Source organism: Oryctolagus cuniculus, chromosome 19 (genome assembly GCF_964237555.1).
Source record: "Oryctolagus cuniculus chromosome 19, mOryCun1.1, whole genome shotgun sequence".
Classification (NCBI taxonomy): Eukaryota; Metazoa; Chordata; class Mammalia; order Lagomorpha; family Leporidae; genus Oryctolagus; species Oryctolagus cuniculus.
In genome coordinates this window covers 62,746,685-63,035,042 of record NC_091450.1, presented here as the reverse complement: position 1 = coordinate 63,035,042, position 288,358 = coordinate 62,746,685, and the positions used below count along the sequence as shown (strand labels likewise).

Below are 288,358 nucleotides of genomic sequence, written 5' to 3'. Positions count from 1 at the left end.
GAATCAAGGTTTACCACATAGCAATTGATTATAACATGAAAATTTCTTATGATAACAATTGTGATTAACAGCATCAAAATTAATTCTGATGTCATAATGCTCTGGCTGATTGCATCATGGTACTTTATTACAGCAACAGCAGGCTTTTACATCAGAATTGATTATATTGGCAAAAGGGAATTCTTATGTTATCAGAATGGTGGTTCATCATTTGAAAATTTATTATGATATCATAGTGTGTTTTATGACAGTATGATGATGGGTTATGATGGCACAATGGTAGGACTATGATATCACAATTGATTATGACAGCACAATGCTCATCTATAATACCAGAATCATTTATCACATACCAATTGCTTTTTATTAAGTTTTATTTAATGAATAGGGTCTTTATTTTCTATTTCTGCCCTTTTGGAAATGGTTCATTGAGATAAACATTCATTTCCTTTATTTAAAGACTAATCACATGATTTTGGAACACATTTTTGTAGAACTATTCAAGCATCCACTGCTTTTGCAAATGTGTAATACTGATGGTTGAAAATATTTGTACATCTTTTTTATGTTCAGTGTATATTGATATTGAAAATCCATCACTTATCTAACCTGATGAAACATGAAACTCAAGGTATTATTTTATTCAAGCTAATACTTCTAATTAAATAATTCGTTAGGCTTTCATTTACTTTGTAAGAGCTCCATTTTCATTGGCTTTGCCAACATTGGAATTGGTAATTTTTGTGATCCTGGGCCTATGTAATGTAAGAGAGTGGTGTTTAAAAAGTAGTAAGCAGGAGGGAGCATTTGGCCAAGTGGTTAAGAATCCCCTTGAGACAACCTTGCTACAATGGAATGGGGGCGACTGAGTGTTGATTCCATTTCTGTCTTCAACTTCCTGTTAATGCAGACGCTGAGAGGCAGCACAGGAAGGCTCAAGGAATAGGGTTCCTGCCACACACACACAGAATTACTCTCTGCCTTTCAAATGGATACACGAAAACTAAAATATAGAAATATAAAACGTGGAGAAAGTTATGTCTAAAATTATCAGGCTTTAAAAACACACACCTGTATATTCATTAGACAATCGGCTCCTAACACTGCTACACCTGCAGGTCCAATTGGGACTGTCAGATGGACCAACATCAGCGTGACCAGTGCCAGTCCTGCCGGCTCAAGAAGTGCTTCCAGGGGGGTTGTGCAGAAGGAGGGTGAGTGGCCCCCAGCCACGCTGAAGCCTGGGGGGGGGCGTGCGGTAGGTGGGTGAATGGCACCCCAGCCCCGCTGCCTGCGGAAGGAGGGTGAGCGGCCCCCATCCTCCCTGCAGTTCGCCGGTGGGGCCCGGGGTTGGCACCTGCTAACCACAAGACCAGGGCCATTGTACCCTGTACTGGTGCAGGAATCCAATTACAGCTGTGGCCAGGGCCCGGTCCCCCTGCCCAGGCCAGGCCACTGCGTCCTGAAGAAATACACACACACATACACAGACACACACATACATGGACACACACATACATGGACACACACATACATGGACACACACGCACATACACACATTTATTTGGTTTCCGTTGCCCCCACCCCTGCCTCTGTTTGCTTAAGGCAGGAGCCGGGCAGCCTGAGCCCATGGGGACCCCACTCTTGTTCCCTCCCCCAGAAGCCCCGGCCTGGCCCAGGGCAGACACAGTCCAAGCAGCACGGCCCTAAACGCTGATGCCCTGATGCCCTGCAGTTTCTCCAGGCTCCACACGGGGGGTGGGGGGGGCGGCGGTGTTCTCGGGGTAGTGGTGGAGAGGGCGTTTCAGCCTCAGGATAAATGCGCACCCCATACCTGCTTTCTGTCTGCCGGTTCTTCCCAGGGTCTGACTCCAGTCTCTTCCGCTTTCGAAGTCCTCTCCCCTCACTGCGTCTGTGAGGGAAGCTGATAAAGTCGGCTCAGAGCCCCTTGGAAAAGCCACTCCCTTCAGCTTGGGGGGTTCACCTGTGCCCCCTCTTCTCACGTGGCTGATCTGAAATCCCGCTGGCCCGGCCCTCAGGTGGGCCTGACTACAGCCACGTGCTGCACCCCCCACCCCATGCACGGCTTCCCACCCTCATGGATCACAACCCCTTACTTTGCTTTGGAACCCAATGACTTCTCCAGAGACTCTCTTTGTCTTGTGCACTGTTGTGCCCCAGGGTCCCTGCATACAGTTGGCCCTCAGTAAATAGCCCATGGCTTCAGTTGCCACCAGGGTAGCCCTTCCTCCATGGCCAATACTGCTCTAAAGCAGATTTGTTAATTCGGGGGTTGGTGTTAAAGAGGGAGTTGTGGGTGGGATTTGAACCCCACGCCCCAGCCTGGGCTGGAGGAGGAAGAGTTGGGGGTGGGGGTTTGAAGAAGGGGGGGTGAGCAGGTGCAAAGGCCCTGGGGGTAGGATGGGGGGAGGAGTGGTGCAGGCGGGGCTTATAACCAGGGCAGCACTTTTGGGCCCCATTTGACCACTCCTACTGCACAGCTAACCCCCACCCCCCAAAACTCAGCCCCACCTCCAGCCCTAAGTCCCCTCCAGGGCTGGTAATGCGCCCTGCATGAGGCTGGCCCAAGACTGGAGCTCATGGATTTGATCAGGCCAGGTGGGCGGGCTCATTAAGGCTCCTTAATTTGCCCTGCCTGGCAGCCAGCCCTCCCTGCCTCGGTTTCCCTCCTCCCACCTCACCTGCTTTCTATGGGCGAGGCCCCAGCTCCCAGTCCCACCTGGGGAAGACCCCAGGCCCCCTCCCTACCCGGGCTCTCCCGGAGCTGGGGTGGGGGGGACTCTGAGAGATCCTCGCCCTGGCCATCTTCTCCCTGCCCTTCTCTCTCTCCCTCCTGCCGCCCCGCAGCGCTGCAGCGGGGCCGCATCCCGCAGTCGCTGCCGGGCAGCGCTGGCCACCTCCTCTGGCAGCCCTCCTGGCTGGTTGCTGGCGAGAAGGCGGACAGAGGCTTGTTCCCGTGCAGCTGCGGGCGCGGCAGGTGCGAAGGCGGAGACTCGTTCCCAGGCAACCAGTGTGGGAGCTGATGGCACAGCTGCGGGTGTGGCAGGTGCTGGGGGGCGGCGGCAGCGGGGCTGTGCATGGACCAGGTGAGAGCGCTGGCGGCGCGGCTGCTCTTAGTGCTGCCCCTGCCTGCACAGGGCGCCACCGCCGGCCGAGCGCGCGTGGCCCTCCTGGACCAGGAGCAGGTGGACAAGCTGGGCCGCCTGCGGGGGAACTGGGTGGAGTCCTACTGCCTCAAGGTCATGGCCCTCTCGGCTTCTGGGCGCGGGAAGGCTGCAGGAGCAGGCGCAGGTGGCTCTCATGGAGTATTGCGCGCCCAGTACCCGTCCCAGCCGCAGCGCGCCCAGCCCTGCGCTAGCTCCAGGCGCCCCTCATTGCGCAGCTCCACTTGCTGTGCCTGGTGGGCAAGACGCCCACCGAGACAATCACCCGGGACTCGCTGCTGGCGGGCAGCCCCTTCAACTGGCCCTAGGGCTCCGGCCGGTGAGCCGCCGCGTCAAGAAGACGCTCTCTGCTCTGATTTCGGTATCAGAGATTGCACAACACCTGGAAATAGTTTCTTTAAATGTGATGATCGGTCACAACGCAGAGAGGTTAAATGAAAAAGTGTCTAATCACGACCACACTCTTTCTTAGTAACTTCAGGCAGATTTAGCATCTCTACAATATATTAAATAATGGCCAGATATTTCCCAGGAACACCATGTTTTTCTGATGGATTTCAAAATTTCATGGGAAATAGAAGTAGAAGATAAAGTTTATGTTGGTGCATAACATTTGAAATATGTATTTCTCATAATACATGTTTTCCATGAACTTTTAAATAACCCATGTATATATAAATTTCAACATGTTTTGAACCAAAATAAATTTAACTTAATTCCATTTCCACAATCTTTTTAAGGTACGCTTATGTGAGTCAAACAGATGGCTTCGCTCACATAACACAAAGATTGAGGAAATATATCTGTATAAACATGTTTTTGGGGCTGGTGCTGTGGTGCAGCAGGTTAACGCTCTGGCCTGAAATGCTAGCATCCCATATGGCCAGCAGTTCAAGACCTGGCTGCTCCACTTCCAACCTAGCTCTCTGCTATGGCCTGGGAAAGCAGTGGAAGATGGCCCAAGTGCTGCACCCGTGTGGGAGACCCAGATGAAGCTCCTGGTTCCTGGCTTGGGATTGGCGCAGCTCCGGCCATTGCCGCCAATTGTGGGAGTGAACCAGTGGGTGGAAGACCTCTCTCTCTCTCTCTCTCTCCCCCTTTCTCTCTGCCTCTGCTCTCTCTGTGTAACTTTTTCAAATAAATAAATCAATATTTAAAAAATAAATAAGCATGTTTTAGAAAAACAGTGGATATATAAAATATATATCATACATCCTGCTCCGCAAGGATTTTTTTTTGCTTAATAATGTAAATATATTTTATTGCTAAACAGTATGTTTCTTCATATGGATTTATCATATACTATTTAATGAATACTGTACTGTTAGATATTTACTTTTCTATCCTCAAGTTTCCCTAAGAAAAAGTTTCCATAGACCCTTCTGAAACCTATTTTTCCAAAGAAAGATTTTTTTAGGAAGTGCTTATTTGGGACAAGAGTATATAATAAATATAATCTGTAATGCTTAGACTTTTGGTACACATCACCGATTTCTTTTGCAAATTCGCATTCTTTTTTTTTTTAGCTTTTTTTTAACTTTTATTTAATGAATATAAATTTCCAAAGTACGGCTTATGGATTACAATGGCTTCCCCACCATATTGTCTCTCCCACCCGCATCACTCCATTTCCCACTCCCTCTCCCCTTCCATTCACATGAGGATTCATTTTTGATTCTCTTTATATACAGAAGATCATTTTAGCATACATTAAGTAAAGATTTCAACAGTTTGCTTCCACACAAACATAAAGTGAAAAATAATAGATGATTTTTTAAATGATGATGAAATCAGATCAGACCTATTGTCATGTTTAATCCCAGTGAGAGTCAAGTTGGGAATTGATAATTTCTTCTTTTTTTTTTTTTTTTACAGAAGATTAGTTTAGTATACATTAAGTAAAGATTTCAACATTTTGCACCCCCAAAGAAACACAAAGCGAAATATACTGTTTGAGTACTCATTATAGCATTAAGTCTCAATGTACAGCACATTAAGAACAGAGATCCTACATGAGGAGTAAGTGCACAGTGACTCCTGTTGTTGACTTTACAAATTGACACTCCTGTTTATGGCATCAGTAACCTCCCTATGCACCAGTCATGAGTTTCCAAGGCTATGGAAGCCTTTTGAGTTCACCGACTCTTATCTTGTTTAGACAAGGTCATATTCAAAGTGGAGGTTCTCTCCTCCCTTCAGAGAACGGTACCTCCTTCTTTGAAGACCTGTTCTTTCACTGGCATCTCACTCACAGAGATCTTTCATTGAGGGTTTTTTATTTTTATTTTTATTTTTTTTTCCAGAGTGTCTTGGCTTTCCATGCCTGAAATACTCTCATGGGCTTTTCAGCCAGATCGGAATGCCTTTAGGGCTGATTCTGCGGCCAGAGTGCTGTTTAGGACATCCACCATTCTATGAGTCTGCTGAGTATCTCGCTTCCCATGTTGGATCACTCTCCCCTTTATTTATTCTATCAGTTAGTATTAGCAGGTACTAGACTTGTTTATGTGCTTCCTTTGACTCTTAGTCCTTTCATTATGATCAATTGTGAACTGAAATTGATCACTTGGACTGGTGAGATGGCATTGGTACATGCCACCTTGATGGGATTAAATTGGAGTCCCCTGGTATGTTTCTAACTCTACCATTTAGGGCAAGTCAGCTTGAGCATGTCCCAAATTGTACATCTCTTCCCTCTCTTATTCCTACTCTTATGTTTAACAGGGATCACATTTCAGTTAAATTTCAACACTTAAGAATAACTGTGTGATAATTACAGAATTAAACCAGTCATATTAAGTAGAACAGACAAAAAACTACTAAGAGGGATAATGTATTAAGTTGTTCATTAACAGTCAGGGCTATGCTGATCAAGTCACCGTTTCCCATAGTGTCCATTTTACTTCAGGAGGTTTCCTTTTTGGTGTTCAGTCAGTTGTCACCGATCAGGGAGAACATATGGTATTTGTCCCTTTGGGCCTGGCTTATTTCACTCAGCATGATGTGTTCCAGATTCCTCCATTTTGTTGCAAATGACTGGATTTCGTTGTTTCTTACTGTGGTATAGTATTCTAAAGAGTACATATCCCATAATTTCTTTATCCAGTCTACCGTTGATGGGCATTTAGGTTGGTTCCAGGTCTTAGCTATTGTGAATTGAGCTGCAATAAACATTAGGGTGCAGACCGCTTTTTTGTTTGCCAATTTAAATTCCTTTGGGTAAATTCCAAGGAGTGGGATGGCTGGGTCGAACGGTAGGGTCATATTCAGGTTTCTGAGGAATCAACAGACTGACTTCCATAGTGGCTTGACCAGTTTGCATTCCCACCAACAGTGGGTTAGTGTCCCTTTTTCCCCACATCCCCTCTAGCATCTATGGTTGGTAGATTTCTCTATGTGAGCCATTCTAACCGGGGTGAGGTGAAACCTCGTTGTGGTTTTGATTTGCATTTCCCTGATTGCTAGTGATCTTGAACATTTTTTCATGTGTCTGTTGGCCATTTGGATTTCCTCTTTTGAAAAATGTCTATTGAAGTCCTTGGCCCATCTCTTAAGTGGGTTGTTTGTTTTGATGTTGTGGAGTTTCTTGATCTCTTTGTAGATTCTGGTTATTAACCCTTTATCTGTTGCATACTTTGCAAATATTTTTTCTCATTCTGTCAGTTGTCTCTTCACTCTCCTGACTGTTTCTTTTGCAGTACAGAAACTTCTGAATTTGATGCAATCCCAATAGTTGATTTTGGCTTTGACTGCCTGTGCCTCCCGGGTCTTTTCCAGAAATTCTTTGCCTGTGCCAATATCTTGAAGGGTTTCTGCAATGTTCTCTAGTAACGTGCTGGTGTCAGGTCATAGATTTAGGTCTTTAATCCATGTTGAGTGGATTTTTGTGTAAGGTGTAAGGTAGGGGTCTTGCTTCATGATTCATCACGTGGAAATCCAATTTTCCCAGCACCATTTATTGAATAGACTGTCCTTGCTCCAGGAATTGGTTTTGGATCCTTGATCAAAAATAAGTTGGCTGTAGATGTTTGGGTTGATTTCTGGTGTTTCAATTCTGTTCCATTGGTCTATCCATCTGTTTCTGTACCAGTACCATGCTGTTTTGATAACAACTGCCCTGTAGTATGTCCTGAAATCTGGTATTGTGATGCCTCTGGCTTTGTTTTTGTTGTACAAGACTGCTTTAGCTATTCGAGGTCTCTTGTGCCTCCATATGAATTTCAGCATCATTTTTTCTAGATCTGAGAAGAAGGTCTTCGGTATCTTGATTGGTATTGCATTGAATCTATAAATTGCTTTTGGGAGAATGGACATTTTGATGATATTGATTCTTCCAATCCATGAGCATGGAAGACTTTTCCATTTCTTGGTATCCTCTTCTATTTCTTTCTTTAAGGTTTTGTAATTCTCATCGTAGAGATCTTTTACGTCCTTGGTTAAGTTTATTCCAAGGTATTTGATTGTTTTTGTAGCTATTGTGAATGGGATTGATATTTGCTGTTCTTTCTCAGCCATGGCATTGTCTGTGTATACAAAGGCTGTTGATTTTTGAGCATTGATTTTATACCCTGCTACTTTGCCAAACTCTTCTATGAGTTCTAATAGTCTCTTAGTAGAGTTCTTTGGTCCCCTAGATAAAGAATCATGTCATCTGCAAAGAGGGATAGTTTGAGTTCTTCCTTCCCAATTTGTATCCCTTTAATTTATTTTTCTTGCCTAATAGCTCTGGCTAAAACTTCTAGAACTATATTGAATAGCAGTGGTGAGAGTGGGCATCCCTGTCTGGTATCAGATCTCAGTGGAAATGCTTCCAACTTTTCCCCATTCAATAGGATGTTGGCTGTGGGTTTTTCATAGATTGCTTTGATTGTATTGAGGAATGTTCCTTCCATACCCAGTTTGCTTAGAGTTTTCATCATGAAAGGGTGTTGTATTTTATCGAATGCTTTCTCGGCGTCTATTGAGATAATCATATGGTTTTTCTTCTTCAGTCTGTTAATGTGAACATTGAACCATCCCTGCATACCAGGGATAAATCCCACTTGGCCTGGTTGGATGATCTTTCTGATGTGTTGTTGCATTCTCTTGGCCAGAATTTTTTTTGAGGATTTTTGCATCTATGTTCATCAGGGATATTGGTCTGTAATTCTCTTTCAATGCTGCATCTTTTTTTGGCTTAGGAATTAAGGTGATGCTGGCTTCATAGAAGGAATTTGAGAGGATTTCCTCTTTTTCCAATTGTTCTGAATAGTTTGAGAAGAATTGGAGTTAGTTCTTCTTTAAATGTCTGGTAGAATTCAGCAGTGAATCCATCTGGTCCTGGGCTTTTCTTTGTTGGGAGGGCCTTTATTACTGTTTCAATTTCTGTGTCAGTTATGGGTCTATTTAGGTTTTCTATGTCTTCCTGGTTCAATTTAGGAAGGTTGCGTGTGTCCAGGAATCTATCCATTTCTGATAGATTTCCCTGTTTGCTGGCATACAATTCCTTGTAGTAATTTCTGATGATTCTTTTTATTCCTGTGGTGTCTGTTTTTACATTTCCTTTTTCATCTCTGATTTTATTGATTTGGGTCTTTTCTTTTTTTAGTTAGTTGGGCCAATGTGGTGTCAATTTTGTTTATTTTTTCAAAAAACCAACTCCTCATTTGGCTTATTTTGTAATATTTTTTGGATTCAATCCTGTTGATTTCTTCTCTGATTTTAATTATTTCTCTTCTCCTACTAAATTTGGGTCTGGTTTGCTGTAGGTTTTCTAGATCCTTGAGGTGCATTGAAAGCTCATCTAATTGGTGCCTTTCCAATTTCTTGATGTAGGCACCTATTGCTATAAACTTTCCTCTTAACACTGCTTTTGCTGCATCCCATAAGTTTTGGTATGTTGTGCTGTTATCCTCATTGACTTCCAGAAAATTTTTGATTTCTCTTTTAATTTCTTCTATGACCCATTGTTCATTCAGGAGCCTGTTGTTCAATCTCCATGTGTTTGCGTATGCTCTAGGGATTCCTGAGTTGCTAATTTCCAACTTCATTCCTTTATGGTCTGAGAAGCTGCATGGTATGATTCTAATTCTTTTGAATTTGCTGAGACTTGCCTTATGGCCTAGTATGTGGTCAATCCTAGAGAAGGTTCCATGTACTGCTGAGAAGAATGTAAAATCTTTAGCTGTAGGATTGAAAGTTCTGTATATATCTGTTAGATCCATTTGGGCTATAATGTCGTTTAAATCTACTGTATCCTTGTTGATCTTGTGTCCTATTGATCTGTCTATTTCTGAGAGTGGAGTATTGAAGTCCCCCAGTACTATTGTATTGGGGTCTAAGTCTCCCTTTAAGTCCGTTAATAAATCTTTTAGATAAACTGGTGCCCTGTAGTTAGGTGCATATACATTGATAATTGTTATATCTTCTTGTTTTATTGATCCCTTAATCATTATATAGTGTCCGTCTTTGTCACTCTTAATAGTTTTTGTGGTAAAGTTTATGTTGTCCAATATTAAGATGGCTATGCCCGCTCTTTTTTCATTTCTGTTGGCATGGTATATCTTTTTCCAGCCTTTCACTTTCAGTCTGTATGGATCTTTGTTGGAAAGATGTGTTTCTTGTAAGCAGCAAATAGATGGGTTTTGTTCCTTAACCCAATCAGCCAATCGGTGTCTTTTAACTGGACAGTTCAGGCCATTAACGTTCAATGTGACTAATGAAAAGTGGTAACTTTGCCCTGCCATTTGCCAAAGATAAGTTCTAATATATGCTTTGAATTCCCTGTGATCTTTTGCTGTGAGGTTTCCTTCCTTTATCTTCTTTCATATTGATGACCGTGTTTCTGTGTTTCTGTGTGTAATACATCTTTAAGCATCTGTTGCAGGGCTGGACGAGTGGCGACAAATTCTTTCAATTTCTGTTTGCTATGAAAAGTCTTTATTTCACCTTCATTCACAAATGATCGCTTTGCAGGATATAATATTCTGGGCTGGCAGTTTTTCTCTCTTAGTACCTGGGCTATATCTCGCCATTCCCTCCTAGCTTGTAGAGTTTCTGATGAGAAGTCAGCTGTGAGTCTGATTGGAGATCCTCTGAGAGTAATCTGACGTTTCTCTCTTGCACATTTTAGGATCTTTTCTTTATGTTTCACTGTGGAGAGTTTAATTACAACGTGTCGTGGTGAGGATCTCTTTTGGTCGTGTTTATTAGGGGTTCTGTGAGCTTCCTGTACTAGGATTTCTCTGTCCTTCTCCAAACCTGGGAAATTTTCTGCTAATATCTCACTAAAAAGGCCTTCTAATCCTTTCTCCCTCTCCATGCCTTCAGGAACTCCTAGAACCCGAATGTTGGTTTTTTTAATAGTATCCTGTAGATTCCCGACAATATGTTTTAGATTTCTAATTTCCTCTTCGTTTCTTTGGTCTGACTGTATCCTTTCCTGTTCTCTGTCTTCTAAGTCCGATATTCTCTCTTCTGCTTCACCCATTCTGTTTGTAAGGCTCTCTATTGTGTTTTTCATTTGATCTATTGAATTCTTCACTTCAGTCACTATCACAGTTTCCTGTTGTACTAGTTGTTTCATTTCATTTTGATTCCTCCTTAATATTTCATTTTCACGAGAGAGATTTTCTATCGCCCTTGAGAGGTGAGTGGAGAGAGAGAAACCCGTGTCCATACCAGTCACTTTTTTTTCTCTCTCTCTCTTCCAGTTAGCCTGGTGAACTTTTCCCCCCCGGGGGTCGTTCCTCTAGTCTCCTCTCTCCACTTGCCTGCCGGTGTCTTGGGCTATTGAGGTTTGGCTCACCTCGCGTTCCAGCGCTGGTGTGTTGAGTCTGCTGCTGGTGTCCCGAACTCTGGGCTCCCACGCTCTCCACGCAGGTCCGCTGTGAATCACGCCTTCCGAAAGAGTTTCTTCTGCTGTTTCCTCCCCTACTCTTCCTTGAACCTGCAGTATCTCCACTTTATTCAACTATCTCTCCCTGGACTATCAGTGTGCTCCCTTCCTATTCCGCCATCTTGCCTCCACCTCGCAAATTCACATTCTATTCAATGGCCATTGTCTTATATATGTCAATATGTCAACAGTTGCAATAATTGTTTTGAATCTGATGAAAAACACATACTTTAAGTTGTATTTATTCAATTTCTAAATGAATTAAACATCTTACTGAGTTTGCTGATAATTATATATATTATACATAGTTATTTATATTATATTATATTTAAGATATATAATATATAGTCCAATGTGATATATTCTAATATATAATTATATGTTATTATAAATTATATAATTATGTTTCTTATATATGTTATGTAACTATATAACTATGTTATATATTATATAACTATATAATATATAATATAATATATGCATATATGTGTGTATATCTATACACACACACACACTCATAGATTTGTTTATTTATTTTTTTGATAAGCAGAGTTAGACAGTGAGAGAGAGAGAGAGACAGAGAGAAAGGTCTTCCTTCCATTGCTTCAACCCCTAAATGGCCACCATGGCCGGCACGCTGAGCCGATTTGAAGTCAGGAGCCAGGTGCTTCCTCCTGATCTCCCATGTGCATGCAGGGCCCAAGCACTTGGGCCATCCTCCACTGCCTTCCTGGGCCACAGCAGAGAGCTGGACTGGAAGAGGAGCAACTGGGAGAGATTTTGGTGCCCCAACAGGGACTAGAACCCAGGGTGCCTGCGCTGCAGGCAGAGGATTAGCCTAGTGAGCCATGGCACTGGCCACAGAGATTTATTGTATTTGAAAGGCAGAGTTACAGAGAGAAGAGATCTTCCATTCACTGGTTCACTTCCTAAATGGTGGCAACAGCCAGGGCCATGACCAAGCCAGGAGCCAGGGTATTCTTCTGAGTCTCCACGTGAATGCAGGGGCCCAAGCACTTGGCCATCCTCTGCTGCTTTCCCAGGTGCATTAGCAGGGAGCTGGATGGGAAATGCAGCAGCAGGGTCTCCAACAGTGTCTCAAGTGGAGGCTTAACCAGCTACTCCACAAAGCTGCCCCCAGTGCTAAGCATTTTACAGTCACAAACTACAGTTCCATGAAGGTCCATTCTTCAGGCAGCAGCTCAACCCACTAAGCCACAGTGCTGACCTCTGATAATTTATTTTAAAATTTAAAAAATTTTTTTCTTTATTTATTTTGACAGGCAGAGTGGACAGTGAGAGAGACAGAGAGAAAGGTCTTCTTTTTTTTTTCCGTTGGTTCACTCCGCATTGGCCGCTATGGCCCGTGTGCTGCACCAATCCAAAGCCAGGAGCCAGGTGCTTCTCCTGGTCTCCCATGTGGGTGCAGGGCCCAAGCACTTGGGCCATCCTCCACTGCCTTCCTGGGCCACAGCAGAGAGCTGGACTGGAAGAGGAGCAACCAGAATAGAATCCAGTGCCCCAACCGGGACTAGAACCCGGTGTGCCAGCACCGGAGGTGGAGGATTAGCCTATTGAGCCGCAGAGCAGGACGATAATTGTATTTTAAACATCATTGATCATATCCTTAATTTTTTTTCAGTAGTGATGTTCAGATTTCTTAGATAAGAAATTTTAAAATATCACATATATTTACTATTTACTTGTTATATATTACACATTTGTAAAATTATAATGTTAAAAATGATCAACTTTCTACTTTGACAAAAAAACTAGGAAAGTACTTAGTTGCATTTTTGTTTAGACAGATAACAGGTCATTGAAAAGTCCACAAAAAATGCTGATTTTTTTTTTACTTTTATTTAGTAAATATAAATTTCCAAAGTACAGTTTATGGATTACAATGGCTTCCCCCCCCAATAACTTCCCTCCCACCCGCACCCATCCCCTTATCCACACCCTCTCCCATTCCATTCACATCAAGATTCATTTTCAATTATCTTTATATACAGAAGATCAATTCAGTATATATTAAGTAAAGATTTCATCTGTTTGCACCCACACAGAATATAAAGTGTAAAATATTCTTTCAATACTAGTTATAGCATTAATTCACATTGGACAACACATTAAGGACAGAGATCCTACACAAGGAGTAAGTACACAGTACTCCTGTTGTTGACTTAACAATTTGACACTCTTCTTTATGGCGTCAGTAATCTCCCTAGGCTCTAGTCATGAGTTGCCAAGGCTATGGAAGCCTTTTGATTTCGCCGACTTTGATCTTATTTAGACAAGGTCATAGTCAAAGTGGAAGTTCTCTCCTGCCTTCAGAGAAAGGTACCTCCTTCTTTGATGGCCTGTTCTTTCTACTGGGATCTTATTCACAGAGATCTTTCATTTAGGTCCTCTTTTTTTTTTTTGTCAAAGGGATCACATAAATAAGACTAGTTAATACTAACTGATAGGATAAAAAGGGGAGAGAACGGTCCAACATGGGAAGCAGGATACACAGCAGACTCATAGAAGGGCAGATGTCCTAAACAGCACTCTTGCCTCAGAATCAGTCCTTAAGGCATTCGTATCTGGCTGAAGAGGCCATGCGAGGATTTTAGGCATGGAAAGCCAAGACACTCTGGCAAAAAAAAAAAAAAAAAAGACCTAAATGATTTTCTTTTTTATAAAAACATGATTTATTTGAAAAGTAACCATGCTACAGTTATTTACAGTAGTATATAAACACATGTTTATTATCCTATTATGTGAAATATTACTAGATAGATAATACATTGTCTCTTATAAATAATTTTAAGCAATTTGAGTTGTCTGTATTAATCTTTCTAACCAATAATACAATTAATAATTTAATAATGACTTAAGTACTCTCAATTTTTTTTTTATTTGAGAGAAGACAGAGAGAGGGAGGGAGAAATTAACCACCTGCTGGTCTACTCTCCAAATTCCTCAACACTCAGAGTTGGTCCAGGCTGAAGGCGGGAGTCAGAACTCAGTCTGGGTCTCCCATATGGTTGACAAGGTCCCAAGAGATGGGCTATTACCTGCTGACTTCCAGGGTGCAAATTGGCAGGGAGCTGGAATCTGGATCCACAGCCAGAAATTAAATATGAATTGAACTGAATTAAGACACACCTTAACTGGGGTATTACGTGCTAGGCTAAATGCTCACCCTTGTCCAAGATAATTTTTAATGAAGATGTTCAAAATTAAAGGAAGGTCTTCTGGAGCTGCCATCATAATGCAGTGTGTTAAGCTGCCACTTGCATGCTAGCAACCCATGGAAGACTGCCTGCTGGAGTCCTGGCTGCTCTGCTTTGGATCCATCTTCCTGCCAATGTGCCTGGGAAGGCAGCAGGGCATGGATCTAAGTACAATGGACCTTACCAACCAAGTGGGAGACCAAGATGAGTTCCTGGCTCCTGGCCTTGGACTGGCCATGCCCTCGATTTTGTGGCCATTTGGGGAGTAAACTAGCATATAGAAGATCTCTTTGTTTCTCCCCGTTGACCCCATCCCATTCTGTCTAAAGCTCAACCTTTCAAATAAACATGGAAACCTTTAAATAAAAGAGAAAGCTTGTCTTCAGTTTAAAAAAACAAAGTACAAATGAATCTGTATGGACCAGAACTGGAGTTTCTATGGGGATACTTGGGCAGGAGGACACAGGAACCCTGTGGCCCTGGATTAACCTTTAGGGAAAACCAGAGAAGCCAGCTGTTCCTCCTGCTCTCCAGGCCTCTCTTGCAGTGTGTAGTCAGTCCTTCACAATGCAGCCAGAGTGGATCTCTAGATGCAAACCACATTATTAAGTAGCTTGTGGTGACTTTAGCAAATTTAAAATTTACACATTTGTGCCTGTGCCATGGCCCAATAAGCTAATCCTCCACCTGCGGCATGGGCACACCTGGTTCTAGTCCTGGTTGGGGCATCAGATTCTATCCCGGTTGCTCCTCTTCCTGTCCAGCTCTCTGCTGTGGCCTGGGAGTACAGTGGATGATGGCCCAAGTACTTGGGCCCTGCACCCGCATGGGAGACCAGGAGAAGCACCTGGTTCCTGGCTTCAGATCAGCACAGTGCGCTGGTTGCAGCACACTGGCCACAGTGGCCATTGGGGAGTGAACCAACGGCAAAGGAAGACCTTTCTCTCTGTCTCTCTCTCTCACTATCCACTCTGCCTGTCATTTGTTCACCTGTTGGCCAAGACAGAGCATTTCATGGCCCTTCCTTTGCAGAGAAATCCCAATAGTGTAGAATAATCTCCAGATGTTGACCTGGGCTTCAAGATGCTATCAAATGGTTACACCCTGGTCACACATCTTTTCTACACAAAAGTTTTGAAAGCCATATGTAGAAGGATCTCCAAGAAGTTCATGGAGAATGTATGCAATGAACAAACTGCATGGATTTCAACTTTTTTTTCTCCAAAGCAGTCACTTCTTAATTGCTTTTTCTATGAACTTTTTGAAGTGCCCTAGTGCAACCATTGACTGTACCTGAGAGTTTGCAGTGATCAGTAAACATTTTTGAATAAATACATGAATGAAAAGATGTGAGATCATCTAAGGAAATTATTTTAAATCCCTGTTAATATAGTTGAAAAATGGAGTGCTACAACATTTTAAATTGGCAGTGTTATAGGCATCACTAAATTTAAACAAAAATGTGGTTATGAGCACAAATTGCAGTAATAATGCACTAAGAAGAGAAGAAATAAAAAAGTGAAGAACAGGTTTTAACATACGTTCATATACAATTTGGAAGAGAAGGAACATTTTCCTTCCACTCCGATGTCTGTCTTGATTTTCTCACAATTTTTGCGGATGATTTGGTTGGTTTCCAACTCCATCATTGCTTGTCTGGTATGAAGAATGCCATCTGTGCCATGTGGATGTGCCTTTGTAAAAATGCACTACTAATTATGCTCTGGGAAGGCAATGTTTAAGTGAAATCAGGTGTCAAGCTTACAATTGCCTAAAATGACTATGCTGTGCTGAGAAAGAATGACACACCATATTGTAAAATGGAATTTAAGCATGGTGTGCAAACATTTCATTTTTGGTGAGCTGCAAAGGTCAGATTGAAGAGGAAAGTTGTAAAGATTGCAAATGACTTTTCACCATCAACAGTGTAAGCAAGCTTTACTTTCAACCAAGGATAGACACAAGATCAATGTTGTACTTCCCTCATTAAAAAATCTTTCCAAGAATGGGCCATCAAAGAATGAGGTACCATTCTCTGAAGGGAGAACTTCCATTTCTGACTATGCCCTTGTCTAAATAAGATCAGAGTTGGCAAACTCAAGAGGTTTCCATAGCCTTGGCAGCTCATGACAAGAGCCTTGGGTGAATACTGATGTCATAAATAAGAGGGTCAATTGTTAAATCAACAATAGGAGTCACTGTGCACCTGCTCCCCATGTAGGATCTCTGTCCTTAATGTGTTGTACTATGTGAATTAATGGTAAAACTACTACTCAAACAGTACTTTATACTTTGTGTGTCTGTGTGGGTGCAGTCTGTTGAAATCTTTACTTAGTATATACTAAGTCTGATATTCTGTATATAAAGATAATTGAAAATGAATCTTGATGTGAATGGAATGGGAGAGGGAGTGGGAGATGGGATGGTTGTGGGTGGGAGGCAGATGATGGGGGAAAGCCACTATAATCCAAAAGTTGTACCTTGGAAATTTATATTTATTAAATAAAAGTTGAAAAAAATATTTTCAATTATATGTATATTTTTTCTGAAAATGTGAAGGAGAAATAGTGAGCTGAAAAGCATGGCAAAGAATTCCAAAATTCATGAATCAATTTTGAAAAAAGTCAAAATCAGTCCCATTGTTACTAATTCGAATTCATTATATAATTTTAGTATATAGGCTTCAATGGACCAAGAATATTTAGTTCTTTTCAGGACAATATGAACAATTTACTTTCTTTAAGTACATTTATTAGCAGTATTGCAGATTTTGCCATGATGATTCATTTGACACTGTTCTTATTCATATAAAGGTACATAAAGTTTAATTATAAATATTGCCACAATGATAAATCACTCATTATCATTATATGTATTTAACTTTGCTACTGCAAAGTTATGTTTGATCTATTGCTATTTGTATTTTGATTAATGCATTAATCACTTGATCCTTACAGAAGCTGTGCTAGTTAGATCTGCTAGCTAGGTCTTCAGGTCATCCCAGGCTTGTAAGTTAAAGGATGTTCCATGCTAGTAATCAACAGAGTTGGGACATAAGTCTGCACTGGTGAATCTTGAATCCTGTGTTTATTCCAAAGTTGACCTCTTCTCATAACAAGTATATTAGGTGGAGGCTTTCTCCTCATTAGTCATATAACATTAAGAGTGTATAAAATAATGAAACCTGGAGCACAGAGAAGATAGAACATTCTACATGTAAGTCATGAAGTTGGATATAGGAGAGCATTTCAGGCAAAGTGAAAACATTGCCAGGACTTATGAGAGAGAGAGGATAGGGGTGGACATTTGGCCTGGCAGTTATGAAACCTTGAACCATATTCGAGTACCTGGGTTGGATAACTGCCTTCTGACTCCAGGTTCTCACTAATTTAGATCTGGGGAGGCAGTGTTGATGGTTCAAATAATTGAGTTCTTGATACCTATTGTATGCGAACTGAATTGAATTCCCATATCCCTGCTGGCTGGCTCTGGGGCAGTAAACCACAGAATGAGACATCACCTATATCTTTCAAGTAAATTGCTGATTTTATCTTAAAATATTCAATTAGGTTGGAATTAGTCTTAACTGTTAAGACAACCACATCCCATACTGGGTGTACCTGTTTGTGCTCTGAATTACAGATTCCTGCTAATGCAGATAACTGGGTACAGTAGTGATGAACCAGGTAGCTCAGTTCCTGTTTCCCAAATGGGGTATGTGGATTGAGTTCTTGATTCCTAGTTTCAGCATCAGTTGAGGACCGAAATGCAGGCATTTTTGAAATGAACTAGCAGATAGGAGTTTTCTTTTTCTCACTCTCAAACTCAATCTCTCTTCTTCTATCCCTATCAAGTAAGTTTATATTAAAACTCAATTAAAAGGCTGGCACCATGGCTCAATAGGCTAATCCTCCACCTTCAGCACCAGCACCCCAGATTCTAGTCCCAGTGGGGCATCAGATTCTGTCCTGGTCACTCCTCTTCCTGTCCAGCTCTCTGCTGTGGCCCTGGAGTACAGTGGAGGATGGCCCAAGTGCTTGGGCCCTGCACCCCATGGGAGACCAGGAGAAGCACCTGGCTCCTGGCTTTGGATCAGTGCAGTGCACCAGCCACAGCATGCTGGCTACAGCGGCCATTGGGGGTGAACCAACAGAAAAGGAAGACCTTTCTCTTTGTCTCTATCTCTCACCGTCCACTCTGCCTGTTAAAAATAAAAAAAACTCAATTAAAAGATGAAGCATTTCCAAGATAAATAAATATTTATTTATTTTAAATGAATTTTCTGTTATTTTATAAAATACTGATATTCATGTTTGCATATAATAGGTTGATATAATTATTTATAGTAATTTTCTAATCACAAATATATTATGCTTATTTTACCACTGTTAATATAGTATTACTACACTATTCTTCAGCAGAGGATATAGTATATTTTTACACTTAAAATAGTGTATTTGTTATCCTTTTACATATTTGAGTTTGCTAAAAAATTCAATAGTTTATTTTTTGGTATAGGTAACTAAAGGATTAATTTTCCAAGAAATTTGCCTTTATTCTTGTTTAAAATTGAGGTTGCTCAAGAATTCAAAAATTTATCTGTGATAGTATCTAAATAAATTTTCAATAATTTTTACTTTATTTTTTAAAAAGAAGCTGAACACTTATAGGTATATATTTGTTTAGTAAAAAACAAAAAAAAGCAAAAAGTAATAACTATACATAAGAAATATTGACCAACACACAAACCAGTAAATATAACTGTTGATGGGAATAAAGCATGTTTCCTTTCTTCCTAGTGCAGATTGAGATTAAATTAAATCAATGCAATTTAATGACTATCATTTTAAAGTTTCATTGTGGTTTTTGAAATATTTATTTATTTATTTGAAAGGCAGAGTTACACAGAGGCAGAGGCAGAGAGAGAGAGAGAGAGAGGTCTTCCATCCACTGGTTCACTCCCCATTGGCCGCAATGACCAGAGCTGCACGGATCCGAAGCCAGGAGCCAAGTGCTTCTTCCCTGTCTCCTATGTGGGTGCAGGGGCCCAAGGACTTGGGCCATCTTGTACTACTTTCCCAGGCCATAGCTTAGAGTTGGGTCAAAAGTTGGGCAGATGGGAATTGAATTGGCACCCATTTGGGATGCTGGCACTGCAGGAAGCAGCTTTACTCGCTATGCCACAGCACTGACCCCAATTACTATCATATTTTGTCTTAGAATTTTTGTCTGATTATAGAAGAAATAGGTATAGGTGTATTTTTGTAACAATTTTCATGTAATGTAATTATAGCACACATTTTGTTAACATATTTTCAACAAGTGAATCATAGCAGATAAAATGTACATTTAAACAATCATCAGAACTCAAAATATCCATTTCACTCCAAGACATTAGATTTTAGGTTCTCTATTAGATTGTTTACAACCATTGTCTCTACTGGTGAGGAACAGTTTTTTCTTTCTTCATTCTATTTGTTGAATTCAGTGTAGGGTTAATCTTATGAATAAAAAGTAAACTGAAAATAGATTTTTGCAGAAATTGAGAGTGGGAATATGAGAGGGAGGAGTAAGTGTTGGAGCATGGTCAGGAGGGAGGCTAGTGTGTGAATTATCACTATATTCCTAAATCTATATATATGAAGCACATGAAATCTGTATACCTTAAAAATGTAAATTTAATTTTTTATAAAGTGACTTTTATTACATGTCATGTAGAATTCATGTATCTATATTTGGTTTTCATTATATCTGAAGATCCCTTGTTTGTTTTTAAGGATTTACTTACTTAAAGGTATAATAACAAGAAAGTAGAGACAGAAGCAGATATATATTTTATGTGCTGTTTCACTCCCTGAAATGCCTGTGACAACTATGGCTGTGTGAGGCTGAAGCCAGGAGCCAGAAACTCCATTCAAATCTGAGTAGGTAGGGAGGAACCCAAAAATATGAGCTACTCTCTGTTGCCTTTCATGTCCATTTGCAGGAAACCATCAGAGAAATGGCATCTCTAGGACTGAAATCAGGCACAAGGATATATGATACAGGTGTCCCAAGCACTAGCTTAAAACGTTGCACCATCATGCCCACCCCATGAGGATCACTTAATCTTAATGCATAACTTAATATATTCAGGATTATAAGCTTATTTCTTTGTATACCTTGTTTTATTTGAGTTACTTTTGTTCCCTATTTTTTGATGAATTACAGTTCTCTCCTATTTTCTTCCTGTATTTTTGGTTTGTTTACATTATTTCAAGCTATGATCCTCTATTGAATTATTATATTCATTGATTTTGTTATTAAAAAGAAAATACAGTAATGACATATTTTACACATTTATTAAATTATAAGCTCAAGAATGATACACTTTAATACTAATGCTGCTCTGTTAGTTTACACTGGTATTTATTTATTACAACTCATGTATATTTTTTAGCATTTGCATTTTTCTTCATCTTTCTCTTCATGAATTTTGTCTTATATTTTTTCCTTTCCTCTACCATAAAAATTATTGACATTAATAATGAAAAATTAGGCCGGCGCCACGGCTCACTAGGCTAATCCTCCGCCTAGCGGCGCCGGCACACCGGGTTCTAGTCCCGGTCGGGGCGCCGGATTCTGTCCCGGTTGCCCCTCTTCCAGGCCAGCCCTCTGCTGTGGCCAGGGAGTGCAGTGGAGGATGGCCCAGGTGCTTGGGCCCTGCACCCCATGGGAGACCAGGAAAAGCACCTGGCTCCTGGCTCCTGCCATCGGATCAGCGCGGTGCGCCGGCCGCAGTGGCCATTGGAGAGTGAACCAACGGTAAAGGAAGACCTTTCTCTCTGTCTCTCTCTCTCACTGTCCACTCTGCCTGTCAAAAAAAAAATGGAAAATTAGTCCCTCAAATTCATTCCTTACATTTATTGAGTTTCCAATATGTTCTTTTAGATGTTGACATATATATATATATATATATATATATATATATAGCTTCCTTTAAGTTGAATATTTTCAGAAGCTCTATAAGAAGTACAACCCTAGTTTTTCATAATTCTTATATTACACTTTCTTTTGATATGGATGATTGTTCCTATGAACCTCCTTCCTGGACCTGATTTTACCATTCTGAATTTCCAATCTTACGTCTTAAGATGATTTTGAATATCTTTTTATATGGTTGGCCTGGTCATTGGGAACACTGGTGGTATTGGTTCACCTTGGGTGACTAGCCTATACAGCATCATTCCTGACCTCTATTTGCCTACAAAACATCTTGGAGATGGGTCTTCCATGGGACTCTGCAGTTGCTATGGGCATTTGGAGGTCTTCTGTCCAAAAGTATTCAGCTCTGAAAAGTCTGGAATATTTCATCAGGGAAACAGCCGTAAGTATGATAGGAGCCTTCTGAAGACAAAGGGAATAACAGACTGGAGAGTGGAATAAGGGAATTATGAATATGAGTCATTTCTCCAGTTGCAGAAATGCAATTGAAATTATATAAGTATTTCCAAACTTTGGATATTAAATTTATATGTATGCTTATATACATGTGTTTATATGTTGATATATAAATATATGAATGTTTACAAGAGTATACACACACATATATATTTGTTTTCTTATGTACTATTCTCTTATGTAACACAAATTACATCAAATTTAAATGTCTTTAAATGTTACTAACAGGGAGTCGGCGCCAGGGCTCACTTGGTTAATCCTCCACCTGCGGTGCTGGCATCCCATATGGGCACCAGGTTCCAGTCCTGGTTGCTCCTCTTCCAGTCCAGCTCTCTGCAGTGGCCCGGGAGGGCAGTGGAGGATGGTCCAGTTCCTTGGGCTCCTGCACCTGCGTGGGAGACCAAGCAGAAGCACCTGGCTCCTGGTTTTGGATCAGTGCAGCACCAGCCATAGCAGCCATTTGAGGAGTAAACCAACAGAAGGAAGACCTTTCTCTCGCTCTCGCTCTTGTGCTCTCTCTCTCTCTCTCTCTCTAACTCTACCTGTCAAATAATAATAAAAAAGTTACTAACTTAAAACAACTATACATATTTATATTGCACCATGTTTTTTCCTAAAGTATCAACCTCTTCAAATATTTGTGATTTCTTATGAGCAAAACATGTAGACTCTATTTTTTAAGAAAAAATAGATGGTCCATTATCATCACCATAGTCACCCTACTCTATCATTCAAAGGAACACCAGAACTTCTTCCTCTTACATATAGCTGTTTCTTAAGATGTATTTATTTATTTGAAAGGCAAAGTTACAGATATAGAGGGAGAGAAAGAGAGAGAGAGGTCTTCCATTTCCTGGTTCACTCCCCAAATGGTAGCAACAGCAGGGGGTTGGAGCTTCCTTTAGGTATCCCAAGTGGGAAGAGGGGCTCAAACACTTGGGTCATCTGCTGCTGCTTTCCCAGGCACATTAGCATGTGGAGCATGCAGGACATGAACCTGCACTCATATGGGATGCTGCTGCTGCAACTGGTGGCTTTACCTGCTACCCTACAGTGCTGGCCCACCTAGTACCTGTTAAACAACTTTTCCCAAGCAATTTCTCATTCCTACTCTTCCCTGTTTCTGTTAGCCACCATCATACTCTGAGCATCTATGAGAAGCACTTTGTTAGAGTCCACATATGACTGAGACTATGTCACTCATGTCTTTTTGGGTTTGGCATATTTTTCATATGATAAGGAGTCTCACATCCATCCATATTGTTGTAAATGAACGTGTCCTCCATTTCCATCAAATAGCTTTCCTTTGTGTGCATGCACATTTTCTTTTTCCATTCATCATTTTGTAGACACTTAGTTTTTTTTCCATTTCTTGAATATAAAGATGGTATGCCAAATTAATTTTCTTTAGATATATATACCCAGGAGTGGGACTGCTAGATTGTATAATCTTTCTATTGCAGGGGTAGTAAGGGGTATAAAGGAGCAAAAAGAAATTATAAATTATAAAAATCAATTTCTAAGTCATAAAATATGACTATATTGGATGATTATATACAGAGGTAATCAATAAAAACAAATACAACTGGTAAAAGACATTACTATTAATACCAATCATAGACATATATATATATTCATAGTCTTAATCACTAAGTACAAGCAAGAAACAAAGAAAATATTAAAGCACAGTAGTCAGACTAGAAAAAAATTTGCAAGAGAAATGGGAAAAAAAGGATTAAATTATGTGATATCTTTATACATTCTTTAAATTCATAATAAAAAAGAACACAGAGGACTCAACATAAAAATATGTTCCACATATGAATAAGAATGGCTCTGAGCCAATAAACAGCCATTAAATTGTAACTGACCTGAAGGAGGTTCCTGCAACACCCAACAGGGTCTTTTCCAGAAAGAGGTGGGAGGGAGTCCAGCAGTTTGCAGGACCAGGGAGGAGAAACTCCCTCCCACTACAGGGAGGCTGGAGCCAAAGAGGACGCAGTGGTGGAAATGAACCTGACTCCTCTTATTTTTTCCATCTGGCACGACCTGAACTCGTATGTCAGCGCTATGGAGGATTCTGATTGGCTGCGTCTTTTAGACGTTGTGCACACACGCGGCAATGCAAGCTGTTCAATCAGATGTGGTGGCGTAAATGCTACGTAATCCCGCAGGATCTTGATGCCACAGTAGTCAGTAGTCTTCCAGTTCTGAGGTGGAGGGAGGTTCTAGGAGTGGGCTCCGTTGTTGGGAATCTCTAAAGGCAGTCAGCGTTTGCTGCTCTCTCTCTCCGCTGTTTTCTGACCATCTTCCATTGAAGAACGCCACCCACCTCGGACACTGGAAATGGTGAGTGTGTGGGGCGGGGCTTGAGGAGAGGGGAAGGCAGACTTCGTGGAAGTTGTCAGAAAAGGCTGACAGGTTGCTGGCTTCACAGAGGTCATCTCTAGTCCATAGGCCCCATCTCGCTGCTGGAATGACACTTCCCTTGGCCCTCTCTGGTCTGCAGTGTGGGGACTTCAGGTGTCCTGTCCGTTTCTTGCTCACAGCCTAGGGGCCATCTCTAGGCAGCTGCTGGCAGCAGCCCCCTGCCTTCCCCATTTATGCAGTGGGGATGAAGTGGTCATTATGGGGAATGTGGGCTGTGTGGAGGGTTCATGCAGTGAGGAGCTGTTGTTTAAGGGGTCCTCAGTTGCTCTTTTTACTCCAGGGATGACATGAATCCACAAGTTTTCTGAATATGTCGGAAGCAGGTCTTAATTCACGGACCCTGATCTGTCAGCATAGCCCATTCTGGAGGTCTGACCTCATTTTCTGTTGAAAATAACAGTGTCATAGACAGTAAGTTAAAAACAAAGTAGTTTTATTTCACTCAGTGTTTTGGTTCAGGTTTTAGGGGGACAGGAGCACACTGTAATTTGGTACTCGGGTGTCATCTTTGCCCTTACACGTTCCCTTGATAGGCTGTTGGCTGTCTTTGACCTTTCAAATAGAAAGTTTAGCTCGTTACATTTATGGGTGTTTTAAAAACTATTTCTGTTCCATGACAACCTTCCCAACCCCAAAAATATAAGCCTAGATTTCTAAGTTTTAATTTTTATTTTGATATAGGGTGATTTTTCAAGGTTATTGGGATAAAATTGACAAAATTTGTGTATATTCAAGGCCTGCAATGTTATTTGAGGTGTTTTTAAGTCTACGGGAAATTCACTTTATCATTTAATCTAGTTTTTCACTAAATTTTTGGAATCCCCTTTTACATATGTATTATGAGATGATTAAGACAAACTAACATATCCATATCTCCTTGCATAGTCTTTAAAATAATACTTAAGATCTTAACAAGTTGTGAGTATTGAATAGTGTATTGATATTATTTCTGTGCTGTGTATTAGGTCTCAAGTAGTTAATTTATCTCCTAACATCTTCACACTTCCTCCACTCTCAGCCCCTAGAAACCACTATTCTGTTCTGTGATTAAGTTTGATTTTCTTCAATTCCACAAATTCAGGAGATTATGTGGTATTTATCTTTCTGTGTCATACTTCATGCAGCCTGATGTCCACATTAATTTATTTGGATCCATGTTGTGATAAAATGCTAGAATTTCTTTTTTATTGTTGGATGTGATTCAATTGTGTGCATGTGTATCATGTTTTTCTCTATTCATCTATTGACCATGTTATTTCCATTTCTTGTTCTTGTGAATAATGCTCATATGAACATGGATGTGCCAGTGTACCTTTGAGATAGTGATTTTATTTCCTTTGGATACACATCCAGTAGTGGGATTACTTTGTCATGTGTTCCATTTTTAATTTTATTTGGGATACTTCCATAGTGTTTTTCTTTCTTTCTTTCTTTCTTTCTTTCTTTCTTTCTTTCTTTCTTTCTTTTTTTTTTTTTTTTGACAGACATAGTGGACAGTGAGAGAGAGAGAGAGAGACAGAGAGTAAGGTCTTCCTTTGCCGTTGGTTCACCTTCCAATGGCCGCCACAGCCAGCACGCTGCGGCCGGCACACCACGCTGATCTGAAGGCAGGAGCCAGGTGCTTCTCCTGCTCTCCCATGGTGTGCAGGGCCCAAGAACTTGGGCCATCCTCCACTGCACTCCTGGGCCACAGCAGAGAGCTGGCCTGGAAGAGGGGCAACTGGGACAGAATCCAGCGCCCTGACCGGGACTAGAACCTGGTGTGCCAGCACCGCTAGGTGGAGGATTAGCCTGTTGAGCTGCAGCGCCGGCCACATAGTGTTTTTCATAGTGAATTTACCAATTTACCTTCCCTCAGACAATTTATGTGTTATTTTTTTCTAAAGATCTGATTCAGTACTTGTTATATTTTTAGTTTTTGATAATAGCCATTTCTACATATGTGAGGTGATAATATTGTGGTATTGGTTAGCAGTGTGGCCCCTTTTAAAATACCTGTTGGGTGCTTTCATATCTTGATTGGAAAAACTATCTGATTCTTTGTCCAATTTTATTTATAGTTATGAGTGTATTTCTTCGTATTACTCCCTTAATGATACTATGTTTGCCAACTTTTTCTCCCCTTCTTTGTTTTCTCTGTTTAGTTTTCCTTTTAGTACACAGATTTTTTTTGTCTTTTAGTTTTTTGCAGTCTTACTTCCTTTTGTCACCTGTGCATTTGATGTCATATCTGAATCATTGTTGAGGTACGATATATCCAAAGCTGTTTTAGGCATTTGTGATGGGAATATTCTCAGTGGAAGGGAATATTCTCTTTCCCTGTCTGTGTGTATGTGTGTTTGTCTTTTTTTTCTTTCAAACTAATTAATTAAGAAGCTTGTAAAAACTACTTGGAGTGCTTGGTACCAAATCAGAGTTAGATTATAGGATTAAGGTCTTCGTATTACATAGAATAGTGGGGTGACCATAGTTTACAGTAATACATTCATTATTTTATGAGCAAATAGAAGGAAGATATTCCAAGGCTCTGATTATGAGGTGTAATGTCATAGAAGGGAAAATGTATCTTGATTTGATCATTACACATTGTATATGTGATTAAAATTTCACACTGTTACCTGTAGATATGTATAATTATTGTCAACAAAATATGAACCCAGAACAGCATCTTACTGGGTGTGTAATATTAAGGGATGTCAAAATATTTAAATTAGTGTCATAACTACTATTAGTATCTTTGGAAGTATTTTATTAAGACAAAGATAATCTGAAAATAACTGAATTGGTATTTTCCCAGGAAAAGTGGAGCAATTAGGAGGCAGTATTTTAGCTTAAATTTGTAATTAATAATCTTTTGAATTGTTTCACATAAGCAAAATGAAGTGATTGTCTAAGTGTGTATGGTATTAATTTGAATTAGGACAATATCAAACAAGAAATAATGAATTAAATAGCAGATTAATTTTGGTGAAAAATTCCTTGAAACATGCATATTATTTCATTCTAAACATTGTCTATGAATTGTAAGGCTCCTCATATTTATGGTTTTAAGTAGTTTTGAACCAAAGTGAGTATATTAATTTCATGTTCCACAAAATAGGTGAAACTCTCCCATATTTGTTGGTATTCAGTTTCTTCTGTGAAGCCCAAACTTAAGAGTTTATCTGCTCAGTCCTAACTGTCCCTTGATTTAGGTGAATGTTCTTTGCTTTGTACTGTACTGGCAATATACATAATCATAACCATATTATAATATTAACATGTTTTCATTAATCCCACAATTCTTCATATTACTTACAGTAAAGTTTCATTTACCATCAGCCCCAGACAGGCACTAATCTAAAATCTATCTCCAGAGATTGGCCTTTTATGGACATATCCTATAATTGAAATTGTACAATGTTGCAGTATGTGGGGTTTTGCTTCTAATTTCTTCTCTTGAGTTTTCACTTTTGTAGTCGGTAATTTGTTAATTAATTTTTATTGCCAAATAGTGTACCATTATAAAAGATATATTACACATTGTTATTCTTACATTCAGTATTTGAGTTGATTTCACATTTGGCTTTCATAAATATTGCTGCAGTGAGCAGACGTGAGCAAGTGGATTTTTTATCTTTTGGCATACAGGAGAGAAACTGCTGAGTTAAGAAATAATCCTATGTAGAACTTGCTAAGAAACTGCAAATTATTTTTCACAATGGTTGCACTATTTTACTGAAAGTGTATGAGGGTTCCATGTTGTCCATCTATCTCAGTCAGCATTTATCTATGGCTGAATCAGAATCATCCTACTGAATATTAAGTGATATCTTTAGGTTTTGTTTGCATTTACCCAATGACTAATAGTAATCATATCTTTTTGCATTATTAAATGTCTTATTGAAGTAACTTATTTTAAAAATGATATGTTCCTATATTTTTTATTTTTCCATTACAAAATTCAGTGTTTTTATTCTTAAATTTCTTAGTGGTATTTTCACTTTGATGCTATCTTGAATGTTAATTATATTTTCATAATGTTCATTGCTACTATACAGAAGTGTAATTGATATTTGTATCTTTATCCTATATTCTGCTGCATTGTGAATTTTTTTTTGTGAATTCCTCAGGATATGTTTCAATTACAATATTAGCTTTTTTTCAAATAAAAACACTTTGTTCTTCAAAATTTAAAAAAATTAAAGACTTTTTAAAATGTATTTTAAAGGCAGAGTTACAGAGAGAGCGAGAGAGCGAGGGAGTGAGAGAGAAACTTTGCATGCATTGGTTCAATGCCCAAATGGCCTCAATGGCTGGGGCTATGCCAGGCTAAAGCCAGGAATCAGGAGCTTGGAGCTGCTTAGGTTTTTCAAGTGTATCTGTTTTTATGCTAATACTACAGTTTTTGATTACTTTTGCTTTTCAATTAAGGGAATGTGAAACATCCCACTTTGATCTTATTTTTAATAATAATTTGGATATTTGGTTCTTTGACATGCCATAGAGTTTTTGTATATTTTATTTTCTACAAAAATAACTATTGGAGTGTTATAAAGAATCATTTCAATCTCTAAATCACTTAGGATCATATTGATTTATTGTATATACTTTATAATCCATGAATACAGTATTTATTTCCATTTATTTGTATGAGCATTGATTCCTTTCAGTAATCCTTTATTGTTCTCAGATTTGAGATATTTTATTCCCTTGGTTACATTTTTTTCTAAGTGCTTTATTCTTTTTGTTTCTATTTAAAATCCAATTATTCTATAAAATTTTTCATAAGGTGAACCAATTTCATGTGTTTCATATATACAGACTTAGGGGCATGATACTTCTCACCCTACCACTCACCTATCCATAGTCCCAACATTTTACCCTCTATCCTTTTTTATGTTCCTTTTAACTTTTACAATAACATACTTTCAGTTTATGTTATAATCACAAGTTTAATCACAAGTTTCCACCAAGTAAAAATTCAACAATTGATAGATAGAAAAAAATACCATAAAAACTATTCCTCAAGAATATAGACAAGGGCTGTAACAATAATCAAATCTCAAAATGTCAGTTTTATTCATATACATTTTATTTTTGTACTCTGTATATTAGTTACCAGAAATCAGGGAAAACAGGAATGTGTCTTTTTTGGGAGTAGCTTATTTCATTGAGTATAATGATTTGTAGTTCCATGCATTTTATTGCCAAAGATAGGATTTCATTTATTTAAGGTCCAGTACTATTCAACAGTGTATATATAACTTATTTTCTTTATCACATGATCAGTTGATTGACATCTAGTTTGATTCCACATATTAGCTTTTGTAAAGAGAGCTGCAATAAACATGCGGATACAGATAACACTTTCATGTGCTGATTTCATTTCCCTTGCTTAAATTTCCAGGAGTGGATATCTGTGTCATAAGGTAGATATATTGTCAGATTGCTGAGGAATCTACATATTGTCTCCAATAATGGTTGTGCTACTTTACATTCCCATAAATAGTGTATTATTGTGTATTTTCCTCTACATACTCATCAGCACTTACCTTTTCTTGTTTTTTGGATGATATAGTCTCAAACTACGATGATGCAAATCCTCATTGTTCTTTTTTTAAATATTTATTTATTTGAAAGGCAGAATTACAGAGAAGCAGAGGGAGAGAGGGAGAGAGGGAGAGAGGGAGAGAGGGAGAGAGGGAGAGAGGGAGAGAGGGAGAGAGAGAGAGAGAGAGAGAGAGAGAGAAAGTCTTCCATTCACTAGTTCACTTTCCAGAGAGAGAGAGAAAGAAAGAAGTCTTCATCTATTAGTTCACTTTCCAGATGGCCACAATGGCCAGAGCTGCACCAATCTGAAACCATGATCCAGGAGCTTCTTTCAGGTCTCCCACAAGGGTGAAGGGACTCAAGGACTTGGGCCATCTTCTGCTGCTTTCCCAGGCCATAACAGACAGCTGGATCAGAAGTAGAGCTTCTGAGACTCGAACTGGTGCCCATATAGGATGCTAGCACTGCAAGTGGCAGCTCTACCTACTATGCCACAGCACTGGCTCCCTATTGTAGTTATTTTTAAAGATTTATTTTAAAGTCAGAATTACATTGAAGGAAGAGCAGAAGCAGAGGGAGAGTCTTCCATCTATTTGTTCACTCCCCAATAGTTCCAATGGTCAGGACTGGGACAGGTCAAAGGCAGGAGCCAGGGGCTTCATGTGGACCTTCCACATAATATAGAGGTTCAAGGACATAAGAGAGCTTCCATTGCTTTCCCAGGTACATTAGCAGGGAGCTGGATCAGAAATGCACCAACGGGGACTCAAAGTGGTGACCATAGGGATGCTCACTTTGCAGGCAGTGGTTTTACACACTATGTTACAGTGCTACCCTTTCATTGTGGTTTTTATTTGCATTTCCCTGATGGCTAGTGATCCTGAGCATTTTTTCATCATTGGCCATTTTGTCCTTGGAAAAGTAACTGTTTATGTCCTTTGGCCATTTCTTATCTGGATTTTTTGTTTTGTTGTTGAGTTTCTTGGGTTCTTAATAAATTCTGGATATTGGTCTTTTATTGCATAATTTCAAAAAATTTTTCCCATTCTGTCAGTTGTCTTTCATGTTTTTGAGTGTTTCCTTTGCAGTGCAGAAACTTCCTAGCTTAACATAATCTCATTTTTCTATATTTTTGCTTTTACTGACTGTGCTTCTGAGGCTTTTTTCATGAAGTTTTTGCTTATGCCAATGCATTGAAGAGTTTCACCAATATTTTCCTCTAGTAATGTGGTGGTATCAGGTCCTAGATTTAGGTCTTTGGTCCATTTTGAGTTAATTTTTGTATAAGGTGTAAGGTAGGGTCTTGTTTCACACTTCTATATGTGTAGAGCTAATGTTTTCAGCACCATTTGGTGAAGAGACTGTCTTTTCTCCAGGGGCTAATTTTAGCTCATTTGTGAAAGATTAGTTGGTTGTAGATGTGTGGGTTAGTTTCTTGTATTTTTATTCTTTTTCATTTGTCAACATTTCTAATTTTGTTCTAGTACCAGGCTGTTTTGGTTATAACTACCCTGTATATTCTGTATTGAAATCTGGTATTTTGATGCCACCAGTCTTGTTTTAGTTGTTTAGGCTATCCAGGTCTCTGTTGTTTAAATATGAATTTTAGCATCATTCTTCTGCATATGAGAAGAATGACATTGTACTGAGCTTGTAAGTTGCAATGGATATAGTGGACATTTGATATTAATTATTCCAATCGATGAGCATGGAAGAGTGTTCCATTTTTGTGGCATCTTCTATTTCTTTCTTTATTGATTTGTAATTTTGATTGTAGAGATCTTTCCTATATTTGAATAAATTTATTCCAGAGTATTTAAGTTTGTTGGAACTACTGTGAATAGTAATGATCTTACAAGTTTTTCTCAGCCATGGCATTCTGTATACAAGGGATATTGATTTTGTGCATTGGTTTTATATTCTGCAACACTGTCAAACTCTGTGATGAGTTCCAGTAGTCTCCTGGTGGAGTCATTTGGTTTAATATATATATTTATAAATATATATATATATAATTCCATATATATATATAGAATTATGCCATCTTGCAAACAGTGACAATTTGACTTCCTCCTTTCCCTTTGATTTCTTTTCTTTTTTTTTTTTTTGCCTTATGCCTCTGGCTAAAACATTCAGAACTATATTAAATAGCAATGGTGAGAGTGGACATCCTTGTCAGGTTCTGGATCTTGGTGGAAATGCTTCCAGCTTTTCCCATTCAGTATGAGGCTTGCTGTGTGTTTGTCATATATTGCCTTGATGGCGGTAAGAAATAAGGGTTTTTATCATGAGATGATGTTGTCTTTCATCAAATGACTTTCTACATCTATTGACATAATCATATGGTTTTATTCTACTTGTTTGTTAATGTGATGTGTCATTTATATTGATATCCATATGTTGAACCTTTTCTGTGTACTGGTGATAAATCCCACTTGTTCCAGGTGAACAATATTTCTGAAGTTTTGTTTGATTCAATTATGTGATATTTTATTGAGTATTTTTGCTCTGTTCATCATGGATAAATGTCAGTGATTATCATTCTTTGTTGTATCTTTTTCTGGCTTTTGGAATTAAGGTGATGCTGTCCTCATATAAGCAATTTGGGAGGATTTTCTCCCTGTTAATTGTTTTGAATACTTTGAGAAGAATTGAGATTAGGGAATTAGTTCCTCTTTAAAAGTTTGTTAGGATCCAGCAGTGAAGCCATCTGGTCTTGGGCTTTTCTTTGTTGGGAAGGTCTTTGTTCTTTCTTGATTGGCATCTTGGTTATTGATCTGTTTTGTTTTCTGTGGCTTGAGGAATAAATTTTAATAGATTGTATGGTTCTTTGTTATTTATTCAAACTACATCTTGTTTATTATTCTGTTTAGGTTTTCTATGCCTTCAGGAATGAAGTATGCAAACTAGAACTCCTGTTAAAGTAGCTATTCTCAGAAAAAATAAATGTTTGTGAGGATGTGAAGAAAAAGGAGCCCTTTTACGTTGTTAGTGAGAATGAAAGTTAGTACAGCCATTTTGCAGATCAGAGTGCATGTTCCCCACAAAATTAGTAATAGATATTATCTATGACCTATTTATCCCACACCTAGTCATATGTTTCATTGAGGTGAAATAAGCAGCTGAAAGATATACCTGAGCTCCAATTTCCAACATAACTCACAATAGGTAAGGAATTAACCTAGGTGTCTATTGATGCATGAATGGTTGAAGAAAATGCAATAAATAAAATCCATTGATATCCTTTGCCCATTTCTCAACTCTTTTATTTCATTCTTGGTTTCTTGAGCTCCTTATATACTATGGATATTAATCTTTTATCAAATGCATAGTTTTCAAAGATTGTCTTCCATTCTGTCATTTCTGTCTTCACTCTGTGCTTTGTAGTGCAGAAACATCTTAAATTTGATAGAATCCCATTTCTCTTTTTAGCTTTCTTAACTGTGCTTCTGAGGCATTATACAAAGAGTCATTGCCTAAGCCAGTGTCCTGCAATATTTCTATTATGCTTTCCTTTAGTAGTTTGATAGTTTCAGATCTTAAAGTTAGATCCTTGATTCATTTCTAGTCAATATTTTGTATAGAATATAAGTATCGATCTAGTTTCAAATTTCTGCATGCAGAAATCCAATTTTCCCAGTAACTTTTCAAGGAATTTTTAGCAATTTGCCCAATATTAAATGGTTATAGATGTACAAAGTTATTTCTGGTGTTTCTATTCTGTTCTATTGGGTTACATGTCTATTTTTATGCCAGTGCCATGCTGTTTGATTACAATATCCCTGTAATGTGTCATGGAATCTGATATTGTAATGCTTCTGTCATTGTTATTATTGGTTACATTGTTATTATTGGTTAATACTACTTTTGCCATTCAGTGTCTCTTGTATTTCCATCTAAATTTTAGGATTGTTTATGTCTGTGAAGAATAGACCTAAAGTGTTGATGGGGATTGCAATGAATCTATAAATTTTGGTGATGGTATATACATTTGGGGGTATTAATTCCTCCAGTAGTTGAAACATGAATTTTTTTTGTTTCTTTTTTTATATCTTCTGTTTCTTTCACTAATGTTTTAGAATCTTCATTGTGGAGATCTTTCACATTCCTTATTAAATTTATCACTATTTTGGTAGTTTTTGTGAGTGAGGTTTTTTTTTTTTTTTTTTTTTTTTACAGGCAGAGTGGACAGTGAGAGAGAGAGACAGAGAGAAAGGTCTTCCTTTTTGCCGTTGGTTCACCCTCCAATGGCCTCTGTGGCTGGCCCATCATGCTGATCTGAAGCCCGGAGCCAGGTGCTTCTCCTGGTCTCCTGTGCAGGTGCAGGGCCCAAGCACTTGGGCCATCCTCCACTGCCTTCCCGGGACACAGCAGAGAGCTGGCCTGGAAGAGGGGCAACCGGGACAAAATCCAGTGCCCCGACCGGGACTAGAACCCGGTGTGCCAGCACCACAAGGTGAAGGATTAGCCTAGTGAGCCGTGGCGCCAGCCAGTGAGGTGGTTTTTGTAAGTTCTTTTTCAGGTAGTTGTTGGCATGTATGAATGATATTATTTTTTGTGTTGATTTTGCATCCTGAAGCTGCTGAATTCTCTTATAATTCTGATAGTCTCTTATGGGGATCTTTTTGTTTCCTAATATAATGTTTTTTTAACTTTTATTTAATGAATATAAATTTCCAAAGTATGACTTATGGATTACAATGGCTTCCCCCCCAATACCGTCCCTCCCACCCACAACCCTCCCCTTTCCCACTCCCTCTCCCCTTCCATTCACATCAACATTCATTTTCGATTATCTTAATATACCGAAGATCAGCTTAGTATACATTAAGTATGGATTTCAACAGTTTGCTCCCACACAGAAACATAAAGTGAAAAATAATAGATGATATTTTAAATGATCATGAAATCAGATCAGACCTATTGTCATGTTTAATCCCAGTGAGAGTCAAGTTGGGAATTGATAATTTCTTCTTCTTTTTTTTTTTTTACAAAAGATCACTTTAGTATGCATTAAGTAAAGATTTCAACAGTTTGCACCCCCAGAGAAACACAAAGTGAAATATACTGTTTGAGTACTCGTTATAGCATTAAATCTCAATGTACAGCACATTAAGGACAGAGATCCTACATGAGGAGTAAGTGCACAGTGACTCCTGTTGTTGACTTTACACATTGACACTCCTGTCTATGGCATCAGTAATCTCCCTATGCTCCAGTCATGAGTTTCCAAGGCTATGGAAGCCCTCTGAGTTCAACAACTCTTATCTTGTTTAGACAAGGTCATAGTCAAAATGGAGGTTCTCTCCTCCCTTCAGAGAAAGGTACCTCCTTCTTTGAAGACCTGTTCTTTCCACTGGGATCTCACTCACAGAGATCTTTTTGCCAGAGTGTCTTGGCTTTCCATGCCTGAAATACTCTCATGGGCTTTTCAGCCAGATCTGAATGCCTTTAGGGCTGATTCTGAGGCCAGAGTGCTATTTAGGACATCTGCCATTCTATGAGTCTGCTGAGTATCTCACTTCCCATGTTGGATCACTCTCCCCATTATTTATTCTATCGGTTAGTGTTAGCAGGTACTAGACTTGTTTATGTGCTCCCTTGGACTCTTAGTCCTTTCATTATGATCAATTGTGAACTTAAATTGATCACTTGGAATAGTGAGATGGCATTGGTACATGCCACCTTGATGGGATTGAATTGGAATCCCCTGGTATGTTTCTAACTCTACCATTTGGGGCAAGTCAGCTTGAGCATGTCCCAAATTATACATCTCTTCCCTCTCTTATTCCCACTCTTATGTTTATCAGGGATCACATTTCAGTTACTTTTCAACACTTAAGAATAACTGTGTGATAATTACAGAATTAAACCAGTCATATTAAGTAGAACAGACAAAAAAATACTAAGAGGGATAATGTATTAAGTTGTTCATTAACAGTCAGGGCTATGCTGATCAAGTCACCGTTTCTCATAGTGTCCATTTCACTTCAACAGGTTTCCTTTTTGGTGTTCAGTCAGTTGTCACCAATCAGGGAGAACATATGGTATTTGTCCCTTTGGGCCTGGCTTACTTCACTCAGCATGATGTGTTCCAGATTCCTCCATTTTGTTGCAAATGACTGGATTTCGTTGTTTCTTACTGCGTTATAGTATTCTAAAGAGTACATATCCCATAATTTCTTTATCCAGTCTACTCTTGATGGGCATTTGGGTTGGTTCCAGGTCTTGGCTATTGTGAATTGTGCTGTGATTAACATTAGGGTGCAGACCGCTTTTTTGTTTGCCAATTTAAATTCCTTTGGGTAAATTCCAAGGAGTGGGATGGCTGGGTCTAATGGTAGGGTTATATTCAGGTTTCTGAGGAATCTCCAGACTGACTTCCATAGTGGCTTGACCAGTTTGCATTCCCACCAACAGTGGGTTAGTGTCCCTTTTTCCCCACATCCTCGCCAGCATCTGTTGTTGGTAGATTTCTGTATGTGAGCCATTCTAACCGGGGTGAGGTGAAACCTCATTGTGGTTTTGATTTGATTTCCCTGATTGCTAGTGACCTTGAACATTTTTTCATGTGCCTGTTGGCCATTTGGATTTCCTCTTTTGAAAAATGTCTATTGAGGTCCTTGGCCCATCTCTTAAGTGGGTTGTTTGTTTTGATGTTGTGGAGTTTCTTGATCTCTTTGTAGATTCTGGTTATTAACCCTTTATCTGTTGCATACTTTGCAAATATTTTTTCCCATTCTGTCGGTTGTCTCTTCACTCTCCTGACTGTTTCTTTTGCAGTACAGAAACTTCTCAATTTGATGCAATCCCAATAGTTGATTTTGGCTTTGACTGCCTGTGCCTCCCGGGTCTTTTCCAGAAATTCTTTGCCTGTGCCAATATCTTGAAGGGTTTCTCCAATGTTCTCTAATAACTTGATGGTGTCAGGTCATAGATTTAGGTCTTTAATCCATGTTGAGTGGATTTTTGTGTAAGGTGTAAGGTAGGGGTCTTGTTTCATGCTTCTGCACGTGGAAATCCAGTTTTCCCAGCACCATTTATTGAATAGATTGTCCTTGCTCCAGGAATTGATTTTAGATCCTTGATCCAATATAAGTTGGCTGTAGATGTTTGGGTTGATTTCTGGTGTTTCAATTCTGTTCCATTGGTCTATCCATCTGTTTCTGTACCAGTACCATGCTGTTTTGATTACAACTGCCCTGTAGTATGTCCTGAAATCTGGTATTGTGATGCCTCTGGCTTTGTTTTTGTTGTACAAGATTGCTTTAGCTATTCGAGGTCTCTTGTGCCTCCATATGAATTTCAGCATCATTTTTTCTAGATCTGAGAAGAATGTCTTTGGTATCCTGATTGGGATTGCATTGAATCTATAAATTGCTTTTGGGAGAATGGACATTTTGATGATGTTGATTCTTCCAATCCATGAGCATGGAAGATTTTTCCATTTCTTGGTATACTCTTCTATTTCTTTCTTTAAGATTTTGTAATTCTCATTGTAGAGATATTTAACATCCTTGGTTAAGTTTATTCCAAGGTATTTGATTGTTTTTGTAGCTATTGTGAATGGGATTTATCTTAGCAGTTCTTTCTCAGCCGCGGCATTGCTTGTGTATACAAAGGCTGTTGATTTTTGTGCATTGATTTTATACCCTGCTACTTTGCCAAACTCCTCTATGAGTTCCAATAGTCTCTTAGTAGAGTTCTTTGGATCCTCTAAGTAAAGAATCGTATCATCTGCAAAGAGGGATAGTTTGAGTTCTTCCTTCCCAATTTGTATTCCTTTGATTTCTTTTTCTTGTCTGATGGCTCTGGCTAAAACTTCCAGAACTATGTTAAATAGCAGTGGTGAGAGTGGGCATCCCTGCCTGGTGCCAGATTTCAGTGGAAATGCTTCCAACTTTTCCCCATTCAATAGGATGCTGGCTGTGGGTTGTTTATAAATTGCTTTGATTATATTGAGGAATGTTCCTTCTATACCCAATTTGCTTAGAGTTTTCATCATGAAAGGGTGTTGAATTTTATCAAATGCTTTCTCTGTGTCAATTGAGATAATCATATGGTTTTTCTTTTGCAGTCTGTTAATGTGGTGAATCACATTGATTGATTTGAAAATGTTGAACCATCCCTGCATACCAGGGATGAATCCCACTTGGTCTGGGTGGATGATTTTCCTGATGTGTAGTTGTACTCTATTGACCAGAATTTTATTGAGGATTTTTGCGTCTATGTTCATCAGGGATATTGGTCTGTAATTTTCTTTCAGTGCTGCATCTTTCTCTGGCTTAGGGATTAAGGTGATGCTGGCTTCATAGAAAGAATTTGGGAGGATTCCCACTTTTTCAATTGTTCTGAATAGTTTGAGAAGAAATGGGATTAGTTCTTCTTTAAATGTCTGGTAGAATTCAGCAGTGAATCCATCTGGTCCTGGGCTTTTCTTTGTTGGGAGGGCCTTTATTACTGTTTCAGTTATGGGTCTATTTAGGTTTTCTATGTCTTCCTGGTTCAATTTAGGTAGATTGCATGTGTCCAGGAATCTATCCATTTCTGATAGATTTTCCTGTTTGCTGGCATACAGGTCCTTGTAGTAATTTCTGATGATTCTTTTTATTTCTGTGGTGTCTGTTGTTATGTTTCCTTTTTAATCTCTGATTTTATTGATTTGGGTCTTTTCTCTTCTTTTTTTAGTTAGTTGGGCCAATGTGGTGTCAATTTTGTTTATTTTTTCAAAAAAACCAGCTTCTTGCTTGGCTGATTTTTTGTAGTGTTTTTTTTTTTTTTTGGATTCAATCCTGTTGATTTCTTCTCTGATTTTAATTATTTCTCTTCTCCTACTAGATTTGGGTTTGGTTTGCTGCAGTTTTTCTAGGTCCTTGAGATGCGCTGAAAGCTCATTTATTTGGTACCTTTCCAATTTCTTGATATAGGCACCTATTGCTATAAATTTGCCTCTCAATACTACTTGTGCTGTATCCCCTAAGTTTTGATATGTTGTGTTGTTGTCTTCATTTACTTCCAGAAAGTTTTTGATTTCTCTTTTGATTTCTTGAATGACCCAGTGTTCATTCAGGATCATGTTGTTCAGTCTCCATGTGTTTGCATACTTTCTGGGGTTTCCTGAATTGCTAATTTCCAGCTTCATTCCTTTATGGGCTGAGAAGCTGCATGGTATGATTCTAATTCTTTTAAATTTGCTGAGACTTGCTTTATGGCCTAGTATGTGATCAATCCTAGAGAAGGTTCCATGCACTGCTGAGAAGAATGTGAAGTCTGTAGATGTAGGGTTGAAAGTTCTGTAGATATCTGTTAGATCCATTTGGGCAATAGTGTCAATTTTTTTTGCCAGTATTAAACATCTTTTATTTTTTAATCAACGACACAAAATCCCATCCACCTCATTATCAGACTTAGCCTTTTCAGGGTTATGTCTTCCCCACAAATTGTCAAGATGATGTAGTTGAAGGAAGGGATCAATCAAGTTCATACCCCCATTGGGAGAACACGGAGAATAAAGGCTAGATGGTATTTCTTCTTTTTTTTAACTTTTATTTAATGAATATAAATTTCCAAAGTACGGCTTATGGATTACAATGGCTTCCCCCCCATAACGTCCCTCCCACCCACAACCCTCCCCTTTCCCACTCCCTCTCCCCTTCCATTCACATCAACATTCATTTTCGATTCTCTTTATATACAGAAGATCAGTTTAGCATACATTAAGTAAAGATTTCAACAGTTTGCTCCCACACAGAAACATAAAGTGAAAAATAATAGATGATTTTTTAAATGATGATGAAATCAGATCAGACCTATTGTCATGTTTAATCCCAGTGAGAGTCAAGTTGGGAATTGATAATTTCTTCTTCTTTTTTTTTTTTACAGAAGATCAGTTTAGTATGCATTAAGTAAAGATTTCAACAGTTTGCACCCCCAGAGAAACACAAAGTGAAATATACTGTTTGAGTACTCATTATAGCATTAAGTCTCAATGTACAGCACATTAAGGACAGAGATCCTACATGAGGAGTAAGTGCACAGTGACTCCTGTTGTTGACTTTACAAATTGACACTCCTGTTTATGGCATCAGTAATCTCCCTATGCACCAGTCATGAGTTTCCAAGGCTATGGAAGCCTTTTGAGTTCACCAACTCTTATCTTGTTTAGACAAGGTCATATTCAAAGTGGAGGTTCTCTCCTCCCTTCAGAGAAAGGTACCTCCTTCTTTGAAGACCTGTTCTTTCCACTGGGATCTCACTCACAGAGATCTTTCATTTAGGGTTTTTTTTTTGTTTGTTTATCTGCTGTTACCTTGTTGATCTTCTGTCCGGATGATCTATCTATTTCTGACAGTGGAGTATTGAAGTCCCCCAGTACTATTGTATTGGAATCTAAATCTCCCTTTAAGTCCCTTAACATATCTTTTAAATAGACCGGTGCCCTGTAATTAGGTGCATATACGTTTATAATAGTTACATCTTCCTGTTGAATTGAACCCTTAACCATTATATAGTGTCCCTCTTTGTCTCTCTTAACAGTTTTTGTATTAAAGTTTATTTTGTCTGATATTAATATGGCTACACCTGCTTTTTTTTGGTTTCTGTTGGCATGGAATATCTTTTTCCAACCTTTCACTTTCAGTCTGCATGTATCTTTGTTAGAGAGATGTGTTTCTTGTAGGCAACAAATATTTGGGTTGTGTTCCTTGAGCCAATCAGCCAATCATTGTCTTTTAATTGAAGAATTCAGACCATTAATGTTCAATGTGACTATTGATACGTAGTGACTTTGCCCTGCCATTTTCCCGGAGATATTTTCTAGTATATGCTTTGAGCTTCCCATGCCCTTTTACTGGTAGGTGTTCTTCCTTTCCCTTCTTTCATATTGATGGCCATGTTTCTGTGTTTCTGAGTGTAGCACATCTTTAAGTATCTTTTGCAGGGCCGGACGAGTGGCCACAAAGTCTTTCAATTTCTGTTTGCTATGAAAGGTATTTATTTCACCTTCATTCACAAATGAGAGCTTGGCAGGATATAATATTCTGGGCTGGCAATTTTTCTCTCTTAGCACCTGTGCTATGTCTCGCCATTCCCTCCTAGCCTGTAGTGTTTCTGATGAGAAGTCTGCTGTGAGTCTGATTGGAGATCCTCTGAGAGTAATCTGACATTTCTCTCTTGCACATTTTAGGATCTTTTCTTTATGTTTCACTGTGGTAAGTTTCATTACCACGTGTCGTGGTGAGGATCTCTTTTGGTCAAGTTTATTGGGGGTTCTATGAGCTTCCTGTACTAGGATGTCTCTGTCCTTCTCCAAACGCAGAATGTTCTCTGCTAGTATCTCACTAAAAAGGCCTTCTAATCCTTTCTCTCTCTCCATGCCTTCAGGAACTCCTAGAACTCGAATGTTGGTTTTTTTAATAGTATCCTGTAGATTCCCAATAATATTTTTTAGATTTCTAATTTCCTCTTCTTTTCTTTGGTTTGACGGTATGTTTTCCTGTGCTCTGTCTTCTAAGTCTGATATTCTCTCTTCTGCTTCACCCATTCTGTTTTTAAGACTTTCTAATGTGTTTGTCATTTGATCTATTGAGCTCTTCATTTCATTTTGATTTCTCTTCACTATCACACTTTCCTGCTCTACTAGTTTCTGCGTTTCATTTTGATTCTTCCTTAAAATTTCATTTTCACGAGAGAGATTTTCAATCCTGTCCAATAAGGATTTCTGTAGTTCAAGGATTTGCTTTTGAAAACTTCTAAATGTTCTTATCATAAATTTTTTGAAATCCGTATCTTGCATTTCTTCTATCTCATCATCTTCATAATCTTGGCTTGGGGTGTTTTGTTTATTTGAAGGCATCATAGTGTCATCGTTGATCTTGTTCCCTCAATTTCTGTGTTTATTGCTTGGCATAGTTAATTCTTCTTTCATCACTGTGCTTTTTTTTTAATTTTTTTTTATTTTATACTATGTCCGTGTTAAGTGGACTGCCTGCTGTTGGAGGAGCCTTGGAGGCTTGAGATGGGTGTGGCCTGAGAGCTCTGCTTGGTTCTTCCTGGTTAAGGGTGTGCAAAGGTGACACCCTCAGGTTATGCGTGGTAAATCTCTCTCTCTCTATTTATTTATTTATTTATTTATTTTATTTATTTATTCGGGGGGTAAGTAATACCGCACAGCACGGCTGTGCAGAATTGATGATATTTAGCTTCCAGTCTCTGGCTTCTACCCAAAGAGTCTGTGTAGGCTTCTCCTCTGGATTCCCACTAGGTTGCCTAGGCTACTGAATTGTAGTGACTCAGTTCCTTAGCTCTCCCCTGTTGATATGTAAATCCAGAGAGGGGGCCTGCTCTTTGTCTCTTGTGAATTCTTCAAGCCTTGCAGCCTTGCAACCTTTGCAAGGTTGGGGGAGAGAGAAACCCCCAAGCTTTTTTTTTTCCTTCTTTCCAGTAGTGAGTCTGCTGCACTTTCCAGCCCCCCTCTAGATTCTGACCCCCGTTTCCCCGCCAATGTCTCGGGTTATTGAGCTCACCTCCCCTTCCAGCGCCGATGTGTGGACTCGGAGCCCTGGACATCCCAACTCTCCCCACTGGTGTCTGTGTGACATGCACTCCCCTTCCTGCACTGGCGCGCAGACCCTGAGGCTCCCGCAGCTCCCGCGGCTCAGCTTCCACGCGGTGGGCGACCTTGTTCTCCCAGTAGGTCCTCCGATTCACAGCCACTAGATCCAGAAGAGTTTCCTCTGCAATATTTTCCTGGTTCTTTTTTCTGAGGCTACCGTAACTAACTCCCCTTTTATTAAACTAAATTTTCCCGGACTATCGGTGTGCGCCCTCACTATTCCGCCATCTTGGCTCTGCCCCTCATAAATCCAACTTTAGGAACATAGTTCTCATCACCATGCTGGCCCTCCCACCCATTTTTTTACCTTTCTTTTTCCTCCTCCCTCTCCTATTCCCATTCTTATTGTTTTAATAACATTCATTTTCAATTAACTTAATGCACATAAGATTAACTCTATACTAAGTAAGGAGTTCAATAAATAGTATGAAGAAAAAAATCTTCCTCAACAGTTGAGACAAGGGCTCTTCAAAGTGAGCACATCTTAAAGTGTAAATTTCACTTCTAAAGATTAACTTTTAGGTGCTCTACTTGTTACCACAAATCAGGGAAAACATACGCTATTTGTCCTTTTGAGAGTGGCTTATTTCATTAAGTATAATGTTTTCCAATTTCATCCACTGTTGCAAATGACAGGATTTCATTTTTTTACTGCTCTGTAATACTCTGTGGTGTACATATTGAATGGGTAAAAGTTCAAAGCATTCCCACTAAGATCTGGAACCAGACAAGGATGCTCACTCTCACCATTGCTATTCAGGATGAGGGTCAAGGTTAGTGTTAAGAGTTCATTCTGGAATTAATGTAAAGATTAGGATTAGTGCAAGGATGAAAGCTAGGAAGAGGGTAAGGATTTGTTTTAGAATAAGAGTTATAGGGGCTGGCGTTGTGGCTCATTTGGCTAATCCTCTGCCTACGGTGCTGGCAGCCCATATGGGTGCCGGGTTCTAGTCCTTGTTGCTCCTCTTCCAGTCCAGCTCTCTGCTGTGGCCCAGGAAGGTAGTGGAGGATGGCCCAAGTGCTTGGGTGCCTGCACCCATGTGGGAGCCCAGGAAGAAGCACCTGGCTCCTGGCTTTGGATCAGCATAGCTCCTGCTGTAGTGGCCATTTGGGGCTGAACCACTGGAAGGAAGACCTTTCTCTCTATCTCTCTCTCACTGTCTAACTTTGCCTGTCAAATAAAAAAAAAATAATAAGAGTTATGAATATGGTTATGGTTAGGGATAGGGACAGAGCAGGATCAGGGTTAAAATTAGGTTTTGGTCTGTGGTTAAGATAGATGTTAGGCTGGCACCGCGGCTCACTACGCTAATCCTCCACCTTGTGGCACCGACACACTGGGTTCTAGTCCCGGTCGGGGTGCCGGATTCTGTCCCGGTTGCCCCTCTTCCAGGCCAGCTCTCTACTGTGGCCAGGGAGTGCAGTGGAGGATGGCCCAATTTCTTGGGCCCTGCACCCCATGGGAGACCAGGATAAGTACCTGACTCCGGCCATTGGATCAGCACGGTGTGCTGGCTGCAGCACACCGACCGCGGTGGCCATTGGAGGGTGAACCAACAGTAAAAGGAAGACCTTTCCCTCTGTGTCTCTCCCTGCAGCACTGGCATCCCATATGGGCACCAGGTTCTAGTCCCGGTTGCTCCTCTTCCAGTCTAGCTCTCTGCAGTGGCCTGGGAAGGCAGTGGAGGATGGCCCAAGTGCTTGGGGCACCTGTACCCACATGGGAGACCAGGGAGAAGCACCTGGATCCTGGCTTCGAATCAGCATAACTCTGGGCATAGCAGCCATTTGGGGCGTGAACCAATGGAAGGAAGACCTTTCTCTCTCTAACTGTCTGTCAAATAAATTTAAAAAACTGATTAGAGTAAGTATTTGGGTTAAGACTAGGTTTGGGGCTAGGGATAGGTTTTGGCTTAGTGTTGTTGCTAGTGTTAGAGTTAGGGACATGATTCATGTCAAGGCTAGGGTAATGTCTAGGATAGAACTATTCTTAACAATACCAGTGAAACTTGTGTTACAATTATTTATGGTTAGGGATTCCACTGCTTCAAACACCATAACTGTTGTGCCTTAAGTACTTTCAAAAAGTAGAGTTAGTTTCTCATTTAGATCAGCAATGCCACAATGAATTTTCTGTTGATTGATTGCTTTAGGTACTGAGGCCTTCACAGGCAACACTGTGCTTAGTATGTAGATGTTTAATGTTTCAAATGTCATGTACATGAGCCACATTACAAGACCTATTGTGCCTGATGTCACTTCAAAGAATATTATTACTCAATAAGAACATTGTTGCTATACTGAGATTTCTGTATATGTTCATGGTTGCTTTAGGTATATAGGCTGCATTTAACAATACATATATCAAACAATAAGTATATGAATGTTTCTAAAAAATGCTGATTTTGTTGAAGATATCTCTAGGTCTGGAGTTTATATCTAGTTTATTACAGGATTACAATATTAGTTTTCATTATGTCTTAACACTAGCTGCACTGAGTAAGCAATGTGATTCCAGTGCTTCAAATAGCATAAACATAAATTGTAATATATAAATATAATGTATGTATATATAATAGATATAGCTATTGTGCCTGAATTTATTTCAAGGAATAGAATTAACTACTCACATAGACTTTTATTGCTCCATTGATTTCTGTCTGTATTTGCTTTAGTTACACAGACCCTCAAATGCAGTAAGTTTATACACTTAACCGTAGAGGAGAATTGAATGCTAATGGAAAGGAGTGTTTTCCCTCAATTTTTGTCAAGGAATGGAATTTATGCCAGTGTAGTAGAAGGGTTCATTAATTTCCCTTGCCAACTCATGAGAAAGCTCAACAATAAATGTCCTTAGTAAGCACTGTGCTGTCCAGTAAAGAAATGTAATGTACCTGTGTTATACCAGAAAGATATGCTAAGTTTAAAGGTACTACAAAGAATGCAGTTAAATATACATTATGCCAGGTTTACTATTTTTGTTTTCCTAAAAATATTAAGTAAATTCCCTACTTTAAGTACATAGGCATCAATAATAAAACATTTCCAATATTTCAAATGCAGAGTAGTTGAATCATACTTGAAAGAGTACTGGTACCTGAAGTTACCAGAATTTATGTCTCAATTGGAACCCACTAGCAACACTGAGATTTCTTTGTGGGTTCTTTGATCTCTCTCTCTCTCTCTCTCCCTCCCACTCCTCTCCTTTCTCTCTCTCTATATTCATAAGCAATAATTGTACAAATGTCAGAATGCAGGTCATGTGAGTGTTGATTCAAAAGAGTTTTTTGCCTAAACTACTCTCAAGAAGTGGAGTGTATATGCTGTTTACACCTTGTTTAATATAAGCTTACAAGGTTTGGTTTCAATGCCAATTTAAGGGAATGCTTGCCTTAACCATATGAACACTTCAAATATGAAGACACACACACATGTGGAATACTTGAAAGATGTGGTGTGGATGAAATTGGCATAATGGATTTGCAGTGCACATCAGGACACACTTACAAAATCATTTTTCTTGAAAAAGATTAACTGAATTATCTTCTTTCACTACACAGTGGTTAATAAATAATACATTTTCCATTATTCAAACATTGGTTAAATAAATCATACTTGAAAGTTCTGTTGTGCCTTAAGTTATAATAGCAACAGGATTAGTTTCTCAATTTGAATACAGTAGGTATATTCATTATTTTTGGATATTCATTAATTGGCTTATAAATTAATATAAACTTTAATATGTGACAAGAACACAAAGAATTAAGAGAAAATGAGTATTACTGGAAAACAGTGTTTTGCTTGAAGATATCTAAAGGAATGAAGATTCTCCCCAGTGTAATACAAGCTGACACCATTATAATACACCATTAGTATTTCACGCTGAAGTAAGGGAATGCTTAACACTGCATGCACTTAGCATTGGGCTTTCCATATGAAAATACACTGTATGTAATACATTAAAGACACATTATATGAACTTGGCACTGGAAGGCAGTTGCAATACACACCCAAGAAAGTTGCCTTTCCTGGATAAGATAACTTTAATCTCTGTTATCTGCACAGGCCTTCATATTCAAAATATTTTAATGATTGAAACAGAAAGTAGATGAATTGTACATAAAAGAGTTATTGTGCCTGCAGTTATAAAAGAAATAGAGTTGATTTTTCAAAAAGAGCATCGTTGCTGCATTGTGTTTTCTCTGTTCCTTGTGTGCTTTACTTACGGATGCCTTCATAAGCAAATACACCCATTAATATGAGAATGTAAGCAAAATGAATGTTACTGGAACAGGCTATAATTCCTTGAATTTATCTGAAGAAAAGGGATTTGTACAGATTTTATTATATTCTTGCTTTATACTTCCAGGAAATCATAATTGAATTCCTGACTCAGCTCTAGTTTGCTTAATAATCACTGTTTTTCAGGAATGAGAATATCATATATTTGAGCACTACCTGAAGGAACTCTTACATTTGAATCTGGGTCAAGGAATGGATTTGAGATACACATTAGTACAGAATTACAATGCTGATCTTGCTAGGAATGTTAACTACATTCCTTTAATACTATATGTTGTAATCAGCAATCCATTTTTAATTCTTCAAACATGGAAGAATTATACTTCAAAGAACAGTGGTGCTAGAAGGTATCAACAGGACAAGACTTCATGTCTAAACCAGAATATTTGAATATTCTGTTTCAATATATATATATATATAGTGTGTATATATGTATGTGTATATATGTATATATACACATACATATATATATTCAGGATATAGAAATTTCATGACTTAGAAACATGCTACTTGTCACCCTATGTCTCTTCTTGCCATGCTGTCACCCTTGTTCTTCATCCCTCTCCTATTCCCACTCTTAATATTTACAAAGATCTATTTTCAATTTACTTTATTCTCATAAGATTAACCCTACACTAAGTAAAGAATTCAACAAAGTATGATGAAAAAAGCACGGTTCCTCAACAGTAGAGACAAAGGATACAAATAGTCCTTAAATCTCAAAATGTGCATTTCTCTGCAATACATTACATTTTAGATAGTCTGTTAGTTACTACAGATCAGGCAAAACATATGATACCTGTCTTTTGGAGACTGGCTTATTTCACTAAGTATGATGGTTTCCAGTTGCATCCATTTTTTTTGGTAGCAGGATTTCATTGTTTTTATGGCTGATTAGTATTCCATAGTCTCTCATATGTATATATATGTATATATATGATTTATATATACATATATTTATATGGTATATATGATATATATATAAAAATTTCATAATTTCTTTATCCATTCATCAACTGATGAATATCTGAGTTGATTCCATATCTTAGCTATTATGAATTGTGCTACAATGAACATGCAGGTACAGATAATTCTTTCATATCCTGATTTCATTTTGTTTGGATAATTCCCAAGTGTGGAATTGCCAGGTCATATGGTAGATCTACTTTCAGATTTCTGAGGTATCTCCATACTGTGTTTTGCAATGGCTGCAGTAGTTTACATTCCCACCAATAGGGGATTATTGTACCTTCTCCCCACATTCTCTCCAGCATTTATGGTTTGTTAATAGATATGAGAGTCATTCTTACTGTGGTGAGGTGGGACCTCTTGGTGGTTTTGATTTGCATTTCCTTGTTGGCTAGTAATCCTGGGCATTTTTTAAAATATATCTGTCGGCCATTTGAATTTCATCTCTTGAAAAATGCCTGTTCAAGTCTTTTGCCCATTCTGGTTTTTTAAAAATATTTAATTATTTTTATTTGAAAGTCATAGTTACACAGAGAGAAAAGGAGAGGCCGAGAGAGAGAGAGAGGTCCTCCATCCACTGGTTCATCCCCCAATCAGCCACAACAACTGGAGCTGCACCAATCTAAAGCCAGGAGCTTCCGCCAGGTACCTCATGTGGGTTCAGGGGCCCAAAGACTTGGACCATTCTCCACTGCCATCCCAGGCCACAGCAGAGAGCTGGACCGAAAGTGGAGCAGCCAGGACCCAAACCGCACCAACATGGGGTGCTGGCACTGCAGGCAGTGGCCCCACCTCTCATGCCACAGTGCTTGCCCCTGCCCATTTCTTTACTATATAGTTTGTTTTGTTGCTGTTGAGTTTCTTGACTTCTTTATAGATTCTGGATAATAATCTTTTATTAGTTTCATAGTTTGCAATTATTTTCTTCCATTCTGTCAGCTGTATATTCACATTACTAAATGTTTCTTCTGCAGTTCAGAAGCCTCACAACTTGATGTAATCTCATTTGTCAATATTGGTTTTGATTGTCTGTGCTTCTTGGGTCTTTTCCAAGAAGCCTTTGCTTATGCAAATATCTTGCAGCAGTTCCCCAATGTTCTCCCATAATTTGATGGTTTTGGTTCATAGATTTAGGTCTTTGATCCATTTTGGGTTCATTCTGATCTAAGGTATAATGTAGTAGTCTTGTTTCATACTTCTACATGTGGAGATAGAGTTTTCCAGGCACCACTTATTGAGGATACTGTCCTTTCTCCAGGGACTGATTTTAATTCCTTTGTCAAAGGTTAGTTGGCTGTAGATCTTTTAATTGAGTTTCTATTCTGTCCTGTTGTTCTACATTTCTATTTCTTGCAAGTACTAGGCTGTTTAGATTATAAGTGTCTTGTAGTATGTCTTGAAATCTCGTATTGTGATACCTCCAGTTTTGTTTTTGTTATTTTGTGTCTAGTGTGCCCATATAAATTTCAGCTTTTTGTCTTAGAATAGTGTCATTGGTATTTTAATTAGGATAACATTGAATCTGCAATTTGATTTTGGTAGTATGAACATTTTGAAGATATGATATTAATTCTGCCAATTCATGAACATGGATGATTTTTTTCTATTTGTTTTGACTGCTGTATCTTTCTTTAGTGCTTTATAATTTTAATCATATAAATCTTTGAATTCCTTGGTTTAATTTACTTTGAGGTATTTAATGTTTTGCAGTTATTGTGAGTGGAATGGATCTTAGTTCATTTTCAGCCAAAACATTGTCCATGCAAACATAGGCTATTGCTTTTTGTGTGTCAATGTTATATCCTGTCAGTTTACCAAACTCCTTATGAAGTCCAATAGTCTCATAGTGGAGTCTTTTGGTTTCCCTTAGGTAGCATCATGTCATCTGCAAATAGGGATAGTTTGATTTCCTCCATCCCAATTTGTAACATTTGATTTCTTTTTCTGGCCTAATGACTCTGGCTAAACTTCTTGACTATAATGAATAGCAGTGGTGAGAGTGGCCATCCTTTCCTGGTTCTAGATCTTTGTTGGAATGCCTCCAACTTTCTGCGTTCAGTAAGATGCTATCTGTGGTTTTGAAATAAATTGCCGAGATTGATGAGAAATGTTGATTCTATAGCCAGTTTGCTTAAGGTTTTCATCATGAGAGGATGTTTTGTTTTATCAAATGCTGTCTTGCATCTATTGAAATAATCATATGATTTTTATTCAGTTTGTTAATCTGATTTATCACATTTTTGATTTTCAAATTTTGAACCATTACTGCATACAGACATTACTCCCACTTTCTCAAGGTGAATTCTATTTCTGATGTGCTATTGGATTCACTTAGCTGGTATTTTTGCTTCTATGTTCATCAGGGATACCAGACTATAGTTCTCTTTCTCTGTTGTATCTTTTCCTGGTTTAGGAATTAGGGTGATGTTGGCTTCATAGAAATAGTTTGAGATGATTCTCTCCCTTTCAATTGTTTTGAATAACTTGAGAAAATATTGTAATTAGTTCATTAAATGTCTGGTAGAATTCAGTATGGAAGCCATTCCTGGACTTTTCTTTGTTGTGAGAGCCTTTATGACTAATTCAATCTCTGTCTGGATATTGGCTTGTTTAGGTTTCCTAATTCTTCATGACTCAGTTTATTAGATTGTTTGTGTCCAGAAATCTATCTGTTTATCCTAGATTTTCCAATTTGTTGGCATATAGTTCTTTATAAGTGATTCCTGATTATCATTTTTATTTCTGTGATATCTCTGGTTACATTTCCTTTTTCATCTCTTAGTCTACTGATTTGGGTCTATCCCTCCCCTCTGTTTTGGTTAGTTTGCCCAATGATGCATCAACTTTTTTTTCAAGTAAATAACTCTTCATTTCATTGTTTTTATACTGCTTTTTGGTTTGAATTTTGCTTACTTCTTCTCTGATTTTTATTTTCTTCCTCCTATTAATTTTGGGTTTGGTTTGTTGTTTTTTTACATCCTTAGATGCATTGATAGCTTATTTAATTAGTGCCTTCCTAATTTTGAGGTAGGCACCAATTGCTGTAATGTTTCCTCTTAACACTGCTTTTACTGTGTCCAGTATTGCTGATATGCTGTATTGCTATCCTCATTTGTTTATAGCATTTTTGTTTCTCTTTTATTTATTTTTTATTTTATATATTTTTAAAAGATTTATTTATTCACTTTTTTGAAAGGAAGAGTTACAGAGCAGCAGAGGCAGAGAGAGAGAGAGAGAGAGAGAGAGAGAGGGCTTCCATTCAATGGTTCACTCCCCCAAATGGCCACGATGGCCAGAGTTGGACTGGTGTGAAGCCAGGATCCATCCAGGAGCTTCTTCCGGGTCTTCCACATGGGTGCAGGGTCCCAAGCACTTCAACCATCCTCATTGATCTCCTTGGCTATTGTAGAGAGCTGGATCTGAAGTGGAAAAGCCAGGACTTAAACCAGCACCCACATAGGATGCTGACACTGCACACTATGCCATGGTGATGACCTGCTGTTTCTTTTTTGATTTCTTCTATGACACACTGTTCTTTCCAGAGCATGTTGTTCAGTCTTCATGTGTTTATGTATGTTCTTGATATTCTTGAGATTTTAATTTCCAGTTTCATTCAGTTGTGGTCAGAAAAGTTTCATGATTTGTTTGATCATTTTGAATTTGATGAGATTTACTTTATGGCCTAGCATATAATCTATCCTGGAGAAAGTTGCATGCACTGATGAACAGAATGTATATTCTGTACTATCTAATGAAATTTTCTATAGATACCAGTTAGGTCTTTTGGTCTACAGTGTAGATTAGCTCTGTTGTTTTTGTTGATTTTCTGTCTAGTTGATCTGTACATTGAAGGAGGTGGGGTGTTGAATTTCCTCATTATTACTGTATTGGAGTCCATGTCTCCCTTTAGATCAATTAACATTTGTGGTAAATAGCCAGGTACCCTGTAGATTTACATTTATTATACTCACATCTTCCTGTTGAATTGATTTCTTAATCATTACATATTGCCTTTGTCACTTTTATCCATTTTTATGTTAAGTCTATTTAATTGATATTAAGATACCTACATCTGTTTGTTTCTACTTTCCATTAACATGTGATATCTCTTTCCTTCCTTTCAGTTTCAGTTTGTGTGTGTATCTTCGTTTGTGGGGCATGTTTCTTGTAGGCACCAAGCACATGGTTGTGTTAACACAATATGCACATAGTAAGCATTGTGCTTTCAAATACAAAATCACCCTGTACATGTAGAATACCTGAAAGGTATGTTATTGATGTAATTGGCAGAAAAAAGATATGGAGTACACAGTAGGACAGACTTAAAACCTTGCTTTCCTGGGAAATATTACTTGAACTCTCTGATTTAGCTACAGAGGCCCAATTGAAAATATATTCCTGATGCTTCAAGCGTCAATTGTGTGTGTGTGTATATATGTGTATATATATATATATATATACATGTATATATATGTATACATATATACGTATATATATATACATATATATGTATACATATATATACACACACACACAATAACACACATGCATTACTTTAAAGAGATACTGGGTTTGACATCATAATAAAAAAAGTTCTAGTGTGTCATTGAGACATGTTGCTATATACAGTTTTCCATGTATTTTCATGTGTTGGTTCATATACATAGGCCTTAGTATGCAAAAAGTATACAAACATGGTGTTGCTGCAGAAATGAACTACTATAAAAGAGTATTTTGCATAAATTCTATATAGGAATGGATTTTCTATATAGTTTAGTATGAACTTATAAAATTAGGTTTCCTTCCAAGGAATGCTTGTATTAAAACTCTGCACTTAGTATGCATTGTGCTTTCCAATAAAGAAACACACTCTACATATATAATGAAAAATATATTATGTTTCAAGCTGGTACAGATTAGATTAGGCTGACAATTTTTTCCTAAGAAAGATTAATCGAATTTTCTACTTTAACAACCAAGGCCATAATAAACAATGTATTCTCAATGTTTCAAATATCATGTTGGTGCCTGAAGTTATTTGAAGGAATTGAACTGGCTTCTCAATTAGAACACATTGGCTGCATTGAGTTTTCTCTGTGTGTACAATTGATTGCTTGATATACATAGGACTTAATACATTATAAGTATACAACATGAGGATGTAGTGAAAGAGTACTGTTTAAAAGGGATATTTTGTTTCAATTTCCCTCAAGGAAGTGAATTTATATCCAGCTCAGTATTAGCTTAAGCACTAGGTTTCCTGGAAACTTAAGATAATGTTTCTTTTACACTGTATGAACTTAGTAAGCATTACACTATACATGTGTAATATCTGAAAGATACGATATGCCTGAGGTTGGTGCACAGAACACAATTGTAGTACACACTAGGACTGGCTTAAAATGTTGCTTTTCCTGAGAAGATAATAATCTAATAAATGAATTCCTGGCTTTTCCTAATTTGCATAGCAAGCATTTTTATTTCAAGCATGAGAACACACTGTGCATTAACAAACTTCAAAAGAGCTGCTAAATCTGAAGTTCAGAGAAGGAAGGGGATTCAGACTCAAATAAGTCCAGGCTGACAACATGGATTTTCCTCAGACAGCTAAGCATATTGTCTGCAATAACTACAATGCCCTTAAAAAGCAATGCAGCTTCAATGCTTCCAACATAGAAATTATTTGTACTTGAAGCAGTAGGTGTGCCTGAAGTACCAGAAGGACTAGAGATAGAATATCAAATAGAAGCCTCTTGCAGCATTTCATTTTCTAACCCTAACCATTACTCTAAACCTAACTCTAATCCTAAAGGCTATCCTCATTCCAAATTCTAACATTAACCCTAGCCTTATCCCTAACTCAAGTCTCAAAGACAGTGTTATCCATAGTCCAAGTACAAAACCTAGTGCTATCCCTAGCATAAAACTTGTCCATAGCCCTAATAATAGCTTGAAAAATAACCCTAGCCCTCACCATCAACCTAAACTCAGCCCTAACCACAGTTGTAGCCCTAAGTCTAACCCAGTCACAAACCTAGCCCTAACCTAACTCCAACCATAACCTAGGCAAAGCCTTACTCATAAACCTAACACTAACCCCTTCCCTAACACTAATCTAATCTCTAATTCTAACCCTAACATTAATTGTAACCCTAAGCCTATCTTATCCCTAAGTATAACCTAACCTGAAACTTAGGCTGGGCCCCAAACCTACTCAACATTATAACCCTAAATCTACACTCAATTTTAACCCTAGGTTTACCCAAGCCCAGGACCTAACCCAAAAAATAACAAAAACAAACACTGGCAAAAATTTTCTAATGTTTACTCTAGCCCTACCACTAATGCTACCCATTCTCATAAATATAACCATAGCCATAGCTCTACTCTAAACCTAACAATAGACTTGGTGATTTCAATAGTTCTAACCATAATTAGAAACAACCCTAATCCAAGCTCTAACTCTAGCCTTGGTCATGGCTCTAATGCTAAATATATATCTAATACTAAACCTAGTCCTATCCTCATACTAACAGTACTATAAACAAGACCAAAACTAGACCAAAACCTATCCATAGTTTACACCCTATCCCTAAATGTAATGCTTGCTCTACCACTGATCCTAGTCTATGTCTTCTATGTAATTTAAGCCCTAAATTTAAGCCAACCATAGCCCTAAATGTAGCTATTGACCTAGCACTCAAACTAATCCAAGCCACAATATAATACTAACCAAATTTAACTCTAACTCTAACCCTAGCCCAGGTCCTAATGTTAACACTAACTCTAAGACAAATCCTGATTCTAATCTTTGACATAACCCTAACCCTAGTCATAACACTAACCATAAACCTAAATGTAAACCTAGTACTACCCCAACCGTAACACTAAACCTAACCATAGCCCTAGCCCTAATCCTAACTGTAGCTCTAGACATGAGTCTAGCCCCAAATATCATCAACCTAACCCCAACACAATTTTGACCATAAAATTATAACCCTAACACTAAACCTAACAGAGCTTTGAACCTATCCCTCTGCCTAATCCTAACCCTACCCAAATGCCATGCCTAGTTCAAAAACTAGACCTAACCATAACCCAACCCTAGCCCTTACTCTAATCTTAGCACTTAAACCTAACCCTGGCTCTATCCCTATTCTAGCAATCAACCTAAACATAGCTTTAGCCAGAACCTTAGCAATGACAGGAAGAATACTCTTTTTAATTTTTTTTATTTTTGAAAGGCAGAGTGGACAGTGAGAGAGAGAGAGAGAGAGAGAGAGACAGAGAGAAAGGTCTTCCTTTACCATTGGTTCACCCTCCAATGGCTGCTGTGGCCGGCATGCGGCAGCTGGTGCACCGTGCTGATCCGAAGCCAGGAGCCAGGTGCTTCTCCTGGTCTCCCATGAGGGTGCAGGACCCAAGGACTTGGGCCATCCTCCACTGCACTCCTGGACCATAGCAGAGAGCTGGACTGGAAGAGGGGCAACTGGAACAGAATCCAGCACCCCAACCGGGACTAGAACCTGGGGCGCTGGCACCACAGACAGAGGATTAGCCTATTGAGCCATGGTTCCAGCCAGGAAGACTACTCTTACTCCTTCCCTAGCCCTAACATTAAGCTTAACCCTACATCTAATTTTGACCCTAGTACTCTTCCTAATTTTAGTACTAACCCTAACCCTAATTTAAACATTAATTCTAGCATTAACTCTATCCCTAGCACCTAAACCTAAATATAAACATAGCTCTAAACCTCACTGTAATAAACACTATAACCCAAGATCTAGTCTGAGCTTTAACACTAAGCAGAGTCCAACAATTACCCATAGATTTAGTCATAGTCCTATCACTAACCCAAAATGTAAATGTAACCATATTTTTATGCATGATGATATCCCTAATTAAGTCCATAATAATAAACTTTTCTGTAGCTTTAAACCACATAAAAGCCCTAAACTTATGGCTTTTTCTAGCAATAGCCCTAACTGGAACCTAACCTTAGACCAGACCCTCAAACTAGCTCTAAAGTTAACCTTAGCCCTAGCCATCATACAATCTCTAAGCCTAACCCTTGCTGTGTTAGAGCCCAGTCCTTAATGATAGTACCAACACTAAACCTAGAGCTAAGTTGAACTATAAACCTAACCCTATTATAGTCCTAAGCATAATCTTTCAGTAATCCATAACATAAGCCTAAACTTAGAGCTTGTTCTAATCCTAACATTAGCCTGAATCCCAAACCCTTTAGCCTAACCATAGTCCTAGATGTAACACTAAATATAGATAAATACCTAAAATGAGCCCTGATACAACCATAACATTATTCCTAAGAATAGCTCTAACCCTACCTCTAACTCTGTATTTATTCATAACTCTAACCCTCACTCTAGAACTAATCCTAATCCTAACCATAAACCTGATAGTAGCCTATCCATTCCTTTAAACATAAAAAACCCTAATGCTATTCCTATACCTAAATGTAAACCTAGACCTAACTCTAGGCCTAATCCTAACCGTAGGTCTAATTGAAACCAAAATATAGCCTTAATCAAAATATAGTCCTGGCTCTACAGCTAACATTAGACCCTATCACAGCCCTGGCCCCAACTCTTAAACTAATAATCACCCTAACCTTACACATAATGGTAAAGCTAACCTAGATGCAGCCCTAATCCTAGTCTTAAACCTAGATTCAACAATAATCATAGCCTTCACACTAACCCTAAAATTAAATCTAGTTATAGTTCTACCCATGTCCTAACACTAATTCTAACTATAACCATAAACATATCCCTAGCCTTAAACCTCACCAAAATTCAATCCATATTGCAAACCCTAGGCCTAACTCCAAGCATAACAATAATACAACACCAAGCCATAGACATAAACCTAAACCTAACACTAGCTCTGAGCCTCACAAAATATCTAACTTAATAAACATTTACTCTAAACTTTACATAAGTCTTGTCCCAAATGAAAACACTAATTCTAACCCTATTCCTAAGTTTGCTTCTAACCGAAACCTAACCCCAAACCTAAGAGTAATTGCAACTCTAATCAGAAACCTAACTGTAAACCTAGCACTAGTTCTAACTCTAATTGTAGCCTAAATCCTCTGATAACACTAATTGTAGCTCTTGCACTACACCTAAACAGATCAAGCCCTAACACTTGCCCTGATGCAAAGCATTAAGTCTGAACTTAACAGTAATTCAAACCCTAGCTATCTGGAGCCATAACCCTAAAACTAGCCCTAATCTTAACTCTAAACCTGGTCCTCTACCAATCCCAACATTAAACCAAACAGCAGCATTAAACCTACCCCTACATCTACACTTAGCCATTAAGATAATCTAAGCCATAACTCTAACCTAACCTGACTATAACCCTAGCTCTAACCCTGAACTCAAATGTAGTTATAATTGTAACTCCAGCTCTACCCTTAAACCTAGTCCTAACCTGAGCCCTCTCCTACCTCTAAACACTGCTTGACCTTCAACCTATCTATAACTGTAAACATAACTCTAGGTACAATTCTACTCCCAACCATAGCCCTAGACCAAACCCTAGCACTAACCCTACACCTTGCTATCACCCTAGCCATAAACCTAATCCTAAACCTAGCCCCAGCCATTTCACTAAACCCAAGTCTAAATATAGACCTATCCAAGATCCTAACTCTAACCCTATAATGCTATTCTAACTCTAACCCCGAACACAGGCTAAGAACAGGCCAGTCCAACCTAGCCCAAAACCTCATTCCAGGCCTAGCTCTCACCCTCAATAACTGCAATTGAATCCTAACCCTAGCTCTAGGCATATCCCTATCCCTTCCCAATAAATATGTAACCATAAACCTAACTAGACTAGCTTCTGGCCCTAACCTTAACACTGCTACTTCCTCAGATCAAAAAGTAACTCTCACTCTAAAGGTACTTTAGGATCTACCATTAAATGTAACCCTAATCCTAATACTAAACTCTAACACTAGGAATAGCCACAACCCTAGTCTTAACTCTATTACAAACTTAAATATAACACTATACCATGTCATATTACTAATTATGGTTATAGCAGTTATTTAAAAATTAACACTAGTCCAATTCCTAATGCTAATGCAAAGCATAACTCTAACACTAACTACAACAATGCCCTACTCCAACCCCCCCCAAATAATCCTAGCCTGAGTCATAATACCAGTGCTAACATTAAACATAATCCTAACCCTAATCATAACAATAACAGTAACCAAAATCCTACCCATAACAACAAAAAAAAATCTATCCCTAAACCCAATCCTATCCATAACATTTACCCTAATCCTACCTCTAGGCCTAACTCTACTCTAATCCCATGATAGCAGTAAACCTAATCATAAACTTAGTTCAAACACTAGCAATAACAGAAGGACTAACTTTACCCTTCTGTCGCTCCCCGTCTTCGTGGAGGAACGACACTAAACCCTGCCTAGGCTTCATATCCGAGTCACGGCACCATTATGTCACTCCCCCTCTTCGTGGAGGAACGACACAGGACCCTGCGCTGTTCTTTCGTCTGCTCGGCCCTCCCCGGGTTTGCTGCTGGTTCTTCCCGGGTTGGCTACTGTCCCTTCCACCACTGTGGAAGGGCGGTTCCCCCTGGCCACTTTCCCCACTTCCGCAGGGGAGCGGCACACCGCCGGCCGGCTATCTCGGGGGCTGCACAGGTGTTCCTTCAGATAGATGTTCCTCTTAGATGTTCCTGGTGCATGTTGTCTCTCTCCTCCTTTATAGTCCTCTTCCACCAATCCCAACTCTGCTACCCACACGCTGAGTACGCTGCTCTCCTCCAATCAGGAGTAGGTCCTACAGTTTATTGGTTGAACTGGAGGCAGCTGTGTAGAAGCTGTTTCTCCCTTCTCAGCACCATATTGTGGGAGAGCAGATGCATAGAATAAGTCTTAATTCCAGTAACTTAGTCTAGTCCGAGTTGCTCCCCACACCCTTCCTTTAGAACTAATTCTAACCCTAACCCTAGCCCTAAATATAAAGCTCTAGCACTAACCATAACTGAAAATCCCACTCTAGGGGCCAACATTGTTGTGTAGCCTCCACCTGTGTTGCTGGTATCCCATATGGGTACCAGTTCTAGTCCTGGCTGCTACTCTTCTGATCCAGCTCTCTGGCATGGTCTGGAAAAGTAGTAAAGATGGCCCAAGTCCTTGGGCTGCTATACTCACATGGGAGACCCACGGGAAGCTCCTAGCTTCTGGCTTTGGATCAGCTCACCTCAAGGGTTGTGGCCATTTAGGGAATGAACCAGCAGATGGAAGACATTTGTCTCTCCATCTCTGTGTCTGTGACTCTACCTTTCAAATAAATAAATTAATTAATTAAACTTATAAAAAAATTCAACTCTACCCCCAGCAATAAATATAGTACTAAACTTGGGCCTTATCTTAAATCAAAATGTAGTAATAACACAGACCATACTCCTAACCCTAAAATACTGACCCATGGCTTAGCCTAAAACCTAAAATAACCCTATGCCTACATCTAACACTAACACTAACCTAACCATGGCCCTAACTAATTCTAGCCATAATTTTAAAAAAAGAACCTAGCTTAGCTTTATACCTCATCAAGTCCTAGGGCTAATTCTATAGACGTAGGGCTAATTTTACCCAAACCCTGACTCTAACAGCAATGCTAGGCAACTGCCTTGAAATTAGCCTAATCCGAACTGTAGTCCTAATCCACACACAGTCCGTAAATCTATCATTTACTCTAAACTTAACACAAGCCAGGGCCCTAATTCTAGCATTAATCCTAATCTCAGTCCTGTCCAACTGTGGCAGAAAACCTAGGCAAAACACAAACCACAGGGGCTGGCACCGTGGTACAGCAGGTTAACATCTTGGCCTGAAATGCTGGTATCTGGTTTGGCACCCGGCTACTCCTCTTCCGATCCAGCTCTCTGCTATGGCCTGAGAAGGCAGTAGAAGATGGTTCAAGTCCTTTGGCCCCTGTACCTACATGGGACACCTGGAAGAACCTCCTGGATCCTGGCTTCAGATCAGCGCAGCTTTGGCCATTGTGGCCAATTGGGGAGTGAACCATTGGATGGAAGATCCTCTCTCTCTCTCTCTCTCTGACTCTCCTCTTTCTGTGTAACTCTGACTTTCAAATAAATAAATAATTATAAAAAAACCCAAAACCACAATAGTAACCCTAACCAGAAAACTAATCCTAACCTTAGCACAAGTCATCACCCTAACACTTAACCAAACCATAGCCCAAGCCCTAACCCTAATAAGTATAGCCCTAACCATAACATGGATGCAAACTGCATCCTAACATTAATAGTAGCTCTAACTCTACACCTTACCCTAAACTTAACCCTAACCCTAGCCTACACATTAACCTAAGCTTAACCCTAAAACTAACAGTAGTTCTAATCTTTCCTCTATATCTCATCTCAACAACAAATCTAACTCTACCTCTAACTGTAATACTAACGGTAACCCAAGATCTAGCCTGAAACTTAAAATTAGTCATAGCCCTATCACTAGCTCTAAACTTAACAATAGGCCTAGGGATAGAAGTAATGCTAAGCTTTACCCAATACTAGCCCAAAACATAGTGTGAATGATAACCTTAGAATAGCCTTAATCCTATTCATAATTCTAGCTCTAGCTCTTACCCTAATCCTAGACATAGCTTTCAACCCTTTTCTGTGGGAAAAGATACCCACAGAATCAAAGTGAAAGAATGGAAAAGATATCCCATGCTAAGGGAAATCAAAAACAGAAGATGTAACCACCTTATTATCAGAAAGAGATAGAATTTAATGAAAAAACTGCTAAAAGAAAAAAAAGTATGTAGTGATTAAATGATCAATTGTACAGGAAGATGTGGCTATGGAAAATGTATATGCACACAATTCCAGCATGCATGCCTATTTAAAGCAAATGTTAATAGTTCTAAAGAGATACATAGGCTCCAATACAATAATAATGAGGGACTTCAACATCTTATTTTCATCAATGTGCCGATCAACTAGAGATAAAATCAACAAATAATCAACATAATTCATCTATACTATGGGTCAAGTGGACATAAATGTATATACAGAATGTTTCACCCACATCTGCAGAACATGTATTCTTTTTGTCAGTGCATGAGAATTTCTCTAGGACAGAACATATACTAGGCCATAAGGCAAGTCTTAGCAAATTCAAAATTATTGAAATCATACTATTTATCTTTTTTTGAACACAATGTATTGGAGCTGGAAATCAACAATATAGAAAATATGCAATCATATGGAGACTGAACAACAAGCTTATAATATACAGTGGGGCATAGAAGAAATAAGAGAAAAATATCTTGGAAATGAATGAAGATGACAACACAACATATCAAAACTTATGGGATACAGCAAAAGCCATGTTAAGAAGGATGTTTATAGCAATTATTGACAACATCAAGAAATTTTAAAGGCATCAAATAAATGGTCTAACAATACATGTCAAGGCCCTAGAGATATAATAACAAAACAAATCATAATTAGCTGGAAGAAAAGTAATTAAAATTAGAAATGAAATAAAGCAAAATAAAAAGAAATAAAATTGAAATTGCTCTATGCCAACAAATTGGAAAATCTCAAATAAATGGAAGGTATAGATTTTTGGATATGCACAATCTACCAAAATTGATTAATGAAGAGATAGAAAACCTAAACAGACAAGTATCCAAGACAGATTGAATCAGTAATAAAGATACTTCTAAGAAAGAAATGCCCAGGGGGCCGGTGCTGTGGTGCAGTGGGTTAATGCCCTGGCCTGAGGTGCCAGCATCCAATAAGGGTGCCAGTTTGAGACCCAGCTACTCCACTTCCAATCTAGCTCTCTGCTGTGGCCTGGGAAGGCAGTGGAAGATGGCCCAGGTCCTTGGGCCCATGCACCCATGTGGGAAGTCTGGAAGAGGCTCCTGGCTCCTGGCTTTGGATCAGTGCAGTGCTGGCCATTGTAGCCATCTTGAGAGTAAACCATTGGATGGAGGACCTCCCCCCTCTGCCTTTCCTCTCTCTCTGTAACTCTCAATGTCAAATAAGTAGATAAATTTAAAAAATTTTTTTTCATTTTTTGACAGGCAGAGTGGACAGTGAGAGAGAGACAGAGAGAAAGGTCTTCCTTTGCCATTGGTTCACACTCCAATGGCCGCCGCGGCTGGCACGCTGCGGCCGGCGCACCGTGCTGATCCGATGGCAGGAGCCAGGTACTTATCCTGGTCTCCCATGGGGTGCAGGGCCCAAGTATTTGGGCCATCCTCCACTGCACTCCCTGGCCAGAGCAGAGGGCTGGCCTGGAAGAGGGGCAACTGGGACAGAATCCGGCGCCCTGACTGGGACTAGAACCCGGTGTGCCGGGGCCGCAAGGCAGAGGATTAGCCTAGTGAGCCATGGCGCTGGCCTAAAAAAAAATTTAAAAAATAAAATAAAAAGAAAGAAAGCCCAGGACTGGATGTTGTCACTGCTGAATTCTACGAAACCTTTAAATAAATGATTTATCCAATTATTATCAAAGTATTCAAATCAATTTAAGGGGAGGGAAATCTCCCAACTCTTTCCTGGAGGCCAACATTACCTTAATTCCAAAACCATAAATAGATGCAACAAAGAAAATTATTGACCAGTATCCCTGATGAGCATAGATGCAAACATCCACAACAAAGTACTAACTAACTGAATAAAAACATCCAGCAGATCATTCACCTTGACCAAGTGGGATTTAACCTTTATTTGCAGGGATGGTTCTACATACACTAATAAATAAGTGTGATATATCACATTAACAAATTGAAGAATAAGAATCATATGATCATCTCAATAAGGGCAGAAAAAATATTTGAATAAATATAACATTCTTCCATGATTGTAACCTGAAGCAAATTGAATACAGCAGGAACATTCCACAACACAATCAAGGCAATCCATGACAAATACGCAGCCAGCATCTTATTGAATGAAGAAAAGTTAGAAAAATTTCCACTAACATCCAGAACCATACAACTATATCCACAGTCAATATAGTTCTTGAAGGTTTAGCCAGAGACATTAGAGAAGAAAAAGAAATCAAGGGAATACAAAATGGAAAGAGGAATTCAAATTATCACTGTCAGTGGATGACATGATCCTATGTGTAGGGGAACCAAAATTCTCTACTATTCAATATAAAAAAGTCCACTAATAAAAAGAGAGCTTGGTAATGTTGCATGATATAAAATCGACATACAAAAATCAATCACATATATATATGGTAATAACATAAATATATATATATATTTATACAAACAAGCCATATAAATGAAACCAAGGATGTGAAAAATATCCACAATGAAAAATTAAAAAAAAAACATTAACAAAAGAAATAACAGATAAAACAAAAGCAAAAATATGCTCTATGTTCATGGATTGGGAGAATTAATATCATGAAAATGTTCATAGTACTCACTATGATCACAATCAAAATGCCAGTGACATTCTTCTCTGACTTAGGAAAAAAGGTTTCTAGAATTCATATGAAACAGAGAAGACTCTAAATAGCTGAAACAATTTTTTAAAAGATTTTATTTAATTTATTTGAGCAGTAGAGTTACAGACAGACAGAGAGAGAGAGACAAAGAGAAAGGTCTTCCTTCATTGGTTCACACCAAAATGGCGGCAACAGCCAGAGCTGTGCCGAACTGAAGCCAGGAGCCAGGTGATTCTTCCTGGTCTCCCATGTAGGTGCAGGGGCCCTAGGAGTTAAGCCATCTTCTACTGTTTCCCCAGGCCACAGCAGAGAACTGGATTGGAAGAGGAGCAGCCAGGACTAGAACCGGCACCCATATGGGATGCCAGCACCGCAAGTGGAGGATTAACCTAAAGCGCCACAGTGCCAACCCCTGAAGCAATCCTAAACAGCAAAAACAAACCCAGAGACATCACAATATGAGAGGATTTCAAGTCATACTACAGGACAGTTATAATCAAAACAGCCTGGTACTGGCACAAAAATAGACATAGAGATCAATGGAACAGAACAGAGACCCCAGAAATCAATCCATGAATCTATAACCAATCTTTGATAAGGGAGTTAAAATCAATCTCTGGAGAAAATATATAATATATTCTCTTCAACAAATGGTGCCAGGAAAATTGGATCTCAACATGAAGAAGCATGAAACAAGACTCCTGACATACATCTTATGCAAAATCAATGAAAATGGATCAAGGATCCAAATCAATGACCCAATACCTTCAAATTACTAAAGGAAAGCATTGGGAAAACTACAAGACAATGGTACAGGCAAATCATTATTGTAAAAGACTCTAGAAGCCCAGGCAATAAACGTAAATATAGAGAAAATGGGATTGCATCAATCTAAGAATCTTCTGAATTTCAAAGATGACACTCAAGAAAATGAAGAGACAATCCACAGAATGTGAGAAAGTATTTGCAAGCTATACAACTGATAAAGGAATAATATCCAGGCTATATATTTTTCAAAGATTTATTTTATTTATTTGAAATACAGAGTTACATACAGTAGTAGAGCTGGGATGGGGAGGTCAGTCTTCAATCCACTGGGTCACTCTTCAAAGGACCACAATGGCCAGAGCTGAGCTGTTCTGAAGCCAGGAGCCAAGAGTTTCTTCCAGGTCTCCCATGTGGGTGCAGGGGCCCAAGGACCTGGGCCATCTTCCACTGCTTTCCCAGGCCACAGCGGAGAGCTGAATCAGAAGTGGAGCAGCCGGGACTTGAACTGGTGCCCATATGGGATGCCGGTGCTGCAGGCTGGGCTCTAGCCCACTGTGCCACAGCACTGGCTTCAATGTCCAGGATATATTAAGAGCTCAAGAAACTCAACAACCACAAAAAAGTCAAACAATCCAGTTAATAACTGGATTGGGCAAAGGACATGAACATGAATTTTTCAAATGATGAAATTTAAGTGGCCAACAGACACATGAAAAGAATCCCAGGGTAATTTTCCATCTTAGGAATGTAAATAAAAGCACAAAGAGATACCACCTTGTAATGGTTATCATACAGAAATAAAAAAAATAAATTATGGAGAGTATGTGGCCAAAAATGTACCATGATTGACGGTTTCAGGGAATGCCAATTAGTTCAACCATTATGGAACAGAGTATGTTGATTCCTCAGGAATGTGAAAATAAATCATCCATATGACCCAGCCATCCCACTCCTTGAAATTAACTCAAATAAAATGAAAATGAAAACGACATATGAAAGAATTATTTGTATCTCCATGTTTATGACAGGTCAGCTAACAATAGTTAAGACATGGAATCAATTCAACTGATGAATGGAAAAATAAAATATGATACACACATGTTATGAAATGCTACTCAGCCATAGAAACAATGAAATCCTGGCTTTTATAACAAAATGGATGCAGATGCAACTGGAAACCATTGTGTATAGGGACATTAGCAATCCCAAAAAGGCAAATATCATATTTTCCCTGATGTTTGCAACTAAGATAGAATACAAAAAAAAATGTAGGAATGAGATGGATGCTTTGTGATATAATTGCCATTTTTAGTACTTGTTCATACTATTAATGTCCTTAGTCTTCTCACTTTTTATTGTTGAATATTATGGCTAGCCATAAATGAAGCCTGTGAATATAGAATGGTTTAAGATTCTGTCTTTGCAAAAGCTGATGTAAGAAGACAGGGGAAGGAGGGAGTAGTTTGATGGAAAACAGAAGGGAGGGCAGTATGGTACTCTACATTAACTTTACTTGAACATGGTAAATGCATGACATCTGTTTTGTTAATATCCAGAGGAAACACCATTGAATTGTCACAAGGCTTCAATTTTGATGTCATAAACCAATCATTATCGGTTCATAATCACTTGGGATATCCCCAGACACCATTGGTGGCAAAATACTTTGTGGTGTCAATCATTTGTCATGTTATAAAAAATATTATGATGTCATAAACCAAAATTTATATATCATGAGCCTACCCTTTTGTTGTATTTTGAGAACATTTGTGTTTTCCTAGACAATTTTTAAATCAACAATCTATTGGAATGTTCTTCATTCATTTGTGTTGTAATGATCAATAGCAACATTATAAACCACCACTTTGGTGCCATCAATCGTGGTGTTATTAAACTGTTGTGATTTTGTAACCAATTTTGATGTCATAAATATATATTTAGATGTCATAAACAAACATTGTGATGTCATGAACTATTTCTGTGGTGTCATAATCAATTATGATGCCATAAACCTTTGTTGTGGCATCATGTTCAACTGTGATGTCATAGACCACATTGCAATGACAATGAATCGTGATAATAACAAAAAGCATTGTGTTGTCATTAACCACCATTGTGATCTCATAAGACAACCATTAAGGTGTCATAACCAAAACATTTTATTATTAAAAGCAGCTATTACGTCATAAATCCACATCCTGTTACTATAAATCAAATACTGCTGACATTATCAATTGTGATATTAACTACCATTATTATACTAACATTTTATCACTGTGATGTCAGAAACCAACTTCTGTGTTGTCATAGTCAATTATGATGTCCTAAACCACCATTGTATCATTATCATGTCAATTGTGACATCCTAAACCTAATGTGATATTATTGACCACCATTATGATGTCATAAAGGTACTGTCATGTTATCTCAATCAACTGTGATGTCCAAAACATCCATTGTGATATAATGATGAATTATGATTCCTTAAAAGCAATTGTGATATCATATTCAATGTGAGTGATAAAATCCATTGTGATGTCAAAGTTTATCATTGTTATATTCTAAATCTGGCATGGTTTTGACTTAATCAATTGTGCTGACATAAAACATCATTGTGATAATATAACTGTCATGAATCTTCCATCATTATGACATGAAAACAATTATGATGTCATAATTGTGATATCCGGATAACCACTGTGATGTCTTAATTCTAATGGGCAAAATCAATTGTGAAGTAATGAAACCCATTGTAATATTTATAAAGCCAGCATTCTGATATTATGATCTAGTGTTTAAACTGGCATCATGTCATAATAAGTGATTGTGATGCTGTAAACCAACATTGTGATGCCATAAACCTACATTGTGATTTCATACACCAACCATTGTGTTCTCACAATAAATTGTGAATATAAACAATGACTGAGATGCCATAAACCACCATAGTGAGTTACAATTAGTTTGATGTCATATACAACCCTGTTGTTTCTCATAATAAATGTTGATGTACTAAGCCATGGTTTTGATGGCATCAACCTACATTGTACATGACAATAAATTATTATGTAGGGAACCACATTTGTGATGTCATAATCTGAAATAGTGATATCAAAGTCACTTGTGATATTAATAAGACCATTTTAGTATTACAAACAGAAATTTTGAGATCACAAATCTAGAAATGTGATGTCAACATCAATTGTGAAGTCATAAAATGAATTGTGATGACATGAAGTAACCATTGTTGGGACAGAATCGGTTGTGCAGACATATAATTCACTGTGATCTCATAAATCTACCATAGTTATGTCACAATCATTTGGAATGTCATAAACAACTATTGTGGTTTCATAATTATGATGCCATAAAACTTTTTGATGTCATACATAGACCATTGCAATGTGATAAAACAATCTTCGTTTTCATAATTAATTGTGGTGTCATAAACTACAATTGTGATATTTAAGCAATTGTGAAACCTTAAAAATATTATGTCAAACCTTTTGTCATGTCAGTGAGCAATGATATGTTATAATCACTTGTGATGTCACAAAAGATTACAATGCCAAAATCTATTGTGATGCCATAAACTAACACTGTGCTGTCATAATCAACTGTGATTTCAAAACTATCCATTGTGATGTCATAAGCAATGTGAACTCATGAAATGTTATGTCATGGGGCTGGCGCTGTGGCTCACTTGGTTAATCCTCTGCTTCCAGTGCCAGCATCCCATATGGACACCAGGTTCTAGTCCCAGTTGCTGCTCTTCCAGTCCAGCTCTCTGCTGTGGCCCAGGAAGGCAGTGGAGGATGGCCCAAGTGCTTGGGCGTCTGCACCCATGTGGGAGCCCAGGAAGAAGCACCTGGTTCCTGGCTTCAGATCGGTGTAGCTCTGGCCATAGCGGCTATTTGGGGAGTGAACCAATGGAAGGAAGACCTTTCTCTCTGTCTCTCTAAATGTCTAACTCTGTCAAATAAATAAATTTAAAAAATAAGCAATGCGAAGTCATAAAATGTTATGTCATAAACCTAATATTGTTATATATCCACCCTTATTTTGTCATATTCAATTTCGATGCTATTAACAAAATTGTGATATTATAAACTACCATTGTGATAACAAAACTTAATTTTTAGCTCTAAAATCCATTGTGATGTCATAAACAATTGATTTCTAACATGTCACCATTGTGAAAACAAAAACCTATCTCTGTCATGTCATAACCAATTCTGAGGTTATTGGTCTGCGTTTGTGACTTCATGATCAATAATAATCACATAAAACAGCATCATGATGTCATAATCATGTGTCATGTCATGAAACATTTCTATGACATAAATCTAACATTTGATGTTATAAATCAATCATTTTGTCATCAATTGGCTTTTCACAACTAATATTATGATGTAAGAAGCCACTATTATGTTATAATAAATCACGATGTCCTAAAATCACTGTGATATTTTCATGCATTGATATGTAAAATAAAACATACTGTTGTCATAAACATCAATTATGTGGTCACAAAAACAGATATTTTTCAAAAGAGGAAATCCAAATGGCCAACAGGCACATGAAAAAATGTTCAAGGTCACTAGCAATCAGGGAAATGCAAGTCAAAACCACAACGAGGTTTCACCTCACCCCGGTTAGAATGGCTCACATACAGAAATCTACCAACAACAGATGCTGGCGAGGATGTGGGGAAAAAGGGACACTAACCCACTGTTGGTGGGAATGCAAACTGGTCAAGCCACTATGGAAGTCAGTCTGGAGATTCCTCAGAAACCTGAATATAACCCTACCATTAGACCCAGCCATCCCACTCCTTGGAATTTACCCAAAGGAAATTAAATTGGCAAACAAAAAAGCTGTCTGCACATTAATGTTTATTGCAGCTCAATTCACAATAGCTAAGACCTGGAATCAACCCAAATGCCCATCAAGATTAGACCGGATAAAGAAATTATGGGACATGTACCCTATAGAATACTATACAGCAGTCAAAAACAATGAAACCCGGTCATTTGCAACAAGATAGAGGAATCTGGAAAACATTATGCTGAGTGAATTAAGCCAGTCCCAAAGGGACAAATATCATATGTTCTCCCTGATCGGCGACAACTAAGTGAGCACCAAAGGGGAAACCTGTTGAAGTGAAATGGACACTATGAGAAACAATGACTTGATCAGCTCTTGTCCTGACTGTTGATGTACAATGTAATACTATATCCATTTTAGTATTTTCTCTTTGATTTGTTCTAGTACTATTCGTTGAACTCTGTAATTAACACACAATTATTCTTAGGTGTTTAAATTTTAACTGAAAAGTGATCCCTGTCAAATGTAAGAGTGGGAATAAGAGAGGGAGGAGATGTACAATTTGGGACATGCTCAATCGGACTTGCCCCAAATGGTAGAGTTAGAATCATGTCAGGGGGATTGCGGCATGTACCACTGCCATCTCACTAGTCCAAGTGATCAATTTCAGTTCACTATTGATCACACCGATAGGTCTAAGAGTCAAAAGGATCACACAAACAAGTCTAGTGTTTGCTAATACTAGTTGATAGAGTCAAAAAGGGAGAGAACGATCCATCATGGGAAGCAGGATACACAGTAGACTCATAGAATGGCAGATGTCCTAAATAGCACTCTGGCCTCAGAATCAGCCTTTAAGGCATGCTGATCTGGCTGAAGAGCCCATGAGAATATTTTAGGCATGGAAATCCAAGACACCCTGGAAAAAAAAAAGAAGACCTAAATGGAAAATCTCTGCAAGTGAGATCTCAGTGGAAAGAACAGGGCCATCAAAGAAGTAGGTACCTTTCTCTGAAGGGAGGAGAGAACTTCCACTTTGACTATGACCCTGTCAGAATAAGATCAAATTCGGTGTACTCAAAAGGCTTCCATAGCCTTGGCAGCTCATGACAAGAGCCTAGGGAGATTACTGACGCCATAAACAAGAGTGTCAAATTGTTAAGTCAACAACAGGAGTCACTGTGTACTTACTTCTCATGTGAGATCTGTCCTTAGTGTGTTGTCCAATGTGAAGTAATGCTATGACTAGTACTGAAACAGTATTTTACACTTTGTGTTTCTGTGTGGGTGCAAACTGATGAAGTATTTCCTTAATATATACTGAATTGATCTTCTGTATATAAAGATAATTGAAAATGAATCTTGATGTGAATGGAATGGGAGAAGAAGTTGGAGATGGGAGGGGTGTGAGTGGGAGGGAAATTATGGGGGGTGAGGCACTGTAATCCATTAACTGTACTTTGAAAATTTATATTTACTAAATAAAAAAAAAAACAAAAAAAATATATACTGAATTGATCTTCTGTATATAAAGATAATTGAAAATGAATCTTGATGTGAATGGAATGGGAGAGGGAGTGGGAGATGGGAGGGGTGTGAGTGGGAGGGAAATTATGGGGGGGGAAGCCATTGTAATCCATTAAGTGTACTTTGAAAATTTATATTTACTAAATAAAAAATAAAAAAGAGGGTAAAAAAGACTCCAGAAAACAGTTATGCTCCACTTCAAAAAATGAATAAGAGTTATTACAGGAAGAAAGGGGTGTAAGTGTGTTCTTCTAAAGGAAACAGAATGGGCAAAAGCTCTGAGGTAGAAGAATCCATGGCAAATCCATGGTATCATCCTATCAGATATTGCCAGCCAGACTCTAGAGGTTGTTAGGATTCAAATTCTACCTCTACTGGCTGATGCTGTGGCTCAATTGGCTAATCCTCTGCCTGCGGTGCTGGAACCCCAGGTTCTAGTCCCAGTTGTGGTGCCAGATACTAGCCCCGGTTGCTCCTTTTCCAGTCCAGCTCTCTGCTGTGGCCTGGGAGGGCATTGGAGGATGGCCCAAGTGCTTGGGTCCCTGCAACTGCATGGGAGACTGGGAGGAAGCACCCAGCTCCTGGCTTTGGATCAGCACAGGACCAGTCATTGTGGCCATTAGGGGAATAAACCAAGGGAAGGCAGACCTTTCTCTCTGTCTCTCTCTCACTGTCTAACACTGCCTGTCAAAAAAAAAAAAAAAATTGTACCTCTACCAACTACAATTTGTGTTACCTTAGGCAAAATATAAAACTATGATAAGTGCCCTTCTAATGTAAAATGTAGATGATTATTTTACTTCATAGGTAGGTTGGATCAAGCAAATTATCATATAGACAGCACATATCTAGTAGTAGTGTTAGTATTATTGTCAGATATTATTTATATATATTATATAATATGATTTGATATTTTATACTACTTGTCTAGATAGAATTAAAACATTGATTATTTTTTCTTCTGTTAAAGGTAAAAAGACTGTGCATACATTTGTTTTAATTTTTAGATTGAAATTAAAATTTGTGTATATCACATACATAAAATAATCATACATTCTAACAATACTGTTCAATGACTTTTGGTAAATGGATACCGGTGGGAAACCACCACCACAATCCAGCTTTAGGGAAGTCCCATCACTCCAAAAGTTCTTACAAGCATTTTTGAAGTCTTTCTCCAATTATACCAATTTTACCCGGCAGACCCATGTAAGTCATAAACTGCTATCTCTCCATATATATTTGCCTCTTCTGTATAAATGGAATTATAGACAATGCAAAAAAAAGACTCTTGTAGAATGAGGTGTGTGGTTGAAGAAGGCTTGGAGGGGCAGTGGTTTTATGCTGTGCAGTGCTCCAATGAAGAGCAAAATCAGTAGAATTTCAACTTATTCTTTCCTCCATTTTGGAATCTCCCAAACCCACAGTCAATAAAACCATGAGATTGCAACCATTCTATTATTTTCACAGCAACATGTTGTAAGCAATGACCAGAATCACAAAACCATCTTTGAGAATTGTGGTATTTACTTTGAAACATGAAAGGAAAATATTCCATACTGCAGTTCCAAGGATCCAAAATAACAGTTAATGTCAATTAACTGACATGAAAGATCTAGAACATATTTTAAGTACAAAAGCCATCATACATTTTAAATAGATATTATGCTCCTTGCTTCATTCAATAATCCTATAAACCCCTAAAATACAGGACTGAATTCATAGACTACACTTCTTACACTACAGGCGTGGACAGACATACATATTTTCAATAAATTCTTTCTGAGTTTATGAGTGAACTTTACCAAGAAGCTAAGAAAACACAGTTTTCTGATTATATCAAGCATTGAGAAACCTGATTGGGATGATTTGTGTGATGCACCTGGCCTTACATGACAGTATTACTCTTTCTTGAGAGGTATAGAAATTTTCCATAGCAGCTCTCTAATGAAAATTGCAAGTGAGGTGGAATCCAGTGTTAATTCTAAGAAACAGTAAAACAGCTTTGTAGGATCAACATTAGAATGGAGTCCTATTGCCACAACACGTGTGTCACATTATATTGTGATTGCCAAGAAAAACATAGAGAGTATACTCATTCTAAAACTAGTAAGAAAACATGTAAATGAGCTATTTGTCCAGCATACTTTCCAATAATTCATTTTGCAAAAGTTTCTCCACTCCTTCTGGTTCCCCTCTGCCTCTGGGTTTATGTTGCCCCATATTCAGTCCATCCCAATCTTGCTTTACATGTGAAAATAGAATGAGGATCTTTCTAATGTAACTGGACCTAGATATTTACATATTAAAATATATTATTCATTAAACACTTACTGTTTACCTATTTTAAATCACCATTTGAGATGTGTAGGATAGATGAAAAAAACTGATACAAATCAGTGGCTTTGTAAACCCTACATTGTATGAGAACCACAGTTTGTGAGACACTGAATTGTATGAGAACCACAGTTTGTCAAACACTGAACCATTTTGTTTTTATTTATTTAAAAGGCACTTAATCGCAGAATAGAATGGTGGTTGTCATGGGCTGAGAGTGAAGGACATGGGAAAATGTTAGCTGAACACACATTTGCAGCTATGAGATAAATTAACAAAATTAACACCTCAAGACCTTAATATTCAACACATTAAATAGTTCATTATGATATCACATACTCACAACTTGCTAATATCTTACATATTCTTTAATAACATAGGGATGTAATGTGATGGATATGTTAGATTGTCTTAATCATTTCATAATGTATATGTACAAGAGGATTCCAGAGAGTTTATGAAAAAATGTAATCAAAAGATAATGTGAATTGTCCATAACTTTTTAACGTCCCTCACATAGCAAAACATCAGTTTTCATACCTTGATGATACACAAATTGTGTCATACTCTGACAATCGTGAAAAAAATTAAAACAAGCAAAACTAAACAGACTCCTATATTAAAATATAAATCCAAAATAACTTAGTAAACTAGACATATCTACAGGATTTGGAAGACTTTCATGCAAGAGAAATCATTTTTAAAACACACATAAATTTGAGTGGTCAAAATTTCTATTTTGAAAGTGCAAATAGAGATGGCACCCTGTACAGAGAAAGTATAAGTGCTAAGACGATGCCCAAGTACCAAATTACAGGGTCTTTCTGCTTCTCTAAAACCTGGGTGAAAACCCCAAGCCAAATAAAACTTCTGTTTCTACCTTACTCAGTCTATGTTACTGTGATATTGGAAACATATGAGGGAGTGAGACATCCTAGAAACAGCTGTGTAAAGAGGTCAATGCCCTGGAAAATACCCTGCAGGCCACATATTAAGAAAACTCGGGGGAACCAGGTCCCTGTGGGGAGGGAAGGAGGAACCTACAGCGCCTGTCCCGCATGAACCGCATACACAGAGCCCAAATTCTCCCTAGAGACCACCCAGTCCCCACTGCACAATCGGGGGAGACGTGGAGCTACTGCCACACAGCTGGCCTGCTATGACTCTGGGCTGAGGCTGAGAAGTCTCACCCAAGCAGGGAAGGGGCAGGACCTCGGCGTTCCTGGGTGCCGGTAAAGCCCCCAACCCACGGGTCTGAGGGGACCGAGGGGAAGCCCTGTGCCAGCGCCAATATGGAGCCCGCAGATGCCGGAGGCCTGTGTCCTCCTGGCCTTCGGCTCCGTTTTCCCCTCTCGGTACAGCCAGGTCCACACACTCACCATGTCGCGGTTGTCAGCTTCCTAGGTGCCCAGCGTCCCCGGTGAGTGAAGGTGGAGAGCTGCAGAGGTCGACTTGCTTGGGAGCCTCCTGGCGGCTGAGCTGTCTCCCAGTAGTTCACTCTGCAGGCAAAATTCTGAGAAGATTGTGACGTCCAGGCCCCGCGTGCTGATGCACTGTGGACGTCACCTTGCCTGATTGGACAGGTTGCCAGCCTTGAGTGCACGGAACGTCACAAAGCACGGAGCCAATCAGCGCCCCCCATAGCAAGGACCCCTAACTTCAAGTTGTCCTGGATGGGAACAGCGAGAGACAGACCTGGGTTCAGGTCTGAAATGGCCGCCCCTGGGCTCTGCCTCCCCGCGGCTGGAGGGCTCTCACCTCCGAGCTCCTGCTACCCACTGGCCTCGCCCTGGGTCCCCGTCCTTCTCCCTGCGGATGCTGCCTGGAGCTGGCGGTAACCTGTTGCAGTGAGTTACAGTTCTGTTTATCCGCTTCCGGCGCTTTCGTTTTCCTTGTATTTCTGCTCATTCTGTTGGGTCGTTTGTATTACTTATTGATTTGAATAACATTTAGATGTAACATAATTTACTCTTTTTTTTTCTTTTCTTCTGTTTTCTACTCTGCCTATTGATCTTTGATATTTTCTAGTTATTTCTTGCTGGCACTTGGTAATCTAATGGATTTTTAAAACATCGATCTTTCCCACAACATTAAATTCATTTATCAGTTTATTTGTTTTTAGATTTTATGGATTCTCCCTAAATAAATATCTCCAATATATTGGTAATTTATTGTTAAGAAATTGATCTTTACATCTTATTTTATTTCTTTTTGCTCTCTCCCTCACCCCCAACTACTCCTCCAATAAGAAGTTGGCACTAGTGGAGACTTCCTGGTCTAGGTTTACTTCCAGGGTAAAAGCTCTCAATGATTCTGTATTAATCATGGTTTTCGTTGTAGGATCCTTTTAAAAATTTTGATCTGAATAAGAAAGACATTGCTCTTTTTTACTATACTGCAAGCAGTTTTTAAAAATTACATGCTGATTTTTAAATGTTTTTGAACATTAAATTGTCATGTGATTTTCTCCTTGAATTTGTCACCTACCTGGAAAATTTACATGACTTGTTAAGAAATGTTAACCACCGCTTGTATTTTTTATTATATGTGACTTGTTATTCATTATATTTTCATATGCGATTTATTATAAAAATACTAAGGATTTATACATCTGTATATGAAAGAGAGTTTATACTTAATTTATATTGAAAGTTCTAGTCAACCTTGCATCACTATCAATGTAATGCTGGCTTTCTAAAAGAAATCTGAAAGTATGCTTTGCTTATTTATACTTTGATACATCTGAGAAATATAGGTGTTTTTTATTTCTTAAATGTTTGAAATATTTTGTGTTTCTATAACTGAAGTTTTGTTTCTCTAACTGTTTTATTGGCTGGTGGCCTTCAAATTGGGATTCAACTTGCTTGTTTTAATTTGGAGTTTTCCTATTTTATACTTCTTATATTGGATTTTAGGAATTTATATTTGTGTTTGGGAATTTGATTTTCAAAGTATAGTGGATTTTTATCTCTAGTCAAGTTTTTACCCCAAGAGGTTTTTCTTTTTTTTTGTTTGTTTGTTTGTTTGTTTGTTTTTGTTTTCGGTTTTTTTTTTTTTGACATGCAGAGTTAGATGGTGAGAGAGACAGAGAGAAAGGTCTTCCTTCCATTGGTTGACCCCCCAAATGGCCGCTATGGCCAGAGATACACCGTTCCAAAGCCAGGAGCCAGGTGCTTCCTCTTGGTCTCCCATATGGGTGCAGGACCCAAGGACTTGGGCCATCCTCCCCTGCCTTCCTGGGCTACAGCAGAAAGCTGGACTGGAAGAGGAGCAACCGGGATAGAATCTGGTGCCCCAACCAGGGCTAGAACTCTGGGTACTGGTGCTGCAGGCGGAGGATTAGCCTAGTGGGCTGCAGCGCCGGCCTTACCCCTAAGAGTTTTACAATATTTTTTTCTAATCTTGACAAAGTTCTTTTCTCTGTAAACAATTGTTTTAATACATGAAAATGGACACTAGTGTTACTTTTCCCTGTGTTTCCTCAATTACTTTTACTCATAGTTTATTAACTTTGTTAAAATTAAAAAGTATATCCTGGGCTGATGCTATGGCATAGTGGGTAAAGCCACCACCTGCAGTGCTGGCAACCCATATGGGCCCCAGTTCAAGTCCCAGGTGCTCCCCTTCATATCTAGCTCCTTGCTATGGCCTGGGAAAGCAGTAGAAGATGGCCCAAGTCCTTGGGCCCCTGCATCCATGTGAGAGACCTAGAAGAAGCTCTTGAATTCAGATAAGGGCAGCTCTTGCTGTTGCAGCCCTCTGGAGAGTGAACCAGTAGATGGAAGACCTTTTTCTCTCTCTGCCTCTGCCTCTCTGTAACTCTGCCTTTCAAATATATAAATAAATCTTAAAAAATATTTCCAGAAATGAATGAAAAATCTGTCCCAGTTGCTCCTCTTCCAGTCCAGCTCTCTGCTGTGGCCCAGAAAGGCAGTGGAGGGCGGCCCAAGTGCTTGGGCCCTGCACCTGCATGGGAGACCGGGAGGAAGCACCAGGCTCCTGACTTCGAATCGGCTCAGCTTGCTGGCCATGGGGGCCATTTGGGGGTTGAACCAATGGAAGAAAGACCTTTCTCTCTGTCTCTCCCTCTCATTGTCTAACTCTGCCTTTCAAAAAAATAAATAAATCTATGAGTGTGTGTGTGTATATATATATATACACATATATATGCATATATTATATTATATATATATTATATAGTTATATAACATAGTTATATAGTTACATAACATATATAATAAACATAATTATATAATTTATAATAACATAATTATATATTAGAATATATCACATTAGACTATATATTATATATCTTAAATATAATATAATATATAATATAATAGTAACTATATAATATATATAAAATTATCAGCAAACTCAGTAAGATGTTTAATTTATTTAAAAATTGAATAAATACAAATTAAAGTATGTGTTTTTCATCAGATTCAAAACAATTATTGCAACTGTTGACATTTTGACATATATGAGGTAATGGCCATTGAATAGAATGTGAATTTGCAAAAGAAATCGGTGATGTGTACCAAAAGTCTTAGCAATACAGATTATGTTTATTATATACTCTTGTCCCAAATAAGCACTTCCTAAAAAAATCTTTCTTTGGAAAAATAGGTTTCAGAAGTGTCTATGGAAACTTTTTCTTAGGGAAACTTGAGGATAGAAAAGTAAATATCTAACAGTACAGTATTCATTAAATAGTATATGATAAATCCATATGAAGAAACACACTGTTTAGCTATAAAATATATTTACATTATTAAGCAAAAAAAAAAAAAAAACCCTTGCAGAGCAGGATGTATGATATATATATATCCATTATTTTTCTAAAACATGCTTATTTATTTTTTAAATATTAATTTATTTATTTGAAAGAGTTACACAGAGAGCAGAGGCAGAGAGAAAGAAAGAGAGAGAGAGAGAGAGAGAGAGAGGTCTTCCACCCACTGGTTCACTCCCCAGTTGGCCGCAATGGCCAGAGCTTCGCCGATCCCAAGCCAGGAGCCAGGAGCTTCCCCTGGGTCTCCCACACGGGTGCAGCACTTGGGCCATCTTCCACTGCTTTCCCAGGCCATAGGAGAGAGCTGGGTCGAAGTGCAGCAGCCAGGTCTTGAACTGGTGGCATTTGGGATGCCAGCATTTCAGGCCAAGGCGTTAACCTGCTGCACCACAGCACCAGCCCCAAAAACATGTTTATACAGATATATTTCCTCAAGCCTTGTGTTATGTGAGCGAAGCCATCTGTTTGACTCACATAAGCGTACCTTAAAAAGATTGTGGAAATGGAATTAAAAGTTAAATTTATTTTGGTTAAAAACATGTTGAAATTTATATATACATGGGTTATTTAAAAAGTTCATGGAAAACGTGTATTATGAGAAATACATATTTCAAATGTTATGCACCAACATAAACTTATCTTCTCCTTCTATTTCCCATAAAATTTTGAAATCCATCAGAAAAACATGCTGTTCCTGGGAAATATCTGCCCATTATTTAATATACTGTAGAGATGCTAAATCTGCCTGAAGTTACTAAGAAAGAATGTGGTCGTGATTAGACACTTTTTCATTTAACCTCTCTGCGTTGTAACCGATCGTCACATTTAAAGAAACTATTTCCAGGTGTTGTGCAATCTGTGATACCGAAATCAGAGCAGAGTGTCTTCTTGACGCGGTGGCTCACCGGCCAGAGCCCTAGGGCCAGTTGAAGGGGCTGCCCGCCAGCAGCGAGTCCCGGGTGAGTGTCTCGGTGGGCGTCTTGCCCACCAGGCGCAGGAAGTGGAGCTGCGCAATGAGGGGCGCCTGGGGTGCGCTCAGGGCTGGGTGCGCTGAGGCTTGGACGGGTACTGGGCGCGCAATACTCCATGAGAGCCACCTGCGCTGCTCCTGCAGCCTCTCAGCGCCTGCGGAGGCCGAGAGCGCCATGACTTTGAGGCACCGGACTCCACCGAGTCCCCCTGCAGGCGGCCCAGCTCCTCCACCTGCTCCTGGTCCAGGAAGGCCACGCGCGCTCCGCCGGCGATGGCGCCCTGTGCAGGCAGGGGCAGCGCTAAGAGCAGCCGCGCCGCCAGCGCTCTCACCTGGTCCATGCCCAGTGCCGCGCCGCCCCCGCCCGCACCTGCCACGTTCGCAGCTGCACCAGGAACAAGCCTCTGTCCGCCACCGCGCCAGCGCCCAGCCAGGAGGGCTGCCAGAGGAGGCGGCCAGCGCTGCCGGGCAGCGATTGCGGGATATGGCCTCGCTGCAGCGCTGCGGGGCGGTAGGAGGGAGAGAGAGAAGGGCAGGGAGAAGACAGCCAGAGCTAGGCTCTCTCAGAGTCCCCACCCCACCCCAGCTCCAGGAGAGCCCAGGTGGGGAGGGAGCCTGGGGTCTTCCCCAGGTGGGACTGGGAGCAGGGGCCTCGCCCGCAGCAAGCAGGTGAGGTGGGAGGAGGGAAACCGAGGCAGGGAGGGCTGACTGCCAGGCAGGGCAAATTAAGGAGCCTTAATGAGCCCGCCCACCTGGCCTGATCGAATCCATGAGCTCCAGCCTTGGGCCGGCCTCACGCAGGGCACATTACCAGCCCTGGAGGGGACTCGGGGCTGGAGGTGGGGCTGAGTCCTGCGAGGGTGGGAGTCAGCTGTCCAGTAGGAGTGGCCAAATGGGCCCCAAAAGTGCTGCCCTGGTTATAAGCCCCGCCTGCACCACTCCCCCCATCCTACCCCAGGGCCTTTGCACCTGCTCACCCCCCCTTCTTCAAACCCCCACCCCAACTCTTCCACCTCCAGCCCAGGCTAGGGCATAGGCTTCAAATCCCACCCACAACTCCCTCTTTAACACCAACCTCCGAATTAACAAATCTGCTTTAGAGCAGTATTGCCCATGAAGGAAAAGCTACCCTGGTGGCAACTGAAGCCATGGGCTATTTACTGAGGGCCAACTGTATGCAGGGACCCTGGGGCACAACAGTGCACAAGACAAAGAGAGTCTCTGGAGAAGTCATTGGGTTCCAAAGTAAAGTAAGGGGTTGTGAGCTGTGATGGTGGGAAGCCGTGCATGGGGTGGGGGGTGCAGCACGTGGCTGTAGGCGTGCCCACCTGAGGGCCGGGCCAGCGGGATTTCAGATCAGCCACGTGAGAAGAGGGGGCACAGGTGAACCCCCCAAGCTGAAGGGAGTGGCTTTTCCAAGGGGTTCTGTGCCGACTTTATCAGCTTCCCTCACAGACCCAGTGAGGGGGGAGGACTTCAAAAGCGTGAGAGACTGGAGTCAGACCCTGGGAGGAACCAGCAGACAGAAAGCAGGTATGGGGTGCGCATTTATCCTGAGGCTGGAACCCCCTCTACCCCTACCCCGAGACCAACCCCCCCCCCCCATGTGGAGCCTGGAGAAACTGCAGGGCATTGGAGTTTAGGGCCGTGCTGCTTGGACTGTGTCTGCCCTGGGCCAGGCCGGGGCTCCAGGGGAGAGAACAAGAGTGGGGTCCCCATGGGCTCAGGCTGCCCAGCTCCCGCCTTAAGCAAACAGAGGCAGGGGTGGGAGCAACGGAAACCAAATAAATGTGTGTATGTGCGTGTGTGTTTGTGCGTGTGTGTGCATGTATGTGTGTGTGTCTGTGTGTGTCTGTGTATTTCTTCAGGATGCAGTGGCCAGGCCTGGGCAGGGGGACCGGGCCCTGGCCACAGCTGTAATTGGATTCCTGTGCCAGTACATGGTGCAATGGCCCTGGTCTTGTGGTTAGCAGGTGCCAACCCCAAGCCCCACCGGCCGACTGCAGGGAGAATGGGGGCCGCTCACCCTCCTTCCGCAGGCAGCGGGGCTGGGGTGCCATTCACCCACCTACCGCACGCCCCCACCAGGCTGCAGCGGGGCTGGGGGCCACTCACCCTCCTTCTGCACAACCCCCCTGGAAGCACTTCTTGAGCCGGCAGGACTGGCACTGGTCACGCTGATGTTGGCCCATCTGACAGTCCCAATTGGACCTGCAGGTGTAGCAGTGTTAGGAGCCGATTGTCTAATGAATATACAGGGTGTGTGTTTTTAAAGCCTGATAATTTTAGGCATAACTTTCTCCACGTTTTATATTCCTATATTTTATTTTTCATGTATCCATTTGAAAGGCAGAGAGTAATTCTACTGTGTGTGTGTTTGGCAGGAACCCAATTCCTTGAGCCCTCCTGTGCTGCCTCCCGGTGTCTGCATTAGCAGGAAGTTGAAGACAGAAATGGAAACAACACTCAGACGCCCTCATTCCATTGTAGCAAGGTTGTCTCAAGGGGATTCTTAACCACTTGGCCAAATGCTCCCTCCTGCTTACTACTTTTTAAACACCACTCTCTTACATTACATAGGCCCAGGATCACAAAAATTACCAATTCCAATGTTGGCAAAGCCAATGAAAATGGAGCTCTCACAAAGAAAATGAAAGCCAAGCAAATTATTTAATTAGAAGTATTAGCTTGAATAAAATAATACTTTGAGTTTCATGTTTCATCAGGTTAGATAAGTGATGGATTTTCAATATCAATATACACTGAACATAAAAAAGATGTAAAAATATTTTCAACCATCAGTATTACACATTTGCAAAAGCAGTGGATGCTTGAATAGTTCTACAAAAATGTGTTCTAAAATCATGTGATTAGTCTTTAAATAAAGGAAATGAATGTTTATCTCAATGAACCATTTCCAAAAGGGCAGAAATACAAAATAAAGACCCTAACAGGAACTGGATATGACAATAATTATCTTTGAAAATTCATTTTGTTTTAAGAACTGTTTCTGAAAACTGTATTTTTAAAAAAGTAAACAATATTCTAATGGGGAATTACTAACCATGATATAATAAAATATTTTCTGGAATTCTTGATCACAGTTTGAAGCCAGATTTAATTTAAAAAGTTACTAAAGGTGGGAAATAAGGCATACAAGAAAAACTATTTTTAATTTTTAAGTGTATCTATATCTAAGCATATCAAATGTCAAAATGAGATTATTGAGAAAACACATGTAAATAGAGAATTATTAGATTTATTTCAAAAATTCTTATTGAATTTTTATAGGCTCTCAAAACTTGATGTAGCAATCTATTTTTTCTGGGACCACGTTTGTTCCTTTGTCCAGGCCTGTTAGCATTATTTGGCAAAGGGTGAACGTTGAGGTACATGTGAGAGAATTATTACTCAGTTTTCCTGGCCAGTTTTAGGTAAGAAATCAGGAAACAACGACAACCACCACAACAAACACCACTTTCTCAAGAGCATTTGGAGATCAGTTCTGCAGACTTCAAACGTTTTCAGGTTTGGAATGTTTAGACTACCGCTCTCATGCTAAATTCTCTGTGGCTTTCTTTCTATTTCTGAATTGCTTTTTACAAACAGAATGCAGCATAAGGGACTGACAGCAAAATACACTGTTTCCCAGATGGTTCAAATAATAACTATGCCAGTTGTTTGTATTTATATTGCAAACATCATATTTTCACCTAAGTATCACTTACCTCAAATGTTAACTGAATAGTTTTATAGAATTGTTTTTTAAGATTTATTTTCTTTGAGAGGCAGAGTTATTCTACAAAAAGAAATAGATATCTTCAATACAAGCATAATTTTAATTCCTTCAAGTGATTGATAGAAAGGCATATTTTGTACCTTTAATTTGAACAGGCTCTCCCCAAAATTAAATTAGATATATTGTTTACCAGTGTGATAAAATGTATCTCACAAAGAGAAAATATGATACAAAAATATAATTTACTGTATTTCTTGAATACTCATATATGTCTTGCTAGACTAAGTTAGAATAGAATCAATATATTTTTGTCAATCTAATTCTGAAATAAAATCAAATAATGAGTAATTTGGAAATGTTTATGAATTATTTTTCTGTTTATTTCTATGGAGGAAGGAGGAATGATGGTAATGTTTCCAAATTCTTCTGGTTAAATGTGGAACAGTTAAAAAATAACATGATATAGTTGTAAGTAGGTCTTAGGCATCCAATGCATGTACAACCATACATGACACGAAATGTATTAAGTTAATACACTCATTGACTTTTTTTTTTTTGACAGGCAGAGTGGACAGTGAGAGAGACAGACAGAGAGAAAGGTCTTCCTTTTGCCGTTGGTTCACCCCCACAATGGCCAGGATCCAGGTGCTTCTCCTGGTCTCCTAGGCAGGTGCAGGGCCCAAGCACTTGGGCCATCCTCCACTGCCTTCCCGGGCCATAGCAGAGAGGTGGACAGGAAGAGGAACAACCGGGACAGAACCAGCACTCCGACTGGGACTAGAACCCCATGTGCCGGCACCACAGTTGGAGGATTAGCCTATTGAGCTGTGGCGCCAGCCTATAATCATTGTCTTCTGATACCTGTGGTGTCCATTCCAATGAAGATTCTGATTTGCTAGCTCAAGGACTCTGGTTGGTGTGACTTTAAAACAACTATTGGATTGATTCACATATGTTAAACATAAATTTTAAAATATATGACTACTTTACTTATTTGTCATGGCAGTTAGTGTTATCTTTTCTCTTTGCTTTGTAAAACACACAAAAACATTAATTTGCCATATTCTTCAAATTAAGAAAATGGTTTACTGTATGATGATGTTTAGATTCTCTTCGATCACCCAAAGATTGCTTTTTTTTCTTGCCATAATAAATCTACAAATGAAAAACTGATTCATTAATGATCTTGATCTGAATTAGCACAGAGCACTTGAGTCTGGGGCACTCTTAGATATGAATATTAAAATCTATAGAAATTAAGGAAATCACAATGGGGAGACCAAAATTATTTATAAAGGATCATTTATTAAACATTTTTCACAAAATACAAAGATGGTTGTTCTGCAAGAATACATCACATTAAAAAATAATGTGTTTTTACTGAATTTAATTTGAAGACATTCAGAATTGTTTTGTCTATCCCCTTGGGGAGCCCATTTGTCTTTGCTCCTTGTCTGACACCATTTCTAAGAAGGAAGAAACATTTTCTTGTTAATTAAGTCATATTCATAACAGCTTTAATTTTATAGAAATAAAATCACAGTGTCTGCCACAACAAAGCTCTTTCCACAAAGTAACTGATTTGCCTATGATCCTATTTTTTTTTCAAGCTACAAGATAGGACGAATCAAGGAGGAGCTAGGTAAGTTGTATAAAAACTTATTAGCAGCAGTTGATAGTAAATGCAACATAATGTTTGTTTTGTCTGTGGTACAAGAATATGTCATATCAGACTCTATCTACTGTATGTTTCTCTACTTGTACACAAGTAAGCACATATGGATTGTCTCAGAATGACACATGCATAAAAAGGCAGGAAGCTGGCCTGGCTGGCATTATCAGTGCCTATTTTCATCAGCTGAGAGTTTAAAGCAAGTTCATCTTCAACGATTTCACTCTGGAGGCATCTCGTGTAGAAATGTGTCATAATTTGTTCTTGGGTACCCATTTAATTTTTCAGTACAAGCAAAGGCAAACATACCTGCTCACTGTCATACATACAACCAAACATCTCTGACTATTCAAAGAAAATTCACCTTCTGATTTTCATCATGGAAGCATCTTTGATAAGTGGCACTTAGTATAAATCCTCTATAAATCATGCAAAACAGACCCATGATGCCTGAATTTGATAATATTAAAAATCATGGCCATGGCCATCTCTCTGTGAAAACTCTGTTGGGTAAGACTTGCCATCACGGTGCTTCTTTCCTGAGGATGGAGTTGGTCCTGTCTGTGTGGATCATAAGTGTGCATGCTCTGATCTGTGGTCGCTGTTGTGGCTGTCTTCATTGTCCGGAGAGTCCCCTGTTTGCTGGAGCATGGCTGCACCGATCCCTGACAGCTCTGAAGGGAACAGAGTTCCTTTCTTCACGTTCACCAGTTCCTTTTCTCAGGCAGCAGTGCCCAGCTGGCCCAATTTTACCCTCTTCCACTTCATCCTCCTGTTCTGGAACCACACTTTCACCTTGGACAAAGAAAGGAAACACAAGAAGCAAAACAGAACATTAAATTCAAGTGCTTTCTCCTTTTGGTCTACCTAGGAGAACCAGATTCTCAAAGGCTTACACAAAGACACCATGGAAGAGGAGTAAATATAAAAATAATCCCACCCTGAGTTTAATCAGGTTGCATGTTCGTGATAATAATTTATAAACATTCACAAGATGCATACAAATGATTACCTTTCATATTTAACAACAAAGGGAATTCATGTAGTATTACCTCCCAGTTTTTGCTTTGTGGATTTAAAAATTAAAAATCACAATAATAAAGAGAAGTAGACAAGAAAGGGATTATCATTCAAGATGTCTCCAAGGTATTTGGTTCTGCTCTTGCATGATAAACCTGTGATGGGACCTATGTGGATACGTAGCCAGGAGCTTCAATAGGTTGAATGTTATGTGAATGTTCATCTTAACACACTAATGTGAAAAAAAAATGTTTTCCAAGGTTGTATCAGTTTAGTTTTCTTATTCATTCCAGGGCATAAAGGTTCAAGTTCACCCAAATCTTTGCCGGCATTTGGATTTACCAGGTTCAACTTTTTTTTTTACAACACAATGACAATAAATGTTATCTTACTGTGCTTTTATCTTGCCTTTCCTGTTTTCTAATGGAGTCAAGTATCTTTGAAGAGTTTAGGATCCAGAGTTGGTGTCCATGTCCCATGTTGTAGCACCAGGAGTCCTGGCTGCTCTGTGTCCAATTCACTCCCTGCTGCTGCACCTGGGAAGTGCTGCCATTTGGGGAGTGAGCCAGTGTATGGAAGGCCTCTCTCTCTCATTTCTCATAGATAAATTAACTTTGTTTTTTAAAAAAATAATGGCCCACTGTAGTGCTTCTATGAAATACCTCCATGTATCTGATATGAATTCTTTTTAAAATTAATCTTACTCTTTATGGACTTTAAAATGTCTGAGTCCTAATTTAATACCTTCAGTTGTATGGAAGCTACTATCTTCTCTGTTTGTGCCCTCCCCTTTTCTTGGAGTATTTGTTGATGATCAGAAGCTCTTAATGTATTTATATTTACACACTGTTTCTTTAATGGTTAGAGCTATTGAAGGATACTCTCTGCTGAGGCCACAAATGTATTCTACATCTTCAAAGAGTTTAAGGTTTGCGTTTCAAATTGAACCTGTCAAACCAGGAAGTATTGATTTTAGTATACAGAGGAAAGCAATTGCTTCCATTTATTCTGTGTGAATAACAAGTTATTCTTGGGGCCAGTGCTGTGGTGCAGTGGGTTAACGCCCTGGCCTGAAGCACCATCATCCCATATGGTGCCAGTTCGAGACCTGGCTGCTCCACTTCTGATCCAGCTCTCTGCTGTGGCCTGCAAAAGCAGTAGAAGATGGCCCAAGTCCTTGGGCCCCTGTACCCATGGAGAAGATTGGGAAGAAGCTCCTGGCTCCTGGCTCCTGGCTTTGAATCAGTGCCATTGCAACCAACTGGGAAGTGAACCAGTCGATGGAAGACCTTTCTCTCTCTCTCTCTCTCTCTCTCTCTCTCTCTCTCTCTCTCTCTCTCTCTCCCTCCCCTCTCTCTGTGTAACTCTTTCAAATAAGTAAATATTTAAAAAGAACAAGTTGTTCTAGGTAGCTTTTTACAAAAGTCACCATTTTCTCAGTGATCACTGTTTCAATTCCATCATAAATAAAGCTTCCATGTAGAAAGTGGCTTCAAAAAGCTCACAGAAAATGGAATTAAATGATAACTTCTTGTGTTCCAAGAGGTTTCTGAGGGTTTTTTTTTCAAGATTTATTTTATTTATTTGAAAGTTATGCTAATGGAGACAGAGAGAGAAAAACAGAGAAAGAGAAAAATCTACAATCTGTTGGTTCACTCCCCCAAACAGTCAGATGAGCCCACAACCACATCTGGGTCTCCCATGTGGGTGGCAGGGAGTAAGTACTCAGGGCATTGTCTGCTGCTCTCCCAGGTGCATTAGAAGGGAGTTGAATCTGAAGCAGAGCAGCCAGAATTCAGGCTGGTGCTCCACATGGGGTGCTGGTGTTACAAACAGAGGCTCAGTGCCCTGCACAACAGCACTGGCCCCATCCGTGAGCTTTTGAAGGCCCCTCATATGCACAGCTTTCTGCTCTACTCTGTTCTGTCCCTGGGTCAGTTTTTACCTGTGAGAACATCATATTTTCATTCTTGCTGTAATTTTATACCAGATCTTTGTATCTGATAGGGACAGGTCTGCTTCACCACCAAATATATTTCATTCTTTACACCAAATATATTTTGAATGTTCTGCATTTTCATATTTGAAATAATCTCAATTTCTGTGAATACACAGTGCCAATGGGAATGTGATGAGAAATAACTCAAATTTCCAAAGACATATTTATATCTGTAACCTTCAAATCACATGATTCATAAAAGTTAGTATAAATTCCTTAGACATTTACACAATTCAATACTGAAATTGAGATGATTCTTAACTAGGGATTGTCACTGATTTCACTGCTGGGCTCAATTAACATCATGTCTCATTTATTACCTATCTATACACTAGTCCATTTGACAAAAATAATACAATATAGTAAAAATTTTATTTAAAGTTCAGTGGTGAGGGGCCAGCACTATGGCATAGCATGAAAAGCCGCCACCTGAAGTGCCAACATCCCACATGGGTGCCAGTTCAAGTCCTGGTCACTCCACTTACAATTCAGCTCTCTGCTATGGCCTGAGAAAGAAGTGAAAGATGGCCCAAGTTGTTGGGCCCTGCACCCATGTGGGAGACCCAGAAGAAGATCCAGACTCCTGGCTTTAGATTTGCTCAGCCCTGGCCATTGCTGCCATTTGGGGAGTGAAATAGCAGATGGAAGACCTCTCTCTCTCTCTCTCTCTCTCTCTCTCTCTCTTCCTCTTTCTCTCTCTCTCTCTCTCTCTGCCTCTGTCTCTCTGTAACTCTCTGCCTTTCAAATAAATAAATAAATCTTTAAAAAATATTTGATGAGAACTGACATATTACTGCTTAGTAATCATAAGGATCACTACATGCATCATTTTACAGCATATGTGCTACATGTGCTTTATTTCTAATACACTTTCCCCTCATGTTGTGAATATTATTTCTGTGTTATGAGACAATTGAGGTAAAGTTTACATGAACATGACACAGATGGAAACTCTAACCCCAGGATTTAAACACCTATGTCTTTATCTGGCTCCAGAATTGGAGATTGTTTGTTTGTTTGTTTGTTTTATTCAAATTCTATCTCAAACTCCTGTTTATAGAGCATTCAGGATAAGAAGGTAAAGTACAGGATTGTGAAATGTGTGAGCACCATCCATATGGTGACTCTCATTCACATAATTCCTCCACTTGCTGTGACTGGGTTGGTAAATGGGGCACTATTTTGCTGCCCTGTACTTTAGGTAATTACACTACTCAACCTAATCACCGTGTGAGCTTGACAGTGCAGGTTGCATTAGATTTGTTGCACATGAGCTGGGTACTACTCTTGGCTTCACTTCTGAGTTTTTGTGTGAATTTGGGAAAACCACACTTTTCTGTGTCTCAATTTTCATATTTGTGATATTGGAATAATGAGGCTTTCAAGATTCTCCATAGGGATATTTTCTCCATTGACCATTCCAGATTGGGAAAAAAAAAAAAAACACATAAGTCATCATCATAATCACTGTCACCAAGACTGAAATGTTCATGCAAAATAATCTTGACAGGAAACAAAAAATGAGAGGAATAGAGTTATTGAAATCCATGCTGATGTTCTTCTCTAGGAGAGGAGGTACAGTAATTCTGTAATACCAGCATCCATCTGTCATGTGCAATTTCACATGAGAAAATTCTAAGAAGAAGGTACGGATTTTAGGAATACCACTTTGTATTTAAGAGAAAGTATGTCTGTTGGTTTTCTTTCTCACCATATGATATTTTACCATTTAATTTTAAAAGATTATTTGTTTTTATTCATTTGAAAGGCAGAATGAGACAGTGAGAGTGAAAGAGATTATCTTCCATCTATTGGTTCACTCCCCATAATCACAGGAGCCAGGAGTGGGCCATACCATTGTCAAGAGCCAAGAACTCCACCTAGGTCTCCCACCTGGGTGGTAGGGACCCAAGTAATTCATATATCATCTGATGCCTCCCAGGGTGAGCATTAGCAGGAAGTTGTATAGGAAGTGGAGGTGTTACTGGAATGCAGACACTTTTCACTACATGGACATCCCAAATAATGGCTTAACAGGTGCATCACAACAAATGATTTCCATTTTAATTTTTAAAATAGACATCATAGTGGAAAATAAGAGCCATGTACCTATAAATAGTAATACACATTTACACATATAAATATATGCATATACATTTATATACACATATTTATGTGGGAAAAATCTTTGATGATTTTATAGTAATTGTAATGCCTTATATACTATTTTCTTTGAGAGTTTCACTGCATATTTCATACCAAAATTCCACAAATTTAGTAATGGAACAAAAAAGACAACAGATACATAATGGACACATCTTGTAGAAAATGGAAGGACAAGTACAGAACTCCAAAAGTCAACACATTTCCATTACCATTCAAATATACTAAGAAGATTGGAGTGAGTTGAAATAAGAGGAAGATTTGGGGGAGACATGTTTCTTTATCTTCATCTCAAGATGAGCAAACACAATCTGAAAAAATAATTCCAGATTATAAATATTTCTATTAAAATAGTGTCATCATGGTAGACTTATACATAAAAATTTTTATAGTTCAAGTTAGTATCACTGTATTAATCCAGCTTCATTGACTGGAATGAAAAAAATTATTTTTCTACTTTTGTTTTGATGGCAGCTGAAGTATGAAGTGTCTTCAAACTGTTTAGGGAAAGTGTGTGTTTTGAAAAAAATTATTCACTGTGTTCAAAACTTTTTGCACCAAGATGAACTTTTAATTTTGTTTTCCACTTTTTGAAAATCCTTTGTATATTCATCCAAATGCCTAAGACTTCAGCTTTTCAAAATAAGTATTCTAATGATTTTTAGTGAAAATATACAAGCATGGTCAAGTCACTGTTTCTCAAACAGCTCTTGTGCTGACTGTTGATGTACAATGTAATACTTTATCCATTTTAGTATTTTTTTTTGTTCTAGTACCATTGGTTGAACTCTGTAATTAACACACAATTATTCTTAGGTGTTTAAATTTTAACTGAAAAGTGATCCCTGTTAGGAATTTGGAAAACATTATGCTGAGTGAAATAAGCCAATCCCAAAGGGACAAATACCACTTGTTCTCCTTGATAGGTGACAACTAACTGAGCACCAAAAAGGAAACCTGTTAAAGTGAAATGAACACTATGAGAAACAGTGACTTGATCAGCCCTCACCCTGACTGTTGATGAGCAACTTGATATATTATCCCTCTTAGTATTTTTTTTGTTTGTTCTACTTAATACTTTTGGTTGAATACTGTAATCAATACACAATTCTTCTTAAGTGCTGAAACTTAACTGAAAAGTGATCACTGTTAAATATAAGAGTGGGAATAAGAGAGGGAAGAGATGTGCAATTCGGGACATGCTCAAGCTGACTTACCTCAAACGGTAGAGTTAGAAACATATGCAGGTGCTTGGTATAATTGGAGCTATTTTATTTATTACTTTACCTGGACACAAAGACAAATAAAACTATAGGTAAAATTCAATTTCACAAAATTGCCTTAAAATAAAAAAAATTTGAAGAGGAAATAGATTCTTCAATTCATCAGTGGTTATCCAAAATATTATTCTATTTATGGAAACTATCTCTAAGTTATAATAGATCCCATGTGTATATGACCAGATATGACACATTAAAAGGCTACGAGGTACCAAAATATTCAGGCACTTTGTTAGCAGGAGCTACATCACTGGAATGTTCAAAATCTGAAGCTAAGAAAATGTATCGATGTTTATATTCATAAAACAAGGATGAAAAATGACTTAGGTAATCATAAAACCTGATTCAGAGAATGGTATCTTACACCCAAGTAAAGCGTTTTGTCAAATTTCATTGTGTTCACTCAATGGCAGTAGCCAACATTTTAAATGATGCTGAGATTTATTTTTATTGGGAAGGCTAAAACTTAAGGTTTCAATAGGGGCACCGGTTTGAGTCCTGGCTGCTCCACTTCCAATCCAGCTCTCTGCTGTGGCCTAGGAAAGCAGTAGGAGACAGCTCAAGTCCTTGAGCCCCTGCACCCACGTGGGAGACCTGGAGGAGGCTCCTGGCTCCTGGCTTCGATATACTTCCAGTGTTGTGATAAAAGCCAATGTTTTCAAGCACAGAGGGAAAAGGGGTAATGAACAAAACATGGTTTTTTTTTTTTCAGTTTAAGATTAGAAATCAGCTTACAGGGTGTCAACATAATGGCCTCCATTCATAGTTACTATTAAATAAAGATTAAATGTTAAATATTTAGCATCAAATTTCTAATCTGAAGGAAAACTTATATATTGTCATATCTTGCACTTAATGGTTTTCCTTTTCAAATATTTTAGAGACTTACACAGAACTGGAAAATATTCCCATTTTTATTTACATTCTTCCTTTCATTTATTGATGACTTTCAACAATAAAGCATCTTCATTTCGAAGCGTTCTTACCCCAAAATTAATCTACTACTCCAAGAAATAGATTCTATAGTTTTGAGACTTTTAAATTGTTCAACATTATCCTTAATCTTTGAGATGCAACAGAGTATTTTTTTCTACTCTAAAGAAAATACTAAAATACACAACTCTAACACAGAAATGAATAGTAAAACATAATGATGGAATATCTAGGAAAAATTACAATATGATGCACAATCAGTTTGAGTAAGATGTAACTTAGAGTTTAACTTTCAGTTTATTAAGTGCACTGTGTACCTGTCATTCTACAATGCCAGGCATATAGACAAACACTGTTCCACAACAAATGTTTTATGAGTTGGTAGCTATAAATAAAATATTTGCCATTCTACAAAAATCTAATATAATGCAACATCTAATAAAATTCATGTCCCCAAATCATGTCCTGTTTTGGAATAAGTTCTGATTTTTAGGAAATACATACTTATATTCACTAATTTGAAAGAACATACTTACAATATATATTGTATATCCCCCACCAAAAAAAACTAGCATTACACCAATTAATCAATTTTAGTTATTTTAACTGAAAGTGGGCAGTTTATAACCTGTTCCCACACTGCTTGGAGAACAATCAAATGCATTGGAAGCCAAGCAATTGACACTATTTATAGACATTCTCAGAACCACCTACTTTGTATTGATTGTTTTAAGCACCATTGTAAACTTTCGATTTTTAAGAGTCCCTTTGAAGACGTAGCAGATGTTGGCTTGCTAATCATGCTGGAAAGCATAGTGGGTTCAAAGTTACAAAAATGTCAACACATATAAATTAGTATTAAACTTGGTTATTTTCAATTGTCAATAAACTATAATGAAGGCCTAAAGTCCATAAATATTTGTTTCTGAACCCCTAAGCTTCTATGATTTGTACGTGTGTGCATTCATGTGTGTTTGTGAAAGGGAAATGCATATAAATGCGTACTGGGAAATGTTACACATTGTACTTTTAGCATCATTACTGTGAATACAGATGCGAGGTTTATAAATATTTGGGTGCTTTTCAATATTTCTAGTGATTCAAATGCTGTTAGAATTTAGCATGGTCATTAACACTACATGTACAGTTCGGTGTTAGATTCAGGCGTTCATACCTCACCATAGTTGTATGCATCATGTTCACTCTCCACTATAACTAGACAGTGATTATAAACTTTATGACCAAATGCACATGATCTCCCCAATGCATGATCTGCATTTTACTTAACACAATTTCAATTTTCCAGAGTTCAGAAATCAACTTTATTATAGGTTTTAGAAATATTAGAGGGAGCAGGGGCAGGCCCTGGAGGGCATGGAGGGAAGTGGGGTCCCACACTGAAGGGAGGCTAGGGGAGCAGGGTCAGGCCCTGGAGGGCGAGGATGGGAGAAGGGCCCAGGCCCTGGAGGGCAAGTGTGGGAGTGGGGCCGGATCCTGGAGGGCGAGGAGGGAAGTGGGGTTCCACACTGGAGGGCAACAAGGGGAGCAGGGTCCAGCCTGAGAGGGCGAGGAGGGGAGCTGGGCCCAGGCCCTGGAGGGCAAGGAAGCCAGAGGGTCAGGCCCTGAGGGCAGGGAAGGGAGGGGAGACTGGTGCAGGATGGTGAGGAGGGGAGCAGAGCCTGGCCCTGGAGGGCAAGGAGGGGAGCAGGGTAGGCCCTGGAAGGTGGCAGGGGGAGCAGGGCCTGGCCCTGGGTGGTGGCAAGAGATGCAGGGCCTGGTCCTGGAAGGAGAGGAGGGGAGCAGGGCTCAGCCCTGGAGAACAAAGAGGGGACCAGGGTCCTACACTGGAAGGCAGCTGGGGCAGAAGGGCCAGGCACTGGAGGGCAAGGAGGGGAGTGGGGCCCGGCCCTGGAAGGCAGCGAGAGGTGGGGGGCCTAGACCTGGAGGTTGAGGAAGGGAGCGGGGTCAAGCCCGGGAGGGCAACAGGAACAGGGCCAGACCCTGGAAGGTAGTGAGGAGATCAGGGCCCTGGCCATGGAGGACATAAAGGTGAGCAGGGCCAGGCCTTGGAGGGTGAGGAGGGGAGTGGGGTCAGGCCCTGGTTGGTAGCAAAGGGATCCAGGCAAGGAAATGGAAGGCAGTGAGTGGAGCAGTGTAAGGCCCTGGAGGGCATGGAGGAAAGCAGGGTCAGGCCCAGTAGGGCAGCGAGCGGAGTGGGGCAAGGCCATGCAGGGTGAGGAGGTGAGCAAAGCCCAGCCCTGGGGGGTGAGGAAGGCAGCAGGGTCAGGCTCTGGAGGGTGCAGAGGGGAGTGGGGCAGGGCCATGGAGGTTGAGGAGGGAAGGAAGGTCTGCCCATGGAGGTCTGTAGGGGAGTGGGGCCCAGCCCTGGAGGCAAGGAGGTAAGCTGGGCCTGGACCTGGATGGCGAGGAGGGCACTGAGGCCTGGCCCTGGAGGGCATGGAAGGGAGCTGGGCCCAGGCCATGGAGGGCGAGGAGGGGATCAGGGTCAATCCCTGGAGGGCGAGGAGGGGAGCAGGGCCCAGGCCCTGGAAGGCGAGGAGGTGAGCAGGGCCTGTCCCTGGAGGGAAAGGAGGGGAGCAGAGTAGGCCCTGGACAGCGGCAGGAGGAGCAGGGCCTGGCCCTGTAAGGCAGCAAGAGATGCGAGGCCTGGCCCTGGAAGGAGAGAGGGGAACGGGGCCCATGCCCTGGAGGACAGCAATGCCCATTCAAGAGGGGCATGGGGCCTGGCCCTTCAGAGCAAGGAGGGTAGCAGGGCTCGGCCCTAGAGGGTGAGTAGGGGACCGCGGTCCTGCACGGGAAGGCAGCTGGGGGAGAAGGGCCCGGCACTGGAGGGCAAGGAGGGCAGCAGGACCCGGCCCTGGAGGGTGGCAGGGGGAACAGGGCCTGGCCCTGGATGACAGCAAGAGGTGCAGGGCCTGGACCTGGAAGGCAAGGAAGGGAGGGGGGGTCCATGCCCTGGAAGGCGAGGAGGGGAGCAGGGCCTGGCACTGGAGGGTGAGGAGGAGAGCAGGGTCCAATCCCTAGAGGGTGAGGAGGGGAATGGGGCCTGGCCCTGGAGGGCAAGGAGTTGAGGAGGGCCCAGCCCTGGAGGGCAAGGAGGGGAGAGGGGCCAGGCCCTAGAGTGTGGCAAGGGGAACGGGGCCAGGCCCTGGAAGGCAGTGAGGGGAGCGGGGTAAGGCCCTGGAGGGCGTGGAGTGGAGTGGGGTCAGGCCCTGGAGGGCAGCGAGTGGAGTGGGCCAGGGCCATGGAAGGCAAGGAGGGGAGTGGGGCCAGGCCCTGCAGGATGAGGAGGGGAGCAGGGCCTGGCCCTGGAGGGTGAGGAGGGAATGGGGCCAGGCCGTGGAGGGTGAGGAGGGCCGTGGGGCTCAGGCCCTGGAGGGTGAGGAGGGCCATGGGGCTCAGGCCCTGGAGGGTGAGGAGGGCCATGGGGCTCAGGCCCTGGAGGGTGAGGAGGGCCATGGGGCTCAGGCCCTGGAGGGTGAGGAGGGCCTTGGGGCTCAGGCCCTGGATGCTAAGGAGAGAATGGGGCACAGGCCCTGATGGACTAGGAGGGAGGCAGGGCCCATGCCCGGGAGGCAGTGATGGCAGTGCCCAAGAGGAGTGGGGCCTGACCCTGGAGGGTGAGGAGGGGAGGGGGACCTAGCCCAGGATTGTAAGGAGGGCTGCAGGGCCCTGGAGGGCAAAGAGGGGAGCAGGGCTGGGCCCTGAAGCGTGAGTAGGGGAGCAAGGCCCAACCCTGGTGGGCATCAAGGTGAGCAGGCCCAGGCCCTGGAGGGCAAGGAGGCGAGCAGGGCCTGGCCCTGGAGGGTGAGGCGGGGAGCGTGGTCCTGCCCTGGAGAGTGGCAGGTTGAGCAGGGGCCGGCCCTGGAGGGCGGCAAGAGGAGCAAGGCCTGGCCCTAGAGGGCAACGTGGGGAGCGAGGTCCATGCCCTGATTGGCAGCGATGCCTGTTTATGAGGCCTGGGCTCTGTTCCCCTCTTCACCCTCCAGGGCCAGGCCCTTCTCTCCTCAGGAACAGCCATCACTGCCCTCCAGGGCATGGGCCCTGCTCCCCTCCTCACCTCCAGGGCCTGACCCCACTCCCCTCCTCTTTCTCCAGGGCTGGACCTTCCTCCCCTCCTCGCCCTCCAGGGCCTGGGGCCTTGTGCCCTCCTCACCCTCTAAGGGCCAGGCCCTGTTCCCCTCAGGCATGGCCATCGGGCCCTGCAGGGCATGGGCCCCGCTCCCCACCTCACCCTCCAGGTCCAGGCCCGCTCTTCATGCTGCCCTCCAAGGCTGGACTCTGCTCCCATTCTCACCCTCAGGGCCAGGCCCTGCCCCTTTCAGACATGGCCATCACTGCCCTCCAAGGCTTGGGCCCCACTCCCCTCCTCACCCTCCAGGGCCAGGCCCGCTCATCTTGCTGCCCTCCAGGGCAGGGCCCTGCTCCCCCGCTGCCCTCAAGTGCAGGACCCCACTCCCCTCCTTGCCCAAGAAGGCCGGGCCCCACTTCCCTCCTCGCCCTCCAGGGCCAGGCCCTGCTCCACTCTCCTCCCTCCATGGCTGGCTGGGCCCCGCTCCCTTTGCCGCCCACCAGGGCCAGGTCCTGCTCCCCTCCTAGCCCTCCATGGCCCTGCCCTGCATACCTCCATGCCCTCTAGGGCAAGGCCCCACTCCCCTCTCTCATGGCCCTCACTTCCATCCTGGGCATGGGCCATGCTCCCCTCACTGCCTTCCAGGGTCTGACCCTGCTCTCCTCCTTGCACTCCAGGGCCAACCCTGCTGCCTTCCTCACCCTCCAGGGCTAGGCCCCGCTCACATGTACACCCTCCAGGACCTGGGCCCACTCCCCATGATGCCCACCAGGGTCGGGCCTCGCTCTGCTACTCAGGCTCCAGGGCCCAGCTCTGCTCCCCTCCTCACCCTCCAGGGCCAGCTCTGCATCCCTTCTACCATCCCAGGCTAGGCCCCCCTCCCCTCCTCGCCCTCCAGGGTCAGGCCCCACTCCCCTCTGGCATGGCCATCACTGCCCTCCAGGGCATGGGCTCTGCTCCCCTCCTCGCCCTCCAGGGCCTGAGCCCCACTGCCCTCCTCACCCTCCTTGCCATCCATGCTTGCTCCCCTGCTTGCCATCCATGGTGCTGTCCCCTCCATTCGTTGCCCATCAGAGCTTGACACCACTCCCATCCACACTCTCCAGGGCCTGACCCCGCTCCCCTCACTGTCTTCCAGGGCCTCACCCAGAAATCCTCGCCACCAACCAGGGTCTGACCCTGCTTCCCTATTCACCCTCCAAGGCCTGGCCCTACTCACCTCCATGCCCTCCATGGACTAGGACCCACTCACCTCACTGCCTTCCAGGCACTGGCCCTATTCTCCTCGCCACCCTCTAGGGCCTGACCCCGTTCCCTCCCTCGTTCCCCAGGGCTGGACCATGCTCCTCTCCTTGCCCTCCAAGGCCTGGGGTCCAGTGCCCGCCTCACCCTCCAGAGCCTGGGGCCTGGTGCCCTCCTCACCCTCCAGGGCCAGGCCATGTTACCCTCAGGCATGGCCATCACTGCCATCCAGGACATGGTCCTTGCTCCCCACTTTGCCCTCCAAGGCCAGGCCGCTCCTCTTGCCTGCCTCCAGGGCAGAGCCCTGCTCCCCCACTACCCTACAGTGCAGGACCCCAGTCCCTTCCTTGCCTTCCAGGGCTGCGCCTTGCTCCCCAACTCACCCTCTAGGGCCTAGACCCAGCTCCCCTCCTTGCCCTCCAGGGCCACGCCCTGCTCACCTCCATTCACTCCAGGGCCTGGGCCTCATTCCTTCCGCACGCTCCAGGGCCTGACTCTGCTCCCCTCCTTGACCCCCAAGACCTGGCCATGCTCACCTACATACCCTCCATGGACTGAGCCCCGATCCCCTCACTGTCTTCCAGGGCCTGACCCTGCTCGCCTCTTTGCTCTCCAGGACGTGGCCCTTCTCACATCCATGCCCTCCATGGCCTGGGCCCCGTTCCTTCCTAGCTCTCCAGAACCTGGTCTCAGTTCCCTCCTCGCCCTCCAGGACTGGACCCTACTCCTCTCCTCACCTCCAGGGCCTGGGTCCCACTCCCCTCCCTTACCTTCCAGGGCCTGGCCCAGATCCCCTCACCACCAACCAGGGCCTGACCCTGCTCCCCTCCTCACCCTCAAGGACCTGGGCCCTGTTCCCTACTCACCCTCCAGGGCCTGGGCCCTGATCCTCTCGCCACCCTCCAGGGCCAGGCCCTGCCCCCTCCTTGCACTCCAGGGCTGGGCCCCCTCCACTAATCACACCCAAGGACCAGGCACTGCTCCCCTCCTCACCATCCTAGGCAAGGCCCCACTCCACTTCTTGCCCTCATGGCTCAGGCAATTTCCCCTCCTTGCCCTCCAGGGCTTGGCCCCCATCCCCTCTCACCCTAAAGGGCAGGGCCACACTCCCCTCATCACCCTCCAGGGCCTGACCCCAGCTCCCTTCTATGCCCTCCAGGACCAGGCCTCACTCCCCTCCTCGCCCTCAACAGCCTGTATCTAGCTCCCCTCCTCGCCCTTCAGGGCTGGGCTATGCTCCCCTCCTCACAGTCCAGGGCCAGGCCCCACTCACCTCAGGAACATCACTGCCCTCCAGGGCATTGGTCCCGCTCCTCTCCTCGCCCTCCACGGCCAGTCCCCGCACCTACTGCCACCCTCCAGGGCCAGGCCCAGCTGCCCTTGCTGCCCACCAGGGCCAGGCCCTGCTCCCCTCCTAGGCCTCCAGGGCCTGGCCATGCTCCCCTCCTAGGCCTCCAGAGCCAGGCCCTGCTCCCCTCCTAGGCCTCCAGGGCCTGGCCACGCTCACCTTGATGCCCACAAGAGTCAGACCTGGCTCCCCTACTTATGCTCCAGGGCCCGGCCCTGCTCCCCTCTTCACCCTCCAGGGCCAGGCCCTGCACCCCTCCTTAAAATCCTGGGCCACGCCCCACTCCCCTCCTCGCCCTCCAGGGCCAGGCCCTACTCCCCTCCTCACCATCCTGGGCCAGGCCCCACTCCCCCCTCCTCCTCCAGGGCCTGGGACCTGATCCCCTCGCCGCCCTCTAGGGCAAGGCCCTGCCCTCTCCTTGTCCTCCAGGACCGGCCCCCCTCCCCTAATCGCCCTCATGGACCAGGCCCTGATCTCCTCCTCACCATCCTGAGCCAGGCCCCCCTCTTCTCCTTGCCCTCATGTACCAGGCCAAATTCCCCTCCTTGCCCTCCATGGCCCTGCCCTGTTCCTTCCTCGCCCTCCAGGGCCTGGCCCTGCTCCCCTCCTCACCATCCAGGGCCAGGCCCTGCTCCCATCCTCACCCTCTAGGGCCTGGGGCCTGAACCCTGCTCACCCTCCAGGGCCTGGCCCTGCTCCCCTCCTCGCCTTCCAGGGCCTGGGAACTGCTGCCTTCCTTACCCTCCAAGGCAAGGAGGGGAGCAGGTCTCATATCCTGGAGGGCATGATGGCTGTGCTTGAGGGGAGTAGTTCCTGACCCTGGAGGGCAAGGAGGGGAGCAGGGACAGAACTTGGAGGGCGAGGAGGGGAGCAGAGTCAGGCCCTGCTTGGTGGCAAGTGGAACGGTCCATGAACAGGAAGTGGAGAGAGAATGGGGCACAGGCCCTGGAGAACAAGAAGGGGAGCAGGCCCATGTCCTGGAGGGCAGTGATGGCCGTGCCTGAGGGGAGTGGGGCCTGACCCTGGAGGGCGAGGTGGGGAGGGGGGCCTAGCTTAGGATTTTAAGGAGGGGTGCGGGGCCTGGCCCTGCAGGGCAAAGAGGGGAGCAGGGCTGGGCCATGGAATATGAGAGGGGAGCGAGGCCAGACTCTGTGGGCATCAAGGTGAGCAGGCATAGACCCCGGAGAGTGAGCAGGGCAGCATGACCTGGCCCTGGAGGGTGAGGAGGGGAGCAGGGCCCATGCCCTGGAGGGCAGTGATGGACATACCTGAGAGAGTGGGGCCAAGCCCTGGACTGTGAGGAGGGGAGCAGGGCTCAGCCCTGAAGGGCTAGGAGGGGAGTTGCGCCCAGGCCATGGAGGGCGAGGAGGGGAGCAGGTCCTGGTTTGGAGGGCGTGGAGGGGAGATGGGTTAGGCCCTGGAGGGTGAGGACTGGAGCAACGCCTGGCCCTGGAGGGCGATGAGGCATCGTGCCCAGGCCCTGGAGGGCAAGGATGGGAGCAGGGCCTGACCCTGTAGGGTGAGGAGGGGTGCTGGGCCCAATCCTAGAGAGCTTTGAGGGGAGCATGGCCCAGCCCCTTAGGGCAAGGAGGGGATGGGGCCCAGGCCCTGGAGGGTGAGGAGAAGAGCGAGGCCCATACCCTGGAGGGCGATGTTGGCTGTTCCTGAGGGGAGAAGGTTCTGGTCCTGGAGGACGAGGAGGGAACTGGGCCCAGGCTCTGGAGGGCTAGGAAGAAACGGGGCCAGGCCATGGAGGGCATGGATGTGAGCAGGGCCAGGCCCTGAAAGGCGAGGAAGGGAACGGGGTCAGGCCCTCTAGGGCAAGGATGGGAGTGGGGGCAGGTCCTGGAGGCTACAGAGGGGAACAGGGCCAGGTCCTGGAAAGCAATGAGGGGACTGGGGCCCAGGCCGATGATGGCATGGATGTGAGCAGGCCAGGTCCTGGAAGGTGAGGTGGGGAGCAGGGCCTATGCTCTGGAGGGCAGTGATGCCCTTCCTGAGGGGAGTGGGCCCTAGCCTGGAAGGCAGTGAGGGGAGCGAGACCGAGGCCCTGGAGGGTGAGGAGGGGAACAGGGCCCCGGCCCAAGAGGGCAAGGAGGGGAGCAAGGCCTGACCCTGTAGGGTGATGAGGGGAGCTGGCCCAGCCCAGAAGGTTAAGGAAGGGAGCTGGGCCTGGACCTGAAGGGCAAGTCGGGGAGCGGGACCCAGGTCCTGGAGGGTGAGGAGGGGAGTGGGGTCAGGCCCTGGAGGGTGGCGAGGGGAACAGGGCCAGGCCCTGGAAGGCAGTGAGAGGAGCGGGACCCAGGTCCAGGAGGGTGAGGAGGGGAGCAGGGTCAGGTCCTTGAGGGCGAGGAGGGTAGAGGGGGCAGGCCCTGGAGGCTGGCAAGAGGAACTGGGCCAGGCCCTGGAAGGCAGTGAGGGGAGTGGAACCCAGGCCCTATGGGCCAGAAGGGGAGTGGTGTCCTGCACTGGAGGGCAGCGGGGTCAGAAGGGTCCAGCCCTGGAAAGCTGCTAGAGGAGCAGAGCCAGGCCCTGGAGGGTGAGGTGGGGAGCGGGGCCCACACCCTGAAGGGCAGTGATGCCATTCCTGAGGTGAGTGGTGCCTAGCCCTGGAAGGCAGTCTGGGGAGCAGGACCCAGGTCCTGCAGGGCGAGGAGGGGAGCAGGGTCAGGCCCTGGAGGGTGGCGAGGGGAACAGAGCCAGGCCCTGGAAGGCAGTGAGGGGATCAGGGCCCAGTCCAATGAGGGCATGGAGGTGAGCAGGGCCAGCCCTGGAGAGCAAGGAAGGGAGTGAGGTCAGGTCCTGGAGGGTGAGGAGGAAAGCAGGGTCCCAGGTCCTGGAGGCTGAGGAGGGGAGCAGGTTCAGGTCCTGGAGGGTGAGGAGAGGAGAGGGGTCAGGCCCTGGAGGGTGGTGAGGGGAACAGCCCCAGGCCCTGGAAGGCAGTGAGGGGAGCGGGACCCAGGTCCTGGAGGGCAAGCAGGTGAACAGTGTCCTATACTTGAGGGCAGCATGGGGAGCAGGGTCCGGCACTTGAAAGTGGCAAAAGGAGTGGAGCCTGGCCCTGGAGGGTGAGGTGGGGAGCAGGGCCCAGGCCCTTAAGGTCAGTAATGCCCTTCCTAAAGGGAGTGGGCCCTAGCCCTAGAAGACAGTGCGGAGAGCGAAACGGAGGCCCTGGAGGGTGAGGAGGGGAGCAGGGCCCAGTCCCAAGAGAGCAAGGAGGGGAGCAGGTCCCAGGCCCTGGAGGGCGAGGATGGGAGAAAGGCTTGACCCTGTGGGGTGATGAGTTCACCTGGCCCTGGAGGTCAAGGAGGGGATCGGGGCCTGGCCCTGGAGGGCGAGGAGGGGAGTGGGGCCCATGACCTGGAGGGCAGTGATGGCCATTCCTGAGGGGCGTGGGGCCTGGCGCTGGACTGTGAGGAGGGGAGCAGAGCCCAGCCCTGAAGGGCTAGGAGGGGTGTTGGGCCCAGGCCATGGAGGTTGAAAGGAGTGGGTCCTGGTTTGGAGGGCGTGGAGGGGAGTTGGGTCATACCCTGTAGGGTGAGGAGGGGAGCAGGGCCTGGCCCTGGAGGGCGATGAGGGATCGTGCCCAGGCCCTGGAGGGCAAGGATGGGAGCAGGGCCTGACCCTGTAGGGTGAGGAGGGGTGCTGGGCCCAGCCCTAGAGGGTGTTGAGGGGAGTGTGGCCCAGCCCCTTAGGGCAAGGAGGGGATGGGGTCCAGGCCCTGGAGGGTGAGGAGGGGAGGCTGGCCTGGCCCTGGTATGCAGCATGGGGAGTGGGGCCCAGGCCCTGAAGGCAAGGAAGCGAGCAAGGCCCAGCACTGGAGGGCTAGGAGGGGAGCAAGGCCCTTCCCTGGAAGGCAGGGAGGGTAGCAGGGTCCAGGCCCTAGAGGATGAGGAGGGGAGCAGTGCCTGGACCTCTTGGCCAAAGAGGGGAGTGGAGTCCTGACTGGAGGGCAGCGGGGGAAGTAGGGCCCTGCCCTGGTGGACCAAGAGGAGCAGGCCTGGCCCTGGAGGGTGGTGATGGCTGTTCCTGAGGGGAGAAGTGCCTGGCCCTGGAGGTTGAGGAGGGCAGCAGGGCCTAGGCCTGGAGGTGAGGAGGGGAGAAGGTTCTAGTCCTGTAGGGCGAGGAGGGGGCAGGGACTGGCCCTTGCGGGCTGCAAGGGGATCAGGTCCCAGGCCCTGGAGGCAGAGGTGGGGAGGAGGGCCTGGCCCAGCATGGTGAGGAGGGGAGTAGGGTCCAGCCCTGGGGGGCAAGGAGGGAGCGAAGCATGGCCCTGGTGGGCAGCAAGGGGAACACAGCCCAGGCCCTGGTGGGCAAGGAAGTGAGAAGGGTAAGCACAACAAGGGGAGTAGGCCTGCACTAGAGGGCAGCAGGGAGAGTAGGGCCCTGCCTTGGCTGCAGAAAGAGGAGCGGGCCTGGCCCTGGAGGGTGAGGAGAGGAGCAGGGTCAGGCCCTGGAGCATGAGGAGGGGGCAGTGCCTGGCCCTTGAGGGCCGCGAGGGGATCAGGTCCCAGGCCCTGGAGGGGGCAGTGGAGAGGAGGGCCTGGCCCAGGACGGTAAGGAGGGCAGTAGGGCGTAGCCCTGGAGGGCTAGGAGGGGAGTGGGGCATGGCCCTGGTGGGCAGCAAAGGGAGCACGGCCCAGGCCTGGTGGGCAAGGAAGTGAGAAGAGTAAGCCCCTGGAGTGTGGCGAGGGGAGCAGGACAGGGCCATGGATGGCATAGAGGGAAGTGAGGTCCTGCACTGGAGGGCAACAAGGGGAACAGGGCCCAGGCCCTGGAGGGCGAGAATGGTAGGAGAGCCTGACCCTCTAGGATGAGGAGGGGAGTTGGGCCTGGACCTGGAGGGCCAGGAAGGGACCATAGCCAAGGCCCTGGAGGGCTAGGTGGGGAGCAGTGTCCAGCACTGGAGGGTGGTGAGGGGAACGGAGCCAGGCCCTGGAAGGCAGTGAGGGGATCAAGGCCCAGTCCGTGGAGGGCATGGGGTTGAGCAGGGCCAGGCCTTGGAGGGCACGGATTGGAGCGGGGCCCAGGCCCTGTTTGGCAAGGAGGGGAGCAGGGCTCAGGTCCTGGAGGGCAAGCAGGGGAGCAGTGGCCGGCGCTGGAGGGCCAGGAGGGGAGCCGTGTCCAGCTTTGGAGGGTGGCTAGGGAAGCAGTGCCTGGCACTGGAAGGCAAGGAGGGGAGCAAGGTCCAAGCCCTAGAGGGCGAGGAAGGGATCAGGGCCTCGCCCTGGAGGGCAAGGAGGGAAAGTGGGTCCTGCACTGGAGGGCAGTGGTGGGAGCGGGGCCTGCCCTGGTTGGCAGCAAAGGAGCAGGGCCCAGGCCCTAGAGTGCAAGGAAGTGAGCAGGGTCAGGCTCTGGAGCGCTGCGAGGGGAGCAGGGCAGGGCCATGGAGGGCATAGAGGGAAGCAGGGTCCCGCACTGGAGGGAAATTAGGGGAGCGGAGTCCGGCCCCGGAGGGTGAGGTTGGGAGCAGGGCCTGACCCTGGAGGGCGGGGAGAGGAACGGGGTCCAGGAGCTAGAGGGCCAGGAGGGGAGCAGAGCCGACCCTCTTGGGCAAGAAGGGGAGTGGGATCTTGCACTGGAGTGGGGCGGGGGGAGTAGGGCCCTGCCCTGGAGGGCAGCAGGAGAAGCAGGCCTGCCCCTGGAGGTGAGGAGAGGAGCAGGGCCCACGCCCTGGAGGGCAGTGTTGGCTGTTCCTGAGGGGAGAAGGTCCTGGCCGTGGAGGGTGAGGAGGGCAGCAGGGCCTAGGCCCTGGAGGTGAGGAGGGGAAGAGGGTCCGGTCTTCGAAGGCGAGGAGGGAACTGGGCCCAGTCTCTGGAGGGCTAGGAAGGAACAGGGCCCAGGCCATGGAGGGCATGGATGTGAGCAGGGCCAGGTCTTGGAGGTCAAGGAGGGGAGACGGGTCAGGTCCTGGAGGGCGAGGAGCAGAAGGGGGAAGGCCCTAGAAGCTGGCTAGGGGAATGCGTCCAGGTCCTGGAAGGCAGTGAGTGGAGTGGGACCCAGGGCATGGAGGGCATGGAGGGGAGCAGCTCCAGGCCCTGGAGGGTGGCAAGGGGAACTGGGCCAGGCCCTGGAAGACAGGAGCAGGACCCAGGTCCTGGAGGGTGGCGAGGGGAACTGGGCCAGGCCCTGGAAGGCAGTGACACGCTCAGGGTCCAGTCCATCGAGGGCATGGATGTGAGCAGGGCCAGGCCCTGGAGGGCGAGGAGGGGAGCGGGGTCAGGTCCTGGAGAGTGAGGAGGGGAGAAGCTCCAGGCCCTGGAGGCTGAGGGGAACTGGGCCAGGCCCTGGAAGGCAGTGAGGGTAGCAGGTCCCAGGCCCTGGAGGGCAAGGAGGGGAACAGGGTCCTGCACTGGAGGGCAGCGGGGGAGCAGGTTCCTGCCCCTGGAGGGTGAGGTGGGGATCAGGACCCATGCCCTGGAGGGCAGTGATACCCTTCCTTGGGGAGTGCGGCCTAACCCTGGAAGACAGCGAGAGAAGTGAGCCAGACTCTTGAGGGTGAGAAGGGGAGCAGGGCCCAGGCCCAAGAGGCCAAGGATGGGAGTAGGGCCCTGGCCCTGGAGGGCGAGGATGGGAGAAAGGCCTGACCCTGTAGGGTGAGGAGGGGAGCTGGCCCAGCCCAGGAGGTCAAGGAAGGGAGCTGGGCCCATGCCCCGGAGGGCAGTGATCGCCATTTCTGAGGGGAGTGGGCCCCAGCCATGGACTGTGAGGAGGGGAGCACGGCCCAGCCCTGAAGGGCTAGGAGGGGAGCTGGGCCCAAGCCATGGAGGGTGCGGAGGGGAGCTGGGCCCAGACCTGGACGGCAAGGATGGGAGCAGGGCCCAACCCTGGAGGGTGAGGAGGGCAGCTGGGCCTGCCCTGGAGGGCGAGGACTGGAGCAACACCTGGCCCTGGAGGGCAATGAGGGGTCGTGCCCAGGCCCTGGAGAGCAAGGATGGGAGCAGGGCCTGACCCTGTAGGGTGAGGAGGGGTGCTGGGCCCAATCCTAGAGGGTGTTGAGGAGAGCATGGCCCGGCCCAATAGGGAAAAGAGGGGATGGGGCCCAGGCCCTGGAGGGTGAGGAGGGGAGGCTGGCCTGGCCCTGGTGGGCAGCAAGGTGAGCAGGGCCCAGGTCCTGTAAATGAGGAAGTGAGCAGGGCTCAGCACTGCAGGGATAGGGGGGAACAAGGCCTGACTCTGCAGTGTGAGGAGGGCTGTTGGGCCCAGCCCTTGATGGTGCTGAGGGAAGCATGACCTGGCTTTTTAGGGCGAGGAGGGGATGGGGGCCAGGCCCGGTGGGCGAGGATGGGAACTCCGCATGGCCCGTGAGGGCAAGGAGAAGAGGGGGGCCTGGCCCAGGACTGGAAGGAGGGGAGCTGGGCCTGGTCCTTGAGGACAATTAGAGGAGGGGGGCCAGCCCTGGAGGGCAAGGAGGGGGTAGTGTCTGGTCCTGGAGAGCTGTGAGGGGAATCAGTTCTCAGGCACTAGAGGGGGAGGTGGGGAGGGGTCCTGGCCCAGGATGGTGAGGAGAGGAGTAGGGCCTGGCCCTGGAGGGCGAGGAAGGGAGTGGGACGTCCCTGGTGGGCAGCAAAGAGGAGCACGGCCCAGGCCCTGGTGGGCAAGAACATGAGCAGGGTAAGCCCCTGGAGCTCGGGGAGGGGAGCAGGGCGGGGCCATGGATGGCATAGAGGGAAGTGGGGTCCCGCACTGGAGGGCAAAAAGGGGAACAGGGCCCAGGCCCTGGAGGGCAAGGATGGGAACAGGGCCCAACCCTCTAGGATGAGGCGGGGAGTTGGACCTGGACCTGGAGGGCAAGGAAGGGACCACAGCCAAGGCCCTGGAGGGCCAGGAGGTGAGCAGTGTCCAGCACTGGAAGGTGGTGAGGGGAACGGGCCAGGCCCTGGAAGGTAGTGAGGGGATCGAGGCCCAGTCCATGGAGGGCATGGAGGGGAGCAGGGCCAGGCCTTAAACGGCGAAGAGGGGAGCAGTGCCCGGCGCTGGAGGGCCAGGAGGGGAGCAGTGTCCAGCTCCAGAGGGGGGCTAGGGAAGCGGGGCCTGGCCCTGGAAGCTAGGAGGGGAGAAGGATCCAGGACCTAGAAAGTGAGGAAGGGGTCAGGGCCTGGCCCTCGAGGGCAAGGAGGGAAGGTGGCTCCTGCACTGGAGGGCAGTGGAGAGAGCGGGGCCTGCCCTGGTGGGCAGAAAAGGAGCAGGGCCTGACCCTGGAGGGCGGGGAGAGGAACGGGGTCCAGGAGCTAGAGGGCGAGGAGGGGAACAGAGCTCGACCCTCCTAGGCAAAGAGGGGAGCAGGATCCTGTCTGGAGGGCAGCAGGGGGAGTAGGGCCCTGCCCTGGAGTGTGGCAAGAAGAGCAGGCCTGCCCCTGGAGGGCGAGGAGGGGAGTGGGACCATGCCCTGGAGGGCAGTGTTGGCTGTTCCTGAGGGGAGAAGGTCCTGGCCGTGGAGGGTGAGGAGGGCAGCAGGGCCTAGGCCTGGAGGTGAGGAGGGGAGCAGGGTCAGGTCCTGAAGGGTGAGGAGGGGAGTGTTGTCAGGAACTGGAGGGTGAGGAGGGGTGAGGGGGCAGGCCCTGGAGGCTGGCAAGGGAACGGGGCCAGGCCCTGGAAGGCAGTGAGGGGAGTGGATCCCAGGTCCTTGATGGAAAGGAGGGGAGCTTGGTCAGGCCCTGGAGGCTCACAAGGGGAATGGGGTCAGGCCCTGGAAGGCAGTGAGGGGAGCAGGGACAGGCCCTGGAAGGCAGTGAGGGGAGCGGGACCCAGGTCCTGGAGGGCAAGGAGGGAAGCAGGGTCCTGCACTGGAGGGCGGCAGGGGAAGCAGGTCCTGCTCTGAAGGGTGGCAAGGGGAGCGGAGCCTGGCCCTGGAGGGCAAGGTGGGGAGCGGGGCTCATGCCCTGGAGGGCAAGGAGGGAAACTGGGCCCAGGCCCTGGAGGGCAAGGAGGGGAGCGGGTCAGGTCCTGGAGGGCAAGGAGGGAAACTGGGCCCAGGCCCTGGAGGGCAAGGAGGGGAGCGGGTCAGGTCCTGGAGGGCAAGGAGGGGAGCGGGGTCCTGCACTGGAGGGCGAGGAGGGGAGCAGGTCAGGTCCTGGAGGGCGGCAAGGAAAGCAGGGCAGGGCCCTGGACAGCGAGTAGGGGATCCGGGACTAGGCCCTGGAGGGCAAGGAGGGGAGCAGGGCAGGGCCGAGGAGGTGAGGAGGGTAGGGGGCCCAGGCCCTGGAGGCTGCGGTGGTGAGCTGGGCCAGGCCTTCAAGGGCAAGGAGGGGAGCTGGGCCCAGGCCCTAGAGAGCGAGGAGGGGAGCAGGGCCGGGCCCTGGAGGGCAAGGAGGGGAGCAGGGTCCTGCAATGGAGGGCAGCATGGGGAACGGGGCCCAGGTCCTGGAAGGCAACAGGTGAGCTGGGCCCGGCCCTGGAGGTGAGAGATCTGAGCCTGGATCACGGTTCACCTATTTTAGACTGGGCCTCCATCTTGTTATTTGGGCCTGATAGCTCCCCTCCTCACTCACCAGGGCCTGGGCCCTGCTCCCCTCAGCTCCTTCCAGGGCCAAACCCAGCTCCCCTCCTTGCCCTAAAGGGCCTTGGCCCTGCTCCTCTGCTTGCCCTAAAGGGACTGGGCCCCACTCCCCTCCTTGCCTTCCAGGGCCAGAAAATGCTCTCCTAAGGTGCAGGCCTCCTCGCCCTCCAGGGCCCGGCCCAGCTCAGCTTGCTGCCTTCCAGGGCTGGAGGATGCTCCCCTCACAGCCCTCCAGGTCCAGACCCCGCTCCCCTCCTCACACTCCAGGGCCTGGGCCTTGCTCCTCTGCTCGCTCTCAAGGGGCTTGGCCCCACTCCCCTTCTTGCCATCCAGGGAATGGGCCCCGCTCATGTCATCACCCTCCAGGGCTGGACCCCGCTCCCTTCCTCGCTATCCAGAGCCTGGGCCCCGCTCCCCTCCTCACTCTCCAGGGACGGCACCACTCCTACCTCACACTCCAGGGCTGATGCCGTGCTCCCCTCACCGCCCTCCAGGGCTGGGCCCTTCTCCCCTCTTTGCCCTCCAGGGAGTGGGCCCCGCTTCCTTTCTAGCCCTCCAGGGCCTGTGCCATGGTCCTTTGCTCGCCCTCCAGGCACTGGGTCCTGCTCCCCTCGTTGCCCTCCAGAGCCCAGCCGGCATCCCCTCCTCACCCTCCAGGGCCTGGGCCCTATTTCCTCCTCACCCTCCAAGGCCTGGGCCCTGTTCCCTCCTCGCCCTCCAGGGCCATACGCTGCTCCCCTCCTCACCCTCCAGGAAATGGGCCCCACTCCCTTCATCGCCCTCCAGGGACTGGACCCCGCTCCCCTCCTCACCCTCCAGGGCCAAACTCTGCTCCTCCTCTAGCCTTCCAGGGACTGGGCCCCGCTCCCCTTGCCACCCTCCAGTGCCGGACCCTGCTCCCCTCCTCGCTCTCCAGGGATGGGTGCCACTCCCCACCTCGCACTCCAGGGCCTGTGCCCTGCTCCCCTAGCCACCCTCCAGGGCTATACCAGGCGCCACTCGCTGCCCTCCATGGCCAGACCCCACTCCATCCTCGCCCTGCAGGGCCTGGGCCCTGCCCCACTTCTCTCCCTTCTGGGAGAGACCCCACTCCCCTCCTGGCCCTCAAGGGCCTGGTCCCTGCTCCCCCATCACCCTCCTGGGAGTGGGCCCTGCTCCCCTTGCAGCCCTCCAGGATCAGACCCTGCTCCCCTCCTAACTCTCCAGGGCCTGGGCCCTGCTCCACTCCTGGCCCTCCAGGGCCTGGGCCCTGCTCCACTCCTGGCCCTCCAGGGCCTGGGCCCTGCTCCACTCCTCGCCTTCTTGCCAAGCTCTGCTGCACTACTCGCCCTTCAGGGCCTGGCCCCGCTCCCCTCCTCACCCTCCAGGGTCTGGGTCCAGCTCCCTTCATCGCCTTCCAGGGCCAGACCCCGCTGCCCTCCTTGCCCTCCAGGCACTGGGCCCAGCTCCCATCCTCCCCCTCCAGAGCCGGACTCAGCTCTGCTCCTCATTCTCCGGGCAAAACCCCGCTCCCCTCTGGCCCTCCAGGGCCTGGGCCCCACTCCCCTCCTTGCAATCCAGGGGCAGACTCTGCTCCCCTCCTCAGTCTCCAGGGCCTGGGCCCTGCTCTACTCATGACCTCCAGGTCCGAAGCCCGCTCCCCTCCTCGCCCTCCAAGTCCTGGGCCTTGCTCCCCTCCTTGCCCTTTTTCATTTTACCTGCTCTGACTCCCCATACTGAAGGCCTCAATGAACGCCCATGCAAATACAGCCTGTTCAGGCTGCACTGCTTCACTCTGCAATCTGTTCATCAGGAACTCCATGCAGTCACTGCCACAATTCTCCTGCTTCTTAAAGCTGTTCTGACCCACAGCTGATTTTAATTTCCTCCCACTCTACCTGTTAATGAGCTCTACCCTCTTCCCCCCAGCCCTCCAGCCCACTACTCTCCTAAGATAGAGAATCTGCAACAATCTTGCCTCACTGCCAGCCATTCACATCCTGTCTTCCTACCAGGTGTGAGAAGAGCAATTTTCAACTAGAAAAAATTATATCCCTCTTTTTTTTTTTGACAGGCAGAGTGGACAGTGAGAGAGAGAGAAAGGTCTTCCTTTTGCCGTTGGTTCACCCTCCAATGGCCGCCGCGGCCAGCGCGCTGCGGCCAGCACACAGCGCTGATCCGATGGCAGGAGCCAGGTGCTTCTCCTGGTCTCTCATGGGGTGCAGGGCCCAAGCACCTGGGCCATCCTCCACTGTACTCCCTGGCCACAGCAGAGAGCTGGCCTGGAAGAGGGGCAACCTGGACAGAATCCAGCGCCCCAACCGGGACTAGAACCCAGTGTGCTGGCGCCGCAAGGTGGAGGATTAGCCTAGTAAGCCGCGGCGCCGGCTGAATTATATCCCTCTTAAAACCTATCACTATTCATGAAATCTATCGATTCAGATGTAAGCAATTATTTTATTTCGCTCTCAACCATTCAGAGAACATACAGATGTATGCACATATGACATTCCTGATGGATGTATCTAAAAATAAATTTCTATTTAATATTAACCTATGAAAACAGATCATAACAATATGCTCCTGAATTATTTGGAAACAGATTCACTAAGTAGTTTCTATACAAGTGTTACCTATTAAATCTCCTTTTTATAATTTCTTTCAGTGCTAGTTGCTTATAGCATTCATAAAAGTATATAATCTTGTGGCCAGCACTGTGATGTAGCAGGTAAACACATCACCTGCAGTACTGGCATCCCATACGGGTGCTGGTTTGAGTCCTGGATGCTCCACTTCTTTTTTTTTTTTATCTTTTATTTAATGAATATAAATTTCCAAAGTACGACTCATGGGTTACAATGGCTTCCCCCCCCATACCGTCCCTCCCACCCACAACCCTCCCCTTTCCCACTCCCTCTCCCCTTCCATTCACATCAAGATTCATTTTCGATTATCTTAATATACAGAAGATCAGCTTAGTATACCTTAAGGATTTCAACAGTTTGCTCCCACACAGAAACATAAAGTGAAAAATAATAGATGATTTTTTTTAAATGATGATGAAATCAGATCAGACCTATTGTCATGTTTAATCCCAGTGAGAGTCAAGTTGGGAATTGATAATTTCTTTTTCTTTTTTTTTTTTTTTTTTTTACAGAAGATCAGTTTAGTGTACATTAAGTAAAGATTTCAATCGTTTGCACCCCCATAGAAACACAAAGTGAAATATACTGTTTGAGTACTCATTATAGCATTAAGCCTCAGTGTACAGCACATTAAGGACAGAGATCCTACATGAGGAGTAAGTTCACAGTGACTCCTGTTGTTGACTTTACAAATTGACACTCCTGTTTATGGCATCAGTAATCTCCCTATGCACCAGTCATGAGTTTCCAAGGCTATGGAAGCCCCTTGAGTTCTCCGACGCTTATCTTGTTTAGACAAGGTCATAGTCAAAGTGGAGGTTCTCTCCTCCCTTCAGAGAAAGGTACCTCCTTCTTTGAAGACCTGTTCTTTCCACTGGGATCTCACTCACAGAGATCTTTTTGCCAGAGTGTCTTGGCTTTCCATGCCTGAAATACTCTCATGGGCTTTTCAGCCAGATCCGAGTGCCTTTAGGGCTGATTCTGAGGCCAGAGTGCTATTTAGGACATCTGCCATTCTATGAGTCTGCTGAGTATCTCACTTCCCATGTTGGATCACTCTCCCCTTTATTTATTCTATCGGTTAGTGTTAGCAGATACTAGACTTGTTTATGTGCTCCCTTTGACTCTTAGTCCTTTCATTATGATCAATTGTGAACTGAAATTGATCACTTGGAATAGTGAGATGGCATTGGCACATGCCACCTTGATGGGATTGAATTGGAATCCCCTGGTATGTTTCCAACTCTACCAATTGGGGCAAGTCAGCCCGAGTGGATGCTCCACTTCTGATCCAGATCTCTGCTATGGCCTGGGAAAGAAGTAGAAGATGCCCCAAGTCCTTGGGCTCCTGAACTCCCATGGGAGACCCAGAAGAAGCTCCTGGTTTCTGGCTTTGGATCAGCTCAGCTCCAGCTATTGTGTTCACCTGGGGAGTGAACCAGGAGATGGAAGACCTCTCTTTCTCTTTCTCTTTCTCTTTCTCTTTCTCTTTCTCTTTCTCTTTCTCTTTCTCTTTCTCTTTCTCTTTCTCTTTCTCTGCCGCTGCCTCTGCTTCTGCCTCTCTGTAACTCTGACTTTTAAGTAAATAAATAAATAAATAAATCTTGAAAATATAAATCATCTAATATGGTTTCCTCCTTCTATCATGAATCTGAATAAAATGTGAATGTGAATAAAACATAAGCTGGACAGTGGCCATGGGGTAGGGGATGGAGGGAGAGTTGACGAGGTCAAGGTGGGAAGGCTAGGTTAACACTGTGACTCGCAGGGTTTTATAGTAACAGATTGCTGGTTTACTCACTGTACAGGTCCATCATTTGTGGCAGGGGACTCTGCTCACAGAAGTCATACTATCTTTGTTACCCAGGCGTGCCAAGCAAGCATAGTAGAATCCTGTCCCATGATAGCACAAGGAAAAGGGAACACGGTAACACAAAACCTATCCCTTTCAACTTCTTCCTCACATGGCTCTCCTTAGTCAACACAAGTTAGTCAAGCCTAACCTACACCTGGGAGGGGAAGTGGCTGCTGATCAAGTGTATCTTTTTAAAATTGAATTTATTTCTTTGTATTGCAGATCAAAAGCAACATTGAGAGAAAAAAGGCAGAGAGAGATTTTCCAACTGCTGGTTCACACTCCAAATACCTGCAACAGCTGGGACTAGGCTAGGCCAAAGTCAGGATCCAGGAACTCACTCCACAAGGGTGGCAGGAACCCAAAGACTTGGACCATTTTCTGTGTCTCCTGGGCACACTCATAAAAGCTGGAAAAGAAGAGTAGCAGGGACCCAAACTAAGCATTTGATACGGGACATGGGCACTGTAAGTGTTGACTTAACCTACTGTGCCACTACGCTCACACTAATAAAGTTTATTTGATGAAAGATTCTGTGTGCAGCAAAACTCATGTTCAATTCATATGAATATGAATTATGAGCATGTTCTTAATTTTCTTTGTTGTTTTCACCTGAATCTTTACTGTTTCTGAAGATAAGTTCTTTCTCTCAGTAAAAAAAAAAAAGCTTAAAATTTTAAGAAAAAAAAAGGACAAGTGCTAAAACTCTTCCCACATTAACCTACATAAGAATTTAGAATTCTATATCTTCCCACTGAATTGATAACTATATCATTATGAAATCTCTCTGAATATATCTAGTAATAGTTCCTGCATGAAAGTCTGTCTTGTCAGATCTCAAGAGAGTCTTCTATTCAAAATGTGTAGGTATATTTTCAACATTTTTACTCTTAAACATTTAAGGGTTGTATCTTAAATAGCAAATAATTAACTGTTTTTCCATTAAATAAGAAAATTTTGATTTCTAGCTGGATCACTTAGTTAATTTACATTTAAAATTTTGTGATATGTTTTACCTGAATTTAGCATCTTACTTTGTTTCCTGTTTTAGTAGTTTCCTCTTCTCCCTCATTTTGAATCTATATAGTTTGTTACTTAATTTCCTCTCCATTGGTTTGTTGGTTATGTATTCCTTAATTATTTTTGTAGTTACCCTAGCAATTGTCAGATTTACTGCTGACTTATCATCAGTATTTCAAATTTACTACTTTTCACAACACTAGAATCATATTTACTGTAATTGTTTCACTTTCATCTTTTTTCCATTATCAGAATTTAAATTATACACATTTTGAACAAGTAAGGTATCCATGTGATTGCTTTCTAAAGTCAATAACTTAAATTTACCCTTACATTTAATCCTTCTGTTGTTTATCATTCCTGCTTATATTGCTTTGCTTTTATCTTAGATTGTTTTTCTTCTGCCAAAAGCAAAACTCTTTTAAGAATCATTTTCATACAAATTTCTTGCCAATGTATTTTTTTAAGATTCATTTATTGTCTGAGAGTAAGCAAGACAATGAAACAGATATAGATTTGATAGATAGATAGATATGTAGATAGATATATAGATAGATGGCAGATCATCCGATAGAGATAGAGAAAGAGAGAAAGAGAGAGAGCTCCCAATCTGGTAAGCACTTTAAATGACTACAGTGATTGGGGTTGTGCCAAGCCAAAGCCAGGATCTGAAAGCCTAGTCCAAGTCCCCATATGTGTTGCAGGAACTCAATTACTTGAACCATAACCTGTGCCTCACAGGGTCTGCATTACTAGGAAGCAAGAATCAAAAGCTGTAGGTGGGTATTGAATCCACGTACTCTGGTGTGGAATGTGGGCATCTTTACTGGCCTGTTTAACTGGGAGACCCAACACCTTGCCTCACTGCACTTTATTTGGTACATAAACCTATGTACAAGAGAGGTCTTCAAAAAATTGATGGAAAATGCATATTTTGAAAAATGTACATGAATTCCAAAGCTACAGCAAAATAACTATTTTATTACCAGTTCTACACAAAATTTTTGAAGTTCACTGCTATTTTGCCTTCCTTGGTAAAGTTTACTCTTGCTTGTACACTTCTAGGTTCCTCTAGTGCTTTCTTCACCTTCAGTCTGTTGCTCCATGGTTTTTTTGTCTCTGAGAAGCTGACTCAGTCTCACTGCTGTACTTCAGAAAGCAACATGAGTTGAGCTTTTCGCTGGTATTAAGAGGATCTCTTAGATTTCAGTTATCAATACTTGTTGTAGCTCATAATGAGATGTGGTTTTCATTGAATATATCCTGTTTACAGTTCACAATAGTTAGTAACAAGCCCTGAGGAGGGCGGATCACTTAGCCTGGTATCACAGAGGAGCTGATGAGGCTGGGGCTGCCCAGCAGGGGCACAGGAGACCTGGGGGAAGCTCAGGCCCCTCTCCCTAGACCCCAGAGCCCAGCCAGAGGCAGCTTGGGACCCTGTCTCGACTCCAGGGCTGGCCAGAGGCAGCTCTGGCCTGTCTCCCTAGACTCATGGGCTGGCAAGTGGGGGACGTAGGCCTGTCTCCTGACCCCAGGGCTGGCCAGGGGAAGCTCGGGCCTGTCTCCCTCTTCTCCAGGGCTGGGGCGGAGAAGCAGCCCAGGCCTGTCTCCCTAGACCCCAGGACTGGCCGGTGGCAGCTCGGTCCAAAATCCCTACACTCCAGGGCTGGACGCTGAGGGGCTTAGGCTTGTCTCCTGACCCCAGGGCTGGCCGGGGGCAGCTCGGGCCCGACTCCCTAGACCCCAGAGCTGGCCAGGGAGCCTGGGCCTGTCTCCCTCTTCTCCAGGGCTGGGGGGGTTGGCCCGGGCCCATCTCCCTAGACCCCTGGGCTGGCCTGTGGGGGGCTTAGGCCTTTCTCCTGACCCCAGGGCCAGCCAAGGAGCTTGGGGCTGTCTCCCTCTACTCCAGGGCGAAGGAGGGGGGGTTGGCTCAGGCCCGACTCCATAGACCCAAGGGCTGGCTGGGGGCAGTTCAGGCCCATATCCCTAGACCCCAGGGACGGCCAGGGGCAGCTTGAGCCCGGGTCTCGACTCCAGGGCTGGTTGGGGACTGCTCGGGCCAGTCTCCCTAGAGCCCAGCACCTGCTAGGGGCAGGTTGGGCCTGTCTTCCTCTTCTCCAGGGCCAGGGGGTTGGCCCAGACCCAGCTCCCTAGACCGCAAAGCTGGCCAGGGGCAGCTCATGCTCATCTCCCTAGACTCCAGGGCTGGCCAGGGGCAACTCATGTCTGTCACGACCCCAGGGCTAGCAGGGTGGGGGGGCGGCCTGGGCCCATTTCCCTTGACCCCAGGGCCAGCTGGGGGCAGCATTGGCCTTCTCCTCTTCTCCAGGGCCGGGGGAGGGGGTGGCCCGGGCCCCTCTCCCTAGACCCCAGGGCTGTCCGAGGCAGCTCGGGCCAATCTCCCTAGACCCCAGGGCCAGCCAGAGGCAGCTTGGGCCTTTCGCCCTCTTCTCCAGGGCTGGGGGGTGGGCAGCTGGGGCCCATCTCCCTAGACCCCAGGGCTGCCTGGGGGCAGCTCAGGCCAGTCTCCCTAGACCCCAAGGCCAGCCAGGGGCAGCTTGGGCCTGTCACCCTCTTCTCCAGGGCCAGGGGGTAGGCGGCCCTGACCCATCTCCCTAGACCCCAGGGCCGGCCAGGGGCAGCTTGGGCCCATCTCCCTAGACCCCAGGGCTGCCCGGGGGCAGCTCAGACCTGTGTCTTGAACCCAGGGATGGCCGGGAGTGGCACGGGTCCATATCCTGACTCCAGGGCAGGCCAGGGCCAGCTTGGACCCGTGTCTTGACCCCAGGGCTGGCTGGGGGCAGCTCAGGCCCCTCTCCCTAGACCCTAGGGTTGGCCAGGGGTGTGGCTCAGGCCTGTCTCCTTCGACCCCAGGGGCTGGCCGGGGGCAGCTCAGGCTCATGTCTCATCCCCAGGTCTGGCCAGGGGCAGCTTGGGCCAGTCTCCCTAGACCCCAGAGCCAGCAGGGGGCAGCTTGGGACTGTCTCCCTCTTCTCCAGGGCTGGAGTGGGGGACAGCCTGGGCCATCTCCCTAGACCGCAGGGCTTGCCGGGGGCAGCTCAGGCCCTTGTCTCAATTCCAGGGCCGGCCAGGGGCAGCTTGGGCCTGTCTCCCTCTTCTCCAGGGTTAGTGGGGGGCAGCCCAGACCTGTCTCCCTAGACCCCAGGGCTGGCCGGGGGCAGCTTGGGCCCATTTTCCTAGAGCCCAGGGCCAGCCAGGGGCAGCTCCGGCCCGTGTCTCAATTCCAGGGCCAGCGAGGCGGCAGCTCCGGCCCATGTCTTGACTCCAGGGCTGGCTGGGGGGCAGCTCAGGCCAGTCTCTCTAGACCCCAGGGCCAGCCGGGTGCAGCTCGGGCCTGTGTCTCGACCCCAGGGCTGGCTCGGGGCAGCTCAGGCCTGTCTCCCTAGACCCCAGGGCCAGCCAGGAGTAGCTCGGGCCAGTCTCCCTCTTCTCCAGGGCCAGGGGGTGGGGGCAGCCCGGGCCCGTCTCCCTAGATCACAAGGCTGGCTGGGGGCAGCTCAGGCCCATCTCCCTAGACCCCATGGCCGGCCAGAGGCTGCTCGGTCCTGTCTCCCTCTTCTCCAGGGCCAGGGGTGGGGGTGGCCCGGTCCCATGTCCCTAGACCCCAGGGCTGGCTAGGGGTAGCTCAGTCCCATCTCCCTAGACCCCAGGGCCAGCCAGGGGCAGCTCAGGCCCATGTCTCGCCTCCAGGGCTGTCTGGGGGCAGCTCAGGCCTGTCTCCCTAGACACCAGGGCCAGCCAGGGGCAGCTCGGGCCTGTTTCCTGTCTCCAAGGCTGTCTGGGGGCAGCTCAGGCCTGTATCCCTAGACCCCAGGGCTGCCCAGAGGCAGCTCAGGCCCAAGTCTCAACCATAGTGCTGGCCAGGTGCAGCTCAGGCCTGTCTCCCTAGACCCCAGAGCTGGCCAGGGGCAGATTGGGCCTGTCTCCCTCTTCTCCAGGGCTGGGGTGGGGGGGACGGCCCGGGCTCATCTCTCTAGATCCCAGGGCTGGCCGGGGGTGGCTCGGGCCCTTCTCCTGACTCTAGGACAGCCGGGGGCAGCCCAGGCCTTCTCCCTATATTCCAGAGCCGGCCAGGAGGCAACTCAGGCCAGTGTTGGACTCCCAGGCTGGCTGGGGGCAGCTTGGGCCTGTCTCCCTCTTCTCCAGGGCTGGGGTGGGGGGTGGTCTGAGCCCAACTCTCTAGATCCCAGGGCCGCTTGGGGGAAGCTTGGGCCCATCACTCTAGATCTCAGGGCTGGCTGGGGGCAGCCTGGGCCCGTGTCTCAACTCCAGGGCCGGCTGGGGGCAGTCCGGGCCTATCTCCCTAGACTCCAGGGTTGGCCAGTGGGGTCTTAGGCCTGTCTCTCCCTCTCTCTCTCTCTCTCTCTCTCTTTTTTTTTTTTTTTTTTTTGGACAGGCAGAGTGGACAGTGAAAGACAGACAGAGAGAAAGGTCTTCCTTTTTCTGTTGGTTCACCTCCCAGTGGCCACTGTGGTCAGCGCACTGCTGCCGGCACACCATGTTGATCCATAGCCAGGAGCCAGGTGTTTCTCCTGGTCTCCCTTGCAGGTGCAGGGCCCAACGACTTGGGCCATACTCCACTGTACTCCTGGGCCACAGCAGGGAGCTGGACTGGAAGAGGAGCAACCGGGACAGAATCCAGCACCCCAACCGGGACTAGAACCCAGGGTGCTGGCACCCCAGGCAGAGGATCAGCCCATTGAGCCATGGTGCCATAGGCCTGTCTCTTGACCCCAGGGCTGTCTGAGGGCAGCTCGGGCCTGTCTTCCTAGACCCCAGGGCCGGCCAGGGGCAGCTTGGGCCTGTCTCCCTCTCTCCAGGGCCAGGGTGGTGGCAGGTAGCTAGGGCCCATCTCCCTAGACCCCAGGACTTGCAGGTGTTTGCTTGGGCCTATCTCCTGACTCCAGGGCCAGCTGGGGGCATCTTGGGTCTCTCTCCCTAGACCCCAGGTATGCCGGGGGGCTTGAGCTGTCACCCACCCCTGTCACTTATCACTGGTGTCCCCGGAAACCAGGCAACGTGGCAGCCACTGGGCCATCCCAATGAAGTGGCACCTGAGCTCGCAGCTGCCCACCTCCAGCGATATTCAAGTTAATCTTGGCAACTACCTCATGTCTGGTTTCCATTGGCAACCAGTCAGGCTCTGGGCATGACCCTCTCCAGTGGACAGCCTCTGCCTCCACGTGGCTTCTGGCACATGACCCTGGCCTTCCTTGGGGCGATCCCAGGGCCGGCGGGTGGCTGGGGGCTGGGGTGTCCAGGTGAGCCCAGCTCAGAGGGCTAGGCATGCACTGGGGGTGGGGGTGGAGATCAATGGGTATTGATTGGGGGAGGGGCTGCAGAGGAGGAGGCTTGGGGGCTGGTGGGGGGCTGAGTGGCACACTGCCAGGAATAACACCAATGGGGGAGGAAGTGCGGACAGAGCTGGAATCAGCCCTGAGGGGGCCCAGAGCGGGGCTCTGGCTTCCTCCCCTCTCCCTGGCTGCAGGGAGCAGGCGGCGCCTGCCCTCACACCCCTCTCCCAACACTCACAACCTGTCCCAGCGCCCTGACCCACTGTGGACCCCCCTCCCTGTGAGCCCTGCCAGGGAGGCCCCTCCCCTCCTCTCCCTGCGCCCTGGCCCCCCACTCCATCCTTGCTGGGGCCTTGTTTGGCTTGGTTTCCCTCTGCTCTCAGGCAGGTGGCGGGGGAAGAGTTAGGGCCAGGCCTGAGCCCTATTAGCTTTGGTTTCTGAATCAATTAGGAGCTCAAAGCCCCCACTGGAGGGGGTCTGGGCCCCGTCAGTGCCGCCCTGGCTCCCAGTGACCTGGGTGTGGGAGCTGCTGGCCCCCGCCCTGTGCCCGAGGCCCAGAATGGTGCAGCAGGGTCCAGCCACGGCCTCGGGGACCTCCCCCACATGACCTGGAGCTTCTGGGCTGGCTTCTCTGTGCATCTGAGACCCCTCCCCAACAACACGGTGGGGGGCTGGGGTTCTGGGGCCCCTCCTACTGTCTCAGGCCCAGGGTCCCCGAAGGCGGGCAGGTTGGGGGACACATGGGCCCCGGGGTCACTCACATCCCTGCTCTGAGCCCCTCCCAGAAGCAGGGTCTCCCCCCAGGCCACTGGGCCTGGGGCACAGGGTGGGGGTGAGGCAAGTTCCAGCTGACCCCTGTGTGACCCTGGGCAGGTCCCCGGCCTCTCTGGGCCTCTCCCCATCTGGACAGATGTTGGGCAGGAGGCAGGAGAGGGAGCCCAGGAGAAGGCAGCCCAGGCTTGCTTGAGGACCCCGGAGCCCGGGCTGTGGCTGGCAGCAGAGGCGGGCGGGCTCCCCTCTCCTCTCCATGTGCCCCCCAGGCCAGGCCGGCCCCTCTGCCTGGCTCCCTGCCCCCCTCTGGCCGGCCTCTCGGCCCCCACCTGTGCCTAAAAGCTGCCCACAGGATCCCTTGGTCCTAATCCCAAAGGAACGGTTTGCAGGAAACGTGTTGGGTGCAGAGTAGGCTGCAGGGAGGAGAGAGACCAAGAGCCCATTAGGGAAGGGCCGGCCAGGCCCAGAGAGGGTGTCCAAAGCCTGGGGTCACACAGCCAGCCCTCTGCACGCACTCCCATGGCACCCCGCGCCCCATGGTCCTGGGGGCCGCCTGTCACCAAGGGCATTTGGTAACTTCCAAACTGCTGCGTGGGGCAAGGCAGGACAGCCGCAGGTCTGCAGGCCTCACTCCCTCACTCTAATCAGGGTGACCAGGGCACTTGGTCAGGGGCTGCAGAGGGGGAGGGGAGCAGGGGCCTAGCCAGGCCTGGGGGGAGGAGCCTGGGTTTGTGGTCAGAGTCCCGTGTGGCTTCCAGGGAGGAGATCTATGTGCTGTCCACATCTATTAAGTGCCTACTGTATGCCAGGCCCTGGGCACAGCCCCGTTCACCCCCAGGGGAGTCTTCTCAGGACACAGTTACCCTCCCCCACCTCACAGGTGAGTGGGTGGGGAAAGCCTGGGCCTTCAAGCTGGCTGAGGCAGGATTTGAATCTGGGGCCAGCTTCCTGGCAGTTCAAGGGAAGCTGGTTCCTGGCCTGGGTGTGAGAGGGGGCGGGGCGGACAGAGGTCACCAAGCTGTGATCCAGGGTTCTCAGCTGGAAAAGTATAGAAGGGGGTAGGGGGCTTCCAGGGCCAGGCGGAACCCTCCCTTGCACGGCGAGATGTGGCCCACGGCGGGCTGTGCACAATGCCAGCACCCACGGAGTGCTGGTTCGAGTCCCGGCCGCTCCACTTCCCATCCGGGTCCCTGGCTGATGGCCCAGGTGCCTGGGCCCCTGCACCTGCAGGGGAACCACGGATGGAGCTCCTGGCTCTGGCCTGGCTCTGCCCCAGCCATTCTGGGAGTGACCCAGTGAATGGAACACCCCTACCTCTCTCTCTCTCTTCTCTCCCCCGCCCCCGCCCCCAACTCTGCTTTCAGATAAATCATAAATGTATCCTAAAAACACCCAGAATGGAGTGGGCCAGCCCGGGGCTCCGTCCCCCTGAGTCCCCAGAGCTGTGAAGTCCGGATCCTCGTTCCTGCAGCCCGCGGACACCTGGGGCCTGAGACCCCTGCGCCCCCGGTGCTGCCCCCCCCACCCCCGGCCCCTCTGGCCCTGACCACGTGGCCCTGGGCTCTCTGGAGGGCAAACCGCGGGTCCTGCAGGGGAGCCCGATTCCCACCGGCTTCCTGTGAGGCGGCTCCCCCTAGCGGGGGGGGGGGGCCGGGGAAGGAGCCTGGTAGGTGCGGGGGGAGGGGGAGGGAGGAGTGGACACGCGTGCAGCCCCTTCCGCTAGACTGGGGCCAGAGCCTTCCGGCAAGGGAAGAGCACTGGGTGCCCAGGCTGAGCGGGGGTGGGGGCGGCCACGGAGGGACCAAGGCGCCCGCAGGGCTACGGGGGTTGGGCAGGCCCGAGACCGGCTGGAGGTCCAGGGGGCTGGGACCCCTGCACCCCGCCTCTCTGTTCACAAGGTGCCACCTCGCCCGCCGCTCCCAAATGCGAAACCCCGAGGGCAGGAAGCGCATAGCTGCGGGGGCCTGGCAGGAGCCAAGGAGGAGGAATCTGCGGCTGCCCGCGGAACCCTGTCCGCGGCGCCGCGCCCCCTCCGCCACCCGCGGAACCCTGCCAGCGTCGCCGCGCCCCCTCCTCCGCCCGTCGGCCACCCCGCACTCACCAGACCAGGCTGCCGGCTGGCCGGGTCGCAGGCCAGCGACATGAGATCTTTGAGCGGGTCCTGAGGGTTGAGATGAGATGCGGCGGGTAGCGGATAGCCCTGTGCGGGAAGTAGGTGGACGCCGTCTGCTGCAGTATGGACGTGGTGGGAAAGTGCAGGGCGGAGGACGGGTGCGGACTCCGGACGATGCCTATGCGGCGGAGCGGTCAGCGCGGGGCTTGGGCCCAGCGCTCGACCCTGGCCCCGGTCCCCACCACCACCACCACCACGCCTGTGTGTGCGCTCTGCCCCAAGGCCCCGGCCCCGGCCCCTCGCCTGTGTGCGCGTTCTGCCCCCGGCTCCGCCCCACCCCCCGCCTGTGTGTGCGCACTGTGCCCCTGGCCCCCGCCCAGCCCCCGCCCCGCCCCGCGCTCACCGTTGTGCGTGGCGATCTCGGGCCGGTGGTGCTGCGTGAATCTGGGCAGGCGCGGCGAGTTCTGCGGCGAGGGGCTGTTGAATGGCGACTTGTCCATCTCTTTTTCACGGGCGAGGAGATGCCTGCGCGGGACGGGGACGCCGCTGAGCCGCGAGGAGCCCCAGGCCCCAGCCGGCGTGAACGCACCCTCGCGCATCCGCTGCTCACTCCCCAGCCGCCGGCCTCAGCTGGGAGCTCCGCCCCCCGCGGGTCTCCCCGAGGGCGCGGCAACTCCAGCCCGAAACCGCCCCGGACCCGCCCTGTGGGGCCCCAGGGTCTGTGCCCCAAGCCCGCTCTGCATAGTCCCTTCTGTCCTTGGCCGCCTCCCCCTCCCCAGGCAGGGGCCTGCCCGCCGCCCCCCACACCGCTCTCCGCTGGGAGGGGCGTCACTGGGACGTCCCGGGGCCTGGGGGGCTAAGGGCTGAGCCACTCCCTGGGATCCCAAGGCCCACCTGGTGCCACCGCTCCGGGGTCTGGGGTTCCCTGGGGGGGGGGAACCCGAGGGGAGAGGAAGCTGGGCTGGCCCTGCAGACTGCGCGTGTGCACCCGTGTGTGCATCCGTGTGTGCCTGCGTGTACCTGTGTGCACCCGTGTGCGTATCCGTGCTTGTTCACCCTTGCATGCATGTGCACCTGTGCGTGTGTGTGTGTACCCGTGTGCATGTATGTGTGCGGACGCTCGCTCACAGGATCTCCCAGCAGAGTTCCCCCGAGTGGAAGCAACCCCAGGAACCCACGGGTCCGGACCAGGGCTGGGGGAGCTGGGCGGGGGAAGGGGGGGAGGCCACGCGGGCAGGAGCAAGCCTGTGGTCCTCAGAGTTGACCAAGGGGAGTGGCAAGAAATGGCTCCTCTGAACCTTCCCGGAACTGCTGGGGGGCGAGGCTAGGGTCCTGGAGGCCTGGGTGGGACGGCCAGGGGACCGGGACCAACGCCCCCTCCCTCGTGTGTTTCTCTCTCGAGCTTCCTGCTCCTTTATTCCCAGTTTCCCCTTCCCCAGTGACCAGGAAGCGGGCTAGAATTCTCTCGGGGAGGGCTTCGCCTGCATCCCGGCTCTGCTCACCTGGGCCCTGCGCCCCTATGGGGGACCCTGATGGAGCTCCTGGCTCCTGGGTGCAGCCTGGCCCCGCCCTGGCCGTGGTGGCCATCTGGGGAGTGACCCAGCTGGTAGAGGACCCCTCTCTCTCTCCCTCCCTCTCTTATTATCTCATTAAATAGATAAATAAACCTTAAAAAAAGTTTATATTTGTCATAATCACCAATATCTTTGGAAAAGTTTTTAAGTATTGGGAAGCTGTCAAGATTATAATGATGGATAGGGGCTGGCGCCGTGGCTCACTTGGTTAATCTTCCATCTGCGGTGCCCGCATCCCACATGGGCACCAGGCTCTAGTCCTGGTTGCTCCTCTTCCAGTCCAGCTCTCTGCTGTAGCCAGGGAGGGCAGTGGAGGATGGCCCAAGTGCTTGGGAGGACCAGGAGGAAGCACCTGGCTCCTGGCTTCGGATCCGCGCAGTGCTGGTGGTAGCAGCCATTTGGGGAGTGAACCAACAGAAGGAAGACCTTTCTCTCTGTCTCTCTCACTGTCTATAACTCTACCTGTCAAATAAATTAAAAAAAATGGATAAAAGTTTTCCAAAAACTCAAACTTTAGCTTTAAAGCTCAAATTTAATCAGTTACAGAATATATTTTTAGTTATTTTATTACATATTAAAAATTTATTTGAGGAGGCCGGCGCCGTGGCTCAATAGGCTAATCCTCCGCCTAGCGGGGCCGGCACACCGGGTTCTAGTCCCGGTCAGGGCGCCGGATTCTGTCCTGGTTGCCCCTCTTCCATGCCAGCTCTCTGCTATTGCCCGGGAGTGCAGTGGAGGATGGCCCAAGTGCTTGGGCCCTGCACCCTGTGGGAGACCAGGAGAAGCACCTGGCTCCCGCCTTTGAAACAGCCAGTGCCCAGGCCTCAGCACACCCACTGCGGCGGCCATTGAAGGGTGAACCAACGGCAAAGGAAGACCTTTCTTCCTGTCTCTCTCTCTCACTGTCCACTCTGCCTGTTAAAAAAAATTTTTTTTTATTTGAGGGTCAGAGGGTCAGAGAGAGATTTGGAGAGAGAGAGAGAGTAGGCTGAAGCTAGACTGGTCCAAAGCCACAAGCCAGGAATTCAGATCTGAGTCCCTCATGTGGATGGCAGGAAGCTAATTATTTCAGTCACCTCCGCTGTCTTTCAGAATCCTCATTAGCAGGAAGCTGGAGTCAGGAGCCAGAATGGGTATAGAACTCAGGTACTCCGACATGGCATATGGGTATCTTAACTGGCATCTTAACCACTGGGCCAAAAGTCAACCCCTTGGTTATTTTTCTTGATGTTTTATATCACACCTCATTTATTTCCCAGAAATTGTCTTGAGACATCCAAACCCAAATACCAGTGTTCGTCAGTTTTTCTTATAATTGACAATGTTTCATAAAAAGAAATAACTATCTCTTGCCACTCACAGAACCTGTTATTCTCAAGACAACCAGCATGTCTATGTACAACATAAGTGCTTTATGAGGGCTCGTTCTACATCATTTCCTGTTGTTATTGTGAACGTGTGTGGGAAGTAGCACAATGAGCAATAATACAATTTTGTGGCACTGCTGAGCTGAAGATCAGCAGGTGTTTTCATCCACCATTGCTTTTGAACCATCACTGTAAGTGTTAACACAGTGGGATAGGCAAATCACACCTTGGTATTGTTAAAAAAAAAAAAAAGAAAGAAAAAGAAAAAGAAAAGAGAGAGCATCCTGGGCCCCATCAAAAAGTCTCAGGGATTCTCAAGGCTCAGGGACCATGTTTTGAGAACTTTTGCTCTAGTCTTTTTTTTTTTTTTTTTAAGATTTATTTATTTACTTGAGACAGAGTTACAGAGAGATGGAGTGACAAAGAGAAAGGTCTTCCATCTGCTGGTTCACTCCCCAAGTGGCTGTAATGGCTGGAGCTGGGCAGATCTGATGCCAGGAGCCAGGAGCTTCTTCAGAGTCTCCTATATGGGTACAGTGGCCCAAGAACTCAGGCCATCTTCTGCTTTCCCAGGCCATAGCAGAGAGCTGGATCAGAAGTGGAGCAGCTGGGACTTGAACCAGCACCCATATGGGATGGTGGTGCCACAGGCCGCAGCTTTACCTATTCTGGTGCAGCTCTGGCTCCCCAACCAGTCTCTTAACTGCAAGGCCAAAAGGTCCAAGTTATTGAGAGAGAGGGAGAGATAGAGATATTCTGTCTGCTGCTCCACTCCCCAGATGATCACATAGGCAGGGGCTGGGATGCTGGCATTGCAGGTGGCAGCTTTTCCTGCTATGCCCCAATGCTGGTCTCCTGCAATTCATTTATAATTGGGTTTTGAAATACTCGCCAACCAATGTCTGGTATTCAAACTAGACTTGGGCAGTTATACAGAAACAGATACTCTTGAATTTGTAGTAACTTATTTGCATTCTTAGTGAATAAGAAGTTAGGGAGCAACGTTTTCCCAGTAATTTAAATGTTTATTACCAGTTGTAATTAAATGAATAGAAGTTACTGTGATGCCCAACATAAACAAATATAGCGTCTTTGTATAATCTATGCTAGAGTAAACCATGCCACAGAACAGAATGTTATCTATAGAAGAGAACTCATCTAATGTTAGGGAAAATGAGAGAATTTATATATTCTAAAGGGTAGCAATTTTCAGAGTAGATCCAGGGAAGAGATCACCACAAAGAGTCATTTTTTGATTTAGTTAATTTTTCTTTTTTTACATTACCCATATATAATATTTCCTCTTAAAATAAGCCTCCTATTCTTCATATCTTTGTGCTATTGCTCTCAAGAGTAGGGCAGCAGGGCCATCGCAGGCGGTCCTGCTGGGAAATCAGCACACAGGACTCCCTTGTATCCTCCCCACCTTTTTTGCAACTGTTGCAAACACAGGAAATGGTGATTTGGTCCACTAGTGTGGCCAGTAGGAAGAACACCAGCTTTGGGACCAGTTCAGACCTGCTGGACCTCTGGGCAAGTAAGTTCCTTTGGCTTTCTGTGTCTTTTTTCCACCTGGCAGATGGCAATGAAAATCTGTCCACCTCAGGGCTCCTAGGAGCACTAAATGAGGTAAAGCACAAGGCGCTGGGCACAATGCTGGATGCATAGTAGGTGCTTTGTGAGAATTATCATTATGTTAGTTCAGTGTCCAAGGGACTCCTTTATATTCTGTAAGCTCTGTCTTTCTAATTCTCCTTCAGTTGTTGTACTCTAATGCCCAGACTCCCCTGGTAAGCTGTTCTGGAAAGTTAAGCAATTATGCAGGCTTCTTGGTTGGTATAGCATGGATTAAAACAAAAGTCTCTAGTTTCTCATGACTGTAGAGTCCTTTAATGAAGAGTGAGTGCTCTTTGTCCTCTTGATTTCAAAAAGGAAGTTACCTTTCCTAGAAAGCTTTTGTGTTATGGTTACATGCATTACCACGTATCTTGAATGTATATTATTTATTGTGTAGAAGTCTCCGTAGCAAGACAGCTACAACTCAAAACAGGTCCGTGGTGATATAAAATAAGAATGTAACCTTTGTAAGTACATTTTTAAGACTTTATTTCTTCATTTTCAGTTCTTTCTGTCTGACATGGCAGAAAAACCAACATGTATGCCGACAAAGAAAAATAATGATGAAGAAACAGTTAAGTATATCTTCCCAATAGAACTCTCTGGGCTTCAGTAAGATTGGAAACTATTGACTGAGTACACTGGTACAGACCCAGATGTTAAAGGCTTGCTTTTTATGGTTGCACATGAATTAACTTTTCTTAACTTTTATATTCCTTGCAGTTAAATATCAATGACAGTTTAAATCATGATTACATTTTTGAGTCTCCTGATTTTGTTAGTAATTCAGAAGACTGTTCCTATTTAACAGCAAAGGAAAACGTATTAAAATTCCAGAACTTACCAATAGGTGAGAAGAAAAATGCTATCTTGATGAGGATATTTGTACAGTTTAAGTACCAAAAATGAATACCTATTATTTTTAAAGTTTTATTTTATTTATCCGAAAGAATGGCAGAAAAAGAGGAAGTGAGAGAAAAGAGAGAGAGATTTTGCTCATAGCTGGTTCACTCCCCAAATGACCACAACAGCCAGAGCTGGGCCAGGCCAAAATCAGGAGCTGGGAATTCCATCTCCCCACTTGAGTGGCAGGGACCCAGGGACTTAAGCCACTACCTGATGCCTTACCAGGTGCATTAGCAGGAATCTGGATCTGAAAAAGTGCTGTAGGGACTAGAACTGGCATTTCAATATAAGATGTGAGCACCCTAACCAGCAGCTTAACTCACTGTGCCATACCCATGCCAATGAGAACTTTTTAAATGAAGTTATTTTAGGAAGTGGTTGGGTCGATGCTTGCTGATTGCTTTATTGAGTGTCAGTTTGAATCAAGTTCCATTTTAAGATGAGTCTCTGTACTAGGGACTCATCTTAAAATATTTTTATTAAATAAAAAATTATTAAATTAATGTATATTAAAATTTACATTAAAAAAGTAGTATGTCCAAAAAATAAAATGTCCAAAAGAGTGAGACTTGGGTTTCAGAACTCTTTATGATGGAGAACATCAAATTTATACATGGATATTCAGTTATGTTAAATAGTGTTTGTTTATGTCTTAATTACTAATGGCATTCCTGTGGTGTTTTCTCTTTTTTTCAAATTCTGTATCTAAGTTTGAGCTACCAAACCACCAATTTTTTCCCCTTTTTCTTCTCTTTGAAAGAATGGTCTGTTTCACCTTTATTTTTCAATCATCCACACTTTTTCTTTTTTAAAAAAGATTTATTTATTTATTTTCAAGTCAGAGTTACACACACAGAGAGAGAGAGAGAGAGACAGAGAGAGAGAGATCTTCCATTGGTTCACTCCCCAATTGGCCGCAATGGCCGGAACTGCACCAGTCTGACGGCAGGAGCCAGGAGCTTCCTCTGGGTCTCCCAAGTGGATACAGGGGCCCAAGGACTTGAGCCATCTTCCACTGCTTTCTCAGACCACAGCAGAGAGCTAGGTCAGAAGTGGAGCAGCCAGGTCTTGAACCGGTGGCTATGGGATGCCAGTGCTTCAGGCCTGGGTGTTAACCTGCTGTGCCACAGCGCCAGCCCCTCAGTGTATCCTTTCATGGCAGAAGAAACAGTTTCCATCAAGCCTTTTTCATGAGGGCAGAACTCTCACAGTCTAATCACCTCCCAGTGGCCTACCCCTTGACATCTTGCTTTGGTGATTGGGGTTCAACATACACATTTTTAGAGGCACCCAATATTTCAGACCACAGCAGTGAGTAATCTTCCAACCTTTTGTTGAATGCTTTTACAACTGGACAACATAGTTTTAAGTATTAAAAAATACCATTCTCACATTATTAAAGAATTTAAAGAATAGGAGAGAGAAAACATCTTTTCAACTCAGCAATAACTAATCTTTGGCTGACTTTTTGTATCAGCAAACACAGGTCAACCTATTCCTTTTAAGTTCTGTACTTTCTCGGTGCATAGATGTCTTGTTCTTCAGTAGCCAGTCCCCTCTGGGTAGTTGAAAGGTGATATTTTCTCTATTTCTTATAATGCTGCAGCACTGAACAGACCTATCTTTTCATGTATATTTTGTACTATTTTCTTATAAATGGAATTGTTGGGTCAGAAAGTGTTCGAAGTTTTAAAATTGGGTAATCATTGTAGATACTATGCCAAGATACACTCTCATCATTAGTGACAATGCCCATTTTTCATTCCTTTCCTATGTGAATTTAAGGCTTAAGTGGACACACTTAATTTATAAATTTAAAATTTTTTTAATTATGTATTTGAGAAGGGGAGAGAGAGAGAGAGCGCTCTATCTGCTGGTTCATTCTCCAAATGCCTGTATTGGCCAGGACTGGAGCTAGGAGCCAGGGATATAATCCAGGTCTTCCAGCTGAGTGGCAGGAACCCACTCATTTGAGCCATCAGAGCTGACTTCTAGGGTCTGGATTCCAGGAAGCTGGAGCTGGGAGCCAAAACTGAGCATCAAATGTAGGCACTCCAATGTGGGATAACCACTAGGTTAAATGCTCATTCCTCCACCACTATTCAATTACTGAATGACTTTATGATAAAGTCCCTTTCATATGTTATAGAAAATTAGTTCTTTGGAACTTGCTCTCCTTTTGCCATTCTTTTGGCCATCCCACAATAAATGTAATACCTTTTCCATATGATGATCTTCATGCATTTTCAGGCTTTATTCCTCTAAAATGCTTGTTTTATTCCCTCTCCAAGTCTTCACTTTGCATATACAAGGTTCTGTTATGCAGCTAAGCACTCCACTTTGGGTTCTTTCCATCATTTTCCTGTCCCTCCTCCCTCTTCCTCTCCTTTTCCTTTCTTCCTCCCTTGATGCCTTTATTCCTGGTTATTTAATAAAAAACACTGTATCAGGAACTCTGCAAATCATGGGATGACATGCAGTGTTCCAGTGTGCCCCTTAGAGTTGAACATGAATTTCCTAAAATTTTGACCAGCAGAGACAAGTTCAGCTGGCTGCATCCTTTTATCTTGTTACATGGACTATCATAGTTTTTTTTGAAATTATATTACACCATTAACTCTTTCTTGCACTTGTAGTCATTTTAGTTTCTTGCCTCCTCCCTTTATGCTTTTATTAGATTTAATTTGTCATTAAGCTACAGTATATATATGCAACATGTTATGTTTAATTCTTTTGTATTTCACCTAGTTTTCTCATTTGTTATATTTTCAAAAAAATTATTTGGGCCAGTGCCGTGGCAGCCATTGGAGGGTGAACAAACGGTAAGGGAAGACCTTTCTCTCTGTCTCTCTCTCTCTCTCACTGTCTACTCTGCTTGTCAAAAAAAAAATTATTTGGAAGGCAGAGTGAATCAAAATGTGGTTCACATATTGCTTTGTGGGGGATGACCTAGCTCCAGTGGTGCTCCTAAGCTGGCTGGCACCTAGCACTTAGCACTTAGTGAGAGCTCTGCATTCCAGGGCATTATGCAGGTGGCTTGAAATCAACAACAGGCCAGTGTTAACCTCTATGTGAGCAAATGCTGCGAGTCAGCGTTTTTCCTCTTAAACATTCACAAACATCTCACCAGTTAGACAAGCATTTAAAAATATTCATTATAACTTAAATATAGAAACGATTTGTGTGAAACTTATGACAGGACTAGGCATATAGTAGAAAAAGGCTTGAAGCAAAGGCAGGTGCAAGTGGTGCATTGCTTTAAATAGTTATTAGGAAAAGAAAATGAATATCAAAGAAAATGAATATCACCTTAGTACTTTAGTCACTTTGTTGGAAAATGTTTTTGAAATACAGGGTTAGGACTCGGGGCAATAGGCTTAATAAGGGTGGGCATTGTGTCACAGTGGGTTAAGTGGAGGCTTAAGATACCTGCTTCTCATACCTGAGTGCAGGTTGGAGCCCTGGCCACTCTGCTTCTGATCCATCTCTCTGCTGCCCTGCCTGGGAAGCAACAGATGATAGTTTAAATATGTTAGTGTCTTCCAGGCACGTGGGGATTCAGGTGGGAGTTCTGGGCTCCTGGCTTCAGCCTGGCCAGCTGTGGATATTCTAGCCATATTGAGGGAGTGAACCAGCAATGGGAGATTCTCTCTTTCCCTTTCAAATAAGGAAGTTTTAAAAAATATTAATACTTTATACACATTTGATTATATTATGGATAAGAGCTACAATAGGTAGTGCGTCTTGTATTAGTTTTCTGTCTACAGCAACCAATCTCTTTCGGTGCCCAGTGCAACAATCTTTTCTCTCCCATTTAAGGAAAAGACACACAACAGCCCACTTACCCCCACTTTCGTGGGCTGTCCCATGGGGTTAGGAAACAAAGGAGGAAGCTAGGAGTGGCCCTGGAGGGGCTGCCCACCGCTTTGTAGAAATGCCGGGATCCCAGAGAGAAAATGTTACCGGAGAAATTGTCTTCGCACAAGAAAGAATTCAGGCATGAGACAGAGAGTAGTGGGAGGTAAAATAGCAAGGTTTATTAGGGAAGGGACATCGGTAAGAACGGATGAGCACCTCTCCAGACAGGACCTGAGAGACTGGGGTGGGGGGGAAGGAGAGAGGTTACTTGGTTGAGTGGAGAAATTACACCTGACCAGGCCAGGCGGGCGGCTCAGCAGAGAGGCAGAGGGCTGAGCGCGCAGTCCGGTTGAGGCTGGGGTTTTTTTTTAAGGAGATGGGTCTTGCTTCCCGACCTCTGCTCCTCTTGGAACAAAGGGCTTTTTGGATGTAAATAGAAAAACTTCTATCTGAGTTTTCCCCTGAAGGTATCTGACAGGAGGAAGCCTAGCTGGCACCATCCTGAGTTTAGAGGAAGGGTGAGCAGGACCCCTGGAGAATGGGGATCTGGAGCAGGGTGTTTGAAGTGCAGACACTGGGCTGCACCTGGGAGATTGTGGAAGATTTGTCAGGCAGAAGGGGCGGGGACCTCCACCTGGCAGGTTATCAGGTAGAAGGGGGCAGGGCAGGATGCGAATACCGAATACCGGGCTGCCCCTGAAACATTGTCAGGATGACTTTGAGATACAGATGCATATGCTGGACATAGATGTCTTCTCTTTAGGCCTTTATGTCACACACACATAAGCTCATAACTGAATTCCTACCTAACAGGATGAGGTTGAGGTTAAGGCCTGTGTTGGGGCTGGAATGTGCACGCACGCCACCCATGGCATGGGAATGTACTTGCGGGACGCGGTGCGGGCAGGTGGCTGAGGATGAGGGTGAGGGGCCAGAGGCCCCTGTGAGCCCCAGGGTGTCTCTGCGTGAGTCCCAGGGCGGGTCTGTTTGTGGTGACCGCATCCTGGCTGCTGGTGGATGCATGTTGGTGGCTGAGAGTGAGGCCAGGCTTTGCCTCAGAGCCAAGGGGTAACCGGAGCTCCTGCTCCCTCATGCACAGAGATTTCTCCCACAGGAGCCGCTCAGCCAGGCGCAGCCGGACCGGAAACGGATCCCGTGGTGTCCCGAAGCAGGAGGGCGGCGGTGGCGGCCGGTGGAGAAGGCGGCTCATCCCTCCTCACCGGCGACGCCCGCCCGGGGCCCGCACCCCGCGAGCCAACCGCCTGCGCCCTGCGGCTCCGAGTCCGCAGTTGGGAATGCTTGGGCACGCGGCGCCCCGGCGTGCAGAGGGTCCCAGGCCGAAGTGCCACGGGACCCCCGGGGCATGGCAGGCGGCCCAGGCAGAAAGGTCAAGGACCAAGGACGCGGAAGGTGGAGCCTGGGCCGGGAGGCTGCGGCACAGCGCGTCCCCCGAGTGAGGACCGCGGCAGGCGGCGCCCGCCTTGGCTCCCGGGCATTCCAGGTGGCGTCCGCGCCCTCTCCGCGCGGGGCGCTCACTCTTGGTGCCGGGAAGCGGGGCTCCGGGTGCTCCCGGGCTCCTGCTCCGACTCGCGGCGCCCCGAAGTCACGAAGCCACAGCAGGGGCAGCCCGGGCGGCGGCCCGGGGCGACCTGCAGGGCTGGAGTGGGCAGCGGCAATGAGGGGCACGGGAGGCCGCCCCCAAGTCGCTGGGCGCCGACGCGGAGGCCAGACAACTACAAGACAGGAGCTCGCAGGATCCAACATAAGGTAATGATAAAGAGAAAAGAGATCCGTCCTTGCAGGATCAATATCCTGAATTATCAGTGTAGCCTATAAATATGTAAAATTATTGCGTGTCCATCAGAAATATAGAAAATCTCCTGTGGAATGTAAAAAATGTAATTATTAAAAAGTAAAAAAAAAAAAATCGAGGGGCTGAAAGAAATAGGGTTATGCCAGAGTCTTGTCTTTGAAGGATGAAAGTACTTTTGAGACTTTTAGCTTGCTCTTTTAAAATTAGTCGCTGAAATTGGCTTTTTTTTTTTTTTTTTTTTGGTGTCAAGCAGATGAAGGGTGCTAGCGTTGATAATGCAGAAAGAAGTGGGCGTAGTTGCCTGATGGGTGAGTCAGAACAGTGGCCTAACCCAGGCCTGTGATTCCTGTAGGGCTGGAAGTCTTACACTACGCATGAAATCATAAAGTCACAGAATTCATTAGAAGTATGTCCCACCCAGTTTCCAATGCAAATCACTAGATAAAATGAATTCCGTAATTCTACTGCGCCTTTGTGAAGTTTTGTTCTATTAAAATACTACTATCTGGTTTCTAGGATGGTTAATCATTTGTAATCTTTCTCTTTACTGTATTAACATAAATGTGGCTTGAAGTAGGATGGGACTTTTTTTTTTTTTTTTTTTTTGACAGGCAGAGTGGACAGTGAGAGAGAGAGAGACAGAGAGAAAGGTCTTCCTTTTGCCATTGGTTCACCCTCAAATGGCCGCCACTGCTGGCGCTTTGCACTGATCCGAAGCCAGGAGCCAGGTGCATCTCCTGGTCTCCCATGCGGGTGCAGGGCCCAAGGACTCGGGCCATCCTCCACTGCACTCCCGGGCCATAGCAGAAGCTGGCTTGGAAGAGGGGCAACCGGGACAGAATCTGGCGCCCCGACCGGGACTAGAACCCTGGGTGCCGGCGCCGCAGGTGAAGGATTAGCCTATTGAGCCTTGATGCTGGCTCTATTTTTAATACAGAAAACTTCAACTGTTAATGAAGAAAGTTAATGAAGAAACTGTTTCAAGAAGAAAGCATCATGTTGGCCACATCCTTACTAGCATTTGTTATTTTCTGTCTTTCTGATTAGAGCCATTATAATATACATTTACTGACTCTGGAATGTGAACCGTCCCAGTTTTCGTGGGATAAATCCCAGTTGATTATGATGTATGATCTTTTTGATGTTTTGTTGGATTTGATTTGCTGGCATTTTGTTGAAAGCTTTTGCATGTATGCTCATCGGGCATATTGTTATCTATTTTATTTGTTGTGTCCTTTTCTGCTTGGGAAATCAAGGTAATGCTGAATTCGTAGACTGAGTTTGGAGAGTTTCATCTGATTCAGTTTTGAGGGCTGGTATGAGAAGAATTGGTGTTAGTTTTCCCTAAAAATTTGGTAGAATTCAGCAGTGAAGAAACCCATGGGTCCTTGGCTTTCCTTAGATTAGAGACTTTTAATTACTGAATTGATTTAATTACTCATTTGTCTGTTTGTGTTTTCTATGTTTTCATGGTTAAATATTGGTAGGTTGTTTGTATCCAGAGATATGTGCATTTCTTCTATGTTTTCCAGTTTGTTGGTATATTGTTGTTATAGTAATCTCTAATGACCCTTGTATTTCTGTTCTATCAGTTGTCCCATCTACTTTTTCACATCTGATTTTACTTATTTGTACCTTCTTTTTTCCTTAGTTTACCGCAGCTAAAGTTTGTCAGTTTTACTTATGTCAAAGAACCAACTCTTGGGGCTGATGCCGTGGCTCACTTGGTTAATTTTCTGCCTGCGGTGCTGGCACCCCATATGAGCACCAGGTTCTAGTCCCGGTTGCTCCTCTTCCAGTCCAGCTCTCTGCTGTGGCCCAGGAGGGCAGTGGAGGATGGCCCAAGTGCTTGGGCCCCTGCACCTGCATGGGAGTCCAGAAGGAAGCACCTGGCTCCTGGCTTCAGATCAACACAGCGCTGGCCATCACGTCCATTTGGGGAGTGAACCAACAGAAGGAAGACCTTTCTCTCTCTCGCTCTCTCTCCCTCTCTCTCACAGTCTATAACTCTACCTGTCAAAAAAAAAAAAAAACTCTTATCAATCTTTTGTACTGCATTTTAAGTTTCTGCTTCATTTATTCTGCCTTTTTATTTCTTTCCTTCTCATTTTTGTTACTGTTTTTCTAGATGTTTGAGATGTATAGTTAGTGTGTTTAATTGGTATTCTATTTTTTATGTATATACTTCTTGTTAAAAATATCCCTTCTCATATTGTTTTGCTGTATCCCAGAAGTTTTGGTATGTTGTGTTTCTATTTTTATTTGTTTCAAGGAATTTAAAATGTTCCTTTTGGTTTCTTCAGTGACCCTGCTGTTCACTGAGAAGCATACTGTCAGTTTCCACATATTTGTGAAATTACTAGAGTTTCTTTTGTTGCTGATTCCTAGTTTTAATCCATTATGGTAAGAAATGATGCATGATATTATTTTGCCTTTTTTTTTTTAATCTGATGAGGCTGGCTTTGTGCCATAATGTATGTCTGTACTACAGAATGCTCCATGTGCTGATGAAAAGATTGTGCATTTTGTACCTGTTTGATGGGACGTTCTCTAAGTATCTGATGTGTTCATTGGTCCTGTATCATTATATAGCTAAATCTAATATGTTTTTGTTGATATGTTTGTCTAGATGTTCTGTTCATAGATGAAAGTGGAATGTGGAATTCCGCTACCATTGTTGTACTGGAGCTTATTTGTCGCTTTTGATCTATTAATGTTTGGGCAATCTAGCTTTAAGTATATGTTCATCTAAAACCATTGTATTTTCTTGTTGAGTTGACCTATTGATCATTATATGGTCACCAGTTGTGTCTGTTTTTACATTAAAGTCTAATTTGTCTGGGATATTTATAGCCACCCCTATTCAAAAAGCTTTTGGTTTCTGCCTGCATGGAGTGTGTTTTTTCATCTTTTTACTTTCAGTCTCTCTGTGTCTTTTCTGGAGAAGCAAATTTTTGTTGGCAGCATATTGTTGAGCCTTTTTCTTTTATCCATTCAGCCTGTCTGGTTCTTTTAATTGGGGAATTTAGATCATTTACATTTAAAGTTCTTATTAATAAGTAATGACTTAGTCCTATAATTTAAAAGTTGCTTCTGCTTATTTTGATTACCCTTTGTTCTTTTTCGTGGGCATTGTCCTTCTAAATGGTAGGTTTATTTCATTGTTTTTGTATGAAGGAGTCCCTTAAGCATCTTCTGGAAGCCTGGCATGGTGGTGATGAATTCCTTAAATTTTTCCTGTCTTTGCATGCTTTTGTTTCTCCTTCACTTATGAAAGATAGTTTGACTTAACAAACTATCCTTGGTTGGCAGTACTTTCCTTTCAGAACTTGGAATAATTTTAGTGATCCACTCTTCCATTTATATGTCATGTATTTTTCTGTATTTGTGATGGGAATTTTCATTTCAATAGGAGAAGTTGCAGAATTGCTACTGACTGGCTGCCCATGACTGTATATGTGTCTGTCTTGCTCTTCTACTTTGTGGTGATATAATGTTCCCACATGTCAAGGCCTAGAGTGCCTACCTTTTTTTTAAAAAAGATTTATTTATTTATTCAAAAGTCAGAGTTACACAGAGGGAGAAGAAGCAGATACAGAGGTCTTCCATCTGATGGTTCACTCCCCAGTTGACCACAATGGCTGGAGCTGCGTGATCCGAAGGCAGGAGCCAGGAGGTTCTTCCAGGTCTCCCATGTGGGTGCAGGGGCCCAAGGACTTGGGCCATTTTCAACTGCTTTCCCAGGCCATAGAAGAGAGCTGGATTGGAAGTAGAGCAGCTGGGTCTCGAACCGGCACCCATATATGATGCCGGCGCTTCAGGCCAGGGCGTTAACCCACTGTGCCACAGTGCTGGCCCAAACCTTGTTTTTCTCTGTTTTTACCTAAAGACACTTATTATCCCAAAAATAGCAGAAATTGGGCCATGGTGTTTGCTGCTGTCTGCTGTATGAGTATATTTTGCTTAACAGAAGATGGTCAGAAAATGTTCCAGGTCTGTGATGTTTTAGCAGATCCCTGTTGGAAGTCAATGTTACACTTGCTGCAGACAAAGATTTCTCTTGTGTATGTGAATATGTCTGTTCTACCCATGCTGACTCTTGTTGATGACATTCTCATTGTGGTGACAAATCATATGAGGCACTTAGTCTTCCTGTTGCTAACACTGACAAGATATTAGATGTATGACCATGGGTAGGTATTGTGACACAGCAAGCTAAACTGCCACTTGAACCCTTGCAGCCCATTTCAGGTGCTGGTTCAAATTCCAGGTAATCTGCTTCTTACCTAACTTCTTACTAATGCATCCTGGGAGGCAGCAAATGATGGTTCAAGTGCTTGGGCCCCTACCACCCATGTGGGAGACTCAGGTGGGGTTTTGGGTTCCAGGCTTTCACATGGCCCAACTCCAGCTATTGCTGGAATTTGGGGGGTGAAGCAACAGATGGATGATTTTTACACACTCTTTCCCTGCTTTTCAGGTAGATAAAAATAAACAAACATTAAGAAATAGATATGTAGCTGTCTGAGCAAAAATATTTCCTTATTTTAGAGGTATTGTTCAGGGAAGGATGATGTAGGTGCTTTTCTAAAATGTCAGTTTGTAGGCACATGAGTGATGCCATGTATTAAAATGGAATTCTGGACCAAAGATGAACCCAGAAGCAGTGCCTCTAATACTTGTCCATCTTACTTTTGGCTTCTTATCTGCCTTATTAACACTCCAGTCTCAATCCTTTTCAGCTTGCCCTGCATCTCCCCCTGTATTTGTGGAAACTCATGTGTCAATTCATCCAGTAATTCTAGAGTGATCGTTGGAATTAGGTATTCCCACCAATACTTTTCACCAGTTGCCACAGGATTCTCCCAGTTTGATCATTTACAAGTGAAATGAATGAATACACATGCTATTATTGTTGGTTTGTAGTGAAGACAAGTAGTAAGTAGAAAACCACTGTTCCTTAGGAATATGGACAAGGGCTGTAAATAATAATCAAATTTTAAAATGTCAGTTTCACTCAAAACATTATTTTTTTGTACTGTATATATTAGTTACCACAAGTCAGGGAAAATATATAATATTTTGAGTTTTTGTGTATTTCAGTAAGCATAGTGTTCTCCAGTTGCATCCATTTTGTTGCAAAAGACAGAATTTCATACTGTTTTATGGGTGAGTGGTATTCCATCATATATATATACCAAATTTTTTTATCCATTCTTCAGTCTAGGGTTGATTCCATACCTTAGCTATTGTCAGTTGAACTGCTAGAATCATAGGAGTAAAGATAACTCTTCGTATGATGATTTCATTTCCTTTTGGTAAATTCCCAGAAGTGGAATGGCTGGGTTGTATTGTAGATCTATTTTCAGATTTCTGAGGAATCTCCATACTGTCTTCCATAATGTTTGTACTAGTTCACATTCCCACCAATATTGGATTAGGTTATCTTTTCCTCTATATCATCACTAGCATTTTTTTTTTTTTTGACAGGCAGAGTTCGACAGTGAGAGAGAGAGAGACAGAGAGAAAGGTCTTCCTTCCATTGGTTTATCCCCCAATGGCTGCTACAGCTGGTGCACCACGCTGATCCAAAGCCAGGAGCCAGGTGCACTTGGGCCATCCTCCACTGCCTTCCCGGGCCACAGCAGAGAGCTGGACTGGAAGAGGAGCAACTGGGACAGAATCCAATGCCCCAACTGGGACTAGAACCCAGGGCGCTGGTGCTGCAGGCAGAGGATTAGCCAAGTAAGCTGCGGCGCAGGCCTATTTTTTGATTTTTGGATGATAGCTGTGCTAACTGTGGTGAGGTGATAAATGTTCATGTTTGTTGTATTTCTCCATTTATTTTTAGACATTTGTGGAAACACTTGGTTTTCTCCTCTGAGGGCTTTTGTCTTTGAAATATACCACTGTGGCTTAGTGGAGTGTCTATGCCATCAGTGGATATCCAGAAGCATGTGCTGGGTGTGGCCATGGAGCCCTGGTTAACACTCTAGTGTGGAGTAAGAGTCTGGGGTGACACCCCTGTTGGGCATGGTAGATCTCGGTTGTCAGCAGAGGGTGGGTATGATCACTTTGGCTGTCATGATCACAGCCTCAGCTTCTCTCTACCAAGTGAACCATTTGTTCAATGTGAGCCCACAGTTGGTATGCACCTCACCCATTCAGGTGCATGAAGAACCCTCTGCAATGACCCACCCAAGACACTCAGGGAACTCTGAGCCTCTGAAGCCAGACACATGATTACACAACCACACCCACGCCCTATCCAACAGTCACAGAATTCCCAGTCACAGCCCACATAGCTCCCACAGTCACAGGGTGTGGGGGGTCCACTCTTAGCAGTGGAGGGAGCGGCTGCTTTCCCAGAGCCAGATGTCTGCTGGATAGAAGATGGTGCTGCTCTGCCTCAGCAAAATGAGTCTGGGTGCCTTGGTAGAGTGATGGGAGGGGAGCACTTCACAGGCCTAAGTGGGTGCCCTGCTCCCCGCCAATTGTTCATGCCAGACTCAAAGTCAGTGTGGACCACGGATCTATCCCTCTGTAAACTCCCTGTCATGTGTAGGCTGCAGCAGTCTCAACCTGCTTTGCTGAGGTGTCTCCTCTTCCCTGCTGGTCACCAGTCACCTGGATGCAGATAGATGGTGTCCCCTCCAGCCAGCAGCTGCGTGAGTTGCTGGTGATGCCCTGCCACTGCTGTGTGATTGTACCATCCTCGCTGCTCCATGGTGTCTCTCTGCTTTCTGTAGAATTTCCACTGCACACTTCTCTCCAACTGTACCCTGCAGAATGCAGCTCCACCCTTTTCTTCTGTTATATTCCCATGGTCAAAGTCAGCACATCTTTTCCCTATTAAGCCATCTTGGATGCAGAAATTACCTTTTTATGGACATATTATTCACCTTTTCAGTCACCATAGAAACTTGTTTAGCATACATATTGTTTATTAAATGGTGAAAAACAGACTTCACATTTTATTAATCTGTTATGCTCATTATTTTTTTAGCTACCAACCAATCGTTGACTACCAAATGCTCAGTTTGAGGCCTATCTTCAAGAAGAACTGAAGATTAAACATTCCTTGAGTACCACGATTCTCGTGTCCATGTGTGCCTTTACTTCATTTCACCTACAGGACATTCTCTGAAGTCCCTTGACATAATAACAATGAAGAACATTGACAGTAAGGTGCGTGTGATAAATCATCAGCTTTTAAAGTTTAATATTTATTTTGCAATAATAAGGTATATTGAAGCATTTGCACATGAATACCTGTTATTTTGTAATATGTGGATATGTAATTTTTTCCTGTTAAAGTGTTTGTATTCATTCTCTGGCTGCTTTAATGAAATATCATAAACTGCATGGTTTAAACAATAAAAAATTATTGTGTCATGGTCCTGGAAGTTGTAAGTCCTAGATTAGAGTGTCAGTAGGTTTTGTATCTTCTGGAACCTGTTTTCTTGGCTGGCAGATGACTCCTCTCCGTTCATCATCATAGGCTTTTTCGTCTTGTGTCGCTGTGTATATCCCAGTTTCCTCTTCTAAGGGCACCAGTCAGACTGGATTTGGTCCCACTGTAGCAGCATCATGTAAATTTAATAACCTGTTTAAAGACTCTCCAGTTATAGACACATTCTGAGGTACTGGAGGCTTAGGGCTTTAACATAGGAGGAATTTTGTGGTGGCAAAACCTTAGTGTTTGGTTGATTTTAATTTTAGCTTCTTTGTAGGCAAAGTAAATATTCTATTGGCTTGGAAAATGAAAATTCAAGTCAAAAATCCACTAAGAGGGAACTTAGCTCACGATCATTTACCAATATTTTAAACATTAGATTCATTACATGATACTATAAAGAATCCTGTTTGTGCTCATCTGAAGCCACTGATAGTGTGGAACATGACACATTACTGATTGTGGCTGCAGGTTCTATCAAGGATTCAGAATAGAAGAACATTGAAGAAGCTCTTCCTTGTTGAGTAGAAGCAGCCGGGGGAAGCATGGTTCCTTCTCGCAAAAGTTTGAGACACACGATGACTTCTTTTTGCCAATATGCTTATTCTCATGGCTTTAGAAAGCTCTTGAGGAAATTTATGAGACCTATTCATTTGATTACATTTTCAGATTATGAATTTTTCATGTTTCAGGTTGAATGCATAGAAAATCATTTTATGGAATGTATAGAAAAACTAGACCATTCAACTTAGTCTTATCCCTACAGAAGGAATATAATGTTGTATATATAAAATATATAGGATTTGCTATCACTGGAAGTAGCTTTTGAATATTTGCATTATTACATACTTCTGTGACCTTGAAAAAATGTCTTGAACTTCCTGGGATTAAAGCTTGGGCATTGAGTTTAAGCTTTCTGATTTCAGCCACTTTCTAGGCTATACAGCTTGGGGACCATGAAGTCTCAGTTTTTTTCTCTGAACTGTTTGTACAGTTCTCTATAAATCTAGAATGACTTCACACAAAAAGGTTACGTGTGTATATATATAAATATAAAGATTTTTTATTTATTCAAAAGATAGAAAAGGAGAGTGAGCGAGTGAGCAAGAAAGAGAGCGAGCTTCCAGCTAGTGGTTCGCAGTTCATGCACCAAATGTCTGCAGTGGATGAGGCTGGGCCAAGCTGATGCTAGGGAGCCAGGAGTCAGGAGCCAGGAGCCATGGCTGCATTCTGGCCTCTCCTGGGGGTGTCAGGGGCCCAAGACCTTGACTCATCTGCTGCTGTCTTATCAGGCTCATTAATAAGGAGCTCAATGGGAAGCAGAGCAGCCAGAACTTGACCCAGCACTCTAATATGGGATGCTGCCATCACAGTTGGAGGCTTAGCCTGTTGCACCAAAATGTTGGCCCTCAAAACATGTAATTACATTTGCAGTATAGAGTCAACATACACATGAATAAAACTGTCACATCATCAGATTCTTTTCTGCACTCATTCCTGATAAAATATTTCTCTTCAACTTTATTCATTAGACAAGAATAAAAGTTCTAAAGCTAGATTCCCTTTATCATAAGAGCCATGGCTTTAATTATGTGTTGTTCAAGCTTGAAAAAAAATCTTTGTATGTAATCTTAGATGACATGAAGTTGAAATAAATTCTATTTCTAGTTCAGTTAAGAGCTGCCTCAATTTCCTGATTAGTAGTATATTCATAGTTGAGGACACAGTGTCTGCTAACATCAAGCCACTTTTCAGATAGAGGAAAGCCCTCCTTTTCACAAGGACCATTATATAAAGGGGCCAGCCAGTGTGTCTGTTGTCATCTTTTCCAGATTGTTTAGTTATCCTTGCTATAAATGCCTTTTCCCTCTCAAAAATGAACATCTAAGGATTGTTAATGTAGGAAATTTCCATTTCTTTCTATGTGAATGATTCATCACCATTAGGGGATGTATTTACTGACCTTTCTCATCAATACAATGCTAAATGTTTGGTTTAGGCTTGAATCTACCTTAGCATTTGTCTGCCCTTTACAATTGAAGATGTTAGGTTTAGATATCAAAACTTGGCAATTTTTAGAGAACTTTTATTTAATAAATATAAATTTCAGAAGTACAACTTTTGGATTATAGCAGTTTCCTCCCCCCCCCACCATAACCACCCTCCTACCCGCAATCCATCCCATCTCCCACTCCCTCTCCCATCCCATTATTCATTAAGAGTCATTTTTAATTATCTTTATATACAAAAGATCAACTCAGTATATACTAAGTAAAGATTTCAACAATTGCACCCACATAGGCACACTAAGTATAAAGTACTGTTTGAAGACCAGTTTTACTGCTATAGTACAACACATTAAGGACAGAGATGGTACATGGGGTGTAAGTACACAGTGATGCCTGTTGTTGATTTAATAATTGACACTTATTTTTGACAGGCAGAGTTAGACAGTGAGAGACAGAGAAAGGTCTTCCTTCCATTGGTTCACCCCCCAAATGGCTGCTACGGCCAGCGCACTGCGCCGATCTGAAGCCAGAAGCCAGGTGCTTCCTCCTGGTCTCCTATGCGGATGCAGGGTCCAAGCACTTGGGCCATCCTCCACTGCCCTGGAAGAGGGGCAACCAAGACAGAATCCAGTGCCCCACCCAGGGCTAGAACCTGGGGTGCCGGTGCCACAGGCAGAGGATTAGCCTAGTGAGCCGCAGCACCAGCAACAGTTGACACTTTTATTTATGAGTCAGTAATCATCTGAGGCTCTTGTCATGAGCTGCCAAGGCTATGGAAGGCTCTTGAGTTCACAGACTCCAACCTTATTTAGACAAGGCCATAATCAAAGTGAAAGTTCTCTCCTCCCTTCAGAGAAAGGCACCTCCTTTGATGGCCCGTTCTGACAAAATTTTGAACAACTGTGTTTTAATTTGAAGCCTTGTATTTGCCCAGTGTTTTTTTAAAGTGATTTGAGAAATCTAAAACAAAAATTATCCAATAAAACTGATGTCTGTTTGTCACATTGTGACATTGTGAAGCCATGATTTCAATATTATAACAGTAGTAAAGTATATTTTAGAATTTTGGATATTTTTACTTTCTGCAAGTTTAGCTATTTCAGTATAAATACACAGATGTGAGAATGATCATATAGTAGAACTGGGAAAAAGCTTATTTGTAAAGCTTCAACCTAAAATATGTAAATATTCAACTTTAAATGTGAAAATAATTCATTTTTGCAAATTTAAGTTAATATATTTGTTAGAAAGGTGCCCTTCACACACACACACACACACACATGCACACACATACTCATACACATTCATACACACACATGCACATTCACACACATGTACTCATACATGCACACACACAGATACACACACACACATTCACACTCAGTCATTAAACTACGGTAACCAAAAAAGTCTATTACATTCATGTGGTCTTTGGGAAACAAGCAAATCCATCTTCAAGAACATTTTCCAAAAAGATTTATTTATTTATTTGAAAGGCAGAGTTACAGACACACACACACACACACACACACAGATCTTCCATTTGCTGGTTCACTCTCCAAATTGCCAGATCTGGGCCAGTCCAAGGCTAGGAGCCAGGAGCTTCTTCCAGGTCTTCCATGTGGGTGCAGGGGCCCAAGGACTTGGGCCATCTTCTGCTGCTTTCCCAGGCGCATTAGCAGGGAGCTGGATCAGAAGTAGAGCAGCCAGAACAAGCACCAGCACCTATATGTGATACTGGCCCCACAGGTGGAGGTTACCTGCTACACCACAGTGCTGGCCTCTCTTCAAGGACATTTATATTTATTTGACAGTAAGAAAGAGAATGCTTCTATCCACTGGTTCACTCCCCAGATGGCTGCAATGACCAGGGCTGAGTCAGGCAGAAGCCAGGAGCCTGGAATTTCTTCCAGGTCTCCCACGTGGGTGGCAGGGGCCCAAGTACTTGGACCGTTCTCTGCTGCTTCCCCAGGCAGACTGTCTGGGAGCTGGATGGGAAGCAGAGCAGCCTGGACCAGTGCTCCAGTATGGGATGTCTGCATCAGCTTAACCCATTGTACCACAATGCTGGCCTCTGTCTGCAAGGACATTTAGGTCGGGCACAGATAGGTGAAGATGAGACCCTGATTAGGATGTCTTTATGGAGAAGGTGCTGTGCACGAATGAGAGCTATGACATCAAAATCCTCTTCCCCAATTGTGTTGAAAGGTTTCTTCTGACTTTTGTCACTCAGTCTAATAAGAAATAAAATTGATAATGAAATAGATGGTCTGTTTCATAGTATAGCTTACATTTCACTAACTCAAAATGTGTTGGGAGTGAGAGAGACTTTTAGGAGAAAAACAACATTCTAAACAAATTATAAAAGATGAATATTAAAAGGTACTAATGATTTTTGAAAAATATTTGGAAGGAAGATATGATAACCAGAGTTCCATCTGGTTACACAAATTTATTCTCAGAGGTTGTGAGACTTTTTGAAAACTACAAGATAAACAACAAATCATTAGAGGTGAAATTTGTTTGTCTTTCTTCTTAATAGGTGAACATTATACCATTGATTGCCAAAGCAGATACGATTTCTAAGAGTGATTTACCGAAGTTTAAGAGTAGGATTATGAGTGAGTTGAGCAGCAATGGCATCCAAATATACCGCTTCCCAACAGATGATGAAACTACGGCTCAGGTGAACGCCTCCATGAATGTAAGCTTCTGTTTAGTTGTTTTACATGTGAGAATGAAGATACCATTTATAAGTAGCAATATTAGTCATATGTTTCATTTGTATCTGACAAAAACAAGATTAATAATGTGTTTTCCCCAAAATCCAGTGCAAGGAGACATTTTCTTGACCTTGAAAATGTTTTCCAAGAATCAGTACTTTCTTACGGCTTCATTTAATCTTAATTCCCATATTCAAAGATACATGTAACCATCATATGATAATATGGACATTTTGATGATATTAATTCTTCTAATTCACCAATATACAAGTTTTTTCCCCATATTTTGGTGTCATTTTTTTCAGTAATTTTTTTTTTTTTTTTTTACTTTTTAATAAAAAGTTTTATTTAATAAATATAAGTTTGAAAGTACAACTTTTGGATTATAGTGGTTTTACCCCCATAAGAACCCTCCTACCCACAAACCATCCCATCTCCTACTACTTCTCCCATCCCATTATTCATTTTTTTTGATTTTTTAACTTTTATTTAATGAATATAAATTTCCAAAGTACGACTTATAGATTACAATGGCTTCCCCCCCCAATACCGTCCCTCCCACCCACAACCTTCCCCTTTCCCAAACTCTCTCCCCTTCCATTCACATCAAGATTCATTTTCGATTATCTTAATATACAGAAGATCAGCTTAGTATACATTAAGTAAAGATTTCAACAGTTTGCTCCCACACAGAAACATAAAGTGAAAAATAATAGATGATTTTTTAAATGATGATGAAATCAGATCAGACCTATTGTCATGTTTAATCCCAGTGAGAGTCAAGTTGGGAATTGATAATTTCTTTCTTTTTTTTTTTTACAGAAGATAAGTTTAGTATACATTAAGTAAAGATTTCAACAGTTTGCACCCCCATAGAAACACAAAGTGAAATATACTGTTTGAGTACTCGTTATAGCAACAAATCCCAATGTACAGCACATTAAGGACAGAGATCCTACATGAGGAGCAAGTGCACAGTGACTCCTGTTGTTGACTTTACCAATTGACACTCCTGTCTATGGCATCAGTAATCTCCCTATGCTCCAGTCATGAGTTTCCAAGGCTATGGAAGCCCTCTGAGTTCTCCGACTCTTATCTTGTTTAGACAAGGTCATAGTCAAAGTGGAGGTTCTCTCCTCCCTTCAGGGAAAGGTACCTCCTTCTTTGAAGACCTGTTCTTTCCACTGGGATCTTACTCACAGAGATCTTTCATTTAGGTTTTTTTTGTTGTTGTTGTTTGTTTTTTTTTTTTCTTTTGCCAGAGTGCCTTGGCTTTCCATGCCTGAAATACTCTCATGGGCTTTTCAGCCAGATCTGAATGCCTTTAGGGCTGATTCTGAGGTCAGAGTGCTGTTTAGGACATCCACCATTCTATGAGTCTGCTGAGTATCTCGCTTCCCATGTTGGATCACTCTCCCCTTTATTTATTCTATCAGTTAGTATTAGCAGGTACTAGACTTGTCTATGTGCTCCCTTTGACTCTTAGACCTTTCATTATGATCAATTGTGAACTGAAATTGATCACTTGGAATAGTGAGATGGCATTGGTACATGCCACCTTGATGGGATTGAATTGGAATCCCTGGTATGTTTCTAACTCTACCATTTGGGGCAAGTCAGCTTGAGCATGTCCCAAATTATACATCTCTTCCCTCTCTTATTCCCACTCTTATATTTAAAAGGGATCACATTTCAGTTAATTTTCAACACTTAAGAATAACTGTGTATTAATTACAGAATTAAACCAGTCATATTAAGTAGAACAGACAAAAAAAAACTACTAAGAGGGATAAAGTATTAAGTTGTTCATTAACAGTCAGGGCTATGCTGATCAAGTCACCGTTTCTCAGTGTCCATTTCACTTCAGGAAGTTTCCTTTTTGGTGTTCAGTCAGTTGTCACCGATCAGGGAGAACATATGGTATTTGTCCCTTTGGGACTGGCTTACTTCACTCAGCATGATGTGTTCCAGATTCCTCCATTTTGTTGCAAATAACTGGATTTCATTGTTTCTTACTGCGGTATAGTATTCTTTTTTTTTTTTTAACTTTTATTTAATGAATATACGTTTCCAAAGTACGAATAATGGATTACTATGGCTTCCCCCCCATACCGTCCCTCCCACCCACAACCCTCCTCTTTCCCACTCCCTCTCCCCTTCCATTCACATCAAGATTCATTTTCGATTATCTTAATATACAGAAGATCAGCTTAGTATACATTAAGTAAGGATTTCAACAGTTTGCTCCCACACAGAAACATAAAGTGAAAAATAATAGATGATTTTTTTTAATGATGATGAAATCAGATCAGACCTATTGTCATGTTTAATCCCAGTGAGAGTCAAGTTGGGAGTTGATAGTTTCTTTTTTTTTTTTTTTTTTTTTTTTTTTACAGAGGATCAGTTTAGTATGCATTAAGTAAGGATTTCAACAGTTTGCACCCCCATAGAAACACAAAGTGAAATATATTATTTGAGTACTCGTTATAGCATTAAATCTCAATGCACAGCACATTAAGGACAGAGATCCTACATGAGGAGTAAGTGCACAGTGACTCCTGTTGTTGACTTTACCAATTGACACTCCTGTCTATGGCATCAGTAATCTCCCTATGCTCCAGTCATGAGTTTCCAAGGCTATGGAAGCCCCTTGAGTTCTCCGACTCTTATCTTGTTTAGACAAGGTCATAGTCAAAGTGGAGGTTCTCTCCTCCCTTCAGAGAAAGGTACCTCCTTCTTTGAAGACCTGTTCTTTCCACTGAGATCTCACTCACAGAGATCTTTTTCCAGAGTGTCTTGGCTTTCCATGCCTGAAATACTCTCATGGGCATTTCAGCCAGATCTGAATGCCTTTAGGGCTGATTCTGAGGCCAGAGTGCTATTTAGGGCATCTGCCATTCTATGAGTCTGCTGAGTATCTCGCTTCCCATGTTGGATCACTCTCCCCTTTATTTATTCTATCGGTTAGTGTTAGCAGGTACTAGACTTGCTTATGTGCTCCCTTTGACTCTTAGTCCTTTCATTATGATCAATTGCGAACTGAAATTGATCACTTGGACTAGTGAGATGGCATTGGTACATGCCACCTTGATGGGATTAAATTGGAGTCCCCTGGTATGTTTCTAACTCTACCATTTGGGGCAAGTCAGCTTGAGCATGTCCCAAATTATATATCTCTTCCCTCTCTTATTCCCACTCTTATGTTTAACAGGGATCACATTTCAGTTAAATTTCAACACTTAAGAATAACTGTGTATTAATTACAGAATTAAATCAGTCATATTAAGTAGAACAGACAAAAAAACTACTAAGAGGGATAATGTATTAAGTTGTTCATTAACAGTCAGGGCTATGCTGATCAAGTCACCATTTCCCATAGTGTCCCTTTCACTTCAACAAGTTTCCATTTTGGTGTTCAGTCAGTTGTCACCGATCAGGGAGAACATATGGTATTTGTCCCTTTGGGACTGGCTTATTTCACTCAGCATGATGTGTTCCAGATTCCTCCATTTTGTTGCAAATGACTGGATTTCGTTGTTTCTTACTGCAGTATAGTATTCTAAAGAGTACATATCCCATAATTTCTTTATCCAATCTACCGTTGATGGGCATTTAGGTTGGTTCCAGGTCTTAGCTATTGTGAATTGAGCTGCAATAAACATTAGGCTGCAGACCGCTTTTTTGTTTGCCAATTTAAATTCCTTTGGGTAAATTCCAAGGAGTGGGATGGCTGGGTCGAACGGTAGGGTTATCTTCAGGTTTCTGAGGAATCTCCAGACTGATTTCCATAGTGGCTTGACCAGTTTGCATTCCCACCAACAGTGGGTTAGTGTCCCTTTTTCCCCACATCCTCGCCAGCATCTGTTGTTGGTAGATTTCTGAATGTGAGCCATTCTAACCGGGGTGAGGTGGAACCTCATTGTGGTTTTGATTTGCATTTCTCTGATTGCTAATGACCTTGAACATTTTTTCATGTGCCTGTTGGCCATTTGGATTTCCTCTTTTGAAAAATGTCTATTGAGGTCCTTGGCCCATCTCTTAATTGGGTTGTTGGTTTTGTTTTTGTGGAGTTTCTTGATCTCTTTGTAGATTCTGGTTATTAACCCTTTATCTGTTGCATAGTTTGCAAATATTTTTTCCCATTCTGACGGTTGTCTCTTCACTCTCCTGACTGTTTCTTTTGCAGTACAGAAACTTCTCAATTTGATGCAATCCCAATAGTTGATTTTGGCTTTGACTGCCTGTGCCTCCCGGGTCTTTTCCAGAAATTCTTTGCCTGTGCCAATATCTTGAAGGGTTTCTCCAATGTTCTCTAGTAACTTGATGGTGTCAGGTCGTAGATTTAGGTCTTTAATCCATGTTGAGTGGATTTTTGTGTAAGGTGTAAGGTAGGGGTCTTGCTTCATGATTCTGCACGTGGAAATCCAATTTTCCCAGCACCATTTATTGAATAGACTGTCCTTGCTCAAGGAATTAGTTTTAGATCCTTGATCAAATATAAGTTGGCTGTAGATGTTTGGGTTGATTTCTGGTATTTCAATTCTGTTCCATTGGTCTATCCTTCTGTTTCTGTACCAGTACCATGCTGTTTTGATTACAACTGCCCTGTAGTATGTCCTGAAATCTGGTATTGTGATGCCTCCGGCTTTGTTTTTGTTGTACAAGATTGCTTTAGCTATCCGAGGTCTCTTGTGCCTCCATATAAATTTCAGCACCAATTTTCCCAGATCTGAGAAGAAGGTCTTCGGTATCTTGATTGGTATTGCATTGAATCTATAAATTGCTTTTGGGAGAATGGACATTTTGATGATATTGATTCTTCCAATCCATGAGCATGGAAGATTTTTCCATTTCTTGGTATCCTCTTCTATTTCTTTCTTTAAGGTTTTGTAATTTTCATCGTAGAGATCTTTAACGTCCTTGGTTAAGTTTATTCCAAGGTATTTGATTGTTTTTGTAGCTATTGTGAATGGGATTGATCTTAGAAGTTCTTCCTCAGCCATGGCATTGTCTGTGTATACAAAGGCTGTTGATTTTTGTGCATTGATTTTATACCCTGCTACTTTGCCACTCTTCTATGAGTTCCAATAGTCTCTTGGTAGAGTTCTTTGGGTCCCCTAAATAAAGAATCATGTCATCTGCAAAGAGGGATAGTTTGAGTTCTTCCTTCCCAATTTGTATCCCTTTAATTTCTTTTTCTTGCCTAATAGCTCTGGCTAGAACCTCCAGAACTATATTGAATAGCAGTGGTGAGAGTGGACATCCCTGTCTGGTCCCAGATCTCAGTGGAAATGCTTCCAACTTTTCCCCATTCAATAGGATGTTGGCTGTGGGTTTTTCATAGATTGCTTTGATTGTATTGAGGAATGTTCCTTCCAAACCCAGTTTGCTTAGAGTTTTCATCATCAACGGGTGTTGTATTTTATCAAATGCTTTCTCGGCATCTATTGAGAGAATCATATGGTTTTTCTTCTGCAGTCTGTTAATGTGGTGTATCACATTGATTGTCTTGCGCACATTAAACCATCCCTGCATACCAGGGATAAATCCCACTTGGTCTGGGTGAATGATCTTTCTGATGTGTTGTTGCATTCTATTGGCGAGAATTTTATTGAGGATTTTTGCATCTATGTTCATCAGGGATATTGGTCTGTAATTCTCTTTCAGTGCTGCATCTTTTCCTGGCTTAGGAATTAAGGTGATGCTGGCTTCATAGAAAGAATTTGGGAGGATTCCCTCTTCTTCAATTGTTCTGAATAGTTTGAGAAGAATTGGAGTTAGTTCTTCTTTAAATGTCTGGTAGAATTCAGCAGTGAATCCATCTGGTCCTGGGCTTTTCTTTGTTGGGAGGGCCTTTATTACTGTTTCAATTTCTGTCTCAGTTATGGGTCTGTTTAGGTTTTCGATGTCTTCCTGGTTCAATTTAGGTAGGTTGCATGTGTCCAGGAATCTATCCATTTCTGATAGGTTTCCCTGTTTGCTGGCATACAAGTCCTTGTAGTAATTTCTGATGATTCTTTTTATTTCTGTGGTGTCTGTTGTTACATTTCCTTTTTCATCTCTGATTTTATTGATTTGGGTCTTTTCTCTTCTTTTTTTAATTAGTTGGGCCAATGGGGTGTCAATTTTGTTTATTTTTTCAAAAAACCAGCTCCTCGTTTGGCTGATTTTTTGTAATGTTTTTCTTGATTCAATCCTGTTGATTTCTTCTCTGATTTTAATTATTTCTCTTCTCCTACTAGATTTGGGTCTGGTTTGCTGTAGGTTTTCTAGATCCTTGAGGTGAATAGAAAGCTCATCTATTTGGTGCCTTTCCAATTTCTTGATGTAGGCACCTATTGATATAAACTTTCCTCTTAACACTGCTTTTGCTGCGTCCCATAAGTTTTGGTATGTTGTGCTGTTATCCTCATTTACTTCCAGAAAGTTTTTGATTTCTCTTTTGATTTCTTCTATGACCCATTGTTCATTCAGGAGCATGTTGTTCAATCTCCATGTGTTTGCGTATGCTCTAGGGATTCCTGAGTTGTTCATTTCCAACTTCATTCCTTTATGGTCTGAGAAGCTGCATGGTATGATTCTAATTCTTTTGAATTTGCTGAGACTTGCTTTATGGCCTAGTATGTGGTCAATCCTAGAGAAGGTTCCATGTACTGCTGAGAAGAATGTATAATCTTTAGCTGTAGGATTGAAAGTTCTGTATATATCTGTTAGATCCATTTGGGCTATAGTGTCGTTTAAATCTACTGTATCCTTGTTGATCTTCTGTCCTATTGATCTGTCTATTTCTGAGAGTGGAGTATTGAAGTCCCCCAGTACTATTGTATTGGGGTCTAAGTCTCCCTTTAAGTCCGTTAACAAATCTTTTAGATAAACCGGTGCCCTGTAGTTAGGTGCATATACATTGATAATTGTTATATCTTCCTGTTGAATTGATCCCTTAATCATTATGTAGTGTCTCTCTTTGTCTCTCTTAATGGTTTTTGTGGTAAAGTTTATGGTGTCTGATATTAAGATGGCTACGCCCGCTCTTTTTTCATTTCTGTTGGCATGGTATATCTTTTTCCAGCCTTTCACTTTCAGTCTGTATGGATCTTTGTTGGAAAGATGTGTTTCTTGTAAGCAGCAAATAGATGGGTTTTGTTTTTTAACCCAATCAGCCAAACGGTGTCTTTTAACTGGACAGTTCAGGCCATTCACGTTCAATGTGACTAATGATAAGTGGTAACTTTGCCCTGCCATTTACCAAAGATAAGTTCTAATATATGCTTTGAATTCCCTGTGATCTTTTGCTGTGAGCTTTCCTTCCTTGGTTTCCTTCCTTTACCTTCTTTCATATTGATGACCGTGTTTCTTTGTTTCTGTGTGTAACACATCTTTAAGCATCTTTTGCAGGGCTGGATGAGTGGCAACAAATTCTTTCAATTTCTGTTTGCTATGAAAAGTCTTTATTTCACCTTCATTCACAAATGATAGCTTTGCAGGATATAATATTCTGGGCTGGCAGTTGTTCTCTCTTAGTACCTGGGCTATATCTCGCCATTCCCTCCTAGCTTGTAGAGTTTCTGATGAGAAGTCAGCTGTGAGTCTGATTGGAGATCCTCTGAGAGTAATCTGACGTTTCTCTCTTGCACATTTTAGGATCTTTTCTTTATGTTTCACTGTGGAGAGTTTAATTACAACGTGCCGTGGTGAGGGTCTCTTTTGGTCGTGTTTATTAGGGGTTCTGTGAGCTTCCTGTACTAGGATTTCTCTGTCCTTCTCCAAACCTGGGAAATTTTCTGCTAATATCTCACTAAAAAGGCCTTCTAATCCTTTCTCCCTCTCCATGCCTTCAGGAACTCCTAGAACCCGAATGTTGGGTTTTTTAATAGTATCCTGAAGATTCCCGACAATATGTTTTAGATTCCTAATTTCCTCTTCTTTTCTTTGGTCTGACTGTATCCTTTCCTGTTCTCTGTCTTCTAAGTCCGATATTCTCTCTTCTGCTTCTCCCATTCTGTTTGTAAGGCTCTCTATTGTGTTTTTCATTTGATCTATTGAATTCTTCACTTCAGTCACTATCCCAGTTTCCTGTTGTACTAGTTGTTTCATTTCATTTTGATTCCTCCTTAATATTTCATTTTCACGAGAGAGATTTTCTATCTTGTCCATTAAGGATTTCTGTAGTTCAAGAATTTGTTTTTGAGAACTTCTTAATGTTCTTATCAATTTTTTGAGATCTGCTTCTTGCATTTCTTCTATGTCATCATCCTCATAATCTTGAATTGGGGTGTCTTTTTCATTTGAGGGCTTCATGGTGACTTCCTTGTTTTTATTACCTTGGTTTTTGCGTTTGTTATTTGTCATATTGGAGATATTTGGTTTCTTCACTGTGGTGCTTTTTCTTGTTATACTATGACTCTAGATTAAGTGGACTATCTGTTTTTGATGGAGCCTTAGGGCTTGAGATGGGTGTGGCCTGAGAGCTCTGTTTGGTGTGCCAAAGGTGACACTCCCAGGTTAGGCGTGGTAAACCTCTCTCTCTCTCTCTCTCTCTCTTTTTTTTTTGATTCAACAGGGAAGTTATTCTGCACCGCTGAACAAAGTTGGAGGTAGTTAGCAGGCAAATGATATACCCACAGGAGCCAGAGATCAGAAGCTCTTTCCCAAGGACCACACAGGGAATCTGTTCGGCCCTTAGAGTGGGCTCAAATTCTCCTTCAGTCTCCCACTGGGTTGCCAAAGTTACGGAATTGTAGCGTCTCTGGAGAGTGCTCACGTGAATTCCGTGAGTTCTCTCCCCCACCGTCTCTTTTTTCACAGTCTCCGTTCAGTAGCACCATAAATTTACTAAGTCCTAATCTCCTGTTAATTCGCCCCACCCAGAGTCAGGTTTTACTGCTAGGCTCAGGGCCGGTGCAGACCTGAGGTCGCTCTGCTTATGACGTATGTCCAAGATGGCGCCTGCTCTTTGTCTTGCTCGCCCTTGAGAGGTGAGCGGAGAGAGAGAAACCCGTGTCCATACCAGTCACCTTTTTTTTTTTTCCCTCTCTCTCTCTTCCAGTTAGCTTGGTGAAGTCCCCCCCGCCCCGGGGGTCGTTCCCTCTAGTCTCCTCTCTCCGCTTGCCTGCCGGTGTCTGGGGTTATTGAGGTTCGGCTCACCTCGCGTTCCAGCGCTGGTGTGTTGAGTCTGCCGCTGATGTCCCGAACTGTGGGCTCCCACGCTCTCCACGCAGGTCTGCTCCCCTTCCAGCGCCGATGTGTGGACTCGGAGCCCTGGACTTCCCAAGTCTCCCCGCTGTTGCACTCCCCTTCGAGCTCTTGCGCGCAGACCCTGCAGCTTGCGCAGCTCAGTCCCGTGGCTCGGCTTCCGCGGCTCAGTCCCGCGGCTCGGTCCTGCGGTTCGGCTTTCGCGCGCAGTGGGCGACCTTGTTCTCCCAGTAGGTCCTCCGATTCACGCCCACTGGATCCAGAAGGGTTTTGTCTGCAATATTTTCCTGGTTCTTTTTTCTGAGGCTACCGTAACTCCCCTTTTATTAAACTAAATTTTCCCGGACTATCGGTGCGCGCCCTCACTATTCCGCCATCTTGGCTCCGCCCTCTCAGTAATGTTTTGTAATTTTCATTGTAGAGATATTTCCCATCCATTACTAAATTTATTCCTGGTGTTTACATTTTTTTGTAAATATTGTGAATAGTGTTGAACTTACAAATTCTCAGTCATGCCATTGTTTGTGTATACAAAGGCTTTTCTTTTTTGTGAGCATCTTATTGCTGATTCAGTCTCTGTTTTGTTTATTGGTCTATTTAAGTTTTCTATGTCTTCATGACTCAATTTGGTAGATTGAATGTGTCCAGAAATCCATCCATTTCTTCTAGGTTTTCCAATTTGTTGGCATAGACCTGTTTGTAGTAATTCTTTTTGATTCATTTTGTTTCAATGCTATACAATCTAACACCTTATTTTTTGTCTCTGATTTTATTAATTTGGGTCTTCTCCCTTTTTCTGATAAGTTGGGCCAATGGTGTATCAATTTTGCTTTTTTTTTTTTTCTAAATCCAGCTCTGCAATTCACTGTTCTTTTGTTATGTTTATTTCAACTTTATTTCTTCTCTACTTTTAATTATTTTTCCCTCCTATTTGATTTGGTTTGTTCTTATTTTCCTAGGTCTTTGAAATGCATTTTTAGTCATTTAGTTGCTGTGTTTGCAATTTTTTCATGTACTCATTGCTATAAACTTCTCTCTTAACACTGCTTTTGCTATATCCTACAAGTTTTGGTATGTTGTGTTGTCATCTTCATTTGTTTCCTGGAGTTTTTTTTTTATTTCCTGGCACACTGTTCATTCAAGAATGTGTTGTTAGTGTTCATACTTTGCATATTTTCTACAATCCGTTAAGTTGTTAATTTCCAACTTCATTCCATTGTGGACAAAGAGATACATGGTATGATTTCAGTTTGCTTGAATATGTTGAATCTTGCTTTATGGCCTAGCACATGGTCTGTACTAGAGAAAGTTCAAGCACTGATGAAAAGAATGTGTATTCTGCAGCTTTAGGATGAGATGTTCTATAGGTGTCAGTTAGGTCCATTTAGTCCATAGTGTAGATTAGCTCTGTTGTTTCTGTGTTGATTTTTAGCCTAGTTGATCTGTCCATTGATGAAAGTGGGATGCTTAAGTCTCCTATTTTTATTGTTTTGGAGTCTGTGTCTCCCATTAAATACATTATCATTAGTTTTAAATAGCCGGATGCCCTGGAACTGGGTGCATATACATATCTCCCTGTTGAATGGGACCCTTAATCATTACATAGCACCCTTCTTTGTCTCTTTTAACAGTTTTTGTGCTAAAGTCTATTTTGTCTATTGTAATGGCTCCTCTTGCTTGTGTTGTCTTTACTTTCCATTGCCATGGAATATCTTTTTCTATCCTTTCACTTTCAGTCTGTGTGTATCATGTTGGTGATGTGCTTTTATTGTAGGCAGCAAATAGATGAGTTTTGTTTTTAATCCAGTCAGCCAGCCTGTATCTTTTAACTGGAGAATTTAGGCCATTTATATTCAAGGTTATTATTGATAAGTAATTATCTGGTCCTGCCATTTTTTCCCTTAAGTATACCTATTGTTAGTTTGGAATTTCCTTTGTACATTTACTATGATATTTTCTGCCTTCACTCTTTCATATTGCTGAATCTGTATTTCTGTGTATAGCAAGTCCTTAAGTGTCATTTGTAAGGCCTGGTGAGTGATTACAAATTCTTTGAATTTCTGTTGTTTTGGAAGGTCTTCATTTTACCTTCATTTATAAATGAGAGCTTTGCTGGGCAGAGTATTCTGGGTTTACAGTTTTTTTCTTTTAGTACTTGGACTGTGTTTCTCCATTCTCTCCTATCCTGTAACCTTTCTGTTGGGAAGTCAGCTGTCAGTCTAGTTGGAGGTCCTCTGCAGGTAATTTGGTCTTTCTCTCCTACACATTTTAAAATCTTTTCTTTATGTTTTGCTGTTGAAAGTTTGACTATAAGGGCCAGTTCTGTGGTGCAGTGAGTACGGGAATAAATCCTGGCTGTTCCATTTCCAACCCAGCTCTCTGCTATGGCCTGGGAAAACAGAAAATGGCCCAAGTTCTTGGGCCCCTGCACCCACATGGGAGACCTAGAAGAAGCTCCTGGCTCTTGGCTTCAGATTGATCTAGCTCCAGCCATTACAGCTACTTGGTGCGGGTGAACCAGTGGATGGAAGATCCATTCTCTCTCTCTCCCTCTCTGTAACTCTGCCTTTCAAATAAATAAATAAATCTTTTATTTTTTATTTATTTATTTTTGACAGGCAGAGTGGACAGTGAGAGAGAGAGAGAGACAGAGAGAAAGGTCTTCCTTTGCCATTGGTTCACCCTCCAATGGCCGCTGCAGCCGGCGCACTGTGGCGGGTGCACCACACTGATCTGATGGCAGGAGCCAGGTACTTCTCCTGGTCTCCCATGGGGTGCAGGGCCCAAGCACTTGGGCCATCCTCCACTGCACTCCCTGGCCACAGCAGAGAGCTGGCCTGGAAGAGAGGCAACCGGGACAGAATCTCGTGCCCTGATTGGGACTAGAACCTGGTGTGCCAGTGCTGCAAGGCAGAGGATTAGCCTAGTGAGCCGCGGCACTGGCCTAATAAATAAATCTTTTAAACAACTGCATGAGAGCAAAAAAAAAGGAAGTTTGGCTATAATGTGTTGTGGTGAAGCTCCTTTCTGGTCATGTCTGCACTTGAATGTTCCTATCTTTATTCAAATTAGGGAAGATTTCTGCTATTATTTCATCAACTAGGACTTATTATCCATTCTCTTTCCTCACCTTCAGGAACTCATAAGACACATGTGCTAGGTTGTTTGATAGTATCCTACAGATCTTGAACAGTATTTTCAGTTTTTTTAATTTTTCATATTTTTTCTTGTTGGTTGAGATATTTCCAAGGATTTGTCTTCTTTTTCTTTTTTTGTTAAGACAGTGGGAGAACCATTTTTAAAAAAATTTATTTATTTATTTGAAAGGCAGAGTTACACAGAGAGAGAGAGAGTTAGAGACAGAAGGAGAGAGAGTGGAAAGGGGGAGAGAGAGTGGGAGAGAGAGAGATATTCCATGTGGGGGTTTCCTCCCTAAGTGGCTGCAATATCCAGGACTGGGCCAAGCCAAAGCCAGGAGCCAAGAACTCCCTCAGAGTCTCTCGTGTGCCTGATAGGGGTCCTAGCACTTGGTTCATGTTCCACTGCTTTCCCAGGCACATTAGCAGGAAACTGGATGGGAAGTAGGGCAGCCTGGGCTTGAACCAGTGCCCATATGGGATTTGGATTCCCATGGCATGTTTCTAGCTTTACTCTTAGGGGTAAGTCTGAGTGAGCGTGTGCCAAACTGTGCACCTCCTCCTTCTCTTATTCCCACTTTTAGTTTTTTTTTTTAAAGATTCATTTATTTTACTTGAAAGTCACAGTTAGAGAGAGGAGAGGCAGAGAGAGAGAGAGAGGAGTTGGGGAGAGAGGGCTTCCATTCGCTGGGTCACTCCCCAGATGGTCAAAATGCTGGAGCTGCACCCATCTGAAGCCAGGAGCCAGGAGCTTCTTCTGGGTCTCCCATGTGGGTGCAGAGGCCCAGGGACTTGGGACATCTTCTACTGCTTTTTCAGGACATAGCAGAGAACTGGATCAGAAATGGAGTAGCTGAGTCTCGAACCAGTGCCCATATGGGATACGGGCACCACAGGCAGCGACTTTACCTGCTACACCACAGCGCCACCCCTCCCCCTCTTATTTTTAACAGGGATCAATTTTCCATTGAATTTAAACACCTAAGAATAATTGTGTGTTAATTAAAGAGTTCAACCAATGGTATTAAGTAGAAAAAGAAAATACTAAAAAGAATAAAATAGTAAGCTGTTCCTAGATAGTCAGGACAAGGGCTGATCAAGACATTGTTTCTCATAGTGTCCATCTCACTTCTACAGGCTTCCTTTTAGGTGCTCAGTTAGTTGTCACCGATCAGGGAGAACATATGATATTTGTCCCTTTGGGGCTGGCTTATTTCACTCAGCATGATGTTTTCCAGATTCCTCCATCTTGTTTCAAGTGACTGGATTTCCTTCTTTTTTTTTTTTTTTTTTTTTTTTTTTTTTTACCGCTGTGTAATATTCTATAAAGAGTACATATCCAATCTTCTGTTGGTGGGCATTTAGGTTGATTCCATGTCTTAGCTATTTTGAATTGAGCTGCAATAAACATCGAAGTTCAGATAACTTTTTTTGACTTTAATTACCCTTGGGTAAATTCCAAGGAGTGGGATGGCTGGGTCCTGTGGTAGGGTTATATTCAGGTTTCTGAGGAATCTCCAAACTGTCTGCCATAGTGGCTTTACTAGTTTGCATTCCCACCAACAGTGGATTAGTGTGCGTTTTTCCTTACATCCTCGCCAACATCTGTTGTTAGTTGATTTCTGTATGTAAGCCATTCTAACCGGGGTGAGGTGAAACCTCATTGTGGTTTTGATTTGTATTTCCCTGATGTCTAGTGATCCTGAATTTTTTTCATGTGTCTGTTGGCTGTTTGGATTTCTTCTTTTGAAAAATGTCTGTTTTGGTCATTGGCCCATCTCTTAAGGACTTTAAGATTTTTTTAAATGGTGGAATAATATTCCCTTGTGTATATGTACCAAGTTTTCTTTACTCATTCATGTATTAAAGGACATTTAGGTTGATTCTCTATCCTGGATATTGTGAATAGAAGTATTGTACACCTTTTGTTAAATATATTTATAAGTATTTTATTTTTGATGCAATTGTAATTAGAATTATTATTATTTTTAAAAGAATTACTTTTATTTATTTGAAAGAGTTAGAGAGGTAGAGGCAGAGAGAGAGGTCTTCCATCCACTTGTTCACTCCCCTGATGGCAGATGGAGCTGAGCTGATCTGAAGCCAGGAGCTTCTTCCTGGTCTCCCACATGGGTTCTTAGGCCATCTTCCACAGCTTTCTCAGGCCGTAGCAGAGAGCTGGATCGGAAGGGGAGCAGCTGGGACTTTAACTGGTGTCCACATGGGATGCTGACGCTTCAGGTCAGGGCTTTAACCTGTTGCGCCACAACGCTGACCCCATAACTAGAATTATTTTATTAACTGCATTTTAGGTGTTTTATTGTGAATATATGAAAATGCAGTTAATTTGTGTATACTGATCTTACATTCTGCAGTCTTGCCAAATGCATTAATTAATTTTATAATTTTTAGTGGATTCCTTAGGCTTTTCTGTTCATAAGATCATATTATATGTGAATAAGGATAATTTTAATCTTATTTTCAAACCAGATGCCTCTGGCTAGAATCTCTAATGGAATGTTTCATAGAGGTGGTGATTGGATATCCTTAGCTTTTCCTGATCTTATGGTGAAGTCTTTCACACATGGCATTATAATGCTAGCTGTAGTGTTTTCATAGACACTATCATCAATTTTAGGAAGTAATCTTCTTTTTAAAATTAAGGTTTGTTTAAAAGGAGTGACAAAGAGAGAGGGAGAGACAGAGAGAGGAGTCTTCCATGCACTGGTTCATTCCTCAAATGCTTGCAACAACTGGGACTGGCCCAGATTGAAGCTGGGAACCCAGAACTCCTGCCACAGAGCTGGTGGGAACCCAAATACTTGAGCTACCATCCAGTGCATTTCAGGCACATTAGTAGGAAGCTGGATCAGAAGCAGAGTGGCCACCACATAAACTGTGATATGATGAGATATAGGCCTTCGAAACAGTGGCCCACAATGTCACAACACCTGCTCCTGAGGAAGTTCCCTTCTGTTCTTAGGTTTTGGGGCAGTTTGTCATGAAGATTTATCGTTTATAATTTGTCAGACAGTTTTCTCTAATGAAATGATCATGCGGTTTTTGTTTTCATTCTATTGATTTGATATATTAAATAAATTGATATTTAGATGGTAAACAATTTGCATTTCTAGTATAATTCCATTTGGCCATAGTGTATTAATTTAAAATATATACTGCTCTATACCAGTATTTTGTTGAGGAGTTTTTTTTTTTTTAATTTTTTTGACAGGCAGAGTGGACAGTGAGAGAGAGACAGAGAGAAAGGTCTTCCTTTGCCATTGGTTCACCCTCCAATGGCCGTCACGGACGGCGCACTGCGGCCAGCGCACCACGCTAATCCTATGGCAGGAGCCAGGTACTTCTCCTGGTCTCCCATGCGGGTGCAGGGCCCAAGGACTTGGGCCATCCTCCACTGCACTCCCAGGCCACAGCAGAGAGCTGGCCTGGAAGAGGGGCAACCAGGACAGAATCCGGCACCCTGACTGGGACTAGAACCCGGTGTGCCGGCGCCGCAAGGCAGAGGATTAGCCTAGTGAGCTGCGGCACCGGGGAGGAGTTTTTTTTATCAGAGATATTGGCTTCTTAGTTTCTTGTGATTTCTTTCATTTATCAGTGTAGTTAGAAAATGAATTGGGGAGTGTGCCAGGTTATATTTATTGGAAAGGTTTGTGAGGAATTGACATTTCCCTCTTTAAAAATTTTGTTGAATTTAGTGGGGAAACTGTTCATCTCTTTGTGTATGATTTTTTAAAATTCTAACTCACTCCTTCACTTGTTACAGTTTATTATCTGTGTTTTTTGACTCAGTTTGGTAATCCTTATCTTCTAAACTTTTTTCATTACCTCTATGCTGTATAATTTTTTGAAGTAAGATTTTTGAGCATATTCCTGTATAATCCCTTTTATTTATGTAAAGTTGATAATGACATCTGTTTCATTTAAATTCTACTAAATTGCGAATTCTCTTTTTATCCTATCAGTTTCATTGATTTTTGAAGGCTTTGAAAGAGTCTGATATTCCAGTGTTTGTATCTATTCTATATTTCATTACCTTCTACTTAAATCTTTATTATTCCCTTTCTACTATTTTTAGGTTTGGTTTGATTTTCTTTTTGTAGTATCTTAAAGTGAATGGTTAGATTACTTACTTGAGATCTTGTTTCCTCTTTATACAAGCCTTTTTAGCTATAAATTTTCCCCTAAGCATTGCTTTGTACATATACTTTAAGCTTTTGTGTCTTTTGCCTTTATTTCTATTAATCTTGGTGTATTTATGTTCTCCGTTCTGTTTTGGGGTTTAGACTGTTGTTTAATTTTCACATATTTGTGAGATCGGAGGGGGCACGGGTGGCTGTCTTGCGGACCGAGGACTTCCTGGCCAGGGGCGCCCGGCCTCCCTTGTTGCTGGCCACCAGCCCCTTCCTCTTGGCAACAGCGGGTCCGGCCTTGGGCGCGGCGGTGCGGGAGGCGTGCCGTGCTGGGTCCTTGCGCGCGGGGGCGTCGTCCTCCGGTGGTCGGGCAGACTTGGGCCGGGGGGATGGGGGACCTCCCCGGCTGGCACTGCAGTGCCCGTGCCCCCAACCCTGGCCCAGGATGCTCCTGGGAGAGCGGACACGTCCCAGCCCAGCCCCCGGATGCGTGGGCACGGGGAGCCACAGCGCCCACCCTGCGACCCCCTTGCAGACACCATCGGCAGTTCCGGCCCCTCTCTGACACTGCCCAATGGAGGCTGCCTGTCAGCCATGGGGCTGCCACCAGGGCCAGGCCTGGAAGCCCTGGAAAAGGCCCTGGTTATCCAGGAGTCAGGAGGAAGAAGCTCCGGTTCCACCCCTGACTGCTGTACCTGCTGGTGAAGCAGGGGGAGCTGCAAAAGGTGATCCTGATGCTGCTGGACAGCCTGGACCCCAACATCCAGAGCGACAGCAGAGCGAGCGCACGCCGCTGCACGCAGCCGCCCAGAAGGGCTCCGTGGAGATCTGCCACGTGCTGCTGCAGGCTGGAGCCAACAGCAACGCCATGGACAAGCAAAGGGGACACCTCTGATGGAGGCCGTGCTGGACACCACCTGGAGGTGGCGCGCTACACGGTGCAGCGAGGCGGCTGTGTGTACAGCAAGGAGGATGGCACCACCTGCCTCCACCAGGCAGCCAAAGTTGGGAACCTGGAGATGGTCAGTCTGCTGCTCAGCACGGGACAGGTGGACGTCCGTGCCCAGGACAGTGGGGGGTGGACGCCCATCATCTGGGCCACGGAGCACCAGCACAATGAGGTGATTCGCATGCTGCTGACGCGGGATGCCGACGTCACCCTCACCGACAACGAGGAAAACATCTGCTCGCATTGGGCTTCCTTCACTGGCAGCGCTGCCATCGCTGAGGGCCTCCTGAACACCCGCTGTGACCTGCACGCCGTGAAGTACCACGGGGACACGCCCCTGCACGTCGCTGCCCAGGAGAGCAACCACGACTGCGTGCTCCTGTTCCTGTCCAAGGCGCCAACCCCGAGCTGCGCAACAAGGAGGGGGACACCGCGTGGGATCTGACCCCGGAGCGCTCTGACGTGTGGTTCACGAAGCAGCTCAACCACAAGCTCTGGCTCGGGGTGGGCAATTGCGCCATCCGCACGGAGATCATCTGCCGGGATGTGGCTCGAGGCTACGATAACGTGCCTATCCCCTGTGTCAATGATGTGGACAGGGAGCCCTGTCCTGAGGATTACAAGTACATCTCAGAGAACTGCGAGAGTTCACCATGAACACTGACCCCAGCATCACACACCTGCAGCACTGCACGTGTGTGGACGACTGCTCCAGCTCCAACTGCCTGTGCGGCCAGCTCAGCATCCGCCGCTGGTGTGATAAGCATGGGCAGCTGCTCCAGGAATTTAACAAGATCGAGCGGCCCCTGATTTTCGAATGTAACTGCAAGAACCAGGTGGTGCAGAGCGGCATCAAGGTGTGACTGTAGCTCTACCGGACAGCCAAGATGTCTAGGGGGTCCACGCCCTGCAGACCATCCCCCAGGGCACCTTCATCTGCGAGTACATTGGGGAGCTGATCTCCAACGCTGAGGCCAACGTGAGCGAGGATGACTCTTATTTCTTCGACTCAGACAACAAGCCGCTTCATCAACCACCTGTGCGACCACAACATCATCCCCATCCATGTCTTCAAGCTCCACCAGGACCTGCGATTTCCACACATTGCCTTCTTCAACTCTGTCGCTCCCCCTCTTTGTGGAGGAACGACACAGGACCCTGCGCTGTTCTTTCGTCTGCTCGGCCCTCCCCGGGTTTGCTGCTGGTTCTTCCCGGGTTGGCTACTATCCCTTCCACCTCCGTGGAAGGGCAGTTCCCCCTGGCCACATTCCCCACTTCCGCAGGGGAGCGGCACACCGCCGGCTGGCTCTCTCGGGGGCTGCACAGGTGTTCCCCTTAGATGTTCCTCTTAGATGTTCCCGGTGCATGCCGTCTCTCTCCTCCTTTATAGTCCTCCTCTGCCAATCCCAACTCGGCTGCCCACACGCCGAGTACGCTGCTCTCCTCCAATCAGGAGCAAGTCCTACAGTTTATTGGCTGAACTGGAGGCAGCTGTGTAGAAGCTGTTTTCTTCTCTCCCAGCGCCATATTGTGGGAGAGCAGATGCATAGAATAAGTCTTAATTCCAGTAACTTAGTCTAGTCCGAGTTGCTCCCCACAAACTCCTGCGACATCAGGACTGGAGAGGAGCTAGGATTTGACTATGGTGACCACTTCTGGGACATCAAAAGCAAATATTTCATGTGCCAGTGTGGATCTGAGAAGTGCAAGCATTCAGCCAAGGCCATTGCCCTGGAGCAGAGCAGCCTGGCCCGGATGGATCCTCACCCCAAGCTGCTGCCTGAGCTCGGCCCCCTGCCCCCTGTCAACACCTGAGCCTGGACCAATCCTGCCTCCCCCACCTCCACCCTGCACCCAGCAGCCTCCTCTACCATCTGCCCTCTCCTCTCCCACTACCCCGGCACACATTCCTGGACCAGAGACCCCAGCCTGGCCTTGGAAGTCTGACAGCCCCGTCCCCCAGAGCTGGTTCCTCCCTGGGAAGGGGGCTTCAGGGCTGGCCATCCCCTGTTCCCCATCCTCAGCTGACTTCTGATGAATTGAAATTGGGCCTCAATGCCAACTGGTTTCTTTTCGTTTTCAGTAAATGTTGGGTTTGGCAACAAAAAAAGTTTGTTTTTGTTGTTGGTTTTTTTCCCCCATATTTTTCTTTGAAATTCTTGGTATAATGTATCCACGACTTAGTATGTATCTAAGAAACAACACTTATAAGTTTATCAATGACTAAACTAAAAAAAATCCTGTGTACTGGTTTGCATTTGTATGAGTGGCATATTCTGAAATCTGCTGTGCTTGTATTGTGACTGTCACTATTTTTACATAATGCTATTTTACACAATGCCATGTTGTTACTCATAGCACTCTGACCTACTTTCATGTGGTAGGTTCTTCTCAGGAACTCAGTTTAACTATTATTTATTGACATATCATTGCCTCTGAAAAGATTCTACTGGCACAATTTATCATTAAAATTTTGAATCAAAAAAAAAGAGAAAAGTATGAAGTTCACAACTGTAAAACAATGTAGTCCTCCATATATTCCTACGGACTTCTAACGGTACAGCTTAACAATTAGCCATAGGACCCCAAAATCTCTTAAACTAGCTGATATGAATAGCAGCTTAAGTGTTATAAAGATCAAATAGATAGGAATAAATGGTTAAAGAGATCATATAAGTAGAACTAAGTGATTGGAAATAAGAATAGACAGAATTAAAAAAGAGTGAAGACTCCCAACATGGGAAGCAGTCCATACAGCAGACTCATAGAATGACAATTGCTTTAAGTAGCACTGTGACCTCAGAATCAGCCCTTAGGGCATTCCAGTCTGGCTGGAAAGCCCAGAGGAAACATTTCAGGCATGCTAAGGCAAGACACTATGGAAAAAAATGTCCTACATAAAGGGCCCCTGTGAGCGAGACCCCAGTGGAAAGAAGTGGCCTCCAAAGAAGGGTGTACTTTTTTCTGAAGGGAGAAGAGAACTTCCACTTTGCTTATGGCCTTGAGCTAGTGGATGCAAAAGGCTTCCAAAACTGAGGTGGCTCATGTCAAGGGCCTTGAGTGATCACTGATGTCATACTTAAGAGTTATTTGTTAAATGAACAAGAGTCACTGTGCACTAACTTCCTATGTAGGACCTCTGTCCACAAAGAGTTGTATCATGAGACTTAATAGTAAAACTTGATCTCAAGAATCACTTCCATTTTTTTAAAGACTTATTTATTTTATTTGAAAGTCAGAATTACACACAGAGAGAAGGAGAGGCAGAGAGAGAGAGGTCTTCCTTCCAATGGTTCACTCCCCAGTTGGCCGCATTGACTGGAGCTGCGCCTATCCAAAGCCAGGAACCAGGAGTTTCCTCCAGGTCTCCCAAATGGTTGCAGGGGCCCAAGGACTTAGGCCATCGTCTACTGCTTTTCCAGGACATAGCAGAAAGCTGGATCTGAAGTAGAGCAGCTGGGTCTTGAACTGGCACCCATTTGGGATGCCGGCACTTCAGGCCAGGTCATTAACCCACTGTGCCACAGCGCCGGCCCCAAGCATCACTTTCTTTTAGTGTATTAAATGGAGGATATTATTATGTCTCATAAGTTAAATCTAAGAGCTCACAAAAGAGGTATCATCCTTAGGTTCATCTTTAAAGGCAATTAAGTTTTGAAAAGGAAAGGAGGGAGAGGAAGGAAGGGAAAAGAGAAAGGGGAAAAAAGTGAAAACACCTTAGAGAAACAATAACATAGAACAGCCCTTGTCTAGACTACTGAGGAAGAGTTCTGTTAGTTTTTTATTCGATTTTTTCTTTTTCTTTCTTTTTCTTTCTCAGACTAAACAGGAGAGGGAGGAGGAGTAGATGAGAGGACAGGTACAGAAGAATTACTGTATTCCTAATGTTATATTTATGAGATGCATACAAATCAAATAAAGAAAATTCGATTAACTTCAAGTGAACACAGAAATAACTTTATTCTCTGATAGACGGAAGTAATTTCAACTATCAAACATGTCTTTCAACTGAAATGTAAACCACAAGAAATTAAAAATGTGATAGAAGACATCAACTGCAGAAGAGATGAAACATAAGAAAGAATCGGCTACTGAAGATAGGTTATGAGAATACACAGTAAGAGAAGGGAAAAATAAAAATTAACCAAAAGGAATGAGGAAAGTTCCTGAGAACCTTGTGACAGTGTGGAAAGAGCAATGGTTTCAGTGATTTGTCTTCAAGAAGGGCTTGAAAATGGGAAGGGGTGGAAAGTGTATTTGATAATACAATTTGTAATACAGGGAGATAGACTCCACTAAATAATATTAGGGGACTTAACAGCCCACTTTCATAAGTGGGCAGATCAGCCAGACAGAAAATAAGCAAAGAAACAGCAAAGTTTCTTGCAACCTGGATCAGCTGGATCTACGAGGCATCTGTAGAACATTCCATTTAGCTGCAGAGTGCACATTCGTCTAAACACATGGAAATTCTCCTGGATGGAGCACATGATAGGTCACAAAACAGTTGTCAGCAAGGTTTTAAAACTGGAATCCATATCAAGTATCTTTGCTAAAAACACTACAATAAAAGTAGACAAAATAACAAAACACTTTGGAAACTTAATAAAACTTCAGAAATTAAATAATGTATTCATGAACAAACAATTGATCAAGGAAGAAATTAAGAAGGAAGTTAAAAATTTCTTGAAATGAATTAAAATATTGGGGCCAGTGCATGGCTCAGTTGGTTAATTCTCTGCCTGTGGCACCGGCATCCCATGTGGGTACCAGTTCTAGTCCCGGCTGCTCCTCTTCCAGTCCGGCTCTCTGCTGTGGACTGGGAAGGCAGTGGAGGATGGCCTGGGTGCTTGGACCCCTGCACCTGTATGGGAAACCGGAGGAAGCACTAGGCTACTGGCTTCAGATTGGCGCAGTTCTAGCCATAGCGGCCATTTGGGGAGGGGGGTTGAACCAATGGAAGGAAGACCTTTCTCTCTGTTTCTCTCTCTCACTCTCTATAACTCTACCTGTCAAATAATAATAAAAAATAAATTAAAATATAACATGCCATGACCTGTGTAATACAGGTATAGCAGTGCTGATAAGGACATTTAGAGCAATTAGTGTGGCATAACAAACAGAAATATCTTAAGTAAACAAGTTACCACCTCACTTTACAGAACTAGAAAAACAAGAAAAAAAATCAAACCCAAAAGTAGTAGAAGAAAAGATGTAATAAAACTTACAGCAGAAATAAGGCCAATAGAGGCTAAGAAAACATAGCAAAAAGTTAACAACTGTATCTTTGTTTCTTTTTAAGGATTTATTTTATTTATTTGAAAGACAGAGTTACAAAGAGACAGAAGGAGAGGCAAAGAGAGAGAGAGGTCTTCCATCCACTCATCCACTGGTCCACTCCCCAGTTGGCTGCAACAGCCAGAGCTGTGCCGATCTGAAACCAGGAGCCAAGAGCTTCCTCCGGGTTTTCCCATGAGGGTGCAGGGGCCCAAGGACAGCAGAGAGCTGGACTGGAAGTGGAGCAGCTGGTCTCAAACCAGCGTCCATATGGGATGCCGCCGGCACTGCAGGCAGCGATTTACCCACTACATCACAGCACTGGCCCAAAAGCTGTCTCTTTGAAAAGTTAGAACTTCAAAAGCTTTTATATAAGCTAAGTAAGAAAAAAGGCATTTCAAATAAATAAAAATCAGATATTAAAAGAGACACATTGCCTCTGTATTACATAATACAAAAAATTAATGGAGATAATTGTGAACAATTAAACAGCAAAATATGATAATCCAGAAGAAATTGGCAAATTCTTAGAAGCACATGCCTTACTAGGATTGATTCATGAAGAAATAGAATGCCTAAGAGACGAATAAGGACTAGGGAGACTGAATTGGCAGAGTTAAGTTAGCCTGTCGGCAAGATTTTGCCTTTTTCTCTCTAACTCTACCTGTAGGAGCTCAATTATAGGGAATACTTACAAGGAATAGTTTTTTATCATGACCAATTATTTGACTAAGAAATGTTAATTATTCAACATTGCCATAGTACTTGATAATTTTGCATTTAGACATTTCCTTTATAACAGCTTCTATTCAGGTGGACAAATACACATAAGTTCCTATTGATCTTGAGCATATTTTAAATATTCCTTTACATCTTGTCCAAAACGTACTTTTACCTTCTATTTTCTTTTTCACTTTGACCATCATCTTCTCAAATATCCCTTTGATTAGCACTTTTGAGACATCCCCAGCCTGGAGAACCTCTCTGTCATGAGCCATAGAGACCCCATTTTGCTCTAAATTGCAGTTCGAATTTCCACTAACATCCAGAACCATACAACTATATCCACAGTCAATATAGTTCTTGAAGGTTTAGCCAGAGACATTAGAGAAGAAAAAGAAATCAAGGGAATACAAAATGGAAAGAGGAATTCAAATTATCACATGATCCTATGTGTAGGGGAACCAAAATTCTCTACTATTCAATATAAAAAATCCACTAATAAAAAGAGAGCTTGGTAATGTTGCATGATATAAAATCGACACACAAAAATCAATCACATATATATATATATGGTAATAACATATATATATATATATATATTTTTATACAAACAATGCCATGACTGAGAAAGAACTTGTAAAATGAGTCCCAGTCACAATAACTACAAAAATTCAAATACCTTGGTATAAATGAAACCAAGGATGTAAAAAATATCCACAATGAAAAATTAAAAAAAATTAACAAAAGAAATAACAGACAAAACTAAAGCAAAAATATGCCCTATGTTCATGGATTGGGAGAATTAATATCATGAAAATATTCATAGTACTCACTATGATCCCAATCAAAATGCCAGTGACATTCTTCTCTGACTTAGGAAAAATATTTCTAGAATTCATATGAAACAGAGAAGACTCCAAATAGCTGAAACAATTTTTTAAAAGATTTTATTTAATTTATTTGAGCAGTAGAGTTACAGACAGAGAGAGAGACAAAGAGAAAGGTCTTCCTTCATTGGTTCACACCAAAATGACCGCAACAGCCGGAGCTGTGCTGAACTGAAGCCAGGAGCCAGGTGATTCTTCCTGGTCTCCCATGTGGTTGCAGGGGCCCTAGGAGTTGAGCCATCTTCTACTGTTTCCCCAGGCCACAGCAGAGAACTGGATTGGAAGAGGAGCAGCCAGGACTAGAACCGGCACCCATATGGGATGCCAGCACCGCAAGTGGAGGATTAACCTAAAGCGCCACAGTGCCAACCCCTGAAGCAATCCTAAACAGCAAAAACAAACCCAGAGACATCACAATATCAGAGGATTTCAAGTCATACTACAGGACAGTTAGAATCAAAACAGCCTGGTACTGGCACAAAAATAGACATAGAGATCAATGGAACAGAACAGAGACCCCAGAAATCAATCCATGCATCTATAACCAATCTTTGATAAGGGAGTTAAAATCAATCTCTGGAGAAAATATATAATATATTCTCTTCAACAAATGGTGCCAGGAAAATTGGATCTCAACATGAAGAAGCATGAAACAAGACTCCTGACATACATCTTATGCAAAATCAATGAAAATGGATCAAGGATCCAAATCAATGACCCAATACCTTCAAATTACTAAAGGAAAGCATTGAGAAAACTACAAGACAATGGTACAGGCAAATCATTATTGTAAAAGACTCTAGAAGCCCAGGCAATAAACGTAAATATAGAGAAAATGGGATTGCATCAATCTAAGAATCTTCTGAATTTCAAAGATAACACTCAAGAAAATGAAGAGACAATCCACAGACTGTGAGAAAGTATTTGCAAGCTATACAACTGATAAAGGAATAATATCCAGGCTATATATTTTTCAAAGATTTATTTTATTTATTTGAAATACAGAGTTACATACAGTAGTAGAGCTGGGATAGGGAGGTCGGTCTTCAATCCACTGGGTCACTCCCCAAATGACCACAATGGCCAGAGCTGAGCTGTTCTGAAGCCAGGAACCAAGAGTTTCTTCCAGGTCTCCCATGTGGGTACAGGGGCCCAAGGACCTGGGCCATCTTCCACTGCTTTCCCAGGCCACAGTGGAGAGCTGAATCAGAAGTGGAGCAGCCGGGACTTGAACTGGTGCCCATATGGGATGCCGGTGCTGCAGGCTGGGCTCTAGCCCACTGTGCCACAGCACTGGCTTCAATGTCCAGGATATATTAAGAGCTCAAGAAACTCAACAACCACAAAAGAGTCAAACAATCCAGTTAATAAGTGGATTGGGCAAAGGACATGAACATGAATTTTTCAAATGATGAAATTCAAGTGGCCAACAGACACATGAAAAGAATCCCAGGGTAATTTTCCATCTTAGGAATGTAAATAAAAGCACAAAGAGATATCACCTTGTAATGGTTATCATACAGAAATAAAAAAAAATTCTGGAGAGGATGTGGCCAAAAATGTACCATGATTGACGGTTTCAGGGAATGCCAATTAGTTCAACCATTATGGAACAGAGTATGTTGATTCCTCAGGAATGTGAAAATAAATCATCCATATGACCCAGCCATCCCACTCCTTGGAATTTACTCAAACAAAATGAAAATGAAAACGACATATGAAAGAATTATTTGTATCTCCATGTTTATGACAGGTCAGCTAACAATAGTTAAGACATGGAATCAATTCAACTGATGAATGGAAAAATAAAATATGATACACACATGTTATGAAATGCTACTCAGCCATAGAAACAATGAAATCCTGGCTTTTATAACAAAATGGATGCAGATGCAACTGGAAACCATTGTGTTTAGGGAAATTAGCAATCCCAAAAGGGCAAATATCATATTTTTCCTGATCTTTGCAACTAAGATAGAATACAAAAAAGTATGTAGGAATGAGATGGACACTTTGTGATATAATTGCCATTTTTAGTACTTGTTCATACTATTAATGTCCTTAGTCTTCTCACTTTTTATTGTTGAATATTATGGCTAGCCATAAATGAAGCCTGTGAATATAGAATGGTTTAAAATTATGTCTTTGCAAAAGCTGATGTAAGAAGACAGGGGAAGGAGGGAGTAGTTTGATGGAAAACAGAAGGGAGGGCAGTATGGTATTCTACATTAACTTTACTTGAACATGGTAAATGCATGACATCTGTTTTGTTAATATCCAGAGGAAACACCATTGAATTGTCACAAGGCTTCAATTTTGATGTCATAAACCAATCATTATCTGTTCATAATCACTTGGGATATCCCCAGACACCATTGGTGGCATAATACTTTGTGGTGTCAATCAATTGTCATGTCATAAAAAATATTATGATGTCATAAACCAACACTTATATATCATGAGCCTACCCTTTTGTTGTATTTTGAGAACATTTGTGTTTTCCTAAACAATTTTTAAATCAACAATCTATTGGAATGTTCTTCATTTGTGTTGTAATGATCAATAGCAACATTATAAACCACCACTTTGGTGCCATCAATCGTGGTGTTATTAAACTGTTGTGATTTTGTAACCAATTTTGATGTCATAAATATATATTTAGATGTCATAAACAAACATTGTGATGTCATGAAATATCTCTGTGGTGTCATAATCAATTATGATGCCATAAACCTTTGTTGTGGTGTCATGTTCAACTGTGATGTCATAGACCACATTGCAATGACAATAAATCGTGATAACAAAAAACATTGTGTTGTCATTAACCACCATTGTGATCTCATAAGACAACCATTAAGGTGTCATAACCCAAACATTTTATTATTAAAAGTAGCTATTAAGTCATAAATCCACATCCTGTTACTATAAATCAAATAGTGCTGACATTGTCAATTGTGATTATATTAACTACCATTATTATACTAACATTTTATCACTGTGATGTCAGAAACTGACTTCTGTGTTGTCATAGTCAATTATGATGTCCTAAACCACCATTGTATCATTATCATGTCAATTGTGACATCCTAAACCTAATGTGATATTATTGACCACCATTATGATGTTGTAAAGCTACTGTCATGTTATCTCAATCAACTGTGATGTCCTGCTCAAGCTGTCTTACCTCAAAAGGTAGAGTTAGAAACATACCAGGGGATTCCAATTCAATCCCATCAAAGTGGCATGTACCAATGCCATCTCACTAGTCCCAGTGATCAATTTCTGTTCACAATTGATCATAATGATAGGACTAAGAAACAAAGGGATCACATAAACAAGAATAGTGTCTGCAAATACCAGCTGATAGAATAAAAAAGGGAGAGAACGATCCAACATGGGAAGTGACATACACAGCAGACCCATAGAATGGCAGATGTCCTAAACAGCACTCTGGCCTCAGAATCAGCCCTTAAGGCATGCGGATCTGGCTGAAAAACCCATGAGAGTATTTCAGGCATGGAAAGCTAAGACACTCTGGGGAAAAAAAAAAACTAAATGAAAGATCTCCACGAGTGAGATCCCAGTGGAAAGAACGGGTCATCAAAGAAGGAGGTACCTTTCTCTGAAGGGAGGAGAGAACTTCCACTTTGACCATGGCCTTGTCTAAATATGATCAGAGTCGGTGAACTCAGGGGGCTTCCATAGCCTTGGCAGCTCATGACAAAAGCCTAGGATGATTACTGAGGCCATAAACAAGAGTGTCAATTTGTTAAGTCAACAACAGGAGTCACTGTGCACTTACTCTTCATGTAGGATCTCTGTCCTTAATGTGCTGTACATTGTGATTTAATGCTATAACTAGTACTCAAACAGTATTTTTCACTTTATGTTTCAGTGTGGGAGCAAACTGTTGAAATCTTTACTTAATGTATGCTAAACTGATCTTCTGTATATTAAGATAATTGAAAATGAATCTTGATGTGAATGGAAGGGGAGAGGGAGTGGGAAAGGGGAGGGTTGTGGGTGGGAGAGACCTTATGGGGGGGAAGCCATTGTAATCCATAAATCGCACTTTGGAAATTTATATTCATTAAATAAAAGTTAAAAAAAAACCTGTGATGTCCAAAACATCCTTTGTGATATCATAATGAATTATGATTCCTTAAAAGCAATTGTGATATCATATTCAATGTGAGTGATAAAATCCATTGTGATGTCAAAGTTTATCATTGTTATATTCTAAATCTGGCATGGTTTTGACTTAATCAATTGTGCTGACATAAAACATCATTATGATAATGTAACTGTCATGAATCTTCCATCATTATGACATGAAAACAATTATGATGTCACAATTGTGATATCTGGATAACCACTGTGATGTCTTAATTCTACCGCTTAATTGGCAAAATCAATTGTGAAGTTATGAAATCCATTGTAATATTTATAAAGCCAGCATTCTGATATTATGATCTAGTGTTTAACTGGCATCATGTCATAATAAGTGATTGTGATGCTGTAAACCAATATTGTGATGCCATAAACCTACGTTGTGATTTCATACACCAACCATTGTGTTCTCACAATAAATTGTGAATATAAACAATGACTGAGATGCCATAAACCACCATAGTTACAATTAGTTACAATTAGTGTGATGTCATATACAACCCTGTTGTTTCTCATAATAAATGTTGATGTACTAAGACATGGTTTTGATGGCATCAACCTACATTGTACATGACAATAAATTATTATGTAGGGAACCACCTTTATGCTGTCATAATCTGAAATAGTGATGTCATAGTCACTTGTGATATTAATAAGGCCATTTTAGTATTACAAACAGAAATTTTGAGATCACAAATCTAGAAATGTGATGTCAACATCAATTGTGAAGTCATAAAATGAACTGTGATGACATGAAGTAACCATTGTTGGGACAGAATCAGTTCTGCAGACATATAATTCACTGTGATCTCTTAAATCTACCATAGTTATGTCACAATCATTTGGAATGTCATAAACAACTATTGTGGTTTCATAATTAATTATGATGCCATAAAACTTTTTGATGTCATACATAGACCATTGCAATGTGATAAAACAATCTTTGTTTTCATAATTAATTGTGGTGTCATATACTACAATTGTGATATTTAAGCAATTGTGAAACCTTAAAAATATTATGTCAAACCTTTTGTCATGTCAGTGAGCAATGATATGTTATAATCACTTGTGATGTCACAAAAGATTACAATGCCAAAATCTATTGTGATGCCATAAACTAACACTGTGGTGTCATAATCAATTGTGAATTCAAAAATATCCATTGTGATGTCATAAGCAATGTGAACTCATGAAATGTTGTGTCATGGGGCTGGTGCTGTGGCTCACTTGGTTAATCCTCTGCCTCCGGTGCCAGCATCCCATATGGACACTGGGTTCTAGTCCCAGTTACTCCTCTTCCAGTCCAGCTCTCTGCTGTGGCCCGGGAAGGCAGTGGAGGATGGCCCCAGTGCTTGGGCGTCTGCACCCATGTGGGAGCCCAGGAAGAAGCACCTGGTTCCTGGCTTCAGATCGGTGTAGCTCCGGCCATAGCGGCCATTTGGGGAGTGAACCAATGGAAGGAAGACCTTTCTCTCTGTCTCTCTAAATGTCTAACTCTGTCAAATAAATAAATTAAAAAAATAAGCAATGTGAAGTCATAAAATGTTATGTCATAAACCTAATATTGTTATATATCCACCCTTATTTTGTCATATTCAATTTTGATGCCATTAACAAAATTGTGATATTATAAACTACCATTGTGATAACAAAACTTAATTTTTAGCTCCAAAATCCATTGTGATGTCATAAACAATTGATTTCTAACATGTCACCATTGTGAAAACAAAAACCTATCTCTGTCATGTCATAACCAATTCTGAGGTTATTGGTCTGCATTTGTGACTTCATGATCAATAATAATCACATAAAACAGCATCATGATGTCATAATCATGTGTCATGTCATGAAACATTTCTATGACATAAATCTATCATTTGATGTCATAAATCAATCATTTTGTCATCAATTGGCTTTTCATAACTAATATTATGATGTCAGAAGCCACTATTTTGTTATAATAAATCATGATGTCCTAAAATCACTGGGATATTTTCATGCATTGTCATGTAAAATAAAACATACTGTTGTCATAAACATCAATTATGTGGTCACAAAAACAATTTTGATGCCCGTATCAATTGTAACATCATGATAAGCCAGTGTGATATAAAGCTAATATTGTGGTGTCAAAATCTATTTTAATTTCATAAAAATGTTTGATGTCATTATCAATTTGGATGTGATAAACAACCATTGTGATATTATAAATGTACCAAGTGATATACTCACTACTGATGTCATAAAGCATTATTGTGATGTCATAATCAATTGTGATAACATTCTGATAATCATCCCATTGTAATGTAATGAAATGGTGTTATAAACCAATTTTATGCCATAAACCTTCCATCATGATGTGATGATCAATTGTGATGAATACAAAATTCACTCTGATATCAAAATCAATGATGTCATGAAAGCACTATGATATGATAATCAATTGAGAATGCAAAAATCTGTGTGACATAATATACTATCTTTGTGATGACATAATCAATAGGGTGTCAGGAAAAACCATTATGATATCATAAACAACAACATTGAGTAGACATAAACCTAAAAGTCCAATATAATAAACACCATGGCGTTTCCATAATCAATTTTGATGTTATGAAAACATTGTTATGTCATATACTAATCAGTGATCACATAAACCTATCACTGTGATATAATAAGCAAACCATGGTCATGATATATTTTTCTGTTGTAAATGTTTAGATGTCATCAAGCCATTCTGATGTCATAAAACATCACTGTAATGTCACATCCAAGTGTATATCATAAACCACTATTGTGATATCATCATAAATTTTGAGGTCATAAGTCACTATTATGATGTAATAATCAACTTTGATGCCATATACTATCATTGTTATGCCATAAAACCACACCACAATTATGATGATGTAAATCAACCATTATGTCAACATAAATAATTTTGATATCATAAACCACCTTTGTGTGGTCATAAAACAATATGATCATTTTACCACTCTGATATCAAATAGCTACCATCCTGATATACTCCTCTGTGATGTAATAAACTAATCATTATATCATCATTAGGAATGGTAATGTCATACACCAACCATTGTATTGTCACAAAAACATAGTGATGTCATAAACCTTTCTCATGTTGTAAATATAACTTTATTGTGTCAGTATCCCTCTGAGGTCATGAATGAAGCAATTTGCCATCAAAATCAATTTTGATGTCATATCATTATTTTATTTTTATAAGATCATTGTATTGTAGTATTGATTTTTGATAGTATTTGTGATAGTATTGATTTGTGATAAACCATCATCACCATACATTTGTGATAAATATATCATACTAAGAGGGGGCCATCAAAGAAGGAGGTACCTTTCTCTGGAGTGAGGAGAGAACTTCCACTTTGATTATGGCCCTGTCTAAATAATGTCATTTTGTGGAATCTAAAGGCTTCCATTGCCTTAGCAGATCATGACAAAAGCCTCGGGTGATCACTGATGTCATAAATAAGTGTGTCAATTGTTAAATCAACAACAGGAATCACTGTGCACTTGTTCCCCATATAAGACCTCTGTCCTTAGTGAGTTGTACTATGAAAATCAATGGTAAAACTAGTTTTCAAATAGTACTTTATACTTTCTGTGTCTGTGTGGGTGCAAACTGTTGAAATGTTTACTAAGAGCTGATCTTCTGTATATAAAGGTAATTAAAGGGGCCAGCACGGTGGCATAGTGGGTAAAGCTGCCACCTGCAATGCCAGCATCCCACATGGGCACCAGTTCAAGTCCCAGCTGCTCTACTTCCAATCCAGCTCTCTGATGTAGCCTTGTCATGAGTTGCCAAGGCTATGGAAACATTTTGAATTTGCCAACTCTGATCTTATTTAGGCAAAGTCATAGTCAAAATGGAAGTTCTCTCCTCCCTTCAGAGAAAGGAACTTCCTTCTTTGATGGCCCGTTCTTTCCACTGGGATATCACTCACAGAGATCTTTCATTTAGGTTTTGCTTTTTTTTTTTTATTTTGCCAGAGTGTCTTGGCTTTCCATGCCTAAAATACTCTCATGGGCTCTTCAGCCAGATCTGAATGCCTTAAGGGCTAATTCTGAGGCCAGAGTCTGTTTAGGGCATCTGCCATTCTATGAGTCTGCTGTATATCTGCTTCCCATGTTGGATCTAAACTCCCTTTCTGATTTAAGCTTACCATTGTGCTGTCATAATCAATTGTGATATCATACATCAAAATGTGCTATCATAATCAAAGTTATATTGTCATAATACAACATTGTACTGCCATAATTACATAGTGATGACATTTTGGTATCACAAACCTACTATTGTGATATCATAGTCAAGTGTGTTGTCAAAAACCATCTATTATGCCATCCTAACCAATTGTCCTGTCATAGACCACCATAAAATATTTCAGAAGTGTGATGTCCTAATCAATATATGATATGCCACTATTGTGATCTAATAAACTTACTGGTGTGCCATCACAAATAGTTATGATGACATAAAACTACTGTGTGCCATCATAATCAATTTTGATGTCATAAACTGACATTTAATATCATAACATTGAGATATCATAATCTATTTTCTGATAAACCACATTTTTATATCATAAACATACCATTGTGATGTCATTATCAATTGTGATGTCATACATAAACTATGTCATCATAACCAATTTTGATAGACATACATAACCATTGTATTGTGATAAAAAACATAATATAATCCATGTTCTGTGATAAACTGCCATGCTGATACTATAATGCTATAACTGTGATGTCAAAACTAATTCTGATGTAATATACCAATTGTTAAGATGCAATCATAGGGGCTGGCAATGTGGCATAGCAGGTAAAGCTGCTGCCTGCAGTGCCAGCATCCCATAAGGGCACTGGTTCAAGTCCTAGCTGCTCCACGTCCCATCCAGCTCTCTGCTATGGCCTCAGAAAGCAGTGGAAGTTGCCCCAAGTCCTCAGGCTCCTGCACCCATGTGTGAGACCTGGAAAAATCTCCTAGCTCCTGGCTTCAGATCAGTGCTGCTCAGGCCATTGCGGCCAATTGGGAAGTGAACCAGAGGATGGAAGACCTCTCTCTCTCTCTCTCCCTCTCTGCCTCTCCTTCTTTCTTTGTGTAACTATGACTTTCAAATAAATCTATAAATAAATAAATAAACAACCAAACAAACAAATCTTTAAAAAGAGATGTCATCATAAATGTTGGTGTTATAAGTCATCCAATGTGATATCATAGTCAATTGTGATGTCAAAAATTAACTGTTTTGTCATAAAAATTGTGATATCATAATCAATTGGTATCTAACAGCCATTCTGTAATTATAAATCTACCAATGTGATACCCTAGAGTTTGTGATGTCATAAACTAAACAATGTCCCATCATAATCAATTTTAATAAAATAAAACATCATTATATTGACCTAGAAATCTGTTGTAAAAAGCATTTTGTGGGGCTGTCACTGTGTCATAGTGGGTAAAGTTGCCTCTTGAAGTGTTGGCATTCTGTATGGGTGCCAGTTTGAGTCCTGGTTGCTCCACTTCTGATCCAGCTCTCTGTTATGGCCTGGGAAAGCACTAAAACATGACCCAAGTCCTTGGGCCCTTGCACCTGCATCAGAGACCTGGAAGAAGCTCTTTGTTCCTGCTTTGAATTGGCCCAGCTCTGGCTGTTGCAGCCATTTGGAGAGTGAACCAGTGGATGGAAGATCCCCTCCGGTAACTCTGCCTTTCAAATAATAAATTAATCTTATTTTAAAAAAATCAATTGATCAGCCCTTGTCCTGATTGTCGAGGAATAACTTAATACTTTATTCTTTTTAGTATTTTTTTTTGTTTTACTTAATATCATTGGTTGAACTCTTTAATTAACACAAAATTATTCTTAGGTATCTAACTTTAAGTGAAAAGTGATTCCTGTTAAATATAAGAGTGGAAGCCGGCGCCACAGCTCACTAGGCTAATCCTCCATTTTGTGGCCCTGGCACACCAGGCTCTAGTCCCAGTTGGGGTGCTAGATTCTGTCCCAGTTGCCCCTCTTCCCGCTGTGGCTGGGAGTGCAGTGGAGGATGGCCCAAGTACTTAGGCCCTGCACCCCATGGGAGACCAGGATAAGCACCTGGCTCCTGCCATCGGATCAACGTGGTGCACTGGTCGCAGCATGCCAGCCATGGCGGCCATTGGAGGGTGAACCAACGGCAAAGGAAGACCTTTCTCTCTGTCTCACTCTCTCACTGTCCACTCTGCCTGTCAAAAAAATATATAAGAGTGGGAATAAGAGGAGGAGATGTACAGTTCAGCACATGCTAAATCGGACTTGCCCCTAATGGTAGAGTTAGAAACGTGCAAGGGATTCCATTTCAATCCTATCAAGGTGGCATGTACCAATGACATGTCACTAGTCAAAATGATCAGTTTCAGTTCATAATTGATCACAATAATAGGATTAAAAGTCAAAGGGACCACATAAACAAGACTAGTGTCTGCTAAAACTGATAGAATTAAAAAGGAGAGAACAATCCAACATGGGATGCGGGATACACAGCAGACTCATAGAATGGCAGATGTCCTAAACAGCACTCTGGCCTCAGAATTAGCCCTTAAGGCATTGAGAGCTAGCTAAAGAGCTGATGAGAGTATTTCAGACATGGAAAGCCAAGGCACTATGGCAAAAGAAAGACCTAAATGAAAGATCTCTGTGAGTGAGATCCCAGAGGAAAGAACGGGCCATCAAAAAAGGAGGTACTTTTCTCTGAAGGGAGGAGAGAACTTCCACTTTGACTATGACCTTGTCTAAATAAATCGGAGTTGCTGAACTCAAGAGGCTTTCCTAGCCTTGGCAACTCATGACAAGAGCCTCGGGCGATTACTGACATCATAAATGTGTCAATTGTTAAATCAACAATAGGAGTCACTGTGCACTTACTCCTCATGTAGGATCTCTGTCCTTAATGTGTTGTTCTATGTGAATTAACGGTATAACTAGTGCTCAAGCAGCACTTTATACTTTGTGTTTCTGTGTGGGTGAAAATTGTTGAAATCTTTACTTAGTATATACTAAGTTGATCTTCTGTATATAAAGATAATTAAAAATGAATCTTGAGGAAGAATGGGATGGGAGAGGGAGTCAGAGATGGGATGGTTTGTGGGTGGGAGGGTGGTTATGGGGGGGGAAGCAGCTATAATCCAAAAGTTCACTTTGAAAATTTATATTCATTAAATAAAACTTAATAAAAAGCAATTGGTATGTGATAAATTATTCTGGTATTATAGATGAGCATTGTGCTGTCATAATCAATTGTGATATCATAGTCCTACCATTGTGCCATCATAACCCATCATCATACTGTCATAAAACACACTATGATATCATAATAAATTTTCAAATATGAACCACCATTCTGATAACATAAGAATTCCCTTTTGCCAATATAATCAATTCTGATGTAAAAGCCTGCTGTTGCTGTAATAAAGTACCATGATGCAATCAGCCAGAGCATTATGACATCAGAATTAATTTTGATGCTGTTAATCACAATTGTTATCATAAGAAATTTTGATGTTATAATCAATTGCTATGTGGTAAACCATGATTCTGATATAAAATACCATTGTGATGTCAATTGCTATGTCATTAACCTACCATTGTGCCATCATAAAAATTGTGATGTTATAAACCAATCATCTTGCTACATCTACCAATTTTGATGTCATAAACCACTGTTGTATTTTCATTTAACACATTGGAAGATTATAATGTTTGTTATGTTAAACCTCATTTCTGTTATCATGATCCTGTCATTGATATCATAATCAATTGTGTTATCATAATGAAAACAATATGCCATCATAAGAAATTGTGATGTCATAGATCAACATTATATTTTCATAATAATATTGTAGTATAATCAAATGGTCTGAGTAAACAACCATTCTGATATCATAAACCTACATTTGTGATATCATCAAAAGTGATATAATCTTTTCTGCCTTCATACCAATTTTGATGTCATGTACCACCTTTATTGTCATAAAACATCATGATATAATCTATTGGTTTGTGATAAGCTATCATTCTGATACCATAATTTTACATTTGTGATTGTGATGTCAACAAATCTGTTGTCATATCTCATATATTGTGATGTCATAATTCATGAATTCATAAATCTACTACTGTGATATGATTCTGATATGGTTGTGATGTCATAATAAATTTTGATATTATAAACTTACCATTTTGGTGTCCTAAATGATTGGGATTCGATAATCCACATTGTGAAATCATAGTTAATTTTGATGTTATAATTGATTGGTTTCTGATAAACATTCATTCTGATATCATAAACCTTCCATTGTGAAGTCCTAATCATTTGTGATGTCATAATCCAAATTTTATGACATCATAATGAGTTTTGAAATCATAAATTGCCATTGTATTATCAAAAAAACATTATGCTAAACTGATCTTCTGTATATAAAGAGAATCAAAAATGAATCTTGATGTGATTGGAAGGGGAGAGGGAGTGGGAAAGGGGAGGGTTGCAGGTGGGAGGCACCTTATGGGTGAGGAAGCCATTGTAACATTTTAATCCATAAGCTGTACTTTGGAAATTTATATTCATTAAATAAAAGTTTAAAAAAAAATGTTTCTGATGCCATAATTAGTTGTGATGTCATAAACATTATACCATATAATCAATTTGGATGTAATAAACCCCTTTATATTGCCATAATAATATAGTATCATACATTCTGGTATCAAAAACATACCCTTAATATGTCATTGTCATAACATCATGTTGTCATAATCAATTTTGATGTAATAAAGCTACCATTTTTCTTTCATAAATTTTGTTAAATCATCACACATTGTGTCATAATAAAATTTGATGTCACAAATACCCTTGCTTTGTCAAAAAAATGTAATGTTGAAATAAAATGTTAAGTGATAAAACACCATTCTGGGGGCCGGCGCTATAACACAGTATGTTAATCATCTTCCTGTGGTGCCGGCATCCCATATGGGTGCCCATTGGAATCCTGGCTGCTCCTCTTCCAATCCAGCTCTCTGCTATGGCTTGCGAAGGCAGTGGAAGATGGCTCAAGTCCTTGGGCCCCTGCACCCACATGGGAGACTGGAAGAAGCTCCTGGCTTCTGGCTTCAGATCGGCTGGAGTTGCAGTCATTTGGGGAGTGAACCAGTGGATGGAAGACCTTTCTCTCTGTCTCTCCCTCTCACTGTCTGTAACTCTACCTCTCAAATAATTAAAATCTTTAAAAAAAAACCCACCATTCTTCTATCATAAAACTGTCTTTGTGAATCAGTTGTGATTTTATAAACAGTGTTCCATAATAACTAATTTTGATGGCATATACTTTCTTTGCATTATCATAGAAACAATTGTGGAGGCAGGCATTGTAGCATAATGGATTAAATTGCCATGTGCCAAAACAACATCTCATATGGGCACTGGTTCAAATCCTGGCTGCCCCAGTTCCAATCTGTCTCCCTGCTAATGAGCTTGGGAAGGCAGCAGAGGACAGTCCAAGTCCTCGGTCCCTGTTCCCATGTGAGAGACCTGGATAAAGCTCCTGGCTCCTGTCTTTGAACTGGTACAGCTTTGGCCATTTTAGCCACTTGGGGGAATGAATATCCTTCTCTACTTCTGCCTTTCAAAAAATTAAATATTTTTTAAAATTGTGATATCAGTCTATTAGTTTGGATAAGCCACCCTTCTAATACCACAAACTTACCTTTTTTGTTGCCATATTCAAATTGTGATGACATAAAACTACCTCATGCCATCATAATCAATTTTGATGTCATAAAAGACCATTATATTGTCATAAAACACTGTAATATGATTCTTACAACCTTATCATCCCTCACACCCACATTCCCACACTTCCTCCTCTCTCTCCTATCCTTATTTTTTACAAAGATCTATTTTCAATTAGCTTGGTGTTTTAAAAATTTTATTTATTTGAGAGATAGAGTTACAAACAGTTTGTGGGAGAAACAGAGAGAAAGGTCTTCGGTCCACTGGTTCACTCCCCAAATGGCTGCAATGATCAGAGCTGGACCAATCCGAAGCCCCAGGCCATGGCCATAGCAGAGACACTGGATTGGAAAAAGGAGCAGCTGGGACTAGAACTGGTGCCCATAGGGGATGTTGGTGCTGCAGGTGGAGGATTAGCATACTGCACCACAGCACCAGCTCCTCAACTTTATACTCATAAGATTAACCCTACAATATATAAGAGTTCTACAAATAGTATGAAAAAATTATCCCTTAACAATTGTGACAAGAGCTGTTTAAAACCATTGCATCTAAAAGTGGCAACTTCACTTCTATAGATTACCTTTTAGGTACTCTATTAGTTTCCACAGATCAGGGAGAAAATATGGTATTTGTCCTCTTGTGGCTGGCTTATTTCATTAAGTATAATGGTTTCCAGTTTCATCCATTTTGTTGCATTTTATTTTAAATCACTGTATAGTATTCCATAGTGTATATAAAAAATAATTTATCTAGTCTTTAGTTGATGGACACCTGTGTTGATTCTATATCTTAGCTATTATGAACTGAGCTACAATGACCAAACACTGCCATCACAATCAATGTGGTTGTCATAAACCATTGATAGTCTGTGTAGCCATAATCAATTGTTATGTGATAAAACAACATTATCATATCATAAACCATTGTGCCATCTTTGTCAATTGTGCTGCCATAAAAATAATATCATGCCCTATTGTGCCATCACAATATGTTGTGATGTCATAAACCAAGGAACCATTGTGAAATCATCAATATTGATGTCATTAAACACCATTGTATTATAATAAAAATTTTGATGTGAAAATCATTTTGTGATAAACCACCATTCTGATGACATAAAACTACCTCTGTGATGTCATAATGTATTGTGTTGTCATAAAAACCATTTTGGCATCATAATCAATTTTGATACCATAACCATCATTGCAATATCAAAGTCAATTGTGGTGCCATAATACCATTGTGATGTCGTATTCAATTGTGATGTCATAGTACATTGTTGTCATAAACTAATGTTGAGATGCCACAAATTATCATTGTCATAAACCAACCATTGTAATATCATAATCAAATTTGAAGTAAAAAATGTCAATATAATCCAATTTTGATGTATTAACCATCATTGTGATATTTTAGCCAATTGTGATGATAGAAAACCATTGTGACACCATAATCAATGTGAAGTCATAAACATTTTTGATGTCATAAACTAATATTTAGATGCAATATACAAAACTTTGTCATATAATAAACCATTTATTGTGAACACACAAAAGAACTGACATCATAAACTTATCATTGACATAAACTGAGCACTGTGATGACCTAAACCTTAAACGACACTACAGCCCAAATGGATCTAACAGATATCTACGGAACTTTTCATCCTACACTTAAAGAATTTACATTTTTCTCAGCAGTTCATGGAACCTTCTCTAGGATTCACCACATACTAGGCCATAAAGCAAGTCTCAGCAAATTCAAAAGAATTAGAATCATACCATGCAGCTTCTCAGACCATAAAGGAATGAAGTTGGAAATTAGCAACTCAGGAATCCCTAGAGCATACACAAACACATGGAGATTGAACAACATGCTCTTGAATGAACAATGGGTCATAGAAGAAATCAAAAGAGAAATCAAAAATTTTCTGGAAGTAAATGAGGATAACAGCACAACATACCAAAACTTATGGGATGCAGCAAAAGCAGTGTTAAGAGGAAAGTTTATAGCAATAGGTGCCTACATCAAGAAATTGGAAAGGCACCAATTAGATGAGCTTTCAATGCATCTCAAGGATCTAGAAAAACTGCAGCAAACCAGACTCAAATCTAGTAGGAGAAGAGAAATAATTAAAATCAGAGAAGAAATCAACAGGATTAAATCCAAAAAAAAACATTACAAAAAAATCAGCCAAACGAGGAGCTGGTTTTTTGAAAAAATAAACAAAATTGACACCCCATTGGCCCAACTAACTAAAAAAGAAAAGACCCAAATCAATAAAATCAGAGATGAAAACGGAAATGTACCAACAGACACCACAGAAATAAAAAGAATCATCAGAAATTACTACAAGGACTTGTATGCCAGCAAACAGGGAAACCTATCAGAAATGGATAGATTCCTGGACACATGCAACCTACCTAAATTGAACCAGGAAGACATCGAAAACCTAAATAGACCCATAACTGAGACAGAAATTGAAATAGTAATTAAGGCCCTCCCAACAAAGAAAAGCCCAGGACCAGATGGATTCACTGCTGAATTCTACCAGACATTTAAAGAAGAACTAACTCCAATTCTTCTCAAACTATTCAGAACAATTGAAAAAAGAGGGAATCCTTTCAAATTCTATGAAGCCAGCATCTCCTTAATTCCTAAGCTGGAAAAAGATGCAGCATTGGAAGAGAATTACAGACCAATATCCCTGATGAACACAGATGCAAAAATCCTCAATAAAATTCTGGCCAATAGAATGCAACAACACATTAGAAAGATCATCCAACCAGACCAAGTGGGATTTATCCCTGGTATGCAGGGATCGTTCAATGTTCACATTAACAGACTGAAGAAGAAAAACCATATGATTATCTCAATAGACGCTGAGAAAGCATTCGATAAAATACAACACCAGTTCATGATGAAAACTCTAAGCAAACTGGGTTTGGAAGGAACATTCCTCAATACAATCAAAGCAATCTATGAAAAACCCACAGCCAACATCCTATTGAATGGGGAAAAGTTGGAAGCATTTCCACTGAGATCTGGTACCAGACAGGGATGCCCACTCTCACCACTGCTATTCAATATAGTTCTAGAAGTTTTAGCCAGAGCTATTAGGCAAGAAAAAGAAATTAAAGGGATACAAATTGGTAAGGAATAACTCAATCTATCCCTCTTTGCAGATGATATGATTATTTAGGGAATCCAAAGAACTCTACTAAGAGACTATTGGAATTCATAGAAGAGTTTGGCAAAGTAGCAGGATATAAACTCAATGCACAAAAATCAACAGCCTTTGTATACAAAGGAAATGCCATGGCTGAGAAAGAACAGCAAAGATCAATCCCATTCACAATAGCTACAAAAACAATCAAATACCTTGGAATAAACTTAACCAAGGACGTTAATGATCTCTATGATGAAAATTATAAAACCTTAAAGAAAGAAATAGAAGAGTATACCAAGAAATCGAAAAATCTTGCATGTTCATGAATTGGAAGAATCAATATCATCAAAATGTCCATTCTCCTGAAAGCAATTTATAGATTCAATGTGATACCAATCAAAATACCAAAGACATTCTTCTCAGATTTAGAAAAAATGGTGCTGAAATTCATATGGAGTCACAGAAGACCTAGAATAGTTAAATCATTCTTGTACAACAAACACAAAGCCAGAGGCATCACAATACCAGATTTCAGGACATACTACAGGGCAGTTGTAATCAAAACAGCATGGTACTAGGGGAGGCAAGATGGCGGAATAGGAAGGGAGCACACTGATAGTCCGGGGAGAGACAGTTTAATAAAAGTGGAGATACTGCAGGTTCAAGAAAGAGTAGGGGAGGAAACAGCAGAAGAAACTCTTCCAGAACGCGTGATTCACAGTGGACCTGCGTGGAGAGCATGGGAGCCCACAGTTCGGAACACCAGTGGCAGACTCAACACACCAGCGCTGGAACGCGAGGTGAGCCGAACCTCAATAGCCTGAGACACTGGCAGGCAAGCGGAGAGAGGAGACTAGAGGGAACGACCCCCGGGGAGGGGGGGAAGTTCACCAGGCTAACTGGAAGAGAGAGAGAGAGGAAAAAAAAGGTGACTGGTACGGACATGGGTTTCTCTCTCTCTGCTCACCTCTCAAGGGTGAGCAAGACAAAGAGCAGGCACCATCTTGGACATACGTCATAAGCAGAGCGGCCTCAGTTCTGCACCGGCCCTGAGCCTAGCAGAAAAACCTGACTCTGGGCGGGGCAAATTAACAGGAGATTAGGTCCTAGTAAATTTGTGGTGCTACTGAACTGAGACTGTGAAAAAAGAGATGGTGGGGGAGAGAACTCACAGAATTCACGTGAGTACTCTCCAGAGACGCTACAATTCCGTAACTTTGGCAACCCAGTGGGAGACTGAAGGAGAATTTGAGCCCACTCTGAGGGCGTAACAGATTCCCTGTGTGGTCCTTGGGAAAGAGCTTCCGATCTCTGGCTCCTGTGGGTATATCATTTGCCTGCTAACTACCTCCAACTTCATTCAGCTGTGCAGAATTACTTTCCTTTTGAATCAAAAAAAGAAAGAGAGAGAGATCTATCATGCCTAACCTGGGAGTGTCACCTTTGGCACACCAAACAGAGCTCTCAGGCCACACCCATCTCAAGCCTCTAAGGCTCCATCAAAAACAGACAGTCCACTTAATCTAGAGTCATAGTATAACAAGAAAAAGCACCACAGTGAAGAAACCAAATATCTCCAATATGCCAAATAACAAACGCAAAAACCGAGATAATAGAAACAAGGAAGTCACCATGACGCCCCCAAATGAAAAAGACACCCCAATTCAAGATTATGAAGATGATGAGATAGAAGAAATGAAAGAAGCAGATCTCAAAAAATTGATAAGAACATTAAGAAGTTCTCAAAAACAAATTCTTGAACTACAGAAATCCTTAATGGACAAGATAGAAAATCTCTCTCATGAAAATGAAATATTAAGGAGGAATCAAAATGAAACAAAACAACTAGTACAACAGGAAACTGTGATAGTGATGAGAAATCATAATGAAGTGAAGAATTCAATAGATCAAATGAAAAACACAATAGAGAGCCTTACAAACAGAATGGGTGAAGCAGAAGAGAGAATATCGGACTTAGAAGACAGAGAACAGGAAAGGATACAGTCAGACCAAAGAAAAGACGAGGAAATCAGAAATCTAAAACATATTGTCAGGAATCTGCAGGATACTATTAAAAAAAACCAACATTCGGGTTCTAGGAGTTCCTGAAGGCATGGAGAGGGAGAAAGGATTAGAAGGCCTTTTTAGTGAGATATTAGCAGAAAATTTCCCAGGTTTGGAGAAGGACAGAGAAATCCTAGTACAGGAAGCTCACAGAACCCCTAATAAACACGACCAAAAGAGATTCTCACCACGACACGCTGTAATTAAACTCTCCACAGTGAAACATAAAGAAAAGATCCTAAAATGTGCAAGAGAGAAACGTCAGATTACTCTCAGAGGATCTCCAATCAGACTCACAGCTGACTTCTCATTAGAAACCCTACAAGCTAGGAGGGAATGGGGAGATATAGCCCAGGTACTAAGAGAGAACAACTGCCAGCCCAGAATATTATATCCTGCTAAGCTCTCATTTGTGAATGAAGGTGAAATAAAGACTTTTCATAGCAAACAGAAATTAAAAGAATTTGTTGCCACTCGTCCAGCCCTACAAAAGATGCTTAAAGATGTGTTGCACACAGAAACACAGAAACACAGTCATCAATATGAAAGAAGGTAAAGGAAGGAAACCTCACAGCAAAAGATCACAGGGAATTCAAAGCATATATTAGAACTTATCTTTGGCAAATGGCAGGGCAAACTAACCACTTATCATTAGTCACATTGAATGTTAATGGTCAGAACTGTCCAGTTAAAAGACACCGATTGGCTAATTGGGTTAAGGAACAAAATCCATCTATTTGCTGCTTACAAGAAACGCATCTTTCCAACAAAGATCCATGCAGACTGAAAGTGAAAGGCTGGAAAAAGATATACCATGCCAACAGAAATGAAAAAAGAGCGGGCGTAGCCATCTCAATATTGGACAACATAAACTTTACAACAAAAATTGTTAAGAGTGACAAAGAGGGACACTATATAATGATTAAGGGATCAATACAACAAGAAGATATAACAATTATAAATGTATATGCACCTAACTACAGGGCACTGGTTTATCTCAAAGATTTGTTAAGGGACTTAAAGGGAGACTTAGACCCCAATACAATAGTACTGGGGGACTTCAATACTCCACTCTCAGAAATAGATCAACGGGACAGAAGATCAACAAGGATACAGTAGATTTAAACGACACTATAGCCCAAATGGATCTAACAGATATATACAGAACTTTCAATCCTACAGCTAAAGATTTTACATTCTTCTCAGCAGTACATGGAAGCTTCTCTAGGATTGACCACATACTAGGCCATAAAGCAAGTCTCAGCAAATTCAAAAGAATTAGAATCATACCATGCAGCTTCTCAGACCATAAAGGAATGAAGTTGGAAATTAGCAACTCAGGAATCCCTAGAGCATACGCAAACACATGGAGATTGAACAACATGCTCCTGAATGAACAATGGGTCATAGAAGAAATCAAAAGAGAAATCAAAAATTTTCTGGAAGTAAATGAGGATAACAGCACAACATACCAAAACTTATGGGATGCAGCAAAAGCAGTGTTAAGAGGAAAGTTTATATCAATAGGTGCCTACATCAAGAAATTGGAAAGGCACCAATTAGATGAGCTTTCAATTCACCTCAAGGATCTAGAAAACCTACAGCAAACCAGACCCAAATCTAGTAGGAGACGAGAAATAATTAAAACCAGAGAAGAAATCAACAGAATTCAATCCAAAAAACATTACAAAAAATCAGCCAAACGAGGAGCTGGTTTTTTGAAAAAATAAACAAAATTGACACCCCATTGGCCCAACTAACTAAAAAAGAAGAGAAAAGACCCAAATCAATAAAATCAGAGATGAAAAAGGAAACGTAACAACAGACACCACAGAAATAAAAAGTATCATCAGAAATTACTACAAGGAATTGTATGCCAGCAAACAGGGAAACCTATCAGAAATGGATAGATTCCTGGACACATGCAACCTACCTAAATTGAACCAGGAAGACATCGAAAACCTAAACAGACCCATAACTGAGACAGAAATTGAAACAGTAATAAAGGCCCTCCCAACAAAGAAAAGCCCAGGACCAGATGGATTCACTGCTGAATTCTACCAGACATTTAAAGAAGAACTGACTCCAATTCTTCTCAAACTATTCAGAACAATCAAAAAAGAGGGAGTCCTCCCAAACTCTTTCTATGAAGCCAGCATCACCTTGATTCCTAAGCTGGAAAAAGATGCAGCATTGGAAGAGAATTACAGACCAATATCCCTGATGAACACAGATGCAAAAATCCTCAATAAAATTCTGGCCAATAGAATGCAACAACACATCAGAAAGATCATCCAACCAGACCAAGTGGGATTTATCCCTGGTATGCAGGGATGGTTTAATGTGTGCAAAACAATCAATGTGATACACCACATTAACAGACTGCAGGAGAAAATCCATATTATTATCTCAATAGACGCCGAGAAAGCATTCGATAAAATACAACACCAGTTCATGATGAAAACTCTAAGCAAACTGGGTTTGGAAGGAACATTCCTCAATACAATCAAAGCAATCTATGAAAAACCCACAGCCAACATCCTATTGAATGGGGAAAAGTTGGAAGCATTTCCACTGAGATCTGGTACCAGACAAGGAAGCCCACTCTCACCACTACTATTCAATATAGTTCTGGAAGTTCTAGCCAGAGCTATTAGGCAAGAAAAAGAAATTAAAGGGATACAAATTGGGAAGGAAGAACTCAAACTATCCCTCTTTGCAGATGATATGATTCTTTATTTAGGGGACCCAAAGAACCCTACTAAGAGACTATTGGAACTCATAGAAGATTTTGGCAAAGTAAAAGGATATAAACTCAATGCACAAAAATCAACAGCCTTTGTATACACAAGCAATGCCATGACTGAGAAAGAACAGCAAATATCAATCCCATTCACAATAGCTACAAAAACAATCAAATACCTTGGAATAAACTTAACCAAGGACGTTAATGATCTCTACGATGAGAATTACAAAATCTTAAAGAAAGTAATAGAAGAGGATACCAAGAAATGGGAAAATCTTCCATGCTCATGGATTGGAAGAATCAATATCATCAAAATGTCCATTCTCCCAAAAGCAATTTATAGATTCAATGCAATACCAATCAAGATACCGAAGACCTTCTTCTCAGATCTGGAAAAAATGGTGCTGAAATTCATATGGAGGCACAAGAGACCTCGAATAGCTAAAGCAATCTTTTACAACAAACACAAAGCCAGAGGCATCACAATACCAGATTTCAGGACATACTACAGGGCAGTTGTAATTAAAACAGCATGGTACTGGTACAGAAACAGATGGATAGACCAATGGAACAGAATTGAAACACCAGAAATCAACCCAAACATCCACAGCCAACTTATATTTGATCAAGGATCTAAAACCAATTCCTGGAGCAAGGACAGTCTATTCAATAAATGGTGCTGGGAAAACTGGATTTCCACGTGCAGAAGCATGAAGCAAGACCCCTACCTTACACCTTACACAAAAATCCACTCAACATGGATTAAAGACATAAATCTATGACCTGACACCATCAAGTTATTAGAGAACATAGGAGAAACACTTCAAGATATTGGCACAGGCAAAGAGTTTTTGGAAAAGACCCGGGAGGCACAGGCAGTCAAAGCCAAAATTAATATTTGGGATTGCATCAAATTGAGAAGTTTCTGTACTGCAAAAGAGACAGTCAGGAGAGTGAAGAGACAACTGACAGAATGGGAAAAAAATATTTGAAAACTATGCAACAGATAAAGGGTTAATAACCAGAATCTACAAAGAGATCAAGAAACTCCACAAAAACAAAACCAACAACCCACTTAAGAGATGGGCCAAGGACCTCAATAGACACTTTTCAAAAGAGGAAGTCCAAATGGCCAACAGGCACATGAAAAAATGTTCAAGGTCATTAGTAATCAGGGAAATGCAAATCAAAACCACAATGAGGTTTCACCTCACCCCAGTTAGAATGGCTCACATACAGAAATCTACCAACAACAGATGCTGGCGAGGATGTGGGGAAAAAGGGACATTAACCCACTGTTGGTGGGAATTTAAACTGGTGAAGCCACTATGGAAGTCAGTCTGGAGATTCCTCAGAAACCTGAAGATAACCCTACCATTCAACCCAGCCATAAAACTCCTTGGAATTTACCCAAAGGAATTTAAATTGGCAAACAAAAAAGCGGCCTGCACCCTAATGTTTATCGCAGCACAATTCACAATAGCCAAGACCTGGAACCAACGTAAATGCCCATCAACGGTAAACTGGATACAGATATTATGGGATATGTACTCTTTAGAATACTATACTGCAGTAAGAAACAACGAAATCCAGTCATTTGCAACAAAATGGAGGAATCTGGAACACATCATGCTGAGTGAAATAAGCCAGTCCCAAAGGGACAAATACCATATGTTCTCCCTGATCGGTGACAACTGACTGAACACCAAAAAGGAAACCTGTTGAAGTGAAATGGACACTATGAGAAATGGTGACTTGATCAGCATAGCCCTGACTGTTAAGGAACAACTTAATACATTATCCCTCTTAGTAGTTTTTTTTTGTCTGTTCTACTTAATATGACTGGTTTAATTCTGTAATTAATACACAGTTATTCTTAAGTGTTGAAATTTAACTGAAATGTGATCCCTGTTAAACATAAGAGTGGGGATAAGAGAGGGAAGAGATGTACAATTTGGGACATGCTCAAGCTGACTTGCCCCAAATGGTAGAGTTAGAAACATACCAGGGGACTCCAATTTAATCCCATCAAGGTGGCATGTACCAATGCCATCTCACTAGTCCAAGTGATCAATTTCAGTTCACAATTGATCATAATGAAAGGACTAAGAGTCAAAGGGAGCACATAAACAAGTCTAGTACCTGCTAATACTAACTGACAGAACACAAAAAGGGGAGAGTGATCCAACATGGGAAGCGAGATACTCAGCAGACTCATAGAATGGCGGATGTCCTAAACAGCACTCTGGCCTCAGAATCAGCCCTAAAGGCATTCAGATCTGGCTGAAAAGCCCATGAGAGTATTTCAGGCATGGAAAGCCAAGACACTCTGGTAAAAAAAAAAAAAAAAAAAAAAAAAAAAAAAAAAAAAAAAAAAAAAAAAAAAAAAAAAAAACACTAAATGAAAGATCTCTGTGAGTGAGATCCCAGTGGAAAGAACAGGTCTTCAAAGAAGGAGGTAACTTTCTCTGAGGGAGAAGAGAACCTCCACTTTGACTATGACCTTGTCTAAAAAAGGTAAGAGTCGGAGAACTCAAGGGGCTTCCATAGCCTTGGAAACTCATGACTGGTGCATAGGGAGATTACTGATGCCATAAACAGGAGTGTCAATTTGTAAAGTCAACAACAGGAGTCACTGTGCACTTACTCCTCATGTAGGATCTCTGTCCTTGATGTGCTGTACATTGAGGCTTAATGCTATAACGAGTACTCAAACAGTATATTTCACTTTGTGTTTCTATGGGGGTGCAAACTGTTGAAATCTTTACTTAATGTATACTAAACTGATCTTCTGTAAAAAAAAAAAGAAATTATCAATTCTCAACTTGACTCTCACTGGGATTAAACATGACAATAGGTCTGATCTGATTTCATCATCATCTAAAAAATCATCTATTATTTTTCACTTTATGTTTCTGTGTGGGAGCAAACTGTTGAAATCTTTACTTAATGTATGCTAAACTGATCTTCTGTATATAAAGAGAATTGAAAATGAATCCTCATGTGAATGGAAGGGGATAGGGAATGGGAAAGGGGAGGGTTGCGGTTGGGAGGGACGTTATGGGGGGGAAGCCATTGTAATCCATAAGCCGTACTTTGGAAATTTATATTCATTAAATAAAAGTTAAAAAAATTTAAAAAAAAGAAAAAGGAAAGAGGAAGCCCAAATGTTAAATAATTACATTAAAATACTTAATTTCATTTGTAATGAAAATAAAGTAAAGTAGAATGGTGAAAAAAAAAAAAAACAGCATGGTACTGGTACAGAAACAGATGGATAGACCAATGGAACAGAATTGAAACACCAGAAATCAAACAAACATCTTCAGCCAACTTATATTTGATCAAGGATCTAAAACCAATTCCTGGAGCAAGGACAGTCTATTCAATAAATGGTGCTGGGAAAATTGGATTTCCACATGCAGAACCATGAAGCAAGACCCTTACCTTTCACCTTACACAAATATTCACTCAACATGGATTAAAGACTTAAATCTATGACCTGACACCATGAAATTATTAGAGAGCATTGGAGAAACTCTGCAAGATATAGGTACTGGCAAAGACTTCTTGGAAAATACCCCAGAAGCACAGGCAGTCAAAGCCAAAATTAACATTTGGGATTGCATCAAATTGAGAAGTTTCTGTACTGCAAAAGAAACAGTCAGGAAACTGAAGAGGCAACCGACAGAATGGGAAAAAATACTTGCAAACTATGCAACAGATAAAGGGTTAATAACCAGAATCTACAAAGAAATCAAGAAACTCCACAAAAACAAAACCAACAACCCACTTAAGAGATGGGCCAAGGACCACAATAGACATTTTTCAAAAGAGGAAATCCAAATGGCCAACAGGGACATGAAAAAATGTTGAAGATCACTAGCAATCAGGGAAATGCAAATCAAAACCACAATGAGGTTTCACCTCACCCCAGTTAGAATGGCTCACATTCAGAAATCTACCAACAATAGATGCTGGAAAGGATGTGGGGAAAAAGGGACAGTAACCCACTGTTGGTGGGAATGCAAACTGGTAAAGCCACTATGGAAGTCAGTCTGGAAATTCCTCAGAAACCTGAATATAACCCTACCATTCAACCCAGCCATAAAACTCCTTGGAATTTACCCAAAGGAAATGAGATTGGCAAACAAAAAAGCTGTCTGCACATTAATATTTAATGCAGCTCAATTCACAATAGCTAAGACCTGGAATCAACCCAAATGCCCATCAACAATAGACTGGATAAAGAAATTATGGGACATGTACCCTATAGAATACTATACCGCAGTCTAAAACAATGAAACCCAGTCATTTGCAACAAGATGGAGGAATCTGGAAAACATTATGCTGAGTGAATTAAGCCAGTCCCAAAGGGACAAATATCACATATTCTCCCTGATCAGCGACAACTAAGTGAGCACCAAAGGGGAAACCTGTTGAAGTGAAATGGACACTATGAGAAAAAATGACTTGATCAGCTCTTGTCCTGACTGTTGATGTATAATGTAATACCATATCCATTTCAGTATTTTCTCTTTGATTTGTTCTAGTACTATTGGTTGAACTCAGTAATTAACACACAATTATTCTTAGGTGTTTAAATTTTAACTGAAAAGTGATCCCTGTTAAATGTAAGAGTGGGAATAAGAGAGGGAGGAGATGTACAATTTGGGACATGCTCAATCGGACTTTCCCCAAAGAGTGGAGTTAGAATCATGTCAGGGGATTCCAACACAATCCCATCAAGGTGGCATGTACCAATGCCATCTCACTAGTCCAAGTGATCAATTTCAGTTCACTATTGATCACACTGATAGGTCTAAGAGTCAAAGGGATCACACAAACAAGTCTAGTGTTTGCTAATACTAGCTGATAGAATCAAAAAGGGAGAGAAAGATCCATCATGCGAAGTGGGATACACAGTAGACTCATAGAATGGCAGATGTCCTAAATAGCACTCTGGCCTCAGAATCAGCGCTTAAGGCATGCAGATCTGGCTGAAGAGCCCATGAGAGTATTTTAGGCATGGAAAGCTAAGACACTCTGGGGGGAAAAAAAAAGACCTAAATGGAAGATCTCTGTGAGTGAGATCTCAGTGGAAAGAACAGGGACATCAAAGAAGTAGGTACCTTTCTCTGAAGGGAGGAGAGAACTTCCACTTTGACTATGACCCTGTCAGAATAAGATCGAAGTCGGCAAACTCAAAAGGCTTCCATAGCCTTGGCAACTCATGACTAGAGCCTAGGGATGTTACTGACGCCGTAAACAAGAGTGTCAAATTGGTAAGTCAACAACAGGAGTCACTGTGTACTTACTTCTCATGTGGGATCTGTCCTTAGTGTGTTGTCCAATGTGAAGTAATGCTATAAATAGTACTGAAACAGTATTTTACACTTTGTGTTTCTGTGTGGGTGCAAACTGATGAAATATTTCCTTAATATATACTGAATTGATCTTCTGTATATAAAGATAATTGAAAATGAATCTTGATGTGAATGGAATGGGAGAAGAAGTGGGAGATGGGAGGGGTGTGAGTGAGAGGAAAATTATCGGGGGGGAAGCCATTGTAATCCATTAACTGTACTTTGAAAATTTATATTTACTAAATAAAAAAGAAAAAAAAAACAAAAAATATATACTGAATTGATCTTCTGTATATAAATATAATTGAAAATGAATCTTGATGTGAATGGAATGGGAGAGGGAGTGGGAGATGGGAGGGGTGTGAGTGGGAGGGAAATTATAGGGGGGAAAGCCATTGTAATCCATTAACTGTACTTTGAAAATTTATATTTACTAAATAAAAAAATAAAAAGAGGGTAAAACAAGACTCCAGAAAACAGTTATGTTCCACTTCAAAAAATGAATAAGAGTTATTACTGGAAGAAAGGGGTGTAAGTGTGTTCTTCTAAAGGAAACAGAATGGGCAAAAGCTCTGAGGTAGAAGAATGCATGGCAAATCCATGGCATCATCCTATCAGATATTGCCAGCCAGACTCTAGAGGTTGTTAGGATTCAAATTCTACCTCTACTGGCTGATGCTGTGGCTCAATTGGCTAATCCTCTGCCTGCGGTGCTGGAACCCCAGGTTCTAGTCCCAGTTGTGGTGCCAGATACTAGCCCCAGTTGCTCCTCTTCCAGTCCAGCTCTCTGCTGTGGCCTGGGAGGGTATTGGAGGATGGCCCAAGTGCTTGGGTCTCTGCACCTGCATGAGACTGGGAGGAAGCATCCAGCTCCTGGCTTTGGATCAGCACAGGACCAGCCATAGTGGCCATTATGGGAGTGTACCAATGGAAGGAAGACCTTTCTCTCTGTCTCTCTCTCTCACTGTCTAACACTGCCTGTCAAAAAAAAATCAAATTGTACCTCTACCAACTACAATTTGTGTTACTTTAGGCAAAATATAAAACCATGATAAGTGCCCTTCTAATGTAAAATGAAGACAATTATTTTACTTCATAGGCAGGTTGGATCAAGCAAATTAACATATAGACAGCACATATCTAGTAGTAGTGTTAGTATTATTATCAGATATTATTTATATATATATTATATTATTTGATTTGATTTTTTTTCACATGTGAAGATTTTTATTAACACAGATAGCACTAAACAGTTTTCAGTTCCTTGACATATAAGCATCCTAAGTATGATTTTAATAATATTTTAAAATAAGAATAAACTTTCACTACAACCGGCCAAAGAGAGATGTTAGATATGCTTCCACTTCTAGCAGAACATCTAAAACACTTAGGTAACAAGGATTAGGTTAATAAAATGTAAGGATTAGTCAGTAGTATATAAGTTGAATATCAGGTTTTATTAGTTGTTTTAGAGAAGAATGGAAGGGTTTATACTAGACAAAGGAAAAAGTCATTGAAGATTTTAGTGTTAAACATTGTTAAATTGATTTCTTCTAGATTAGAGACTTTTGAAGAGACTGGTTTTATCTGTGTGTTTGCTGCCTAGTATGCACTCAGAAAATATTTATGTAATTATCAAAATAATAATGATCTTTCAAAAAAGTTTAGTAGCTTTTTATAGGATTAGCCTTGAAAACATCTTGTTTGAGCAATAAAATGAATTATTTTAAGATATATTTAATATTCTTAGATGTTCCTAAATATTTAAAGCAGAATATAAATGATTTGATATTTTATACTACTTGTCTAGATAGAATCAAAACATTGATTATTCTTTCTTCTGTTAAAGGTAAAAAGACTGTGCATACATTTGTTTTAATTTTTAGATTGAAATTAAAGTTTGTGTATATCACATACATAAAATAATCATACATTCTAACAATACTTCAATGACTTTTGGTAAATGTATACCGGTGGAAACCAACACCACAATCCAGCTTTAGGGAAGTCCCATCACTCCCAAAGTTCTTACAAGCATTTTTGAAGTCTTTCTCCAATTATACCAATTTTACTCGGCAGACCCATGTAAGTCATAAACTGCTATCTCTCCATATATATTTGCCTCTTCTGTATAAATGGAATTATAGACTATGCAAAAAAAGACTTTGGTAGAATGAGGTGTGTGGTTGAAGAAGGCTTGGAAGGGCAGTGGTTTTATGCTGTGCAGTGCTCCAATGAAGAGCAAAATCAGTAGAATTTCAACTTATTCTTTCCTCCATTTTGGAATCTCCCAAACCCACAGTCAATAAAACCATGAGATTGCAACCATTCTATTATTTTCACAGCAACATGTTGTAAGCAATGACCAGAATCACAAAACCATCTTTGAGAATTATGGTATTTACTTTGAAATATGAAAGGAAAATATTCCATAATGCAGTTCCAAGGATACAAAATAACAGTTAATGTCAATTAACTGACATGAAAGACCTATAACATATTTTAAGTACAAAAGCCATCATACATTTTAAATAGAAATCTATTATGCTCCTTGCTTCATTCAATAATCCTATGAACTCCTAAAGTACAGGACTGAATTCATAGACTACACTTGTTACACTACAGGCATGGACAGACACACATATTTTCAATAAATTCCTTCTGAGTTTATGAGTGAACTTTACCAAGAAGCTAAGAAAACACAGTTTTCTGATTATATCAAGCATTGAGAAATCTGATTGGGATGATTTGCGTGATGCACCTGGCCTTACATGACAGTATTACTCTTTCTTGAGAGGTATAGAAATTTTCCATAGCAGCTCTCTAATGAAAATTGCAAGTGAGGTGGAATCCAGTGTTAATTCTAAGAAACAGTAAAACAGCTTTGTAGGATCAACATTAGAATGGAGTCCTATTGCCACAACATGTGTGTCACATTATATTGTGATTGCCAAGAAAAACATAGAGAGTATATTCATTCTAAAACTAGTAAGAAAACATGTAAATGAGCTATTTGTCCAGCATACTTTCCAATAATTCATTTTGCAAAAGTTTCTCCACTCCTTCTGGTTCCCATCTGCCTCTGGGTTTATGTTGCCCCATATTCAGTCCATCCCAATCTTGCTTTACATGTGAAAATAGAATGAGGATCTTTCTAATGTAATTGGACCTAGATATTTACATATTAAAATATATTATTCATTAAACACTGTTTACCTATTTTAAATCACCATTTGAGATGTGTAGGATAGATGAATAAAACTGATACAAATCAGTGAATTTGTAAACCTTACATTGTATGAGAACCACAGTTTGTCAGACACTGAACCATTCTGTTTTTATTTAAAAGGCAAAGTAAAAGATAAAGAAGGAGGTAAAGAGAGATGGGGGAGAGTGTGATGAGGGAGAATAGAGGGAGAAAGCATCCAACCACTGGATCAATCATCAAGTGCCCATCTTTAAGACTGAATCAGTCCAAAGTCAAGAGCCAGGAACTCCATCCAAACCTCCCAGAGGTGTGGCAGGACTCAAGCCCTTGCACCATCCTCTACTGCTTTCCCAAGTACATCAATAGCTAGCTGAATGGTGGTTGCTAGCATTCAAAGCAGCACTCCAATATGAGATGTGAGCATTCCAAGCTGTAGCTTAACCTGCTGAGATGCAATGCCTACCACACACTGAATTATTTTACACAAGTTACACATCCCTCACAACAAGGAGGCAGGTGCCTTTATCATCCACACTTTATAAGAAGTTGTAATAAATGTTTAAATGCATGGCAACATGTCCAGTTTTACATACACAGGAATGATTCCAATCCATGCATCTAACTCCAGAGCATACAGACTTTTTGTTTAATTCTTTTTTTAACTTTTATTTAATGAATATAAATTTCCAAAGTACGGCTTATGGATTACAATGGCTTCCCCCCCATAACGTCCCTCCCACCCGCAACCCTCCCCTTTCCCACTCCCTCTCCCCTTCCATTCACATCAAGATTCATTTTCAATTCTCTTTATATACAGAAGATCAGTTTAGCATACATTAAGTAAAGATTTCAACAGTTTGCTCCCACACAGAAACATAAAGTGAAAAATAATAGATGATTTTTTAGATGATGATGAAATCAGATCAGACCTATTGTCATGTTTAAGCCCAGTGAGAGTCAAGTTGGGAATTGATAATTTCTTTTTTTTTTTTACAGAAGATCAGTTTAATATACATTAAGTAAAGATTTCAACAGTTTGCACCCCCATAGAAACACAAAGTGAAATATACTGTTTGAGTACCTTTCTCTGAAGGGAGGAGAGAACCTCCACTTTGACTATGACCTTGTCTAAACAAGATAAGAGTTGGAGAACTCAAAAGGCTTCCATAGACTTGGAAACTCATGACTGGAGCATGGGGAGATTACTGATGCCATAAACAGGAGTGTCAATTTGTAAAGTCAACAACAGGAGTCACTGTGCACTTACTCCTCATGTAGGATCTCTGTCCTTGATGTGCTGTACATTGAGATTTAATGCTATAACGAGTACTCAGAGCATACAGACTTAATCATGGCAAAACCCCACACTTTATGAAATGCTGGTAGCACACAAATATGTAGAAAGAGAGGCATACTATACAATTATTCCCTAGCATGCTAATTTGTAATTGTCCTAATTATGTTTACTTCCCACAAGATAGCATGTTTTATGAGCCAAGCAGGCCTTAGAATACAGGAGTTAAGGGAACACCTTCCTGTTTATTGTCCAGCTGCTTCGCCTCTTTTGGTCTCAGTTTCCTTATGGATAAAAAACCCACAATGTCCAACTCACAGAGTAGCAGAGAGAATGAAAAACAAATGTGTGCAGAATGCTTGGCTCACAGGAAGCACAATAAATTGCTGCTGCTATCAGTATTCCTAGACACAGCACTGGCTCCCACAGCATGAAGCCAAAGCTGGGTATACAGTAAATCACTGAAAAAATATAGGTTTTGGGGTTTTTCTCATATCTTCCAGGTTCCTTGGATATTTCTACCCATTCAACAAACATTTGAGCAGTTTCTATTCCATGTCAGGCTGTTCAAAGGGTTAATCAAACAGGAAAGTTGTCTACTGCTCACTACATAATGCTATGGTTGTCACCCCTAACTTGCCTTCCTTTCTAATACAAAATTATAAGGCAGGCACTCTCTCTAGGCAAATTTACCAACATATTAAACATCTAACCCTAATATCACTAGAATTATTTTACCACATTCTTGCAAATCAATGCAGTCTGAAAATGATTTCTTTGTTTAACTTGTAAAAATAGGCTGGTTGGAATTATGGTTGTGAGGCAGGATGTTAAGCTTCCACCTGCAATAAGTTACAAATACAAATTTCAAACCACATGCTGCCATTATGTGGTGATTAACTGAGGCAAATTCTACTACGGCCTTGCTTGAGTGTTGGTGCAGAGGTAATTGAGGAAATGCACAGGCTCTTCATCAGCATACCCCATCTGTACAAAGCATTAGGCATGGTGGAGAAGAGATATTCCAGACTGTCCATGCCAACCAAGGATGAGAAATGGTAAATGAGAAGTGGGGAGAAACAATACCATGGTTCATGATAAAAGGAAGAGTCCCGCCTTAATATGTTGACCATGCAGGTATACTAAGGTCTTGTCCTCCTTTTTGCCAATGACCCAGCAGGCTGGTTCACCACACTGATGAAGTAATACCTGATTCAGTGCCCACAGGTCACAATTATCTAGGCTATGAGCCCAGTAAACAGATGAGTGTCACCCACAGAGGTGCCTGTGGGGTGCATGAACTACTGTGCCAAGGGACCTGCTATGGAGACTATCTGGGGGGATGAGCCACATCAGTGCTGAGGAGTGTCTGAAGCAACACATGAAGTTTATCTGAAATGAGACAACTTGGGATCCCCCTTCAACACAGCATCTAATAGTGACCACTTTGATGTGGATGGCCAGATGTGCTATCAGCTTGTGGAAAGTGGATGAAGAGGTGTCAGGCAGAACAGCACCTGATGGCACACCTTTAGCTTCATAGTTCTGAGTGACAAGCACAGCAGGAAGCTGCTGCTGTGAACACTCCATTGCGTGGATGTACTTGGGTATTTTCTAGAGTGTTGAGGGTCTGCACAGCTTAACTTCAGGGACTATGACCATCAGGGCCAGGAGAGTTGGTTTGGACTGTTGTAGGACTCCTCTTAAAATAACAGAGGGGTGAGCATTGGGGAACAGCATGTAAGATGGCTCTTTTGAGACCCACATCCTATATTAGAGTGTGTAGGTTTGAGTCCCACTCCACTTCCAATCCAGCTTCCTACTAAAGTGCATCCTAGGAGGCAGCATATAATAGCTCAGATACTTGGGTCTGTGCCACCCACACTGAGTTCTGGGATTTTCACTTCATAAAACCTGATGTTTTCACATCACATCCTGGCTGAATTCCAGCTATTGTGAATATCTGGAGAGAACAGTGGATGAGAGATCACTGTGCCTTTAATGTGAATAAAATTAATTTTCAAAATTTAAATAAACCTCCTGCATCCATGTGGTCAGACTGGGACTATCCCAGTTGGGCCCCTTCCCTCTTGGGATGGCAGCTGCATAGACTAATTGAAAAAATGCCTGAATACCTCAGTGGGCTCCTTTTCTCAGTTGTGCATCATTGTTTGACATACGAAGTTCATGATGGAGTGTTATTTTCCAGATCACCAACACACATTGCAGCAAAGGAACACCTTATGTTCATCCACTCTGCATGGAGGACCCCATCAGCTCTGCTTCCCAGATGATACGAGTCTCTCATGTGGGTTACAGGGACCCACATACTTCAGCCATCACTCCCTCCAAAAGTGCATATTAGCATAAAGCTGGAATTGAGAGTTGTGACTGTAACCTAGGCATGCCAATATAGGATGTGGACATACTAAGCAGGGTTGTAACACATGCCAAATGTCAATCCCTCAGTGAATTTTTGAAGTGCCTCTGTATATCCAAGGCTTTCAGAGAAAGGAGACAGAGCCTTCTGGGCCCTGCCCCTTTACTACATAGTTTCTGCTTCTCCCCAACATTGCACACTGCTTCATGTGTCTCTCTCTGTGCATGCTCACTTCTGAGGTCTCTTCAGGCAGACAGGGAAGAGCAGCAGAGCACAGAAGAGTGGGTCTGGGAGACAAGGCAGATTAGGGAAAAACTGGACTGTGACAGTTTCTGCCTGGATCCTGCCACTTAGTGTTTAGTGACCACATCTAAAGCAGAGGAAAATTGTTCATCTACATGCCAAAAACTGAAATATAATATCTTTATATTACCCAGGCATGAAAGTCAAATCAAAATGAATTGAAGGCTTACATAAAAGCTCTGAGAATATAAAACCCCTTACAAATGGAAGCAAATTCATTGATATTAGTCTCAACAATGATTGTTTAGATATGACACTAAACGCATAGGTGACAAAAGCAAAGACTGAAAAAAATCTAAGAAATATTCTGCATGTGATAGGAAAAACAGAAAAGATAAAGCAAGAAATGAAGAAAACATTGGACAACCTGAGTTTGAACACAAACAACTCAAAAACAAATATTGTAATAAAAATTGCACAAAGGATTGATCAGTTTTCCATTGAATATATACAAGTAGCCAACAGGTAACTTAAAAGGGGCTCAGAAACAGCTAATGAAGACTACAATGCTAATTAAGACCACAGTGATTATCATCTCGCATATGTTAAAATAATTATCCAAAAGTAAAAAGATAACATTGGCCCAGGGTGGAAAAAAGGAATATAAAAATTGTTGCTAAGAAAGTAAATTGGTACATCCAATATAGAAAACATTATGTAGGTCTTCAGTCAAAATTAAACATAGAGCATATGACAAAGCAATCTCACAACTGCATGTATTTCCAAAGGAAACCAAATCAGTATCTCAAATAGATACCTTTATCTCCACATTACTGGCAGCATTATCTACAAGAACAAGATATGGAGACAACCCCACTGTCAACATATGAATAAAGAAAATGTGATAAACACACATACACAGGAATCACAGACAACCTTAATAAGGAAATTCTTCCATTTTGTCAGGATGTAGATCCAAAAATATGAATGTGGACATTAGGCTATTTGAAATAAGGCACAGAAAGATAAATGCCACACAATATCACTCATATGTGTAATCTAAGAAAGTCGCACTTAATCACAGAATAGAATGGTGGTTGTCATGGGCTGAGAGTGAAGGACATGGGAAAATGTTAGCTGAACACACATTTGCAGCTATGAGATAAATTAACAAAATTAACACCTCAAGACCTTAATATTCAACACAGTAAACAGTTGGTTATGATATCACATACTCACAACTTGCTAATATCTTACATATTCTTTAATAACAAAGGGATGTAATGTGATGGATATGTTAGATTGTCTTAATCATTTCATAATGTATATGTACAAGAGGATTCCAGAAAGTTTATGAAAAAATGTAATCAAAAGATAACGTGAATTGTCCATAACTTTTTAACGTCCCTCACATAGCAAAACATCAGTTTTTGATGATACACAAATTGTGTCAGTCGTACTCTGACAATCTTGAAAAAATTAAAACAAGCAAAACTAAACAGACTCCTATATTAAAATATAAATCCAAAATAACTTAGTAAACTAGACATATCTACAGGATTTGGAAGACTTTCATGCAAGAGAAATCATTTTTAAAACACACATAAATTTGAGTGGTCAAAATTTCTATTTTGAAAGTGCAAATAGAGATGGCACCCTGTACAGAGAAAGTGTAAGTGCTAAGACGATGCCCAAATACCAAATTACAGGGTCTTTAAAGCTGCTTCTCTAAAACCTGGGTGAAAAACCCAAGCCAAATAAAACTTCTGTCTCTACCTTACTCAGTCTATGTTACTGTGATATTGGAAACATATGAAGGAGTGATACATCCTAGAAACAGCTGTGTAAAGAGGTCAATGCCCTCGAAAGTACCCTGCAGGCCACATATTGAGAAAACTCGGGGAACCAGGTCCCTGTGGGGAGGGAAGGAGGAACCGACAGCGCCTGTCCTGCATGAACCGCATACACACAGCCCACATTCTCCCTAGAGACCACCCAGTCCCCACTGCACAATCGGGGGAGACGTGCAGCTACTGCCACACAGCTGGCCTGCTATGACTCTGGGCTAAGTCTCACCCAAGCAGGGAAGGGGCAGGACCTCGGGGGTCCTGGGTGCCGGTAAAGCCCCCAACCCACAGGTCTGAGGGGACCGAGGGGAAGCCCTGTGCCAGCGCCAATATGGAGCCCACAGATGCCGGAGGCCTGTGTCCTCCTGGCCTTCGGCTCCGTTTTCCCCTCTCGGTACAGCCAGGTCCACACACTCACCATGTCGTGGTTGTCAGCTTCCGAGGTGCCCAGCGTCCCTGGAGAGTGAAGGTGGAGAGCTGCAGAGGTCGACCTCGCTTGGGAGCCTCCTGGCGGCGGAGCTGTCTCCCAGGAGTTCACTCTGCAGGCAAAACTCTGAGAAGATTGTGACGTCCAGGCCCCGCGTGCTGATGCACTGTGGACGTCACCTTGCCTGATTGGACAGTTTGCCAGCCTTGAGTGCACGGAACGTCACAAAGCACGGAGCCAATCAGCGTCCCCCATAGCAAGGACCCCTAACTTCAAGTTGTCCTGGATGGGAACAGCGAGAGACAGACCTGGGTTCAGGTCTGAAATGGCCCCCCTGGGCTGCCTCCCCGAGGCTGGAGGGCTCTCACCTCCAAGCTCCTGCTACCCACTGGCCTCGCCCTGGGTCCCCGTCCTTCTCCCTGCGGATGCTGCCTGGAGCTGGCGGTAACCTGTTGCAGTGAGTTACAGTTCTGTTTATCCGATTCCGGCGCTTTCGTTTTCCTTGTATTTCTGCTCATTCTATTGGGTCGTTTGTATTACTTATTGATTTGAATAACATTTAGATGTAACATAATTTACTCTTTTTTTTCTTTTCTTCTGTTTTCTACTCTGCCTATTGATCTTTTATATTTTCTAGTTATTTCTTGCTGGCACTTGGTAATCTAATGGATTTTTAAAACATCGATCTTTCCCACAACATTAAATTCATTTATCAGTTTATTTGTTTTTAGATTTTATGGATTCTCCCTAAATAAATATCTCCAATATATTGGCGATTTATTGTTAAGAAATTGATCTTTACATCTTATTTTATTTCTTTTTGCTCTCCCCCTCGCCCCCAACTACTCCAATAAAAAGTTGGCACTAGTGGAGACTTCCTGGTCTAGGTTTACTTCCAGGGTAAAAGCTGTCAACGATTCTGTATTAATTGTGGTTTTCGTTGTAGGATCCTTTTAAAAAATTTTGATCTGAATAAGAAAGCCATTGCTCTTTTTTACTATACTGCAAGCAGTTTTTAAAAATTACATGCTGATTTTTAAATGTTTTTGAACATTAAATTGTCATGTGATTTTCTCCTTGAATTTGTCACCTACCTGGAAAATTTACATGACTTGTTAAGAAATGTTAACCACCTTATTTTTTATTATATGTGACTTGTTATTCATTATATTTTCATATGCGATTTCATTTATTATAAAAATACTAAGGATTTATGCATCTGTATATGAAAGAGAGTTTATACTTAATTTATATTGAAAGTTCTAGTCAACCTTGCATCATTATCAATGTAATGCTGGCTTTCTAAAAGAAATCTGAAAATATGCTTTGCTTATTTATACTTTGATACATCTGAGAAATATAGTTTTTTTTATTTCTTAAATGTTTGAAATATTTTGTGTTTCTATAACTGAAGTTTTGTTTCTCTAACTGTTTTATTGGCTGGTGGCCTTCAAATTGGGATTCAACTTGCTTGTTTTAATTTGGAGTTTTCCTATTTTATATTTCTTATATTGGATTTTAGGAATTTATATTTGTGTTTGGGGATTTGATTTTCAAAGTATAGTGGATTTTTATCTCTAGTCAAGTTTTTACCCCAAGAGGTTTTTTTGTTTGTTTGTTTGTTTTGTTTTGTTTTGTTTTGACATGCAGAGTTAGATGGTGAGAGAGACAGAGAGAAAGGTCTTCCTTCCATTGGTTGACCCCCCAAATGGCCGCTATGGCCAGAGATACACCGTTCCAAAGCCAGGAGCCAGGTGCTTTCTCTTGGTCTCCCATATGGGTGCAGGACCCAAGGACTTGGGCCATCCTCCCCTGCCTTCCTGGGCTACAGCAGAAAGCTGGACTTGAAGAGGAGCAACCAGGACAGAATCTGGTGCCCCAACCGGGGCTAGAACTCTGGGTACTGGTGCCTCAGGCGGAGGATTAGCCTAGTGGGCTGCAGCGCCGGCCTTACCCCTAAGAGTTTTGCAATATTTTTTTCTAATCTTGACAAAGTTCTTTTCTCTGTAAACAATTGTTTTAATACATGAAAATGGACACTAGTGTTACTTTTCCCTGTGTTTCCTCAATTACTTTTACTCATAGTTTATTAACTTTGTTAAAATTAAAAAGTATATCCTGGGACTGATGCTATGGCATAGTGGGTAAAGCCACCACCTGCAGTGCTGGCATCCCATATGGGTCCCAGTTCAAGTCCCAGGTGCTCCCCTTCATATCTAGCTCTTTGCTATGGCCTGGGAAAGCAGTAGAAGATGGCCCAAGTCCTTGGGCCCCTGCACCCATGTGAGAGACCTAGAAGAAGCTCTTGAATTCAGATAAGGGCAGCTCTTGCTGTTGCAGCCATCTGGAGAGTGAACCGGTAGATGGAAGACCTTTTTCTCTCTCTGCCTCTGCCTCTCTGTAACTCTGCCTTTCAAATATATAAATAAATCTTAAAAAATATTTCCAGAAATGAATGAAAAATCTGTCCCAATTGCTCCTCCTCCAGTCCAGCTCTCTGCTGTGGCCCAGGAAGGCAGTGGAGGGCGGCCCAAGTGCTTGAGCCCTGCACCTGCATGGGAGACCAGGAGGAAGCACCAGGCTCCTGACTTCAAATTGGCTCAGCTTGCCGGCCATGGGAGCCATTTGGGGGTTGAACCAATGGAAGAAAGACCTTTCTCTCTGTCTCTCCCTCTCACTGTCTAACTCTGCCTGTCAAAAAAAATAAATAAATCTATGTGTGTGTGTATATATATATATACACACATATATGCATATATTATTATATATTACATAGTTATATAACATAGTTATATAGTTACATAACATATATAATAAACATAATTATATAATTTATAATAACATATAATTATATATTAGAATATATCACATTAGACTATATATTATATATCTTAAATATAATATAATATAATATAATAATAACTGTATAATATATATATAATTATCAGCAAACTCAGTAAGAAGTTTATTTAAAAATTGAATAAATACAAATTAAAGTATGTGTTTTTCATCAGATTCAAAACAATTATTGCAACTGTTGACATTTTGACATATATGAGGCAATGGCCATTGAATAGAATGTGAATTTGCAAAAGAAATCGGTGATGTGTACCAAAAGTCTTAGCAATACAGATTATGTTTATTATATACTCTTGTCCCAAATAAGCACTTCCTAAAAAAATCTTTCTTTGGAAAAAATAGGTTTCAGAAGGGTCTATGGAAACTTTTTCTTAGGGAAACTTGAGGATAGAAAAGTAAATACCTAACAGTACAGCATTCATTTAATAGTATATGATAAATCCATATGAAGAAACATACTGTTTAGCTATAAAATATATTTACATTATTAAGCAAAAAAAAAAAACCCTTGCAGAGCAGGATGTATTATATATATATAATCCACTATTTTTCAAAAACATGCTTATTTATTTTTTAAATATTGATTTATTTGAAAGAGTTACACAGAGAGAGCAAAGGCAGAGAGAAAGAGAGAGAGAGAGAGAGAGAGGTCTTCCACCCACTGTTTCACTCCCCAATTGGCCGCAATGGCCAGAGCTGTGCCGATCCCAAGCCAGGAGCTGGGGCTTCCTCTGGGTCTCCCACAGGGGTGCAGCACTTGGGCCATCTTCCACTGCTTTCCCAGGCCATAGCAGAGAGCTGGGTCAGAAGTGGAGCAGCCAGGTCTTGAACTGGTGGCCATATGGGATGCCAGCGTTTCAGGCCAGGGCGTTAACCTGCTGCACCACAGCACCAGCCCCCAAAACATGTTTATACAGATATATTTCCTCAAGCCTTGTGTTATGTGAGCGAAGCCATCTGTTTGACTCACATAAGCGTACCTTAAAAAGATTGTGGAAATGGAATTAAAAGTTAAATTTATTTTGGTTCAAAACATGTTGAAATTTATATATACATGGGTTATTTTAAAAGTTCATGGAAAACATGTATTATGAGAAATACATATTTCAAATGTTATGTGCCAACATAAACTTATCTTCTTCTATTTCCCATGAAATTTTGAAATCCATCAGAAAAACATGGTGTTCCTGGGAAATATCTGGCAATTATTTAATATACTGTAGAGATGCTAAATCTGCCTGAAGTTACTAAGAAAGAATATGGTCGTGATTAGACACTTTTTCATTTAACCTCTCTGCGTTGTAACCGATCGTCACATTTAAAGAAACTATTTCCAGGTGTTGTGCAATCTGTGATACCGAAATCAGAGCAGAGTGTCTTCTTGACGCGGCGGCTCACCGGCCAGAGCCCTAGGGCCAGTTGAAGCGGCTGCCCGCCAGCAGCGAGTCCCGGGTGATTGTCTCGGTGGGCGTCTTGCCCACCAGGCGCAGGAAGTGGAGCTGCGCAATGAGGGGCGCCTGGAGCGCGCGCAGGGCCGGGCGCGCTGGGGCTGGGACGGGTACTGGGCGCGCAATACTCCATGAGAGCCACCTGCGCCTGCTCCTGCAGCCTCTCCGTGCGCGCAGAGGCCGAGAGCGCCATGACCTTGAGGCAGCCGGACTCCACCGAGTCCCCCTGCAGGCGGCCCAGCTCGTCCACCTGCTCCTGGTCCAGGAAGGCCATGCGCGCTCGGCTGGCGGTGGCGCCCTGGCAAGCAGGGGCAGCGCTAAGAGCAGCCGCGCCGCCAGCGCTCTCACCTGGTCCATGCCCAGCGGCCCTCCGCCGTGGCCCGCACCTGCCACACCCGCAGCTGCACCGGGAACAAGCCTCTGTCCGCCGCCACGCCAGCACCCAGCCTGGAGGGCTACCGGAGGAGGCGGCCAGCGCTGCCGGGCAGCGATTGCGGGATGCGGCCCTGCTGCAGCGCTGCGGGGCGGCAGGAGGGAGAGAGAGAGAGAAGGGCAGGGAGAAGACAGCCAGAGCGAGGCTCTCTCAGAGTCCCCCCACCCCAGCTCCAGGAGAGCCCGGGTGGGGAGGGGGCCTGGGGTCTTCCCCAGGTGGGACTGGGAGCTGGGGCCTCGTCCGCAGCAAGCAGGTGAGGTGGGAGGAGGGAAACCGAGGCAGGGAGGGCTGGCTGCCAGGCAGGGCAAATTAAGGAGCCTTAATGAGCCGGCCCACCTGGCCTGATAGAATCCATGAGCTCCAGCCTTGGACCGGCCTCACGCAGAGCACATTACCAGCCCTGGAGGGGACTCGGGGCTGGAGGTGGGGCTGAGTCCTGTGAGGGTGGGAGTCAGCTGTCCAGTAGGAGTGGCCAAATGGGGCCCAAAAGTGCTGCCCTGGTTATAAGCCCCACCTGCACCACTCCTCCCCCCATCCTACCCCAGGGCCTTTGCACCTGCTCACCCCCCTTCTTCAAACCCCCACCCCAACTCTTCCTCCTCCAGCCCAGGCTGGGGCGTGGGCTTCAAATCCCACCCACAACTCCCTCTTTAACACCAACCCCCGAATTAACAAATCTGCTTTAGAGCAGTATTGGCCATGGAGGAAGGGCTACCCTGGTGGCAACTGAAGCCATGGGCTATTTACTGAGGGCCAACTGTATGCAGGGACCCTGGGGCACAACAGTGCACAAGACAAAGAGAGTCCCTGGAGAAGTCATTGGGTTCCAAAGCAAAGTAAGGGGTTGTGAGCTGTGATGGTGGGAAGCCGCGCATGGGGTGGGGGGTGCAGCACGTGGCTGTAGTCGTGCCAACCTGAGGGCCGGGCCAGCGGGATTTCAGATCAGCCACGTGAGAAGAGGGGCACAGGTGAACCCCCCAAGCTGAAGGGAGTGGCTTTTCCAAGGGGCTCTGAGCCGACTTTATCAGCTTCCCTCACAGACGCAGTGAGGGGGGAGGACTTCGAAAGCATGAGAGACTGGAGTCAGACCCTGGGAAGAACCAGCAGACAGAAAGCAGGTATGGGGTGCGCATTTATCCTGAGGCTGGAACCCCCTCTACCCCTACCCCGAGACCACCGCCCCCCCCTCCCCGTGTGGAGCCTGGAGAAACTGCAGGGCATTGGAGTTTAGGGCCGCACTGCTTGGACTCTGTCTGCCCTGGGCCAGGCTGGGGCTTCTGGGGAGGGAACAAGAGTGGGGTCCCCATGGGCTCAGGCTGCCCGGCTCCTGCCTTAAGCAAACAGAGGCAGGGGTGGGAGCAACAGAAACCAAATAAATGTGTGTATGTGCGTGTGTTGTTTGTGCATGTGTGTGCATGTATGTGTGTGTCTGTGTGTGTGTCTGTTTATTTCTTCAGGACGCAGTGGCCAGGCTTGGGCATGGGGACCGGGCCCTGGCCACAGCTGTAATTGGATTCCTGCACCAGTACAGGGTGCAATGGCCCTGGTCTTGTGGTTAGCAGGTGCCAACCCCAGGCCCCACCGGCCGACTGCAGGGAGGATGGGGGCCGCTCACCCTCCTTCCGCAGGCAGCGGGGCTGGGGTGCCATTCACCCACCTACCACACGCCCCCACCAGGCTGCAGCGGGGCTGGGGGCCACTCACCCTCCTTCTGCACAACCCCCCTGGAAGCACTTCTTGAGCCGGCAGGACTGGCACTGGTCACGCTGATGTTGGTCCATCTGACAGTCCCAATTGGACCTGCAGGTGTAGCAGTGTTAGGAGCCGATTGTCTAATGAATATACAGGGTGTGTGTTTCTAAAGCCTGATCATTTTATTTATTTATTTTTTTATTTTTGACAGGCAGAGTGGACAGTGAGAGAGAGAGACAGAGAGAGAAACGTCTTCCTTTGCCGTTGGTTCACCCTCCAATGGCTGCCGCTGCAGCCGGTGCACCGCGCTGATCCGATGGCAGGAGCCAGGATCCAGGTGCTTTTCCTGGTCTCCCATGGGGTGCAGGGCCCAAGCACCTGGGCCATCCTCCACTGCACTCCCTGGCCATAGCAGAGAGCTGGCCTGGAAGAGGGGCAACCGGGACAGAATCCTGCGCCCCGACCGGGACTAGAACCCGGTGTGCCGGCGCCGCAAGGTGGAGGATTAGCCTATTGAGCCACGGCGCCGAAAGCCTGATAATTTTAGACATAACTTTCTCCACGTTTTATATTTCTATATTTTAGTTTTCGTGTATCCATTTGAAAACAGAGAGTAATTATACTGTGTGTGTGTGGCAGGAACCCAATTCCTTGAGCCCTCCTGTGCTGCCTCCCAGCGTCTGCATTAGCAGGAAGTTGAAGACAGAAATGGAAACAACACTCAGAGGCCCTCATTCCATTGTAGCAAGGTTGTCTGAAGGGGATTCTTAACCACTTGGCCAAATGCTCCCTCCTGCTTACTACTTTTTAAACACCACTCTCTTACATTACATAGGCCCAGGATCACAAAAATTACCAATTCCAATGTTGGCAAAGCCAATGAAAATGGAGCTCTTACAAAGTAAATGAAAGCCAAGTAAATTATTTAATTAGAAGTATTAGCTTGAATAAAATAATACCTTGAGTTTCATGTTTCATCAGGTTAGATAAGTGATGGATTTTCAATATCAATATACACTGAACATAAAAAAGATGTGCAAATATTTTCAACCATCAGTATTACACATTTGCGAAAGCAGTGGATGCTTGAATAGTTCTACAAAAATGTGTTCCAAAATCATGTGATTAGTCTTTAAATAAAGGAAATGAATGTTTATCTCAATGAACCATTTCCAAAAGGGCAGAAATACAAAATAAAGCCCCTAACATGAACTGGATATGACAATAATTATCTTTGAAAATTCATTTTAAGAACTGTTTCTGAAAACTATATTTTTTAAAAAGTAAACAATATTTTAATGGGGAATTACTAACCATGATATAATAAAATATTTTCTGGAATTCTTGATCACAGTTTGAAGCCAGATTTAATTTAAAAAGTTACTAAAGGTGGGAAATAAGGCATACAAGAAAAACTATTTTTAATTTTTAAATGTATCTATATCTTTAAGCATATCAAATGTCAAAATGAGATTATTGAGAAAACACATGGTAATAGAGAATTATTAGATTTATTTCAAAAACTCTTATTGAATTTTTTATAGGCTCTCAAAACTTGATGTAGCAATCTATTTTTTCTGGGACCACGTTTGTTCCTTTGTCCACTCCTGTTAGCATTATTTGGCAAAAGTTGAACATTGAGGTACACGTGAGAGAATTATTACTCAATTTTCCTGGCCAGTTTTAGGTAAGAAATCAGGAAACAACCACAACCACCACAACAAACACCACTTTCTCAAGAGCATTTGCAGATCAGTTCTGCAGACTTCAAACGTTTTCAGGTTTGGAATGTTTAGACTACCGCTCTCATGCTAAATTCTCTGTGGCTTTCTTTTTATTTCTGAATTGCTTTTTACAAACAGAATATAGCATAAGGGACTGACAGCAAAATACACTGTTCCCCAGATGGTTCAAATAGTAACTATGCCAGTTGTTTGTATTTATATTGCAAACATCATATTTTCACCTAAGTATCACTTACCTCAAAAGTTAACTGAATAGTTTTATAGAATTGTTTTTTAAGATTTATTTTCTTTGAAAGGCAGAGTTATTCTACAAAAAGTAACAGATATCATCAATACAAGCATAATTTTAATTCCTTCAAGTTATTGATAGAAAGGTATGTTTTGTACCTTTAATTTGAACAGGATCTCCCCAAAATTAAATTAGATATATTGTTTACCAGTGTGATAAAATGTATCTCACAAAGAGAAAATATGATACAAAAATATAATTTACTTTATTTCTTGAATACTAATATGTCTTGCTAGACTAAGTTAGAATAGAATCAATATATTTTTGTCAATCTAATTCTGAAATAAAATCAAATAATGAGTAATTTGGAAATGTTTATGAATTAGTTTTCTGTTTATTTCTATGGAGGAAGGAGGAATGATGGTAATGTTTCCAAATTCTTCTGGTTAAATGTGGAACAATTAAAAAATAACATGATATAGTTGTAAGTAGGTCTTAGGCATCCAATCCATGTGCAACCATGCATGACACAAAATGTATTAAGTTAATATAATCATTGACTTCTCTCTCTCTCTCTCTCTCTCTCTCTCTCTCTCTCTCTCTTTTTTTTGACAGGCAGGCAGAGTGGACAGTGAAAGAGAGAGAGAGAGAGAAAGGTCTTCCTTTTTCCTGGTAAGGTCCCTTTCATTTAAGCTGAAACTGATCTGAAGAGAATCTTATGAATGGTTTGCTCAGGAATTGTTAATGTTGGAGTTTTTGTTAAAAATGCCTTGATTCCTTGGAACAGCTTTTGTAGCTCCCATGCCCAGCACATTGTGTCTATGTCAGAGGCTTTTTAAGCAAACACACAGCTTAGAATCCAAATCCTGGAATCCATAACAACTTTTGTTGCTATATTTTTCAGTACAGAGTCTGCATCAGGGCCTCTTTAAAGCTATGTACAAAAGCATGGAATCCAAATCTTGGAATCCAAATTCCATAGAATCCTGTCATCAGCAGTTCCCAATACCGGAGCTTTTAGTTAGACGCTCCTTAGTTCTCTGGAACAACTTTAGCAGCTACACTTTTCAGTACAGAGTCTGCATCAGGGCCTCTTTAAAGCTATATACAAAAGCTTGGAATTCAAATCTTGGAATCCAAATTCCACAGAATTTTGTCATTCTCAGAAATCTCCTCAGCTGCCTTTAAATAGCTGACCCTATGTTAAAACATATGAGACAGAAATTTCACAGAGAGACATGTATCCAAGAGTTTACATTTGAGGCACTTAATAAACTTTAAATAAATACCTAAGAATACAGGCAATGGAGCCTGACACTTAGCCACAACTAGAACTTATGATGCATAATATCACACAATAGCACAAAGTAAATCTTTGGAATTAATTTTTACCATTAATGTTAATACTGTAGCTCTTTTGAGAACAGAGGTCCTACATGGGAAGTTAGTACACAGTGACTCCTGTTGTTAATTTAACAATTAACACTCTTATGTGTGACATCAGTGATCACCTGAGGCTCTTGACATAAGCTGCCTAGGCCATGGAAGCCTTTTGAGTTCCACAAACTCCATCAGTATTCAGACAAGGCCATAAGCAAAGTGGAAGTCCTCTCCTCCCTCTGGAGAAAAGTACATTCTACTTTGATGACCACTCCTTTCCACTGGGGTCTCACCCAGGGAGGTTCTCCACATAGGGACACTTTTTCCACAAATGCCCTGGATTTCCATGCCTGAAATGCTCTTGTGGGCTTTCTAGCCAGACCAGAATGCCTTCAGGGGTGATTTTGAGGTCACTGAGTGTTACTTAAGGAGATTGCCACTCTGTGAGTCTGCTGCAAGGACTCCCTCCCATATTGGAGCATTCACTCCTCTTTAATTTTATTTACTATTAGCAGTTCATACTTAATCCTATAGACAGGATCACTTTAAAACTTAAGATGTTAACATTACCATCTAGCCCAAGGGGATTTGCGATCCCATATCAAGTTTTAAACTGTACCCTTAGAAGTAAGTCTGTAGGAATGTATGCAGAGCTATACAGCTTTACAGTCTCTGTAGGAACTGAGAAAATAAAAACAGATACAGGTCTTCATGGGCTTAATTATTCTTAGCATTTTACATGGATACATTGCATTAGCTATAATTTCTTAATCCCATCTAGTCGAAGGGCCTCCCAATTATTAAGTGTGGATCTGTCATGGAGTCTCCAAAGGAACAGATGTAGAACTATCCATAGCTAAATCACCTTGTGGGGCCAGTGCTGTGGCGCACTAGGCTAATCCTCTGCCTGCAGAGCCAGCATCCCATATGGACACCGGGTTCTAGTCCTGGTTGCTCGTCTTCCAGTACAGCTCTCTGCTGTGGCCCAGAAAAAGCAGTGGAGGATGGCCTGGGTGCTTGGGCCCTTGCACCGCATGGGAGACCAGGAGGAGGCACCTGACTGCTGGCTTTGGATTAGCGTAGCTCCAGCTGTTGTGGCCATTTGGAAGGTGAACCATCGGATGGAAGACCATTCTGTCTGTCTGTCTCTCTCACTGTCTGTAACTCTACCTGTCAAATAAATAAATAAATCTTTTAAAATCACCTTGTAACCTGGGGAGACAGGAGGTAAATAGGGCTAAGCTTTGGCCCAGTTATATCTCTGATCATCTACCTTAACAGGTAATCTGACATCTCAGAGCTACTATACCTATTATAGAGCTTAATGTATAAAATCACACTCAGAGAGAAAAATAAGGAAATAACGTAGTAAAATCTCATTCAGAGGTGAAAACAACAAACTAACATAATAAAGTCCAGCTCAGAGGCGAAAGTAACAAGCTAACATAATAAAACTTGATTTAATATACATTGCTCCATTAATCAGGCATGTAGCATGTGGTTGGTCATGGGGGCCACCACCTTGGGGCGGAGTCTGTTTCCCATCTTACTATGAGGGTGGAAGTTCCCATGGTGGGTCACCATCTTGGGGCGTAAGTCCCACCCTCCACATAGAGTGGTATTCTAAAGTTCATCTGTAATGCTCAGAACATTTTTCTGATTCATTATTTATACTTCTTGCTGTGTTGATCTGACAAAGAATCCATTGAAATATGTAAATTGCTCTGCTGAAGCCATGGTGTACAAAGAAAATCCTCAGCACTGTTGTACATAGTGAAACATATTTCTTTTCAATCATATGTAACACAAATGTACATGCATTAATGTGGGGAGCAACCGGACTAGACTGAGTTACTGGAATTAAGACTTATTCTATGCATCTGCTCTCCCACAATATGGCACTGGGAGAGAAGTAAACAGCTTCTGCACAGCTGCCTCCAGTTCAACCAATAAACTGTAGGACTTGCTCCTGATTGGAGGAGAGCAGCGTACTCGGCGTGTGGGCAGCCGAGTTAGGATTGGCGGAGGAGGACTATAAAGGAGAGAGAGAACATGCACCAGGAACATCTAAGGGGAACATCTAAGGGGAACACCTGTGCAGCCCCCGAGAAGAGCCGGCCGGCGGTGTGCCGCTCCCCTGCGGAAGTGGGGAATGTGGCCAGGGGCAACTGCCCTTCCACGGAGGTGGAAGGGATAGTAGCCAACCCGGGAAGAACCAGCAGCAAACCCGGGGAGGGCCGAGCAGACGAAAGAACAGCGCAGGGTCCTGTGTCGTTCCTCCACGAAGAGGGGGAGCGACATAATGGTGCCGTGACTCGGATAGGAAACCTAGGACGGATAGGAAACTTAGGAGGGAAGAAATGGGAAGAACTGGGAAAATATTGGAGAGAGAGACTAGCAAACAGCCTAGGGAAATTACCGGAGAGAGAGACTAGCAAACAGCCTAGGGAAAAGCCGGACGAAAAAGGTGCCGGAAGAAGCTATTGAAAGCCTAGGCATAGACTCAGATACGGACTACGGGGGGAAGCTGGGAGAAATCTCTAAGGTCGAAAGCGAAAGTGAAAGCTAGAACAAACAGACTCGGATGCGGACTGTGGGGGGAGGCCAGGAGAAATGAGGGAGGAGTATTGTTGGAAGAAAGCTTGGGGAAACATACCGGGTAGAGAAAAATGTTAGGGAAATTGAAGCCGTGGGGGGCAGGCCAAGGCGGACACGAAAGCCACTTTGGGATTCTCAAGTTAGCCCGGGAATAGGGGGCGAAAAGTTGAAACCAGAAGCTGAAACGTAAGCCAGATTGGGATCCGTCTGATTAGCCCGGGGAGCAAAGGACGGGAAGCCAAACCGTGGGGCGTAGACGTAAGCTGGGTTGAATTCGCCAGGCTAGCCCGGGGAACTTAGATTGAATGCTAGTGGCGGACACGTAAGCTACGCTGTGTGACTCGCGGAGGCTGCCGTGTGCAGAGAGAGCGTGCGGGGCACAAGTAGATAGGGAACGGGGCTGGCGTAGGCCGTGGTGCAGACGCGAAGGGCGTGGAAAGCGGAGCCGCGCAGATGAGAGAGGCGCTGGCTGAAGCGGCGCAGAGCCGGGAAGCTGCAGGGATAAGAGAAATAGAAGTTTAGAAGCAAAGTGAGAGAAATAGGAATGCTGGAAGATAGAAGTAAAATGGGAGAAATAGGAATGCCCGGAGATAGAGAAATAGAGAAATAGAAAGGCCTCCCTACAACACTGCAATGTGAGAGCTTGGATTCGGTCTGCCTGATTAAGTGAGGCGATGAGCACGATGAGCACCTGCGGCGGCTAGCAGCTTATGCGCCACAGGTCACCGAAGACAGGCACGAATTAACATCAGTAAGGCCTCCCCACAAAAAGGCAATGAGAAGGCTTGGATTCGGTTTGCCTGATAGGGCTTGTAAGCCCCTGCAGGCTCGACCAGAGCATGCGCTGCAGGGCACCGAACACAGGCACGCATCAGCGCCTAAAAACCTCCTCACAACATGGCGAAGAGAGGACCCGGATTCGGTTTGCCTGATTGATAGGACTTGTAAGAGCCTGTGGCAACTCTAGCAAGTAGAGCAGAGTGTGTGCCGCGGGACACCGAAGACAGGCGCGTATCAACGCCAAAAAATAAAAAGAAAGGGGGATCTGTGGGGAGCAACCGGACTAGACTGAGTTACTGGAATTAAGACTTATTCTATGCATCTGCTCTCCCACAATATGGCGCTGGGAGAGAAGTAAACAGCTTCTGCACAGCTGCCTCCAGTTCAACCAATAAACTGTAGGACTTGCTCCTGATTGGAGGAGAGCAGCGTACTCGGCGTGTGGGCAGCCGAGTTAGGATTGGCGGAGGAGGACTATAAAGGAGAGAGAGAACATGCACCAGGAACATCTAAGGGGAACATCTAAGGGGAACACCTGTGCAGCCCCCGAGAAGAGCCGGCCGGCGGTGTGCCGCTCCCCTGCGGAAGTGGGGAATGTGGCCAGGGGGAACTGCCCTTCCACGGAGGTGGAAGGGATAGTAGCCAACCCGGGAAGAACCAGCAGCAAACCCGGGGAGGGCCGAGCAGACGAAAGAACAGCGCAGGGTCCTGTGTCGTTCCTCCACGAAGAGGGGGAGCGACACATTAACAATTGCTACTCATAGATTATTGGGATATCCAGCAATGATCACCACATCCAAATGTTTTGTTCTTCAAATTAAATAATAGATATGTCCATCCCAAAACACAGAAAAAATTATAGCACAAAGAGCTTCCCTTTGTGATCTCAATATTAGAAAGCAAAAGTAGAGAAACGGTTTCACACCAGTGGGAAGAAACTACACATTTCTCCTGATTGTAAGAACATGTTTCTTTCAGGATAGATATTGGAATCATTGTAATAATTCTACACTGGTGTTACTTGAGGGATTGGCAACTCAGCTTTGGAAGTAATAGAGAATCCAAATTGGCATGTTCCCCAACCTTTCCCAGAAAAAACGGTCTCCTCCCTGTTCCTCTAGGGGCCTGGAACTCTCCCTAGTTGACCTTACATTTTTGAATATGTTTTTTTGTTTGCCTTCTTACTTCCACAATACCATTTTCTGACACTCATATCCATTGTTATGGCGCATTTGACTGCATTTTAATTGTGTGTCTACAACTTACTGATCTAACATCTCAGTATCTCTGAGTCCATTTGTCTTCTGATAACTGCCCACATTCGATATTTATACATTGTCCTCAATTAAGAATGGCTTTAAGATGCATATTTGTCTTCAAATCCATGCTTGCATTTTCTTCTAAAAAACAGCTGGTTGATGCAAGTGTTTATTTTTAAAAAGTTCTTTTGTAAAATCATGCTCTTTATGTTTCACTTTTAAAGATGCTTCATTTTTTATCATATTTAGTTTCTCTTGGTGTTGGAGTTCTCATAATCTCTTGTTCTGTTGAGAAGGTCCCTCTTTCAGCAGCTGAAGATTAAGAAGGTTGGTCCTTATGTCTAGACCAACAGGACACTTTAGTGGAAGGAAGGGTTCTGCACTTGCATTATCCCATACATTAGCCACACACAGCTATGGTGTGCATGGAATGTGGTTCATTGAATCAACGGATTGCATTTTTAAGTTTACCTAATGAAAATTTAAAAAGCCTTAAGTGGCTATCAGTTCCCTTACTACACAGCATGAAAGAGTATTATAATGGAATAGGCAGGAATGTTTGTGTCCCATGTGGATTGAGCACCTGGTTTGCAGTCACTGTTGCAGTCCTGGCTTCACTTCCAATTCCAGCTTCCTGCTAATGTATTGGGAGCAGCAGGTAATGAATGAAAAACTTAAGTCAGGGCCACCCACACAGGAGACCTGGATGGAGTTCCAGGCTTCTGGCTTTGCCCTGGCCCAACCCCAGCTGTGGCAGCCATTTGCAGAATGAATCAGCAAATAAGAGATCGTTTTCTGCCTGTGTCTGTCTCTCTGTTCCTCTGACTTTCAAATAAATAAAATAAAACAAATATTTTTATAAAAGGGAATATTACAATTATCACTGATAACCACAGATACAAGCCATGCATTGTAGTAAATCTGTAATGCCTTGTTGGGCAGACATGTCTGAAAAGAATGACATCCAGAGGACAAGTGCCTGTGTCTTAGGACTTCTCGTTGAGAAAAGAGACTCTTCTTGTCTTGGAATTCTCAACCCTGATGGTGTGTAAGAATCACCTGGGGACTTTTTGTAGGCTGACAGTGTCCCAATGAAATGATGAGACACTTGGGACTTGCACCAAATTACTGGGAAAAATGAGAACAGAGACTAGGATGGCAGAAATGAGCTGTCATTTGTCACGTGCTGAGGAACACTGAACAGGACATGCACATGTCCCATACTCCATTCTCCCATCTCATGCTATGATTTCCATGGATTGTCAAATTTAACACATGGCAGCTCCACTCTAGATGAACTTAATTGTAATCCAAGAGGCTTCTGTATCTTTGGAAAAGGCTTGTATTACTCCAGTGCTCACAAAATTTGAGAATCACTGGTTTATGAAGAAGTCCTGATGCACAGAGAATATGAACTATCTTTCCTTAAGAACCAAAGAGATCAGGAAAAAGGAATCAATAGCAAAGTCATGGAAAACAATATTTATTAAAAAAAAAAACCACTCATCAAGCAGCAGGCTTTGTGGCATGGCTGGCTAAGCCACTGCTGGTGACATTGGCATCCCATATCAGAGTGCAGGTTTGAGTCCCAACTGCTCTGCTTCTAATCCAGCTTCCTGTTAATGCACCTGATGGTCCAAGTACCTGGGCTCCTGCTACCCATGTGGCAGACTAGAAAGGAATTCCTGGCTCCTGGTTGCTGGCTTCTGCCTGGCCCAGCCCTGGCTGCTTTGGGTATTTGGGAAGTGAGGCAGTACATGGAAAACCTCTCTGTCTTTCTTTCCCTCTCTGTCACTCTGCCTTTCAAATTAGTAGATACATAATCTTTTTATAAAAAGAAATAAAAAGACTGACCAAAATGCATTGCCATGTGCATTATGTTAACTCCCTTACAGAAAATAATGGTAACTGTGTTGCACAAGTAGACTTACCACCAACTTTGCTTTCTAGGTGGTTTATGGAACCTATCTCAGAAGATCCCATGTGAAGATTACTGATGGTCTGCCCACCCTCCCTTTCCTTGTATTTTATTCACTGGCCAGGCCACCAATGTGGTCATCAGTGTCCCAGATCCATGGCCCCTAATCCTGTAGCACTGTTTGACAAGGGTTAACAATAATCCTCTGCAAAGTGGATCATACAGACACAGACATCCTGGACTGAAGCAGCATCATTCTATCAAGGTCCTCATAAAAGGGATTTTTAATCTATTTTTTAAAGCCAGTGAATTTTAAAAATTTGAAAGCAGTTTATTTTTATTTAACTCACCAATGTTTGTGCCACTATCAAATAGTACAACGCAGCTTGCTTAATAGTCCTTATTTTTCCCAAATGTCCAATAATTTCAAGTTTTATTTAGTACTTGGCATTTTAAAAAAGATGAGCTGACTATATATAATGTTCAACAATACATAAATGTATAAAATGCATAAAGCTCAACAATGCATAACTCTGCAGAGATGGCTATAGCATCTCATGTCTCATCTAAAAGTAATGCCACAGGATATTCATACATATTGGTTAATAGGAAATTGGATTTCATAGGTACCAGATTATTAAAAGTATAGACACCATATATTTTAAAATAAACATTTTTAGCTTGGTTATGATAAACTTTTTAATAAATGTGCATTTATTTTTGTCCAGACTTAATAAAAAATGGTAAATATATAACATATAACCAAAGGTATTAGATGTTAGAAAGCATCCATTGATATCAACCATTCACAAACACAAACAATGAGACTTTAGTGACTGTTCATTTACTTTTCCTGTGGTTTGACCAAACATTTTCCAGGTTCACCCTACTACTAAAAACATGGATCTAGGAGCCTCAGAAAATCTCAACCATGAAGGATTCATTCATCTTCAGAGCAGCAGTTTCTATACCAGAAGTAAGATTTGCCAAACAAATAGGATTTACCTGACTCTATGCAAGTAATAGTCTTTCCTACCAGCAGAAAATGTGATGAGTAATTAGGGGGTATGCATCTGACAAGGTGTCATGCAGATTTTAATAAAAACAAGGCATGCAGATTGGCAAAAAGATACTGCAGTCTGTGGGTTAAAAATAAATGAATCTGATAAGCAACAAGAGCTAAACACACACACACAGAGCATGTAAAACTAGTGAAATCTAGGTAATGTTGATGGATTGTATCAAAATGAATTTTCTGGTTGTGCTATTATATTGCAATTATTCAAGTTACTGCTGTTGGGGGAAGCTAGGTAAAGGATTTATAGGATACCTCTACATTATTTCTTTAAATACTGCACGTGAATTTACACTTGTTCAAAATGGAGTTTTAGTAGTGAAGTGCTAAGCAGAAACAAGTCTATTGGACAAAGATTTATTAAAACCAAACAAAATCAATTATCAGTGCAAAAGTAATCAACTATTCAATAAAGGCTTTAATGATTGGGTTAAGAAATTCTAGATGAAAGCCTATGAATAGATACTCCAAAATTCTTATCAAAGGAAATCAGATAGTGAATACAGTATTGCAATTCACTAGGGGTTCTTGGCTAAATGATGGATGCAGAACACCTTCTGGAAAATTTCCCTGAATGAATCCTTCACAGTGAGTTCTAGGTACTCACCTCATGAAGTAACAGAACACTGTCTTGAATGCTAATGATGTATAATCGTGCTCTAAAGAATAATTTTGCCAGAAAAACACTGCACTCAATAAAACAAGATTACACTCAAGAGCCAGTCCAAGCAAAGTTACGTAGTGTGTCAGCGATAGATATCAGGCACTTTGTGTGTCATATCCATCAAACTTTATGATTAAACATTTGTATAACAAGTGTGGAATAGCTTCAGGTTAATGCAGAATTCTAAGAAGATAAATGATTGAGTCAATATATTACTGTGTGGTATAGTAAAGAAATCCTACAAGATCCCACTAGGGAAGAATAAAAACAGATAAAAATGCTCAGAGGACAGTTAACTTAGGAGTTCTGTGGGGAGGGGAATACATTAAATTCCAGAGACACAAAGTGGCAATAGGAATAAAATAAAGGATGATGTCAAATAGGATGAATTTGGTCCATGCTGAGTAGAATAAAACCATGGCACTGAGGACCAAATGTAAGTATAGATGAGAAGGAGAAGTCATTAATGGAGATCATTAATGTGAAGACATTTGGAAAGCAAATTAAAATTAGTTACGTAAAGCAGGGATTTTTATGTGTGTGTTTGAGATTAGAGTCATGATTGACAAAAAAAAATGTGGAAAAATCAACCCTATTTTCCACACTTGATTTTGTTTTGAGAGTCTTGAAAACACAAGGATCTGGGATAACCATGAGAGGTCAGAGTTAGGGTCTTTGTGGAGTTCAGTGATTATTGGAGGAGGAAGGAACAGGTGGGTCTGGTGTGCACAGGTGATGGGAAGATGATGTGGACCGGAGAGGGGGAGAAAGAAGAAAAGCATGTCTGCTTAGTGCAAACAAAATGGTCAATCATGGATATTTTTGAGCAGCTGCTGGACAAGATGACCATTCAATTTAAGAAACCAGCAGTTACTCTGGCCTCAGAATCAGCCCTAAAGGCTTTCTGATCTGGCTGAAAAGCCCATGAGAGTATTGCAGGCATGGAAAGCCAAGACACTCTGGCAAAAAAAAAATAATAATAATTAAATTAAAAAAAAAAAAACTAAATGAAAGATCTCTGTGAGTGAGATCCCAGTGGAAAGAACAGGTCATCAAAGAAGGAGGTACCTTTCTCTGAAGGGAGGAGAGAACCTCCACTTTGACTATGACCTTGTCCAAACAAGATAAGAGTCGGAGAACTCAGAGGGCTTCCATAGCCTTGGAAACTCATGACTGGAGCATAGGGAGATTACTGATGCCATAGACAGGAGTGTCAATTGGTAAAGTCAACAACAGGAGTCACTGTGCACTTACTCCTCATGTAGGACCTCTGTCCTTAATGTGCTGTACATTGAGACTTAATGCTATAATGAGTACTCAAACAGTATATTTCACTTTGTGTTTCTATGGGGGTGCAAACTGTTGAAATCTTTACTTAATGTATACTAAACTGATCTTCTGTAAAAAAAAAAAATTATCGATTCCCAACTTGACTCTCACTGGGATTAAACATGACAATAGGTCTGATCTGATTTCATCATCATTTAAAAAATCATCTATTATTTTTCACTTTATGTTTCTGTGTGGGAGCAAACTGTTGAAATCTTTACTTAATGTATGCTAAACTGATCTTCTGTATATTAAGAGAATCAAAAATGAATCTTGATGTGAATGGAAGGAGAGAGGGAGTGGGAAAGGGGAGGGTTGCGGGTGGGAGGGACGGTATGGGGGGGGAGCCATTGTAATCCATAAGCCGTAATTTGGAAATTTATATTCATTAAATAAAAGTTAAAAAAAAAACAGCAGTTATCTAAGAATGAAGAGAGAAAGTTAAGCACTTGAGACAAGGAAGGGTTACTTGGTATAATTGGAGCTATTTTATTTTATTACTTTATCTGGACACAAAGACAAATAAAACCATAAGTAATATTCAATTTCACAAAATTGCCTTAAAATAAACAAAATTTGAAGAGGAAATAGATTCTTCAATCCATCAATGGTTATCCAAAATATTATTCTATTTATGGAAAGTATCTCTAATTTATAATAGATCCCATGTGTACATGACCAGATATGACACATTAAAAGGCTACGAGGTGTCAAAAATATTCAGGCACTTTGTTAGCAGGAGCTACATCACTGGAATGTTCAAAATCTGAAGCTAAGAAAACGTATCGGTGTTTATATTCATAAAACAAGGATGAAAAATGACTTAGGTAATCATAAAACCTGATTCAGGGAATGGTATCTTACACCCAAGTAAAGTGTTTTGTCAAATTTCATTGTGTTCACTCAATGGCAGTAGCCAACATTTTAAATGATGCTGAGATTTATTTTTATTGGGAAGGTTAAAACTTAAGGTTTCAATAGGGGCACCGGTTTGAGTCCTGGCTGCTCCACTTCCAATCCAGCTCTCTGCTGTGGCCTAGGAAAGCAGTAGAAGACAGCTCAAGTCCTTGGGCCCCTGCACCCACGTGGGAGACCTGGAGGAGGCTCCTGGCTCCTGGCTTCAATATACTTCCAGTGTTGTGATAAAAGCCAATGTTTTCAAGCACAGAGGGAAGAGGGGTAATGAACAAAACATGTTTTTTTTTTTTTCAGTTTAAGATTAGAAATCAGCTTACAGGGTGTCAACATAATGGCCTCCATTCATAGTTACTATGAAATAAAGATTAAATGTTAAATATTTAGCATCAAATTTCTAATCTGAGGGAAAGCTTATATATTGTCATATCTTGCACTTAATGGTTTTCCTTTTCAAATATTTTAGAGACTTACACAGAACTGGAAAATATTCCCATTTTTATTTACATTCTTCCTTTCATTCACTGATGACTTTCAACAATAAAGCATCTTCATTTCGAAGAGTTCTTACCCCAAAATTAATCTACTACTCCAAGAAAAAGATTCTATAGCTTTGAGACTTTTAAATTGTTAAACATTCTCCTTAATCTTTGAGATCCAACAGAGTATTTTTTCTACTCTAAAGCAAATACTAAAATACACAACTCAGTAACACAGAAATGAAGAGTAAAACACAATGATGTAATATCTAGGAAAAATTACAATATGATGCACAATTAGTTTGAGTAAGATGTAACTTTGGGTTTAACTTTCAATTTACTAAGTGCACTGTGTACCTGTCATTCTACAATGCCAAGCATATAGACAAACACTGTTCCACAACAAATGTTTTATGAGTTGGTAGCTATAAATAAAATATTTGCCATTTTACAAAAATCTAATATAATGCAACATCTAATAAAATTCATGTCCCCAAATCATGTCCTGTTTTGGATTAAGTTCTGATTTTTAGGAAATACATAATTATATTCACTAATTTGAGAGAACATACTTACAATATATATTGTATATCCCCCACACACACAAAAAAAAAAACTAGCATTACACCGATTAATCAATTTTAGTTATTTTAACTGAAAGTGGGCAGTTTATACCCAGTTCCCACACTGCTTGGAGAACAATCAAATGCAATGGAAGCCAAGCAATTGACACTATTTATAGACATTCTCAGAACCACCTACTTTGTATTGATTGTTTTAAGCACCACTGTAAACTTTCGATTTTTAAGAGTCCCTTTAAGATGTAGCAGATGCTGGCTTTCTAATCATGCTGGAAAGCATAGTGGGTTCAAAGTTACAAAAATGTTAACACATATAAATTAGTATTAAACTTCATTATTTTCAATTGTCAATAAACTATAATGAAGGCCTAAAGTCCATAAATATTTGTTTCTGAACCCCTAAGCTTCTGATTTGTACGTGTGTGCATTCATGTGTGTCTGTGAAAGGGAAATGCATATAAACGCGTACTGGGAAATGTTACACATTGTACTTTTAGCATCATTACTATGGATACAGATGCAAGGCTTATAAATATTTGGGGTGCTTTTCAATATTTCTAGTGATTCAAATGCTGCTAGAATTTAGCATGGTCATTAACACTACATGTACAGTTCAGTGTTAGATTCAGGCGTTCATACCTCACCATAGTTGTATGCATCATGTTCACTCTCCACTATAACTAGACAGTGATTATAAACTTTATGACCAAATGCACATGATATCCCGATGCATGATCTGCATTTTACTTAACACAATTTCAATTTTCCAGAGTTCAGAAATCAACTTCATTGTAGGTTTTAGAAATATTAGAGGGAGCAGGGGCAGGCCCTGGAGGGCATGGAGGGAAGTGGGGTCCTGCACTGGAGGGAGGCCAGCGGAGCAGGGTCGGGCCCTGGAGGGCGAGGATGGGAGAAGGGCCCAGGCCCTGGAGGGCGAGTGTGGGAGTGGGGCCGGATCCTGGAGGGCGAGGAGGGAAGCGGGGTCCTGCACTGGAGGGCAACAAGGGGAGCAGGGTCCAGCCTGAGAAGGTGAGGAGGGGAGCTGGGCCCAGGCCCTGGAGGGCAAGGAAGCCAGAGGGTCAGGCCCTGAGGGCGGTGAAAGGAGGGGAGACTGGTCCAGGATGGTGAGGAGGGGAGCAGGGCCAGGCCCTGAAGGCAAGGAGGTAAGCTGGGCCTGGACCTGGATGGGAAGGAGGGCACCGGGGCCTGGCCCTGGAGGGCATGGAAGGGAGCTGGGCCCAGGCCACGGAGGGCGAGGAGGGGATCAGGCCAACCCCTGGAGGGTGAGGAAGGGAGCAGGGCCTGCCCCTGGAGGGCAGTGAGAAGTGGGGGGCCTGGACCTGGAGGTCGAGGAGGGGAGCGGGGTCAAGCCCTGGAGGGCAACAGGAACAGGGCCAGACCCTGGAAGGTAGTGAGAAGATCAGGGCCCAGGCCATGGAGGGCATGGAGGTGAGCAGGGCCAGGCCTTGGAGGGTGAGGAGGGGAGTGGGGTCTGGCCCTGGTTGGTAGCAAGGGAATCCGGGCAAGGAAATGGAAGGCAGTGAGTGGAGCAGTATAAGGCCCTGGAGGGCATGGAGGAAAGCAGGGTCAGGCCCAGTAGGGCAGCGAGCGGAACGGGGCAAGGCCATGCAGGGCGAGGAGGTGAGCAAAGCCCAGCCCTGGGGGTGAGGAAGGCAGCAGGGTCAGGCTCTGGAGGGCAGCGAGCGGAGTGGGGCAAGGCCATGCAGGGCTAGGAGGTGAGCAAAGCCCAGCCCTGGTGGCAAGGAGGTGAGCTGGGCCTGGACCTGGATGGCGAGGAGGGCACCGGGGCCTGGCCCTGGAGGGCATGGAAGGGAGCTGGGCCCAGGCCATGGAGGGTGAGGAGGGGATCAGGGCCAATCCCTGGAGGGTGAGGAGGGGAGAAGGGCCCAGGCTCTGGAGGCGAGGAGGTAAGCAGGGCCTGCCCCTGGAGGGCAAGGAGGGGAGCAGGGCCCGACCCCAGAGGGTGGCAGGGGGAGCAGGGCCTGGCCCTGGATGACAGCAAGAGGTACAGGGCTTGGACCTGGAAGGCATATAGGGGAGGAGGGTCCATGCCCTGGAAGGCAAGGAGGGGAGCAGGGCCTGGCACTGGAGGGTAAGGAGAGCAGGGTCCAATCCCTAGAGGGTGAGGAGGGGAATGGGGCCTGGCCCTGGAGGGCAAGGAGCAGAGGAGAGCCCAGCCCTGGAGGGCAAGGAGGGGAGAGGGGTCAGGCCCTAGAGTATGGCAAGGGGAATGGGGCCAGGTCCTGGAAGGCAGTGAGGGGAGCAGGGTAAGGCCCTGGAGGGCGTGGAGTGGAGCGGGGTCAGGCTCTGTAGGGCAGCGAGTGGAGCGGGGCAGGGCCATGGAAGGCAAGGAGGGGAGCGGGGCCAGGCTCTGGAGGGTGAGGAGGGGAGCAGGGCCTGGCCCTGGAGGGTGAGGAGGGGAATGGGGCCAGCCCCTGGAGGGTGAGGAGGGAAATGGGCACAGGCCCTGGAGGATGAGGAGGGAGGCAGGGCTCATGCCCTGGAGGACAGTGATGGCAGTGCCCAAGGGGAATGAGGCCTGACCCTGGAAGGCAAGGAATGGAGGGGGGCCTAGCCCAGGATGGTAAGGAGGGCTGCAGGGCCTGGCCCTGGAGGGCGAAGAGAGGAGCAAGGCTGGGCCCTGAAGCGTGAGTAGCGGAGCGAGGCCCGACCATGGTGGGCATCAAGGTGAGCAGGCCCAGGCCCTGGAGGGCAAGGAGGGGAGCAGGGCCTGGCCCTGGAGGGTGGCAGGTTGAGCAGGGGCCAGCCCTGGAGGGCGGCAAGAGGAGCAAGGCTGGGCCCTTAGAGGGCAACATGGGGAGCGGGGTCCATGTCCTGATGGGCAGCGATGACTGTTTATGAGGGCTGGGCCCTGCTCCCCTCCTCACCTCCAGGGCCTGACCCCACTCCCCTCCTCTTTCTCCAGGGCCGGACCTTCCTACCCTCCTCGCCCTCCAAGGCCTGGGGCCTTGTGCCCTCCTCACCCTCTAGGGCCAGGCCCTGTTCCCCTCAGGCGTGGCCATTGGGCCCTCCAGAGCATGGGCCCCGCTCCCCACTTCACCCTCCAGGTCCAGGTCCGCTCTTCATGCCGCCCTCCAAGGCTGGACCCTGCTCCCATTCTCACCCTCAGGGCCAGGCCCTGCCCCTTTCAGACATGGCCATCACTGCCCTCCAAGGCATGGGCCCCACTCCCCTCCTCACCCCCCAGGGCCAGGCCCGCTCATCTTGCCGCCCTCCAGAGCAGGGCCCTGCTGCCCCATTGCCCTCAAGTGCAGGACCCCACTCCCCTCCTTGCCCAAGAAGGCTGGGCCCCACTTCCCTCCTTGCCCTCCAGGGCCAGGCCCTGCTCTACTTTCCTCCCTCCATGGATAGCTGGGCCCCGCTCCCTGTGCCGCCCACCAGGGCCAGGTCCTGCTCCCCTCCTAGCCTTCCATGGCCCTGCCCTGCATACCTCCATGCCCTCTAGGGCAGGGCCCCACTCCCCTCTCTCATGGCCCTCACTTCAGTCCTGGGCATGGGCCACGCTCCCCTCACTGCCTTCCAGTGTCTGACCCTGCTCTCCTCCTTGCACTCCAGGGCCAACCCTGCTGCCTTCCTCACCCTCCAGGGCTAGGCCCCGCTCACATGTATGCCCTCCAGGACCTGGGCCCACTCCCCATGATGCCCACCAGGGTCGGGCCTTGCTCTGCTACTCAGGCTCCAGGGCCCAGCCCTGCTCCCCTCCTCACCCTCCAGGGCCAGCCCTGCATCCCTTCTACCATCCCAGGCTCGGCCCCCCTCCCCTCCTCGCCCTCCAGGGTCAGGCCCCACTCCCCTCTGGCATGGCCATCACTGCCCTCCAGGGCATGGGCTCTGCTCCCCTCCTCGCCCTCCAGGGCCTGGCCCCGCTCCCCTGCTTGCCATCCATGGTGCTGCCCCTCCATTCGTTGCCCATCAGGGCTTGACCCCACTCCTGTTTGTACTCTCCAGGGCCTGACCCTGCCCCCCTCACTGCCTTCCAGGGCCTCACCCAGAAATCCTCGCCACCAACCAGGGTCTGACCCTGCTCCCCTATTCGCCCACCAAGGCCTGGCCCTACTCACCTCCATGCCCTCCATGGACTAAGACCCACTCACCTCACTGCCTTCCAGGGACTGGCCCTATTCCCCTCGCCACCCTCTAGGGCCTGACCCCGCTCCCTCCCTCGTTCCCCAGGGCTGGACCATGTTCCTCTCCTTGCCCTCCAAGGCCTGGGGTCTGGTGCCCTCCTCACCCTCTCTAGGGCCAGGCCCTATTATCCTCAGGCATGGCCATCACTGCCATCCAGGACATGGGCCCTGCTCCCCCCTTTGCCCTCCAAGGCCGGGCCCGCTCCTCTTGCCTGCCTCCAGGGCAGAGCCCTGCTCCCCCACCACCCTACAGTGCAGGACCCCAGTCCCTTCCTTGCCCTCCAGGGCTGCGCCTTGCTCCCCAACTCACCCTCTAGGGCCTAGACCGGCTCCCCTCCTCACCCTCCAGGGCCAATCCCTGCTCTCCTCATCGCCCTCAAGGGCCTTAGCCCCACTCCCCTCCTTGCCTTCCATGGCCCTGCCCCACTCCCCTCGCCACCCTCCAGGGCCAGATCCTGCTCCCCTCCTCACCCACCAGGGCCAGGCCCGCTCATCTTGCCGCCCTCCATGGCAGGATTCTGCTCCCCTGCCACCCTCAAGTGCAGGACCCCACTCCCCTCCTTGCCCAGGAGGGCCAGGCCTCACTTCCCTCCTCAACCTCCAGGGCCAGGCCCTGCTCCACTCTCTGCACTCCACAGCTGGCTGAGCCCAGCTCCCCTTGCCACCCACCAGGGCCCTGCTCCCCAGCCTCCCTCCAGTGCAGGACTCTGCACCCTTCCTTGCCCTCCAGGGCAAGCCCTGCTCACCTCCTGGCCCTCTAGGGCATGGACCCTGCTCCTCTCTTAACCCTCCATAGCCCTGCCCTGCATTACTCCATGCCCTCTAGGGTAAGGCCCCATTCCCCTCAGTCTTGGCCATCCCTACCCTCCTGGACATGGGCCCTGTTCACCTCACTGCCTTCTAGGGCCTGACCCTGCTCCCCTTCTCGCCCTCCAGGGCCTTCCCTGCTGCCTTCCTCGACCTCCAGGTCCAGGCCCGGCACCCCTCCTTACCATCCGGGCTAGGCCCCCCTACCCTCCTCACCCTCCAGGGTCAGGCCCCACTCCCCTAAGGCATGGCCGTCACTGCCCTCTAGAGCATAGGCCCTAGTCCCCTCCTCACCCTACAGGGCCTGTGCCCCATTCCCACCTCACCCTCCAGGGCCTGACCCTGCTCACCTCCATGCCCTCCAGGGCCTGGGCCCCATTCCCTCCTTACTCTCCAGGGTCTGACCCTGCTCACCTCCTTGCCCTCCAGGGCCTGGGCCCCATTCCCTCCTTACTCCCCAGGGCCTGAGCCCCACTGCCCTCCTCGCCCTCCAGGGCCAGGCCCCACTCCGGCCAAAAAGGGCCGGGCCCTGGTCCCCCTGCCACCCTCCAGTGCAAGACCCTGGTCCCCACCTTGCCCTCCAGAGCCAGGGCCTCTCCCCTCCTCACCCTAAAGGGCCAGTCCCTGCTCCCCTCCTCACCCTCCAGGGCCTGGCCCTGCTCCCCTCCTTGCCCTCCATGGCCCTGCCCTGCTCCCCTCACTTCCCTCGCTTCCCTCCAGGGCCTCACCTTGCTCCCCTCCTCACCCTCCAGGGCCAGGCCCGACTCCCTCCTTGCCCTCCTGGGCTTGGCCACACTCCCCTCAGGAAGGGCGACACTGCCCTTCAGGGCATAGGCCCTGTTCCCCACCTCACCCTCCAGGGCCAGGCCCCACTCCCCTTGCAGCTGGGAGGCTGGTCCCTGCTCCCCTCCTAGTCGTCCAGTGCCTGGCCCCTGCTCCTATTGCCCCTGACCAGGACCAGACCCTGCTTCCCTCCTTACCCTCCAGGGCCTGGGCCCGCTCACCTTGATGCCCACCATGGTCGGGCCTCGCTCCGCTACTCAGGCTCCAGGGCCCAGCCCTGCTCCTCTCTTCGCCCTCCAGGGCCAGGCCCTGCAGCCCTCCTTACCATCCTGGGCTAGGCCCCCCTCCATTCCTTGCCTTCCAGGGTCAGGCCCCACCCCCCTCAGGCACTGCCATCACTGCCCTCCAGGGCATGGGCCCCGCACCCCTCCTCATCCTCCAGGGCCTGTGCCCCATTTCCCTCCTCGCCCTCCAGGGCCTGGCTCTGCTCAACTCCATGCCCTCCAGGTCCTGCCCCGCTCCAGCTCCACTCGCTGCCCTGCATGGCCTGACCCAGTTCCCCTCCATGCCCTCCAGGGCCTGACCCCGCTCCCCTCCACTCCCTCCAGGGCCTGGCCCGGATCCCCTCACCATCAACCAGGGCCTGACCCCTCTCCCCTATTCACCCTCCAAGGCCTGACCCTGCTGCCTTCCTTGCCCAAGAGGGCCGGGCCCCACTTCCCTCCTTGCCCTCCAGGACCAGGCCCTGCTCCACTCTCCGTACTCCACGGCTGGCTGGGCCCAGCTCCCCTTGCCACGCACTGGGCCCTGCAACCCCTGCCTCCCTCCAGTGAAGGACCCCACTACCCTCCTTGCCCTCCAGGGCCACGCCCTGCTACCCTCCTGGCCCTCTAGGACCTGGACCTTGCTGCCCTCCTAGCCCTCCATGGCCTTGCCCTGCATACCTCTATGCCCTCTAGGGCAAGGCCCCACTCCCCTCAGTCATGACCATCACTTCCCTCCTGGACATGGGTTCCGCTCCCCTCACTGCTTTCCAGGGCCTGACCCTGCTGCCTTCCTTGCCCTCCAGGGCCTGGGCCTTCTCCCCTTGATGCCCATCAGGGTCAGGCCTCGCTATGCTACTCAGGCTCCAGGGCCCAGCCCTGCTCCCCTCCTCACCCTCCAGGGTCAGGCCCCACTCCCCTCAGGCATGGCTATCACTGCCCTCCAGGGCATGGGCCTCACTCCCCTCCTTGCCCTACAGGGCCTGGGCCCCATTCCCTCCTCACCCTCCAGGGCCTGGCACTGCTCACCTCCATGCACTCCAGGGCCTGGGCCTCATTCCCTCTGCACGCTCCAGGTCCTACCCCGCTTCCCTCCTTGCACGGCATGGCCCTGCCCCAATCCACTCACTGCCCTCCAGGGCCTGATCCCATTCCCCTCCATGCCCTCCAGGGCCTGACCCCGCTGCCCTCCCTGCCTTCCAGGGCCTGGCACAGATCCCCTCGCCACCAACCAGGGCTCCCCTACTCGCGCTCCAAGGCCTGGCACTGCTCACATCCATGCCCTCCATGGCCTGGGCCCCAATCCCCTCACTTCCTTCCAGGGCCTGGCCCTGTTCCCCTCAACACCCTCCAGGTACTGACCCCGCTGACCTGCTGGCCCTCCAGGACCTGACCCACTCCCCTCCTCGTTCCAGCGCCCGGCCCTGCTCACATCCATGCCCTCCATGGCCTGGGCCCTGTTCCTTCCTAGCTCTCCAAAGCCTGGGCCCAGTTCCCTCCTCACCCTCCTGGAACAGACCCTGCTCCCCTCCTCACCTCCAGGCCTAGGCCCTGCTGCCCTCCTCACCTCCAGGGCCAGTCCCTTCTCTCCTCAGCCATCACTGCCCTCCAGGGCATGGGCCCCACTCCCCTCCTCACCTCCAGGGGCAGGCCTGCTCCTCTTGCCAACCTCCAGGGCAGGACCCTACACCACCCCTGCCTCTCTCCTGTGCAGGACGCCACTCCTCTCCTTTCCCTAGAGGGCCGGGCACTGCTCCCCTCCTCGCCCTCTAGAGCCTGGACCCTGCTACCCTCCTTGCTTTCCAGGGAAGGGCCTTGCTCCCCTCCTAGCCCTCCAGTGCTGGGCCCTGCTCCCTTCCATGCCTTCAGGGACTGGGCCCCACTCCCCTTACTGCCCACCAGGGCCTGACCCCACTCCCCTCCTTGACCCACAAGGCCTGGCCATGCACACCTACATACCCTCCATGGACTGGGCCCCGATCCCCTCACTGCCTTCCAGGGCCTGACCCAGCTTGCCTCTTTGCTCTCCAGGATGTGGCCCTTCTCACATCCATGCCCTCCGTGGCCTGAGCCCCGTTCCTTCCTAGCTCTCCAGAGCCTGGTCTCAGTTCCCTCCTCGCCCTCCAGGACTGGACCCTACTCCTCTCCTCACCTCCAGGGCCTGGGTCCCGCTCCCCTCCCTTACCTTCCAGGGCCTGGCCCAGATCCCCTGGGCACCAACCAGGGCCTGACTCTGCTCCCCTCCTCACCCTCAAGGACCTGGCAATGACACATCCATGCCCTCTATGGCCTGGCCCTGTTCCCTACTCACCCTCCAGGGCCTGGGCCCTGATCCCCTCACCACCCTCCAGGGCCAGGCCCTGCCCCCTCCTTGCACTCCAGGGCTGGGCCCCCTCTGCTAATTGCACCCAAGGACCAGGCACTGCTCCCCTCCTCACCATCCTAGGCAAGGCCCCACTCCTCTTCTTGCCCTCATGGCTCAGGCAGTTTCCCCTCCTTGCCCTCCAGGGCTTGGCCCCCATCCCCTCTCACCCTAAAGGGCCGGACCACACTCCTCTCATCGCCCTCAACAGCCTGTACCTAGCTCCCTTCTACACCCTCCAGGACCAGGCCTCACTCCCCTCCTCACCCTCAACAGCCTGTACCTAGCTCCCCTCCTCGCCCTTCAGGGCTGGGCTCTGCTCCCCTCCTCACAGTCCAGGGCCGGGCCCCACTCACCTCAGGAACATTACTGCCCTCCAGGATATTGGTCCCGCTCCTCTCCTCACCCTCTATGGCCAGTCCCCGCACCTACTGCCACCCTCCAGGGCCAGGCCCAGCTGCCCTTGCTGCCCACCAGGGTCAGGCCCTGCTCCCCTCCTAGGCCTCCAGGGCCTGGCCATGCTCCCCTCCTCGCCCTCCAGGGCCAGGCCCTACTCCCCTCCTCACCATCCTGGGCCAGGCCCCACTCCCCTCCTCCTCCAGGGCCTGGGAGCTGATCCCCTCACTGCCCTCTAGGACCAGGCCCTGCCCTCTCCTTGTCCTCCAGGACCGGCCCCCCCTCCCCTATCACAATCACGGACCAGGCCCTGCTCCCCTCCTCGCCTTCCAGGGCCTGGGCACTGCTGCCTTCCTCACCCTCCAAGGCAAGGAATGGAGCAGGTCTCATATCCTGGAGGGCATGATGGCCATGCCTGAGGGGAGTAGTTCCTGACCCTGGAGGGCGAGGAGGGGAGCAGGGACAGAACTTGGAGGGCGAGGAGGGGAGCAGAGTCAGGCCCTGGTTGGTGGCAAGTGGAACAGTCCATGAACTGGAAGTGGAGAGAGAATGGGGCACAGGCCCTGGAGAACAAGAAGGGGAGCAGGCCCATGTCCTGGAGGGCAGTGATGGCCGTGCCTGAGGGGAGTGGGGCCTGACCCTGCAGGGCAAAGAGGGGAACAGGGCTGGGCCCTGGAATATGAGAGGGGAGCGAGGCCAGACTCTGTGGGCATCAAGGTGAGCAGGCATAGACACTTGAGAGTGAGCAGGGCAGCATGGCCTGGCCCTGGAGGGTGAGGAGGGTGCTGGGCCCAATCCTAGAGGGAGTTGAGGGGAGTGTGGCCCAGCCCCTTAGGGCAAGGAGGGGATGGGGCCCAGGCCCTGGAGGGTGAGGAGGGCCTGGGCCCTCCAGGGTTGGCTGTTCCTGAGGGGAGAAGGTTCCGGTCCTGGAGGACGAGGAGAGCCCAGGCTCTGGACAGCTAGGAAGAAACGGGGCCCAGGCCATGGAGGGCGTGGATGTGAGTAGGGCCAGGCCCTGAAAGGCGAGGAAGGGAACGGGGTCAGGCCCTCTAGGGCAAGGATGGGAGTGGGGGCAGGTCCTGGAGGCTACAGAGGGGAACAGGTCCAGGTCCTGGAAAGCAGTGGGGGGATTGGGGCCCAGGCCGATGATGGCATGGATGTGAGCAGGGCCAGGTCCTGGAAAGCGAGGTGGGGAACAGGGCCCAGGCCCTTAAGGTCAGTGATGCCCTTCCTGAGAGGAGTGGGCCCTAGCCTGGAAGGCAGTGCGGGGAGTGAGACCGAGGCCCTGGAGGGTGAGGAGGGGAGCAGGGCCCAGTCCCAAGAGGGCAAGGAGGGGAGTGGGTCCCAGGCCCTAGAGGGCAAGGATGGGAGCAAGGCCTGACCCTGTAGGGTGATGAGGGGAGCTGGCCCGGCCCAGGAGGTCAAGGAAGGGAGCTGGGTCTGGACCTGAAGGGTGAGTTGGGGAGTGGGACCCAGGTCCTGGAGGGTGAGGAGAGTAGAGGGGTCAGGCCCTGGAGGGTGGCGAGGGGAACAGGGCCAGGCCCTGGAAGGCAGTGAGAGGAGCGGGACCCAGGTCCTGGAGGGTGAGGATAGGAGAGGGGTCAGGCCCTTGAGGATGGCGAGGGGAACAGGGCCAGGCCCTGGAAGGCAGTGAGGAGAGCGGGACCCAGGTCCTGGAGGGTGAGGAGGGGAGCAGTGTCCTATACTTGAGGGCAGCATGGGGAGCAGGGTCCGGCACTTGAAAGTGGCAAAAGGAGTGTAGCCTGCCCCTGGAGGGTGAGGTGGGGAGCAGGGCCCAGGCCCTTAAGGTCAGTGATGCCCTTCCTGAGGGGAGTGGGCCCTAGCCTGGAAGGCAGTGCGGGGAGTGAGACCGAGGCCCTGGAGGGTGAGGAGGGGAGCAGGGCCCAGTCCCAAGAGGGCAAGGAGGGGAGCGGGTCCCAGGCCCTGGAGGGTGAGGATGGGAGAAAGGCCTGACCCTGTAGGGTGATGAGTTCACCCGGCTCTGGAAGTCAAGGAGGAGATCGGGGCCTGGCCCTGGAGGTTGAGGAGGGGAGTGGGGCCCATGACCTGGAGAGCAGTGATGGCTGTTCCTGAGGGGAGAAGGGCCTGGCCGTGGAGGGTGAGGAGGGCAGCAGGGCCTAGGCCTGGAGGTGAGGAGGGGAGCAGGGTCAGGTCCTGAAGGGCGAGGGGGGGAGTGTTGTCAGGAACTGGAGGGTGAGGAGGGGTGAGGGGACAGGCCCTGGAGGCTGGTGAAGGGAACGGGGCCAGGCCATGGAGGGCGTGGATGTGGAAGGCGAGGAGGGGAGCGGGGACAGTTCCTGGAGGGTGAGGAGGGGAATGGGGCCAGGCCCTGGATGTTGGTGAGGGGAATAGTTCTAGGCCCTGGAAGGCAGTGAAGGTATCGGGGCCCAGACCATGGAATGCATGGAGGTGAGCAGTGTCAGGCCTTGGAGGGCGATGCGGGTGGCGTCCCTAGGCCCTGGAGGGCAAGGATGGGAGCAAGGCCTGACCCTGTAGGATGAGGAGTGGTGCTGGGCCCAGCCCTTGAGGGTGTTGAGGGGAGCATGACCTGGCTTTTTAGGGCAAGGTGGGGATGGGGACCAGGCCCTGGAGGGTGACAAAGGGAACTCAGTGGCCTGTGAGGGGAAGGAGAGGATGGGGGCCTGGCCCAGGACTGTGAGGAGGGGAGCTGGGCCTGGTCCTTGAGGGTGATTAGGGGAGGGGGGGCTGGCCCTGGAGGGCAAAGAGGGGGCAGGGCCTGGCCCTGGAGTGCTGGGAGGGGACCAGGTCCTAGGCCCCGTAGGCGGAGGTGAGGAGGAGGGCCTGGCCCAGGATGGTGAGGAGGGCAATAGGGCATAGCCCTGGAGGGCGAGGAGGGGAGCAGGGCATGGCCCTGGTGGGCAGCAAGAGAACAGCCCAGGCCCTGGTGGGCAAGGACATGAGAAGGGTAAGCCCCTGGAGCTCGGCGAGGGGAGCAGGGCAGGGCAATGGAAGGCATAGAGGGAAGCAGGGTCCTGCACTGGAGGGCAGCAAGGGGAGCGGGTCCGGTCCTGGAGGAAAGGAGGGAAGCAGGGCCCAGGCCCTGGAGGGCGAGGAGGGGAGCGGGGTCCTGCCCTGGAGGGCAAGGAGGGGAGCGGGGTCCTGCACTGGAGGGCAGCATGGGGAACGGGGCCCAGGTCCTGGAAGGCAACAGGTGAGCTGGGCCCGGCCCTGGAGGTGAGAGATCTGACCCTGGATCACGGTTCACCTATTTTAGACTGGGCCTCCATCTTGTTATTTGGGCCTGATAGCCACCCTCCAGGCCAGACACTGCTCCCCTCCTCACTCACCAGGGCCTGGGCCCTGCTCCCCTCAGCTCCTTCCAGGGCCAAACCCAGCTCCCCTCCTTGCCCTAAAGGGCCTTGGCCTGCTCCTCTGCTTGCCCTAAAGGGACTGGGCCCTGCTCCCCTCCTTGCCTTCCAGGGCCAGAAAAGGCTCTCCTAAGGTGCAGGCCTCCTCGCCCTCCAGGGCCGGGCCCAGCTCAGCTTGCTGACTTCCAGGGCTGGAGGATGCTCCCCTCACAGCCCTCCAGGTCCGGACCCCGCTCCCCTCCTCACACTCCAGGGCCTGGGCCATGCTCCTCTACTCACTCTCAAGGGGCTTGGCCCCACTCCCCTTCTTGCCATCCAGGGAATGGGCCCCGCTCATGTCATCACCCTCCAGGGCTGGATCCCGCTCCCTTCCTCGCTATCCAGAGTCTGGGCCCCGCTCCCCTCCTCACTCTCCAGGGACGGCACCACTCCCACCTCACACTCCAGGGCCGGTGCAGTGCTCCCCTCACTGCCCTCCAGTGCCGGACCCTGCTCCCCTCCTCGCTCTCCAGGGATGGGTGCCACTCCCCACCTCGCACTCCAGGGTCTGTGGCCTGCTCCCCTAGCCACCCTCCAGGGCTATACCAGGCGCCACTCGCTGCCCTCCATGGCCAGACCCCACTCCATCCTCGCCCTGCAGGGCCTGGGCCCTGCCCCACTTCTCTCCCTTCTGGGAGAGACCCCACTCCCCTCCTGGCCCTCAAGGGCCTGGTCCCTGCTCCCCCATCACCCTCCTGGGAGTGGGCCCTGCTCCCCTTGCAGCCCTCCAGGATCAGACCCTGCTCCCCTCCTCACTCTCCAGGGCCTGGGCCCTGCTCCACTCCTAGTCCTCTTGCCAAGCTCTGCTGCACTACTCGCCCCTCAGGGCCTGGCCCTGCTCCCCTCCTCACCCTCCAGGGTCTGGGTCCAGCTCCCTTCATCGCCTTCCAGGGCCAGACCCCGCTGCCCTCCTTGCCCTCCAGGCACTGGGCCCAGCTCCCATCCTCCCCCTCCAGAGCCGGACTCAGCTCTGCTCCTCATTCTCCAGGCAAAACCCCGCTCCCCTCTGGCCTTCTAGGGCCTAGGCCCACTCCCCTCCTTGCCCTCCAGGGCCTGGCCCTGCTCCCCTCTGGCCCTCTAGAGCCTGGGCCCACTCCCCTCCTTGCCCTCCAGGGGCAGACTCTGCTCCCCTCCTCAGTCTCCAGGGCCTGGGCCCTGCTCTACTCATGACCTCCAGGTCCGAAGCCCGCTCCCCTCCTCGCCCTCCAAGTCCTGGGCCTTGCTCCCCTCCTTGCCCTTTTTCCTTTTACCTGCTCTGACTCCCCATACTGAAGGCCTCAATGAACGCCCATGCAAATACAGCCTGTTCAGGCTGCACTGCTTCACTCTGCAATCTGTTCATCAGGAACTCCATGCAGTCACTGCCACAATTCTCCTGCTTCTTAAAGCTGTTCTGACCCACAGCTGATTTTAATTTCCTCCCACTCTACCTCCTTAATGAGCTCTACCCTCTTCCCCCCAGCCCTCCAGCCCACTACTCTCCTAAGATAGAGAATCTGCAACAATCTTGCCTCACTGCCAGCCATTCACATCCTGTCTTCCTACCAGGTGTGAGAAGAGCAATTTTCAACTAGAAAAAATTATATCCCTCTTAAAACCTATCACTATTCACCAAATCTATCGATTCAGATGCAAGCAATTATTTTATTTCACTCTCAACCATTCAGAGAACATACAGATGTATGTTCATACATACAGATGTATGACATTCCTGATGGATGTATCTAAAAATAAATTTCTATTTAATATTAACCTATGAAAACAGATCGTAACAATATGCTCCTGAATTATTTGGAAACAGATTCACTAAGTAGTTTCTATACAAGTCTTACCTATTAAATCTCCTTTTTATAATTTCTTTCAGTGCTAGTTGCTTATAGCATTCATAAAAGTATATAATCTTGTGGCCAGCACTGTGATGTAGCAGGTAAACACATCACCTGCAGTACTGGCATCCCATACGGGTGCTGGTTTGAGTCCTGGGTGCTCCACTTCTGATCCAGATCTCTGCTATGGCCTGGGAAAGAAGTAGAAGATGGCCCAAGTCCTTGGGCTCCTGAACTCCCATGGGAGACCCAGAAGAAGCTCCTGGTTTCTGGCTTTGGATCAGCACAGCTCCAGCTATTGTGTTCATCTGGGAAGTGAACCAGAAGATGGAAGACCTCTCTTTCTCTTTCTCTTTCTCTCTCTTTCTTTCTCTTTCTCTGCCACTGCCTCTGCCTCTGCCTCTCTGTAACTCTGACTTTTAAGTAAATAAATAAATAAATAAATCTTGAAAATATAAATCATCTAATATGGTTTCCTCCTCCTATCATGAATCTGAATAAAATGTGAATGTGAATAAAACATAAGCTGGACAGTGGCCATGGGGTAGGGGATGGAGGGAGAGTTGACTAGGTCAAGGTGGGAAGGCTAGGTTAACACTGTGACTCGCAGGGTTTTATAGTAACAGATTGCTGGTTTACTCACTGTACAGGTCCATCATTTGTGGCAGGGGACTCTGCTCACAGAAGTCATACTATCTTTGTTACCCAGGCGTGCCAAGCAAGAATAGTAGAATCCTGTCCCATGATAGCACAAGGAAAAGGGAACATGGTAACACAAAACCTATCCCTTTCAACTTCTTCCTCACATGGCTCTCCTTAGTCAACACAAGTTAGTCAAGCCTAACCTACACCTGGGAGGGGAAGTGGCTGCTGATCAAGTGTATCTTTTTAAAATTGAATTTATTTCTTTGTATTGCAGATCGAAAGCAACAGCGAGAGAAAAAAGGGAGAGAGAGATTTTCCAACTGCTGGTTCACACTCCAAATACCTGCAACAGCTGGGACTAGGCTAGGCCAAAGTCAGGATCCAGGAACTCACTCCACAAGGGTGGCAGGAACTCAAAGACTTGGACCATTTTCTGTGTCTCCTGGGCACATTTATAAAAGCTGGAAAAGAAGAGTAGCAGGGACCCAAACTAAGCATTTGATACGGGACATGGGCACTGTAAGTGTTGACTTAACCTACTGTGCCACTACGCTCACCCTAATAAAGTTTATTTTATGAAAGATTCTGTATGCAGCAAAACTCATGTTCAATTCATATGAATATGAATTATGAGCATGTTCTTAATTTTCTTTGTTGTTTTCACCTGAATCTTTACTGTTTCTGAAGATAAGTTCTTTCTCTCACTAAATAAAAAGCTTAAAATTTTAAGAAAAAAAAGGACAAGTGCTAAAACTCTTCCCATACTAACCTACATAAGAATTCTATATCTTCCCATTGAATTGATAACTATATCATTATGAAATCTCTCTGAATATATCTAGTAATAGTTCCTGCATGAAAGTCTGTCTTGTCAGATCTCAAGAGAGTCTTCTATTCAAAATGTGTAGGTATATTTTCAACATTTTTACTCTTAAACATTTAAGGATTGTATCCTAAATAGCAAATAATTAACTGTTTTTCCATTAAATAAGAAAATTTTTATTTCTAGCTGGATCACTTAGTTAATTACATTTAAAATTTTGTGATATGTTTTACCTGAATTTAGCATCTTACTTTGTTTCCTGTTTTAGTAGTTTCCTCTTCTCCCTCATTTTGAATCTATATAGTTTGTTACTTAATTTCCTCTCCATTGGTTTGTTGGTTATGTATTCCTTAATTATTTTTGTGGTTACCCTAGCAATTGTCAGATTTACTGCTGACTTATCATCAGTATTTCAAATTTACTACTTTTCACAACACTAGAATCATATTTACTGTAATTGTTTCACTTTCATCTTTTTTCCATTATCAGAATTTAAATTATACACATTTTGAACAAGTAAGGTATCCATGTGATTGCTTTCTAAAGTCAATAACTTAAATTTACCCCTACATTTAATCCTTCTGTTGTTTATCATTCCTGCTTATATTGCTTTGCTTTTATCTTAGATTGTTTTTCTTCTGCCAAAAGCAAAACTCTTTTAAGAATCATTTTCATACAAATTTCTTGCCAATGTATTTTTTTAAGATTCATTTATTGTCTGAGAGTAAGCAAGACAATGAAACAGATATAGATTTGATAGATAGATAGATATGTAGATAGATATATAGATAGATGGCAGATCATCCGATAGAGATAGAGAAAGAGAGAAAGAGAGAGAGCTCCCAATCTGGTAAGCACTTTAAATGACTACAGTGATTGGGGTTGTGCCAAGCCAAAGCCAGGATCTGAAAGCCTAGTCCAAGTCCCCATATGTGTTGCAGGAACTCAATTACTTGAACCATAACCTGTGCCTCACAGGGTCTGCATTACTAGGAAGCAAGAATCAAAAGCTGTAGGTGGGTATTGAATCCACGTACTCTGGTGTGGAATGTGGGCATCTTTACTGGCCTGTTTAACTGGGAGACCCAACACCTTGCCCCACTGCACTTTATTTGGTACATAAACATATGTACAAGAGAGGTCTTCAAAAAATTGATGGAAAACGCATATTTTGAAAAATGTACATGAATTCCAAACCTACAGCAAAATAACTATTTTATTACCAGTTCTACACAAAATTTTTGAAGTTCACTGCTATTTTGCCTTCCTTTGTAAAGTTTACTCTTGCTTGTACACTTCTAGGTTCCTCTAGTGCTTTCTTCACCTTCAGTCTGTTGCTCCATGGTTTTTTTGTCTCTGAGAAGCTGACTCTCAGTCTCACTGCTATACTTCAGAAAGCAACATGAGTTGAGCTTTTCGCTGGTATTAAGAGGATCTCTTAGATTTCAGTTATCAATACTTGTTGTAGCTCATAATGAGATGTGGTTTTCATTGAATATATCCTGTTTACAGTTCACAATAGTTAGTAACAAGCCCTGAGGAGGGCAGATCACTTAGCCTGGTATCACAGAGGAGCTGATGAGCCTGGGGCTGCCCAGCAGGGGCACAGGAGACCTGGGGGAAGCTCAGGCCCCTCTCCCTAGACCCCAGGGCCCAGCCAGAGGCAGCTTGGGACCCTGTCTCGACTCCAGGGCTGACCAGAGGCAGCTCAGGCCTGTCTCCCTAGACTCATGGGCTGGCAAGTGGGGGACGTAGGCCTGTCTCCTGACCCCAGGGCTGGCGGGGGGCAGCTCAGGCCTGTCTCCCTAGACCCCAGGGCCTGTCTCCCTCTTCTCCAGGGCTGGGACAGGGAAGCAGCCCAGGCCTGTCTCCCTAGACCCCAGGACTGCCAGGGGCAGCTTGGTCCAAAATCCCTACACTCCAGGGCTGCACGCTGAGGGGCTTAGGCTTGTCTCCTGACCCCAGGGCTGGCCGGGGTCAGCTTGGGCCCGACTCCCTAGACCCCAGAGCTGGCCAGGGAGCCTGGGCCTGTCTCCCTCTTCTCCAGGGCTGGGGGGGTTGGCCCGGGCACATCTCCCTAGACCCCTGGGCTGGCCTGTGGGGGGCTTAGGCCTTTCTCCTGACCCCAGGGCCAGCCAGGGAGCTTGGGGCTGTCTCCCTCTACTCCAGGGCGGGGGGGGGGGTTGGCTCAGGCCCGACTCCATAGACTCAAGGGCTGGCTGGGGGCAGTTCAGGCCCATATCCCTAGACCCCAGGGCCAGCCAGGGGCAGCTTGAGCCCGGGTCTCGACTCCAGGGCTGGTTGGGGACTGCTCGGGCCAGTCTCCCTAGAGCCCAGCACCTGCTAGGGGCAGGTTGGGCCTGTCTCCCTCTTCTCCAGGGCCAGGGGGTTGGCCCAGACCTGGCTCCCTAGACCGCAAAGCTGGCCAGGGGTAGCTCGTGCTCATCTCCCTAGACCCCAGGGCTGGCCAGGGGCAACTCATGTCTGTCACTACCCCAGGGCTAGCAGGGTGGGGGGGCGGCCTGGGCCCATTTCCCTCGACCCCAGGGCCAGCTGGGGGCAGCATTGGCCTTTCTCCTCTTCTCCAGGGCCGGGGGAGGGTGTGGCCCGGGCCCCTCTCCCTAGACCCCAGGGCTGTCCGAGGCAGCTCGGGCCAGTCTCCCTAGACCCCAGGGCCAGCCAGAGGCAGCCTTTCGCCCTCTTCTCCAGGGCTGGAGGGTGGGCAGCTGGGGCCCATCTCCCTAGACCCCAGGGCTGGCCGGGGGCAGCTCAGGCCAGTCTCCCTAGACCCCAAGGCCAGCCAGGGGTAGCTTGGGCCTGTCGCCCTCTTCTCCAGGGCCAGGGGGTGGGCGGCCCTGACCCATCTCCCTAGACCCCAGGGCCGGCCAGGGGCAGCTTGGGCCCATCTCCCTAGACCCCAGGGCTGCCCGGGGGCAGCTCAGACCTGTGTCTTGAACCCAGGGATGGCTGGGAGTGGCACGGGTCCGTATCCTGACTCCAGGGCAGGCCAGGGGCAGCTCGGACCCATGTCTTGACCCCAGGGCTGGCTGGGGGCAGCTCAGGCCCGTCTCCCTAGACCCTAGGGTTAGCCAGGGGTGTGGCTCAGGCCTGTCTCCTTCGACCCCAGGGGCTGGCTGGGGCAGCTCAGGCTCATGTCTCATCCCCAGGTCTGGCCAGGGGCAGCTTGGGCCAGTCTCCCTAGACCCCAGGGCCAGCAGGGGGCAGCTTGGGACTGTCTCCCTCTTCTCCAGGGCTGGGGTGGGGGACAGCCTGGGCCATCTCCCTAGACCGCAGGGCTGGCCGGGGGCAGCTCAGGCCCGTGTCTCAACTCCAGGGCCGGCCAGGGGCACCTTGGGCCTGTCTCCCTCTTCTCCAGGGCTGGGGGGGGGAGCCCGGACCTGTCTCCCTAGACCCCAGGGCTGGCTTGGGGCAGCTCAGGCCTGTCTCCCTCTTCTCCAGGGCTGGCTGGGGGCAGCTTGGGCCCATGTCTTGACCCCAGGGCTGGCCAGGAGCAGCTCAGGCCTGTCTCCCTAGACCCCAGGGCCAGCCAGGGGTAGCTCGGGCCAGTCTCCCTCTTCTCCAGGGCTGGGGGGGTGGGGGCAGCCCGGGCCCATCTCCCTAGATCACAAAGCTGGCTGGGGGCAGCTCAGGCCCATCTCCCTAGACCCCATGGCCGGCCAGAGGCTGCTCGGTCCTGTCTCCCTCTTCTCCAGGGCCAGGGGTGGGGGTGGCCCGGTCCCATGTCCTAGACCCCAGGGCTGGCTAGGGGCAGCCCAATCCCATCTCCCTAGACCCCAGGGCCAGCCGGGGGCAGTTAGGGGCTGTGTCTTGTCTCCAAGGCTGTCTGGGGGCAGCTCAGGCCTGTATCCCTAGACCCCAGGGCTGGCCAGGGGCAGATTGGGCCTGTCTCCCTCTTCTCCAGGGCTGGGGTGGGGGGCGGTCCAAGCCCGACTCTCTAGATCCCAGGGCCATTTGGGGGAAGCTTGGGCCCATCACTCTAGATCTCAGGGCTGGCTGGGGGCAGCCTGGGCCCGTGTCTCGACTCCAGGGGCGGCTGGGGGCAGTCCGGGCCTATCTCCCTAGACTCCAGGGTTGGCCAGTGGGGTCTTAGGCCTGTCTCTTTCTCTCTCTCTCTCTCTCTCTCTCTCTCTCTCTATTTTTGACAGGCAGAGTGGACAGTGAAAGACAGACAGAGAGAAAGGTCTTCCTTTTTCTGTTGGTTCACCTCCCAGTGGCCACTGTGGCCAGCGCACTGCTGCCAGCACACCATGCTGATCTGTAGCCAGGAGTCAGGTGTTTCTCCTGGTCTCCTTTGCAGGTGCAGGGCCCAAGGACTTGGGCCATCCTCCACTGCACTCCTGGGCCACAGCAGGGAGCTGGACTGGAAGAGGAGCAACCGGGACAGAATCCAGCACCCTGACCGGGACTAGAACCCGGGGTGCAGGCACCAAAGGCAGAGGATCAGCCCATTGAGCCACAGTGCCATAGGCCTGTCTCTTGACCCCAGGGCTGTCTGAGAGCAGCTCGGGCCTGTCTCCCTAGACCCCAGGGCCGGCCATGGAGTTTGGGCCTGTCTCCTTCTTCTCCAGGGCTGGGGGGTGTGGCTCGGGCCCATCTCCCTAGACGCCAGGACTTGCAGGTGTTTACTCGGGCCTATCTCCTGACTCCAGGGCCAGCTGGGGGCATCTTGGGTCCCTCTCCCTAGACCCCAGATCTGCCGGGGGGCTTGAGCTGTCACCCACCCCTGACACTTATCACTGGTGTCCCCGGGAACCAGGCAACATGGCAGCCACTGGGCCATCCCAAGGAAGTGGCACCTGAGCTCGCAGCTGCCCACCTCCAGCCATGTTCAAGTTAATCTTGGCAACTACCTCATGTCTGGTTTCCGTTGGCAACCAGTCAGGCTCTGGGCATGACCCTCTCCAGTGGACAGCCTCTGCCTCCACGTGGCTTCTGGCATATGACCCTGGCCTTCCTTGGGGTGATCCCAGGGCCGGCGGGTGGCTGGGGTGTCCAGGTGAGCCCAGCTCAGAGGGCTAGGCACGCGCTGGGGGTGGGGGTGGAGATCAATGGGTATTGATTGGGGGAGGGGCAGCAGAGGAGGAGGCTTAGGGGCGGGTGGGGGGCTGAGAGGCACACTGCCAGGAATAACACCAATGGGGGAGGAAGTGCGGACAGAGCTGGAATCAGCCCTGATGGGGCCCAGAGCGGGGCTCTGGCTTCCTCCCCCCTCCCTGGCTGCAGGGAGCGGGCGGCACCTGCCCTCACACCCCCTCCCAACAGTCACAACCTGTCCCAGCGCCCTGACCCGCTGTGGACCCCCCTCCCTGTGAGCCCTGCCAGGGAGGCCCCTCCCCGCCTCTCCCTGCACCCTGGCACCCCACCCCATCCTCGCTGGGGCCTTGCTTGACATGGTTTCCCTCTGCTCTCAGGCAGGTGGCGGGGGAAGAGTTAGGGCCAGGCCTGAGCCCTATTAGCTTTGGTTTCTGAATCAATTAGGAGCTCAAAGCCCCCACTGGAGGGGGTCTGGGCTCGGTCAGTGTCGCCCCGGCTCCCAGTGACCTGGGTGTGGGAGCTGCTGGCCCCTGCCCTGTGCCTGAGGCCCAGAGGGGTGCAGCAGGGTCCAGCCACGGCCTCGGGGACCTCCCCCACATGACCTGGAGCTTCTGGGCTGGCTTCTCTGTGCATCTGAGACCCCCTCCCCAACAACACGGTGGGGGGCTGGGGCTCTGGGGCCCCTCCTACTGTCTCAGGCCGAGGGTCCCCTAAGGCGGGCAGGTTGGGGGACACGTGGGCCCCGGGGTCACTCACCTCCCTGCTCTGAGCCCCTCCCCGGAGCAGGGTCTCCCCACAGGCCACTGGGCCTGGGGCACGGGGTGGGGGTGAGGCAAGTTCCAGCCGATGGCTGTGTGACCCTGGGCAGGTCCCTGGACTCTCTGAGCCTCTCCCCATCTGGACAGATGTTGGGCAGGAGGCAGGAGGGGGAGCCCAGGAGAAGGCAGCCCAGGCTCGCTGGAGGACCCCGGAGCCCGGGCTGTGGCTGGCAGCAGAGGCGGGCAGGCTCCCCTCTCCTCTCCGTGTGCCCCCCAGGCCAGGCCGGCCCCTCTGCCTGGCTCCCTGCTCCCCTCCAGCGGCCTCTCGGCCCCTACCTGTACCTAAAAGCTGCCCACAGGATCCCTTGGTCCTAATCCCAAAGGAACGGTTTGCAGGGAATGTGTTGGTTGCAGAGTAGGCTGCAGGGAGGAGAGAGACCAAGAGCCCATTAGCGAGGGGCCGGCCAGGTCCAGAGAGGGTGTCCGCTGCCTGGGGTCACACAGCCGGCCCTCTGCACGCACTCCCGCGGCACCTCGCACCCCGCGGTCCTGGGGGCCGCCTGTCACCGAAGGCATTTGGTAACTTCCAAACTGCTGCGTGGGGCAAGGCAGGACAGCCGCAGGTCTGCAGGCCTCACTCCCTCACTCTAATCATGCCCAGGGCACTTGGTCAGGGGCTGCAGAGGGGGAGGGGAGCAGGGGCCTGGCCAGGCCTGGGGGCAGGAGCCTGGGTTTGTGGTCAGAGCCCCGTGTGGCTTCCAGGGAGGGGATCTACGTGCTGTCCACATCTATTAAGTGCCTACTGCATGCCAGGCCCTGGGCATGGCCCAGTTCACCCCCAGGGGAGTCTTCTCAGGACACAGTTGCCCTCCCCCACCTCACAGTTGAGTGGGCGGGGTAAGCCTGGGCCTTCAAGCTGGCTGAGGCAAGATTTGAATCTGGGGCCAGCTTCCTGGCAGTTCAAGGGAAGCTGGTTCCTGGCCTGGGTGTGAGAGGGGGCGGGGCAGGGCTGACAGAGGTCACCAAGCTGTGATCCAGGGTTCTCAGCTGGAAAAGTATAGAAGGGGGTAGGGGGCTTCCAGGGCCAGGCGGAACCCTCCCTTGCACTGCGAGATGTGGCCCATGGCGGGCTGTGCACAATGCCAGCACCCATGGAGTGCTGGTTTGAGTCCCGGCCGCTCCACTTCCCATCCGGGTCCCTGGCTGATGGCCCAGGTGCCTGGGTCCCTGCACCTGCGTGGGAGCCACGGATGGAGCTCCTGGCTCTGGCCTGGCCCTGCCCCAGCCATTCTGGGAGTGACCCAGTGGACAGAACACCCCTACCTCTCTCTCTCTCTCTCTTCTCTCCCCCCCCCACCTCTGCCTTTCAGATAAATCATAAATGTATCCTAAAAACACCCAGAATGGAGTGGGCCAGCCTGGGGCTCCGTCCCCCTAAGTCCCCAGAGCTGTGAAGTCCAGATCCTCGTTCCCGAAGCCCGCGGACACCTGGGGCCTGAGACCCCTGAGCCCCCAGTGCTGCCCCCCCCCGCCCCTCTGGCCCTGACCACGTGGCCCTGGGCTCTCTGGAGGGCAAACCACGGGTCCTGCAGGGGAGCCCTGATTCCCACCGGCTTCCTGGGAGGCGGCTCCCCCTAGCGGGCGGGGAGCGGGGGCGGGGTGGTGCCGGGAAGGAGCTTGGTGTGTGCGGGGGGAGGGGGAGGAAGGAGTGGACACGCGCGCCGCCCCTTCCGCTAGACTGGGGCCAGAGCCTTCGGGGAAGGGAAGAGCACTGGGTGCCCGGGCTGAGCGGGGGTGGGGGGCGGCCGCGGAGGGACCAAGGCGCCGGCAGGGCTACGGCGGTTGGGCAGGCCCGAAACCGGCTGGAGGTCCAGGGGGCTGGGACCCCTGCACCCCGCCTCTCTGTTCACAAGGTGCCACCTCGCCTGCCGCTCCCAAATGGGAAACCCCGAGGGCAGGACGCGCATCGCTGCGGGGGCCTGGCAGGAGCCCAGGAGGAGGAATCTGCGGCTGCCCGCGGAACCCTGTCCGCGGCGCCGCGCCCCCTCCTCCACCCTCGGACCCCTGCCAGCGTCGCCGCGCCCCCTCCTCCGCCCGTAGGCCACCCCGCACTCACCAGACCAGGCTGCCGGCTGGCCGGGTCGCAGGCCAGTGACATGAGATCTTTGAGCGGGTCCTGAGGGTTGAGATGCGGCGGGTAGCAGATGGCCGTGTGCAGGAAGTAGGTGGACGCCCTCTGCTGCAGAATGGATGTGGTGGAGAAGTGCAAGGCGGAGGACGGGTGCGGACTCCGGACGATGCCTATGCGGCGGGGCGGTCAGCGTGGGGCTTGGGCCCAGCGCCCCGCGCCTTTGTGTGCGCTCTCTCCAAGCCCCTGGCCCTGGCCCCCCGCCTGTGTGTGCGCGCTCTGCCCCTGGCCCCCGACCTGCCCCCGCCCCTCCCCGCGCTCACCTCTGTGCAGGGCGATCACGGGCCAGTGGTGCTGCGTGAATCTGGGCAGGCGCGGCGAGTCCTGCGGCGAGGGGCTGTTGAATGTCGACTTGTCCATCTCTGTCTTTTTCAAGGGCGAGGAGATGCCTGCGCGGGACGGGGACGCCGCTGAGCCGCGAGGAGCCCCAGGCCCCGGCCGGCGTGAACGCACCCTCGCGCGTCCGCTGCTCACTCCCCAGCCGCCGGCCTCCGCTGGGAGCTCTGCTCCCTCGGGTCTCCCCAAGGGCGCGGCAACTCCAGCCCGAAACCGCCCCCGACCTGCCCTGTGGGGCCCCAGGGTCTGCGCCCCAAGCCCGTCCTGCATAGTCCCTTCCGTGCTTGGCCGCCTCCCCCTCCCCAGGCAGGGGCCGGCCCGCCGCCCCCCACACTGCCCTCCGCTGGGAGGGGCGTCACTGGGACGTCTCCGGGGCCCAGGCCCCGGGACTAAGGGCTGAGCCATTCCCGGGGTCCCATGGCCCACCAGGTGCCACCGCCCGGGGGTCTGGGGTTCCCTGGGGGGGGGGACCTAGGGGAGAGGAAGCTGGGCTGGCCCTGCAGACTGCGCGCGTGCACCTGTGTGTGCATCCGTGTGTGCGTGCGTGTACCTGTGTGCACCCGTGTGCATCCGTGTGTGTTCACCCTTGTATGCATGTGCACCTGTGCGTGTGTGTGTACCCGTGTGCGTGCGTGTGCATGTATGTGTGCAGACGCTCGCTCACAGGCTCTCCCAGCAGAGTTCCCCGGAGTGGAAGCAACGCCAGGAACCCATGGGACCGGACCAGGGCTGGGGGGAGCTGGGGGGTGGGGGCGAGGAGGGCGGGGCGGGGGGGGCGCGGAAGGGAGCCAGCCTGAGGTCCTCAGAGTTGACCAAGGGGAGTGGCAGGAAACAGCTCCTCTGAACCTTCCTGGAACTGCTGGGGGAGCGAGGCTAGGGTCCTGGAGGCCTGGGTGGGACGGCCAGGGGGCCGGGACCAACGCCCCCTCCCTCGTGTGTTTCTCGCTGGAGCTTCCTGCACCTTTATTCTCAGTTCCCCCTTCCCCAGTGACCAGGACTCCAGCTAGGAATTCTCCTCTCCAGGAGGGCTTCGCCTGCATCCCAGCTCTGCTCATCTGGGCCCTTCTCCCGCTTGGGGGACCTGGATGGAGCTCCTGGCTCCTGGGTGCAGCCTGGCCCCGCCCCGGCCATGGTGGCCATCTGGGGAGTGACCCAGCTGGTAGAGGACCCCTCTCTCTCTATCCCTCCCTCCCTCTCTTGTTATCTCATTAAATAGATAAACAAACCTTTAAAAAAGTTTATATTTGTCATAATCACCAATATCTTTGGAAAAGTTTTTAAGTATTGGGAAGCTGTCAAGATTATAATGATGGATAGGGGCTGGCGCCGTGGCTCACTTGGTTAATCTTCCATCTGCGGTGCCCGCATCCCATATGGGCACCAGGTTCTAGTCCTGGTTGCTCCTCTTCCAGTCCAGCTCTCTGCTGTAGCCAGGGAGGGCAGTGGAGGATGGCCCAAGTGCTTGGGAGGACCAGGAGGAAGCACCTGGCTCCTGGTTTCGGATCCGCGCAGTGCTGGTCCTAGCAGCCATTTGGGGAGTGAACCAACAGAAGGAAGACCTTTCTCTCTGTCTCTCTCTCACTGTCTATAACTCTACCTGTCAAATAAATTTTAAAAAAAGATGAATAAAAGTTTTCCAAAAACTCAAACTTTAGCTTTAAAGCTCAAATTTAATCAGTTACAGAATATATTTTCAGTTATTTTATTACATATTAAAACTTTATTTGAGGAGGCCGGCTCCGCAGCTCAATAGGCTAATCCTCCGCCTAGCGGCGCCAGCACACCAGGTTCTAGTCCCGGTTGGGGCGCCGGATTCTGTCCCAGTTGCCCCTCTTCCAGTCCATCTCTCTGCTATGGCCCGGGAATGCAATGGAGGATGGTCCAAGTGCTTGGGCCCTGCACCCCATGGGAGACCAGGAGAAGCACCTGGCTCCTGCCTTCGGATCAGCGCAGTGCGCCGGCCGCAGCGCACCGACTACGGCGGTCATTGGAGGGTGAACCAACTGCAAAAGAAGACCTTTCTTTCTGTCTCTCTCTCTCTCACTGTCCACTCTGCCTGTTAAAAAAAAAATTACTTGAGGGTCAGAGGGTCAGAGAGAGATTTGGAGAGAGAGAGAAAGAGAGTAGGCTGAAGCTAAACTGGTCCAAAGCCACAAGCCAGGAACTCAGATCTGAGTCCCTCATGTGGATGGCAGGAAGCTAATTATTTCAGTCACCTCCGCTGTCTTTCAGAATCCTCATTAGCAGGAAGCTGGAGTCAGGAGCCAGAGCGGGTATAGAACTCAGGTACTCCGACATGGCATATGGGTATCTTAACTGGCATCTTAACCACTGGGCCAAAAGTCGACCCCTTGGTTATTTTTCTTGATGTTTTATATCACACTTCATTTATTTCCCAGAAATTGTCTTGAGATATCGAAGCCCAAATACCAGTGTTCGTCAATTTTTCTTACAATTGACAGTGTTTCATAAAAAAGAAATAACTATCTCTTGCCACTCACAGAATCTGTTATTCTCAAGACAACCAACACGTCTATGTACAACGTAAATGCTTTATGAGGGCTCGTTCTACATTATTTTCTGTTGTTATTGTGAACGTGTGTGGGAAATAGCATAATGAGCAATAATACAATTTTGTGGCACTGCCGAGCTGAAGATCAGCAGATGTTTTTATCCACCATTGCTTTTGAACCATCACTGTAAGTGTTAACACAGTGGGATAGGCAAATTACACCTTGGTATTGTTAAAAAAGAAAGAAAGAAAGAAAGAAAGAAAGAAAGAAAGAAAGAAAGAAAGAAAGAAAGAAAGAAAGAAAGAAAGAAAGAAAGAAAGAAAGAAAGAAAAGAGAGCATCCTGGACCCCATCAAAAAGTCTCAGGGATTCTCAGGGGCTCAGGGACCATATTTTGAGAACTTTTGTTCTAGTCTTTTTTTTTTTAAGATTTATTTATTTACTTGAGACAGAGTTACAGAGAGATGGAGTGACAAAGAGAAAGGTCTTCCATCTGCTGGTTCACTCCCCAAGTGGCTGTAATAGCTGGAGCTGGGCATATCTGATGCCAGGAGCCAGGAGCTTCTTCAGAGTCTCCTATATGGGTACAGTGGCCCAAGAACTCAGGCCATTTTCTACTGCTTTCCCAGGCCATAGCAGAGAGCTGGATCAGAAGTGGAGCAGCTGGGACTTGAACCAGCGCCCATGTGGGATGCTGGTGCCACAGGCCTCAGCTTTACCTATTCTGGCACAGCGCTGGCTCCCCAACCAGTCTCTTAACTGCAAGGCCAAAAGGTCAGAGTTACCAAGAGAGACGGAGAGATAGAGAGAGGTATTTTGTCTGCTGCTCCACTCCCCAGATGATCACATAGGCAGGGGCTGGGATGCTGGCATTGCAGGTGGAGGCTTTTCCTGCTATGCCCCAATGCTGGTCTCCTGCAATTCATTTATAACTGGGTTTTGAAATACACACCAACCAATGTCTGGTTTTCAAACTAGACTTGGGCAGATGTGCCAATATATCAGCAGTTATACAGAAACAGATACTCTTGAATTTGTAGTAACTTATTTGCATTCTTAGTGAATAAGAAGTTAGGGAGCAACATTTTCCCAGTAATTTAAATGTTTATTACCAATTGTAATTAAATGACTAGAAGTTACTGTGATGCCCAGCATAAACAAATATAGCATCTTTGTATAATCTATGCTAGAGTAAACCATGCCATAGAACAGAATGTTATCTATAGAAGAGAACTCAACTAATGTTAGGGAAAATGAGAGAATTTATATATTCTAAGGGGTAGCAATTTTCAGAGTAGATCCAGGGAAGAGACCACCACAAAGAGTCGTTTTTTGATTTGGTTAATTTTTCTTTTTTTATGTTACCCATATATAATATTTCCTCTTAAAATAAGCCTCCTATTCTTCATATCTTTGTGCTATTGTTCTCAAAAGTAAGGTAGCAGGGTCATCCCAGGCAGTCCTGGGAAATCAGCACACAGGACTCCCTTGTATCCTCCCCTCCTTTTTTGCAACTGTTGCAAACATAGGAAATGGTGATTTGGTCCACAAGTGTGGCCAGTAGGAAGAACACCAGCTTTGGGACCAGTTCAGACCTGCTGGACCTCTGGGCAAGTAAGTTCCTTTGGCTTTCTGTGTCTTTTTTCCACCTGGCAGATGGCAATGAAAATCTGTCCACCTCAGGGCTCCTAGGAGCACTAAACGAGGTAAAGCACAAGGCCCTGGGCACAATGCTGGATGCATAGTAGGTGCTTTGTGAGAATTATCATTGTGTTAGTTCAGTGTCCAAGGGACTCCTTTATATTCTATAAGCTCTGTCTTTCTAATTCTCCTTCAGTTGTTGTACTCTAATGCCCAGACTCCCCTGGTAAGCTGTTCTGGAAAGATAAGCAATTATGCAGGATTCTTGGTTGGTTTAGCATGGATTAAAACAAAAGTCTCTAGTTTCTCATGACTGTAGAGTCCTTTAATGAAGAGTGAGTGCTCTTTGTCCTCTTGATTTCAAAAAGGAAGTTACCTTTCCTAGAATGCTTTTGTGTTATGGTTACATGCATTACCACGTATCTTGAATATATATTATTTATTGTGTAGAAGCCTCTGTAGCAAGACAGCTACAACTCAAAACAGGTCTGTGGTGATATAAAATAAGAATGTAACCTTTGTAAGAACATTTTTAAGACTTTATTTCTTCATTTTCAGTTCTTTCAACTTGACATGGCAGAAAATGTACCAACATGTATGCCTACAAAGAAACCTAATGATGAAGAAACAGTTAAGTATATCTTCCCAATAGAACTCTCTGGGCTTCAGTAAGATTGGAAACTATTGACTGAGTACACTGGTACAGACCCAGATGTTAAAGGCTTGCTTTTTATGGTTGCACATGAATTAACTTTTCTTAACTTTTATATTCCTTGCAGTTAAATATCAATGACAGTTTAAATCATGATTACATTTTTTGAGTCTCCTGACTTTGTTAGTAATTCAGAAGACTATTCCTATTTAACAGCAAAGGCAAACACATTAAAATTCCAGAGCTTACCAATAGGTGAGAAGAAAAATGCTATCTTGATGAGGATATTTGTACAGTTTATGCACCAAAAATGAATACCTTTTATTTTTATATTTTTATTTTATTTATCTGAAAGAATGGCAGAAAGAGAAAAAGAAGAAGTGAGAGAAAAGAGAGAGAGAGATTTTGCTCATAGCTGGTTCACTCCCCAAATGACCACAACAGCCAGAGCTGGGCCAGGCCAAAATCAGGAGCCGGGAATTCCATCTCCCCACTTGGGTGGCAGGGACCCAGGGACTTAAGCCACTACCTGATGCCTTACCAGGTGCATTAGCAGGAATCTGGATCTGAAAAAGTGCTGTAGGGACTAGAACTGGCATTTCCATATAAGATGTGAGCACCCTAACCAGCAGCTTAACTCACTGTGCCATGCCCATGGCAATGAGAACTTTTTAAATGAAGTTATTTTAGGAAGTGGTTGGGTCGATGCTTGCTGATTGCTTTATTGAGTGTCAGTTTCAATCAAGTTCAATTTTTTTTTCAAATAATGTCTTTTTTTAATTTTTAATTTTTCTTTTTGACCGGCAGAGTGGACAGTGAGAGAGACAGAGACAGAGAGAAAGGTCTTCCTTTTGCCATTGGTTCACCCTCGAATGGTTGGCGCAGCCCTGATGGCAGGAGCCAGGCACTTTTCCCGGTCTCCCGTGGGGTGCAGGGCCCAAGCACTTGGACCATCCTCCACTGCACTCCCAGGCCACAGCAGAGAGCTGGCCTGGAAGAGGGGCAACCAGGACAGAATCCGGCGCCCCAACCAGGACTAGAACCTGGTGTGCCGGTGCCGCAAGGTGGAGGATTAGCCTAGTGAGCCGCGGCACCGGCCACGTATCAAGTTCCATTTTTTTTTTTAATCTTTTATTTAATGAATATAAATTTCCAAAGTACGACTCATGTGTTACAATGGCTTCCCCCCCATACCGTCCCTCCCACCCACAACCCTCCCCTTTCCCACTCCCTCTCCCCTTCCATTCACATCAAGATTCATTTTCGATTATCTTAATATACAGAAGATCAGCTTAGTATACCTTAAGTAAGTATTTCAACAGTTTGCTCCCACACAGAAACATAAAGTGAAAAATAATAGATGATTTTTTTTAAATGATGATGAAATCAGATCAGACCTATTGTCATGTTTAATCCCAGTGAGAGTCAAGTTGGGAATTGATAATTTCTTTCTTTTTTTTTTCTTTTTACAGAAGATCAGTTTAGTGTACATTAAGTAAAGATTTCAGTCGTTTGCACCCCCATAGAAACACAAAGTGAAATATACTGTTTGAGTACTCGTTATAGCATTAAGCCTCAGTGTACAGCACGTTAAGGACAGAGATCCTACATGAGGAGTAAGTGCACAGTGACTCCTGTTGTTGACTTTACCAATTGACACTCCTGTTTATGGCATCAGTAATCTCCCTATGCACCAGTCATGAGTTTCCAAGGCTATGGAAGCCCCTTGAGTTCTCCGAATCTTATCTTGTATAGACACGGTCATAGTCAAAGTGGAGGTTCTCTCCTCCCTTCAGAGAAAGGCACCTCCCTCCTTGAAGACCTGTTCTTTCCACTGGGATCTCACTCACAGAGATCTTTTTGCCAGAGTGTCTTGGCTTTCCATGCCTGAAATACTCTCATGGGCTTTTCAGCCAGATCCGAGTGCCTTTAGGGCTGATTCTGAGGCCAGAGTGCTATTTAGGACATCCGCCATTCTATGAGTCTGCTGAGTATCTCACTTCCCATGTTGGATCACTCTCCCCTTTATTTATTCTATCAGTTGGTGTTAGCAGATACTAGACTTGTTTATGTGCTCCCTTTGACTCTTAGTCCTTTCATTATGATCAATTGTGAACTGAAATTGATCACTTGGAGTAGTGAGATGGCATTGGCACATGCCACCTTGAAGGGATTGAATTGGAATCCCCTGGTATGTTTCCAACTCTACCAATTGGGGCAAGTCAGCCCGAGCATGCCCCAAATTATACATCTCTTCCCTCTCTTATTCCCACTCTTATGTTTAACAGGGATCACATTTCAGTTAATTTTCAACACTTAAGAATAACTGTGTGATAATTACAGAATTAAACCAGTCATATTAAGTAGAACAGACAAAAAAAAATACTATGAGGGATAAACAGGCAAAGAATTTCTGGAAAAGACCCGGGAGGCACAGGCAGTCAAAGCCAAAATCAACTATTGGGATTGCATCAAATTGAGAAGTTTCTGTACTGCAAAAGAAACAGTCAGGAGAGTGAAGAGACAACCGACAGAATGGGAAAAAATATTTGCAAACTATGCAACAGATAAAGGGTTAATAACCAGAATCTACAAAGAGATCAAGAAACTCCACAAAAACAAAACCAACAACCCACTTAAGAGATGGGCCAAGGACTTCAACAGACATTTTTCAAAAGAGGAAATCCAAATGGCCAACAGGCACATGAAAAAATGTTCAAGGTCACTAGCAATCAGGGAAATGCAAATCAAAACCACAATGAGGTTTCACCTCACCCCGGTTAGAATGGCTCACATACAGAAATCTACCAACAACAGATGCTGGCGAGGATGTGGGGAAAAAGGGACACTAACCCACTGTTGGTGGGAATGCAAACTGGTCAAGCCACTATGGAAGTCAGTCTGGAGATTCCTCAGAAACCTGAATATAACCCTACCATTCGACCCAGCCATCCTGTCGCTCCCCCTCTTCGTGGAGGAGCAACACAAGACCCTGCGCTGTTCTTTCGTCTGCTCGGCCCTCCCCGGGTTTGCTGCTGGTTCTTCCCGGGTTGGCTACTATCCCTTCCACCTCCGTGGAAGGGCAGTTCCCCCTGGCCGCATTCCCCACTTCCGCAGGGGAGCAGCACACCGCCGGCCGGCTTTCTCGGGGGCTGCACGGGTTCCCTTAGATGTTCCCCATAGATGTTCCTGGTGCATGCCGTCTCTCTCCTCCTTTATAGTCCTCCTCCGCCAATCCCAACTCGGCTGCCCACACGCCGAGTACGCTGCTCTCCAATCAGGAACAAGTCCTACAGTTAATTGGTTGAACTGGAGGCGGCTGTGCGGAAGCTGTTTACTTCTCTCCCAGCGCCATATTGTGGGAGAGCAGATGCATAGAATAAGTCCTAATTCGAGTAACTTAGTCTAGTCCGGATTGCTCCCCACAGATCCCCCTTTCTTTTTATTTTTTAGCGTTGATACGCGCCTGTCTTCGGTGTCCCGCGGCACACACTCTGCTCTACTTGCTAGAGTTGCCACAGGCTCTTACAAGTCCTATCAGGCAAACCGAATCCGGGTCCTCTCTTCGCCATGTTGTGAGGAGGTTTTTAGGCGCTGATGCGTGCCTGTGTTCGGTGCCCTGCAGCGCATACTCTGCTCTGCTAGAACTGCCTGCAGGTGTTTACAAAACCTATCAGGCAAACCGAATCCAAGCCTTCTCATTGCCGTATTGTGGGGGAGACTTATTAGTGTTGGTTTGTGCCTATCTTCGGTGACCTGCAGCTCATACTCTGGTTGAGCTGCTTGCTGGCGCTTACCGCCTTAATTAGGCAGACCGAATCCAAGCCTCCTAATGGTTGTATTGTGGGGAAGCCTTACTGATGTTAATTCGTGCCTGTCTTCGGTGACCTGCGGCGCATAAGCTGCTAGCCGCCCAGGTGCTCATCGCCTCACTAATCGGGCAGACCGAATCCAAGCTTTCTCATTGGCATGTTGAGGGGAGGCCTTTCTATTTCTCTATTTCTCTATCTCCGGGCATTCCTATTTCTCCCATTTTACTTCTGTCTGCCAACATTCCCATTTCTCTCACTCCATTTTTCTCTTATCCCTGCGGCTTTCTGGCACCTCGCCCCGCCGGCAGGTTCCCGGCTCTGCGCCGCTTCAGCCCGCGCGCCTCTCTCATCTGCGCAGCTTCCCGGCTTTGCGCGGCTTGGCTTTGCGCGCTCCGCGGTCTCCACGCTTAACCCTTTCACGTCTGAACCACGGCCTACGCCAGCCCCGTTCCCTATCTATTCACGCCCCGTGCTCTTTCTGCACGCGGCGGCTTCCGCGAGTAACACAGCGTAGCTTACGTGTCCGCCACTAGCATTCAATCTAAGTTCCCTGGGCTAGCCTGGCGAATTCAACCCAGCGTACATCTCCGCCCCACGGTTTGGCTTCCAGTCCTTTGCTCCCCGGGCTAATCAGACGGATCCCAACCAGGCTCACGTTTCAGCTTCTGGTTTCAACTTTTCGCCCCCTATTCCCGGGCTAACTTGAGAATCCCAAAGTGGCTTTCATGTCCGCCTTGGCCTGCCCCCCGCGGCTTCAATTTCCCTAACATTTTTCTCTACCCGGTATGTTTCCCCAAACTTTCCTCCAACGATATTCCTCCCTCATTTCTCCTGGCCTCTCCCCACAGTCCACGTCCGAGTCTGTTTGTTCTAGCTTTCACTTTCGCTTTCGACCTTAGAGATTTCTCCCAGCTTCCCCCCGTAGTCCGTATCCGAGTCTATGCCTAGGCTTTCAATAGCTTCTTCCGGCTCCTTTTTCGTCCGGCTTTTCCCTAGGCTGTTTCGAGTCTATGCCTGGCTTTCAATAGCTTCTTCCGGCTCCTTTTTCGTCCGGCTTTTCCCTAGGCTGTTTGCTAGTTTCTCTCTCCGATATTTTCCTTAGTTCTTCCCGTTTCTTCCCTCCTAAGTTTCATATCCGTCCTAGGTTTCCTATCCGAGTTAGGTTTCCTATCCGAGTCACGGCACCATTATGTCGCTCCCCCTCTTCGTGGAGGAGCAACACAAGACCCTGCGCTGTTCTTTCGTCTGCTCGGCCCTCCCCGGGTTTGCTGCTGGTTCTTCCCGGGTTGGCTACTATCCCTTCCACCTCCGTGGAAGGGCAGTTCCCCCTGGCCGCATTCCCCACTTCCGCAGGGGAGCGGCACACCGCCGGCCGGCTTTCTCGGGGGCTGCACGGGTTCCCTTAGATGTTCCCCATAGATGTTCCTGGTGCATGCCGTCTCTCTCCTCCTTTATAGTCCTCCTCCGCCAATCCCAACTCGGCTGCCCACACGCCGAGTACGCTGCTCTCCAATCAGGAACAAGTCCTACAGTTAATTGGTTGAACTGGAGGCAGCTGTGCGGAAGCTGTTTACTTCTCTCCCAGCGCCATATTGTGGGAGAGCAGATGCATAGAATAAGTCCTAATTCGAGTAACTTAGTCTAGTCCGGATTGCTCCCCACACCATCCCACTCCTTGGAATTTACCCAAAGGAGTTTAAATTGATAAACAAAAAAGCGGTCTGCACCCTAATGTTTATTGCAGCACAATTCACAATAGCCAAGACCTGGAACCAACCTAAATGCCCATCAACGGTAGACTGGATAAAGAAATTATGGGATATGTATTCTTTAGAGTACTATACCGCAGTAAGAAACAACGAAATCCAGTCATTTGCAACAAAATGGAGGAATCTGGAACACATCATGCTGAGTGAAGTAAGCCAGTCCCAAAGGGACAAATACCATATGTTCTCCCTGATCGGTGACAACTGACTGAACACCAAAAAGGAAACCTCCTGAAGTGAAATGGACACTATGAGAAATGGTGACTTGATCAGCATAGCCCTGACTGCTAATGGACAACTTAATACATTATCCCTCAAGTTCCATTTTAAGATGAGTCTCTGTACTAGGGACTCATCTTAAAATATTTTTATTAAATAAAAAATTATTAAATTAATGTATATTAAAATTTACATTAAAAAAGTAGTATGTCCAAAAAGTAAAATGTCCTAAAGAGTGAAACTTGAGTTTCAGAACTCTTTATGATGGAGAACATCAAATTTATACATGGATATTCAGTTAGGTTAGATAGTGTTTGTTTATGTCTTAATTACTAATGGCATTCCTGCGGTGTTTTCTCTTTTTTTCAAATTCTATATCTAAGTTTGAGCTGCCAAACCACCAATTTTTTCCCCTTTTCCTTCTCAATGAAAGAATGGTCTGTTTCACCTTTTTTTTTCAATCATCCACACTTTTTCTTTTTTTAAAAAAAGATTTATTTATTTTCAAGTCAGAGTTACACACACACACACACACACACAGAGAGAGAGAGAGAGAGAGAGAGATCTTCCATTGGTTCACTCCCCAATTGGCCGCAATGGCCAGAACTGCACCAATCCGAAGGCAGGAGCCAGGAGCTTCCTCTGGGTCTCCCAAGTGGATACAGGGGCCCAAGGACTTGAGCCATCTTCCACTGCTTTCTCAGGCCACAGCAGAGAGCTAGGTCAGAAGTGGAGCAGCCAGGTCTTGAACCGGTGGCCATATGGGATGCTAGTGCTTCAGGCCTGGGTGTTAACCTGCTGTGCCACAATGCCAGCCCCTCAGTGTATCCTTACATGGCAGAAGAAACAGTTTCTATCAAGCCTTTTTCATGAGGGCAGAACTCTCACAGTCTAATCACCTCCCAGTGGCCTACCCCTTGACATCTTACTTTGGTGATTGGGGCTCAACATACAAATTTTTAGGGGAACCCAATATTTCAGACCACAGCAGTGAGTAATCTTCCAACCTTTTGTTGAATGCTTTTACAACTGGACAACATAGTTTTAAGTATTACAAAATACCATTCTCACATTATTAAAGAATTTAAAGAATAGGAAAGAGAAAACATCTTTTCAACTCAGCAATAACTAATCTTTGGCTGACTTTTTGTATCAGCAAACACAGGTCAACCTATTCCTTTTAAGTTCTGTACTTCCTCGGTGCATAGATGTCTTGTTCTTCAGTAGCCAGTCCCCTCTGGGTAGTTGAAAGGTGATATTTTCTCTATTTCTTATAATGCTGCAGCACTGAACAGACCTATCTTTTCATGTATATTTTGTACTATTTTCTTATAAATGGAATTGTTGGGTCAGAAAGTGTTCAAAGTTTTAAAATTGGGTAATCGTTGTAGATACTATGCCAAGATACACTCTCATCATTAGTGACAATGCCCATTTTTCATTCCTTTCCTATGTGAATTTAAGGCTTAAGTGGACACACTTAATTTATAAATTTAAAATTTTTTTAATTATGTATTTGAGAAGGGGAGAGAGAGAGAGAGCGCTCTATCTGCTGGTTCATTCTCCAAATGCCTGTATTGGCCAGGACTGGAGCTAGGAGCCAGGGATATAATCCAGGTCTTCCAGCTGAGTGGCAGGAACCCACTCATTTGAGCCATCAGAGCTGACTTCTAGGGTCTGGATTCCAGGAAGCTGGAGCTGGGAGCCAAAACTGAGCATCAAATGTAGGCACTCCAATGTGGGATAACCACTAGGTTAAATGCTCATTCCTCCACCACTATTCAATTACTGAATGACTTTATGATAAAGTCCCTTTCATATGTTATAGAAAATTAGTTCTTTGGAACTTGCTCTCCTTTTGCCATTCTTTTGGCCATCCCACAATAAATGTAATACCTTTTCCATATGATGATCTTCATGCATTTTCAGGCTTTATTCCTCTAAAATGCTTGTTTTATTCCCTCTCCAAGTCTTCACTTTGCATATACAAGGTTCTGTTATGCAGCTAAGCACTCCACTTTGGGTTCTTTCCATCATTTTCCTGTCCCTCCTCCCTCTTCCTCTCCTTTTCCTTTCTTCCTCCCTTGATGCCTTTATTCCTGGTTATTTAATAAAAAACACTGTATCAGGAACTCTGCAAATCATGGGATGACATGCAGTGTTCCAGTGTGCCCCTTAGAGTTGAACCTGAATTTCCTAAAATTTTGACCAGCAGAGACAAGTTCAGCTGGCTGCATCCTTTTATCTTGTTACATGGACTATCATAGTTTTTTTGAAATTATATTACACCATTAACTCTTTCTTGCACTTGTAGTCATTTTAGTTTCTTGCCTCCTCCCTTTATGCTTTTATTAGATTTAATTTGTCATTAAGCTACAGTATATATATGCAACATGTTATGTTTAATTCTTTTGTATTTCACCTAGTTTTCTCATTTGTTATAATATGTTTTCAAAAAAATTATTTGGGCCAGTGCCGTGGCAGCCATTGGAGGGTGAACAAACGGTAAGGGAAGACCTTTCTCTCTGTCTTTCTCTCTCACTGTCTACTCTGCTTGTCAAAAAAAAAATTATTTGGAAGGCAGAGTGAATCAAAATGTGGTTCACATATTGCTTTGTGGGGGATGACCTAGCTCCAGTGGTGCTCCTAAGCTGGCTGGCACCTAGCACTTAGCACTTAGTGAGAGCTCTGCATTCCAGGGCATTATGCAGGTGGCTTGAAATCAACAACAGGCCAGTGTTAACCTCACCAGTTAGCCAAGTGTTTAAAAATATTCATTATAACTTAAATATAGAAACGATTTGTGTGAAACTTATGACAGGAATAGGCATATAGTAGAAAAAGGCTTCAAGCAAAGGCAGGCGCAAGTGGTGCATTGCTTTAAATAGTTATTAGGAAAAGAAAATGAATATCACCTTAGTACTTTAGTCACTTTGTTGGAAAATGTTTTTGAAATACAGGGTTAGGAATCGGGGCAATAGGCTTAATAAGGGTGGGCATTGTGTCACAGTGGGTTAAGTCGAGGCTTAAGATACCTGCGTTTCATACCTGAGTGCAGGTTGGAGCCCTGGCCGCTCTGTTTCTGATCCATCTCTCTGCTGCCCTGTCTGGGAAGCAACAGATGATAGTTTAAATATGTTAGTCTCTTCCAGGCACATGGGGATTCAGGTGGGAGTTCTGGGCTCCTGGCTTCAGCCTGGCCAGCCGTGGATATTCTAGCCATATTGAGGGAGTGAACCAGCAATGGAAGATTCTCTCTTTCCCTTTCAAATAAGGAAGTTTTAAAAAATATTAATACTTTATACACATTTGATTATATTATGGATAAGAGCTACAATAGGTAGTGCGTCTTGTATTAGTTTTCTGTCTACAGCAACAAATCTCTGTGGGTGCCCAGTGCAACAATCTTTTCTCTCCCATTTAAGGAAAAGACACACAACAGCCCACTTACCCCCGCTTTCGTGGGCTGTCCCATGGGGTTAGGAAACAAAGGAGGAAGCTAGGAGTGGCCCTGGAGGGGCTGCCCACCGCTTTGTAGAAATGCCGGGATCCCAGAGAGAAAATGTTACCGGAAATTGTCTTCGCGCAAGAAAGAATTCAGGCATGAGACAGAGAGTAGTGGGAGGTAAAATAGCAAGGTTTATTAGGGAAGGGACATCCATAAGAACGGATGGGCACCTCTCCAGACAGGACCTGAGAGACTGGGGTGGGGGGGAAGGAGAGAGGTTACTTGGTTGAGTGGAGAGATTCCACCTGACCAGGCCAGGTGGGGCGGCTCATCAGAGAGGCAGAGGGCTGAGCGCGCAGTCCGGTTGAGACCGGGCGGGGGTGGGGGTGGGGGTGGGGGTTTAAGGAGATGGGTCTGGCTTGCCCACCTCTGCTCTTCTTGGAACAAAGGGCTTTTTGGATGTAAATAGAAAAACTTCTATCTGAGTTTTCCCCTGAAGGTATCTGACAGGAGGAAGCCTAGCTGGGGCCATCCTGAGTTTAGAGGAAGGGTGAGCAGGACCCCTGGAGAATGGGAATCTGGAGCAGGGTGTTTGAAGTGCAGACACTGGGCTGCACCTGGGAGATTGTGGAAGATTTGTCAGGCAGAAGGGGCGGGGACCTCCACCTGGCAGGTTATCAGGTAGAAGGGGGCAGGGCAGGATGTGAATACCGGGCTGCCCCTGAAACATTGTCAGGATGACTTTGAGATGCAGATGCATATGCTGGACATAGATGTCTTCTCTTTAGGCCTTTATGTCACACACACATAAGCTCATAACTGACTTCCTACCTAACAGAATGAGGTTGAGGTTAAGGCCTGTGTTGGGGCTGTAATGTGCACGCGCACCACCCATGGCATGGGAATGTACTTGCAGGACATGGTGCGGGCAGGTGGCTGAGGATGAGGGTGAGGGGCCAGAGGCCCCTGTGAGCCCCAGGGTGTCTCTGTGTGAGTCCCAGGGCGGGTCTGTTTGTGGAGACCCCATCCTGGCTGCCGGTGGACGAGTGTTGGTGGCTGAGAGTGAGGCCAGACTTTGCCTCAGAGCCAAGGGGTAACCGGAGCTCCTGCTCCCTCATGCACAGAGATTTCTCCCACAGGAGCCGCTCAGGCAGGCACAGCCGGACCGGAAACGGTTCCCGCGGGGTCCCGCAGCTGGAGGGCGGTGGTGGCAGCCCGTGGAGAAGGCGGCTCATCCCTCCTCTCGGGCGATGCCCGCCCAGGGCCTGCACCCTGCGCGCCAACCGCCTGCGCCCTGTGGCTCCGAGTCCGCAGTTGGGAATGCTTGGGCACGCGGCGTCCCGGCGTGCAGAGGGTCCCAGGCCGCAGTGCCACGGGACCCCCGGGGCATGGCCCTTGGCCCAGGCAGAAAGGTCAAGGACCAAGGACACGGAAGGTGGAGCCTGGGCCGGGAGGCTGCGGCACAGCGCGTCCCCCAAGTGAGGGCTGCGGCAGGCGGCACCCGCCTTGGCTCCCGGGCGTTCCAGGTGGCGTCCGCGCCCTCTCCGCGCGCGGGGCGCTTGCTCTTGGTGCTGGGAAGCGGCGCTCCGGGTGCTCCTGGGCTCCTGCTCTGACTCGACTCGCGGCGCCCCGAAGTCACGAAGCCACAGCAGGGGCAGCCCGGGCGGTGGGCCCAGGGCGACCTGCAGGGCTGGAGTGGGCAGCGGCAATGAGGGGCACGGGAGGCCGCCCCCAAGTCGCTGGGCACCGACGCGGAGGCCAGACAACTACAAGACAGGAGCTCGCAGGATCCAACATAAGGTAATGATAAAGAGAAAAGAGATCCGTCCTTGCAGGATCAATATCCTGAATTATCAGTGTAGCCCATAAATATGTAAAATTATTGCGTGTCCATCAGAAATATAGAAAATCTCCTGTGGAATGTGTAGGACCCCAAAAGCGGTGTCCTTTTGTGACGACCCCAGAAACACAGACTCCAGACCAGACGATGCAAAAGAACAGGAGGTAATTTTATTTCATTTGCGCAAATGGGCCCTCTACTGCTGCAAGCAGCAAGCAAGAGAGAGGAGCCCCGAGCAGCTATCTCACACAGCTTTTAAGGGGCAAAACTACAAAATTAACATACCATAGGGTGGCGTAAGTTTATTGGGTAACTACAATGGGAGGAGGTCGTCGAGGAGGAGGAGAAACAGGGGGCTACGTGCCCTACGTGTCTAAGCTTGGACAAGGGGAGGTTGTCCTTGAAGAGCAGAAAGGGGTGGCTACGTGCCTCATGGTTTCTTTGTTAAGCTTGAACAAGCACAGGGGAGGGGGCTTAGGTGCATACCAGGATGTTCTGTCGCCCTTATCTCTGGGTAGTAGCCCTTATCTCTGGGTAGTAGCTATCTGCTTTCTCTGTGAACTTAGTTTACTCCCCATTTCCCAGGACTGTTTTATTAAGGCCATTTTTTTATGGCGGCTCTTGGCTCCTTTCAAATGTAAAAAATATAATTATTAAAAAGTAAAAAAAAAAATCGAGGGGCTGAAAGAAATAGGGTTATGCCAGTCTTGTCTTTGAAGGATGAAAGTACTTTTGAGACTTTTAGCTTGCTGTTTTAAAACTAGTCGCTGAAATTGGCTTTTTTTTTTTTTTTTGGTGTCAAGCAGATGAAGGGTGCTAGCTTTGATAATGCAGAAAGAAGTGGGCGTAGTTGCCTGATGGGTGAGTCAGAACAGTGGCCTAACCCAGGCCTGTGATTCCTGTAGGGCTGGAAGTCTTACACTACGCATGAAATCATAAAGTCACAGAATTCATTAGAAGTATGTCCCACCCAGTTTCCAATGCAAATCACTGGATAAAATGAATTCCGTAATTCTACTGCGCCTTTGTGAAGTTTTGTTCTATTAAAATACTACTATCTGGTTTCTAGGATGGTTAATCACTTGTAATCTTTCTCTTTACTGTATTAACATAAACGTGGCTTGAAGTAGGATGGGACTTTTTTTTTTTTTTGACAGGCAGAGTGGACAGTGAGAGAGAGACAGAGAGAAAGGTCTTCCTTTTGCCATTGGTTCACCCTCAAATGGCCGCCGCGGCTGGCGCTTTGCACTGATCCGAAGCCAGGAGCCAGGTGCTTCTCCTGGTCTCCCATGAGGTGCAGGGCCCAAGCACTTGGGCCATCCTCCACTGCACTCCCGGGCCATAGCAGAAGCTGGCCTGGAAGAGGGGCAACCGGGACAGAATCTGGCGCCCCGACCGGGACTAGAACCCTGGGTGCCGGCGCCTCAGGGGAAGGATTAGCCTATTGAGCCTTGACGCTGGCCCTATTTTTAATACAGAAAACTTCAACTGTTAATGACCATTAACAAGAAGAAAGCATCATGTTGGCCACATCCTTACTAGCATTTGTTATTTTCTGTCTTTCTGATTAGAGCCATTATAATATACATTTACTGACTCTGGAATGTGAACCATCCCAGTTTTCGTGGGATAAATCCCAGTTGATTATGATGTATGATCTTTTTGACGTTTTGTTGGATTTGATTTGCTGGCATTTTGTTGAAAGCTTTTGCATGTATGCTCATTGGACATATTGTTATCTATTTTATTTGTTGTGTCCTTTTCTGCTTGGGGAATCAAGGTAATGCTGAATTCATAGATTGAGTTTGGAGAGTTTAATCTGATTCAGTTTTGAGGGCTGGTATGAGAAGAATTGGTGTTAGTTTTCCCTAAAAATTTGGTAGAATTCAGCAGTGAAGAAACCCATGGGTCCTTGGCTTTCCTTAGATTAGAGATTTTTAATTACTGAATTGATTTAATTACTCATTTGTCTGTTTGTGTTTTCTATGTTTTCATGGTTAAATATTGGTAGGTAGTTTGTATCCAGAGATATGTGCATTTCTTCTATGTTTTCCAGTTTGTTGGTATATTGTTGTTATAGTAATCTCTAATGACCCTTGTATTTCTGTTCTATCAGTTGTCCCATCTACTTTTTCACATCTGATTTTACTTATTTGTATCTTCTTTTTTCCTTAGTTTACCGCAGCTAAAGTTTGTCAGTTTTACTTATGTTAAAGAACCAACTCTTGGGGCTGACGCCGTGGCTCGCTTGGTTAATTTTCTGCCTGCGGCGCTGGCACCCCATATGAGCACCAGGTTCTAGTCCCGGTTGCTCCTCTTCCAGTCCAGCTCTCTGCTGTGGCCCAGGAGGGCAGTGGAGGATGGCCCAAGTGCTTGGGCCCCTGCACCTGCATGGGAGTCCAAAAGGAAGCACCTGGCTCCTGGCTTCAGATCAGCACAGCGCTGGCCATAATGTCCATTTGGGGAGTGAACCAATGGAAGGAAGACCTTTCTCTCTCTCTCTTTCTCTCCCGCTCTCTCACAGTCTATAACTCTACCTGTCAAAAAAAAAAAAACCTCTTATTTTATCAATCTTTTGTACTGCATTTTAAGTTTCTACTTCATTTATTCTGCTTTTTTATTTCTTTCCTTCTCATTTTTGTTACTGTTTTTCTAGATGTTTGAGATGTATAGTTAGTGTGTTTAATTGGTATTCTATTTTTTATGTATATACTTCTTGTTAAAAATATCCCTTCTCGTATTGTTTTGCTGTATCCCAGAAGTTTTGGTATGTTGTGTTTCTATTTTTATTTGTTTCAAGGAATTTAAAATGTTCCTTTTGGTTTCTTCAGTGACCCTGCTGTTCATTGAGAAGCACACTGTCAGTTTCCACATATTTGTGAAATTACTAGAGTTTCTTTTGTTGCTGATTCCTAGTTTTAATCCATTATGGTAAGAAATGATACATGATATTATTTTGCCTTTTTTTTTTAATCTGATGAGGCTGGCTTTGTGCCATAATGTATGTCTGTACTACAGAATGCTCCACGTGCTGATGAAAAGATTGTGCATTTTGTACCTGTTTGATGGGACGTTCTCTAAGTATCTGATGTGTTCATTGGTCCTATATCATTATATAGCTAAACTCTAATATGTTTTTGTTGATATGTTTGTCTAGATGTTCTGTTCATAGATGAAAGTGGAATGTGGAATTCCGCTACCATTGTTGTACTGGAGCTTATTTGTCGCTTTTGATCTATTAATGTTTGGGCAATCTAGCTTTAAGTATATGTTCATCTAAAACCATTGTATTTTCTTGTTGAGTTGACCTATTGATCATTATATGGTCACCAGTTGTGTCTGCTTTTACATTAAAGTCTAATTTGTCTGGGATATTTATAGCCACCCCTGTTCAAAAAGCTTTTGGTTTCTGCCTGCATGGAGTGTGTTTTTCCATCCTTTTACTTTCATTCTCTGTGTGTCTTTTCTGGAGAAGCAAATGTTTGTTGGCAGCATATTGTTGAGCCTTTTTCTTTTATCCATTCAGCCTGTCTGGTTCTTTTAATTGGGGAATTTAGATCATTTACATTTAAAGTTCTTATTAATAAGTAATGACTTAGTTCTATAATTTAAAAGTTGCTTCTGCTTATTTTGATTACCCTTTGTTCTTTTTTGTGGGCATTGTCCTTCTAAATGGTAGGTTTATTTCATTGTTTTTGTATGAAGGAGTCCCTTAAGCATCTTCTGGAAGCCTGGCATGGTGGTGATGAATTCCTTAAATTTTTCCTGTCTTTGCATGCTTTTGCTTCTCCTTTACTTATGAAAGATAGTTTCACTTAACAAACTATCCTTGGTTGGCAGTACTTTCAGAACTTGGAATAATTTCAGTGATCCACTCTTCCATTTATATGTCATGTATTTTTCTGTATTTGTGATGGGAATTTTCATTTCAATAGGAGAAGTTGTAGAACTGCTACTGACTGGCTGCCCATGACTGTATATGTGTCTGTCTTGCTCTTCTACTTTGTGGTGATATAATGTTCCCACATGTCAAGGCCTAGAGTGCCTACCTTTTTTTTTAAAGATTTATTTATTTATTTATTCAAAAGTCAGAGTTACACAGAGGGAGAAGAAGCAGATACAGAGGTCTTCCATCTGATGGTTTACTCCCCAGTTGACCACAACGGCTGGAGCTGCGTGATCCGAAAGCAGGAGCCAGGAGGTTCTTCCAGGTCTCCCATGTGGGTGCAGGGGCCCAAGGACTTGGGCCATTTTCAACTGCTTTCCCAGGCCATAGAAGAGAGCTGGATTGGAAGTAGAGCAGCTGGGTCTCGAACCAGCACCCATATGTGATGCCGGCGCTTCAGGCCAGGGCGTTAACCCACTGTGCCACTGTGCTGGCCCAAACCTTGTTTTTCTCTGTATTTACCTAAAGACACTTATTATCCCAGAAATAGCAGAAATTGGGCCATGGTGTTTGCTGCTGTCTGCTGTATGAGTATATTTTGCTTAACAGAAGATGGTCAGAAAATGTTCCAGGTCTGTGATGTTTTAGCAGATCCCTGTTGGAAGTCAATGTTACACTTGCTGCAGACAAAGATTTCTCTTGTGTATGTGAATATGTCTGTTCTACCCATGCTGACTCTTGTTGATGACATTCTCATTGTGGTGACAAATCATATGAGGCACTTAGTCTTCCTGTTGCTAACATTGACAAGATATTAGATGTATGACCATGGGTAGGTATTGTGACACAGCAAGCTAAACTGCCACTTGAACCCCTGCAGCCCATATCAGATGCTGGTTCAAATTCCAGGTAATCTGCTTCTTACCTAATTTCTTACTAATGCATCCTGGGAGGCAGCAAATGATGGTTCAAGTGCTTGGGCCCCTACCACCCATATGGGAGACTCAGATGGGGTTTTGGGTTCACATGGCCCAACTCCATGTTGCTGGAATTTTGGGGCTGAACCAACAGATGGATGATTTTTACACCACCTCTTTCCCTGTTTTTCAGGTAGATAAAAACAAACAAACAAACATTAAGAAATAGATATGTAGCTGTTTTGAGCAAAAGTATTTCCTTGTTTTAGAGGTATTGTTTAGGGAAGGATGATGTAGGTGCTTTTCTAAAATTTCAGTTTGTAGGCACATGAGTGATGCCATGTATTAAAATGAAATTCTGGACCAAAGATGAACCCAGAAGCAGTGCCTCTAATACTTGTCCATCTTACTTTTGGCTTCTTATCTGCCTTATTAACACTCCGGTCTCAATCCTTTTCAGCTTGCCCTGCATTTCCCCCTGTATTTGTGGAAACTCATGTGTCAGTTCATCCAGTAATTCTAGAATGATCGTTGGAATTAGGTATTCCCACCAGTACTTTTCACCAGTTGCCACAGGATTCTCCCAGTTTGATCATTTACAAGTGAAATGAATGAATACACATACTATTATTGTTGGTTTGTAGTGAAGACAAGTAGTAAGTAGAAAACCACTGTTCCTTAGGAATATGGACAAGGGCTGTAAATAATAATCAAATTTTAAAATGTCAGTTTCACTCAAAACATTATTTTTTTGTACTGTATATATTAGTTACCACAAGTCAGGGAAAATATATAACATTTTGAGTTTTTGTGTATTTCAGTAAGCAAAGTGTTCTCCAGTTGCATCCATTTTGTTGCAAAAGACAGAATTTCATACTGTTTTATGGGTGAGTGGTATTCCATCATGTATATATACCAAATTTTTTTATCCATTCTTCAGTCTAGGGTTGATTCCATACCTTAGCTATTGTCAGTTGAACTACTAGAATCATAGGAGTAAAGATAACTCTTTTGTATGATGATTTCATTTCCTTTCGGTAAATTCCCAGAAGTGGAATGGCTGGGTTGTATTGTAGATCTATTTTCAGATTTCTGAGGAATCTCCATACTGTCTTCCATAATGTTTGTACTAGTTCACATTCCCACCAATATTGGATTAGGTTACCTTTTCCTCTATATCATCACTAGCATTTTTTTTTTTGACAGGCAGAGTTCAACAGTGAGAGAGAGAGAGAGACAGAGAGAAAGGTCTTCCTTCCATTGGTTTATCCCCCAATGGCTGCTACAGCTGGTGCACCACGCTGATCCAAAGCCAGGAGCCAGGTGCACTTGGGCCTTCCTCCACTGCCTTCCCGGGCCACAGCAGAGAGCTGAACTGGAAGAGGAGCAACTGGGACAGAATCCAATGCCCCAACTGGGACTAGAACCCAGGGTGCTGGTGCTGCAGGCAGAGGATTAGCCAAGTAAGCTGCGGCGCTGGCCTATTTTTTGATTTTTGGATGATAGCTGTAAAAAAAAAAAAAAAGAAAAGAAAACAAAGAACGGTCATTTGCAACAAAATGGATGAAACTGGAAAACACCATACTTAGTGAAATGAGCCAGTTCCAAAGGGACAAACTCTGTATGTTCTCCCTGACCTGTGATAACTAATAAAGCACCTAAAAGACAACATGTAGAAATGAAATTCACACTTTGAGAAGCAACGATTTTCAGGAGCCCTTCTCTTGACTGTTGCTTTTTATTCTATATCTTTTATCTTTTCCTTTATAATATTTTCCTTATTTTTTCTCTTTCATACAATTCATTGAATTCTATACTTAACAGTTAATTATATATATAAAGTTAATTTAAAATAGATCTTAGTAAAGAATAAGAGTGAGAACAAGAAAGGGAAGAGCAAGGGGGGCGTTCACAGTGGGAAGAATTAGCAAGATCCTAAAGTTGTAATTGTGAAACCTATGGAGATGTGCGCTTTGGAACCGCAGCGTGAGAGCCCGGGAAGATGGAGCAGCCGCCTGCGGGGCCGCCCCTGTCCCTGGGGGGCCCGCAGCAGCTCCAGCCACTGTCATCAGGTCTCTGGCCCAGAGCCCTGGGCCAGGACACCTTGGAGGGCATAGACCACGCTGCAGGAGAGTGAGGACTTCACCATGGAGGCTCTGCAGCATCTAGATTCTCTAGGGACTACAAAAGTTGAAGGAAGGCAAATTTTCAAAAGGAAGTTGTCTTGAAAATATATTTACAATATTGACAGCTTTTTATATTTTTAAATAATTTAAGACTTTAAGAAGATTTATGGTGAAAGGAAACTGGACTAACAACGAGGCCAAAGACTTTTCCTGCCATGACTTACTCTGGAAATAGCTGGCAGCGACTGCAAGAGACCCGCGAGGGGCTGTAACAGCCGCCCAGGCCTTCCACTCAGGGGTTGCCCGAGGGACAGAGCAGTGATGCCTCCCTGGACGGCAGAGGGCCACCGCTTTTATCAGAAAGCGCTGCGGGAAATCAGATGCTAAGGAATCCGGCACCTGCACTGCTGGGAACCTGCAGATGCGGCAGAGGCTGGTGAATGCAGGGTGTGACCAGGAGGTGGCTGGCAGAGCGCTCAAGCCGACTGGCAGCAGTATAGAAACGGCCCCGGAATACATCAGTAAGACGGGCTGCCTGGGCCCCAGGAACGAACAGACAGTGCGAGTCGTTAAGCAGACTCCCCAGGAAAGGGCCTGGTGCCAACCCAGGTGAGGATGTCATGGAGGCCCAGTTTCCAGGGCGACGCCTTCCCACCCTACCACCTGCTGGGCTGCGCTGGAGGAGGTGCCAAGCCTTCCCCTGGACAGCGCACCCCTCCTAAGGCTACGGGACAGCGGGCGTGGAGGGGGCGGGGGGCGCACTTCCCTGGGTCCCCGCACTGCGGGCCCCTCGCTGCCCGCTGCCGCTACTTGGCGCCACCTAAGGCCGTGCTCTTGCTGGTGCCCTGGGAGCCTCTGGCCTAAGGCGTGCGGCACAGCCTCTTGTTCCAGAGCAAGGCGCTGCCTGAGGCTGGGGTCTACTGGGGCCTGACAGCCAAGGGCCAGCCCGACGGCCCCGCGCCCAGAAGGACCTACTCCTTCAACAGCCAGCAACTGCAGGTGGGCGTCCCCATCCAGGCCAAGCCCTCCCTGCTGGCCCCCAACACCCTCGGCAGTCCCTACCCGCTGGACCTGGAGTTGGGCAGCCCACACTGCAGGTGCCTGCCCCCCTACCCGAATCACCTGCTGCTGCCCAGCATGCCGGAGCAGTACGACCTGGACGGCCTGTGTGTGGGCATGGAGCAGAGCCTCCGAGGGGGTGCAGCGGCCAAGCCCGCCAAAAGGGCAGACAAGAGCCACTAGGGCGCCAAGGGGCACAGATGCGGGAAGGACAAAAAGCAGATCCAGACTTTTTCCTAAGTCCTTGGCTGCAAAAACAGGAAGGAGGAGGAGGAGCGAGTCACACTTTAAGTAATTCATGGAGCAACAAGTGGAAAATGTCATAGAAACCTACCAGCAGAAGGTGAACCGGAGGATGCAGCTGGAGCAAGGGATGGCCAAAGCTGGACTGTGTGAAGCTGAGCAGGAACAGAGGGAGATCCTCTACCAGGAGGAGTCTAATTACAGCAGGCTGAAGAGGGCCAAGGTGAACAAGCCCATGTTTGTGAAAATCAAAACCCTGGTGCCTTTGGAGAAGTGCACTTTACTTGTAAGGTGGACACTCACTCTCTGTACACCATGAGGACCCTGAGGAAGGAGGATGTGCTGAGCCGGAATCAGGTGGCCTGTGTCATGGCCGAGAGGGACATCCTGGCTGAGGCCGACAACGAGTGCGTGGTGAAACTCTACTACTCCTTCCAAGACAAAGACAGCCTGTACTTTGTAAGGGACTGGTCCCTGGTGGGGATGTGATGAGCCTGCTGATCCACATGGAGGTCTTCCCTGAGCACCTGGCCTGGTTCTTATCATAGAGTTGATGTTGGCCATTGAGAGTGTCCACAAGATAGGCTTTATCTACTGGGACATCATGCCTGACAACATTTGGATAGAGCTGGATGGTCACATCAAAGGGACAGATTTCGGCCTCTTCATGGGGTGCAGGTGGAACTCACAATTCCCAATACTACCAGAAAGGAAACCACATCTGACAGGAGCCCAGCGACCTCTGGGACAATGTGTCTAACTGTCGGTGTGAGGACAGGCTGAAGACCCTGGAACAGCAGGCAGCAAGCAGCACCAGTGGTGTCTGGTGCACCCCCTGGTTGGGTTGCCACGTTACATCACTCCTCTGCAAAGGTACACCCTTGTGGAGCATCAGCGTGATTCTCTTTGAGATGCCGGTCGGGCTGGTGCCCACACTCACAGAAACCCAGCTGAAGGTGGTCAACTGGGAGAACACTTCCACATTCCTGCCCAGGTCAAGCTGAGCCCAAGGCCAGGTCAACCTTATCACCAAGCTGAGCTGCTCTAATCTGCCTGGGGGAGGGACAGGCCAATGACTTAAAGGCCCACCCCTTCTTCACACCATAGACTTCTCCAGCGACATCTGGAAGCAGCCAGCCCCCTACGTGCCCACCAGCAGCCACCCCATGGGACACCTCAAATTTTGACCCCATAGATAAAGAAAGCCTGTGGAAGGAGGCCAGCGAAGGGAGTACCAAGTCCTGGGACACGCTCGCCTGCCCTGGAAACAGGCACCAGAGCTCGCCTTCTGTGAATTCACTTTCCGAAGGTGCTGTGATGACAGTGGCTTCCCCTTTAGATGCCCCAAGCCTTCAGGAGCAGAGGCTTCACAGTCTGAGAACTCAGATTGGAAAACTCCGATCTGGTGGATCCGACCGAGGGTGCCAGCCGGTCTATGTGTAGCCCGTGCAGCCAGGGGCCATGAGGTGTCAGTCACCGGGGGAGCAGCCCAGGTGGGCTACTTCTCTCCAGACTTCTTCACTGGGAACGCCCGACACGGAAGCTGAAGGGACTCTTCCCAGCTGAGCTGCTTTTCTCAGTTCTGCTTGCTGCGCAGGTAGGGTGGACGTGACTTTGAATCGGCTTTTGAGGACTTAACACTGCATTAGAACAATATTTTTAAACATTTAGTACAGTTTAGAAATCCTATTTTTCTTACTAAATTAGAGATTAACTTTGACAAATCATGCTGCTGTTATTTTCTACATTTGTATTTTATCCGTAGCACTTATTCACATTTAAGAAAAGACATAAAAACTGAAAAACATGTGAGAACAAATGTCTGTGCAATAATATAAAAAACTTAAAAGGCACTCTGCCCAGATATCATGGAGACCATTTTATCCACACAGTGGATTTTGTTTGTATTTTTTCCCACATTTCAAAATCATGATATGATGTTAAAAGGTGCTTTTTATGGGCTTTGTGTGTATTACAGTATAATAGGAAGTGAGCAGGGTGATGATGTGCTGTGATTTCAGACATCTGCTGGGGAAAGCACTGCTGGAGCAGGGTTTTTCTATTATAAAATTACCGTAGCCATTCACAGCAGCTGCAGTGAATATGTTTTTACCCAGTGTTTTTAAATGAGGCATTTTAGATAGCGTGCTGATAAGGTATCCCGTGGTTTGCTATGATTGTATCCCTTATTGTTTTGTTAAAGACATGCAGAAGTGTAACTGGAAAGTGATTTGTGTGTGTGTGTGTGTGTGTGTGTGTGTCGGGTATGACTGGGTTCTTTGGGGGGTAAAGTGAAATGTTTGTCATATACTAAACTTTCACACATCAAAAGGGATTAACATAGCTATGCCAGAACTTTGAAGTTACTGGCGGACGCATGTTCATTTCTGTAGTCAGTATGCTCTTGGGTTCTTGGTGCAGCTGGTATGTGGAATTCAATAACTCCAACCCTGCTACTTAACCTCTTGAATGCTTCTTCCCCGCACTGTTGTAACAGCTGAGATGTTACCATAATGAAATTGAGTAATCTTATGGTTTTTGAGTAATCTTATGGTTTTAGTGTGCTTTGAAATGTTGAACTGTAGCTTGATTTAAATAGCACATTTTTCTAATGTTTGTAAACAAGCAAAGATTCTTATTGACAGTGTGATGAAAAAATAAACCATACATGTTTTCTTAGATGTATAGATGTATGTATAACTACATAGGTAAACAAAATATTCCTTATTTCAAATTAGTATGATGCCTATTTAAAGTGATTTATTTAAATTCTTTTGCTTTTTAAAAATCTGATCACAGTTTTCATTATATTATTCTCCATATTTTTCTTTGAATTCTTGGCATAATGTATGCATTACTTAGTATGTATCTAAGAAACAATGCTTATAAGTTTATCAATGCCTAATCTAAAAAAAAATCCTGTGTACTGGTTTTTTGGTTATCATTTTTCAGACATCCTTGGCCTGGAGAACCTCTCTGTCATGAGCCATAGAGACCCCATTTTGCTCTAAATTGCACTTCGAATTCACTGGGATGCATATAGTATTCCTTATAAGCAAATGCTATGTTTATCCAGTAACATTGTTTTAGTTATTTTTAGTACCATTTTCTTTTTTTTTCTTTCTGACAGGTAGAGTGGACAGTGAGAGAGAGAGACAGAGAGAAAGGTCTTCCTTTTGCCATTGGTTCACCCTCCAGTGGCCGCCACAGACGGTGCGCTGTGGCCGGCGCACCGCACTGATCCGAAGGCAGGAGCCAGGTGCTTTTCCTGGTCTCCCATGGGGTGCAGGGCCCAAGCACTTGGGCCATCCTCCACTGCACTCCCGGGCCATAGCAGAGAGCTGGCCTGGATGAGGGGCAACCGGGACAGAATCCGGTGCCCTGACCAGGACTAGAACCCGGTGTGCTGGCGCCGCTAGGCGGAGGATTAGCCTGTTGAGCCGCACCGCTGGCTGTACCATTTTCTTTTAATTTTTATACTAGAATTAAAAGTGGTATGAATGTCATTTTCTCAACAATGTCTCTGTGTTTCAGGTAAATATGGGGAAGAATTATATGTCCACTAAAATCTTTTTTCTTTTTATTCCCCACAGCATGATACCCTGCTGTAGGCTCTGCTCAGTAGATAATTTTCAGTTATGTGCATAATCTGAGATCAATGTTAGCAAAAAATTTGTTAGCACATATATGCTGTCAAGTATTGAGATCTGATGCAGTATATATCCTTTGTTTAATTAGATGTATTGTGACATTCTCATCTCTTATTTTTGTACAGCATCAACCGCATTAGTATGAAAGAATTCAATTAATATCACTCTTATTTTCTAGGCCTTCGCTGTGGCAGGGAGCATGGATGAGGTGAAAGTTGGGAAAAGGATGGTCAGAGGCCGTGACTACCCCTGGGGAGTTTTGCAAGGTAAATGTGATGAAAGAGTGCAGCTTCTGGAAATACGGAGTTAAACATTCCATGTCTGTCACCTGTAGGATTTTTAGAGTTTCAAAGTTATGAAATATTCAAATTTTACTATATTGCTATATGTTATACTACATGTAATATTATGTAGGTATAATATAAATAAATATAAGTAAAACAAGCTATAGTAAAATTATCATATAAAATAAATATAAATATAATGAATATAAATAAAATATAAAATTATCATGTGCTATAAATAATAAGTCATCCTGAGACTTTTGGAAATGGCAACACAAGAGAAAGAAAGACATGTGAGTTGGTTTTTTAACAAAGAATTTTTAATTGACAAAATTGTATGTGCTTTTCATATGCAACGTGACACTTTGAACTATGTGTCTGTTGTTGAAAGGCTAAATTGAGCTAATCACCATATACATAAGCTTTGTGGTGAGAATATTAATATATACTCAGTATTGAAATTTTTAAGAATGCAGTATGTTAACAATAGTAACCATGATGTACAGTAGATGTCTTGAACTTTCACTTTCATCTAACAAAATATTTTATATTTTGACCAAAATCTCCCTTATCCACTACTCTATCCAGTTCCTGATAACCACTATTTTATTCACTATTTATGTAAATTAAACTTTTTAATATTCCTTAAATAACTGAAAGCATGCCATATTTGCCCATGTGCCTGGCTTATTTCGTAGTTAAATGGCCTCCAGGTTTTTGTTATAAATGACAGAATTTCCTTCATTTTAAGCCTGAATGGTATTCCATTGTGTTTATTTGCTACATTTTATTTATCCACTCATTGAGTGGTGGACTCTTGGGTTGATTTCATATCCTGACTATTTTTGTTTTAATTTTTATTTATTTATTTTATTTATTTATTTTGACAGGCAGAGTGGATAGTGAGAGAGAGACAGAGAGAAAGGTCTTCCTTTGCCGTTGGTTCACCCTCCAATGGCTGCCATGGCTGGTGCACTGCAGCCAGCGCACTGTGCTGATCTGAAGGCAGGAGCCAGGTGCTTCTCCTGGTCTCCCATGGGGTGCAGGGCCCAAGCACTTGGGCCATCCTCCACTGCACTCCCTGGCCACAGCAGAGAGCTGGCCTGGAAGAGGGGCAACCGGAACAGAATCCGGTGCCCTGACCGGGGCTAGAACCCAGTGTGCCAGCGCCGCTAAGCGGAGGATTAGCCTGTTGAGCCGTGGTGCCGGCCTATTTATTTATTTTTAAAAGATGGTGATGTATTGTTATTTTGGAAGCAAAGCAACCAGGACTTGTGCTCACATATGGAATATTGACATTGCAGGCAGCAGCTTAGTTCACTGTGCCACAATGCCAGCCCCAATCAGCCAGTTTCTGAAAGGGATTTCTAAGTATGTTACTATGATATTACAGTCTATATTGTTCTTAAAGATTTATTAATATTTGATTTATATATTTAGGTACAAATATATTTATATATAAGTATATATTTATATTTAGGTGAAAATATATATTTAGATGCAACTATATTTATAAGTGCTATGTCATTTTGAATATATTTATTGAATTGAGAGGCAGAGAGACAGTTATACAGAAAGAGTGTCCTCCTACCAGTCCACTCCCTAGATGATCACAGTCACTGGGACTGGGCTGGGGCTAAAGTCAGGAGCTGGAAGATCAGTCCAGGCCGCCCTTGTGGATGCAGAAGCCATCACTTCTGCCTCCCAGAGCTGCCTTAGCAGGAAGCCAGAGCCAGGAGCTGACTGTCAGTACTGAATCCAGGTACTCCAATATGTGAAGCAGGTATCTTAATTGGCATCTTAACTACTAGACTAAATGCCAGTCCTGCTATATCCTTTTGATTAAATGACTCCTCTGTTTTTATATAATGACCTTCTAATTCTTGGTTTGCAGTTTTTGCCTCAAAGCCTACTTTATCTGATAGAACTATAGCTGCTTCTGCATTTTTGGTTTATTTCAGTATACTGGTTAGTGAAACACATGTATGGAATATAAATGGGATTTTATAACTAAAGCATGCATAATCTATCTTTTTCATATTATATTTTTGTTAGTAGAATTTTACTTAATAAAAGTATTTCCTTCAGTGATGTTATAATACATACTTTGTTAGAAGTCTGTGAAATACCTTCAGGATAGTTTGTAAAGTACTAACACACTAACCATGAAAACCTATAGTGGATGCTAATGAGACACATTGTTTTACTATTTTTTATTTTTTATTTATGTATTGAATTTAAAGAAAATTTGTTAATCTAGAAATAAACTTCATATAGTTGGTATGTATTAGTAGGAACACAGTTATGTTGTTAAAAGAATTATTGCTGTTATTCAGATGATAATGTTGGCTTTCCTTTAAATGTGGTTTCCATTCTTGCATTCTTTTGAGAAAGCTTACTGAGTACCAGGTGTTGACAGTGAATGTTGTAGATGTGTTGTTTTTCTGACCAGTGGAAAATGAAAATCACTGTGACTTTGTTCAGCTCTGGTATATGCTTCTTTCTACCAATATGGAAGACCTGAAAGAACAGACGCACACTCAGTGTCCACCTGAAACCAGAACGTTTCAGGTACTTCAAACTGCAGTCAATGGGTTTCACTGATGTGGGCCCGGACAACCAGCCAGTTAGGTGAGTACAGACATGGCTGGAACAACTAGATGAATAATTTAGAAAGTCCCTACAACCACAAAGTGTAGTCATTTGGGCATGCAGATAATTGTACTTCTCCCATCCCAACCCATCCTTCATTTTAGGTTTTTTAATCATCCTAAGTCTTAGGTGGAACTAATAGAAGCAATATAAAAAAAGCTCATTTATAAGTGAAATATTTGTGTATATTGAAAAATGTATCCAAGGTATTATTTTGTTTTGATTTTTGTATTTATGTGAAACAGAATCAGGGAAGAGATTGGTGAATATAAGCAAACACTGACAGATTGGCAAAAGAAATTAAGAAGGTTTGGTGAAGGAAAGAGTTGAAAAGCATTAATGCAATGTCTTGGAAGTCAAGTGAAAAAGTTTTAGAGCAGATGTATTTAGCGCTATTGAAGATGGATGGTATTTGTGTTGTAACAGTATTTATAGTACTTTAGTAGTCACTTGGTTATGATTCCTTGATGACAACCAGAATTGAACTATCTTAAGTGAATGATATTTTTAAAGATGCCTAGCTTTATTTCAACTATTTTAAAAACATTTATTTATTTGAAAGACAGGTTGGGAAGACAGAGATAGATATCTTTCATCCATTGGTTCACTTCCCAAATGGCCACAGTAGCTGGGGTTGGAGTTAGGCCAGGCCAAGGACAGGAGCTGGAACTCCATTTGGGTCTCCCACATGGGAGCACAGGCCCAAGTACTTGGCACATCTCCCACTGCTTTCCCAGGTGCATTAGCAGGGAACTAATTGGAAGTGGAGCAGCGAGGACACAAACTGGTGCTCATATGGGATGCTGACATCATGGGTGATGGTGTAAACTGCTACACCACAACACCAGCTCCTATTTCAACTATTTTGAAAGTAGTTTCAATCATTAGAACTTTCCTCAAATTTTATTGCCAAAATATAAGAAGTACAGAAAATGGAAGAAATAAGAAATCACTACTATAAGCAGTTAAAAATTATAGTACCCTTTTTAGTACTCTTTATTATAGTCTACATATACCCAGGTTAAATATTATACCTCAGTTTATATATCCCATGATCTATAAGTTGTCATATTGGTAAATGTTCTTTTATAGAACCTAGCCTACAAATATATCTTTATATGTTTATTTATGTGGGCATTTTAATGTGAGAGTAATACAAATGTGCTTTTTAGCTTTCAGGAGATCTATGAAGCTAAAATAGAGGTTTATGCAATGGGTGAGGGAGAAAGAAGCAACATTTATTTATTTATTTATTTATTTTTATCTTTTATTTAATGAATATAAATTTCCAAAGTACGACTCATGGGTTACAATGGCTTCCCCCCCATACCGTCCCTCCCACCCACAACCCCCCCACTCCCTCTCCCCCTCCATCCACATCAAGACTCATTCTCGATTATCCTAACATACAGAAGATCAGCTTAGTATACCTTAAGCAAGGATTTCAACAGTTTGCTCCCACACAGAAACATAAAGTGAAAAATAATAGATGATTTTTTTTAAATGATGATGAAATCAGATCAGACCTATTGTCATGTTTAATCCCAGTGAGAGTCAAGTTGGGAATTGATAATTTCTTTTTTTTTTCTTACAGAAGATCAGTTTAGTGTACATTAAGTAAAGATTTCAATCGTTTGCACCCCCATAGAAACACAAAGTGAAATATACTGTTTGAGTACTCGTCACAGCATTAAGCCTCAGTGTACAGCACATTAAGGACAGAGATCCCACATGAGGAGTAAGCGCACAGTGACTCCTGTTGTTGACTTCACAAATTGACACTCCTGTTTATGGCATCAGTAATCTCCCCATGCACCAGTCATGAGTTTCCAAGGCTATGGAAGCCCCTTGAGTTCTCCGACTCTTATCTTGTTTAGACACGGTCATAGTCAAAGTGGAGGTTCTCTCCTCCCTTCAGAGAAAGGCACCTCCCTCTTTGAAGACCCGTTCTTTCCACTGGGATCTCACTCACAGAGATCTTTTTGCCAGAGTGTCTTGGCTTTCCATGCCTGAAATACTCTCATGGGCTTTTCAGCCAGATCCGAGTGCCTTTAGGGCTGATTCTGAGGCCAGAGTGCTATTTAGGACATCCGCCATTCTATGAGTCTGCTGAGTATCTCACTTCCCATGTTGGATCACTCTCCCCTTTATTTATTCTATCGGTTAGTGTTAGCAGATACTAGACTTGTTTATGTGCTCCCTTTGACTCTTAGTCCTTTCATTATGATCAATTGTGAACTGAAATTGATCACTTGGAGTAGTGAGATGGCATTGGCACATGCCACCTTGATGGGATTGAATTGGAATCCCCTGGTATGTTTCCAACTCTACCAATTGGGGCAAGTCAGCCCGAGCATGCCCCAAATTATACATCTCTTCCCTCTCTTATTCCCACTCTTATGTTTAACAGGGATCACATTTCAGTTAATTTTCAACACTTAAGAATAACTGTGTGATAATTACAGAATTAAACCAGTCATATTAAGTAGAACAGACAAAAAAAATACTATGAGGGATAATGTATTAAGTTGTCCATTAGCAGTCAGGGCTATGCTGATCAAGTCACCATTTCTCATAGTGTCCATTTCACTTCAGGAGGTTTCCTTTTTGGTGTTCAGTCAGTTGTCACCGATCAGGGAGAACATATGGTATTTGTCCCTTTGGGACTGGCTTACTTCACTCAGCATGATGTGTTCCAGATTCCTCCATTTTGTTGCAAATGACTGGATTTCATTGTTTCTTACTGCGGTATAGTATTCTAAAGAATACATATCCCATAATTTCTTTATCCAGTCTACCATTGATGGGCATTTAGGTTGGTTCCAGGTCTTGGCTATTGTGAATTGTGCTGCAATAAACATTAGGGTGCAGACCGCTTTTTTGTTTATCAATTTAAACTCCTTTGGGTAAATTCCAAGGAGTGGGATGGCTGGGTCGAACGGTAGGGTTATATTCAGGTTTCTGAGGAATCTCCAGACTGATTTCCATAGTGGCTTGACCAGTTTGCATTCCCACCAACAGTGGGTTAGTGTCCCTTTTTCCCCACATCCTCGCCAGCATCTGTTGTTGGTAGATTTCTGTATGTGAGCCATTCTAACCGGGGTGAGGTGAAACCTCATTGTGGTTTTGATTTGCATTTCCCTGATTGCTAGTGACCTTGAACATTTTTTCATGTGCCTGTTGGCCATTTGGATTTCCTCTTTTGAAAAATGTCTGTTGAAGTCCTTGGCCCATCTCTTAAGTGGGTTGTTGGTTTTGTTTTTGTGGAGTTTCTTGATCTCTTTGTAGATTCTGGTTATTAACCCTTTATCTGTTGCATAGTTTGCAAGTATTTTTTCCCATTCTGTCGGTTGTCTCTTCACTCTCCTGACTGTTTCTTTTGCAGTACAGAAACTTCTCAATTTGATGCAATCCCAATAGTTGATTTTGGCTTTGACTGTCTGTGCCTCCCGGGTCTTTTCCAGAAATTCTTTGCCTGTGCCAATATCTTGAAGGGTTTCTCCAATGTTCTCTAATAACGTGATGGTGTCAGGATGTAGATTTAGGTCTTTAATCCACGTTGAGTGGATTTTTGTGTAAGGTGTAAGGTAGGGGTCTTGCTTCATGCTTCTGCACGTGGAAATCCAGTTTTCCCAGCACCATTTATTGAATAGACTGTCCTTGCTCCAGGAATTAGTTTTAGATCCTTGATCAAATATAAGTTGGCTGTAGATGTTTGGATTGATTTCTGGTGTTTCAATTCTGTTCCATTGGTCTATCCATCTGTTTCTGTACCAGTACCATGCTGTTTTGATTACAACTGCCCTGTAGTATGTCCTGAAGTCTGGTATTGTGATGCCTCCGGCTTTGTTTTTGTTGTACAAGATTGCTTTAGCTATTCGAGGTCTCTTGTGCCTCCATATGAATTTCAGCATCATTTTTTCTAGATCTGCGAAGAATGTCTTTGGTATCTTGATTGGGATTGCATTGAACCTATAAATTGCTTTTGGGAGAATGGACATTTTGATGATGTTGATTCTTCCAATCCATGAGCATGGAAGATTTTTCCATTTTTTGGTATCCTCTTCTATTCTTTCTTTAAGGTTTTGTAATTTTCATCGTAGAGATCTTTAACGTCCTTGGTTAAGTTTATTCCAAGGTATTTGATTGTTTTTGTAGCTATTGTGAATGGGATTGATCTTAGCAGTTCTTTCTCAGTCATGGCATTGCTTGTGTATACAAAGGCTGTTGATTTTTGTGCATTGATTTTATATCCTGCCACTTTGCCAAACTCCTCTATGAGTTCCAATAGTCTCTTAGTAGAGTTCTTTGGATTCTCTAAGTACAGAATCATATCGTCTGCAAAGAGGGATAGTTTGACTTCTTCCTTCTTGATTTGTATTCCTTTGATTTCTTTTTCTTGTCTGATGGCTCTGGCTAAAACTTCCAGAACTATGTTAAATAGCAGTGGTGAGGGTGGGCATCCCTGCCTGGTGCCAGATTTCAGTGGAAATGTTTCCAACTTTTCCCCATTCAATAGGATGCTGGCTGTGGGTTTTTTATAAATTGCTTTGATTATATTGAGGAATGTTCCTTCTATACCCAATTTGCTTAGAGTTTTCATCATGAAAGGGTGTTGAATTTTATCAAATGCTTTCTCTGCATCAGTTGAGATAACCATATGGTTTTTCTTCTGCAGTCTGTTAATGTGGTGAATCACACTGATTGATTTGTGAATGTTGAACCATCCCTGCATACCAGGGATGAATCCCACTTGGTCTGGGTGGATGATTTTCCTGATGTGTTGTTGTACTCTATTGGCCAGAATTTTATTGAGGATTTTTGCATCTATGTTCATCAGGGATATTGGTCTGTAATTTTCTTTCAGTGCTGCATCTTTCTCTGGCTTAGGGATTAAGGTGATGCTGGCTTCATAGAAAGAATTTGGAAGGATTCCCTCTTTTTTGATTGTTCTGAATAGTTTGAGAAGAAATGGGATTAGTTCTTCTTTAAATGTCTGGTAGAATTCAGCAGTGAATCCATCTGGTCCTGGGCTTTTCTTTGTTGGGAGGGGCTTTATTACTGTTTCAATTTCTGTTTCAGTTATGGGTCTATTTAGGTTTTCGATGTCTTCATGGTTCAATTTTGGTAGATTGCATGTGTCCAGGAATCTATCCATTTCTGATAGGTTTTCCTGTTTGCTGGCATACAGGTCCTTGTAGTAATTTCTGATGATTCTTTTTATTTCTGTGGTGTCTGTTGTTACGTTTCCTTTTTCATCTCTGATTTTATTGATTTGGGTCTTTTCCCTTCTTTTTTTAGTTAGTTGGGCCAATGGGGTGTCAATTTTGTTTATTTTTTCAAAAAACCAGCTCCTCGTTTGGCTGATTTTTTGTAATGTTTTTTTTTTGGATTCAATCCTGTTAATTTCTTCTCTGGTTTTAATTATTTCTCTTCTCCTACTAGATTTGGGTTTGGTTTGCTGCAGTTTTTCTAGGTCCTTGAGGTGCGCTGAAAGCTCATTTATTTGGTACCTTTCCAATTTCTTGATATAGGCACCTATTGCTATAAATTTGCCTCTCAATACTGCTTTTGCTGTATCCCATAAGTTTTGATATGTTGTGTTGTTGTCTTCATTTACTTCCAGAAAGTTTTTGATTTCTCTTTTGATTTCTTGAATGACCCAGTGTTCATTCAGGAGCATGTTGTTCAGTCTCCATGTGTTTGCATACTTTCTGGGGTTTCCTGAGTTGCTAATTTCCAACTTCATCCCGCTGTGGTCTGAGAAGCTGCATGGTATGATTCTAATTCTTTTGAATTTGCTGAGACTTGCTTTATGGCCTAGTATGTGATCAATCCTAGAGAAGGTTCCATGCGCTGCTGAGAAGAATGTGAAGTCTGTAGATGTAGGGTTGAAAGTTCTGTAGATATCTGTTAGATCCATTTGGGCAATAGTGTCAATTAAATCTGCTGTTTCCTTGTTGATCTTCTGTCCGGATGATCTGTCTATTTCTGAGAGTGGAGTATTGAAGTCCCCCAGTACTATTGTATTGGAATCTAAATCTCCCTTTAAGTCCCTTAACATATCTTTTAAATAGACCGGTGCCCTGTAATTAGGTGCATATACATTTATAATAGTTACATCTTCCTGTTGAATTGAACCCTTAATCATTATATAGTGTCCCTCTTTGTCTCTCTTAACAGTTTTTGTATTAAAGTTTATTTTGTCTGATATTAATATGGCTACACCTGCTTTTTTTTGGTTTCTGTTGGCATGGAATATCTTTTTCCAACCTTTCACTTTCAGTCTGCATGCCTCTTTGTTAGAGAGATGTGTTTCTTGTAGGCAACAAATAGTTGGGTTGTGTTCTGTGAGCCAGTCAGCCAAACGGTGTCTTTTAACTGAAGAATTCAGACCATTAATGTTCAATGTGACTATTGATACGTAGTGACTTTGCCCTGCCATTTTCCCGGAAATATTTTCTAGTATATGCTTTGAGCTTCCCTTGCTCTTTTACTGGTAGGTGTTCTTCCTTTCCCTTCTTTCATATTGATGGCCGTGTTTCTGTGTTTCTGAGTGTAGCACATCTTTAAGTATCTTTTGCAGGGCCGGACGAGTGGCCACAAAGTCTTTCAATTTCTGTTTGCTATGAAAGGTCTTTATTTCACCTTCATTCACAAATGAGAGCTTGGCAGGATATAATATTCTGGGCTGGTAATTTTTCTTTCTTAGCACCTGTGCTATGTCTCGCCATTCCCTCCTAGCTTGTAGGGTTTCTGATGAGAAGTCTGCTGTGAGTCTGATTGGAGATCCTCTGAGAGTAATCTGACGTTTCTCTCTTGCACATTTTAGGATCTTTTCTTTATGTTTCACTGTGGTAAGTTTAATTACCACGTGTCGTGGTGAGGATCTCTTTTGGTCAAGTTTATTGGGGGTTCTATGAGCTTCCTGTACTAGGATATCTCTGTCCTTCTCCAAACCTGGAAAGTTCTCTGCTAGTATCTCACTAAAAAGGCCTTCCAATCCTTTCTCTCTCTCCATGCCTTCAGGAACTCCTAGAACTTGAATGTTGGTTTTTTTAATAGTATCCTGTAGATTCCCAACAATATTTTTTAGGTTTCTAATTTCCTCT

At 44.5% G+C, this 288,358-nt stretch overlaps 1 protein-coding gene and 2 pseudogenes across 6 annotated transcripts; 2 read left to right on the top strand and 1 right to left on the bottom strand.

The window, feature by feature from the left end:
- Positions 1-83,354: 83,354 nt before the first annotated feature.
- Positions 83,355-205,475, bottom strand: LOC127489782 (nuclear factor 1 C-type-like). 6 transcript variants are annotated; one of them, XR_011384396.1, is made up of 4 exons: positions 121,396-121,614; positions 120,981-121,170; positions 90,117-90,186; positions 83,355-84,512 (listed from the first exon to the last, which is right to left on the bottom strand). XR_011384396.1 is itself a non-coding variant. In XM_070063811.1 (4 exons), the coding sequence occupies exons 2-4, from the start codon at positions 121,490-121,492 to the stop codon at positions 113,993-113,995; spliced, it is 351 nt and encodes a 116-aa protein (XP_069919912.1). In that variant the 5' UTR covers positions 121,493-121,517; positions 205,347-205,475; the 3' UTR covers positions 110,984-113,992. The 6 variants fall into 6 exon arrangements, 5 of the variants coding, with proteins under 5 accessions (XP_069919911.1, XP_069919912.1, XP_069919910.1 ...); XM_070063811.1 differs by lacking the exons at positions 83,355-84,512; positions 90,117-90,186 and adding exons at positions 110,984-114,056; positions 205,347-205,475 and having other exon boundaries at positions 121,396-121,517; XM_070063809.1 differs by lacking the exons at positions 83,355-84,512; positions 90,117-90,186 and adding exons at positions 110,984-114,056; positions 122,771-123,021 and having other exon boundaries at positions 121,396-121,517.
- Positions 158,871-163,559, top strand: LOC103346835 (histone-lysine N-methyltransferase EHMT2 pseudogene; annotated as a pseudogene).
- Positions 205,476-270,878: 65,403 nt separating the features above from the next.
- LOC103347209 (serine/threonine-protein kinase LATS2 pseudogene) lies at positions 270,879-276,103 on the top strand (annotated as a pseudogene).
- The last annotated feature ends 12,255 nt before the right edge of the window (positions 276,104-288,358 follow it).

What these genes read in the sequence shown, in the direction of transcription:
- LOC127489782 (XM_070063807.1), bottom strand. Translation starts at nt 121,591, where the DNA reads ATGCGCGAGGGTGCGTTCACGCCGGCTGGGGCCTGGGGCTCCTCGCGG. An exon ending in CGAGATCGCCACGCACAACG is followed by an intron (nt 121,171 to 121,395) that starts GTGAGCGCGGGG and finishes TCCGCCGCATAG; the next exon opens with GCATCGTCCGGAGTCCGCAC. An exon ending in CCAGCCGGCAGCCTGGTCTG is followed by an intron (nt 114,057 to 120,980) that starts GTGAGTGCGGGG and finishes AACTGTAAACAG; the next exon opens with GATATATTCAATGAAAACCA.